General features: G+C 44.7%; 7 protein-coding genes, 1 long non-coding RNA gene, 1 other non-coding gene and 2 pseudogenes across 22 annotated transcripts; 4 read left to right on the top strand and 7 right to left on the bottom strand.

Annotated features, from left to right (window-relative positions):
* Positions 1–21,257: 21,257 nt before the first annotated feature.
* Positions 21,258–43,296, bottom strand: ZNF235 (zinc finger protein 235). 8 transcript variants are annotated; one of them, XM_070387563.1, is made up of 6 exons: positions 43,157–43,296; positions 42,533–42,853; positions 36,187–36,252; positions 31,819–31,945; positions 30,889–30,981; positions 21,258–24,115 (listed from the first exon to the last, which is right to left on the bottom strand). In XM_070387563.1, exons 2-6 carry the CDS (start codon positions 42,713–42,715, stop codon positions 22,149–22,151), a joined length of 2,436 nt encoding a protein of 811 aa, XP_070243664.1. In that variant the 5' UTR covers positions 42,716–42,853; positions 43,157–43,296; the 3' UTR covers positions 21,258–22,148. The 8 variants fall into 8 exon arrangements, with proteins under 8 accessions (XP_070243664.1, XP_070243667.1, XP_070243665.1 ...); XM_070387566.1 differs by lacking the exon at positions 43,157–43,296 and adding an exon at positions 38,900–39,067 and having other exon boundaries at positions 42,533–42,548; XM_070387564.1 differs by having other exon boundaries at positions 42,533–43,250.
* Positions 43,297–50,144: 6,848 nt separating this feature from the next.
* ZNF112 (zinc finger protein 112) lies at positions 50,145–110,180 on the bottom strand. Of its 5 annotated transcripts, XM_070387558.1 has the most exons (7): positions 110,041–110,180; positions 107,720–107,786; positions 95,894–95,951; positions 95,102–95,228; positions 68,325–68,372; positions 62,624–62,710; positions 50,145–57,224 (listed from the first exon to the last, which is right to left on the bottom strand). In XM_070387558.1, the coding sequence occupies exons 3-7, from the start codon at positions 95,906–95,908 to the stop codon at positions 54,730–54,732; spliced, it is 2,772 nt and encodes a 923-aa protein (XP_070243659.1). In that variant the 5' UTR covers positions 95,909–95,951; positions 107,720–107,786; positions 110,041–110,180; the 3' UTR covers positions 50,145–54,729. The 5 variants fall into 5 exon arrangements, with proteins under 5 accessions (XP_070243659.1, XP_070243661.1, XP_070243658.1 ...); XM_070387560.1 differs by lacking the exons at positions 95,102–95,228; positions 95,894–95,951; positions 107,720–107,786; positions 110,041–110,180 and adding exons at positions 65,206–65,332; positions 82,174–82,240; XM_070387557.1 differs by lacking the exons at positions 95,102–95,228; positions 95,894–95,951; positions 107,720–107,786; positions 110,041–110,180 and adding exons at positions 65,206–65,332; positions 81,729–81,768.
* Positions 58,928–60,638, top strand: LOC102279345 (SAP domain-containing ribonucleoprotein). The gene is given in 3 exon segments (XM_070387782.1): positions 58,928–58,962; positions 59,986–60,440; positions 60,443–60,638. Coding segments are annotated over 3 exon segments (612 nt in total). The 3' UTR covers positions 60,565–60,638.
* A 1,476-nt stretch (positions 110,181–111,656) lies between the features above and the next one.
* ZNF180 (zinc finger protein 180) lies at positions 111,657–135,756 on the bottom strand. Its single transcript, XM_014479641.2, has 5 exons — positions 135,617–135,756; positions 134,078–134,167; positions 120,672–120,746; positions 115,193–115,313; positions 111,657–113,847 (listed from the first exon to the last, which is right to left on the bottom strand). The coding sequence occupies exons 2-5, from the start codon at positions 134,126–134,128 to the stop codon at positions 112,103–112,105; spliced, it is 1,992 nt and encodes a 663-aa protein (XP_014335127.2). The 5' UTR covers positions 134,129–134,167; positions 135,617–135,756; the 3' UTR covers positions 111,657–112,102.
* A 2,685-nt stretch (positions 135,757–138,441) lies between these two features.
* LOC102274305 (small ribosomal subunit protein eS10-like) lies at positions 138,442–138,951 on the bottom strand (annotated as a pseudogene).
* Positions 138,952–139,655: 704 nt separating this feature from the next.
* CEACAM20 (CEA cell adhesion molecule 20) lies at positions 139,656–217,055 on the bottom strand. 2 transcript variants are annotated; one of them, XM_014479627.2, is made up of 16 exons: positions 216,511–217,055; positions 167,235–167,507; positions 156,490–156,837; positions 155,784–155,848; positions 154,946–155,669; positions 152,256–152,321; positions 151,383–151,661; positions 150,391–150,687; positions 148,391–148,663; positions 146,492–146,767; positions 145,491–145,605; positions 145,222–145,307; positions 144,134–144,195; positions 143,742–143,777; positions 142,841–142,951; positions 139,656–139,770 (listed from the first exon to the last, which is right to left on the bottom strand). In XM_014479627.2, the coding sequence occupies exons 5-16, from the start codon at positions 154,995–154,997 to the stop codon at positions 139,717–139,719; spliced, it is 1,707 nt and encodes a 568-aa protein (XP_014335113.1). In that variant the 5' UTR covers positions 154,998–155,669; positions 155,784–155,848; positions 156,490–156,837; positions 167,235–167,507; positions 216,511–217,055; the 3' UTR covers positions 139,656–139,716. The 2 variants fall into 2 exon arrangements, with proteins under 2 accessions (XP_014335113.1, XP_070243682.1); XM_070387581.1 differs by lacking the exon at positions 216,511–217,055 and adding an exon at positions 213,649–213,758.
* On the bottom strand, positions 180,958–181,078 carry LOC138991861 (small nucleolar RNA SNORA70; annotated as a pseudogene).
* On the top strand, positions 213,927–228,510 carry IGSF23 (immunoglobulin superfamily member 23). 2 transcript variants are annotated; one of them, XM_005900303.2, is made up of 5 exons: positions 213,927–214,088; positions 216,489–216,830; positions 220,399–220,668; positions 223,005–223,158; positions 228,220–228,510. In XM_005900303.2, the coding sequence occupies exons 1-5, from the start codon at positions 214,025–214,027 to the stop codon at positions 228,227–228,229; spliced, it is 840 nt and encodes a 279-aa protein (XP_005900365.2). In that variant the 5' UTR covers positions 213,927–214,024; the 3' UTR covers positions 228,230–228,510. The 2 variants fall into 2 exon arrangements, with proteins under 2 accessions (XP_005900365.2, XP_070243684.1); XM_070387583.1 differs by lacking the exon at positions 228,220–228,510 and having other exon boundaries at positions 223,005–224,128.
* LOC138991760 (uncharacterized) lies at positions 218,009–241,949 on the bottom strand. Its single transcript, XR_011467625.1, has 3 exons — positions 241,810–241,949; positions 226,719–226,915; positions 218,009–219,583 (listed from the first exon to the last, which is right to left on the bottom strand). It is a non-coding gene; the product is annotated as an uncharacterized lncRNA (long non-coding RNA).
* TRNAG-UCC (transfer RNA glycine (anticodon UCC)) lies at positions 228,606–228,678 on the top strand. The gene has a single exon. It is a non-coding gene; the product is annotated as a tRNA-Gly (tRNA).
* PVR (PVR cell adhesion molecule) lies at positions 241,763–260,045 on the top strand. Its single transcript, XM_070387582.1, has 8 exons — positions 241,763–242,098; positions 245,377–245,736; positions 247,702–247,992; positions 250,151–250,268; positions 254,786–254,934; positions 256,082–256,201; positions 257,845–257,876; positions 258,311–260,045. Exons 1-8 carry the CDS (start codon positions 242,020–242,022, stop codon positions 258,371–258,373), a joined length of 1,212 nt encoding a protein of 403 aa, XP_070243683.1. The 5' UTR covers positions 241,763–242,019; the 3' UTR covers positions 258,374–260,045.
* Positions 260,046–263,245: the final 3,200 nt, after the last annotated feature.

Genomic DNA, 263,245 nt, shown 5'->3' with positions numbered 1-263,245 from the left:
TCTGACTCTTTTGCGACTCTGTGGACTATAACCCACTGGGCTCCTCTGTCCATGGGATTTCCTGAGGAAGAATACTGGAGTGGGTTGCCATTTCCTTCTTCTAGGGGATCTTTCCTACTCAGGGATTGAACCCACTTCTCCTGCATTGCAGGTTGGTTCTTTACCACTGAGCCACCAGGGAAGCCTGGTTCCTTTCTTTTTTAATTATGAATATAAAATAACTAGGCAACAGATAAGTAGCGCTCAGAATTTTACACTTTTCAAGATTACATTCTGATGTTCAGGTGTCTCACAAGCTCTTTGACAAAGATGGCTTTACCATGCAGCATAGCATCAGCTTCTGTGCTAGTGGCCAGGAAAGGAAGGGTCCCCGAGGGAATGTGAGAACAGCTTTTCACCTGCCCACATGTTGAATCCTCACAACTATCTTGAGAGGCAGGCTGTGTTGGAGTCCTCAACTTGCAGATGGCGAATTAATGTAAGCACAAGTTACTTGACCAGTGAGTAGCCTGGCCATGACTTGAACTCGGGCATTTTGGATCCAGCACCAAAATACATTCTATTGCCTCCCTACCCACGTTTCCCAGGATAGTCCAGCCAGCCTGGGTGCTCTGGGGACCAGCTGCTGACCGTGATGGTGCTCAGCCGAGGTGAATTAGTGGCAGCTGGACCCCAGCCCACACTTGGCTCACCAAGGCATGTGGGGCCACGTCTGCTCTGTAGGAGGGGCACCTTCTTGTAATTTTCACAAAGATGCCAAACAGGCTTTCTCTCATCATGTCTTTTTCTAGCTCTGTCTTCTCGTGACTCTGCCCTTCCCCACAGGAAGGAGAAAACAACCAAGTTCCAGGTGAGTTGTTTTCTCATGTCTTGTTTTGTAATGCGTGGCCGTGTCTTTTCTGATTTCTGGAAGTATGAAACATGATACCGAATATTTAGTACTTGTGATGTGCCAGGCATTTGCCTTTTATGGTGCAATTTCATTTATAGTTTTTGCTTGTTCTCGTTTGTTTCCCAAATAATAGTATAAAGGTGAATTTTAAAATTTCTGCATTACTACTTCATTACAAACCAGTTTTCTGACTTGAATTTTATTTACTTGTTATTGAAGTTGATCTTACAATATTGTGTCTTAGATGTATAGCAAAGTGACTCAGTTACACATATATTTATATATCTGTATTCTGTTTTCAAAATTCTTCTCTGTTATAGTTTATTATAAGATACTGAATATGGTTCCATGTACTATACAGAAAATACTGCTCTTTATCTATTTTATATGTGGTAGTGTGCTTCTCTTAATCCCATACTCCCAATTTATCTCTCCTCTAAGCCAGTTGTTTTCAGCGCTCTTTAAAAAAAAAAAAAAAGGCATTCATCCTTTCAACCATGAAAATTTTGCATGTTTTTATGTTCCTGGATATGTTCCAGTGTCTCCTAGTTTATGGGAACTTGACTAGAATTTGTATCCTACTGTTGTGTGAAAATTATTAGTTCATAGTGCTTTTCAGCTCTACTGTGTTCTCTGTATATTCCTTCTATTAATTTTTTGAGTGTTTACTATTGAAACTCTAACCAAATATCTTAATTTATCCACTTAAGAAATAATTATAATATATTTTTGGTTGTTGTTTGGTTGCCAAGTTATGTATAGTGGAACTATATGTAACCTTGTTCTGTATTTTCCAAGTTACTTGTATCTTCCAAGTAAATGTGTTATCATACTTTCATAATTTAAAAAAGAAAACATAGGCATTCATGATGATATTTGCAATAATAAAAAAAGTGATTTTGAAGAGTGCTGTCTTTGCCTACTTTTTATAACTGCTTAATTGAGCTATAATTCACATACTGTGTAATACACCCACTTAAAATGTAACATTCAGTAGTTTTTCATATATTCACGGATATGTGCACCTATCACCACAGTTAATCTTGGAGCATTTTCATCACCTCAAAAGAAACACTGTACCCTTTAGTTACTGCACCCCCAAACCCCTCATGAAAATGGATCCTATAATATATAGTCTTTTTGTGACTGACTTGCTGGATAGGGTGTAATGTTTTCAGTTTGATATGGTGTAATGTTTTCAAGGTTTATCCATGTGTGACATGTATCACTACTCCATCCTTTTTTGTGACCGAATAATATTCTGTTTATGCTATAGTACATTTTGTTGATCTACTCATCCATTTGGATTGTTTCCACCTTCTGACTGCTGTATATAATGCTACTGTAAACCTCTATACATGTTTTTGTGTGAATATGTTTTCATTTGTCTGGGACATTTCTCTTTAGAAGTGGAATTACTGGGTCATCTAGTAACTATGTTCAAATGTTTGGGAAACTGCCAGACTATTTTCCAAAGTGGTTGCACCATTTTACGATCCTAATAGCAATGTTTGATGGTTCCAATTTCTCCACATCTTTCCCGACACTTATTGCTTGTGGATTTTTTTATTTTTTCATTCTGGCGATCCGAGTGGGTGTGAAGTGGTTTTGATCTGCCTTTTCCTAACTAATCTTCTCATTTTAAAACTGGGTTATTTGACTTTGTATTATTGGGTTGTAATAGTACAGCGTATGTTCTAAATACTAGCAGATACACAATTTGCCAATATTTTCTCCTGTTCTGTTTCACAGATAGGTTCAGTTTGTCATATTTTAGATTCCGTATAAGTGATATATGAGTGATCCCATACAGTATGTCCTTCTCTTTCTGAACTTCACTTAGTATGATTATCTCTAGTTGCAACTTTTGACACCCTTCGTAGCCTTCTGTCTTTGTAAGTCCATGACTCTGCCTTCTTTGGAACACACTTGTGTGGTTACCTGAACCTGCATCTCCTCATTTGCAATTCTTAAGACCCCAGATAAACTCTTATTTGCAGCCTCCCACATTATATTTTGGTTGACCAGGAACCCATACAGGACGTCTCACTCCTCAGCTTTCCCTTTTAAGCTTTGTGATTAGTTCATTATGGGCCCCAACTGAACTGCCTTGGGCCACCATGGTGCACGAGCATTGTATGGGGTGGGCCTTCCAGGGAATCTACCAAGTGGCCCAATAATAACTCCTTGGGAAGGAGGCTTGGGAAGAGCTCTAGGTCTGCTCTGCTTCCTCCAGGATAGGAAGAACAGGGTCTCAGTTTCCAAGGCTACTGCTGAGCTGGGGAGTGGGAGGTGGGCCTAAGCTAAAGTAAAACCACAGACCTTCCTCTCCTGACTGACATTCAGCAATTTTTCTTGACTAAATCCACCTGGGTTGGTTGCTGCAGGTCTTTGGTTAACTTCCAGAGTTCTGGGAAAAAGTCAATTCCATATCTGCCCTTTTTTTTTCATTTTTTTTTATGTAGAGTGGACTTTCCAAAGTCCTTAACTCTACCATTTTGGCCAAACATTTCTATATAAGTACTACCATGGATTAATTTGTCCTACATCAACACCCAGGAGGGTAATCAGGAAAGATAGTATATTAAGGGGGCACAGGAAAGATAGTATATTAAGGTTTTTAAAAAAACAGCCAGACTTCCCCCACTCCCAGTAAGTTGTACTATTTTCAATACAAACCTCAACTTTATGATTCATAATGTCACATGAACTGAATCATACAATTGAAATGTCATATAACTTAATTATGTTTTCATGTATGACTTACTGATTTAACATAGAGTTGAGGTTCATCAATATTGTTAATTTAATGTTTATCAATTAGAATTAATTAGTTCACTAATCAGTTCATTCCTCTTAAGATTCTATTTCGTGTTATGGCATGGATATAAATTTATGATATGAATCTGTCACAGTTGTTTACCTATTAACCAGCTGATGGAGCTTTCAGTTTGTTTTCAGCAGTTGGCACTTATGAATAAAGCTGCTATAAACACTGCATACAGATTTTTGAAAGCATGTTTTCATTTCTTTTGGGTCACTGCCTAAGGATTAAGATTGCTGGGTCTTAGGGTACATTTTAGTCATTCTCATAATAAACTATCAAACAATTTTCCAAAGTGCTCTTAAATTTTATGTGAGTTCCAGTTGTGCATCCTGAGTAGAACTTCCTTCCTTATTAATTTGATCCATTCTAATAGGTCTGTTGTTGTTTCGTCACTAAGTCATGTCCAATTCTTTTGTGATCTCATGGACTGTAGCCCACCAGACTCCTCTGTCTGTGGAATTTTCCAGACAAGAATACTAGAGCGGGTTGCCATTTCCTGCTCTAGGGGATCTTCCTGATCCAGGGATCAAACCCATGTGCCTTGTGTCTTGTGCACTGGCAGGCAGATTCTTTACCACTAGTGCCACCTTGGAAACCCACACAATGTCATGCTGCTGCTGCTGCTAAGTCGCCTCAGTCGTGTCCGACTCTGTGCGACCCCACAATGTCATAATCTTTCAAATAATGCTGCGTTGCTTAAAGAATGATGTCAGATCATTACAACCATGTGCTTCTAGCTTCTCCCTTCTGTCCTTTGTGCTATCATCATACATTTCACCCCACACATGTAATTTCAAAAATATTTGTGCTTCAGATAGTCTATTTCTTCAAAGTTTATTTAAAATATCACTATTTTACTTTATAATAAAAATGACTTTATAATAATAAAGAATATTTTGGTGTTTAATTCTTTGAATTATCTATTTATTGGCCATTCTGTATGGCTTGTGGGAATCTTAGTTCCATAACCAGGGATCGAACCTGCATACCCTGCACTGGAAGCATGGAGTCTTAACTACTGGATGACCAGAGAGTTCCCAAATGCTGTGAATTTTAACACATATATAGATGCGTGTAAGCCTCATACTCAGAATACAAAATGGTATCTTCACACCAAAAAACTTCCTTATGCTATCTCTATATGGCTCCTCCTCATTGATAAACCCTCAAAACCAGTGATATGCTCTCTAACCCTATGGTATTGTCTTTTAGAGAATGCCATTTAAATGAAACCATATAATGCTTAACATTATGTAACTGGATTCTTTCAATTAAGATAATTCCTTTAAGGGACTTCCCTGGTGGTCCAGTGGTTAAGACAATGCTGGGACCCCGGATTCCATCCCTGGTGGGGGAACTAGACCTCACATGCTGCAACTAAAGATCTTACAGGTTGCAACTGAGGGTCCCACATACTGCAACTAAGACCCGGTGCAGTCAAATGAATAAATAAACAATTTTAAGTTCGGTTCAGTCACTCAGTTGTGTCTGACTCTTTGCGACCCCATGGACTGCAGTATGCCAGGCTTCCCTGTCCATCACCAATTCCTGGAGCTTGCTCAAACTCATGCCCGTCGAGTCAGTGATGCCATCAAACCATCTCATCCTCTGTCGTCCCCTTCTCCTCCTGCCTTCAGTTTTCCCAGCATCAGAGTCTTTTCCAATGAGTCGGTTCTTTGTATCAGGTGGCCAAAGTAATCTTAATTTTAACTTAAGATTCATCAGAGTTGTTGTGTATATCAATGGTTAGTTCCTTTTTATGGCTGAATGGTATTTCATTGTACGGATATACTGCAGTTTATTTATCCATCCACCCTTTGAAGGGCATTTGGGTTATTTCCAGTTACTGACAATTATGAATAAGGCAGGTATAAATATTCATATACAGGTTTTCAGTCGTGTTGGGCTCTTTGCAACCCCATGGACTGTAGTCCACCAGGCTCCTCTGTCCATAGAATTCTCCAGGCAAGAATACTGAAGTGGGTAGCCATTCCATTCTCCAGGGGATCTTCCAAATCCAGGATTCAAACCCAGGTCTACTGCATTGCAGGCAGATTCTTTACCCTTTGAGCCACCAAGGAAGCCCTTTACTATAAGCATAAGTTTTCATTTCTCTAGGAAAGATTGCTGAGAAGAGTATTCTAGAGTATTTTTAAATTTGTTGCAACATTTCTAATTGATTTCCACCAGTGTTGTTCAGTTGCAAAGTCATGTCTGACTCTTTGAGACCCCATGAACTGTAGCACGCCAGGCTTCCCTGTCCTTCACTCTCACCCTGAGTTTGCTCAAAATCATGTCCATTGAGTCAGTGATACCATCCAACCAACTCATCCTCTGTTGCCCCCTTCTCCTCTTGTCTGTACCATTTTCCATTCCTCCCCTCCCCAGTCACATATGAGAATTCCAGTTCTGGGACCTCGTGACAATTTGACATTGTTCCTATCTTTGTTTTGTTTTTAAATTTATTTTTAATTGGAGGATAATTGCTTTACGGTGTTGTTGGTTTCTGCCATACATCAACATTAATCAGCCATAGGTGTACATATGTCCCCTCCCTCTAGTACTTCCTTCCCACCCCACCCCACCCCACCCCACCCCTCTATGTTGTCACAGAGTCATACAGCAAATCCCCACCGACTATCCATTTTACATATGGTGGTTTGTACGTTTCCATACTACTCTCTCAATTCGTCCTACCCTGTCATTCCCCACTGTGTCTACAAGTCTGTTCTCTATGTCTGCATCTCCACTGCTGGCCTGAAAGTGGGTTCATCAGCACCATCTTTCTATATCCGATATATATGCCTTAGCATACAATATTTGTTTTCTCTTTCTGACTTACTCCACTCTGGGTAGCAGGCTCTAGGTTCATACACCTCATTAGAACTGACTCAATGCATTCCTTTTTTTTTTTTTTTTCAAATGCATTCCTTTTGACTGAGTAGTATTTCATTGTGTGTATGTACCACAACTTCCTTATCCATTCATCTGTCAGTGGACACTTAGGTTGCTTTCATGTCCTAGCTGTTGTAAGTGGTGCTGCAATGAACACTGGGGTCCATGTGTCTTTTTCAGTTATGGTTTCCTCAGGGTATATGCCCAGGAATGGGACTGCTGGGTCATATGATAGTTTTATTCCTAGTTTTTTAAGGAATCGCCATACTGTTCTCCATAGTGGCTGTATCAATTTGCATTCCCCCAACAGTGCAACAAGAGGGTTCCCTTTTCTCCACACCCTCTCCACCATTTATTATTTGTAGACCTTCTGATGATGGCTATTCCGACGGGTGTGAAGTGATAACCTTGTGGTAATTTTGTTTTGCGTTTCTCTAATACTGAGTGACACTGAGCATCTTTTTGTGTGTTTGTTAGCCATCTGTATATCTTCTTTGGAGAAACACCTGTTTTGGTCTTCTGCCCACTTTTTGATGGGGTTTTGTTTTGTTTTTCTGGTATTGAGCTTCATGAGCTGCTTGTATATCGCTCCTATTTTTTATTTAAGGCATTCTAATCGGTGTGTGAAAGTGAAAGTCATTCAGTCGCGGCTGTCTCTTTGTGACCCCGGACTGTACAGCCCATGGAATTCTCCAGGCCAGAATACTGGAGCGGGTAGCCTTTCCCTTCTCCAGGGGATCTTCCCAACCCAGCCAGGGATCGAGCCTGTGTATCCCACATTGCAGGTGGATTCTTTACCAGCTGAGCCACAAGGGAAGATGTGTAGTGGAATCTAATTGTGGTTTAACTTGTAATTTCCTTAACTGCTAATGATGTTGTATATATTTTCATGTGCTTATTTGTCATCATTATATCTGCTTTGGTGAAGTGTACATTGATGTCTTTTTGCCCATTTTCAATTGGGTTGTTGGTTACTGTTGAGTTTTAAAGTTCTTATAGTTGAGTTTTGAAAGTTCTTTACATATTATGGAGAGAATATTTTTTGAATATGTGTTTTGCAAATATTTTCTTCCTGCCCATTGCTTGAATGTTTCATTCTCTTAATGTTGTCTTTTACATAAGTTTTAAAATTTGATAAGATTTAGCTGCGGTTCACAGGGTCACAAAGAGTCGGACACAACTGAGCGACTGAACTGAAATCTGAATGTGTTTTTATATGGAGTGTACTTGCGGTGTCAAGTCTAAGAATTCCTTGCTTAGTCTCAGACCCCAGAGATTTTCTCTTATGTTTTCTTTTTTAAATTTTCCCCCCTTTAAAAAAAAATATTGGAGTATGTGGATTTAGTGTTTTAGTTTCAGGTGTACAGCAAAGTGAATCAGTTATACATATATCCTCTTACTATTTTTTAAATTTTATAATTTTGTAGTCAGATTTGTAAGTCATTGCTAATTTTTGCATCAGGTATACGTTTAGGTTAAGGGTCATCCATTTTCCGCACTGGAGATCAGTTGTTCAAACACCATTTGTTGAAAGACTGTCCTTTCTCCACTGAATCGCTTTTGCCTCTCAGTTTGCCAGGTTTACATGCGTACATTTCTGCACTTTCTGTTTTCTGCTAATCTGTGTGTCTGCCCCTTCACTATCACAACATTCTTGCTTACTGTAGCGTTAGAGGATCTCTCAACATCAGGTAGTGTGTTTCTTCCAGTTTACCCTTTTAAAATCAAAACTTGTCTATTTGTTTCTTTGTTTTTCCATATACATTTCATTTATTTTTAATTGGAATATAATTGCTTGACAATATCATGTTAGTTTCTGCTGTACAGGAATGTGAATCAGTTATAAGTATACATATATCTCCTCCCCCTTGAGCCTCCCTCCCACCCCTCTAGGTCGTCACAGAGCACTGAGCGGAGCTCCCTGTGCTCCACAGTAGCTCTCACCATCAGTTTTACACGCAGTAGTATATGTACATCAGTGCTACTCTCTCAGTTCATCCCACCCTCTCCTTCCCTGGCTGTGTATGCATGTCTGTTCTCTACATCTGTGTCTCTATTCCTGCTCTGTAACTATTAATATTTGTTGTTCATAAGTACCAGTTTTCTAGATTCCATATATATGCGTTAATATATGATATTTGTTTTTTCTGACTTCACTCTGTATGACAGACTCTAGATTCATCTGTATCACTACCAATGACCCAATTTCATTCCTTTTTATGGCCGAGTAATATTCCATTGCACATATGCACCACCACTTCTTTATCCAGTCATCTGTCAATGGACAGTTAGATTGCTCCCATGTCCATAGTGTTGCAATGAACAGGGGTGCGTGTGTCTTTTTTCAGTTACGGTTTTCTCAGGGTATATGCCCAGTAGTGGTTTTGCTGGGTCATATGGTAGTTTGATTTTTAAATGAACCTCCATACCAGTCTCCATGGTGGCTTTATCAGTTTACAGTCCCACCAACAGTGCAAGATGGTTCCCTTTTCTCCACGTCCTCTCCAACACTTATTTGCAGATTTTTTGATGACAGCCATTCCAAGCGGTGTGAGCTGATACCTTGCTGTAGTTTTGGTTTACATTTCTCTAATAGTGATGCTGAGCTTCTCTAATACTGACTGATGTTGAACATGTTTTCATGTGTTTGTTGGCCATCTGTGTGTTTTCTTTGGAGAAAAGTCTGTTTAGGTAGTTTCTGCCCATTTTTTGATTGGTTGTTTGTCTTTTTGATATTGAGCTGCACGAACTGCTTGTATATTTTGAAGATTAATCCTTTGTCAGTTGTTTCACTTGCAAATATTTTCTCCCCATTCTGAGGATTGTCTTTTCGTCTAGTCTATGGCTTTCTTTGCCGTGCAAAAGCTTTAGAGCTAATCCATATCTACGGGCTTCTGTGATGATTCAACGGAATCCACCTGCAATGCAGGAGACACAGGAGATGTGGGTTCAATCCTGGGTCAGGAAGATCCCCTGGAGAAAGGGATGGCAACCCACTCCAATATTCTTGCCTGGAGAATCCCATGGACAGAGAGGAGCCTGGTGGGCTACAGTCCATGGGGTCACAGAGACCCCACTGAGCAACTACACACACACGCACACAATCTGTATTAAGAAAATGCTACTGGGGGACTTTCCTGGAGGTCCGGTGGTTAAGACTCTGAGCTTCCACTGCAGGGGGTGTGGGTTCAATCCCTGGTTGGGGAACTAAGGTCCTGCATGCCTTGCGTTGATGCAAAAAAAAAAAAATTGCTGTTAGAAATTTGATTAATGTTGCATTAAATCTGTAAGTCAGTTTGGGGATAATTGATATGTTTACTGTGTTGAGTATTCTAATTCATGAATACTGTATATCTCTTCAATTATTTAGGTGTTTTTTGGTTTCTTTCTATCAGTACTTTGTAATGTTTAGCACACAAATTCTCTACATGTTGTTAGATTTAACTTAATATTTCATTCTTTGGAGAGATTGTAAATGGCATTATTTTTAAATTTTGTATATTGCTAGGGCATAGAAATATTATACATTACTAGGGAAGTGAAAATTGGACTCTTTGAGACCCCATGGACTATAGCCCCACCAGGCTCCTCTGTCCCTGGGATTCTCCAGGCAAAAAGTTGTTCGGTCATTCAGTTGTGTCCGACTCTTTGTGATCCCATGGACTGTAACACGCCAGGCTTCCCTCTCCTTCACTATCTCTTGGAGTTTGGTAGGATATCGAAATATAATTGATTTGTGTTTTTGTATTTATTGGCCTTAAATGACCTTGATGTACTGCTTCTAAATTCTAGGTATTTGTAGATTCCTTAGAATTTTCTTGGGTAGATAATTATTTCTTCCTTGCCAGTCCATATACCTTTCTGTCCCTCGCTTTGGTGCGCTGGCTAAGACTTCCAGTGCAATTTTGAATAGAAGTGGTGAGTGAATGTTCCTGCTTTGTCCCGTCACATGGGAAAAGCCTTCAGTCTTTACTAAGTATGATGTCACCTGTTGGGTTTTCTCCATGTCTTTTATCAAGTTGAAGTTCTTTCCCTAGTTTGCTCAAAGATTTTTATCATTACTGGATATTTTATTTTGTCAGATGCCTTTTCTGTATCAATTGAAATGATACAATGAAATGTTTTTTCTTCCTGAGACCAATATTGGTAAACATTTTCTGAAAAGGTGTGTGTGTGTACATGCTCAGTCGTGTCTGACTCTTTGCAACCCCATGGACTGTGTAGGTTTCTCTGTTCCTGGGATTCTCCAGGCAAGAATACTGGAGTGGGTTGCCATTTCATCCTTCAGGGGATCTTCCCGACCCAGGGATCGAGCCCACATCTCTTGCGGCTCCTGCATTGGCAGGCAGATTCTTTACCACTGAGCCACCTGAAGATAAGAGATTAAACATTTTAGACTTTGTGGGCCAAGAGGCAAATTGAAGATATGTGTGCATTTAAATCAGCGGTCCCCAACCTGTTTTGGCACCAGCGACTAGATTCATGGAAGATAGTTTTTCATAGACAGGGATAGAGGAGGGCGAATGGTTTCAATATCATTCAAGCACTTTACGTGTATTATACATCAGCTACACCTCAGATCATCAGATTCCAGAGGCTGGGGACCCCTGAATTAAATAACAAGAAAATTCTTGCCCTAACTCTGTTTTCCCTGGTGGGCTTCTGAGGTGGTGGGCACGCTTTGCGTCTAGCTGCCATCACTTGGAGACATTCTTAGACTATAGAGCATCTGGCCTGAGGAGGAAGGGCCTGAAGGGCGGAGTCTCTTTAATATAAACAGTGGCACAGAAAATCAACATCAGACAAGGCCACTTTGTTATGATGATACATACAGCAAGGCAAAACCAAGCCCATTGTGCAAAACACTGCCTCAACAGGTACAAAAATAGCACCCAAACAAAAATGATCAACTAGCCCCCTCTCCTGGTTGATCTGAGTAACTGCCTTTTTTAAAGTCAATCATTAAAAAGCCTTGGTCTTGTTTTCTCTTTCTGTATTGTTCAGTTGGCTAAATCGTGTCCAACTGTTTGTGACCCCATGAACTGCAGCGCACCAGGCTTAAAATTTATTAATTAAACTCAAAAATAATTATGTCCTTTGAGTGAGTCTATGTCTGAATCTTTTTCCTACATCTAAACTTTCTTCCCAGCCTTTTACAGTATAATTGCATAATTGTCTGAAGTTAGATCCCTCTCTCTTTTGTTTGTTTGTTTCACTTCCTCTTTTTTCCTTTCTCTTGTGAAACTTTTGAGATTCATTATCCAAAAAATCATTCTGCTGTTATTCTGGGAATATCTAGTCAAGACTGACCATCAAAAATGGTTTAAAAGAAAAAACCGTTATTAAACTACACGTTATTATGTCTTACCAAAGGGATGTAGATTTGGTCTTTATGTAAAATGACTAAGTTAATTCATGCCCAGATTAATAGTTTTCTTTTTTTGTCACCAAATTATTCTGTTAAACTCCCAGTTAACAGTCACTGGTATTCTGCTGTTCTGTGTTCGGTCACTAAGTCGTGTCTGACTCTTTTGCCACCCCGTGGACTGTAGCTCACCAGGCTCTTCTGTCCATGGGATTTCCCAGACGAGAATACTGGAGAAGGCTGCCATTTCCTTTTCTTTTTTTTCCCGCCATTCTCTTCTCCAGGGGATCTTCCTGACCCTGGGACCGAACCTGTGTCTCCTATAATGGCAGGTGGGTTCTTTACCACCGAGCCACCTGGGAAGCCCTGTTCTTGGGTATCGTGTTCTATAAATATCAATTTAGATCGACGTGGTTAATATTGTTAATATCTGTCTCAACTGATTATTGTCTAGTTGTACTGATTTTCTGGGAGAGAGGTTAAAATCTTTACCTCTGTGTTTTCTGGATTGTTTTCTTAGTTTTCAAAGTTTTGCTTCATGTATTTTAAAACTTTGTGATTTGTTCCATAATCATTTAAAAATTGTTACTCATGTATTGACCTTTATATTGTTGTAAAAAAATTCCCTGTTTTAGCTCTATAAGAATCTTTGAAAAGAAATCTACTTCATCTAATATTAACATATGCTCCAGCCTTCTCACACTTATGAGCAAAGTCATATGGATTTTTGGATGCCAAGGGGGAGGGGAGTGGAGAACAGATGGAGTGGGAGGTTGGAATTAGCAGGTAAAAACTATTATATGTACTTTCAATCTGTCTGTCTCTTGATGTTTCAGGTACATTTCTAGAAGAGAGCATATAGTTACTTTTTAATACATTCAGTCCTTGCCTTTGTGTACTTAAGATTTAATATATTTATGTGGCTATATTTAGGGCTGCTGCTGCTGCTGCTAAGTCGCTTTAGTCGTGTCCAACTCTGTGCAACCCCATAGACAGAAGCCCACCAGACTCCCCCGTCCCTGGGATTCTCCAGGCAAGAACACTGGAGTGGGTTGCCATTTCCTTCTCCAATGCATGAAAGTGAAAAGTGAAAGGGAAGTCGCTCAGTCATGTCTGACTTTTCGTGACCCAATGGACTGCAGCCTACCAGGCTCCTCCATCCATGGGATTTTCCAGGCAAGAGTACTGGAGTGGGGTGCCATCACCTTCTCCGTATTTAGGGCTACTCTTTTACTATTTATGATCTTTCCTCTTGATTTTTGTTTCTCTGTTTTTCCATTCCTGCTATCTTTTGGGCTAATTCAGTATCTTTAAGATATTTCAGTGATTCCATTTCAATTATTTATTGTTTTCTTGGCTATACTTCTGCATCATTTAACAGGGAATTTAGTGATTACAAAATTCTTCCTAGCTTTTCACAGTTGTCTTAGAGTGACTGTTGTGTCATTTCATCTAAAGCAAATAGTGTATTTGTACATGTATTTCATCAATATACACTATATATTTTACATCAACAGTCATGTATATTAATTAAGAAAAAATATTATAGTTTATATTTATCCACATCCTTGCCATTCCTGGTGTCCTCCTGCACTTCCTGGAGATGTTTCCCCAGCATCATTTCTGTTCATCCTGAAAAACTCCTCGAGCATTTCTTACGGTGTGGTTCTGCTGGCAGTGAACTCTGTTTGCCTTTATCTGAATGTCTTTAGTTTGTCTTTATTCTGAAAGAAAGCTTTCTTTGAAGGTAGGATTGATTTTCTTTTTTCTTGCAGCAGTTTAAAGATATTGCTCCTCTTTTTCCTGCCCTAGATTTCTTTTCTGTGTGGCATTTTTTTAAAAAATGTCAGCTGTCGTTTAAATCATTGTTTTCCTCTGCAGTATCATTTTTTTCTTTAGCTGCTTTCATGGTTTGACTTTTATCTTTTCATCAGTTTGACTACAATGTATATAGGTCAGTTTTTCCTATTTGGAGTACATTGAGCTCTTTTTAGAAAATATTGAAGTCTAGTTGATTTATAATGTGTTAACTTCTGCTGTGATTCAGTTATACATGTATCTATATGTATGCTGACATTCTTTTCCATGTTCTTTTCTAGTATGGTTTATCACAGGATAATGCACGTAATTCCCTGTGCTGCACAGCAGGACCTCGTTGTCTATCCAGCCTATGTCTAACAGTTTGCACCTGCTCATCCCAACCTCCCACGCCATCCCTCCCGCACCCCCTCCCCCTTGGCCCCCACAAGTCTGTTTTCTGTGTTCCTGTTTCATAGATAGGTTCATTTCACCCTGGGTTTCTTGAATCTGTAAAGTTACATCCTTCACCAAATTGGGCAACATTTTGGTCTTTATTTTTTCAAATTCCTCTGTGCCTCAATCCCTGTCCCCCTCCTTTTTGGAATGTAAATACATGCACATTATACCTTTGTATTACCCCTCTGATTTCAGAGGTTCTCTCCAATTTTTCTGTGATATTTTTTCTCTGCTCTTCAGATTTGATCATCTATTAATCCATCTTCAAGACCACTGATCATCTTTTTCCATTCTGCTCTCTTAGTAATCTGGCAAACTCACTTTGGTTATTATATTTTTAATTAACAGATTTTGTGGATTTTTTAAAAGAGAAGTTTTATGTTTACCAAAGAAAAAGAGGCAGATAGTAGAGAGTCCCTATGAACCCTGTCTCCCTGTCCTTCTCCTCACCCATTTCCCTCATTATTAACATCTTGGATTAGTGTGGTATACTTGTACAACTGATGAACCAATTTTCAACTTTAAACATTAAACTTTATTATGGTATAAATTCTTTTCATACATTGTTGGATTTGTTTTGCTAGTATTTTGTTGAGATTTTTTGCACTTTGTCCATGAGAGAGATTTGCCTATAGTTTTCTTTCTTCTAATATCTTTACCTGGCTTTGATATTAGGGTAATACTGCCCTCATAGAATATCCCTCTGTTCTATTTTCTGGAACAAATAATATCAGTTTTCTATAATTTCTTCCTTAAATGTTTGGTAACTTCACTGATGAAACCCTCTGGGCCTCACTTTTTGTAAGTTTATTACCACTGGTTCAATTTCTTTAATGGACACAGGCCTAGTCAGATTACCTATTTTATTCTTGATTGTGTCTTTCAAAGAATAAGTCCATTTCATCTAAGTTATTTTCAAGTTCACTGAGATACTTTTCTCTGTCATTTTCATTTCTGTTACAGTGATCTAGTAAATTTAACTTAGGGTATATATATATATATTTTTTTTTTTTTTAGTTCTTGAATTTTTATTTTGTTCTTTTAGGATAGATCCAATTTCTCAGCTGAGATTTCTTATCTCTTCCTTCATAGTGAGTATAAATCCCTTTACATGTTAAGTATAGTTATGATAGCTTTTAAAATTCATTATCTAATTGCAATATCTGGATCATCTCATGGCTGATCTCTATTGATCTCTTTTCTCTTGAGAATGAGTCACGTTTTCCCATTTCTTTCATTTGTCTAGTAATTTTGGATTATTTCCTAGATATTGTCATTAATATATTGAAGAAACTGGATTTCATTGAGTTCCTCCAAAGAATATTGATTTTCTTAAAAAAAAAAAAAAAAAAATGTATTTTTATTAGGCACTTAATTCAGCTGGATTCAAGCTGAAAATTCTTTCCTGTGAGTAACAGCTCAAATTTCAATTCAGCTCTCTCTGTATTGACTTGGTAGCTTTAAGTCTCCTCTGCCTTTTAGAGTTGAGTTTGGGATTTTCCCTCTCTGGCTTGCTTTTTTCCAGGCTGTTCTACACATGTCATTTTCCAGCAGCAGTTATACAGGCCTTGAACTCTTTTATAGTTTTCCAAATGGTAATGTCCAAGATACAGTCTAAAATTTTAGCTGCCCTAGATTTGACTGGGCCTTGCTCTCAGGGTGAAAGCCATGTAGAAAACTGATCCTGTCATTTCCTTCTCAGTATTGATCTAGTCCCAGGATAGGATAAGTAGGATGTACCTACTTTTGTTCATTCGCCATTGCTTTTGTATAGTTAAACATTTTTTAATTTAAAATATTTGGTATAGAATTAATACTTGCTATCCATTAAGAGTTTTGGTACAATCAGAACTTCCTTTGAACTCCAGCATATTTAAACTCTCCTCTCCTCACGTCCTTCATATGTGGTTACCCGTTTACATGTATGTCTATCCCAGTAAGCAGTGTATCCCTTAAGTGTTTTCTAGCTACATCATGACAGCTCGTGAGATGCTTCCCAGATAACTTGTTCTGGCAATTGCTCAGTCTCCAAACTCAGAAATTATTTTTTTAAAATCCCAAGAGTGTTGGTGTTATTACTCTAATAGCCCTATTCTCACCAGAACAGCAATGTTCTTTAAGTGGAAGACAAAAATTAGAGTTGGAGCTAGTATGCTTAGAATTCATTTCAGTCACAGCCTATCTGAACCACACACTATAGACAGCTTCATCCCCCACGTATTCCTAACCCAAATTCCTAGCTCTTGCTTGCGTCTTGTGTAACAAACAACTGGAGAAAAGACACTCAGTGTTCCCCGGTGCTAGAGGCTGACTTGAGACACAGCTCTGGACAGTGGGACACAAACAGAAGTCCACTCCCTTTTCTAGACACAGGAGCAAATACCTTGAATGTCAAAGAAGAGAAGTGACCAAGGAGAGTGAAAAAGCTGAGAGCAATGGGTTTTAGGTCCTTGTGCTCTCAGTTATTAAAGTGGGAGCAAAGAGGGAATAAGCTGGGGAAATAAGAGTTGGTGATTGCAGAGTGGAGCACTTGAACTTGAGAGGAAAGAGGGGTTTCAGGTGACTGGCAGTGAGGCGTTACCGTGGAGGCAGGGGCGGAGGCCCTGTGGAAGACAAGACGCCTGGACGCAGAGAGTGGAGGAGCTGAGGGTTTGGGAAGTGGGTGTGTTAATCTTCAAATAGTGTGGCTGGAGGAGTGAAACTGGTCTGGTTTTATCTGGAGATAAAACCTTCGAGGAATAAGGAAGAATGAACAGATTGGTAGGTGGCTCTATGGAGAAGGCATGGTGGATAGTTTGACATGAAGATTAATGCTGGAGGGGTGGGAACTGGAATTTCAGAAGACAGTTTGGAAGGAGAAATGAATAAGACACCCACCCCATGTCCAGACCTAGTGGGACAAGGACTGTGAGAGAGAACACAGGAGACCACTTGAAAGAGAGAAAGAGGAGCGTTATTAGGGATGGGGGGAATAACTTCACTGAAATTTCAGAATATTTATTAAGAATGCCTCATTTATAGGCAGAAATATATAGTATAAATAAGATTACATATTAATTATTAGTATACATTAATATGGGCTTCCTGAGTAACTCAGCTGGTAAAGAATCCACCTGCAATGCAGGAGACCCTGGTTTGATTCCTGGGTCAGGAATTTCCCCTGGAGAAGGGATAGGTTACCCACTCCAGTATTCATGGGCTTCCCTGGTGGCTCTGATGGTAACAAATCCGCCTGCAATGCGGGAGACCTGGATTCAATCCCTGGGTCAGGAAGATCCCCTGGAGGAGGGCATGGCAACCCACTCCAGTGTTCTTGACTGGAGAATCCCATGAACAGAGAGGAGCCTGGCGGGCTATAGTCCACAGGGTCTCAAAGAGTTGGACACAACTGAGTGACTAAGCACAGCACACACATTAATATACATATTATTAGTATACACTAATATACATATATCTATAAATACATATATCATAATCAGTAAATTGTCCAAATCTTAAAGCAACCACATCAACTACAGAGCTCTGCTATATACTTTCTTACCCTAAATGTCTATACCCACTAGCTCTTTTTATATTATATAATTCCTGGCATATTTTTGATATAAAGAAAAATATAAGAATGAAACACATATCCCTTTATAAGCCATCCAACTTTTGTTGCTGTTCAGTCACTAAATTGTGTCCAACTCTTTGCAACCCCATGGACTGCAGCATGCTAGGCTCCCCTGTCCTTCACTGTCTCCAGAGTTTGCTCAGGTTCAGGAGTATTGAGTCAGTGATGCTCTCTAACCATCTCATCCTCTGCCACCCTCTTCTCCTTTTGCCTTCAGTCTTTCCCAGCATCAGGGTCTTTTCCAGCTTTTGTAAACCCACCCAGTTTCTACCATGTATTATAGTGTCTCCATTCGTATGGTCTACCTACGCAAAGGAATATAACGCAGTCATTAAAGATGAATTTCATGAAGAATATGGAACCCTGAAAAGCATTTACTGGGTAATTCCAAGGAGGTAAATAGCCCACTTTAAATATCTGAAGAGGGACTTCCCTGGTGGTCCAGTGGTTAAGAATCTGCCTTGCCACACAAGCAGGTGTGTTTTTTTGCAGTGACATTGTTTAGGAACTCTAAAGGTACTTGCTGAGTTTTGGAAAGTGAAAGTCGTTCAGTCATGTCTGACTCTTTGCGACCCTATGGACTATACAGTCCATGGAATTCTCCAGGACAGAATACTGGAGTGGGTAGCCTTTCCCTTCTCCAGGGGATCTTCCCAACCCAGTCGAACCCAGGTCTCCCGCATTGCAGGAGGATTCTTTACCAGCTGAGCCACAAGGGAAGCCCAAGAATACTGGAGCGGGTAGCCCATCCCTTCTCCAGCAGAGCTGCATTTTGGAGGACTGAACAAATGAGTAAACAGACCGATGACTGGGAGCCAATTTCTGACTATTGGAGAACGAAGTCAATATGGAATAGGGAAAGACTGGAAGACTTACTTGAAATGAAAGGTGTCAGCATTTACACACATATACACGAAGGACTGCTACCCCAGTAACAATGAGAACAGTGAGTGGTTTCTCCACTCCATAGGACTCAGGGCTCTGTAGTCTGTGGCTCCAGCACACAGTAAGATAAACCCAGGATCCTGCTGTGCCAGTAAGCAAGGATTCATACTGAGGGAGAGCCATGGGGGAGAGGGGAGAGCTCTTCTAACGGCAGAGCACCAACTCCTAAATATAAAAGGGATGAGGGAGTAAGAAAGTCATCCTTTTGCCATCATTATAAGTGATAATTGATTCCAAGAATATTCATGAATGCAAAGACTAGCAGGTGAAGGTTATGATGAGGTAGTTGTTACACAGTCCCCAAGACGTCCCCACAGATTAGTCATTAATTTCAAAGGCAAATAGCAATTTCACAGCTGGAGAAATCTAGTAGTTATCAGTGTATCCAAGTGACCGAAGTCACCATCATTAATGTAACAGATACATTGTGTTTCCTGTCCTACCATGCTGGGAACTATGCATCATTCATAACACTCACGTGACAAATGTTTAACGTGAATCTAATTATGAGGAGTCAAAGCCCCAGTTAGGAACATCTACAAAATAACTAGCCTGTGCTCTTCAAAAAGACGAGTTTCATGGAAGGCAAAGGCAGGCTGTGGAATGGATCCAGATTTAAAGCCTAAAGAACATGACAATCAAATGCAGATTATGACACAAGATTACATCCAGAAATAGGGGGAAAATGTTATACATACATATATATGTGTGTGTGTGTGTATATATATAGGGGTAACTGTGGAATTTGAATGAACTGTTTATTAGAAAGTGTTGTAGCAATGTATGATAGTCTTATTATGTTTGGTAATTCTTTGACATTCCTCACCTCAGGTGGGGTCCATATCCCCTCCCCTTGATCCTGGCAGGCTTTTGTGACTATTTCTACAGACTGGCTGACAGTGTTACTTCCACGGTCAGATCAGCAAAGGCCGTAGTGCATCTGCTGGTTTTTCTCAGCAGACTCAGCCCCTTGTCCTGTTCTGTTACTGTGATGTGGTCATACTGGAGGCCCTGCCGATTTGTAAAGACAGGCCAAGGCCCCCTGGGTTCTCAGTTCAGCTACTAGATAAATAGGCTTGCTTGTAATCACATTACTCAAAAAGTATATATGAGATTTCTATTTTTCTTCTTTCTGAGTGTTTAGAATGAACTAAAATGCTCTAAAACACTTTAATTTCAAAAAATTAAAAATTTACAATAATGCCCTTAGGTATCTGTGATGTCTCTTTATTGTGACATATATGTATATGATCTAGTTACCTTTAAAAGGAGGGCATTATGTGAAACATTTCATACAGAATTCTTTGCCTCTGCCCACTTTCCTCAGGATATTCTGCATACCTACTAATGTCAGTAACTGTGAATCTACCTTTTCCTGTTTGATGCTGTATCATATTCCACCGAAGGGATAAGCCACAGATTGTTCTGTCAGATCCAGCTGATGAATGCAGCGTGTGCTGCTACCAGTGATGCTAACGGTGAACACCCTTCTGTGTACATCCATGACACAGGTTTACATGCTGTGAGATAAAGCGCTTAAGGGATTTTCATTCAGTAACTTTGCTGTCCCAGTTTTACTGCTTTGGTAAAATGGGTAATGGTCACTGTAAAATAATTTTTCAAAAAGGCAAAGAAAATCCATCCCAGCCTCTGCTGGAGTAAACCAGGTAGCATATTAATCAGTACCGCTCCACCTGTCATCTCAGTGCCCATGATCACACGGTTGGGTACACCTCCGTGCCCTTGATCACATCATTAGGTATATACATCCTTTAATGACCTAGACTACACCAGGAACTCTCACCTCGTTTTCTCATGAACATCTTTTTTCCTGTCATCACAACCTGTAACATATTTTCCATGGCTGTGTATTATTAGAATATATTTATGTAAGTATTTTGTCCCCCCCCACCCCTTTTTAAATCAGTATAAGCATCTTTATGTACAATTTTCCTTGCATGCTCAGTCGCATCCGACTCTGTGACCCCATCTCCTCTGTCCCTGGAATTTCCCAGGCAAGAATACTGGAGTGGGTTGCCATTTCCTTCTCCAGGGGATCTTCCTGACTCAGGGATTGAACCTGCATCTCCTGTGTCGGCAGGTGGATTCTTGACCATCAGGCCACTAGGGAGGCCCCTTGAACGAGTGAGACGATCTTCCTCTGTGTAAGCAAAACCCCTACTGCTAGGACTTGCCAGGTCAGAGTATTTTGATATATATTAACCAGTGAATGTTCACTAAGATGTTCAATCCTTGAACACAGAATGCTGTGTACATGAGATCTCACAATCCAAAAGCATTCTTGTCTACCCCACCCCATTTTTAGGGAAGGAACAACTGGGTGGAACGTGACCAACAATATCCTTGGTTTCTGCCAAACCCACTGCCTGAAGAAGTGTGGACGAAGGGGCATGCATAGAAAAGACACTGTGACCAGGATCTGAATGGAAACCGTACAAAGAAATCAATTATTAACAATTCAAGTTTACTAAGAAACTTTTTGTTACTAGTAACTACTTTTAATACTTTCAGTTACAGTAACACCCTACCGTAACAAGTTTGGGTACAAAATTTCCCATCATATAAATTGTAATATGTTATTAGACTAATAAGAAGTCTTTTTCGGTGTATAAAATACAAGCTAATGATACTCAATATTACACTGCTCACAATGGGTAATTCCATACATATGACTGAAGCTGGATGGAGGGTGGTGGCCATTCACAAGCCTTGTCCAAATCTATAGTGTTGGGGGTGGCAGTATTAATGTGATTCTGTCAATGAATGTTTCCTGAAATTAATTTTATTAAGGCGACTTGCAGGATTCCTCTTGAGTATGTTGTTACAATTTAGGGAACGGACTAGAATTTTCAAATATCTGTCCTGATTAGAGGGTTTTTCTCCACTTGGTTCAGTAATCGCCGGGGACCTATTAGAAGCCACACACAGCTCTACACGGTAGAGCCGGAGTGGCGACCAACAGCCCACCCTGTGCGCAGGGCACCCTGCAGTTGGCATTGATCGTCTGCACTATACTTCTGTTAGTTCAAGTCCTGCCCAGAAAACCTTCATGTATAAGCCTTCTCTCCCAGGAAAAGGGCAATGATTCTTCTCGAGTCACATCTTGAGAGGGCCCTCAGGGTTCTGGTGTAACTACTGACCATATTTATAGAATACAAAGAGGTCACCTCCCAGCTGAAACTTGCAAACACTGCCTTTCTACAACTTCTTTCCCATGAAAATGCCTCGGAGCTTCCGAGGCCCACAGGAACCTCCCATGATCCCTGGGACAGGACTTTTCCAACAGAGGTGAAGAGGTGGGTTCTCACTGAGGCCGGTTCCACACCCCCAACCCCTATAGATTCCCTCCTGCGTGGACCCTCTGGTGGTAAACAAGATGTGATCTCTGGCTGAAGCCCTTACAACATATGTCACATATGTAGGGCCTCTCCCCCGTGTGGACCCTCTGGTGGGTGTGGAAGTGCGAGGCCTGGCTGAAGCCCTTGCCACACTGCTGGCACGTGTAGGGTTTCTCTCCCGTGTGCACCCGCTGGTGGGCGCTGAGCCCCGCGCTCCAGCTGAACTCCTTCCCGCACTCCTCGCACTTGAAGGGCTTCTCGCCCGTGTGAATTATCTGATGGACTTGAAGGTTCGACCTCTGGCTGAAGGCCTTGCCGCAGGTACCGCACTTAAAGGGCTTCTCCCCGGTGTGGACTCTCTGATGCGCCTGCAGGTGCGAGGCCTGGCTGAACCGCTTCTGGCACGCGGCGCACTTGAACGGCTTCTCCCCGGTGTGGACACTCTGGTGGGCCTGGAGGTTGGAGGCCTGGCTGAAGCCCTTGCCGCACTCCTCGCACTTGTAGGGCTTCTCGCCCGTGTGCACGCGCTGGTGGTTGTGGAGGTTCAGGCTCCAGTTGAAGCGCTTGCCGCACACCTCGCACTTGTAGGGCTTCTCCCCGGTGTGCACGCGCTGGTGGGCCTGGAAGTAGGAGCTCTGGCTGAAGCCCTTCCCGCACTCGCTGCAGCGGAAGGGCTTCTCGCCCGTGTGCACCCGCTGGTGGCTCTGGAAGCTGGAGGCGGAGCTGAAGCCCTTGCCGCACTCCTGGCACTTGTAGGGCTTCTCGCCCGTGTGCACGCGCCGGTGACTGTGCAGGTTGAAGCTCAGGCTGAAGCGCTTGCCGCACTCCTCGCACTTGTAGGGCTTCTCCTCCGTGTGCACCCGCTGGTGCGTGTGAAGGTTGGAGCTGCAGCTGAAGCGCTTCCCGCAGTCCGCGCACCTGTAGGGCTTCTCGCCGGTGTGGATCCGCTCGTGCGCCTGCAGGTGGGACCTCTGCGTGAAGCCCTTGCCGCACGCCTCGCACTTGTAGGGCTTCTCGCCGGTGTGGACCCTGCAGTGGATGTTGAGGTCGGTGCTCCGGCTGAAGCCCTTGCCGCAGCTCTCGCAGCGGTAGGGCTTCTCCCCGGTGTGGATGGGCAGGTGGGCGTACAGGTGCGAGGTCTGGTTGAAGCTCTTCCCGCACTCGTGGCATGAGTAGGGCTTCTCCCCGGTGTGGACGCGCTGGTGGGTCTGCAGGTTGGAGCTCTGGCTGAAGCCCTTCCCGCACTCACGGCACCAGTAGCGCTTCGTCCCCGGGGGGGCTCCCGGCGGAGTGGGGCGTGCTGAGCCGTGAGCTGGGTCCTTCTTGGGCGTCCTGTGGGTTGGGGACTTCCCGCCCAAGTGTAGCCGCTGATGAAGCTCCAGGCTGGTGCGGTCACCGAGTCCTCTCTCACCCTCATTGCACGGGTAGGCTTTCGGTCCAGCCTCAACGATGCTTCGCTGGGCTAGTGGTGATGCCTTGAGGAGGTCTTTGCCACACTCTCTCGTGCCCTGAGCCTTCTCTCTTTGGGGCACTGTGTGGTCGTCATGGTGGGGGGAGATACGTGGGAAAAAGTCAACACATGGAGCAAACATACAGATCTTGTTCTTCATGGAAGTCAGCTGACAACCCCTCTGGTAATTCTGTGTCTCGCTCAGACAGAGTTTACTCCAGGAATTCGGAGCTCTCCCAGTTGGAAATTCTTGATTTTCAATAATATCAGAATGATCCTCTATAAGAGTCACGAAACAGCTGCCTTCCATGGAAGCCTGAGCGGACACTCCTGCAGGGGAATTATGTTGTTTGGGGGACTGAGAACTCTTCTCTTGAGTATTTATCACAGAGTCTTGGCTTTTAGTTGATTTGCTCACAACGTGTCTCCTGATTTGCCAGCATGAAAGCTCTACCCGTGAAAGGCACCTCACTCCTGTGTCCTGAACAGTTGCCATCTCGTGATTCCCGCCTCCTGAAAGGGAAAGAATAAGGAATTAAGGAAGGAGAGCATGGCATCACCAAGATGGTGGGCCAGGCAGCACCAAGCCGTTGCTCCCGCCATGGAAACATTCAGTAAGCGACTAGGGAAAATGCCTTCATCCGAAAAACAAAGGTCTACAGAAACCAAGAGAACATCAATGAAGAAAAAGCCACATTTAAAAAAGTATGGCAGGGGAGTAGAAAAAAATTGAATAATTTTTAAAAAGTGCTGTTTGGGATCAGTTGAGAGTGAGATGTGCCCATATCCTTGGTGGATGCAGACAAGGAAGAGACGGAGGGTCTGGACTGAAAAACAGCCGCTAGAAGCCAAGACAGACACGGAAGCGTGACACCAACACACGTGATTTACCCAAAAGAATGAGAAGAGGACAAAGATGAATAAAACAGAGGAGAACCCCACCCCCAACAAGTGATTGTTAATATACTGTTTCAGTAACCATATTGTGTGGACGCAGACTCCCCTATAATCTCTACCCGCATTCACGCAGAAGGAAGCAAGAGGCATACAGATTGGGAAGGAAAGCAAAGAATATATTTGCAAAGGTTATGAATCTACATAAAGAGAAGTCTTTAGGAATATACAAAAATGCGTTTAGAATAGGTGAATAGAGGAACGTCACAAGCTACAAGATGGTACGAAAATCTGGGGCACTCTTTCTGCTCCCTTCTGAGGTCTGTGTCAGAAGTTTTCTCTATCTGTTTTCACTTTAAACTTTTGCTGCACAAGAAAATAAAATTATACAAAAATATATTCAGATGTAATAGAAGTAATTGGAAAGTGGGATTAACTCCATTTATATAGCATCAAAAAAAAACACTTCTGAAAAAGCGGACATACAGTTCCTATACACTATATGCTATAGGTGAGTGGTGATTTGTAACAGGTGTTTCATTGTCTTCCATGGTTCCTGGCTCACGGCTCCTAAGGGGAAAGAAAATGGGAGTGTCTTTTGTTCCAATACTTGGTTTTTTACTTTGTTCTAATATTTTGGTCTCTGTTCCTGAAATGGCTTCAGAGCCCTAAGGGTGAAATGGGTGTCTTATTATTCATAACAAGCCCGGGATGCTTCATGAATTGATGATTAAGTCCATTTAGATCTTCACATTTACTCCGTTGAATTCTGTCTCGTATCACATCAGTAGCAGCAACAAGATCCCCAAGCAGAACTTCTGAGGGTGTTCTGGGTCAAGAAGAAACACAAGCACGGCGTCAGGAGAACCACTCTGAGTTCACTGTCTTTCTCGCCATTTCTGGGGACTGGTGGTACATGTTGCAAGTGTTCCTGAAATTGTGTGTCCTGGCTTGAAATGTTATAAACATTGTCTGTCATCAAAACTGAGGCTCAGACGGAAAGGACTGCACCCGAGTCTCAGGGAAGCGCCCTTGCTGACCTTTACACGAAGGCAGCAGCAGCATCTGTTCAGTGTGGTGTGTGTGGATGAAGTGCACTCTGCTTTTGTAGAGACCGACCCCTCAATGCCAGACTTCTGTCACCCTGACATACTTGTCACCTGGCAACACCCAGCTCCTGAATCAGACTGAGACGCACGAACAATGGCTGTAAATTCAAGGGATAGTCAGGGCTCCAGGAAAAACCCCAGGTGGCTGCTTGATCTTTCCAGCTCCCTGGAAAACCCCATTGTTGGTGTCTGCATTCCTTCACTCACCACAGTGCGTTTAAGAAAAACCTGTAAGTCAAAACTCTCTGTACAGCCTGGTGACTACAGTTATAATACTGTACTGCATATTTGAAAGTCGCTGAGAGGAGACCTTAAGATAGGAGACCTTAAAAGTTTTTATCACAAGAAAAAAAAATTCCATGTGGTGATGGATGTTAACTAGACTCAGTCATTTTGTCACGTATACAAATGTTGATTCATTATGTTGTGCACCTGAAATTAATGTTAATTACCTCAATTTAAAAAAATTTAAAAGAAAAAGTAAAACAGGCCTCTAGGGAGGACAAAAACTCTTTGTCCCTAGAGGCCTCAGACCTGCTCTTTGTGGATCCTCTGACTACTCGGCAGCAGCGGGGATTCATTCAAGGGGCCCTCACTGTGGGTCACTAGGCAGGATGTCTTCCAGGTGGTAAAGCCTTTCCCGGCCACAAGACCAGAGCCCTCATGGTGGCAAAGAAACTGTTAGAGACTGAGTTTCCTGCTTGGGGTGCACCTTCCAGTCTCTAATGATACAGGCACCCACATCAACCAGCAAATCACATGAAAACCCTACGAACTTCTTGGAAGGATTGCTGCCCTGTTGACCTCAATCATCAGGCAACGTTGAAAGAATTAATGGGAAAAACAAATTCAAGCAGAATTAAGTGTTAATTATGGGACAACAGAGGCTGGGGAGGATGCTCTGATGTTTTTTGTTTTTCCAGATTTATTTATTTATTTTTTGTTTGTTTGTTTTTCCAGATTTAGAGAGACCTTTTTCTCTTAGGTTACCTATGACTTAACAGCAATCTGGTAAAATATACTTTTGTTAGCAAAGATGAGACATCTACTTTAAAAAAAAAAATTTACTTATTTCTTTGGTTTCACCAGGTCTTCTTTGCAGCATGTGAGCTCTTACTTGCAGCATGTGGGATCTAGTTCCCTGATCAGGGATTGAACTCGGGCCCCCTGCATGGACAGCAGAGTCTTAGCCGTTGGACATCTAGCCCCGAGACATCTATTTTTTATCCTTAACTGATCCTTCCAGAATTCAGGAAGTCTCAGTGACTATCCTTATTTTCCAGACAGTGTATCTGTTCACATAAATTCAGTAAGAATCTGTTCTCCTGGTGACAGGACACAAATTGAAACACCATCATTTACCCAGGCTTGACTGGAATATCGTATTTGAGAGACGGGTGTAGATTTGGACATGCTCACACAGCTTCAAGGAACTGCCTGGAGCAACTGAGCTGGTACCTGGCTTTCAGGCCTCCAGGAAAGCAATCTTAGAAAAGATTTAATGTGATCAGTCACCTTTCCTGCTGTGCTTATATAAACAATCAGGCCAAGTTTAACACAAACAAATGAGCTTTACTGCAATCATCTTTGGTTAAAGAAAAAAGGGTGGGGGAGTAACTATAAAGAAAAAAAAAAGGTTTTACCTTTGTGGCTATTAGATTCTACTCCTGCTAATTGTCTTGGAGCTTTTTTCACATATGTGTAAACTGGCCTGGATCCTGAATTTTTCTGGTTTCCTCAAATATCTAACTCTGATTCAAATTAACACTTCCAATTTTCTCCCCCCTTCTGATTTGGAATCAGGAAGAAGAAAAGCAGCCCTCATGCCCCTTCAGAAAGGGCCTCACCAAGTGTGCTTATCCACTGCCCCTTCGGGGAAACTAGAAGGTACGCTGGGGACCTCCCGACCACAGTGACACAGGCGAGAGGCAGCTGACACCAGGGTAGACAACTGCCTCAGCCCAACGTGCCGGATCCAGGCTTTAACTAAGCGTGAATCCTGTTCTTTACTCGGGCGTTGACCTGGGGAGATTATACCGTCACTTGCACCCCCCAGGCCACAGCTAAGGGGGTAATGACTGGAATTTAGATTTTGTCCTAGCCTTATATAAAAGTTAACAGACCCCTGGTTTGAATGATAACAAACAGATAATGGTTTTTACAAATGAATCTACTAACGGGCCATCTTCACAGAAGTGGTTTGTGCCCTGACAAGGCTCCTCTTTCTCTGGGGTGATTATGCTTCTCCTCGGGCCTGTGGATGCCTCAATGGTGGCACACAGCTGGGTAATGCTGGTCAGTTACATAACCATGCCCCCTACCTGCTCTAGAAAGGGCCTACCGGGAGGCTTTTCCTGATTCAGGATCCGCTTCCTTCGGCAGGGCCCTACTTCCCTGATTAAGAGTAGATGTAAGTGAGGCTGTGATCAGAAACCTTAATTCTTGAAGAGACTGCAGATTCCGTTGCTATGACACTAGCTGCCTAAAGAAATATGTGGACCTTCTGGTCGAGGCTGCTGCTAATAGGATTGTTGTTTAGTTGCTTAATCGTGTCCGACTCTTTGTGACCCCATGGACTGCAGCCCGCTAGGCTCCTCTGTCCATGGGATTTCCCAGGCAAGAATACTGGAGTGGGTTGCCATTTCCTCTTCCAGGGGATCTTCCCAACCCAAGAACTGAACCCACGTCTCCTGCTTAGCAGGCAGATTCTTTACCACTGAGCCACCTGAGAAGCCTGCCTGACAGGATGGCCCTCGATTATCTTCCCGCTGAGTGAGGTGGTATCTGTGCTGTGGCCAGCACCACTTGCTGCACCTGGGTGAACACTTTCAGAGAAGCTGAGACGCAGGTACAGAAGATCACTGAGGAGGCCACCCGGCTTAAGATGACTCCATGCTATACACAGAAAATCCTAAAAACGCTACCAGAAAACTACTAGAGTTCATCAATGAATTCGGCAAAGCTGCAGGAGACAAAATTAATACAACAAATCTCTTGCATTCCTACTACACTAACAACAAAAGATCGGAAAGAGAAATTAAGGGGAAAATCCCATTTACCACTGCATCAAAAAAAAAATACCTAGGAATAAAAAACTTGAGGAGGAAAAACATCTGTACTCTGAAAACTGTAAGATATTGATGAAAGAAATCAAACAGAAGACATGATGATGGAAATTCTCTGGTGGAGTTTAAAAAGAAAAAGATGGGTGTTAAAACTGAACTCATTTTTAGCATGTATACCTCAGGTTGGTGCTTTTGTATATGATTATCTTAATCACATTCACACGTTTGGAATTAACTGATTTTCTGTATGAGATTCTTCCACTTCTGCAGTAGATGCTGCACTTGCCAGGAGATGGCAAACAGGCAGCTTAGGGGTCCATGGAAACGCTAACAGGGACTAGTTTTCAGGGTACAGATCTTTTTCCTCCTCAATCATCACCCACAGGAATGAACCCGGCCCTTGGCAGTGAAAGCACGCAGGCCTCACTACTGGTCCACGGGGAATCCACAAGGTGGTGCTTATAATACTAAGGACAAATTAAGAGTAATACCAAAGTATGCAAATTAAACTTAGAATGGCAGAAGGTTCATTTCTGTAACTTCTCTGTTCCTACACAGAGCCGCCTCGTTGACCCAGCTGCAAGATCTGTGACTTCTATAAATGTCACGTTTGAAATGTAGAAAACGTCACTGAGGCCATGTGATTGTTTAAGTACCGGAGAGGGGCAGAGAGGGTGAGGTGACTGCCTGCCTGGCTGGGAATATGGACTCCACACAGAAAAAAACTGCTAAAACCAGTAAGTGAATTCAGCAAAGCAGCAGGGTATAATGTTAACATACAAAGATTCGGTTGCATTTCTAGCCACTGTAGAAAACAGTAGGGAGGTTTCTCAGAAAACTGAAAATGGAATTACCATATGCGCCAGCAATCCCACTCCTGGGCATATATTCAGCCAAAACGAAAATTCAAAAAGATACAGGCACCCCTATATTCACAGCAGCACACAGCCATCGACAGATGAACGGATGAAGGAGATGCGGGGTGAGCACGTACACAGAATAGAATACTGCTCAGCCGTAAACAGAACGAAGTAATGCCACTTGCAGCAACGTGGCTGCAACGAGATTATCACACTAAGTGAAGTAAGAGAAAGACAAATACCACACGATGTCATTTATGTGTGACATCTGAAATCCGACACAAATGCACTTATCTATGAAACAGAAACATGGACATAGAGAACAGAGTGGCGGCTGTGAAGGGACATGGGGGGACGGAGGGATGAACTGAGAGTCCAGGGTCAGGAGATAAAGCTTTTATATACAGCATGGATAAACAAGGTCCTACTATATAGCACAGGGAACTGTATTTAATATCCTGTGATAAACCAAAATGGAAAAGAATTATGTAGAAAAGAATGTGTGCATGTATATCTCAATCACTTTGTTTACAACAGAAAATACAACATTGTGACTCAACTATACTGCAATTAAAAAAAACCCAAATTAGTTGCATTTCTATCCTCAATGAACAATTTGAAAACAAAGAAAAAAATTCCATTTATAATACCGTCAAAAAGAATAAAATACTTAGGAATGAACCAAGGAGGTGAAAGGCTTGTACACTGAAAGCTACAAAACACTGGTCCACAGATGGGGAGATTTAATACTGCTTCGCCAGTGCTACCCAGAGGGATCTACAGATTCAATGCTATGCTTGTCAAAATCCCAACACAGAAATAGGAAAATTCATCCGAAAACTCATACAGAATCCAGGGACTCTGCTGGTGGTCCAGTGGTTAAGACCCTCTGCTTCCACTGCAGGGAGCTCGGGTTCCATCCCCACATGCTGCACAGCGCAGCCAAAAAATCAAACAAACATGAATTAAGAGTAAAAGGAGCGGCCAGGGAAGGCCGTGGGTGAGACACCTTCTGAGCAGAGGATGAGGGGTCGGAGGTCTGTGGGCTAGCAGCCTTCCGGCCAGAGGAAAAAGAGGAAACGATCCTTGTGTACAAACACAAACCTCGGATGTGAGAACAGAGGACATGGGAGGGGATGTGACAGGAGGGAAGTGCAGGACGGCACGGCTGGGCGAGGGGGCCCTTAAACACAGCGGCCTTTTCCTAGTGGAGTGGATGCTGGGGGCGGCGCGGGAGGACCGGAGCGCCAGACTGTGCGGTGACTGAGCTCTTCAAAGGGCCGCTCTGGCTGCTGCATGGAGAAGACACAGATGCTCCAGACAGACGCCGGGGAACGGCCCGACCGCGCTGTTCTCACCTGAACACCCTCCTCTCTGGGGCTGGATCTCTGTCATCCAGAACTCCTCTCTCTCCAACTCAGATATCATGTCTGGCTTGGAGGACTGGTGCCCTGAGAAAAAAAAAGGGGGGGGGGGAAGTACTGAACAATTCTGGTTCCAATCCCATGATGAACATTTTTCATCAGACCCACTGTGAAAAATACATATAGTCTCCTTAGTGACTACCCCACACAAACTACTGAAATAAAAGCCAGAATGACCTGGCTCTCGTTGTGGTCATCACATCCTTTGTAGACTCCCACACTCCTTACTGTAAGCACTGCAGTTACCGCTACAATGTGCACCATTCTGGCCGAGGGGCTCTGATGTTGCTACTTTATTCTACATTATGGTAAGAATGCTAAAGCAATTTACTAATTTCATGATGCACCGATGGATCAGGACCCACAAGTTTACAAAAGATATAACAGGAAAGGCTTTTGTGTGGTTTTTTTTTTTTGGCTGCAAGGCATGTAGGATCTTAGCTCCCCAACCAGGGATCGAACCCACACCCCCTGCATTGGGAGGCGAATTCTTAACCACTGGACCACCTGGGGAAGTTTCAAGGAGAGGGTTAAATTTGGGATTTAAAAAAAGCAAGCTATAATATGAAATAAGGAGCCAGGTGCAGTCAAGCTCGACTGTTCACACAATTCATTTACAAAAGACTAATGTTTACCTTGGAACAAAGACTAGGAACATTTTGTCTCTGTTTTCCAAAGGGACTGGAAAACTGGTTTCTGAGGAGTCCCAGTCTTGAAGTAGCGGGCAGAGGGCCAGGGACGCTACTAAACATCCTAAAATGCTCAGGACAGTCTCCATGACAGATCATCTGGCCCCAAAAGTCAGTAGTGCCGACGTAGGGAACCCTACGGGGGTGATGCCAAGTCACAGGGCGCCATCCTCACCCACGGACAGCAGGTTCCGGAAGTTCTCCAGCATCACGTCTCGGTACAGCTTCCTCTGGGCCAAGTCCAGCAGCCCCAGCTCCTCCTCGGTGAAGGTCACAGCCACATCCTTGAAGGTCAATGCCTCCTACGACACCAAACACATGTAGCCTCAGTCCTACAACCAACTGCCTTTGAGGGAAGAGCAGCATGGAGACGGTGGAGGAGACACATGGGAAGCTGTTCCAGATTCTAAGTGACCTGAACCTCCTTTTAGGAGACAGTTTCCTCTTCCCCTTCCACAGTCACACCAGAGACGCAGGGAGTGGGAGGGGGATGGTGGAGGAAGGAATGAAAAAGAAAAATTCTAAAACCTTCCGTGCACGCAACACAGCGCCCTTTGTATGGTCGTGTCTCTAGAAATGTCGTCCTTCAATCATGGTATACATGCATTTTACAATTTGAAAGTGCCACGTTTTGTAAGAAATATTGAGTTCATTGGCTCCCAATAGTATTTAACAGTGCCCATCTCCTCCTCTGAGTGGGCAGTACCACAATTTTGTCAATGCCTGCCCATCTAACCAGCCTTCAGCACCTCGAGTGGAGGCAGGTATATAGTTCATTCTGTCTCAGGAGCGTGCCGTATCTATCAGTGCAGCAGCGTTCAGTGCCAAGGTGAAGAACACAGGTTTTGGAGACTGAATGCTTCAGTTCATACTCTCTGGCTCCACTTCTAACTTTACGGTCTTGGACAAGTCACCTAACTTTTCAATCCCTCAATCTCCTCATCTGCACAAAAGAACATCAGGGACTTCCCCGGTGGTCCAGTGGCGAAGTCAGAACTCCCAATAGAGGGGGCTCAGGTTCAATCCCTGGTCAGGGAACTAGATTCCACATGCTGCAACTAAGATCCAATGCTGTCAAATAAATAATTACTTTTTTTAAAAATAAAAAGGCGACTCACCATAGGGTACTTGAAGGGATTAAATGAGAATGTGCAAAAGATTTAGGATAGTACCTGACACGTGTCATTAAATAAATATTCAACAAATGTCAGCCACCACTATTCCTATTATCATTATTTGTGTCTGCCTGGTACTTCGCCCAAGTGAAAAATACATTTAATCATTCCAAATAAATGATACAAAAATTTAAGGATTTAAACCTATTGAAGATGCTGCAAAAACAATCAATCAATCATATTTTCATATAGACCTCAGCCAACCTGTCTGGTTATTTCCTTAGGTTAAGTTCCAAGAAGTAGCAACTGTCTATCAAAAAATATGCACCTCTAGGGACAAAGGTCCATCTAGTCAAGGCTATGGTTTTTCCAGTGGTCATGTATGGATGTGAAAGTTGGACTGTGAAGAAAGCTGAACACCGAAGAATTGATGCTTTTGAACTGTGGTGTTGGAGGAGACTCTTGAGAGTCCCTTGGACTGCAAGGAGATCCAACCAGTCCATTCTAAAGGAGATCAGTCCTGGGATTTCTTTGGAAGGAATGATGCTAAAGCTGAAACTCCAATACTTTGGCCACCTCATGAGAAGAGTTGACTCACTGGAAAAGACCCTGATGCTGGGAGGGATTGGGGGCAGGAGGAGAAGGGGATGACAGAGGATGAGATGCTGGATGGCATCACTGACTCGATGCACATGAGTCTGGGTGAACTCTGGGAGTTGGTGATGGACAGGGAGGCCTGGCGTGCTGCGATTCATGGGGTCGCAAAGAGTCGGACACGACTGAGCGACTGAACTGAACTGAGGGACTTCCCTGGTGGTCTAGTGGTTAAGAATCACCTGCCAAATGCAATACTCTAAAGCAATTATCCTTCCAGTTAAAAAAAAAAAAAGAATCCACCTGCCAAGGTAGGGGATAGTAGTTCCATCCCTGGTCCGAGAAGATCCCACATGCTTCTGGGCACTAAGCCCGTGCACCACAACCACCGAGCCCACGTGCCTAGAGCCCCTGCGCTGCAACGAGAGATGTCACCGCAGTGAGAAGCCCGTGCACCAAAACTAGAGTAGCCCTCGCTCTCCGCAGCTAGAGAAAGCCCGAACACAGCAAAGACGCAGTAAATAAAGTAACGTACCACAGGGCCGCAAAGAGTCCGACATGACTGAGCGATTGAGCACAGCACAAAATAAAACATTTTTTAAAAAAGAAAGAATCTGCCTGCCAATGCAGGGGACCCAGTTTCGATTCTTGTTCCAGGAAGATTCCACACGCTGCGGGGCAACTAAGCCCTTGTACCGTAACTACTAAGCCCGAGCTCCAGAGGCCGCGCTCCACAAGAGAAGCCACAGCAGTGAGAAGCCCGCTCACCGCCTGCAGGCAGCAACAAAAAAGACTCAGCAGAGCCACAGATAAACAAATGAGACTATCTCCCTAAAGTTTTCGCTCATCTCTGCACTTGCTCTGACTGGAGTCCTGAGCACTGATGTATTAAACAACTAGTTGGCACATCTGGCAAAGAAGAGGCAGGCACTTAGAAAAGGCAGGACGTGAGGGGAGTGTTATTTTTGGAGTCCTCCAGCCACCGGCCCTGCCAGGTGTCTACACGACTCGGCCTCAGGGCCCAGAATAGAGCAGTCTCTTCTCCTGGCTCTCTCCATTTACCCTCATCCAACTCCTGAAAAGATCTAGCCCAGGCAATGGAAACTCTGGTGTCAGCTGGGGACTGAGCAGATTTTAATAGGAAACTGAAAGCTCACAAATCTGTTAAAATGCAGCTGTATTTTAACTGTATCTTAATACAGCTAACTGTATTTTAGCTGTAATGCAGATACAGGGCATCTATGGTAAAGAACCCGCCTGCCAATGCAGGAGAGTCAGGTTCAATCCCTGGGTCGGGAAGATCTCCTGGAGAAGAAAATGGCAACCCACTCCAGTATTCTTGCCTGGAAAAATTCATGGACAGAGGAGCCTGGGGGTCTATAGTCCATGGGGTCACAAAGAGTCGGACACGACTGAGCACAGACACATATCCTTACACAGTTGCTCCATAGAGTAAATGTCTGGTAAGTCCCTGATGCTACTAGACTCTCCAAACTCAAGTGTGTCCCTCTAAAATATATTCATACGGCAATGAATAAAACAGACACTTAACTATAATAGATACACGTGTAACTCAGAATTACAGAATCTAGTCCTTCTTGGAACTTCCTTGGTGGTTCAGTGGCTAAGACTCCACGCTCCCAATGCAGGGGGCTGGGGTTTGATCCCTGGTCAGGGAATTAGATCCCACTTGCTGCAACTAAGACCCAGCACAGCCAAATAAATAAATTACTCAAAGGAAAAAAAAAAACCTCTAGTTCTTTTTGTCTGAAAACAAAACTATTTTCTCTGAGTTCAATATCAGTTGGATTCTGTTACACTAAACCATATTTTAGACAATTTAGACACAAAACTTGAGGCTCCCCATGAGAAAAATGAGCTCGGAAAATTTTAGAAAGAAAATGGCAGAGCACTCAGAATTCCTGTTTGGGAAGAAAGGTTATATGAAGGAAAACTGTCACTGCAAACATTTTGAAATGGTAAAATTCATTGTTTTTTAGTTGCTAAGTCGTGTCCAGCTCTCTGCAATCCCATGGACTGTTGCCCACCAGGCTCCTCTGTCCACGGGATTCTCCAGGCAAGAATACTGGGGTGGGTTGCCATTTCCTTCTCCAGGGGATCTTTCCGACCCAAGAATCAGACCCAAGTCTCCTGCCTTACATGTGGGTTCTTTATCACTGAGTCACCAGGGAAGCCCTTTGAAATTCATTAACCATATAAATATGGAGAACAGGGAAAAATATTAGGTAAATTATGGAAAGTGATATGACCATTTAAGTTGCAGGTGCTATACAATCAAATTTTAAAAATCCAAAACGGTACTGAAACTGTAATCACAAATCTGTACACGTAAATACAAATGAAAAGGAATGTGGGAAGATGAAAACTGATTTGTAAACATGTTTATAATGTGGGAGCTATTTTTTATTTTTTAACAATATTAATTTTGGAGACATCTCTAGTGGTCCAGTGGTTAAGAATCTACCTTGCAATGCAAGGGACTCCAGTTTGATCCCTGGTGGGGGAACAAATCCCACATGTCTCGGTGCAATTAGTTAGGCCCATGGGTCACAAGTACTGAAGCCGGGAGCCATGACTAGAGACTGTCCTGCAATAAAATATCCCATGTGATGCAACTAAGACCTGATGCAGCCAAATAAGTATTTTTTAAAAAAAATATTCTCACACCATTATTTGGAAATAAAAAGCAAGGGCCTGTCACACAGTTCCTCAGGTGCCTTTGGTTCCCTCTTACCTTTCCTGAGCAGGAGAAAACCATGTCCAGTCTTTGTGAAATGAGATGTCATTTTAAGAAACAGGCATATCCGACTCACCTGGAGTTTGGTCATTTTTTTCTCCCTCTTCCTTCTGGGGAAAGGCCGAGTTCTGGGAAGGTAAAACTGGGGAAGGGAAAGAAAGCCACGGTGAGACAGCTGCCGGGATGGCTGGAGCACGTGGGGCTAAATGTACAGGAAGAGGGTCCCCTTTCTCTCGGCAATCGCAGTGATGACATACCCCGTGAGAACGGAGCTAGATTCCAGCTCCCTGGGCCCCCCTTGGCCAGCTGCCTGAGTTCATGAACAATCCAGAAACAGCCCTACCCTAAGTGTTTCTTATAAGCTCCCAGGGTATTCCTGAGGCTGGCTATCAGAGGAAATGAGATGCAGACAGGCAGCACCAACAACTTAATGGGGCCAAAATGTCTGGGATCCAATTCCGGCCTTTCTGCTTGTTTTCTACTTGTCACATAAACCTTGAGCGGGCTGTTAATCTCTCTGATCTCAGTCCAGTCTACTTGTAAATAAATGGGCACAACAGAGCCCTAACTCCCTGTGGCCTGCAGCTTCCGACAAGAGGTCCTCTTAAGACTCATAAAACTTCCACAGAAGACGGATCTTAGGAAACACTGACTTCACAGATGATGGCTCCTGAGTTTCCCTCACTTTCAGAAAAAAGTCTAATTCGGACAAGTGGTCTCACAGGTGATTTGTGCTGTTGTTAATGAAGGTTAAATGGTCAAGGAATTTTCCTCCTTAATAAGCTTAACTACTTGCATGTGTTGTTAAGCTGGAGGCACTCGACTAAGTTTCTTCTAGAATATGCATGAAGGTAAACAATGACTAATAAAAACCTAAGACTAAGAAATCATGCTTCATTTAAATTAATGACACAGAGTTGTTACACAATACTAGGCATTTTAAAAAATTAAGGCCCGGCTAGGCTGCAGGCACCGTGCTAAGCTGTGAGCAGGATCACTCTGAAATGAAGCAGGACCCTGTGGTCCCTCCCCCCTATAGTCTCAGCCTGCCTTTTGTCTGTGGACAAACTTTAGCCAAAGAAGAAATTTAATCAGAGAAGTGAGAATATGCAGAAAAAAAGGGAAAAGAGTCCAAGGAGAACAAATGATCAATAGTTTGGTCATTAAGCACAGTCAAGGACCTTTAGCTCCTTCTCAGCGGCTATTGGTAATATTCGGAGTTGTATCCTGTGAGCGAGCTGTCTTCTAGCTACTGGAACCTCCACCAGGTGGAAGAAGTTAACTACATGATGACCAGACTGTGGCCATGACATAAGCTGCCATCCCAAGAACTGGCCTCAATGAAATGGGAACCAACCAACCCTGGAAGTGAAGAGTAGCTGTACCTAAAACAACTAAGATGATGCTAGTCAGACCACTGATGATCAATTTCCAGATGACTGTCACAGCTGACTGTGCTGTTACTGCAGGTCGTCCCCTCCTCCCTCTGTCTATAAAAGATCTTGCCCACTGACTGGGGGTGGGGGTACTCAGTCTTTGGACAGGTATTCCTCTCCTTGCCAGCATCCAAAATAAAGCAAACTTTCCTTTCCACCAATCTGGTCTCTTTATCGGCTTTTGAGAAACAATCAGCCAGACTCCGCTGTTATAATTTCTCTGTCTGGGATAAGCCACAGAGGAGTTTTCCCTGAATCCAGCTGAAAACAACTTTCCTTCCTAAACAAGTGTCCAGAAAGAGTCCAGGAATCCAGGACCAAACCCACGGTCAGTGACGAGGGAAAGGACAGTGGGGCTGCTGCTGGAGCTCCGACCCCATCTCCGCTCGCAGGAACTTCCCAAACAACAGGGCGCCTGAGTGTTTAGTGGACTTTATGGTAACATCCAACATCTTACCGTACTCAGCCCTGTTCTTTTCAAATATAATCTCAATCCTCAGAAGACCACCACTACGAAAGAACTAACCCGAGGAAACAGGCAGAGAGATTACACAAGCCGCCCAATAATTTGCCCAAGAAAGCGACAGAGCTGGCCCCTGGTTCCCCGAGGAGGGCTGAGGGAGCAGAGCGCGGGAGACCCTCAAACTCGACGCAGGACGCGAGCCCGCCCCCAACTCGCGACTCCAGGGGAGCGCCGCGGCTCCCTGCCGCTCCCCGCCGATCGCCGAGGATTCCCTGCCCCAGGAGCGAGGACCGGGTCTCTGCTGGCCCCACGCAGAGGCCGGCAAGGATTGCAGGGACGCTGGGTTAACTCACCTCCCGGGAAGCAATCTCGGCCCCAACCTGGCCTTCCCAAAGCGGAAGTGCCTTGGGCTATACACAGTTCCCGGACTACACTTCCCAGAATCCCCACGAAGCGCCTCAGATTTCACGCAACTCCCGGACTACATTTCCTAGAATGAAGTTCGCCCCTGCTTCCCACTAGCTGTCTTGGGTTTTGACTGGAGAAGGTTCGGATTTAAAGTCGCAGGTGCTGGACCTGTCAAATTCCTTTCTGTTTTATTCAGTTATTAAAACTCATGAGAAAATAATGCTGTAAATGCGAACTTTAAAAAAATGCAGCCGTATAAGAGAGAAAAGCAAGGCTTGCGCTACCAAAATAAATTAAAAAACAATTTTTTTAAGGGAAGACAAAAGGTGGACTAAGAAATGGGAAATATAAAAGTAACTTAGGCTGGGCTGCCTAACACAGAACTTATGGAACACTGGATTTTTCACTTGCTTCGAATTCTGGCTCCCCAAATATCGGCAACAAAATTTGTTAATGAGACAGAAACGTAGTTTATTGCTTACCGCAGTAAGGAAGAACACCTCCACAGAGCTTCAGCACCTTGACGGTGTGCACAGAGCCCGGAAGCCAAGGTTGGAATTTACTGATAATTGGAAGTTCGATTTAAGGTGAGTTTTTCAATGCAGAAGAGGAATGGGATTGCTTGACGGTCAGGATGCTGTAGTCCAGGACTGGTGGGAGCAGCAACGATTTTTGTGAGGTGAGGAAACTACAGCTGAAATTGTTGACCCTCTCTTTAGATGAGATGGAAGAGTGGATGGGTGCTTGTGGAAGTTCCTCTAAAACTCAAGCCATTTACTTGGGCAAGAATCTTTTGGAATAATAATGGCATGACAACAAAACTTACTAGTTATGTACTCTTGCCTGGAAAATCCCTTGGACAGAGGAGCCTGGTAGGCTGCAGTCCATGGGGTCTTGAAGAGTCGGACACAACTGAGCAACTTCACTTTCACTTTTCACTTTCATGCATTGGAGAAGGAAATGGCAACCCACTCCAGTGTTCTTGCCTGGAGAATCCCAGGGACAGGGGAGCCTGGTAGGCTGCCATCTATGGGGTCACACAGAATCGGACACGACTGAAGTGACTTAGTAGTAGTAGTAGTAGTAGTTATGTTAATATAAACAGTAAATTGTAGGAGGGAAGGTAGGGGTCACCAACCAGCTGGGGGTTGGTATTGTTAGGGGAACCACTGACTGAAACCACCCACCCTGGCCAGACATCAGAGTAACCACTTGCACGAGTTACCAGGACCAGGAGGTCCTGGTAAAGAGTGCAGAACTAACAAGCTGCCACCAATCAGAAGACTTCGAGAAAGGTCAAAAGGAGAGAGAAGACTCCAGTCCACATGTCCTACCAACCTCCCAGAATCCTTCTGGTTGGAATCCATCTTGGCTGAGTAATGTGAGCACCACCAGGAGGGATCCTGAGTAGGAATGATTGGCCAGAGACAACCTGGAAACTAACCCAATTACTATAAAACCCGAGACTGAGAGCCACGTGGCAGAGCAGTCCTCCTGGGTTCCCTTAGCTGCCTGCTCTCCACCTGGGCGTCCCCTCCCAATAAAGTCTCTTGCTTTGTCAGCACGTGTGTCTTCTTCGCATCCTAATGAAAGCTGGATGTGCTGGCCAAGAGCCTGGCAATGCAACCAGGCTGCTGAGACTTACTCCTGGCTCTGCCATTTCCTGGCTGTGTGACCCTCAGTACAAGCCATTGTTCAAGGAACCTCTCTGTGCCTCTCTTCCCTCTCCTGTAATGGATGGATCATATGAGGATTATGCAAGCTGATATGTGCAAAGCGTTAGAGTCTCTGCCTATTAGTAAGTGCTTCATAGCTGCTAATAATTATCATCATTATGATTAAAGTCACCATGTGATACATACAGGAACCACACATTTAGTGCTGGTTTGTTTCTAAAGAAACGTGTCTTAGATCATGAAAGTATTATCAATAATTATATGTCTACAACTCGATAACAAAAAAACAACCAACTGAAAAATGGGCAGACCTAAAGAGATATTTCTCCAGAAAAGAAATACAGATGGCCAATAGGCACGTGAAAATATGCTCACCATCAATAATTATTTGAGATATGCAAATCAAAACTGCAATGAGTTACTACCTCGCGCTGGTCAGAATAGCCATCATTAAAAAGTCTACAAATAACAAATGCTGGAGAGGGTGTGGAGAAAAGGGACTCCTCCTACCCTTTTGGTGGGAATGTAAGTTGGTGCAGCCACTATGAAAAACAGTATGGAGGTTCCTCAGAAAAAAAGTCGACTTACCATATGATCCAGCAACTCCACTCCTGGACATATGCCCAGACAAAACTATCATTTAAAAAGATACATACACCCCTATGTTCATAGCAGCACTATTCACAACAGCCAAAACACAGAAACAAATGCCTATCAACAGATGAATGGATAAAGATGGTATGGTACATGTATGTATGCAATGGAATACTACTCAGCCATAAAGATAACGCCTTATGCAGCAACGTGGATCCAATTAGAGGTTATCATACCAAGTAAGTCAGAAAGAGAAAGACAAATGCCTATGATATCACTTACATGCGGAATCTAAACTATGGCACATATGAACCTATCTACAAAACACAAACAGACTCATAGGACAGAATTGTGGTTGCTGGGCTGAGGGTGGGCAGTGGGAGGGGATGCACTGGGAGTTTGGGGCTGGTAGATGCAAACTATTACATTTAGAATGGATAGATAAGAATGTTGGTTAAAGTTGCTGGCCCCTTGGTCATAAAACAGTGGTTACCAAATATGTAAGCAGTTATTGTATTCTTTTTTTAAAAACTGTGCCGCATGGCTTGCAGGATGTTAGTTCCCCAACCAGGGATTGAATCCAAGCTCAGCAGTGAAAGCACGGAGACCTACCTAGTGGACCACCAGGGAATTCCCAGTTATTGTATTCTTAATTGCCGTTCACTCAGAAAAAAACAGTGATAGTTTTGCTTAAGAATATACTTGATGAAACAGTAAAAGTTATTAATTTTACCTGGTAACTCAGGTAAATTAGGCATTTGTTTATGGACAACACCCTTTTCTTGAAAGAACTGGGAAACTACAGTTGGTTACATCCAGGTATTTGGCAGAACTTTTGGAAGTGAGCACTGGCACTTCAGAGAAAGTTACTGTCAGCATCTGTTGCCAATGACCAAACTTATGCTTTCAAGAAACTATAAGGGGCTTCCCTGATGGTCCAGTGTGAAGACACCACACTTCCACTGTAGGGCGCACGGTTCAATCCCTGGTAATCCCTCATGCCATGCATTGTGTCCAAAAGAAAAAGAAAAAAAAAAAGTATCAGAATTTTGGAAAATTTGTGTCATTAAGAGCTTGACAGGTTCCCAGTGCTTAAAGACTTCAGGTCTTTAAAGATAGAACTTTTCTGATGAGATGGGTGATGGTATGGACAAATGTGATTTTTTAAAGGTATTATGAAATCAATAAAACTCAGTCATTTCGTATTTTCCAAATGAGGGATGCATAATTTCACAAAACCACAAATAGATAAAAAGACTCAAAAAAGTACAGGACAAACCAAAGAATTTTAATGGAATAGAGTAAGAAGATACTCTGAGATGGTTTCAGGTTGTACACTGCAATAACCTTAAGAAACTATCACATACGGAACTTGGGTGCAGTATCAAAGGTGAGCATTACCTGTAAAGTCTATCAATCTTTTCTTTCTTAATTATAACTGTGGGGCTGGGTTTTTGTCATTACTTCAACCAAAATAATATATCACCACAGGTAACAGAAGATATGAAAATCCAGCTTTTTTTCTCATAAAAAACAAAAAGATTTGCAAAAATGTAAAACATTGCTACTCTTGTTAAATTTGTTTTTGGAAATACCGTTTTCTCATAAAAGCTAGTTCTGTTATTGGTTTATTTTAAAAATAGACTAATCAAAGTTTTAAAGTAATTTTTAAAAAGTATTACTATTCCTAAACAGTAAATAACACTTTTCATCTGGTCACCCTAAATGTAATTTGTATAAAGCCCTTAGACTGGAACTTAACTAAGGTGTAACTACTGGCATCCCTCACAACCAAATAAATAGTGCGAGTATCTTTACAGGAGAAGAATGCCAAGTCCTACTCACATGGGGCCCTGGGCCAGGAGCCGAGGGGTCAGTCACTCCCTCCAGTTCAGTTGAGTCCAACTGTTTGCAACTCCATGGACTGCAGCACGCCAGGCTTCCCTGTCTATCACCAACTCGCAGAGCTTGCTGAAACTCATGTCCATCGAGTTGGTGATGCCATCCAACCATCTCATCCTCTGTCATCCCCTTCTCCTCCTGCCTTCAATCTTTCCCAGAATCAGGGTCTTTTCAAATGAATCAGTTCTTCGATTCAAGTAGCCAAAGTATTGCAAGGAAGTGACCACTCCCTTCACGTCAGTGCAAGTCCTTATGAAGTCAGGGCTGGGGAAGGAAAGGAATTTGTGAAATATCATCATGGCTCAAATGAACCACAGAAGGGCTTCCAACGCTATTAGGAAAGAATTGCTATTAATCCATTTTATAGATGTGCAAACAGGCATAGAGAGATTATAAAATTTATGCAATATTACACTGCTAGAAAATAGCTAACAGATGGGAGAAGTTAGCTGGGGGAACTGAGCATGGAAGGGACTGCAACCCGGGCCCCGCGCCCAACTCCGTGTGAGGATATCTCCCCAAACTCTAGCCGACTCCGTCTAATTGAACTAAAAATGTCGTCCTTACACCTCAAACATCCTTTTTCCTCCTTAAACCCGCAACCGGTTTGCTGCTGCTTGCAGAGCAACTCTCTAAGTTCGGAAAAGTTGCCGGAAGCGAAACTGACAATCACTACAAAGGAAGAGTTAGTCACAACCTCGTCCGCCTGGGCCGGAAGTGCCTGCAACTACCAGGTGCCCTAGATCAATGTTTCCCAGAATACCCCGTCACGGCCCTTTGGGAACGGAAGTGCCTGGGACACCACGGAGTTCCAGCACTACACTTCCCAGAATGCGGGAGGAGACAACATCCACTGCCCCGGCCCTCTGGGCGGAAGTGCCCTAGAGTATTCTGAACTCCAGAGAGGTGCTTCCCAGAATGCCGCGGGAGACCGCTGTCCATGGTCCTGCCAAGTGTTTGTGGCTAAGGGGAGCGCCTGGACAACACTTTCTACAGTGGCCTAGGGCAGTGAAGACTACAGCCCAGTCTTCTAGGACAGAAACGTGGAATACTACTCTAAGTATCTGGGTTAAATTTCCCAGAGTCCTAGACGGGAAAATATTCGATAGACATGGTTGTGGAGCCCAAATGGCGCCAAAAAAAAAAAAAAAGCTCTAGCGGACTGAGCACCACTGACAGCTTGCCTGACCAGAAGTTTCTTTCTCCAGTTTCTAGAGTGGCTGCAAGGTAGTGCTTACTGTCATGAAGCCCTTGGGTGTTATGAATAAGTGGGTTCAATTTGGATGAATTCTGTGCCGCTGACTGAGCCCAGTTTTCCCTTTTATCACTCCCCCCTCTTTTTTCATGTAACTGTGGTGTTGCAGAAGACTCTTGAGAGTCCCTTGGACTGCAAGGAGATCCAACCAGTCCATTCTGAAGGACATCAGCCCTGGGATTTCTTTGGAAGGAATGATGCTAAAGCTGAAACTCCAGTACTTTGGCCACCTCATGCAAAGTGTTGACTCATTGGAAAAGACTGATGGTGGGAGGGATTGGGGGCAGGAGGAGAAGGGGACAACAGAGGATGAGATGGCTGGATGGCATCACTGACTCGATGGACTTGCGTCTCAGTGAACTCCGGGAGGTGGTGATGGACAGGGAGGCCTGGCGTGCTGCGATTCCTGGGGTTGCAAAGAGTTGGACACGACTGAGCAACTGATCTGATCTGATCTGATCTGATCCTAATAAGCTATTGTCAAGAAAACACCTTGTATAGGAGAGAAAAGTGAAGCTTGAACTATGGGAAGAAAATAAAAATTGTTACAGAATGGGAGCAATGTGTGAGTTAAAAATGGAGATCTTGAAAGAGGATTGGCCTGAACTGCATTGGAAAATTTAAGGAACACAAGATCTCAGTCTTACCTCGACTGGTTTGCCTTCTTTGTTCCATGTGTACCTGGATGCATCTGAAACTTCTACCAGTGTCAGCTGGTGTAGACTGTTGATTCAGAAGTATTCAGTTCAGTTCAGTCGCTATCATGCCGACTCTTCGCAACCCCATGGACTGCAGCATGCCAGGCTTCCCTGTCCATCACCAACTCCCTGAGCTTGCTCAAACACATGTCCATTGAGTTGGTGATGCCATCCAACCATCAGAAGTACTACGAAGTCACAAAAAGACAAATGTTCATTAGGTCATAATGCAGAAGTATTTAAAATTCCCAGCATTTCCTTAGTCTTAATTTCTCACTTTAAAAGTGAATGAAAGCTACACTGGCAGGGAACTGGAGTAAACACTGCAACACTTAAAAGGGTAAATCGTATATAAAATCTTGAGAATATTTCTTTTTAATCTTGAGATATCACATCACCTACTACTAACCTGCTCTTGGCACAGTAAATCCAATGAGTTAATGATATGCCTTATTATTCCACATGCCAATTGAAATCAGAGAGGCCATGATTTATCATGTGAAATAGGGGCTCAAGTCTAGAAAAACTATACAACAACAAAACTGATTACCACCAAAATTGAAAAATCTCACAAAATCCAAAAAGGCTGTCCTGTCTACTTTTCAATGGCATAAGAATGAAATAATCTATAGTGAAAACTTAAAAAAAAAAAAAAAACTGGAGAAAAAAGTTAAATGTGCATAAACACATCTTACAAATGAAACATTATTGACATGCTTCCCCATGTGCTTCATTTTTTCCTTTCTTTTTTAATAACTGACATAAGTACAAATCCATGACATCTTGTCACTTCTCCCTAAAATATTTTCATATATTTCTCAAAAATATAGGACATTTATTTTCATAACCACAATCTAGGTGGCTCAGTGGTACATAATCTACCTGCAGAAGCTGGAGACGGGTTCAATCCCTGGGTCGGGAAGAGCCCCTGGAACAGGAAATAGCAATCTGCTCTAGTATTCTTGCCTGGGAAATACCATGGACAGAGGAGCCTGGAGGGTTACAGTCCATGGGGTTGCCAAGAGTGGGACACAAGTGAAAATGCACTCATGCATGTACTCACTATCACACTGAACAAAATTAATAGTCTCAATAATAATTTACTCTATCCTTACTTTAAGTTCCAAATTCTTCCAAGTGTTTTACACTTTTTAAAAAATCTATATCAAAATATGTCCATTCAATGCATGATTTTTGCATAAGTCTTGTGACCCTCCTGCATCTTTATATTGTCCACTTTTTTTTTTCACTAGAAAAATATTTCATTCTAGTAAGTGTGTAGTTCCATCTCATTGGGGTTTTAACTTGAATTTCCTTGATGATAGTGATGCTGATTCTAATATGTCCATATGTCTAATACGTTCTTTGGTGAAGTGTCTGTTCAAAACTTTTGCTTATATACTTTTTTTAATGGGTTATTTTCTTGGTGTTGAACACAAGTTCTTTTTTAGTGTTATGTTTCACAAATATCTTCTCCCAGTCTGTAGCTTCTCTTTGTATTTTTACAAATGTCTTTTGAAAAGCTGAGGTTTAAAATTTTGATGAAGCCCAACTTATCAAATTTTCTTGTATGGATCATACGAAAAACTTGCCTATTCAAGCTGACAGGTGATGAAAAAAACTGTCCAGTTTCTTCAAGAACTTCTTATTATTTAGGATTAAAAATTTCATTGAAAATCCATTTTGAGTAAACTTTTTATACAGTGTGGTGTATAGGTTAAGATTCACTCTTTTGCATGTTGATGTTTAATTATTCCTGCACATTTCAATGACATACTGTTTCTCTCATTGAATTGCCTTGGCATGTTTTTAAAAATATCAATTGACCACATATACGGCTCTATTTTTGGACTCTATTTAACATCCTACTGTTCTATATGTTTATCGATTTACACACTGTCTCAATTTACAGTAACTGTAACTTTATGGTAAGTCTTGAGATCAGATATTATGAATCTTCAAATATTGTTCTTCATTTTTTATATTTTTAAGGCTATTCTTGTTTCTTTGCTTTTTGCATAGATTTTTTTAAATAGCGTGTCAATTTCTGCAACATCTCCTGCTGGGATATTGAGCAGGACCATGGGCTTCCCTTGTGGCTCAGCTGGTAAAGAATCCACCTGCAATGTGGGAGACCTGGGTTCGATTCCTGGGTTGGGAAGATCCCCTGGAGACGGGAAAGGCTACCCACTCCAGTATTCTGGCCTGGAGAATTCTATGGACTGTGTGGTCCATGGGGTTGCAAAGAGTTGGACACAACTGAGTGACTTTCATGTTCACGTTCATGTTGCACTTAAAGATCAATTTAGGATAAATGGCTTACCAATATTGACTCTTCCATTCTATGGAACAAGCTCTTTATTTGTTTGATTAGTCTTTTAATTCTTTCATCAGTAATTTTACTATGCAGTATAGAGATCACACACCCCCATCCCAACCACCAAATTATATATTGGGCACTACTGTAATTGGTACTATGCTGTGTGCTTAATTGATCAGTGCTACCCGACTCTCTGTGGCCCATGGACTGTAGTCCACCAGGCTCCTCAGGATTTCCCAGGCAAGAATACTGGAGCAGGTTGCCATTTCCTACTCTAGGGGGTCTTCCTTACCTAGAGATCAAACTGCATCTCTTGGCATCCCCTGCATTCGCAGGCAGATTCTTTACCACTAGTGCCACCTAGGAAGCCCTTAACTGTAATGCTTTTTTGGGTGTGCCAGTCTCTTAGTTGTAGTATGAGTGATCTTTCATTGCAGCACATGGGCTTCTCTCTAGTTGCGGCCTGTGGGCTTCAGAGCCCATGGGTTCAGTAGTTGTGGCAGGCAGGCTTAGTTGCCATGCAGCACGTGAGATCTTAGTACCCCCACTAGGGATCGACTCTGTGTTCTCTATCTTGGAAGGCAGATTCTTAACCAACGATGATCAGGGAAGTCCCTGCTTTTTTCAGTTTCCAATAGTTCAAGTACAGTGATTTTATGGGTTGTTGGTTTTTTTTTTTTTGGTCCATGACCCAAGGCAGGCAGGATGTGGGATCTTAGTTCTCCGCCCAAGTTTTGAACCCAAGCCCCCTGCAGTGGATGCAAGGAGTCTTAACTACTGGACCACCAGGGAAGTCCTGATTTTGTATATTTGTATATTGACCTGTGACTTTGCTAAACGCACTACTTCTACTAGTTTTTCTGTTGATTCTTTAGACTTTTCTACATAATCTTGCCTTCCGTAATTAGAGAGTTTTGTTTCTCCCTTTTCTATCTGTATATCTTTTCTTTTGCTCACTTTGGTGCACTGGCTTTTAGCTCCTATATGATGTTGACATGGGTGGTGAGAATAGAAATCTTTCACTTCTTTCCAAACTTTGGGTGAAAGCTTCAATCTGTTCAGTTCAGTCACTCAGTCATGTCCAACTCTTTGTGACCCCATGGACTGCAGCACACTAGGCTTCCCTGTCCATTACCAACTCCCAGAGCTTGCTCAGAACTCATGTCCATTGAGTCCATGATGCCATCCAACCATCTCATCCTCTGTCATCACCATCTTCTCCTGCCTTCAATCTTTCCCAGCATCAGGGTCTTTTCTAAGGAGTCAGTTCTTCACATCAGGTGGCCAAAGTATTGGCGCTTCAGCATCAGTCCTTCCAATGAATATTCAGGAATAATTTTCTTTAGGACTGACTGGTTTGATCTTGCAGTCCAAGGGACTCTCAAGAGTCTTCTCCAACACCACAGTTCAGAAGCATCAATTCTTTGGTACTCTTTATGACCATAAAGCTTTCTTTATGGTCCAGTTCTCACATCCATACATGCTGCTGTTGCTGCTAATTTGCTTCAGTCATGACCAACTCTGTGCAACCCCATAGACGGCAGCCCATCTGGCTCCGCCATCCCTGGGATTCTCCAGGCAAGAACACTGGAGTGGGTTGCCGTTTCCTTCTCCAATGCATGAAAGTGAAAAGTGAAAGTGAAGTCGCTGAGTTGTGTCCGATTCTTTGCGACCCCATGGACTGCAGCCTACCAGGCTCCTCCATCAGGCTCCTCCATCCATGAGATTTTCCAGGCAAGAGTACTGGAGTGGGTTACCATTGCTTTCTCCACACCCATACAAGACTACTGGGAAAATCATAGCTTTAACTAGATGGACCTTTGTTGGCAAAGTAATGTCTCTGCTTTTTAATATTTTGTCTAGGTTGGCCATAGCTTTTATTCCAAGGAAATGTCTTTTAATTTCATGGATGCAGTCACCATCTGCAGTGATTTTGGAGCTCAAGAAAATAAGGTCTGTCACTGTTTCCATTGTTTTCCCATCTATTTGCCATGAAGTGATGGGACCAGATCCCATGATCTTAGTTTTTTTAATGTTGAGTTTTAAGCCAGTTTCTTTTTTTAAAGCCACTTTATCATTCACCATTAAAAATAATGCAATCGAGGGACTTCCCTGACTGTTCAGTGGCTAAGACTTCTCATGCCCAATGCAGGAGGCCCAAGTTCAATCCCCAGTCAAGGAACTAGATCCCACATGCATGCCACAACTAAGAGTGCACACATAGCAACGAAGATCCTGTGTACCACAGCTAAGACCCAGCCCAGCCAAATACATCAATATCATTAAAATGATGCAGTCCAATGTTGTAAATCAACTATACTATGAAAAAGGACAACAAATTTGGTATACTTCTCTGGAAGATTTTTTTTCTTTTATCAGACTTGGAATATTTGATTCACAGCATTTTGTTTCAGAATGTTAAAGATGTTACTCCACTGTCTTTGGGCTTGCATGGTTTTTGATGAGAAGTCTCCTCTTTTCCTCATCTCTGTTCTTTGTATGCATTGTGGCTTTTTTCTGTTAATATTTCCTCTGCATTGTTCATTTTCAATATGAACACTGGCAATAATGCACCTACTTTTAGAGGTTTGTTTTGTTTGCTTTTAAATTCTTCTTGTGTAGAGTTCTAGGATTGGGCAAAGTCTTTTATTGTTTAAGAAAAAATTCCCACCATCTCTTAAAATATTTTCCTTCTCATTCTCTCTCTCTTCTCCCCCTGGGTTTCCAATTACACATAAATTAAACCACAAAAAAATTTTCCCACAGTTCTTGGATACTTTATTCTGTTTTCTTCACATTTTGTTTGTTTGGATTATTTTCATTGGCCTTTATTCAAGTTCCCTGACATTTTTCTCAACTGTTTTTAGCCACTTACATGTTCTTCAAAATAATCCTTTGTTGTAACACTTCTTTACTCGCATTTCCCATTTGATTATTTATTAATTTCCACTGAAATTCCCCCATCTGTTCATGTACATTGTCTGCCCCTTTCATGAAAACATTTAACACATCAACCAGAAATATATAAAATTCTTTATTTGGTATTTCTAAAATATGGTCATCTCTAAGTGAGGTTCTGATGGGTCTGCTGTCTCTTAGCAGAGGGTTGCATGTTCTTTTTTTAAAATCTTGTAATTCTTGATTTGAATGCCAGGTACCATGTATCAAACAGTAGAGACTTAAGTAAATAGTATTTTTGCTGGAACTGGGCACACCTGTTTTGCTGGGATGTTGAATCAGTCTCATTGAGAATTAAGTTGAAATTGGATTCTGTTTTTACAATAGTTATCTTCCATACACTGCTTCAAATTTTTCTAACATTCCCTTGTTTTAGGGTGGGTGCTGGAGGATTTTCCTCAATGTTCCTGTCCACCTTCAGCTTCTGGCTATGCCTGTGCCCTGTGACACAGAAGGATTCTCCATCCACGTTCTTCTCCTTTTCCCTACATAGCCTGCTACTGGCCTGTCACTAGGAGAAAGCTAGACTGTTTATGGGGACCAGGGATGTTCTTTATTGAGTTGGTTTAGTCTTACTCTTGAGTGGGGATTGGAGTGATCAGAGACTTTGTGCATTTTGGGGAGCTAGGACTACATAACACTAATAATGAGACAAACTCTCTTCTCTAGGCTATGAACAAAAAAAGCAGGCGATACTGCCTCTTTGTGAGGAAAATGAAGTCCAGAGAAAAGAGAATTAAAGAAGAGCAACATAATGCCCTTTTGAGTGACCCAGACCCGAGTCTTACCTTACCAGTATCTTTTCACTTAAATGAACTGAGAAAAAATGTTGGTTTAAGCAATTCTGTAGGTTAATGAAACTCTGTAGGTTACAGTTTGTTAACCTACAACTAAAAGTATCCTGAGTGAAAAAACCCCCATGAGCTCTCATGATCTTCCCTTGGAAATGAGAGTACTAAAACACATTAAAAGCCCTGAATTTCTGATGATACTGTGAAACTTGAACTAGCACCTTGGAAGCCAGATTAAGCCTGTGCCTTGGTCACCCCACTCACCTAACAGATTGATATATGACAGAAAAACTATGGAGCACCAATTTATACTATGTCTGAGTTGTACCAGGTTGTTTAAGGCTGCATGGGCTTTGAGACCTAAAGAAAATTTTATAGGAAGTTAAAGCTGCTGACACCTAATCTATCTGTATCCTCTAGAGACCTCTGAACATTATCTTCAGGAGCTTTATTCTTTAATTTTGGCTGTAATGCCATCTAAAGAAATAGAACAATCACATTATGAGTTCTTAACTATAAGGGACAATGTCTCAGTACTTTATTGCTTTGGTAAGACATTAATTGTGAATTTTAAAAGGTATGAAAAAGACTAAGCTAAAATTCTGCTTGCCACAGAAAACCACTGTATACATGATAGTGAATAATCTTTCACAGATTATCTATTAAGCATGTATTTGAACATATATGTACATAGACCAAAGGTAACTGGATATTATGAAGGTACAATCTGCATTTTTTACTAAACAATATGCATGAGCTTTCTCTGTCATTTTACATTGATTCTATGTTTCCCAGAGCACCATATTATAGGAACATTGAGAAATTTATCTTATTAATTTGCAGTTTTAATAATTACCCTTATGTACACAGCCTGTTTAAAGCCACTTTATCATAAACTATTATTCTATGATTTCCAGACACTGACTGGTTCAGAATTGGGAAAGGAGGACGATAGACTATATACTGTCACCCTGCTTATTTAACTTATATGCAGAGTACATAATGAGAAATGTCAGGCTGGATGAATCACAAGCTGGAACAAAGATTGCCAGGAGAAGTATCGGCAACCTCAGATATGTAGATGATACCACTCTAATGACAGAAAGTGAAGAGGAACTAAAGAGTCTCTTGATGAGGATGAAAGAGAGGAGTAAAAGAGCTGACTTGAAATTCAACATTAAAAAAACTAAGATCATGGTATCTGGTCACATCACTTTATGGTAAATAGGTGGGGAAGCAATGGAAACAGTGAGAGACTTTATTTTGGGGGGCTCCAAAATCACTGCAGATGGTGACTGCAGCTATGAAATTAAAAGACACTTGCTCCTCGGAAGGAAAGCTATGATAAACCTAGACAGCATATTAAAAACCAGAGACATCATTTTGCTGACAAAGGTCCATCTAGTCAAAGTTATGGTTTTCCCGACAGTCATGTACAGATGTGAGAGCTGGGCCATAAAGAAGGCTACGTGTGTGTGCACATGCTCAGTCATGCCAGACTCTTTGCAGCCCCACAGGCTATAGCCCACCTGGCTCCTCTGATCATGGAATTTCCCAGGCAAGAATGCTGGAGTGTGTTGCCAAACAAGGCTCTGCACTGAAGAATTGATGCTTTTGAATTGCAGTGCTGGAGAAGACCCTTGAGAGTACTTTGGACTGCAGGGAAATCAAACCAGTCAATCCTAAAAGAAATCAACCCTGAATATTCATTGGAAGGACTATTGCTGAAGCTCCAATAATGTGAAGAGTCAACGCACTGGAAAAGATCCTAATGCTGGGAAAAACTGAAGGCAAAGGGAGAAGGGGACAGCAGAGGATGAGATAGATAGCATCACCAACTCAATGGACATGAATTTGAACAAACTCTGGAAGATAGCGGAGGAAAAGAGGAGCCTGGCGTGCTGCAGTCTATGGGGTCGCAGAGAGTTGGACATGACTTAGCGACTGAACAACAAAAATGTACACTTTACATCTTGATACATATTGTACGACTCTGACAAATTTGTATTTTTCACTTCCTCCAATAAAATGCATTGTTCTTGAAGATACAGATTAGCAAGCAAAAGGAAATCTTATCCTAATAATCAATACATTTGAAAAAATGCCTAGAAAAATTCAATATTTCTCCTTTCCTTACTAAAAATAAAATTATCATATGATCCACCAATCCCACTCCTGGTCATACATCTGGACCAAACTATAATTCAAAGAGATACATGCACTCCTATGTTCAGAGCAGCAGTATTCACAACAACCAAGAAATGGAAAGCAACCTAAATGCCCATTGACAGATGAATAGATAAAGAAGATGCAGCACATATATATAGTGGAGTATTACTCAGCCATAGAAAAGAATGAAATCATGCCATTTGCAACAACATGGATGCAACTAGAGATTCTTACACTAAACGAAATGTCAGAAAGAGAAAGACGAATACCATATGATATCACTTACACGTGGAATCTAAAATATGACACAAATGCACACATCTACGAAACAAAAAGAGAATCATGGACACAGAGAACAGACCGGTGGTTGCCCAGGGGTTGGGGGAGGGATGGAGTAGGAGGCTGGCTTAGCAGACATAAGCTTTTATATATACAATGGATAAGCAGCAAGGTCCTACTGGATAGCACAGAGAGCTATATTCAATATCCTATGATAAACCACAATGGAAAAGAATATTTTAAAAGAAATTTTTAATTGATTTGCTTTGCTGTACAGTAGAAATTAACACAATACTGTAAATCAACTATAGTTCAACTTTTTTTCCTTTCTTTGCATGAGTGGGAAAAGTATGGTGATATAAAATTTGACAAAATTAAAGTCCTCCAAACTTGTCACAGATCCTGCTAAAGAGGTCTGAATTGGACAAAGGCTATATAGAAACCAGTCAGATCAAAAGGATTTTAATGGAAATATGGAAGCTAGAAAAACAAATATTGTAATTTGAACATTTATTAAGAAAGTTACTGTTACTGTTAGTAACCATTTCTGACACTTTCCAAATATTATAGTAAAACTGTCTTAACACACAGGGCAGGAGTAAAAATTCAGTTATGTAAAATGCAGCATTTCATTTTTGCCAAGTTAACCAGAAACACTGTTTTATCAGTTTGTATTGTCCTTTTAAAGTGCACATAGGTATACACACACACACAGAGCTAAACTTAACCCGATAGTACACTGTAGAGAAAGAGACCAAATGCTAAGAAATTCAGCCCATCCCTGCTGATGAGGGACAAATGGGGAGGACCAATCCTGGGGGGGGTTAAACCAAATTCATGTCATTTAAGACTGCGATACTGCCCATGTTCTACATTTCAAATAATGTTTATGCTTACTTATTTGCTTACATTAAGACTTGCAGGATCCCTCCTCCAAATACATTTTAAATTATTTTTGGGGGAAAATCAGCATTTCAAACATGACAACTTTACATACTTTTAGTCATTTAGCAAAAAAGTACTGAGCACCTACATTGAGTTGGAGACGTAGCAATGCATGAAACCCCTTCTCTTAATAAGCTTACGTTCCAGTGGATGTAAATTTAGGTATGCGCATCATTGTATAAATTCGGAGAAGGCAATGGCACCCCACTCCAGTACTCTTGCCTGGAAAATCCCATGGGCAGAGGGGCCTGGTGGGCTGCAGTCCATGGGGTCGCTAGAGTCGGACATGACTGAGCGACTTCACTTTCACTTTTCACTTTCATGCATTGGAGAAGGAAATGGCAACCCACTCAAGTGTTCTTGCCTGGAGAATCCCAGGGATGGGAAGCCTGGTGGGCTGCCGTCTATGGGGTCGCACAGAGTCGGACACGACTAAAGCGACGTAGCAGCAGCAGCAGGTGGCTAGCCATACTCATGTCTTTTCTAAGCTCTAGTACAAGAGCTGATTAAAGTCACTTGCAATGACTGATATTCAAGTTCTCATGAAATCCAATATGGAACGCTTCTTATTAGATAAGTCTCTGCTGTATGGACTATTGTAAATGTTGATGTTGAGCAAAACATTACATTTTCATGAAAGAAATTCTTTTTCTACTATGAGAACTCAAGTGAGTGGAAAATTTCAGCTCTTGTTTGAAGACTTCAGAACAAAATGGAACACCACATTACAGAACTTCGCTTCTGTACGGATTCTCTGATGAAGGATAACCCTTACTATACTCTTCACTTGTATAGAATTTATCACCACTGTGGACTCTTTGATGAATTAGAAGACCTGAACTCCAACGGAAACCCTTACCGCACGCGTCACATTTGTAGGGTTTCTCTCCTGTGTGGACTCTCTGATGAGCCTGGAGGTTTGATCTCTGACTGAAGCCCTTTCCACACACTTCACATTTGTATGGTTTTTCCCCAGTGTGGACTCTGTGATGGGCTTGAAGACTTGAAAACCCACTGAAGCCCTTGCCGCACTGTTCACATTTATAGGGCCTCCCTTCTGTGTGGACCCTCTGATGGGCTTGGAGGCGGGAACTCTCACTGAAACCCTTCGTGCACACTGCACATTTGTAGGGTTTCCCTCCGGTGTGGACCCTCTGATGTGCTTCAAGGCGTGAGCTCTGACTAAAGCCCTTCCCACACATCTCACATTTATACGGCTTCACTCTGGTGTGGACTCTCTGGTGGCCTTGAAGATATGCTCTCTGACTGAAACCCTTCCCACAAACCTCACAGATGTATGGTCTCTCTCCAGTGTGGACACTCTGATGGCTCTGAAGGTAAGACCTCTGACTGAAGCTCTTACCACACTCATCACACTGGTAGGGTTTCTCTCCTGTGTGGACTCTCTGATGGGCCAAAAGAGTTGAGGCCTTGCTGAAGCCCTTCTCACATTCTCCACATTTATAGGGTTTCTCTCCTGTGTGAACCCTCTGATGAATTTGAAGATTAAAGCTCCAACTGAAGCCCTTCCCACACTCCTCACACTTGAATGGTTTTTCTCCCGTGTGAACCCTTTGGTGGCCTTGAAGGTGTGAACTCCGACTGAAGCCCTTCCCACACTCCTCACACTTGTATGGTTTCTCACCAGTGTGGACTCTCTGATGCCCTTGAAGGTATGAATTACGACTGAAGCCCTTCCCACATGCCTCACATTTGTATGGTTTTTCTCCTGTGTGGACTCTCTGATGGGCTTGAAGGTATGAACTCCGACTGAAACCCTTATCACACTCCTCACACTTATAAGGCTTCTCTCCTGTGTGGACTCTCTGATGAACATTAAGAACAGATCTATGACTGAAGCCTTTACCACATGCACTGCATTTGTACGGCTTCTCGCCAGTGTGGACTCTCTGATGATCTTTAAGTTTTGAATTCCAGTTGAAGCCATTCCCACACACCTTGTAAGGTTTCTCTCCGATGTGAATTTTCTGATGGGCTTGAAGATACGAACTTTGGCTGAAGCTGTTACCACATGTGTAACGTTTATAGGGTTGTTCCCTAGTGTGGACTATCTGAAGGTTTTGAAAATGTGAGGCCAGACTGAAGCCATTAGCACATGCCTCAGAATTATAGGGAACCTCTTCCATGTGAACTCTGTGCTGAATGTTCAGATCTGAGTTACAAATGAAACCTTTCTCACACTCCATGTCTGTGTATCGTTTCTCTTCAGTGTGGATTTTCTGATGGGCTTGAAGACAAGAATTCTCATTAAAGGCATTCCCATTCTCCTCAGATTCATGGGATTCCTCCTCGATGTAGACCCTAACAATACTACTAAGGTCTAAGCTATGACTGAAGCCTTTCTCATACACGCTGCATCTATCAGACGTCTCTCCTCTGGGTATAAGTTGATATGTGTTATGAGAGGAGCATTGATTGATGCTCTCACTGTATTCACATTTAAATGGCTTCTCTTTTGCGTGTCCTTTCTGATGCGATTGCAGATGTGAATTCTCAAAAATACAATGATCTCCTCTACAAACACTCTGATGAATATGAAGAACTGACCTGTAACTACAGTCCTTTTCACATGGACTGTATGTACAGGGCTTTCCTTCTAAATCTAATTGCTGATGAACTTCAGAGCTGGAGTCATCGCTGAAGGCTTTTCTGAACTCATTACCAGGATAGGGCTTTTGCCCTGTTTGAATATGATTAAGCAATGAAACCTTCATGACATCTTCTCCACAGTCATGGCAGCTGGAGTTTTTTCCTGTTCTGTGTACACCCAGATTATCACCATGATGTGAGATCCAACTGATGCTGTCATATTTACAGAAATCATTTTCCTTGGAAACTTGCTGACATCGACACTGATAATTACGTGACTCTGTAAGGTACATTTTCCTCCAAGAATGGTGGGCTCGCCAAGAGGGAAATTCTTGATTTTTTATGTCATTGGAACCGTCTCCTATGTGAGTCAAGACACAGTTCTCATCTTCAGAAATCTGAATTGGTATTCCTGCCCAAACCTGGCAGGGGGAATCACCTTGTTTTTGCAACTGAGAAATATTCTCTTGGAAGTTTCTCATGGAATCTTGACACCCAGTTAACCTGCCTGCACCTCGTTGCCAGGACTGCCAGGTGGAAAGCTCTTTGGGGGAAAAGCAGCTTAATCCCACTTCTTGAATACTTTCCATATTATGTGGACTCTTGGTTCCTATAAGAATAAAGAGATTTTAGACATGTGCGCAATGAATGCTTTTATTCAGAGATTTCAAGATTCTGCACTTAGATCATGACATGAAACTTCAATAAACTGGAGGAAAGTTTGTTACTACCTCTGACAATACTTAGAATATCATTTACCTTTGGCTACACCAGGAATAGAAGTAGGATTCACAGAATTCGGGCTATGCATATGCCTCAAAATCAGGGCTATGCAATGCAACCTGGACATCAAAGATGGTGGCTCTGTTCAAAAGGCCTAGTTAAACCATGCACACATTGTCATGGGCTGCCTGGAGATTCCAAGGAAAAAACAGAAGCGGGTAGTCTCAAACTGGAAAGAATATAGTTTCAGGTGGACAAATGTATTTTGCCACACACAAAATCGTGTGTTAAATGCTATGTAGATGAAGGTAAACAGAGACCTTTAATCGATTCTTGATGTCTTGTATGGCCTATCTCTAATGAGTTCATTTTCATGAGAATAATGCGTTCTCCTATGTCACTGTAAGCCATAACCAGTTTAAACTCCTTTTAAAAGATATTTTGCAATTAGCAAGGGCCATGGGGCAGGTGAAATGTGAAACACTGTGGCAGAATTGCAAAGGCAAGATGGGAATTTGCTCTATGACTCAAGAAACTCAAACCAGGGCTCTGTAGCAACCTAGAGGGGTGGGATGAGAAGGGAGATGGGAGGGAGGGTCAAGAGGGAAGGGACATAGGTATACCTATGGCTGATTATGTTTATATTTGGCAGAAACCAACACAATACTGTAAAGCAAGTATCCTTCAATTAAAAATAAATAAATTTAATTCAAAAGAGAATTGCACAGGCAAGTTTCATGGTCCTTTGAGGCAACTTAACAAGCAAAACTCAATGAACAATGACTGTCATTTTGCTGATAAAGTACTTTGATGTTTAAGGAATCTGAGGCACTGGTAGAGTTGAAGATGGGCATGTTTGGGTGGAAATGGCTTGTCTGTTAGTTACTAAAGCTCAGGTTATCAGCAGGCAGCATATCATTCACATCCTAGTGAGAAGTACATTTATTCCCGGAGAACAAGTGGCCCAACAGGGCTGAAGCAATAACACACACTCTCCTAATACTTGGCAAAATATTAATCCTCTTTCAGTATCCAAGGTGAGGGGAAAAAGGCAGTAAAAGGGAATTTTTTTCTCATAATGTGAATATTATCTTCAAATGCAATAATTCTTCCTTAGCTACTGGTGTTCTCCTGTCTCTAAACACGGAGTGTATTACACAAGGAAGAGCACTTTGCTGTGTGCACTGTCTCACCCTTACTGCCGCTAACACTCCTAGTGAACAGCAGCTGCTCAGTAAGCATTTAATGAATAGATCACAGCTTGAGTCATTCTCAGTCACAGAACTGACAGGGCATGCATGTGTAAGTTACTTTTTATGGGAAAGAAGCTGGTGATGGCAATTTTACTGCACAGCTGAAAGGCTGTATGAGAGGCAGGGTTACACTCAGTTACCACTTGCCAGTGAGAAAAGCAAAGGTCACAAGAATCTTGTGGACTGTGTCTTTTTAATTCTGAAAATAACCTTTGAAATGGTGTAGTTTTTCTCACACAAAATCTTAACTCTTGGCCCCACCCTATCGCCAACTTTTAAAACAAGGAAAAAAATAAAGGGCGACACTGACGACTGCGTGGCAGCAGGCTCTGGGGCAATGTGTTGGCTGCAGGGCCTACGGCACGTCCACGAGTACGCATCTCAGTACTTAAAAACAAGAATGCTTAGCGATGTCTTTGGTTTCTCAAAAGCAAGGCTTTCAGTTATTATACTAACATTCTGTCACCTAAAGGTGAAATGGAGTTCCCTGGTGGACCAGTGGCTGCGACTCCACACTCCCTGGGGGACCCGGGTATCCCTGGTGAGGGAACTAGATCCCACATGCTGCAACTAAGACACAGTATGCTGCATGCAACGTGCAGCATATGGCTAAATGCTGCATGTTATAGCCACATATTGGATTATGTAGCAATGATTTTTTTAAAAAAAGAGTTATAATCTCAGATTGGGAGGGATTTCCCCAAGGTACCATGAAGGAGAAAAATTAGTACTTTATTACCGTGAAGGAAAAAAATTAGTACTTTAAAAATAAGAACATATATTTTCAAAATTTTGCATGAATATAAGGTATAAACATGTTAATATATGGAAATACTAAATAAAAAGGTACTTCAAAATATGACATTACATTCCTACTGATACCATCAGGCAGGGGGACTAGCACACTACAGCCCTAGCTCTGTTTTTGTATAGCCTAGGAACAAGAATAGATTTTACATTTTTTAAACTGGTGTAAGAAAAAGCATTTGGTCTCTTTGACAGAGATCAAATATGGTCAGCAAAACCTAAAATATTTACCATCTGGACCTTCAGAGAAAAAGTTTGCTGACACTTTGTCTAAAGAATATATTGCCTGTATGACCTTGAACCTGAACTGAGATGACAACAGAAAAATCATAGAAGTGAAGTAATTTGTTTTGAAATTTTCAGTTGACTCTCATTCCTACCCAGGAGCATTTCCAGCTCCACAGCTGTGACCACGGCTTTTGACATCAGAATCTGAGGACTCAAGAAACATTACTAAAATGTTTGGACTCACATAAATGTCCAGCTTAGAAGTTCTACTTTAAAAAGAAAAACTATGGAAATGTGGAGGGACTAACAAGATGGCCAGACGGTGGAGCTTCATAAGTTTCATTCTGTAAATTAAAAAAGAAAACTAAAGCAGGAGTGTCTTGCTCGTGGTTTGGAGACCAAGGGAATAAAACAAGATCTCATCAACAGGCTCCAGGCATATCTTGAAGAGCATGCTGAAGAGGAGGCAAATGGAGAAGATGTACTGGGAGATGAAACAGAGGAAGAAGAACCAAAGCCCTTAGAACTGCCTGTCAAAGAGGAAGAACCTCCTGAAAAAACTGTTGATGTGGCAGCAGAGAAAAAAGTGGTAAAAATTACATCTGAAATACCACAGACTGAGAGGATGCAGAAGAGAGCTGAACGATTCAATGTACCTGTCAGTTTGGAGAGTAAGAAAGCTGCCCGGGCAGCTAGATTTGGGATTTCTCCAGTTCCATCAAAAGGCCTGTCGTCTGACACCAAGCCTATGGTTAACCTGGATAAGCTAAAAGAAAGAGCTCAAAGGTTTGGTTTGAATGTCTCTTCAATCTCCAGAAAGAGGATGACGAAAAGCTGAAAAAGAGATTTGGGATTGTCACAAGTTCAGCTGGAACAGGAACCACAGAGGATACAGAGGCAAAGAAGAGGAAAAGAGCAGAGCGCTTTGGAATTGCCTGATGAAAAGCTTTTGATGCTTTCTGTTCTCCAGTGGTTTCCACCTCTTTGACTCTTCCTGGTCACATGCACAGTTATGTGCAGTAATGAGGGAGCATGTACCTGGGTACATCTGTGAAGCATGTTTGAATTGCAGTTCCAACTTTAAAATTATTATTTTGCTTGTTAATAAAAAAAATAAAAAAAGAAAAAGAAGAAAAAAAAAAAGAAAACTACAGCCCAGTACCGCCCAGTGAACACGATGCAAAAATCAATAAAAAATTCTGAATTCAACAGCACATTAAAAGATCGTACAAGACAATCACATGGGACTTATTCTAGGAATGCAAGGATGGTTCAACGTCTTCAGATCACTACATGTGACACCCAGTATTAGCAAAATGAAGGATAAAAATCATATGATCAAAAGCAACAAAAGCAAAAATAAACAAGTGGGACTACATCAAACTAAGAAGCTTCTGCACAGCAAAGGAAACCAACAACAAAATGAAAAGGCAAACTTACTGAATGGAAGAAAGTATTTGTAAATCATATATTTGATAAGGGGTTAATATCCAAACTACATAGAGAACTCATACAATTCAATAGCAAAAAACAAACTATTCAATTTAAAAAAAGTGGGCAGAAGACCTGAATAGACATTTTCCCAAAGAAGACACACAGCTGGCCAACAGGTTCATAAAAAGATGCTCAACAACATTAATCACCAGGGAAATGCAAACCAAAATTACAATGAGCTATCAACTCCCATCTGTTGGAATGGCTATTATCAAAAAGATGTGTGTGTGCGCTCACTCGCTTCAGTTGTGTCTGACTCTTTGCGACCCTATGGACTGTGGCTCACCAGGCTCTAAGGCAAGAGATGACAAACGCTGGCAAGGATGTAGAGAAAAGGGAAGGCTTGTACACTGTTGGTGGGAATATAAGTTGGTGCAGCCACTATGGAAGTCGTTATAGAGGTTCCTCAAAAAATTAAAAATAGAATTATATGATTCAGCAATTCTACTTATAGGTATTTATCTGAAGAAAAAGAAAACACTCACTTGAAAAGATACAGCCCATAGGGTTGCAAAGAATCAGACATGACTAAACAACAACACATGTACACTGTACAACATGTACACCACAGAATTATGTACAACAGTCGAGATAAAGGAACAGTCTCAGTGTCCACTGATGGATAAACGGATAAAGAAAATGCAACCACAGATAAATATGAAATCTTGCCATTTGCAACAATGCAGGTAGACCTTGGAGGTATTTAAAGACAAATACTGCTCGATCTCTATTATACGTGGAATCTAAAACACTCCCCAACACACACACACACCAAGCAAGCTCACAGATACCAGAAAACGGATGGGTGGTTGCAAGAGGCAGCAGTTTGGGGACAGGAGAAATAGGTGAACTGATTTTTTTAATTTAAACAAACTGAATAAAAAAGAAAAGAAAACTGTAGCTAGGTCAAGAGACTGTTACATATTAGAGGATGGGACAGTAAGAAGAACAGAAAAAGATAAATAACTGGGCATTTAACTGAGGAAGTTAATGCAAGAGTGTCTCACCTGAAATTGCTGCATGGGAGGGCAGATTATCCTTTAGCACTGATCATTGCTGATATTTCTCTTAGCTGCCTGGCTATTCTTATCCTTTAAGGAATAATGAGTACCTATCCATGAATACTAAAGGACACCTACACAGAATTAGGACAGGCGTTCATCTGACGACAAACACCACTCTGGAGTATCTCTCTATCACATGGTTTACTCTATACCTGTTGGCTGCCTCAGGGAGGACTGAAGACAGGGAAGACCATGCATGTATTAACTGACTCACTCATTCAAGGCACACAGCAAAGCAAGCCAAGTAACCCGAAGCAGAAGCATCACTGAGACAGGTCTGATGGGTAGCAAGTGGGCCAGTGCAGCTGGGACAGAAGGAATGAGCTAGGATCGGAGAAGCTAGAGCAGTGAGGGTACAGACACCTCAGGGCCTGACCCCTTCTGACTCGTGTTCTGGGAGGGGCTCTCTGGCTGCTGGGTGACTGCCGGATCGTTCTCACCTGAACACCCATCTCTCTGGGACTCCATCATCAAACGCTCTTCTCTCTCCAGCTGGAATATAAGCTCTGGTTTGAAGGGCTGATTTCCTGTAAAAAAGGAGAGAAGAGCAAAAGTTTTCAATTTTGACCAAGTCTAACTTGTGGTTTTTTGGTTTTTTCCCCTCCTGAATCATATTTTTGTTTTTTGGGGTTTTTTTTTTCTTCTTCTGATTCACGTTTTTGGCATCATATCTAAGAAATCTTTGCCTAACCCAAGGTCATGAAAATTTTCTCCTGTGTTTCCATCTACAAGTTTCACACTTCTACATTTTACATCAGGCCCTTCATCCACTTCAAGTTAATCTTTCATTTTGTAGGTGGGAGGCATGCAAATGTATGCATACAGAAGTCCAAGTGTTTCAGCACTATCTGTTGAAAAAATACTTTCTCCAGTGAATTTCCTTGGCCCCTGCAGAAGAATTGCTTATTCTGTTCACTGCAGTAAACAAATCCACTAAGGAGTGTTGAGGACTGCAATTCATTCTCCCATCCTCCTCCCACTAGACCTAAAACTAAAGGTATATAGAGTTATAAACTGTATTCCTTAGCTACTTCCATGAATCCTTTCCTTTCTCTGTTTACTGTGGTTAAGGTATCCCTTTCAAACACAACTCATTTTTCTTTTCGATGATCATCCCTTCACATTCTTATTTGATTTACTTTTTAGAATGTGTTGAACTAAATATTTTCTTAAAAGACTTTTTTGACGTGGATCATTTTTTAGACGTCTTTATTGAATTTGTTACAGTATTGCTTCTGTTTTATGTTTTGTTTTGTTTTTTTGGCTGCGAGGCATGTGGGATCTTAGTTCCCCAACCAGGGATTGAACCTGCATCTTCTGCATTGGAAGGTGGAGTCTTAACCACTGGAGCACCAGGGAAGTCCCCTAACATATTTACAAAAGTCCAAACTAGACCAAAAGGTGTTATTCAGACAAGTGTGACCCTCTCAAACATCCCTTCCACGCCATCACAGCTCACCATTGACAAGAAACTAAATTCATGATTTCCTGATTAATCCTTGTGTTGCTTACATACATTTACTTATTTTTCCCTTTTTTCCCTTACACAAACTAGTAAGTATACTATTTAATGCTCTTTTGTACTTGGTTATTTTCAGGGAAAATTCCTACAAGTGAGTTGCTGAGAAAGGGTAAATCCATAGTTCTGTTAGACGCTGTCAAATTCTTCTCCATAGGGGTGGTATCGTGTTGCATTCCCACCATCAAAACATGAAAGTGCTTTATTCCCTACAACTTTGCCACCCCCCCCAATAGTGTTAAGTTTCTGAATTCTGGGGGACTTCCCTAGCGGTCCAGTGGTTAAGACTCGGTGCTTTCACTGCTGGGGCCTGGGTTCAATCCCTGGTTGGGGAATGAAGATCCAACAACCTTCATGAGACAGCCCCCCCCAAAAAAAAAAAGTTTTTGAATTTTTGCTAACTTCATGAATGAAAAATGGCGTTTCAGTATAATTTGAATTAGTACCTCTCTTACTTTGAATGAAACTGAATAAATATTCATACATATACATATTTTTATATATCCATGTATATTTATGTATATGAATATAGGTGTACACATCCAGACACACCCCTAATCCTAGCTCTAAGCCCTAAGGCCAGGAAACAAAGATACCACAGTGGCAAGGACAGTTCCTAGCATCCAAGGCCTATTTTGTAACCTTTCCATATAACAGTGTAGCCTTGGGTATAACAGCTTTTAGTGAGTCCTCAGAGTCCTCTAGCAAATTATTTGAGGCTCTGGGCACCCCCCAGCTTGCCACTGGTGTCAAGAGTGTAGTCCTGGGGATTCCTGAACTTGGCCTGCACACAGAAGCATTTAGGGATATTAGGGCCATGGCATGTGTAAATTACCCTCAAATGGTTCAGATGTAAATTATGCATATGAGAAAAGAGCATTCACATAAACGATAAAGTGAATGGGGTGAAATATCACTCTAGGTGTGTGTGCTGTGCTCAGTCACGTCTGACTCTTTGTCACCCATGGACTGTACCCTGCCAGGCTCCTCTGTCCATGGGATTTTTCAGGCAAGAATATAGGAGTGGGTTGCCATTTCCTCCTCCAGGGCATCTTCCCGACTCAGGGATCGAACTTAATCTCCTGTGTCTCCTGCATTACAGGCAGATACTTTACCACTGAGCCATAGGTAAAAGCGATAGGGGTATTCTTGTTCTATACTTTTGCAAATTTTCTGTATGTTTGAAGACAAGTATGTCACTAAAGCAGAAAAACCAAAATACCTCTGAAAAACCACAGCTACAGTTATTGGCACCATGAAAATCCAAAAAGCGCAGCAACTCGACTTTATGGGGCAGGACCACAAGCTCCCCATTCATATTAATAGTTCAAGGGACAGATTTTTTTCCTGGACAGAAACACATTGTCTCTGTCTCTGGGATTACTAGGATATATAGGTACCTAAGCTGAGAGGACGATTTTAGGAGTTCCAGAGCTTCAAATGACTGCACCCACAAAGGAATCCCAGGAGGATGACACTGAGTCCCCGAGGCACTGTGCTCACCCACTGAGAGCAGGTTCTGGAAGTTCTCCAGCATCACTTCCTGGTACAGCCTCCTCTGAGCCGAGTCCAGCAGCCCCAGCTCCTCCTCGGTGAAGACCACAGCCACGTCCTTGAAGGACACTGGCTCCTATGACACCAAACACACACACACAATGTTTATGGAAGAGGGACAGCCCCGAGAAAGTGCAAGGACGGGAAGTGGTTCCAGATTCCTAAGGACCAAGTCACATTTCAGCAACTGCCTTCTGTTTGCCTTTCACACTGCTGATTCCATCCACCAGAAAGGCTGCAGGAAAAGGAATCCTTGCACTTTAAACTGCTGCCTTTTGATAGTACCCCTGTAGGTAAGTCCCTGGAGCTCTGCTGCATTGCATGGGTTGCTAGAAAAGCTTTAGTTCCAACCGTGTGCGATGGAGTCTGTTTTCCCTCTTTTTATATACATATACCAACCAGTCCATCCTAAAGGAGATCAATCCTGGGTGTTCACTGGACGGACTGATGCTGAAGCTGAAACTCCAATACTTTGGCCGCCTCATGCGAAGAGTTGACTCATTGGAAAAGACTCTGATGCTGGGAGGGATTGGGGGCAGGAGGAGAAGAGGACGACAGAGGATGAGATGGCTGGATGGCATCACCGATTCGATGGACGTGAGTCTGAATGAACTCTGGGAGTTGGTGATGGACAGGGAGGCCTGGCGTGCTGTGATTCATGGGGTCGCAAAGAGTTGGACACGACTGAGCGACTGAACTGAACTGAACCGCTTATTTGATGCGCCAGACTTACAGGGCATGAGTCACCTTTCCTATTCAAGGATGGAGCCCTCCTCTGTGCCCCATCCGGATGTGTAGCGTTTATGGACACAGCTCTGGGGCCTCACTCTGCCGTGGGGCCCTGGACCCAGTCTGCATCCTCTCTTCACTTGCAGGCTGTTAACTGTACCTTAGGGTACTAGGAATAATAAAATGAGTGACTATAAGTAAAACACTTAGGAACAGCGCCTGGTACATAGTATATACCCAGTGTGTGCATGCTAAGTCGCTTCAGCTGTGTCTGACTCTTTGTGACACCATGAACTGTAGCCCACTAGGCTCTTCTGTCTGGAATTCTCCAGGCACGAATACTGGAGTGGGTTGCCATGACCTCCAGATCTTCCAACCCAGGGATTGAAACCGCATCTCCTTACATCTCCTACATTAGCAGGCAGATGAGTTCTTTACCACTAGAGTCACCTGGGGAGCCCAAGTACCTAATAAATGCTAACTATTATTATGATTACTGTTACCATCATCATTGCTGACATTCCACTTCAGGGCTATACAGTAATTCAAGGAATTGATGGTTGAGAATATAGTGAACTGATACAAATAATGCATGCTTACTTAGTTTTAGAGTAAACAATGTTGCAAGATTGTTTCCATATAGACCTTAGTCCCTAGAACTCTGCTGGTTATCTCCTGAAGATAAATTACAAAAAGTAGAAATGGTAATGTTAAAGAAAAACAAACTTTAAAGTTTTAAGACCATAATGGCAAGTGTTTCCTCCAAAAAGATTTTTCTTAATTTATTCTGCTTCCAAGAAAGTATAAATTCCTAAGCCTCCATACTCTGGACAACAGTGGACACGAATACTTAAGAGCAAAAACCAAAAAACTTGGATAATCTCAGAAGTCAATTTGGGAAGCCAAAACTAGTTATCTCAAAAACTTTCACAAAATTGATAAGTAATGAATATTACTCTTTTCATATGTTTACTGGTCATCTGTTTCTTGTTTTGTAATAACATTCATTCACTTGGGGACAGTAGGCCTTTTCTTCCATATATGATATAAACTCTTTTCTTCCTACCTTGTTATCTGTCTTTTAATATTTTTGCTATAGGGAAATTTAAAATTTCTGTATGAAGACCTGCTCAACACTGCATTTGTTCTGGCTGGAGCTTCAAACACCACAACTTCAAGTCTTGGTCTCTGAATAAGAACTCTGGTTTGGTTTGATTTTTGGTTTTTGTTTTGTGTCTTTCCACCCCAACTGTATGCCAGATACTCTTGGTCCAGAAAGACTTTGGAATCGGCCAGACACGTGCCTACTGCAGAAACCTGAACAGGATCTGAACTTACATGAACCTCTTATTTTCATGTTGATGGGGAAGATGATTCAGTCGCTCTCAGGGCAGTGAATAGAGTTACGGATGGAAAGTACCTGTGTCTTTTTTTTTTGGAGTATAGTTGCTTTACAATGGTGTGATAGTTTCTGCTATACAGTGTCTGTATGACTTACAGTATGACTAAAATTTTATAATTAAGTACCTGTGATGCTCTCATTAATTCATGAATGGTATAACACAGAAAGGTACACAGACAGACACAGACACACACAAAGAAAGCTTTCAGGTCCCGGAAAGAAAGAATCTAGATCTTTTTGAATGAAAACAGCTAACACTCTTTTTCTGAGTTCAGCGTCAGTATGATTCTGTTAGACAAAACTACTCTTTAGGTGTTCTTTTTACAAAGTCTGTGGGGTACCACTTAAAAAAAACTTATTTAAAAAAATTTTTTTTAAGTTTTGAGTCCCTAGAACATTGGACAAATAATATTAGAATTCTCTCAGAATTACTGAGTAAAGATTAAATAAAGGGAAAATGAGTCTGTTGTGTAAAAGTGCAAGAATCATCAAGACGTTAAAGGTTGTGAATGAGGAATACTTTTTTAAAAAGGAGGAGAATGTATAAAAGTTCATTGAAATAATGACAAAAATTGAGTGCTATAATCTTAAGTGAAAAAGAGACAATTAAAAATTGTATCGATTATTGCAAGTCTAGTTATGAATGCACATAAAAATAAACATAAAAAAACAGGTGATTTGTAGGCAGGGTAATAATGTGTGGGCCTTCCCATTTTAAAAATTTCCATTCTCTTTTACACTATTAGTTGTGAAACAAAATGGTAATATATAAAAACTGAGGAAGGAAATTTTAAAGAAGGTGAGTCAAGAGAGCATGGCACACAAGCAGTATTAAATGTCTGCCGCCATTCTTTACTCTTGGCAAGGAAGAGAAATAAGGTATCCACTGAGAAACGAAATTACCTGTTAAGTGACAGAAATAAAAAATCCAACTCACCTGGAACTTCATCATCTTCTTGTCCTTTTCCTGGGGAAAGGCAGAGACCTGAAGAGACACAAAACAAGAAAGAAGCCATGAGGGAGGGGGAAACGCATCTCTGTGCAAATCAGAAAAAGGTGTCCCTTCTCCTGGGCAGATGCAGCCACACACACCTTCACAGGCAGGGTGTGGGCTGGGGTCTAACCATCCCTAGGCTAACCCGGCAGGATGCCCACCAGAGAGGGGCAGCCTGCACCGCCACACCCTGCAGCCCTCACACAGCTCGAGCCTCCCCAGATACACACTGTGAACCTGGGGAACATGCAAAAGGAGACACAGTTAAGTAGGAGAGGAGAGGTGCTCGTTAAAAGCACCTCTGGGACAGTTAGCTTTTAAAACCTCTAATTGCTATATATTTGCTGTACATTTGCTCTATATTCCTTGTGTGTGTGCTAAGTCATGTCTGACTCCTGGTGACCCAGTGGTCTATAGCCCACCAGGCTCCTCAGTCCACGGAATCAGGCAACAATACTGGAGTGGACTGCCATTTCCTTCTCCAGGGGATCTTCCCAACCCAGGGATCAAACCCACATCTCTTGCATCTCCTGCATTGGCAGGCAGATTCTTTACAACTGCACCACCCGGGAATTGCTCTATATTGGCACTGTTAAAGATCTGCTATAGATTTTTAAACCATAGTTAAATTAATTAACCTCTCTAGGCTTACTTCTGCGGAGAACGCAATGGCACCCCACTCCAGTACTCTTGCCTGGAAAATCCCATGGATGGAGGAGCCTGGAAGGCTGCAGTCCATGGGGTCGCTAAGAGTCAGACACAACTGAGCGACTCCACTTTCACTTTTCACTTTCATGCATTGGAGAAGGAAATGGCAACCCACTCCAGTGCTCCTGCCTGGAGAATCCCAGGGACGGGGGAGCCTGGTGGGCTGTCGTCTCTGGGGTCGCACAGAGTCGGACGTGACTGAAGCGACTTAGCAGCAGCAGCAGCAGCAGCAGGCTTACTTCTGCAAGCTGCAACACTAGGATTGTAATAGTACAAATACCATAAGATTGCTGTTAGGATACATGGGTGAGCAGTGGAAAACTGCTGTAACTATACCAGTGTTTTAGATTAATATCTGGTAGCTTCAGAGAAGCAGGCACTATTCTGCGATATAAAACAGTCCTTCAAATGGGGGTTGTAAGAAATCTGGGCCGCAGAGATTATGGCTTTTCACTTTTGTTGCCCTGATAACATTGCAGGTGGCCAAAAGGTTCATTTGGGTTTTCCATACCATATTAGGGGAGAACCCAAAAGAACTTTTTCACCAACCCAATAACATTCGTTTAGACTTTGAGACCACCCTTCTGAGAAGTTTAATGGCTGGTGAATATTCCTCCTGAAGCCAAAGGAGATTCCAGCGGTACATCCCTCTTCCCATGTGAATGTGATAAAGATTACAGAAGCCCATGATGATACTGTATCTATGTGAAGCACTGGCTCCATGCTTGACCCATGGGAGGATCTGGAAACCACGAGTTTGACTTCTTGGGTTCTCCCTCAAGGTTATTTACCATTCTCAACAGTCATTTACTGTTATTTATCTTCTTCACTATTCCCAAGCAACTTCCAAGTCGTCTGTGGAAGAAAAAGAACTCAAAAGAAGGGGGAGGGGGCTAATCACAGGCTTTGTGGCCACATAGTGTCTCTGTGGAATAAGGTTCCTTTTGTTCCTTTTACAACCTTTAAATGTAAAAACCAATCTCAGCTGGGGAGGGAGAGGAGCTTTACAAAAATAAGCCATGGGCAGTAGTTTTCCCACCTGCATTCTCCACCCTCTTAGGTTTTTTTTTAAGTCTTTATTGAATTTGTTACAATACTGCTTCTGTTCTGTGTTTTCTTGGCCCACGAGGCATGTGGGATCTTAGTTCCTCCACCAGGGATTGAACCCACACCCGCTGGATTGGAAGGAGAAGTCTTAACCCTGGACTGCCAGGGAAGTCCTAGCCCTCTTTGCTTTTAACACTCAGCTGGTCCAAGATACCTTTTAACAAGCTTGGCTGCAGTCTTATTAATCCCTAAAACCCACTTTGCCAGTCTAATAGAAGCAATGCTTTGTCCAAGCAGGCAATGAAAGGGGGTATGGGAGAGGTGTCAGTCCCTGGGTTGGGAAAATCCCCTGGAGGAGGGCATGGCAACGCACTCCAGTATTCTTGCCTGGAGAATCCCATAGACAGAGGAGCCTGGTGGGCTAGTCCATGGGGTCACAAAGAGTCAAACAGGACTGAGCACCTATGTAGCAAAGTAAATTTTTGCAAGTTAATTAACCCCTCAATGCCTCTGTTTCTTCACGGGTAAAATGTGAATAAAAACAGGAAGGATTCTGTAGTGTTCCAGTGGTTAGGAATCTGCACTTTCACTGTCCAGGGTGCTGGTTCAATCCCTTGTTGAGGAACTAAGATGCCACGGGCAGCACGACGTGGCCCAAAATAAATTTTTCTAATGGAAATAAAAATAAGTTTATCATGAAGAAAACATGAGTTAGTGCATCAAAGCATTAGAAAGCCAGTGAGGTTCATAATAAGCACCCAATAAAGATTAGCTATTATTAGTGTCATCCTCATTGTCACCAGGAAATATACAGAAGCCACACATTAGCCCTGGTTTGTTTCTAAGTACATTTATTTTAGGTAGTAATTATCAGTAGGCGTATATCACCTCTTGAATATTCCTAAAAAGCTGGTGGCTTCAGCATCCCACCAAAACTGACTGCAATATGAAACGTGTATGTAAGTAAAGTCATTTCAGTGACAAGTAACTCTGTTGGAGTCACAAGTAGTGCCAGGTGACTTTATCAATTTCCACTGCTGCTGAAAGTTAAAGCAAGGAATATCTTCATTCCTGCACAATCTTTTAGTGTGATGTGATGGCCAAAACTCAGAGGATTTACACTAAAAGTAATTCTACTGTATGTAGGTTAAACAATAAATGTTAAAAAATTGAATGAAGCCATTCAGCAAGCACTTTTCCAACCTTAAAATAAATAAAGATCACCTGGGGTTCCTATTAAAAGGAAGCACCTTGGTCCTACCCCTACCTACAAAATTCTACCTAAATTGGTATGAAACTGGATCCCAGGACTTGCCTGTATATAGAGCTCCCATGTGATAACAGTGCTTGAAAGATGCCAGAGAAAACCAATGCATTGCCTACAGGGGTACAGTGATTCAAACGGTTCCAGATTTTTCATTAGAAATCACGAGGCCAGAAGGAAGTAGCACAATACTTTTGAAGGAGTGAAAGAAAAGAACTGTCAAAGCAGAGTTGTATACTAAAGAACAATTTAGAAAAATATTTAGGGATGAAGTTTCGTGAAAATGCTCTCCAATAAACTCAGAATTCATAGGGAGCCTACTTGCCTTAAAAGGACTGGTAAAGGAAAACTTTCAAAGGCAACAAGGGGAAAAAAAATTGTATCATCAGGAAGGAGTCACAGAACAGTAAATATCTGGGAAAACATGATAGATGACTTATCTCTTGAGTTCTTTAAAATACATTTTGCCATTGGAAGCAAAAATTATAACACTGAAAGTTTTCAAAGTATATATTGGGTTGGCCAAAAAGTTCTGATTTGTCCGTAAGAGTTTTTTATATAACAACTAGAACATAAACATAATGCATTATTTTTTCTCTGGGTAATGCTTTTTAGTTTCTTTCTTTGTCTTTAGTTTTGAGTTTATCCTGTTTGTGATGTGCTCAAGTTGTTAAAAGAAAACCTCTAGGTTACACTTAGGATGCTAGAAAAGAGAAGCAAAATAAACCCAAGTCAAACAAAAGAAAGGAAAAAATAAAGGTAAATGCAGAAATCAATGAAATCGAAAACAGATGTGTAATAGAGCCAAGTCAACGAAACCAAAAGTATTCTTTTTTTTTTCTTACTGTAACAAAAACTCTAGCAAGAATGGCAAAGAATAAAAGAGAGATTTAAAAAATGTTACCAATATTAGGAATGAAAGAGTAAATATCATGACTTCCAGAAGAAAACATAAGAGAAACTCTTCCTGACTTCGAGTTAGGCAGAGTTCTTAGACGTGAAAAGCACAACTCATAAAACACTGATAAATCAGACTTCATCAAAATTAAAACTTTTGCTCTGCAAAATACACTGTTCAGAGGATGAAAAGACAAACCAGTCTGAGAAAAAATATTTGGAAATGACATCTGACAAAGAACTTACATTTAGAATACATGAATAACTCTCAAACATCAATAGTAGGGAAAATGCAACTTAGTTACTCAATTTAAAATTTAGCAAAACATATCAACATTTTAGTAAAGAAGATAAATAAGCTGAAGAAAAGATGTATCTGCTGAACATTATTAGGCATTAGAGAAATGTAAATTAAAGTCACAATAAGATAACACAGGTATATCATAATAAAGTTTTTTTAAAAACCAACAGAAAATACGAAGTGCCGACAAGGCTATGAAGCACCTAGAATTCTCGTACATCATTAATGGGAACGCAAAACAGCAGATATCCTGGAGAACAGTTTAGCTGCTGCTTACAAAGTTACACATACATTTTCTATATGACCCACCAATCACACTCCTGGTTATAAACTCTAGAGAAATAAGCAAACAAAACAAAACGAAACCTTGTACACAAGTGTTTATAACGGCTTATTCATAACTGCCAAAAGTTGGGTAACTCAGCTGATTAAAATGTCTGCCTGCAATGCAGGAGACCTCGGTTCAATTCCTGGGTCAGAAGTTCCCCTGGAGAAGGGATAGGCTACCCACACCAGTATTCTTGGGCTTCCCTGGTGGCTCAGACGGTAAAGAATCCACCTGCAATGTGGGAGACCTGGGTTTGATCCCCAGGTTGGGAAGATTCCCTGGAGAAGGGCATGGCAACCCACTCCAGTATTCTTGCCTGGAGAATCCCCATGGACAGAGGGGCCTGGCGAGCCACAGTCGACAGGGTCACAGAGAGTCGGACATGACTGAGTGACTAAGCACAGCACAAAAACATTCCAAATTTTCTTCAACAAGTAAATAAACTAGTATAACCATAAACGTAATATTACCCAGCAACAAAAACAAAGTACTGATACACACAACAACTTGGATAAAAGTAAAAGGCATTACGCTGGGACTGGTTCTCAGAACTCTCTGAGATGCTGTTCCTGGGTTATAACCCTCAACTTGGCACAGATAAAATTTTCCATTAAAAAAAAAAAAGGCATTATCTGAGTGAAAGATACCAACCTTAAAGGGTTACACATGGTACAAGTTCATTTAAGTGGCATTCTCAAAAAGATGAAACTATAGGGTAATACCCAGTTGTGGTGGATGTGACTGGTGATACAAGCAAGGTTCGATGCTGTAAAGAGCGATATTGCATAGGAACCTGGAATGTCAGGTCCATGAATCAAGGCAAATTGGAAGTGGTCAAACAGGAGATGGCAAGAGTGAACATCGACAATCTAGGAATCAGCAAACTAAAATGGGCTGGAATGGGTGAATTTAACTCAGATGACCATTATATCTACTACTGAGGAATCCCTTAGAAGAAATGGAGTAGCCATCATGGTCAACAAGAGAGTCCAAAATGCAGTACTTGGATGCAATCTCAAAAATGACAAAATGATCTCTGTTCGTTTCCAAGGCAAACCGTTCAATATCACGGTAATCCAAGCCTATGCCCCAACTAGCAACGCTGAAGAAGCTGAAGTTGAACGGTTCTTTGAAGACCTACAAGACCTTTTAGAAATGACACCCAAAAAAGATGCCCTTTTCACTATAGGGGACTGGAATGCAAAAGTAGGAAGTCAAGAAACACCTGGAGTAACAGGCAAATTTGGCCTTGGAGTACAGAATGAAGCAGGGCAAAGGCTAATAGTGTTTTGCCAAGAGAACGTACTGGTCATAGCAAACACCCTCTTCCAACAACACAAGAGAAGACTCTACACATGGACATCGCCAAATGGTCAACACCAAAATCAGACTGATTATAGTCTTTGCAGCCAAAGATGGAGAAGCTCTATACAATCAGCAAAATCAAGACCGGGAGCTGACTGTGGCTCAGATCATGAACTCCTTATTGCCAAATTCAGACTTAAATTGAAGAAAGTGGTGAAAACCACTAGACCATTCAGGTATGACCTAAATCAAATCTCTTATGATTATACAGTGGAAGTAAGAAATAGATTTAAGGGACTAGATCTGACAGAGTGCCTGATGAACTATGGACAGAGGTTTGTGACACTGTACAGGAAACAGGGATCAAGACCATCCCCAAGAAAAAGAAATACAAAAAAGCAAAATGGCTGTCAAATAGCTGTGGCCTTACAAATAGCTGTGGAAAGAAGAGAAGTGAAAAGTAAAGGAGAAAAGGAAAGATATAAGCATCTGAATACAGGGTTCCAAAGAATAGCAAGGAGAAATAAGAAAGCCTTCCTCAGCGATCAATGCAAAGAAATCAGAGATCAGATCAGATCAGTTGATTAGTCGTGTCCGACTCTTTGCAACCCCATGAATCGCAGCACGCCAGGCCTCCCTGTCCATCACCAACTCCCAGAGTTCACTGAGACTCATGTCCATCGAGTCAGTGATGCCATCCATCCATCTCATCCTCTGTCGTCCCCTTCTCCTCCTGCCCCCAATCCCTCCCAGCATCAGAGTCTTTTCCAATGAGTCAACTCTTCACATGAGGTGGCCAAAGTACTGGAGTTTCAGCTTTAGCATCATTCCTTCCAAGGAAATCCCAGGGCTGATCTCCTTCAGAATGGACTGGTTGGATCTCCTTGCAGTCCAAGGGACTCTCAAGAGTCTTCTCCAACACCATAGTTCAAAAGCATCAATTCTTCGGCACTCAGCCTTCTTCACAGTCCAACTCTCACATCCATACATGACCACAGGAAAAACCATAGCCTTGACTAGACAAACCTTTGTTGGCAAAGTAATGTCTCTGCTTTTGAATATGCTATCTAGGTTGGTCATAACTTTCCTTCCAAGGAGTAAGCGTCTTAATTTCATGGCTGCAGTCACCATCTGTAGTGATTTTGGAGCCCAGAAAAATAAAGTCTGACACTGTTTCCACTGTTTCCCCATCTATTTGCCATGAAGTGATGGGACCAGATGCCATGATCTTCGTTTTCTGAATGTTGAGCTTTAAGCCAACTTTTTCACTCTCCACTTTCACTTTCATCAAGAGGCTTTTGAGTTCCTCTTCACTTTCTGCCATAAGGGTGGTGTCATCTGCATATCTGAGGTTATTGATATTTCTCCCGGCAATCTTGATTCCAGTTTGTGTTTCTTCCAGTCCAGCGTTTCTCATGATGTACTCTGCATGTAAGTTAAATACACAGGGTGACAATATACAGCCTTGACGTACTCCTTTTCCTATTTGGAACCAGTCTGTTGTTCCATGTCCAGTTCTAACTGTTGCTTCCTGACCTGCATATAGATTTCTCAAGAGGCAGATCAGGTGGTCTGGTATTCCCATCTCTTTCAGAATTTTCCACAGTTTATTGTGGTCCATACACTCAAAGGCTTTGGCATAGTCAATAAAGCAGAAATAGATGTTTTTCTGGAACTCTCTTGCTTTTTCGATGATCCAGCAGATGTTGGCAATTTGATCTCTGGTTCCTCTGCCTTTTCTAAAACCAGCTTGAACATCAGGAAGTTCACGGTTCAGGTATTGCTGAAGCCTGGCTTGGAGAATTTTGAGCCTTACTTTACTAGCGTGTGAGATGAGTGCAATTGTGCGGTAGTTTGAGCATTCTTTGGCATTGCCTTTCTTTGGGATTGGAATGAAAACTGACCTTTTCCAGTCCTGTGGCCACTGCTGAGTTTTCCAAATTTGCTGGCATATTGAGTGCAGCACTTTCACAGCATCATCTTTCAGGATTTGGAATAGCTCAACTGGAATTCCATCACCTCCACTAGCTTTGTTCGTAGTGATGCAAAGAAATAGAGGAAAACAAAAGAATGGGAAAGACTAGAGATCTCTTCAAGAAAATTAGAGATACCAAGGGGACATTTCATGCAAAGATGGGCTCGATAAAGGACAGAGATGGAATGGACCTAACAGAAGCAGAAGATATTAAGAAAAGGTGGCAAGAATACACAGAAGAACTGTACAAAAAAGATCTTCATGACCAAGATAATCACGATGGTGTGACCTAGAGCCAGACATCCTGGAATGTGAAGTCAAGTGGCCTTAGAAAGCATCACTACGAACAAAGCTAGTGGAGGTGATGGAATTCCAGTTGACCTATTCCAAATCCTGAAAGGTGACGCTGTGAAAGTGCTGCACTCAATATGCCAGCAAATTTGGAAAACTCAGCAGTGGCCACAGGACTGGAAAAGGTCAGTTTTCATTCCAATCCCAAAGAAAGGCAATGCCAAAGAATGCTCAAACTACCGCACAATTGCACTCATCTCACACGCTAGTAAAGTAAGGCTCAAAATTCTCCAAGCCAGGCTTCAGCAATATGTGAACCGTGAACTTCCTGATGTTCAAGCTGGTTTTAGAAAAGGCAGAGGAACCAGAGATCAAATTGCCAACATTCGCTGGATCATCAAAAAAGCAAGAGAGTTCCAGAAAAACATCTATTTCTGCTTTATTGACTATGCCAAAGCCTTTGAGTGTATGGATCACAATAAACTGTGGAAAATTCTGAAAGAAATGGGAATACTAGAACACCTGACCTGCCTCTTGAGAAACCTATATGCAGGTCAGGAAGCAATAGTTAGAACTGGACATGGAACAACAGACTGGTTCCAAATAGGAAAAGGAGTACGTCAAGGCTGTATATTGTCACCCTGTGTATTTAACTTATATGCAGAGTACATCATGAGAAACGCTGGGCTGGAAGAAGCACAACATGGAATTAAGACTGCTGGGAGAAATATCAATAGCCTCAGATATGCAGATGACTCCACCCTTATGGCAGAAAGTGAAGAGGAACTCAAAAGCCTCTTGATGAAAGTGAAAGTGGAGAGTGAAAAAGTTGGCTTAAAGCTCAACATTCAGAAAACGAAGATCATGGCATCTGGTCCCATCACTTCATGGCAAATAGATGGGGAAACAGTGGAAACAGTGTCAGACTTTATTTTTCTGGGCTCCAAAATCACTACAGATGGTGACTGCAGCCATGAAATTAAAGGACACTTACTCCTTGGGAAAAAAGTTATGACCAACCTAGACAGCATATTGAAATGCTGCAGAGAGACATTACTTTGCCAACAAAGGTTTGTCTAGTCAAGGCTATGGTTTTTCCTGTGGTCATGTATGGATGTGAGAGTTGGACTGTGAAGAAAGCTGAGCACTGAAGAATTGATGCTTTTGAACTGTGGTGTTGGAGAGGACTTTTGAGAGTCCCTTGGACTGCAAGGAGATCCAACCAGTCCATTCTGAAGGAGATCAGCCCTGGGATTTCCTTGGAAGGAATGATGCTAAAGCTGAAACTCCAGTACTTTGGCCACTTCATGTGAAGAGTTGACTCATTGGAAAAGACTCTGATGCTGGGAGGGATTGGGGGCAGGAGGAGAAGGGGACGACAGAGGATGAGATGGCTAGATGGCATCACCGACTTAATGGAAGTGAGTTTGAGTGAACTCTGGGAGTTGGTGATGGACAGGGAGGCCTGGCGTGCTGCGATTCATGGGGTCGCAAAGAGTCGGACACGACCAAGCAAGTGAACTGAACTGAATTGAACTGATAGGGTTATGGTGGTTTCCAGTGCTTATAGACAAGTGAGGGGTGATTATAAAGGAAATATAGAAGAATTCTTGGGGGGTGATGGGACTGTTCTGTACTTGATGATGGGGGTGATTATACAAATCTATACCTGTGGCAAAATTTATAGAACTGTACCCCTAAAAGGGAAAAATAAGACAACTTTACTGTATGATGACTGTTTTTAAAAAACCTCCCTCTCATCTGTAAAATGAGGGTAACTGTTGAGACATAAGGTAAAGTCACTGGAAACACTGCTGCTGCTGCTAAGTCACTTTAGTCGTGTCCGACTCTGTGCGACCCCATAGACGGAAGCCCACCAGGCCCCGCCGTCCCTGGGATTCTCCAGGCAAGAATACTGTAGTGGGTTGCCATTTCCTTCTCCAATGCATGAAAGTGAAAAGTGAAAGTGAAGTCGCTCAGTCGCGTCCAACTGTGCGACCTCATGGACTGCAGCCTACCAGGCTCCTCTGTCCATGGGATTTTCCAGTCAAGAGTACTGGAGTAGGGTACTGGAAACACTGCCTAGTCATAAAACACAATCTATAAATGTTTGCTGTCATCATTTCTATCAATGTGTTTCTTAGGAAGCTTGTTTTACATCATGAAAAGAAGTGTTCAGAAACACTTCAATAACCTGAAATAAATGGTGGACTCTATAACTTGCCAACATTAAAGGCAATTAAGGAGTATCCCCATGGGGTATTTCTTTTCTGTTTTTTTGTGTTTTTTTTTTCTGTTTTTACCTAATTCCAATTTCAGGAATTTTGCACAGCAAACCCTTGGTGCTGACAGTCTGTTGAGCAGCTACTCTAACTTCAAACACTTGCCAATCTTGTCCGGTGTGCTGGTCACACAGAGAAAAATATGACATGGTCCCAGGAACAGAAGAATTTTCAGTGTATGAAAAAGAGACAAGAAACAAAGAGTGGTCCAATGGCTATGACCCCGCGTTTCCAATGCATGGGACCCAGCTTTGATCTCTCGTGGAAGAACTAAGGTCCCAAACACTGTGGGGCAACTACTGAGCCTGTCCATTCTGGAGCCCATGTGCCACAGCTGGAGAGAACCTCACAACAAAAGATCCCGCGTGCCGCAATGAAGATCCTGAGTGCCGCAACTAAGACCCAATGCAGCCAAATAAATAAATATTAAAAAAAAAAAAAAAGAAACAAAGAGCCCTAAGACATAGGTAAGTCAAACTGTACAGCAGAAAACAAATGTTATCACCATCACTCTCCAGAGTGCAATGCTCTCATGTCCCCTCGCTTTCTCAAATGAGTGTCATTTTCCAAGCTGCAAAAATAAAAACCTTCAAGTAGCTGCTGACATCTCCCTTTTTTGGTTTTGCATATAAACAGTGTGTCATAATCAGTTTTGGGCAGTTATAATCACAAATCGGTCACTATTGTACTGACTCAGTGTTGGAGACTTGCTTTAAAATGCTAAACAACAACAACAACAAAAATTGGGAGAGAGGATGTCTTGATACAAGACTGATGAATGATAACACGGGTTGCATTTGGGTGATGGTTCTCCAGGCGTTCATTATTTTATTCTTATTACATTTGGCTCTGCTTGTAAATTTCCATTGTAAAAATTTAACGGGAAAATAAAACCTATCATACCTATTTTGTAAAACTTAAGTAAAAATCCAAAAATAAATCTACAGAACAGGAAAACATTAAAATATTACTATTGTTATCTCTATATCCTGTACTACATCCTTATACTTCATGTATTTTAATTCTCTATAATATGCAAGCATTATTTAATAATCAAAATATGAGTTACAATATTATTAAAAATAAAACACAAATAAAACACAGATGCGGAGAAGGCAATGGCAACCCACTCCAGTACTCTTGCCTGGAAGATCCCATGGGTGGAGGAGCCTGCTGGGCTACAGTCCATGGGGTCACGAAGAGTCGGACACGACTGAGAGACTTCACTTTCACTTTTCATTTTCATGCACTGGAGAAGGAAATGGCAACCCACTCCAGTGTTCTTGCCTGGAGAATCCCAGGGACGGTGGAGCCTGGTGGTCTGACTTAGCAGCAGCAGCAGCAAACCGCAGATGACTGAAAAGCTATCATGAAAAACTAAAAATTTTCATGGCCCCCTACAAAAATCCAAAATTGCCTTCTCAACGTGACACTAAACACATTAAGAACCAAAGCAGCATATTGAAACTTCTCGTTGCTGTTCAGTTGCCCAGTCATGTCCAACTCTTTGTGACCTCATGGGCTGCAGCATGCCAGACTTCCCTGTCCTTCATTATCTCCTGGAATTTGCTCAAACTCATGTCCACTGAGTCAATGATGCCATCCAACCATCTCATACTCTGTCGTCCCCTTCTCCTGATCTCAATCTTTCCCAGCATCAGGGTCTTGAAACTACCTAAATTCTAATCCCAGTTAAGCCTCTTACTATGTGGTCTAGAATAAACAGCTCATGTTCAGAACTTCCCTGGTAGCCCGGGGCTAAGGCTCCGTGCTTCCAACACAGGGGGCAAGGATTCAATCCCTGAACAGGGACCTAAATCCCACATGCCACAACTAAGACCCGGCGCAACCAAATTAACAAAATTACTTAAAAAAGAAAGCATCATACTCTCTGTGTCTGTTTCCTCATCTTTAACATGAGAATAACAATATCCACTCTTGTAAGGATTAAGTACATTCATTCATAGAAAATTCTGAGAATAATGTTTAAATACTGTCATTATTAGCTTCCCAGGTGGCTCAGCGGTAAAGAATGCCCCTGCCGATGCAAGAGACATAGGAGACAGGGTTTCGATCCTTGGGTCAGGAAGATCCTCTGGAGGAGGAAATGGCAACCCACTCCAGTATTCGTGCCTGAAAAATTCCGTGGACAGAGAAGACTGGCGGGCTACAGGCTTTGGGGTCACAAAGCATCAGACATGACGGAGCATGCAAGTACGGCTGTAATCATTAACTATGCCCAAGCACTCCCCCATCCCTTCTAGCATTTATTCAACAAATATCAGGGCATCTTTGTAGAAGAATTTGTCCATGAGTGGCATGAATGTCTTCTCCCCTGTGAAGAGATGATGTAAGAGGAAGAAGGATGCTAAGTCCCACTCAGGTGAGGCTCTGCTGTCTGGGGCCAAAGGGGCATTCCCTTCTCACTGCAGCCTTTTTCAAGAAGTCAAGGCTGTGAAGCAGAAAGGAACCTGAGAGAAATTGGAACTCCATCAGCATTCCCGCATAAATCTCAGTGCACACCCCAGACTACGGGCAGAACTGACCCTCTCCAAAAATTTAAATTTAAAAATCATTAGGAATCTGGGTACAGCCCTGACTCCTTCAGGAACAGAGAACGGCCAGGAACACTGCTGCAAGAGCTCTGACCTCACCCCAGGTTCACAGAAGCCTTTAGGAAACCAAGCGCTCCTCGGGAAATTAAAAAATACTAGTAACAAGAGACCTTGTGATTTTTAACCACAGGTTAGCCTCTGTTCTAAGTCTTTGCCTATACATTCTCATTTAACTCTCAAACTACCCCTATTAGGTTGACACTGCGGCTTCCCATATGGCTCAGTGGTAAAGAATCTGCCTGCCAAGGCAGGAGACGAAAGAGACGCGGGTTAGATCCCAGGGTTGGGAAGATCCCCAGGAGGACAGCTCGGCAACCCACTCCAGTATTCTCACCTGGAAAACTCCATGGACAGGGGAGGCTGGCGGGCTGTAGTTCATGGGGTCGCAAAGAGTTGGACAACCGAGCACACATACACAGGTAGACACTAATATCAACTTTAAAGAAGAGGAAACGGAGGCAGAGACGTTAAGACTCTCGTGGAATATACTGTTAGGAAGCGTCATCACGGGCTGGTGGTCAAGAAACGGGTTGGGAAAGTACAGAACCCAGGAGACAAACCAAACCCAGCGACAGAGGGCCCTGGCCGGGGGCCCCTAAACGGGGGATACACCGACAGTCCCGCGCTCCAGGAGGCTTAGTCAAAGGGAGCACCATCCCCGCTGCGCCGCAGGCGGTTCCTTCCACCAGACCGAGGGCCAGGTCGCTACTGGCCCACAACAAAGCGAAGAAAGGTCAGTGTGGACGCGGAGAGAGGGGACCGGCAAACGGAGGGCTCACCTTTCCGAGAAGAACGAAGGCCGCGGCCTCGCGTACCTGAGCCGGAAGTGACTCTGCCTACAGAGACCTCCCGGACTACGCTTCCCAGAATTCCCGACAGGAGCATGGACACAACCACCGCCTGGAGCGGAAATTCTTCAAAGACGGTATTCCCGTACTACACTAACCAGAATTTCCAGGCACGTCCTAATCTTCGAAAGGGCTGGTCGCTATACTGAGCTTGTGGATTGTATTTTCACAGCATCCCTGCTCGGAACGAATTTCGTAACCCCGCCTCCCTGGAGCCGAAACGTTTCCAAACCTAGAGCGCTCTACTACACAATTCTGTTATTTTCTCTAGCAGACAATGCATTAACACCGCCTTTTCAGAGCGTAGTTGTCTCTGGGATTATTAAGAATTCAATATTTTCTTTATGCTTTATATAGTCTCTTAATTATCTACAACGTTTCATTATTCAGTTATCCAACCATTATTTCAGTAAAGTATCTACTTACTATTACTTGAAATAAAATACAATAAAAAGCTGGATATGCATGAGAAAGCTCACTAGAAACACAATCATTTACATACTTTCTTGGTCTTTTACAAACTATTCCTTCTAGACTAGACAACAAACAAATCAAAATGAGGTTGGGGACTGCAAATACCTTGGTTCAATTCCCAATTCAGGTTCTTAGTAGTTGGATGACCTCAGCTAGGAAAATTTTGCTCTGAGTCTCAATGTCCTCCTTTTTAAATGGGCAGATAACCCACCTCCCTGGGCTTTTGTGAGAATTAAATGTGGTGATTTGTATCAAGCCCTTAAAATGGCTATTATCAGTATTATTTATGCCCAAGTATTCCTCCTACCCACTCCTATTTTATTCAACAAATATTTAAATATGTAGCAGACTGTGTAATAATTATTAAAAGAAACTTCTCCACTGAGAAGACAGATGATATGGCAAAAAGAAGGATGTTAAATCCTACTCAGGCTAAGGTTCTGCTGCTAGGACCTGGAATTATTCAATTCTCCTTCCTACAGCCCTCTTCAAGTTAGGGCTAAGAAAGGAAAGGAAGCAGGGAGAAATCAGAACTCTGTCTCCCTTGCACAGACACACTATCCTGGAGACACATACACACATACCAACTCCACTTCTGAGACAGAACATGAATCCAGAAGGAATCAAGGAATAGCCCAGATTCCTGCAGGGATCAGAGGGCTAGTAGTACTGCAGGTGGAAATCTGATCTCTTCCTGGACTCATACAAGTTTTCAGGTAACTGAATATCTGGAATCAAGATTGCTAGAAGTATCAATAATCTCAGATATACAGATAACACCACCCTTATGGCAGAAAGAGAAGAAGAACTAAAGAGCCTCTTAATGAAAGTGAAAGAGGAGAGTGAAAAAGCTGGCTTAAAACTCAACATTCAAAAAACTAAGATCATGGCATCCAGTCCCAACACTTCATGGCAAATAGATAGGGAAACAATGGAAACAGTAAGAGACTATTTTCTTGGGCTCCAAAATCACAGCAGATGGTGATTGCAAGCATAAAATTAAAAGATGTTTGTTCCTTGGAAGAAAAGCTATGACCAACATTGACAGCATATTAAAAAGCAGAGACATTACTTTGCCGATAAAGGTCCGTCTAGTCAAAACTACGGTTTTTCCAGTAGTCATGTATGGATATGAGAGTTGGACCATAAAGAAAGCTGAGCACCAAAGAATTGACGCTTTTGAACAGTGGTGTTGGAGAAAACTCTTGAGAGTCCCTTGGACTGCAAGGAGATCCAACCAGTCCATCCTAAAGGAAATCAGTCCTGAATATTCATTGGAGGGACTGATGCTTAAGTTTCAATATTTTGGCCACCTCATGCAAAGAGTTGACTCATTGGAAAAGACCCTGATGCTGGGAAAGATTGAAGGCAGGAGGAGAAGGGGACAACAGAGGGTGAGATGACTGGATGGCATCACTGACTCTATGGTCATGTTTGAGCAAGCTCCAGGAATTGGTGATGGACAGGGGAGCCTGGCGTGCTGCAGTCCAGGTGTTCCCAAAGAGTTGGACAGGACTGAGTGACTGAACTAAACTGAACATTCCTCAGGAAATACATTAGCTAAAGAAATCTTTCACCCTTTTATTTGTGACTATCTCATTTAACTCTCCAAACAATTTTACTAGGTAGTTAATGTCATGCCCCTTATTTTACAGAAAACAAATCCCACCTCTTTTAAGTTGTCACAGAGCACCAGGTTGAGTTCCCTGTGTACCCACAATTCTTGATTATGCTCCCGGAATTCCCCAGGAGATAATGGTCACACCACGCCCCTCTGCAGAGGCAGTTGGCTACCTATACAGAGCTGTTGGACTACACTTTCCAGAACCCCTATGTCATTGCCTTCCTAGGACAGAAGGTCAGCTACTACCCTTAGAGCCTGGATTACATTTCATAGGATTCCAGAACACAGTCAAGAAACTTGATTCAACATGTTCATTTATTGGATAATCAATCTAATTTTTCATGTATGTACTTGCTATAGCAATTGCTTCTTTTAAAACCTTGCCTATTCATATCCTTTGTAGTCATATCTATATTCCTATTGGGGTTTCATTATCTTAAGATTCATGTTAAGGATTTTAATCCATTTTCTAGCATATATGCCTGTATATGTCAAATAGGTTAATATATGTCAATAGGTCAGTATTTTCAGCCCAGTTGACTGTCTTTTGTATGCTGCCTTTTTAACACAGGGAAATTAAAATTGTTTCATACATAATTGATTATTGTTGGCTGGAGCTTTGTGCATCCATAACGACCAGCTTTTTCTATGCGCCATTACTATTCCATATGTTTTTAACTTCATTTAACTTCCACAATCCCACTGAGTAAGTACTATATAATTATACGCCACCGACTAGGCTTCTCCATCCATGGGATTTTCCAGGCAAGAGTACTGGAGTGGGGTGCCACTGCCTTCTCCGGATTCAGAGATTAACTTGCCCAAAGTTAAAAACACTAGCAAGTGGCCGTGCTGATTGCGAATCAAGGACAGGCTGGGGGAATACAGAACCCAGAAGTGAAGTGAAATGAAAGTGTTAATCACTCAGTCGTGTCTGACTCTCTGCGACCCCACAAACTGTAGCCCACCAGGCTTCTCTGTTCATGGGATTCTCTAGGCAAGAATACTGCAGTGGATTGCCATTCTCTTCTCCAGGGGATCGAACCATGGTCTCCTGCATTGCAGACAGATTCTTTACCTTTGAGCTATGGGGAAGTCCAAGTGCTAGTGGTCACTAGTATAGTGAATGCTCAGTCGCTTCAATCAAGTCCGACTCTGTGCAACCGCATGGACTGTAGCCTGCCAGGCTCCTCAGTCCACGGATTTTTCAGGGAAGAATACTGGAGTGGGTTGCCAAGTCCTCCTCCAGGGGATCTTCCCGACCCAGGTATCCAACCCGTGTCTCTTCTGGGTCTCCTGCACTGCAGGCGGGTTCACCGGGGAAGCCCATCCATCAAAAAAGCCATGTACTATACCAGCCCGCTCCCAACCAACTGCTCTGCAAACGCTAGGATTTTCTGCCGAGAAGGAAACGCAAATGCTTCTAACCATTGTCACCCACCGACCATCGCTTCTCTTCCAGGACCACTGTTGGCCCCTTGCCTAGACTGAGGAAGCGCGGAGCTGTTACTGGGATTCAAGTCAACACTGCACAAAGAAAGTGATGGCCGCAACCTCCCGTGAAACGGAAGTTCTTGCGAGTCACTTCGCAGGTTCCGGAGACTCTCCGAGAGGGCAACACCCCGCACTCCTGAATAGGAAGTGTTGATTGCACGAAACTTCTGGACTACAGTTCCCAGGAATCCCAAAGGGGTATGCGACTACAGCCCTGCCTGTCTGGGGGGGAACTGCTTCCGACTACACCTCCCAGAATCCTCTGCATGGTCGTGCTTCCGCCTTCCCTCCACTATTTCTTTGAGTTAAACTCAACCTGAGTCATTTAAGCACGGTTAGCATTTGGCCTTTTTGTTTTTTGTAAAAAAAAAATTTTTTTTTTTTTTTCAAGAAGAAAACTAGAACGTGGGCATTTAAAGGAACTATAGATATTTAGAGGGGAAAAAGAGAAGATTCTCACATGTAAAGAAAATGAACAAATTTTAGCAGGAAAGCTATGCCTATGACAAGACTTGCTCTGTGCTGCACTGGACATCGACCTTAAGGAACATGGAATCTCCGATTTGGTTTGACTCCATTGTCTCTTTATATATGTCTGTATTCATCTACTTCTGACTTTGCTGTCTAGCATATACTATGTACTCCAAGATGCCAAGCACAAGGAGTTCCAAGCACAGGCCATAAAACAAACTGCTTCCTTGTTTCTGACAAATGAGAAGAGCAGCATGGGCAAAGAACTGGAGAAAATACTGTAATAGGAAAAAAGTTTCTTTCCTTGGAATTTTTTAAGTTCAAACTCAAGCTTTCCTTTGACTACTCCTATATTGTTCTTTTTGATACTGTATATTTGCTATGAATCTTTTTAGACAAGGTGAGGTCATTATTATTTAGGGCTGGGGGATAGGTAAGTTGATGTGGGAGATGGAGTCCATATAACGACAACAAGTGAAACTACAGGAAGTATGTACTTAGCACTTTCTTCTGGGCAGGAAATAATTTAAAAAGCGAAACTTCTAAAAATAGTACATAGTATTTCGAATAGTAACATGAAGTTCAGTTCAGTTCAGTTGCTCAGTCCTGTCCAACTCTTTGCAACCCCATGAATTGCAGCACGCCAGGCCTCCCTGTCCATCACCAACTCCCGGAGTTCACTCAGACACACTTCCATCAAGTCGGTGATGCCGTCCAGCCATCTCATCCTCTGTCGTCCCCTTCTCCTCCTGCCCCCAATCCCTCCCAGCATCAGAGTCTTTTCCAATGAGTCAACTCTTCGCATGAGGTGGCCAAAGTCCTGGAGTTTCAGCTTCAGCATCATTCCTTCCAAAGAAATCCCAGGGCTGATCTCCTTCAGAATGGACTGGTTGGATCTCCTTGCAGTCCAAGGGACTCTCAAGAGTCTTCTCCAACACCACAGTTCAAAAGCATCAATTCTTTGGCGCTCAGCTTTCTTCACAGTCCAACTCTCACATCCATACATGACTACTGAAAAACCATAGCCTTGACTAAACGGACCTTTGTAGGCAAAGTAATGTCTCTGCTTTTGAATATGCTGTCTAGTTTGGTCATAACTTTCCTTCCAAGGAGTAAGCGTCTTTTAATTTCATGGCTGCAGTCACCATCTGCAGTGATTTTGGAGCCCCCCAAAATAAAGTCTGACACTGTTTCCATTGTACAAAACACTAGCTTTGTTTGTAGTGATGCTTTCTAAGGCCCACTTGACTTCACATTCCAGGATGTCTGGCTCTAGGTGAGTGATCACACCATTGTGATTATCTTGGTCCTGAAGATCTTTTTTGTAACATGAAGTATTAAATACATATAGGTTAAATTCAACACTTATCAACATTATGCCACACTGGCTTCATGTATCACTTTAAAATTTTGTTACTAAAGAATTTTAAGGACTTCCCAGGTGGTGCAGTGGTAAAGAATCTGCCTGCCAATGCAGGAAACGCAAGATATGCAGTTCCATCCCAGGGTCAGGAAGATCCCCTGGAGCAGGAAATGGCAACCCATTCCAGTATTCTTGCCAGGGAAATCCCATGGACAGAGGAGCCTGGTGGGCTACAGTCCATGGGGTTTCAAAGAGTCAGAGGCAACTAAGCACACTTATAAAGAATTTTAAAGCAGTCTTTAACACTATCATTTCCTTTCAAATATCATATTGCTTAAAAATAATAAAATTATTTTACAGCTGGTTTACTCCAGTCAGTATCCAAATTGATGACTTCTTTGTATTTGATTGCTATCTCACCTGAGGCTCATTTATTCTAAAACTATATCCTACACCATTTACAGCCACCACCACCTCTAATGTCCTTGAACTGTTGGAGAAACAAAGATGTCAAATTATGTGTCTGAATTCTGGATTTGTCTATTGGCTTCTCGTACTTTCTCCTCAAAACTTCTAAACATCCTATAAGTAGAATTTTTATTTAAAGGCTATCTTAGATACAGGTTTTTTTGTTTTTCCTTTTGGCAAAAACATGTCACAGAAAGGAACGGAAATATTTGAACATGAAACATACTCTGTTCAAACAAAGCCAATGCAAAGCCTGGGCAAGTTTCTGAAGAGAAAAACCAAAATCAATAACAGCAAATATGTTAAAAACACCTAACTTAAAACAAGGAAACCATTACCACAAATCACATCTCATGATCCTCTATATTACAGATTCTATCTTTGAGAAAGGAAAGAGAATATTTGGTAATCTCAGTTTTGAAGTTTCACATATATTAAACAGGATAAGATAACAGCAAAGATTTTTCATATGAGGAAAATAATTTGGAGAAAACATTTCCTATGTTAAACATATCCCCACTTGTGTTAAATCCCCCAAGCAAACCTTGCAACAACACTGAGAAGTGCAATGTAGAGCAGTGGTGGAGCACTGGTCCCAGTGCTGCTCTGCATCCTACTCTTGTCTATTATAGATCATACTTGATCTTCTATAACTTGATGTTTTCTCCAAACAATATGTGAAAACGTATAGGTCTAAATCATTTTAATGGTTGGTATTATTCCTTTCTGTGGGCTTCCCAGGTGGTACAGTGGGGTAAAGAATGCACCTACCAATGCAGGAGACTCAAGAGATGCAGGGAACATCTCCTAAGAGAAGGGAATGGCAACCCACTTGAGTATTCTTGCCTGGAAAATTCCATGGACAGAGGAGCCAGGTGGGCTATAGTCCATGGGGTTACAAAGAGTCAGACACACCCACACATTATTCCATTATATGAGGATGACATAATTTGCTCAATCTCTTATTCATAGAACTTTAGGTTGTCTGCAACTTTTATTACTGCAAATATTCTTAGAATATGCTCCCTTCTTTAAACCGTCTTTTCCAACCTGTGCAATCATGTCTTAAAGACAAATTCTGAGCAGTTGCATTAGTGGTTGAAAGATAATGCTCCTTATACACTTTGATACATATATATAAAATCCTCTTCAGAAGTTACACCTGTTTTTTTTTTTTTTTCACTAACATATGGTAAGGATGCTAACTTTTTTCTACTCCCTTACTGACACTGAGTTTAGTTAATCTGTCACTATTGCCAACCTGAATTGGTAAGAATGCAATACTTCAGGGGTGGTTTTATTTGCATTTGAATGGCTGTTTCATATACAAGCAATAACTAGTATGAAAATGTAATGTAAAAAAAAAAACAACAACAACAACTAAAGGGACTTCCCTGGTGGTCCAGAGGTTAAGAATTCACTTTGCAATGCAGGGGTTTCAGGTTCAATCCCTGGTCAGGGAACAAAGATCCCACGGGCCACAGCTAAGACCTGATGCAGCCAAATAAATATTCTTTTAAAAAGGAAAGAAAACTAGGGATAAAATATGATCAAAATAACAAACAAAATAATCATACAAAAATACATTGTTATTGAAGATACTGTAAAAATATGTCCTCCTCCAAAATCCAACTATAATCCCAAACTGAATCACAGTTTTGATAGGAACATGACAAAATGAGCACCTTCTAAAAACCCATTATTAAACAAGATGCTGAGAAAGAGTGGTGTCTGCTTCTGACAATGAACACTTTGGCTTGGAAAATAGAACCAGTAGGAATATGAATACATATCAGTGTCTCTGCCACACCCTTAAAATATCACTTCCACAGAGCTTCTCGACTGTATGAAGAATCTAATGGATTTGAAAACCTGAGTATGGCCTAATTCTTACCATAATAATAACACAGCTTTCATCTCTGAGCACTATTTTTAATGTTCTTAGCAGAGAATACATTTCTAGAGGAGATTCTAAAAACAAGCAAAAACACCTACAGGTTTTGGCTGGACTGAAGTTCTTGCTGGCTCCATCCCAATTAGAATTTCCTTCCTGGGCACACCCATTAATGGAAATTTGACCTCTAAATACTGTCATTGCCACAAACAGCCCATTTGTCAAGAATCACTTTCTTGGCCTATGACAGCTGATGGGCATTTCAAGAAAGGTGTTGAGATCCACAGTAGTTTCCTGGAATGCCCTTGAGAAACATGTGCTTTAGTGCTGCACGCTGACATCATGGGTGGCAGCGTCCCTGTCCTTTGCTCCTCCAGCCCTCTCAATGGCTGAGTGTCTCTCATCTGAAACACCTAGAGTGGCTTCTGTTTTCCTCAATGAACTCAGACTGGCTACATTTATAATGTTTCTGTCCTCTTGTGGAGTCTTGGCTGAGTAAGAAGGTCCAAGCTATATATTTCCTGAGCCTTGTTGTGTTCATGACATGCATAGTCCATCTCATCCCTATGAACTCTCTAATGGGCAAGAAGATATGAGTTACAACTGATGCCCTTCTCACACTCCTTACACTTATAGGGCCTCTCTCCTATGTGGACTCAGAGATGAACCTGAAGATCTGAGTTCCAACTGAAGCCCTTCCCACAACCGTCATATTTATATGGCTTCTCTTGGGTGTGATCTCTCTGATGTAAGTGAAAATAGAAGCCCTTATCACACACTTGGCACACGTGAGGCTTTTCTCCTGTGTGAACTCTCTGATGAGTGTGCAGAACTGAGGTGTATGTGAAAGCCTTCCTGCACACATCACATTTGTAGGGTTTCTCCCCTGTGTGCACCCTCTAGTGAGTGTGCAGGTGTGTGCTTTGGCTGAAGCTCTTCCCACCCTCGTCACACTCGTAAGGCTTCTTCCCCATGTGCAGCTTCTGGTGAACTTGGAGAATGGAGCTGGAACTGACACATTTGCTGTACTCGCTGCATTTGTAGGGTTTCTCCCCTCTGTGGACCCTCTGATGGACAAGAAGGTTGGAGCTCTGATCAAAGTCCTTCCCACACTTGGCGCACTTATACGGCCTTTTCCCACTGTGGACCCTCTGATGGAAACACAGGAGCAACCCAAATCTGAACCCCTTCCCACACACATCACAGGTGTAGGGTATCTCCCCCATGTGGACTCAGCGATGGTTATGAAGAGAGGAATCTCAACTGAAGCCTTTGCCACATTCCACGCATTTATAGGGCTTGTCTCCTGGAGGGCCATTGGGATTTCTAGGAAGGTTTGAGTTCTGTTTGCAGCCCTGAGCCCACTCTTGACCTTCACAAGTTTCCTCCCCTGAATGGGTTTTATCGTGAACAGTATGTTCTGAGCTCTGGCTAAAGTGCCTTCCATACCTATGGTGTTTATAAGATATTCCTCCGTGTGAGCACTGTGATGAACATGAGCATCATCTGTGAAGCCCATTCCAGGGTTATTACATCTGAAAGTGTGCCACACTGCATGGACATGTGACTGTGTTTGACTGTTGACTTTATAACCAAGTGTTTCCCACAGTTGGTGTATCTACAAAGTTCCTCTCCTTTACATTCTTGGGAATCATCATAATCACTCAAGGTCTGAAAGAAGCTGTCATCACACCGAGCACATCCATCCAGTTTCTCTTCTATCTGCTTTCTCCGAGAATTATGGGGCTCAGTCGTTAGGTTGGCTTTCTTCCAGGATTCTGGGGTAAGGACCTGTGTCAGGATTTCCTAAGCTGTGATGTCTTGATTTTCTAAATTAATGGCATTTATTACATGGTTTTCATTTTCAGAAATCTGAACAGACACTCCTGGCCACTCTTCACAGAGGGAAATGTCTCCTAAATACTGGGGACAATCTCCTTGAAGATTCATAATAACATAATCATGACTCATGGTCAATTCACTGATCCTTTGGTTCCAAATTTGCCAAAAGTAGAGCACTTCTGGAGAAGGCAATGGCATCCCACTCCAGTCCTCTTGCCTGGAGAATCCCATGGACAGAGGAGCCTGGTGGGCTGAAGTCCATGGGGTCACTGGGAGTCGGACACGACTGAGTGACTTCACTTTGATTTTCACTTTCATGCATTGGAGGAGGAAATGGCAACCCACTCCATTGTTCTTGCCTGGAGAGTCCCATGGACAGAGGAGCCTGGTGGGCTGCAGTCCATGGGGTCACACAGAGTCGGACACGACTGAAGCGACTTAGCAGCAGCAGCAGCAGCAGCAGCAGAGCACTTCTGGTGAGAGGTAACTCAAGCCTTTTTCCTGAAGGTTCATAAGGTTGTTTTTAATCCTGTCTTCTATGAGGAGAAAGAGAATTTGGCTAAGCAAACAAGTAGATCATCTATCCAAAGGCTCTGAGGATATGAAGATGGGTGGGATGAGAAGTTGCCACTGGATCCTAGTTGTGTATGAAACAATTAGAAACCTAATCATTCTAATCTGTGAGCTGCCAATCAAAAACCACTGACTGCAGATGCATCAAAAGAAATAATGGAAACAATTATAAAGGAAGAAATTCACCTCTCTGCTATTAGAGTAGTCCATAAAAAGACTTTAGTCGTTTTGCTAATTTGTTTTTAAGTAATGGATTTGATATCCATGACCTCTAAAGCCTATAGTTTTTTCAGCAATATTTAAAAATAAATTTATCTAGAATAACTTTTCTTCCAAAATACACAAGCTTTTATAGTTTTTAAGCACATATTTACTGTGAGACAACTTTAAAACTTAATAATCTCTGTGTGGGTACTTTTGTAAGAATTATGTATATCTGTGAGGCTTTAAGGAGAAGGCAATGGCACCCAACTCCAGTACTCTTGCCTGGAAAATCCCATGGATGGAGGAGCCTAGTAGGCTGCAGTCCATGGGGTCGCTAAGAGTCAGACACAACTGAGCGACTCCACTTTCACTTTCCACTTTCATGCATTGGAGAAGGAAATGGCAACCCACTCCAGTGTTCTTGCCTGGAGAATCCCAGGGACGGGGGAGCCTGGTGGGCTGCCATCTCTGGGGTCACACAGAGTCGGACACAACTGAAGTGACTTAGCAGCAGCAGCAGTGAGGCTTTAAAGGGAGATGCACTTTTAAACACTGTACATATTGAACCACACTGAAATGGAATGCACCATACTTAAAATGTGTTGTTCACTGTGAATTCATTTTCAACATATTCTTGGTTATTGCTGTTTCTGACTGAAGGGGTGAGTATACATCAGAAAGAATCATCATAGCTACCACACCATGTGACTATTTATTTATTACATGATATGAAGTTAGAAGAACAAAAATACGTAAAAAGACAAAAACAAAAACCCCCAAACATAAGGGGAAGGTTCCTATATGATTTATGTAATATATATAATAATGGAGTTCTGGACATGGTGAGAGATATAAAGGATCCTGTAGAAGGTTGCAGAAACAAGCAACAAGTCCTCTCTCCTAACCGAGTCCTTGCCTTTACATCAGCTATTAAATGCGACAGAACTATCATGTTTATTTGTGTACAGCATGCACAACTGAACACAGCGGGCCTACAGCTGCAGTGGGGATTGAAATGGGGATAATTTTGTGAAATATGGGGACATCCTTTTTCTTTCCCTGAGGTTTTCTGGCTTTGTGAAGAGATAAAATCCCTCAAGACCCTATAGTCCAATTCCCAACTTCTCCCCTTTGAAGTTATTGCAGAATCTCTAACAGCCATGGCTAGGAGAATGGGCAGTGTGGAATTGTTCACGGCCTGGCACCCAGGAAGCAAGATTGTATGAAAAGTTCATAAGAAATAGAGGGTTGAAGATGGTCACAACACCTTGGCACCCAAAAATAGGCTTCACAAAATGTCACAAACATCATCTGGACACTGCTTCTAGTTCAAGGTAATTTTCTGATTCATTTTATTGAGTGACTTTGGTTCATAAAGTGGTGTCAGAGGAAACAGGAACAGGCTTAAAGCAGTAGTTTTCCAACTGTTTGGACTGTACCCATAGCAAGAAAAGCATTTACACTGTGACCCAGTACCTACACAGACACACAGACCAGAAACTAAAATACTGTGATCAGTTGAGGCTTACCTTACCAGGTGCAACGTACTCTGATAAATCCTTTCATGTTCTAGTCCATGGATTTGTTTTGCTTTTTAAAAACTGCTAGCTATGGCATGGTCACTTCATTTCAGGACTCACCAATGGGGTCAGTCCTGCACATTGAGACCAAGGATCTCTGTTTACAATCTATGGACATGGCAGTACTTCATGTCACCTGGTTATTACAAGCACAGGGCTGAGGGTCAGACTGGGAGGTTCAAATCCCAGTGCCTCTGACAAGCTGGGTGATCCTGGGCAAGTTACTCGTCCACTCTGCGCCTCAGTTGTTTGCTCTGTAGAAGGGGGACAATAAGAGCAACTATCTCATAAACTAAACCGAGGTCACAGATACCTGTATACAGGGCTCTGAGAAATTGAAGCTAGGATAGATATTGACCAGCAAGAGGGCAAATAAGCGGACACTCGTAGTGTACTGACTACCAACCTGATCCTAACTTGCTTCCTTTAATACCAGTTTTTCCAAAACATTGGTTAAAAAAAAAGAAAACTGAAAAAAAAAAAAAAACCCCCACCCTGGTTTTATTCTAGAGGCAACCAAGGGACCAAGGCCTTGGTAATGTGTGAACTTCCTCAGTCCTGTTCTGGAAAATATGAAGGAATGAGAGCCTAAACACATGATGAGATCAATGTAGGCTTGCCAACTGCACCGGATGCCCACTGGCAGGGGGCACAGGCCAGAGGAGAGCTCCCTCACCCACCCACAACTCACAAGGGACCACCTGCTCACAGTTATTAAAACTCATTAACTGCAGGTTGTCATCTGCATGTGTATCCCTTAGGAGGTTTCCCTTTGTGCTCCAGCTGAAATATTCTATCCAGTTTGAAGCTGCTCACTTGAGAAAATGGGACCAGTGGTTTGATACTTAGTTACAGGGGCTTGTTGTCCTCACCCACGGAGACCAGGTTCCTGAAGTTCTCCAGCATCACATCTTGGTACAGGTTTATCTGGGCAGAGTCCAAGAGTGCCAGCTCTTCCTTGGAGAAGACCATGGCCACGTCCTTGAAGGTCAAGGTTTCCTGAAACATCAAGCACATGCCACGTTCATCATCTGCACCAGTGACTCCTGGATGAAGAGCTACATTGGAAGCTTCTGTATCAGTCATTAAGTTTTTATCTTTTTGCTCCACATCCTCTTAGTTCCCTGACCAGGAATTGAACCTGGAGCCACAGCTGTGAAAGCATGGAGTTCTAACCCCACCAAGGAGTTCTCCAAACCCTTGCTTTTGTTTTCTTTTAAAAAAATATTTATGTATTTGGCTGCCTTTCAGCATGCTGGTTGTGCCACAGCATGTGGGATCTTAGTTCCCAGACCAGGAATTGAACCCATGTCCCCTGCATTGCAAGGTGGATTCTTAACCACTGGATCACCAGGGAAGTCCCTTACTCTTGATTTCTGTACTTATCTCTCATGGACCAGGGACAAGCACCTCATTGACTGGCACTGGTAAGCAAACTGAACTTGGGAACAACCCTGGATCAGACAGCCTGACATTTCTGAGCCTGTTGCTTAATTTCCCAAAGGGAATAATACCACTACCTTTCCCAGCTGTTATAAATAAGGTAAAGTGCCTACCACACAGAAGTCACTCAAAAATTGCTGACTTGCTTTTGGAAAATAGAGATACCCAGCTCCTCAGAGTGGACACAGCATTTAAGACAAAGAAAGGAAACTTCAACTTACCTGGAGCTTAATCATACTGTCTTCCTCTTAGAGAGAGCAGGAGCCAGAGAAACCAGAACTGCAAAGGAGAATCCATGAGACCGGGGGTTTAACAAGTTGTGAATGAATATTGGTTCCTTCTGGACTGGACAGTTTTCTCACACATTCTTTTTTTCCCAAGATGTCTTTTCCTCTCCTCTTACTCTCACCAGACGAGATTCCCACCTCCTCAAGCCGCCCACCCACCAATCCCATCCCAGACACCTGTATAACTCCTCTTTCCTCAAGCTTTTGGGTCAAACTGTCACATTTTCTTTCAATATTTATTTTCTTGGCCGTGCTGGGCCTCAGGTGTGGCACACAGGATCTTCAGTCTTGACTGCAGCATAGTTGTGGCATGTGGGAATCTAGTTCCCTGACACGGAATTGAACCTGGGCCCCCTGTACTGGGAGTGTGGAGCCTTAGCTATTGGGCCACCAGGGAAATCCTGCCATTAGGTTTTCAACATAATGAATTTGAGGGGGACACAAACATTCAGACTATGGCAGGTACCACTTCTCCTACGATAGTGTTATACTGCAGTGGTTTAATTGCCTTCTGCCTCTGTCTCTAAGCTCAGAGAGGACAGGGACTGCATTCCCTCATGTAACACATACTTATTTAGTGCCTACTGAGTACGAAGCTCATGGCATCTGGTCCCACCACTTCATGGGAAATAGATGGGGAAACAGTGGAAACAGTCTCAGACTTTATTTTTCTGGGCTCCAAAATCATTGCAGATGGTGACTGCAGCCATGAAATTAAAAGACGCTTACTCCTTGGAAGGAAAGTTATGACCAACCTAGATAGCATATTCAAAAGCAGAGACATTACTTTGCCAACAAAAGTCTGTCTAGTCAAGGCTATGGTTTTTCCAGTGGCCATGTATGGATGTGAGAGTTGGACTGTGAAGAAAGCTGAGTGCTGAAGAATTGATGCTTTTGAACTGTGGTGTTGGAGAAGACTCTTGAGAGTCCCTTGGACTGCAAGGAGATCCAACCAGTCCATTCTGAAGGAGATCAGCCCTGGGATTTCTTTGCAGGGAATGATGCTGAAGCTGAAACTTCAGTACTTTGGCCACCTCATTCGAAGAGTTGACTCATTGGAAAAGACTCTGATGCTGGGAGGGATTGGGGGCAGGAGGAGAAGGGAACAACAGAGGATGAGATGGCTGGATGGCATCACCGATTCAATGGAAGTGAGTTTGAGTGAACTCCGGGAGTTGGTGATGGACAGGGAGGCCTGGCGTGCTGCGATTCATGGGGTTGCAAAGAGTCAGACACGACTGAGCAACTGAACTGAACTGAACTGAACTGAGTGCCAGGCAGTGATCTGGACACTGAAGATACCACAGTGATCAATGCTATGGAGCAAAAAATTAAAAAAGCAGGGAAGGGGGACTGGAAGTGAAACAGGGTGGTCAGGAAATGTCTCACTGAGGTGATACTTAATGAAGTAAGGGAGTGGGCAATGCAAGTATGTGTACAGAGCATTCTAGACGGAGGAAATAGCAAGTGCAAAGACCTTGGGGTGGCAGCATGCACATGGCTCAAGTGGAGTGAGTGTGAGAATGAGCCAGAGGGAACAGAGTGCAGGTAAAGGGAGCCAGGTAGTAGATGCTATAAGAACACTTGAAGGTTTGGACTGCTAGTCTCATTAGTTAGAAGTAATGGGAGGATTCTGAACAGAGGAGTGACATGATTCAACTTAGGTATTAACAGGATCATGCTAGCTGCTGTGATGAATGGACTGCCAATTGGGATTGACATATATATACTATTGATGCTATGTATGAAATGGATAACTAGTGAGAACCTACTGTATAGCCGAGGGAATTCTATTCAATGCTCTGTGTTGATCTAAATGGGAAGGAAATAAAAAAAAAAACAGGGGATATATATATAGCTGATTCAGGGCTTCCTTGCTGGCTCAGGCAGTAAAGAATCTGCCTTCTATGTAGGAGACCCAGGTTCGATCCCTCAGTTGGGAAGATCTCCTGGAGGAGGGAATGCCTACCCACTCCAGTACTCTTGCCTGAAGAATTCCATGGACAAAGGAACCTGGCGGGCTACAGTCCATAGGGTCACAAAGAGCCAGATACAACTGAGCGACACACACACACATACACACACACATAGGTGATTCATTTTGCTGTACAGTAGAAACTAACACAACATTGTAAAGTAACTATACTCCAATAAAAATTAACTTTAAATCCCCACAAAACCAGAATAGACATATACACAAAGAATGGACTACCAACGGTAAGAAAGGGAGCAGGAAGACTAGATAGGTGGTTTTCAGGAAATCCCAGTCAGAGATGACGGTGCCTTGGATCAGAGAAGCAGAGGTGGAGGTAGTGAGAAATGGCAGGGATCAGGATTTATACCAATGATCTGGTCGATACGATCTGTTGATGATTTGCATGTGGGCAGAGAAAGAAAGAAAGGAGAGGAAACTTTGGCTTCAGTTACTGCAAAGACGGAGTTGTCCTTGACAGAGATGGGGAAGTCCATAGGAGGGACAGGTTTTGTAAGGAGAATCAGAAGTTCAGTTTTGGAAATAATAGGTTTGAGATGTTGAAAAACACACTGATATTCACAGAGATAGAATTGAAAAACTGTCCCATTTCCAAGGGGCAAAAGACATAAACGACCTCAACTTTACTGAGAAAGGAAGAAAATTACAGAATTTTATTGAAAGGCCTGAAACTTTGACTACACCTTGGAGCTCACAGGGACTCCCAGGGCATTGGGGTCTAGTCTGAAGGGGGATTTCCAAGGTCTGGCCCCACATACTATGTGCAACTAAGAGGAAAATCCAACTTTCCTATGCTTCAGGTATTTCCTAGCTAGTTAACTGGAAAATTGTTTCCAAAATATTGTATTATGGAAATTTCTAACATATACAGAGGCAGACAGAATAGCACAGTGAACCCCCAGGTACCAGTCACTTGGTTTAAACAATTATTAACATGTGGTCACTCTTGTTTCAACTACACCTCTACCCATTCCCCACATATTCACATACTATTTTGAAGCAATTCCCTGACATATTATTCTGTCCATACGTATTTCAGTAAGTAGCTCTAAAAGATATGAAATCATCTTTAAAATGTTAATGTGACACCTCAACAATTCTCTAATGTTATCAAATGTAGTCAGTGTTCATATTTGTTGACTGCAGTTTAACAATTTACAATTTGCTATGTGTCTTATAATCCTCAAAAATAGCACTCTGTCTTCATACTGTATTCAGAGACATACTCCCGGCCAGGACATACAGAGAAGGGATGTACAGTTTGAGTTGCCCCCCTATTTCCAGAGGTCAGAACTTCTGCCCTAAAGTCAAGATTGCCCCGCTGGAGTCAAGAGCTGCCACACCCCAAACGCAGAAACCTTCAGAAACGAAGACTCCAAGGATGTTGGATGCTGAGCCGGAATCGCCCCTCCGCCGAAACGAGGAATGAACAGACCAAGCTGTCCTTCCTCTCGGAGATGACCCAACTGCTTGGGTCAATTTCTCTCCCCATCAGGGAGGGAGGGTGTGTGGGTGTGTGTGTCACTCAGTCCTGTCCGTGTCCGACTCTTTGTGACCCCATGGACTGTAGCCCGCCAGGCTCCTCTGTTCTCTCCAGGCAAGAATACTGGAGTGGGTTGCCATTCCCGACTCCAGAGGATCTTCCTGACCCGGGGAATCGAACCCGGGTCTCCGGCATTGCGGGCAGATTCTTTGCTGACTGAGCTACCAGGAAAACCCTCCCCATCATGGGCGCATGGCCCAAATCAGCATCTTCAAAACCTGAGGCCACGCCCCCTGCCCCCCGCCTGGGTTGAGATGCACGTGCCAAGACTCACACCAACTCTGACCCGGAGTTGCACATCCTACAAACCTGCAGGGGCACCACCTCGCAAACCAGCCCAAGCTCCCCACTCCGGATCCCATTCCAGGGATGTCGGGCGGGAGCCCCTCACCACTTCACCTCGCCAAGGAAGTCCTTTTATCGGTCACTAGTCCCCGCTTCCTACGCCTCCCATTCCAGTTCACAAGGTCGGGCTACAGTTTCACAACCCCCACCCCCACCCCCCCATACACAGTGACTCCGAGCCACACTCACCTCAGCGCCCCAAATAATGTGGCCCATAGCATCCGTCCCGGCCCATGGCGCATGCGCGAGGTAGCCTGTGGACTACAATCCCCAGAAGCCCCTGCGCGGCACTAGGGCCGTGCCAGGTTGCTCGTAGTTTACAGTGCTGCAGGGACTAAAGCTCAATATTCATCAGCCGTTAAAAAGAATACATTTGAATCAGTTCTAATGAAAAAAAAAAGAAAAAAAAAATAAAGCTCCACATTCAGAAAACGAAGATCATGGCATCCGGTCCCATCACTTCATGGGAAATAGATGGGCAAACAGTGGAAACAGTGTCAGACTTTATTTTTGGGGGCTCAAAATCACTGCAGATGGTGACTGCAGCCATGAAATTAAAAGACGCTTACTCCTTGGAAGGAAAGTTATGACCAACCTAGATAGCATATTCAGAAGCAGAGACATTACTTTGCCAACAAAAGTCCGTCTAGTCAAGGCTATGGTTTTTCCTGTGGTCATGTATGGATGTTAGAGCTGGACTGTGAAGAAGGCTGAGCGCCGAAGAATTGATGCTTTTGAACTGTGGTGTTGGAGAAGACTCTTGAGAGTCCCCTGGACTGCAAGGAGATCCAACCAGTCCATTCTGAAGGAGATCAGCCCTGGGATTTCTTTGGAAGGAATGATGTTAAAGCTGAAACTCCAGTACTTTGGCCACCTCATGCCAAGAGCTGACTCATTGGAAAAGACTCTGATGCTGGGAGGGATTGAGGGCAGGAGGAGAAGGGGACGACAGAGGATGAGATGACTGGATGGCATCACTGACTCGATGGATGTGAGTCTGAGGTGAACTCCGGGAGTTGGTGATGGACAGGGAGGCCTGGTGTGCTGCGATTCATGGGGTCGCAAAGAGTCGGACACGACTGAGTGACTGAACTGAACTGAACTGAGGGACCACCTGGACTCTATCTTTGTAAAATAATAACAACAATCACAGCAGTGATAAAATAACAGCAAAATGTTAAAAATAAATTTAAAAAATCTCTACCCAAGATAAAAAGAAGAGTGAAGAGTCAATGTCTTACCACCTAAAAATGAGCACTTGTTATATTTTAGTGAAAATCTTTAAAGGTACTTATTCTGTAGGCATATCCTTTACTTTTGTTTGTTTTTGTTTCAACTGTTTATTAACCAGATTACAAAAATAATCCTGCTAGATACCTTAGTTCATCCTTGTAATAAGCCTGGTCTTCCCTGTTGCCAGCATCTCCACCTTCTACAAAATGGGTGGTCTTTTTCTTAATTCCACTTCGTAGAGAAGACAATTTAAAGGGCCAAAGGAAGTTGTTTGCTTCTTTGAAACGTTTTCCAATGGTATAGATCTCATGAATCAGATCCTCCATGCATATTTCCCAAGAGATCGAGCAATCAATGCGTTGTCTGTCAGGGCAATTCGCTTCTTGTTGATTTTGCCATAACCACGCTTGTAGATCAGTTCATTTGCTGCAGTCCATGGGGTCGCTAGGAGTCGGACACGACTGAGCGACTTCACTTTCACTTTTCACTTTCATGCATTGGAGAAGGAAATGGCAACCCACTCCAGTGTTCTTGCCTGGAGAATCCCAGGGATGGGGGAGCCTGGTGGGTTGCCATCTATAGGGTCGCACAGAGTCGGACACGACTGAAGCGACTTAGCAGCAGCAGCAGCATGCAATGTATGGCTCCATAATTCTCAGCATGTTAATTGAAGCCTTGTTGAGCTTCACAAAGGTGCCACAGAAGATCTGCTGGAGGCGAAGGAGCTGCAGCACCTTTCGAACCTTCAGGCTCACACCGTTGATACCTCTGATTCTGATGACAAATGCCAATTTGGGTTTCGCGGGTACATAGAAGTCGCCGGCTTTTCGTGCCATCCTAGCCACTCGAATGTCAGTTCTGTACGTCTGCCTGTATTCCTTGTGATATGCTTAGCTTTTTCATAGATAAGCTTCCTCCTTGCCATTCGAAGCATCTTTTAGGCAAACTTCCTTCGCAGGCGCTTGATCTTAAGCTCTGAGAAATTCTTTCGCTTTTTCGTAAGGGTTTCTGGCACAGCAGGAACCTTCTTTTTCTTCTCTTCTGCTCCCTCCATGGTGCCAGCCGGGAAAGAGGCTATCTTTTACTTTTATAAACACACAAGTTTTCAATTAAAATTTACTTCCCTTTGTTTTCAGGATTTGTTTCCATTTAAGAAGACTCTGGGAAATCTTCCACAGGACACCTGACTTTTCCCCTTAGGAGAAGCAGAAAGACGTAGGAACTAGTCAGTAGGTGCTGTCCTTTATCAGGGAATTGTAGGAGTTTGGGGTTCTCTTCAAAGAGATACATTTCAACAAACTATGAAAACATGGAAAGCTTTCACATTCTCTTTGAAAGCTCCCTTGTTGGGACTTAATGTTTTTTCTCATTTTAAGATTTCTATTAAACATTTTCATTTTTCAATACCTTAAATTTGAATTGGGCCTTAAAATTAAATAAGGAGTATATTAGAGCCTATAATTCTGACCTATAAAGAGTCAAAACAAACAAAACACCCCAAAAATGGATGAGAACTATCTCTGTCGGCTCTAAGTCTAGATTAGACAGTTGGTGATTGGCAGGAGCTGAAAGGATTACATTCAACAATAGCTTAACATTGAAACTTGGGGCACACAAAGAGAACGGTAAAATAAATGCTTTGGGCCTGTCTCTTGTCATTTGATGAAATGTTTCACTGTGACTTTTTAAAAAATCTAGTAAAATCTGCCACAGAGATGACAGTCACCCTTAATTATGGCAGAGCTTAACAGTCTTTTTTTATCAGATGGAGAGGAGGATGGTTTCTATAATACATCTCAGTAATACTTGTGATAAATAGGTAGATCCTCCATTTCTGAATTAATTTATCCACTTTAGTCCCTCCTCTCTTACCTCATCTTCCATTACGTCCTCACTTGCCCATTCTGGTCCAATGTTGGGCTTCGTGTTATCCGTCAAACCTGATCACTGTTCCTCTGCTGGTATGTTCTTTACCTCAGTGGCCACAAAGTTTGCTTCACCTTCTTTATTCTTTGCTGAAATGTTACTCTCAGGGAGGTCTACTATTTAAAAGTGTAACAGCCCCGGGCACTTCATCACCTGCCTCACCCCACTTTCCCTTTCCTTTCTTGGTACTTATCACCTTCTGAAATGCAGGCAAGCATTGAAAAGCAGAGACATTACTTTGCCAACAAAGGTCTGTCTAGTCAAGGCTATGGTTTTTCCTGTGGTCATGTATGGATGTGAGAGTTGGACTGTGAAGAAAGCTAAGCGCTGAAGAATTGATGCTTTTGAACTGTGGTGTTGGAGAAGACTCTTGAGAGTCCCTTGGACTGCAAGGAGATCCAACCAGTCCATTCTGAAGGAGATCAGCCCTGGGATTTCTTTGGAAGGAATGATGTTAAAGCTGAAACTCCAGTACTTTGGCCACCTCATGCGAAGAGTTGACTCATTGGAAAAAACTCTGATGCTGGGAGGGATTGGGGGCAGGAGGAGAAGGGGATGACGGAGGATGAGATGGCTGGATGGCATCACTTACTCGATGGACGTGAGTCTGGTTGAACTCCAGGAGTTGGTGATGGACAGGGAGGCCTGGCATGCTGCAATTCATGGGGTCGCAGAGTCAGACATGACTGAGCGACTGAACTGAACTGAACTGATACCTTGTTTTATTGAACTCCACAGATACTGTGCTTTTACAAAGTGACAGTTTGTAGCAAGCCTGTGGCAAGCAAGTGTATCAGCACCATTTTTTCAACAGTATTTGCTCACTTTGTATCTCTGTGTCACACTTTGGCAATTCTTGCAATATTTCAAACTTTTTCATCATTGCTGTATTTGTTAGGTTGATCTATGATTGGTGATCTTTTAAAAAAAATTTTATTTGTTAAAAACCTTTTACTGTGATCAGTGATTTCTGATGTTAACTGTTGCAAAAAGATTACAACTCACTGAAGACTCAGACGATGGTTAGCATTTTTTAGCAAGAGTATTTTATCATTTTGGCTGTGCTGTGTGTCTTGCAGGATCTTAGTTTCCCAATCAGAGGTTGGGTCCACAGCAATAAAAGCACCCAATTCTAACCAATGGACCCCCAGGGAATTCCCCAGGGAAAAAGTATTTTTGAATTAAGGTGTGTATTTATTTTTTAGATATAATGCTACTGCATACTTAATAGACTACAATATATAGTACTACAGACATAAGTTTCATGTACACTGGGAAACCAAAAAATTCATGTGACCTGCTTTACTGCAGTATTTGCTTATAGCAGTGGTTTGGAATCAAATCTGCAAATCTTTGAGATGTGTGTGTCACTTAGATTCCTTTCCTTGCAGCCCCAGGTAGCAGAAAGGGACTCAGCCCAGGTCATGCCTCAGGCCTCCAGAGTCATCCAGGTAGAGACATCAGACTAGAGTTATGGTGCACTATTCTCTATTGAAGCCAGGCTTGTGGGCTCCCGGATCCCAGAAGGCCAAAATGTAGGACACAAGTACTAAACAGGTCCTCCCAATGATCCAGAACACCTCATCTTCTACCAGCCAGCAAAAATGATGCAGCCTCTGAAAGTATCTAAATCACAAATTTCACAGTTCACTTGTACACCTTGTATTTGGTACTAGGTGCTAAGTGAATAGTAGAAAAAGAAAAAAAATTATAGAGTTTATAACCTGGATCCTTGACCATACGGGATTACTCCAGCAGACTAATTTCTTTTTTTTAAACAATAGCTTTACTGTTGTTATAAAATTAATGTATACTTTTTGTAATAAATATGTAGAAGTCCGTGAAAGTATTACAGACCCCGTATTCCGTCTGCTAGAAATAAGCACTTATGATACTGACCTTTCACACATTATTTTTCCTTCTCTCTTTATAAACACACACACACAATAAGAACAAAATGGGGTCATAGTATAATTGTCATTCTACAAGTTTTCTTGTTCTCTAAATAGTTTGTAGGCAACTTTCGATGTCATTACAGGTGTGCCTGAATATTTTTAGTGGTTTGTCCTCATATACATATGCCTTAACTTACTACAACTGGAGAATTAACATTTGTGGGGTTTTCCTATGGTTAAAAAAAAAAAAATACTGAGCTTGGTCATATGCACACATCTTTTCCCACATCTGTAACTATCTCCCAAGTATAAATTATTACACACTTATTGCCACTTTGAAGGTTACACAAATTGAATTTGATACACTGACAAATTCTTTCAAAAAAGGCTACCTATTTTCATTCTCATCAATAAGTGTGTAAGAGTACATGTTTCTACAGCTCCATGGACATGGCTTTGGTGACCCTGTTTTACCACTGCTGGTCTGACAAGTTAAAAATGCTATTTCTGAATTTTAAAAGTGTATGAATATTTGTCTTACAAGTTAAAAATAACCCAACCCTCTATGAAATAAAATGGGTAAAAATATATTTGTGATAAAGGTAAAACAAAATCCTAGAAATATATTTAAGAATATATTAAAAGAACCTATCTTTTAAAATCTCTAAAAAAATATGACTGAAAGATCATTTAAAATACTTTAGTAAGTGGAAATAAATAGCATTTTCAAAATGGAAAAAAATCAGCATTTCAAATATGTAGATTCTTTCTAGATTAACCTATAAATTCCATACAATGCCAATTAAAAGCCCAATCAGATTTTACTTAAAATGATAAAACATTCCTTCAGTTTACAGAACCTTTGCTATGACAGCAGTTTATCTCTGTGAGATAAAACCCCATCACAGAAGCATGATGAAAATGTGCTAGAGATACATTACCCAGGCCTGCCAAGAGAATGTCTCTCCTTGAAGCCATTCCTGGCCTTCTAAAGGTAATTTGCCTCAATGAATGTCAACATTTTTACTTTTTTATAAAAACTATCTTTTTTTTTTTTTTTTTGCTGTGCCACACAGCACATGGGATCTCATTTTCCTGACCAGGGATGGAAACCTCACCCTTGCATTGGAAGTGCAGAGGCTTGATCACTGGACTGCCAGGGAAGTCCCTATAAAAACCATCTCCTAAAATGTATGGACATTATTGGTTTGAGTGAGAGGACAATGTTTTTCTTACATTTGCTCTGTTTACAGGTATTTCCCCCGCCACAAGGACTGTGTATAATCTGCTCCTAGGATACATTCTCGTTACTGTCATCATTTGTAAAACCTCCCTCCTAGGCCAGCTCTGATGAAGGTGACCATTTTCACTGAAGCCGCTGGCCAGGTCATTGCCTTAAGGAGTATTCAACTGTGCAACAGACTCTTGAAGACTGAAGTTTGTGACTGAAGTGCTTTCCCTATTTACGAAACTTGCAGATTTTCCCTTCCTAGGCAGACCAGTAGCTATGAAAACATCAGCCCTTCCTGAGGATCTCCATACACATCACATCTATAATGTTTTTCTCTTGTTTGGGCTCTGAGATGAAGGCAAAGTTCTAAACTGGAGACCTTGACTCACATCTACTTGTAAGGCTTCTTGCTTACATGCACCCTCTGATGATTTCACAGACCTGAGCTATAACTGAAGCCTTTCCCACACTCTGCACATCTGTAGGGCTTCTTTTTTTTTTTCACACGTTGGCCACAACACATTGCATGTGGGATCCTAGCTCCCTGACCAGGGATCAAACCTGCGCTACCAGGGTGGAAGTGCAGAGTCCTAATCACTGGACTGCAAGGGAAGTCCCCAAAAAGAAATTCTGAATAATATTTTACACACACATTTACTTCTTTATAATGCTGTTGTTAACAACAACATCGAACACCATTACAACACTTCTATGTACCAAAGAGGTACACATACTAACTTCTTTAATCCTCAGAGGAACATGGAGGTAGAAACTGTCATGATCTTCATTTTACAGAGGAAAACACCCAGGCACAGAGAGGGTAAGTGGTCGAGTTAAGTTACTCCAGCATGCCTGAGCAAGTGTTGAGCTGGGACTGCAGCACACAAGCCTGGTCTCAGAGCCCACACTTAGTGGGCATTCTCATCACACCGCCTTGCAGGGCAACTGTGAGGCTGGGTACATGTGAGCTGAACCTCCAAAGGGCTCCATCTGTGGCTGTGTGTTCTGTGAGCATATTCAGGAGGAATCAGGCAATACGGATAGGTCTGGAGACATAAAAATCTCAACATAGCTGGGTCACTGCTGGCAAGCCAGCAGACTGTTGTATTTACTGCAGCATTCCATGTGACCTGAAACATGTGTCCATGCTGTCTGACACTCTTTATTGGCTTTTCTCTTTTAAGGTTCAGGTAACACGGACCTGTTTATGGCCATGAATCTGTAGAATATTGGAGGTAAGTGAGAAATCCATCAGAGGATAGAGTCAACCTTCTGGAACAGACTGTCTACTACCGGCTTGCTTGTCTTACACTGCCTCTTTCTATCAGAGAAAAGGCACTCCAGAGACCACTTGCTCTCTCTGGGTATGCTACTCTCTGGAAAGCACGAAGGCAGCATGAAAAGATAGGGACTGAGTAAGAGAAATGAGGCTGCACAACAATCACCTACCACGGTACCTGCTGTATCCACAGGAAAGACCAAGGTCAGGGAATGGCCTCTGCATGGCCAGCTAACCCTTCACTGTCAGGCTGGGACTCTAGCCTGGGGAACGGCTATTGTGTTTCCCTGGTTGGTTCAGTGGTAAAGAACTTACCTGTCGAACCCTGGGTTAGAAGATCCCCTGGAGAAGGAAACAGCAGATGGCAGAGGAGCTCGGTGGGCTACAGTCCATGGGGTCACAAAGAGTGAGACACGACTTAGCGGCTAAACAACAAGTACTTTTCTTAAAGTTACCTCTTAGTACTAACATGTTCACATTGTAGAAAGTCTGACAATATTCTCAAACAAATCCACAATCTTTCACAGGATGCAAAAGCATTATTGATGTTTTGGTGTGAATTACATATAGAGAAGGGACTTCCCTGGTGACTCAGACGGTAAAGAATCTGCCTGCAATGCAGGAGACCTAGGTTCGATTCCTGGGTCAGAAAGATCCCCTGGAGGAGGGCATAGCAACCCACTCCAGGATTCTTGCTGGGAAAATTCCATGAACAGAAGAGCCTGGCAGGCTACGGTCCACAGGGTTGCAAAAAGTTGGGACATGACTGAAGTGACTGAGCACACAGATATATATAAATATTTTATAACATGGAATTTATAATAGTTTATATGTGTAAGATTTACTGATACATATTTTACATATACTATATGTAATTTACATGTAAAATTTTATATATGCCTATCACTCAAGTGTTTTAAAACCTTGGTTCTAGGAGAGTATCCCTTAACATCCATGTGTTTAAAAACATTCTGGGGAATTCCCTGGCAGTCTAGTGGTTAGCACTTGGCACTTTCACTGCTAGGGCTGGGGTTCAATCCCTAGTCAGGGAACGAAGATCCTGCAAGCTGTGCTTTGTGGCCAAAGTAATAAATACATAAAAACATCTGGCCACTCTTCATCTATGTCTAATTTTACTAGAGTATGGTGAAAGAAATTTGGCCTGTGAAATAACTATGCATATTTCTATGTCCAAGTATGATCTTTTGTTGTTGTTGTTGCTACACGAGGTCTTTGTTGCTGTGTGTGGGCTGTGGGTTTTCTCTAGTTGCAGAGAGTGGAGGCAACTCTCCAGTTGTGGTGCACGGGTTTCTCCATTGAGGTAGCTTCTCTTACTGTGGAGCACAGGCTCTAGAGTGCTCAGGCTTTAGCAGCTGCGTTGTATGGGCTTAGTTGTTCCAAGGCCTGTGGAATCTTCCTGGACCAGGGATCAAATCCATGTCTCCTGCACTGGCAAACTGATTCCTATCCACTGTACCACCAGGGAAGTTGCAAAGTATAATTTTATTTTTGTGAATTTTACAAAAATTTTTACGCAAGGGATGTATGTCATTTTAAATGTGTCATATGTGTGTCATTAAAATCAAGTTACTGACTCCCTTTTTTAACCCTACATGTTAGGTTCAGAAGTTTAATTACGTATTTTTGATATGCTGTCACTTTAATGTCTCTTCATTCTTTTGACTATTTTTTTAGAAGAATGCCTTTTCTACAAAGGGAAATAAATGAGCAAATAAGAGAAATGAACATTTTTGTTTATCTATTGGATCTATCTTACTTCAAAACACTTGGCAACCATACTTCACCACCTAGGAACTGACATATATGACTTAGTGCACACAGATGACCCACATATTCAACCTGGCCAAGAAACACACAAACAATACTCACTTAAAATTTCTTGGCAGTTTTGTCTTTATATTTTCAATGAAATATTTTAAATATTTACTAAAGAGATCACTTTGGAATAATCCCTTCCCAAACTTGAATCTCCAGAGCTTTCTTAGCCCAGCTGGTTTTATACTTGTTTGTACAATCCTGTTTCCTTGCCTTCAAAATAAGATTCAACATGCCCAGTGAAAATCATCTACTTGCTTTATCAACAACTTGGAGAAAAAGAAGCCTAACCAGATCCCATTATTAGAGTTTTCACTATTGTATGTCCTTCCCAAAACTGCAGTGCATGGAGAACCCCTTCTGTTCCTCTACATATGCAATCATGGACTGACTGAAGATTCTCCTGGGGTGGTGAGCCAGTTTTCCAGTCATCAACAACTGTTCCCCCAGAACTTCAGTCACTGTCAGGTGTGCTGCACTCTCTGGATTAATCCTCATTAAAAACATTTAGGGTCATCTCATGCGGACAGAATTTACTATGGGGAACCGCTATCAGGGCTTCCCTGTGGGCTCAGTGGCAAAGATTCTGCTTGCAATGCAAGAGACCAAGGTTTCATCCTTGGGTCAGGAAGGTTCCCTGGGAAGGAAATGGCAACCCACTCCAGTATTCTTGCCTGGAAAATCTCATGGACAGAGGAGCCTGGTGGGCTTCAGTCCATGGGGTTGCAAAAGAGTTGGACACTAAATAACAAATCCCTATCAGATGTCATTTTAGCTTTTTGTTTCTTCAGGGAATTTACCTCCATTCTGTGCTCTCTCAGTTCAACTCTATTTTTCAGTAACTCTCCAGGATCAGAGTTTTCAGGTCCATGATAATCCATAGGATTAGAATTCATGATTTAGGGGCAAGGGCCAGAAAGACTTGTGAACCAAATCTAAAAAAAAAAACACAAAAAACCCAATGAGAAACTACAATTATTACCTCACTAAAAGCATTCTTGTGAACTTAATTTAGGCGGTGAGCACTTAGCCAGGGCAATATCTTCCCACTCAGAGGATTCTCGAATTAGGGAACATATCCTGGACGGTAAAAAGATAATACTACATAAGGAGAGAAAAAGAAAAAAAAAAAAACAAACCTTAAAAACAGAGCTCTTTTATACTGCTTTGGATAAGATGGGTTTAAAAGAAAAAGATAAAAACTCATCTGCCCTCCGTACTACCCATGAATTCTCATTTAATTCTCTGGCATAAATTTCCAGTTCCACATTGCCAGGAAAATATTTAAGTTCTGATTTTATTTATTTTTGACTGTGCTGGGTCTTTGTTGCTACGTGGTCTTTTCTCTAGTTGCAGAGAATGGGGGGCTACTCTCTAGCTGTGGTGTGTGGGCTTCTCATTGTGGTGGCTTCTCTTGCTGAGCACAGGTTCTAGGGTATGTGGCTCAATAGCTGCAGTTCCTAAGCTCTAGAGAATAGGCTCAATAGTTGTGGCACATAGGCTTAGTTGCTCCTTGGCATGTGGGATCTTCCTGGATCAGGGATGGAACCCATGTCTCCTGCATTAGCAGGTCGATTACTCACCACTGAGCCACCACAGAAGCCTGAAATATTTTATTTTCAATAAGGAATATTCCTGGGAATCTAGGTCCTAAGGAGTGACCTATTCATGCTAATCCAAATGAACTCTCAGAAGCATGAGGGATCTCTGTTATCTGGCTAAATGGTCAAAGGAGATGGGTATTTTTCTATTTTTGGACTATTTATTTCTCATATCATTCATTAGTATTATAAAAAAGCACACAGTCCAAAAAACAAATGAAAAAAGTATAAATCTAAAATTAAAACAGATACACCTAGAATCCCTTTAGATTCTGATCCAAGCACAAATATATCTTTTCATGATTCTAGAAATGAATGTACTATACTCTTGCCCTGCAATTTTCAGTTCACAGCCATTTCCCTTTTTTTTTTTTTTTTTTTACAAAATATTTACATATAAGATAAAAGTGCTTATGAAACAAATTACCAAGTAGTGCTGGAGAAATCACATTGGAAAAGGATACACTGAAATTCTGTTTTCCAGTCTAAGTTCTAATGTGCTGTGTGCTAAGTCACTTCAGTCATGTCCAACTCTTTTGCAACCCCATGGACTGCAGTCCACCAGGCTCCTCTGTCCATGGAATTGTCCAGGCAAGAATACTGGAGTGGTTTGTAATAACTACAGCAATTTCCCAACATTTTCAACAAGACAACCAGTATTAGCATTCTTTTATTCCTTTTTTTTTTTTTTTTAGGTGCCACAGCTTTATTCTCTTTAGATTAACTATCTTTTTTTAATTGCAGGATAATTGCTTTACAATATTGTGTTAGTTTCTGCCATATATCAACATGAATCAGTCATAGGTGTATATATGTCCCCTCTCATTTATTCTTTATTGGAAAGAGGTCTACCTCACTGGCAATCACTCCACAGCATATTGACCATTTAATGATAATTCTCTCAAATTCAGGTCGAAGTGCTTTCTTCAAGGAAAAGTGCCAAGAGTTATCACGCTCATGGGAATGTTTAACAAGGGTCAAGTTTGATTTTTTAAAACATGGAATTGCCAAGTAAAATACATGACTCATACTTTTTCTTTCTTCTCCAGAAAGAGTTTTCAGATACACAGTTGAACAGAGAGCTAATGGAAAGCTTTTTTTCCACACACACTATTTTCATGCTTGTTCTTTCCAATACATGTAATCCTGGAGGAATGGAAGGAGGGAACAAGGGAATGAAGGGCTGAAGGGAGAAAGGGAAAGAGTGAGGGAGAAAGGGAGGCAAGGAGGAAGGGATATACTCTGCTGAAAGATTTCCAGGCTAGTTACATCCATAGGGTTTCTCTTCTGTATGAGTTGCCTGATGTCTAATAAGTTTAGAACTATTAATGAAAGCTTTCCCACATTGATTACACGTAAAGGGTTTCTCTCCAGTATGAGTTCTTTGATGTACAATAAGTCGAGCACTCAAGCTGAATGTTTTTCCACACTGATTACATTCATAGGGTTTCTCTCCAGTATGAGTTCTCTGATGTTGAGTAAGGCATGAACTCTGCCTGAAGGATTTTCCACACTCACTGCACTCATAGGGCTTTTCGCCAGTGTGAGTTCTCTGATGTACAACAAGGACATAACTCTGGCTGAAGGACTTCCCACACTGGTTACATTCATAGGGTTTTTCTCCAGTATGAGTTCTCTGATGCATAACAAGGTGAGAACTGCGGTTGAAAGATTTCCCACACTCATTACATTCATAGGGTTTCTCTCCAGTGTGAGTTCTTTGGTGTGCAACAAGTTGAGAGCTCCAGCTGAAGGATTTTCCACACTGATTACATTCAAAGGGTTTTTCTCCTGTGTGAGTTCTCTGGTGGGCAACAAGTTTGTAACTTTGACTAAAAGACTTTCCACATTGATTGCATTCATAGGGCTTTTCTCCAGTATGAATTCTTTGATGGGCAATAAGTTTATAGCTCTGGATAAATGATTTCCCACATTGATTACATTCGTAGGGCTTCTCTCCAGTATGAGTTCTTTGATGTGCGATAAGTTTGTAGCTCTGTCTGAATGACTTTCCACACTGATTGCACTCGTAAGGCTTCTCTCCAGTATGAGTTCTCTGATGCACAACAAGGACATAGCTCTGGCTAAAGGATTTACCACACTGATTACATCTGTAAGGTTTCTCTCCAGTATGAGTTCTTTGATGGGAAACAAGGTGAGAGCTGCGGCTGAATGATTTCCCACATTCATTACATTCATAAGGTTTCTCCCCTGTATGAGTTCTCTGATGTGCAACAAGATGAGAGCTCCAACTGAAGGATTTTCCACACTGATTACATTCAAAGGGCTTCTCTTCAGAATGATTTCTCATGTTTTGAGCAAGGGATGAACTCTGGGAGGTCTTATGACATTTATACTGACTCTCTCCAATGGAGTTTCTCTGTTGTTCGTTATGGGATATGCTGTGGTTCAAAATTTGCCCACATTCTTTAAAATCAAAGGATCTTCCTTGTGCATGTGTTTTCTCATGTATGTTTAAGGGTGTACCATGGTTAAAAGGTTGAATACTGTCACTAAATCCATAGGATTTATCTTCTGTTTGAGTTCTTGTAAACTGAATATAATGAATACTCTGGGGGAGGTTTCCAAATTCATTATTTTCACAGAGTTTCTCAGTATCAGTAATCATCTGATGAGTGTTTACCATAGAATTATAATGTAATTTTTTAACATGTGAAGCGTGTTTATGAAAATGGTTCCTTATGGGTATCATCTGTGATGAAAGAAGATTGGAATTCAGACCAGCCTTCTCCTCAGGGCTATCATTTTTGCAGTCTCTCTCATGAGTAACGGCATTCCTGTGAGTAAATGTCACTTCCTTCAAAAGTCTCTCCTGTTTTTCCTGTTGCTTCTCCAACAGCTCCTTACAATCCTGAAATTCTTCGCATGAAGATAACCAAGGATCATCTCTTGTCAACTTTTCTATCTTCACACTATGGGATAGTTTGTCATCAAAAACGCTCTGCTTCAATCTTGATTCTCTTCTTCCAAGTGCAGTTGCCAAGTCTGGAAGAAAGCAAAATAGAATACCCTAGCCAAAAATTGTTAGAGCTGGAATAGTGGGGGGAAAGCTGACAAGAAAGTATGAAAATTATATGTAGATTTATTTTCAGCTATAGACCTATAATATAAATTGAAAAGCAAAATGATGAGATGAGCAGTAAGCAGAGAACTACCACAGTCAGAGAGCATAACAAGGAATTAATATGAAACTATATCATATCTTAGTGTTGCTGAATAAAGACTTTAGATGTCAAATATCTCCATATTCCAAAATAGGATCATCTATGCAAAACTTACAGGATTGTAAAACAATTCTGCAATTCTTAGTAAAAACACAAAGGATCCTTTCTACCCTCTTTAGTGCTAAGACACATGTTCACTGAAATAGAAATTAATGTTTACATTTCTAGGACTTTCTGAAGGCATGAAACTTGTTAGTACAGTCATATTAGTAAGATGAAGTCAAACTACTTTGTGAACCAGGAAAAAATAATGAGTGCACTGTTATCCCAGGTTCCCTAAATGCCTTAGAGGCTAATATGGCCCCATGGATTCCTTTGGTCCCAAGTGAGAGAGGATGGAGATCTGCTCATACACAGAAGCCTGAGTGGCTATTAGGCCAAGCAACAGAAGGTACATTTGGGAAAAAGTGGTGATGTATATAGTCCTCTTCGAGTGGGAGAAAAGAGAAATATGTGGCATGCCCTATGGGGATTTCTCAAACAAATCTATACCTGTGAAAGAAAGTGAGAGTGTTAGTCATTCAGTCGTGTCTGACTCTTTGCAACCCCAATGCACTATAACCCACGAGGCTCCTCTGTCCATGGGATTCCCCAGGCAATAATACTGGAGTGGATTGCCATTTCCTTCTCCAGGGGATCTTCCTGACCCAGGGGTCAAACCCACATCTCCTGCATTGGCAGGCTGATTCTTTACCACCCAGCCACCAGGGAAGTCTACCTGTAATGACTCCTAAATGTCTATTTCTCACCTGGATATGCATGTGGGGAAACTCTTTTTATACTCATCCTCTTGTTTGAACTAGATTACGTCTAGTTTGGAAAGCTGAGAGGAAAGATATAGAACTTTGGGTGTCTGGACTGGGGACAAAAGAAAGTTACTGCAGAATCTGGTCCCTGTCTTTGGCTCTTAGGAACCTAGAAGACTGAATAAGCTCAAACTCACGAAGTTGTACCTTTGCTACCCTACAAACTAAAACTATATCTTTACCATACTAATCTTTGTGTGGCCAAAATCATTCTGGCCTCTGAACTCCCTAGATCTTGATCTGTAGAAATGAGAAATTATTTCAATATACAGATACCATTAAAGGGGACTGTACTCTTACCCCAAGAGTCCCCGTGGTTTTCCAGGATCACATCTCTGTCCAGGGTCCTCTGAGCAGAGCTCAAAGTGCCTTCTTCTTCCTGAGTGAAGTCCACAGTCACTATTTTGAAGTTCACTCCCTCCTAAAACAGGACACACATTCCTACTCAGCTGGGTATCATTTCCTTCCAGTGTTCAGAGAGGAAAAGTTTGACAGATGGAAGAAGGAAAACCTGATGGCCTGGAAACAGTCCTGAGATAGTCAACATTCAAAAGATTCTAGGGGTACAAGTGTCTTTTAGGCAAGCCCCTTTGGGTTTTGGATGCTGGACCTGTTTATATATAACCCCAAAGAGGAACATCAGAAAGAAATGACAAACTGTTTTCTTTCTTGTAGACCTTAAAGAAAATGCTAATTCTGATTTTTGTGTTGGTGAATATGGAATTCCAATTTAGGAATTCCCTCCAAATTATCAAGAAACTAACAAAACAGGTTCAGCAAATTTTTAACTGTCAAAGGTCAGAGAGCAAATATTTTAGGCTTAGAAAGCCATAGAGGCTCTATTACAATTAGTCAGCTCTGCTGCTATAGCAAGACAGCAGCCACAGAAAATATATGAACAAATGGTTGTGGCTATATTACAATAAAACTTTACTTACAAAAACAGGTGATGGGCCAGATTTGGCACACAGCTTTGTTGATGCAGAGAATAAAACGTGGGACAGAAAATGAAATGCAGGGCTTAATGAAAGGCAGAATGTATAAGCTAAGAGCACTGGATTTGGAAAAGAGATTTGGGTTTTTTCCTCTACTAAGAGCATATGTCTGAATTTTTTAAAAGAATGTATCTAATCTGACTGTCTCTTAATGGTGAGGTTATTCCATTTCTACTTATTAGGCTTAACCATACCCAACTCATATGTTGTTGAGTGAATTAAATTGTAATGATACATAAAAAGCCATTAGCAGAGTTTACTGAACAAAAAACAAAGGCTGGTAATTATCAGGATGCTTAGGTTTGAGAACATTGAAAAATTAAATGACAGTGAATGAGAGACCTTTATCCTGAACTCTTAGTCTTCAGAAAACAGTTCTATTTTGCCCACACTATGAGCTGCACCACAGAGCCTGTCATTACTGCCATGTAAACGGGGGGTCTCTTGAGCTGCCTCCTGTAAGCAGGAAGAACCCTCCTTTTAGGACTCTGTGTGTGTATGTGTATGTGTGTGTGTGTGTGTGTTTTAATCACTCAGTCGTGTCCGACTCTGCGACTCCATGGACTACAGCCCACCAGGCTTCTTTGTCCATGGAATTTTCCAGGCAAGGATACTGGAGTGGGTTGCCATTTCCTTCTTCACCTTTTTGGACTATTAGGTGGTTAATCAAACTACACTCCAATAAATTTTTTTTTAATTGAGTTTAAAAAAAAACTATTGGGCCGGAATTTTGTTCCAAAAAAGTACTGGATGTGATCTGTCCTTATCCAAAGGCAGCAAAAGCCACTGAAGTCGAATGCCACTTGCCAAGACATTTTAAAATAGATGGAGTGTTCTTAAGCTGTGGTTCATGAATAGGACACAAGGTCCCCGAAGCCCACGAAACTTGATGCAAAATGCTACTGTACTTGCATTTTTCTAAGCTATGGCTCATAATTTTCACTAAAAATCTCAAAGATTTTCATAATGAGCCCAAAATGAGATTCAGAAAACTGCTCCCTGTGTTCAACATGGATCTATAGGTACTGTTTTTCAACTTCCAATCCATGCTTCCTTTTTAAAATTAAAAAAAATAAATTTATGTACTTATTTTTTGGCTGCACTAGGTCTTTGTTGCTGTGTGGGCTTTTCTCTAGTTGTGCTGAGGGGGGGCTACTCCCTAGTTGCAATGCCTGGGCTTCTTATTGCAGTGGCTTGTCGTGTTGCAGGGCTTGGGCTCTAGATCACAGGCTCAATAGTTGTGGTTCACAGGCCCACATGTGGGATTTCCCAGAGAAATAGAACCTATGTCTCCTGCATTGGCAGGCAGATTCTTTATCACTGAGCTACCAAGGAAGCCCCATGCTTCCTTTTAATTAACATGTCTCTTCAGTGTTTAATGTAGTCCCTTTAATATCAAACTTCTTCAAATGTCAAATAAATAATACTAGCCTAGATTATCACCCCCCCTCCACGTCAAGCTTCATATTCTCAAAGTTCCAGGAATTTCTATCATAAGACCCACCACCCTTTCTTATCGTTTGCATAGTGGTCATCTTGGTCACTAGGCTGTAATCCATGATGGCAGGGACAAGATATTTATTTATGCTTAGTACAGTATTGGTATATAGTACAGACTAATTACATATTTGGTAACTTATTTCAGTAAGTGAATCAATAGTATATCAATAGACTTAGTAATACATCAAAAAAATCCTGGTTCAAATTCTGATTTAAGTCCTCTCTGTTCACCTGAATCTCACAAGGCTTATCACATACTCATTAGAAAAAGTCCCTTAAGTATGGATACTGGCTTTTCTGGACTTCTATCCCTTCTTATTCTATACTTCATCTACTTGTCCCCAGCTCCTCACTGCCCAAAATTCCTTCCCAAACCTTTCAATTTGGGAATTCTTCTATAATACTGAAATCCTACATCTTCACCAAATATTCTCTCTACATCCCTGTTTTTTTTTTTTTTAATAAGTATAGTAGTCTTTTTTTTGGCTGTGCTAGGTCTGCATTGCTGTGTGGGTTTTTCTCTGTAGTTGCAGCAAGTGGGGGCCACTCTAAAGCTGCAGTGTGTGGGCTTCTCATGGCAGTGGCTTCTCTTGTTGTGGAGCGTGGAATCTTGGATTCCAGGGCCATGGCATGGAATTCGGTAGTCATGGCATGTGGGCTCCACAGCACACACTCAAGAGTTGTGGCACATAGGCTTAGTTGCTCTGTGGCACACGGGATCTTCCTGGATTAGGGATCAAACATGTCTCTTGCATTGGCAGGCGGATTCTTTACCACTGACCCATCAGGGATGCCCCATTCCTGAGTTAATAGAAACCTACACTTCCCTGCAAGGACTCCCTCCTCTGCAGACCTCACAGGCTCAGGGTGGTCATGCTCTCCCATCCAGGGGTCTCAGCATCAAAGCTGGAAAAGAGTGTGTATCCTCCCAGAAACCCTGAAACTCATGCCATTTACCTCACTTCTTGGAGCCTTGTTCTACCAATAACTTGACCACCACCTCCCTTCCATTCCACTGAAGATTTATATTAATAACAGCTAGGATTTATCCTCTAATTCAACAAGTTGTACTGTCTTGTCTTGGATGGTCTATAGCATCCATTTGTAGAGTTTTCTGGTAATAATAGAAAAATAACTGACTCTAATGAAGCACTTACTGTGCGGTGTCAGGTAATGTGTTAGCCTATTGCATAAATTTGTTCTTGTTGTTCAGTCGCTGTGTCCAGCTCTTTTTTGACCCCATGGACTGTAGCCCACCATGGGATTTCCCAGGCAAGAATACTGGAGGGGGGTGCCATTTCTTCCTCCAGGTGACCTTCCTGTGGGATTGAATCCCTGTGATCTTCCTCCAGGGAGTGAACCTGTGTCTCCTGCACTGGCAGGGGAATTCTTTACCACTTTAGCCACCAGAGAAGCCCACTGCATAAATTACTGTTCATTGATTTCTTACAAGGTCCCTGAGAAAATACTATTAGCAGCACCATTTTTCAGATGAAAAGCCAGAAGGTTAGAGAAAGTAACACATATGCCTAACTGGGATGCAACTTCAAGTTTCCCTAACATCATAGACTATGTTCTCAGTCATCAATTCATACAGCCAGCCTGACTTATAGCCCCTCACTCTTAGCGTGAGACCCTAGATCTTGAAACCACCATAAAGTACTCCACCTCCCAAGTCACACACAGAGAACTGCTCACTCTTTCATTACAACATCAGATTTCTCCACTTTACTTGCTCAGTTGTCCCCTTTACTCTTCTCATTCTTTGATGGTTTGGGGTCTTTATTCTATTGAAAATGAAGTCGCTCAGTCGTGTCTGACTCTTTGCAACCCCATGGACTATAGCCTACCGGGCTCCTCCGTCCATGGGATTTTCTGGGCAAAGGTACTGGAGTGGGGTGCCATTTCCTCCTCCAGAGGGTCTTCCCAACCCAGGGATCGAACCCAGGTCTACCTGCACTGCAGGCAGATGCTTTACCCTCTGAGCCACTAGAGAAGCTCTTTATTTTATTCTATTGAAACACCTACTATTACTATTCTCTAGTCTATAGTCTTTTCCTTTCTGTTTAGTATCCTTTTTATCTTTTCTATCTTAATTATTCAGTTGAGAGTCTATGGATCATTCATCTTAATCTTTCTATTTGATATAGTCAAAAATTCCCTTTTAAATATTGCCTTAAACCTGTGGGCTGTGGGGCTTCCACTGAATGTAACTAAATACATCTAAATATCAACCTGCTCTCCATTATTATTAATGGCTACTGTCTCAGAATGCCATCTGATGTGAAGAGCCGACTCATTGGAAAAGACCCTGATGCTTGGAGAGATTGAGGGCAGGAGGACAAGTGAGTCAAAGAGGATGAGATGGCTGGACAGCATCACTGACTCAACAGGAGATACTGAAGGACAGGTAAGCCTGGCATGTCCATAGAGTTGCAGAGTTGGACACGACTTAGCGACCAAACAACAATCTCAGAATGAATTTTTGGGACTGACCAGAAACCTCACTGTACCTCCTGGAGCAGCCTGTCTCCCCTAATCCAAGTTACTACTTTAAGCCTTCTCCACTCTTCATCCAACATCTCTCCATTCTGATTACCACCCTCATGCTCAACAGAACATCTGATGGTTCACAGAGAAAAATGTAAGCCTTCCAATAATTCCCTCAACCTCACTTTTCTTATATGAGCCCTTCTTCCTCTAACAGAGCCAATGCATTCACATATGTTCTGAATTAATTCCCCTGACACTAATCAAGGACTGTTTTTTTAATAGCTATTTTTTATTTTTATACAATTTTGAAAGGTTACTTTCCCTTTACAGTTATTACAAAATATTGGCTATATTGCCCACGTTGTATAATCTACCCTCAGGCCTGTCTTATACTCCATACTTTATACCTCCCAATTCTTCCCCTCAGCTTCCGCCACCTCCAGCACTAGTAACCACTTGTTCTTTGTATCTGTGAGTTCTGCTTTATAGTTGTAGCTTCTCTCTCTCCTGACCCTGAATTTTTTTTCACTTACTCTGTCCTGCAACCATTTAAACCAAGCCAAATTCTTTCAAACCTTTAGAGGGAAGAAAATGACAATACTCACTCTCAAGTTTCCATGCAGTTATCACTCTCCTTGCATTATAACCAACTTTGTGTAAAAGGTATCCATTCATCTCAATTTTCTCATTTTCTAATCATTTTCTAATCAGTTCACTTCAATGTGGCTTCTGCTGCCCGTCAGCCATGCACATTTCTCAATCGAAAGACACAAAGGCCCTGTCCAACTCACCTGGGATGGGACAGCCAGTGACCGGGCATCTTCTCCCTCAACCTTGATGATAATCTCCTGAGGAAGCAGAGAGTCCTGAGAAGGCAGAGCAGATGAGAAAAAGGAGAATAATCAGGGCTCAAAACGCCCACTATGAGTTGGCTAGGACCCAGTAGGCCACCTGTTTTAACACATCCCACCAACAAAACTTCTGCTCCTTCCCACCGGTAAGCACAGGTAGGCCACGTGGGGAGAGACATGGGATACCCAGAGGAGCACTGAGGCACAAGACATGGCCTGCTATCTCTGTGCATCTTTCAGACCAGCCCAGTTAGCAGCTGAATGGAGTTGAGTGACCCCAGACACCATATAGAAGGAAAGAACTGTCCAGCTGGGCCCTGCCTGAATTCCTAGAACACAGAATTGTAAGCAAATAGGATGGAATACAGCATGACTGAAGAATGATAAAGGAAAAGAACACCAAATTAACTTCATAAAATGTTTGGCAAAAAATACCACCGATAAGAGCACCACTAATAAGAATCTATGCTGTTACGATTTCTTCCAAATCAGGAAGAAAAAGGTAGAGACGTCCCTGGTGGTCCAGTGGTTAAGACTCTAAGCTCCCAATGCAGGGGGCCCAGGTTCAATCCCTAATCAGGGAACTAGATTCCACATGCTACAACTAAGATCCAACACAGCCAAATAAATACATATTTTTAAAAAAAGAAAGAAAAAGGTAGCTTCAACTGAAAAATGGACAAAGGAAAATGCACAGGAAACCCAACTATGAAGAAATAAAACGGCCAGTGAATACACAAAAAGATGCTCATTTCTTTCAATCAGATAAAATCACTTCTCTATTTCTATAACTATCTCTGCCCATTAGAGACCATAAATTCACACTGATATTTCCAATTTAACAACACATTTTATTCTGGCCTCCCTGCTTTCTATATTTTTACCCTCCTTACCTGGATCCCATTATTCTATTTATATTTACTTCTTTGCTCAAACCCCTGTATGTAACCAATATCCCAACCACATGGACTATTTCTTCGGCCTGTTGCTGATGACCTCTGCCCTGGTGGCCCACGATTTAAGAGATTCATATTCATATACTCTTAGTGGAGTTTTAAGTTGATACAACCTTCCTGGATTGGCGATATATTTTTTTAAATAACATTTTACTTGGAAATAGTTAAATACTCACAAGAAGTTACAAAAATAAAACAGACTTCCTGTGTCTCCTTCACCCAGTTTCCCCCAATGATAGTATCGTATACAACCACAGCACACTGTCAAAACCATGAAACTGATATTAGATCCACATTTTTAACTCGGGTACACACTTTATCCCGATCTTATCAGTTTTTATATATACTCTTTGCCTTTATGTTTGTTTTTTAATGGTAATGTTTAAAAATATGTAATAGCCAATAAGTCTACTTGAAAGTATTTCCTTAGGAAATAACAGAAAATACACTTAGGGAATCCCCTGGCAGTCTAGTGGTTAGGACTTAGGACTTTCACTACCGTGGCCTGAGTTCAGTCCCTGGTCGGGAAACGAAGATCCTGCAAGCTGTGCAGCACAGTCCCGCCCTCCCCTCTAGCCCCAGAAAACAAGAAAGTACATTAAGTATATTACAAGAAACCTCATTAAAAAGTTACATTAACATAGCAAAAATGGGAGGAGGGATTAAGTGTCCATTAGTAAGTGCCTATTTAAATAAATTATGCTTCATCCAGGTAACTGACTACTCTTCAGCAGCCAAGAGAAGAAAAGATAGATTTGCATGGATTGAGGCATACAAATGACAGAAAGATGTCTGTAACATATTGTTGAGTAAAAAAAAAAATTAAGAACAGCATATGGACTATGAATAAATTTTTATAGAATATAAACAAGCACAGAAAAGTCTGGAAAGACAGTCTCAAAAGCATTAAAAGCAGTTATATTTTGGAAACGCAGAATTGAGGGACAAGTTCACAGTCTGTGTTTCAACACTGTATCCATTTTTAAACGACATTTGTTTTCCTATATTCAATATAGAAAAAAAAAAAGCAAAAAATGTTTCCTCTTGAATAATCACTTTGAAACAAGGCAATTCCTTTGTGGCTTCCTGAAGTTTTTACTACCGAGTATAATGACTCAATCCGTCAACTGACAGTCCCTTCAAGAATAGGCATATCTCTTTTTATTGTGCTTTACAGATACTGCCTTTTACAAACTGAAGTCTGTGGCAACATCACATCAAGCGAGGCTACTGGTTCCATGTTGCCAACAGCATCTACCCACTTCCTGTCTGTGTGTCACATGTCATTAATTCTCAAAACATTTAAAACTTTTTAAGTATTACTGTATTTGTCATGGTGATCTGTGATCAGTGATCTCTGATGTTACTATTGTGATTGTTTGGGGCTTCCCAGGTGGCTTAGCTGTAAAAAATCCTGTTGTAATGCAGGAGACTTGGGTTCAACCCCTGGGTCCAGAAGATCCCCTAGAGAATGAAAGGGCAACCCACTCCAGTATTCCTGCCTGGGAAATCCCACGGACAGAGAAGCCTGGTAGGCTACAGTCCACGGGGTTGCAAAGAGTCAGACAGGACTCAGCCACTAAACAACAACAAAATTGTGATTGTTCTGGGATGTCAAGAATCGTGCCCACATATAAGAGGGCAAATTTAACCCATAAATGTTGTGTAGATTCTAACTGCTCTACCGACTAGCTCTTCCTCTGTCTCTCTCCCTCTCCTCAGGATTCCTAATTCTCTGAAACACAACAATATTTAATTAGGCCAATCAATAGCCCTTCAGGGGCCTCTAAGTGTTCAGGTGAAAGGGACAAATATCATGTCTCTCAATTTAAAAGCTAGAAAGGATTAAGTTTAACATGGAAGGCATGTGAAAGCTGAGACAGGCCGAAAGCGAGACCTCTAGCACCAAACAGTTAGCCAAGTTCTGAATACAGAGGAAAAGCTCTTGAAGGAAATGAAAAGCGCTACTCCAGTGAGCACACAGATGACACAAGAAAGCAAAACAGCTTTATTCCTGATATGGAGAAAGTGAGTATTCTGGAGAGAAGATCAAACCAGCCACAACATTCCCTTCAGCCAAAACCTCATCCACAGTAACGTGCTATCCCTTAAATTCTGTGAAGGCTGAGAGAGGTGAGGACGCTGCAGAAGAAAAGTTTGAAGCTACCAGAGATTGGTTCATAAGGTTTAAGGAAAGAAGCTGTTTCCTGTGACATAAAAGTGCAAAGTCAAACAGCAAGTGCTGATGAACAAGCCGCAGCAAGTTATGCAGAAGATCTAGCTAAGTAGTTACTGAAGGTGGCTACACTCAACAACAGATTTTCCATGTAGACAAAACAGCCTTATACTGGAATAAGATACCATCTAGGACTTTCCTAGCTAGAGAGGAGAATCAATGTTTGGCTTCAAAGTTTCAGAGGACAGGCTGACTCTCTGGTTAGGGGCCAATGCAGCTGGTGACTAATTTCATGCCAGCGCTCATTTACCACTCCGAAAATCCTAGGGCCCTTAAAAATTATGTTAAATCACTCTACCTGTGCTCTATAAATCGAAAAACAAAGTCTGGATGATGGCATATCTCTTTACAACATGGTTTACCAAACATTTTAAGCCTGCTGTTGAGACCTATTGCTCAGAAGGAAAGATTCTTTTCAAAATATTACTGCTCACCTGAGAGCTCTGACGGAGATGTACAATGAGGTTAATGTTGTTTTGATGCCAGCTAACACAACTTCCATTCTGCAGCCCATGAAGAGGGATCACTTCAACTCTCAAGTCTTATTTGAGAAATGCATTTCATAAGGTCATAGCTGCCAAAGACAGTGATTCTGCTGGTGGATCTGGGCAAAGAAAATTGAAAATCTTCTGGAAAGGATTCATCAGTCTAGATGCCATTAAGGAGATTCATGTGTGTGTGTTGTGTGTGTGTGTGTGTGTGTGTGTGTGGAAAATCTTCTGGAAAGGATTCATCAGTCTAGATGCTATTAAGGAGATTTATTTGTGTGTGCGTGTGCATGCGCATGCGCACATGCTCAGTCATGTCTGAGTCTTTGTGACCCCATGGACTGTGGCCTGTCAAGCTCCTCTGTCCATGGGATTTTTCAGGCAAGAATACTGGAGTGGGTTGCCATATCCTCCTCCAGGAGACCTATGGGACGAGGAATTTGGATGAAGCTGATGCTAACCCTCATGGATGACTTTGAGGAGTTCAAGACTTCAGTGGAGGAAGTCACTGTAGATGAAGTGAAAATATCAAGAGAACTAGAGTTAGAAGTGGAGCCTGAAGATGGGACTGAATTGCTGCAATCTCGTGGAAAAAAACTTTAATGAATGAGGAATGGTTTCTTAAGGATGGGCAAAGAAAAGTGGTTTCTTGAGTTGGAATCAATTCCTGGTGAAGACGCTGGTGAAATGACAACAAAGTACTGGACTTCCTTGATGGTCCAGAGATTAAGAATCTGCCTGCCAAAGCAGTGGACACGGGTTCAATTCCTAGTCCGGGAAGATCCTACAAGTCGTGGGGCAACTAAGCCCAAGGGCCCTAGAGCCTGTGCCCCGCAACAGAAGCTACCACGGTGAGAAGCCTACAGACCCCAACTAGAGAGCAGCTTCACTCTCCACAACTAGAGAAAGCCCGTGCACAGCAACGAAGACCCTAGTGCAGCCAAAAGAAAGAAAGAAAGAAAATCTAAAAAAAAAAAGGAATTAGAATATGACCTGAAGTTAGTTGATAACTCAGCAGGAGGATGAGAGGATTGACTCCTATTCCAAAAGAAGTTATATTTTCAGTTATGTGGGTTAATGCTACCAGACGGCACTGCAGGCTACAGAGATATTGCTCATAAATGAACAAGTCAATTGATAAGGCAAATTTCACTGTTACCTTCTTTTAAAAAATTGCTACAGCCACCCTAACCTTCAGCAACCACCACCCCAATCAGTCAGCAGCCACCAATGAGGCAAGGCTCTCCACCAGCAAAAAGATTATGACTTGCTGAAGGCTCAGATGTTGATCAGCAATTTTTAAGCAATAAGATATTTTAAAATTAAGGTGTGTACCTTGTTATGGAGCTTCCCTGGTGGCTCAGAGGTAAAGAATCTGCCTACTAATGCAGGAGACTGGGGTTTGATCCCTGGGTCAGAAAGATCCCCTGGAGAAGGAAATGGTAACCCAATCCAGTATTCTTGCCTGGGAAATCCCATGGACAGAGGAGCCTGCAGGTTTACAGTCCATGGGGTTGCAAAAGAGTTAGATGCAACTTAGCAACTAAACAACAAAAACATTGCTTATTTAGACACAGTGCTACTGCACACTTAACAGACTCCAGTATAGTGTACACGTAACTCTGATACGCACTGGGAAACCAAAACATTCATGTGCCTCCCACTGATAGGGGACAGAGTAAAGGGACAAAGTAGGTAATTGAACAGTTAATCCCACTAGGGGATTGTAAGTAAAGAAAAATGTATAGGAGACCCCTGTAAGTTAATGATCACTCAAGAAAGCACGCTTGCCTAGCAGCAAAACCAGGCAGCAGGAGCATATGAGACACGCCCCCCAAAGAATAAAAGAATGGTGATGTGAGACCCGCATTCTGATAGGCGAGCTCACTGAGTTAATGATTCCTATGACACGCTCCTCTGTGTGCACAAAAACAAAAATATAAGTAAATGGTGACATTCTGTTTACTAAAACCTGAGACAATGTACCATTTTTAGCATGAGCATATGTTATTTCAGTTCAGTTCAGTTGCTCAGTCGTGTCCGACTCTTTGCAACCCCATGAATTGCAGTACACCAGGCCTCCTTCTCCATCACCAACTCCCGGAGTTCACTCAAATGTCCATCGAGTTGGTGAGGCCATCCAGCCATCTCATCCTCTGTCGTCCCCTTCTCCTCCTCTCCAATCTCCCCTTCTCCAGTCCCTCCCAGCATCAGAGTCTTTTCCAATGAGTCAACTCTTTGCATGAGGTGGCCAAAGTACTAGAGTTTAAGCTTTAGCATCATTCCTTCCAAAGAACACCCAGGACTGATCTCCTTTAGAATGGACTGGCTGGATCTCCTTGCAGTCCAAGGGACTCTCAAGAGTCTTCTCCAACACCACAGTTCAAAAGCATCAATTCATATGTTACTTACCCTTATGCAAAAGAGCATAATCTCTTTTGTTCATTTCCACTGCGCCATGATAGTCCCATGACCATGTAGGGACAAGAAAACTTCCCTGCCCAATGTGGAGGAGGAGTTAATGATAAAAGCATGACATCTACTCAAGAAGGAGGAAGGTGGTCCTCTCCCCCTCCTCACTTTTCCCTTGATTATAAAACTGTAGCCCACTAAGTTTCAGGGGCATGGCCCCCTCTCGCCCGCCTGCTTGTAAGCCTCACAAGTGTCCTATCCTAATAAGTCACTTTTTTAGCTATCACTTTGCCTCACTGTGCTGAGATAGAAAGAACTGGAGCTCCTTGGAGCCCCAGAAATGCCACCCAGCGGTTTCTTTTGTTGTTGTTCAGTTCTTAAGTCATGTCTGACTCTTTGTGACCCCCTGGACTACAGCACACCAGGCTTCTCTGTCCTCTACTGACTCCTGGAGTTTGCTCAAATTCACGTCCATTGAATTGGTGATGCTGTCTAACCATCTCATCCTCTGCCACCCCCTTTTCCTCCTGCCCTCAATCTTTCCCAGCATCAGGGTCTTTTCCAGTGAGACAGCTCTTCACATCAGCTGGCCAACATACTGGAGCTTCAGCTTCAGCATCAATGCTTCCAATGAATGTTCAGGGTTGATTTCCCTTAGGATTGGCCTAAAGTGGTTTCACCATGACCCTTTTTAGATTTACTTATCTGGTCAACTCCTCTGTAAGTAACTGATCTCCCATTTCCACTGCCACGCTCTCTCCCACACAGGCACCCCTTGGCCCACCAGGACTCTGCTGCCCCACAGGAGGCCGGCCTCTGCCAAAAAGCCCTTGTCATGCTGCCTGGGCTCTGACTCTGCAGGCCTCTTCTCACGTGCCACTTGGCTGTGGCCTCTGTGTCGATGCCCTTATCATCCTGCCTGAGCTCTGATACTCCGCATTGGGGCACTCTCACATGTAGATACTCTCTGCCTGTTCAGGCTGTAACATGCCACACCAGGATGCACCTCCACCCCCAAACACGGGTGCCTGTCTCACCCTGCTGTGGCTCGGACACCCCAGGCCGGACCAGCCCTTGCGTGGACACCCCCACTGCACTTGGGCTACCCACACTGGTGCATCCACTCTCGGGAAGTCCTTCTCACCAGTTCTGTTCCTGTCACCCCAAACGAGCATCTCCTCCTCTGTATGGGCACTTACCTCACCTGACCTGGGCTCGGACTCCTGATGCCACCATCCTCACCCTGCTTGGTCACTGACGTCCCCACACATGGACACCCTCGTCACCCTGATCAGGCTGTGACGCCCCACGGTAGGTAGCCCTCCCTTAGCTGCAGACGCCTAACTGGCTCTGCTCCACCTAACAGCTTCAGGACTGAACTGTTCAGGAAGGGAAAGGTGAAATTCTAATTTAACTAATTTTTTTTTTTTTAAGTTTGATTTTTTTTTTGATGTGGGCCATTTTTAAAGTCTTTATTGAAGGTATTACAATATTGTTTCTGTTTTATGTTTTGGTTTTTTTGGCTGGGAGGCATGAGGGATTTTAGCTCTCCAACCAGGGATTGAACCCACACCCCCTGCATTGGATGGAGAAGTCTTAATTACTGGACAACCAGGGAAGTCCCCTAATTTAACATTTTAAAGAAATGAAATGTTCTCTTTTTTTTTTTTTTAATAGTTTTTTTTTTTTTTAATTTTTTTTTCCCCTGGTTCTATGGATTCTTTTTTTTTTTTTTTTTTTTAATTTCAGGTATACACATGCTCCCCATCCTGAACCCTCCTCCCTCCCCCCTCCCCATACCATCCCCTGGGCCGTCCCAGCGCACCAGCCCCCCAAGCATCCAGCATCGTGCACTGAACCTGGACTGGCATCTCGTTTCATACATGACATTTCACATGTTTCAATGCCATTCTCCCAAATCTTCCCACCCTCTCCCTCTCCCACAGAGTCCATAAGACTGTTCTATACATCAGTGTCTCTTTTGCTGTCTCAGATACAGGGTTATCGTTACCATCTTTCTAAATTCCATATATATGCGTTAGTATACTGTATTTATGTTTTTCCTTCTGGCTTACTTCACTCTGTATAATAGGCTCCAGTTTCATCCACCTCATTAGAACTGATTCAAATGTATTCTTTTTTAATGGCTGAGTAATACTCCATTGTGTATATGTACCACAGCTTTCTTATCCATTCATCTGCTGATGGACATCTAGGTTGCTTCCATGTCCTGGCTATTATAAACAGTGCTGCGATGAACATTGGGGTACACATGTCTCTTTCCTTCTGGTTTCCTCAGTGTGTATGCCCAGCAGTGGGATTGCTGGATCATAAGGCAGTTCTATTTCCAGTTTTTTAAGGAATCTCCACACTGTTCTCCATAGTGGCTGTACTAGTTTGCATTCCCACCAACAGTGTAAGAGGATTCCCTTTTCTCCACACCCTCTCCAGCATTTATTATTTGTAGACTTTTGGATCTCAGCCATTCTGACTGGTGTGAAATGGTACCTCATAGTGGTTTTGATTTGCATTTCTCTGATAATGAGTGATGTTGAGCATCTTTTCAAGTGTTTGTTAGCCATCTGTATGTCTTCTTTGGAGAAATGTCTATTTAGATCTTTGGCCCATTTTTTGATTGGGTCATTTATTTTTCTGGAGTTGAGCTGTAGGAGTTGCTTGTATATTTTTGAGATCAGTTGTTTGTCGGTTGCTTCATTTGCTATTATTTTCTCCCATTCTGAAGGCTGTCTTTTCACCTTGCTAATAGTTTCCTTTGATGTGCAGAAGCTTTTAAGTTTAATTAGGTCCCATTTGTTTATTTTTGCTTTTATTTCAATATTCTGGGAGGTGGGTCATAGAGGATCCTGCTGTGATGTATGTCAGAGAGTGTTTTGCCTATGTTCTCCTCTAGGAGTTTTATAGTTTCTGGTCTTATGTTGAGATCTTTAATCCATTTTGAGTTTATTTTTGTATATGGTGTTAGAAAGTGTTCTAGTTTCATTCTTTTACAAGTGGTTGACCAGATTTTCCAGCACCACTTGTTAAAGAGATTGTCTTTAATCCACTGTATATTCTTGCCTCCTTTGTCAAAGATAAGGTGTCCATATGTGCGTGGATTTATCTCTGGGCTTTCTATTTTGTTCCATTGATCTATATTTCTGTCTTTGTGCCAGTACCATACTGTCTTGATAACTGTGGCTTTGTAGTAGAGCCTGAAGTCAGGTAGGTTGATTCCTCCAGTTCCATTTTTCTTTCTCAAGATCGCTTTGGCTATTCGAGGTTTTTTGTATTTCCATACAAATTGTGAAATTATTTGTTCTAGCTCTGTGAAGAATACTCAGAGACCTCCAGGACAATATTAAACGCTACAACATTCGAATCATAGGGGTTCCAGAAGAAGAAGACAAAAAGAAAGATCATGAGAAAATACTTGAGGAGATAATAGTTGAAAACTTCCCTAAACTGGGGAAGGAAATAATCACCCAAGTCCAAGAAACCCAGAGAATCCCAAACAGGATAAACCCAAGGCGAAACACCCCAAGACACATATTAATCAAATTAACAAAGATCAAACACAAAGAACAAATATTAAAAGCAGCAAGGGAAAAACAACAAATAACACACAAGGGAATTCCCATAAGGATAACAGCTGATCTTTCAATAGAAACTCTTCAAGCCAGGAGGGAATGGCAAGACATACTTAAAATGATGAAAGAAAATAACCTACAGCCCAGATTATTGTACCCAGCAAGGATTTCATTCAAGTATGAAGGAGAAATCAAAAGCTTCTCAGACAAGCAAAAGCTGAGAGAATTCTGCACCACCAAACCAGCTCTACAACAAATACTAAAGGATATTCTCTAGACAGGAAACACAAAAATGGTGTATAAATTCGAACCCCAAACAATAAAGTAAATGGCAACAGGATCATACTTATCAGTAATTACCTTAAACGTAAATGGGTTGAATGCCCCAACCAAAAGACAAAGACTGGCTGAATGGATACAAAAACAAGACCCCTACATATGTTGTCTACAGGAGACCCACCTCAAAACAGGGGACACATACAGACTGAAAGTGAAGGGCTGGAAAAAGATTTTCCATGCAAATAGGGACCAAAAGAAAGCAGGAGTAGCAATACTCATATCAGATAAAATAGACTTTAAAACAAAGGCTGTGAAAAGAGACAAAGAAGGTCACTACATAATGATCAAAGGATCAATCCAAGAAGAAGATATAACAATTATAAATATATATGCACCCAACACGGAGCACCGCAGTATGTAAGACAAATGCTAACAAGTATGAAAGGAGAAATTAACAATAACACAATAATAGTGGGAGACTTTAATACCCCACTCACACCTATGGATAGATCAACTAAACGGAAAATTAACAAGGAAACACAAACTTTAAACGATACAATAGACCAGTTAGACCTAATTGATATCTATAGGACATTTCATCCCAAAACAATGAATTTCACCTTTTTCTCAAGCACACATGGAACCTTCTCCAGGATAGATCACATCCTGGGCCATAAAGCTAGCCTTGGTAAATTCAAAAAATAGAAATCATTCCAAGCATCTTTTCTGACCACAATGCAGTAAGATTAGATCTCAATTACAGGAGAAAAACTATTAAAAATTCCAACATATGGAGGCTGAACAACACGCTGCTGAATAACCAACAAATCACAGAAGAAATCAAAAAGAAATCAAAATTTGCATAGAAATGAATGAAAATGAAAACACAACAACCCAAAACCTGTGGGACACAGTAAAAGCAGTCCTAAGGGAAAGTTCATAGCAATACAGGCACACCTCAAGAAACAAGAAAAAGTCAAATAAATAACCTAACTCTACACCTAAAGCAACTAGAAAAGGAAGAAATGAAGAACCCCAGGGTTAGTAGAAGGAAAGAAATCTTAAAAATTAGAGCAGAAATAAATGCAAAAGAAACAAAAAAAGAGACCATAGCAAAAATCAACAAAGCCAAAAGCTGGTTCTTTGAAAGGATAAATAAAATTGACAAACCATTAGCCAGACTCATCAAGAAACAAAGGAGAAAAATCAAATCAATAAAATTAGAAATGACAGTGGAGAGATCACAACAGACAACATAGAAATACAAAGGATCATAAGAGACTATTATCAACAATTATATGCCAATAAAATGGACAACGAGGAAGAAATGGACAAATTCTTAGAAAAGTACAACTTTCCAAAACTCGACCAGGAAGAAATAGAAAACCTTAACAGACCCATCACAAGCACGGAAATTGAAACTGTAATCAAAAATCTTCCAGCAAACAAAAGCCCAGGTCCAGACGGCTTCACAGCTGAATTCTACCAAAAATTTAGAGAAGAGCTAACACCTATCCTGCTCAAACTTTTCCAGAAAATTGCAGAGGAAGGTAAACTTCCAAACTCATTCTATGAGGCCACCATCACCCTAATACCAAAACCTGACAAAGATGCCACAAAAAGAAAACTACAGGCCAATATCACTGATGAACATAGATGCAAAAATCCTAAACAAAATTCTAGCAATCAGAATCCAACAACACATTAAAAGATCATACACCATGACCAAGTGGGCTTTATCCCAGGGATGCAAGGATTCTTCAATATCCGCAAATCAATCAATGTAATACACCACATTAACAAATTGAAAAACAAAACCATATGATTATCTCAATAGATGCAGAGAAAGCCTTTGACAAAATTCAACACCCATTTATGATAAAAACTCTCCAGAAAGCAGGAATAGAAGGAACATACCTCAACATAATAAAAGCTATATATGACAAACCCACAGCAAACATTATCCTCAATGGTGAAAAATTGAAAGCATTTCCTCTAAAGTCAGGAACAAGACAAGGGTGCCCACTTTCACCATTACTATTCAACATAGTTTTGGAAGTTTTGGCCACAGCAATCAGAGCAGAAAAAGAAATAAAAGGAATCCAAATTGGAAAGAAGAAGTAAAACTCTCACTATTTGCAGATGACATGATCCTCTACATAGAAAACCCTAAAGACTCCACCAGAAAATTACTAGAACTAATCAATGATTATAGTAAAGTTGCAGGATATAAAATCAACACACAGAAATCCCTTGCATTCCTATACACTAATAATGAGAAAACAGAAAGAGAAATTAAGGAAACAATTCCATTCACCATTGCAACGAAAAGAATAAAATACTTAGGAATATATCTACCTAAAGAAACTAAAGACCTATATATAGAAAACTATAAAACACTGGTGAAAGAAATCAAAGAGGACACTAATAGATGGAGAAATATACCATGTTCATGGATTGGAAGAATCAATATAGTGAAAATGAGTATACTACCCAAAGCAATTTATAGATTCAATGAAATGTTCTCAAAGAAGATGTGCTGTAGGAAAATGCTTTAAACTGTTTATTTCCTAGACTTAAAATGCACTGCATAAAAGGACAAAAATAGAGCTAAATGAAAACAGAAAGTCATTCGGAATACAACTTACAGATAATCTTTGTTAACTGATAAATTTATAACATATTTTCCATGTACATACAAATTATACCCCTTTATAAAAAGCATTTTGAAATGCTATTTACTTAACCCAGATCATAAATATCTTTTCAGCCTATCAGTATCTACAGCGAATTCCATTCAAGGTTTTACTATAACTCATTTAACTCTCTTCTTACATTGAATATTCTTGAAATTTCTTTCCAACTGCTTATTCCCAAGCAAAGCTGTGAGTTGCTGGTCAAGAGGGAAACAGTAGCCTAAGGGCTTTGCATTGTTGTCATTTAGTTGCTCAGCTGTGTCCAACTCTTTGCAACCCTATGGACTGTAGCCCGCCAGGCTCCTCTGTCCATGGAATGTCCTAGGCAAGAACACTGGAGTGGGTTGCCATTTCCTTCTCCAGGGCATCTTCCCACCCAGGGACTGAACTCACATCTCCTACACTGGCAGGCAGATTCTTTACCACTGACCACCAAGGAAGCCCAGGGCTTTCAATACGAGATGCCAAATTCCTTCCAGAAAAAGTTATTGGGTTAAAAGGGTGAGGAAGAGTAGGGATCTCCATAAAATGTAGAAAAAGTGTGAGAAGCTTGCTGACTGGGAGGGACCAGAAGCCCCAAAACATGACAAAGAGAGCCAGACATGCTCCCTCCTCCCATGCCCAGAGGATCAGACTGTGAGGCATAGGGGGAGCAAACTCTGGTCTCCCAGGAGAAGGGAAGCTCCACTCACCTGCACGCAGGCCTTCAGGGACCCTTGGGGCTTCTCATCCTGCTCTTCCATACTCTCCTCCAGGCACAGGCAGGGACCTGAGATCCTGAGCTGCAAGAGGAGAAGCCCTGAGTATAGCATCCTCCTGTAGGTCCACTGTGGGCCACACCCCACCATCAGCCTCTGCTTCAGGGATGCAGTCTCCATGGCAACTGTGTTTCTAGAAGCTCCTGCCCAGATAGAGTCTTGCCTGAATAGCTATGCTTGTACCTAGAGTCGCTAGTCCCTCTCCCAGGCCAAGACTCTGCAGTTCCACTGGATGGTCCAGTGTTTGGGGCCTCTGGGCCACCTACCTGGAAGCCCACCATGTGCCCGAGCTCCACCTTACACCCATCACCAAAATCTGCAGCATGAATCAGTCTCTGTCCCACTGGATCCTGGGACACCCCCCACCCCCACAAACACCCAGCACACTGAGGATCCCCTAGTGTCCACCTGCCACCCTCAACCTGAATCTGCAGACCCAAATCAGCACTTCTTCCTAAGGCAAAGAGCAGGGCTCTGGGCTTGATGTTGTTGTTGTTTACTTGCTAAGTCATGTCCAACTCTTGCAACCCCATGGACTGTAAACCCACAGGCTCCTCTGTCCATGGGATTTCCTAGGGAAGAATACTCGAGTGGGTTGCCATTCACTTCTCCAGGGCATCTTCCCATCCCAGGGATCGAACCTTTGTCTCCTGCACTCCAGCCACTGAGCCACCATGTAGCCCCCTGGGCTTGATGATCCACAGTCAAATACCTGATTAACTGCGTGAAGTTCATTACTTAGCCGTGCCCCTCCCAGGATCCTATCCTTCCACTGACGCTCCAGCACCTGGCGATTGCCTCTCACTTCCTGTTCAAAAAGCCAAGCATAGGCACAGAGCTCAGCTGCACCCACGACCTCCTCCCTCCTGGGATCGGTGGGCCCCTACCAGAAGAGTACCAGCCCAGACTCCCCACCACTCAAAATCCTCCTGGGCCCCCCATCAACCCGGTGTCCTCACCGCTGAATCCAAAACGTGGCCAGCATGGGGCTGGGGGGCGCCCTGACAAGCATAGTACCTGCTAGCCCCTCCTAGGCCCTTAATGTGGACCTGTTGTCTGCGTACCGGCTCGAAGTTTCTGGGTCTGAGACTCGAACAGTTCCTGGCAAATCCCCGCCTCCACAAGCCATCTCTGCCCCATTGCTCTCTCTTACCCATCCCTCAGCACCCCTGGATCCTCACTCAAACAGTACAGTGTGAGTTCATAATGCAGCTGTACCCTGAACCTGCACCCAAACCGCTTTCTCCACCAATCTCCCCAGGCCCCTACGTGCGTCGCACCTGGGACGCGCGCAGAGCACAGTACCGGGATCTGCAGTTGCCCCAGCATCACCACCAACTTCTGTGATCTGAGGCTGAAGCACCGCCCACGCAGGTCCCAGATCGCCCACCCACATACTCCGTCCCAGCTACCCGCCCAGACCCTGCGCATGCGCGCACCAGGCACCCGGCGTTGCCCCGCCCCCTCACCAACCTGAGAGTCCGCCAGCTCGAGGTCCAGGCAGGGCCTGTCACAGCTTCAGTGCCCACCACCGCTCTGCGGCAAGACGAGCTCGGTTAGGCAATTCTCTACCACGACTCTGCACACGACAGACTAGGCTTAAGCTAGTTCTATCCCCTCCCTTAGTCGGCATCCACAAGGCCGCTCGGCTTAACCGCCAAAGGGCCGAGGTGCACGTAGATTGCAAGCGTCCGCGCACGGGACAATGGCTGCACTTCTGCCCGAACCCGGAAGTGCGTTTGGACTCTGCGAGCCGGAACTACAATTCCCAGAAGCCTCGGCGGTGCGGGCGGTAATTGTGGGGTGTTTCCAGCTTCATACTCGGGGTGGACTCGGGAGGTGGCCACACAACAACCAGGAGTGAAAACTGAATTAGCGGCTGAGGGGTGAGAGTGTGCGCGTCCGAGTTTTTGCGCGGCGTTGAGACTAGGAAATGGAGGCCAAAAGACCGATGCGTGGGAAGTGGCTGTCTTGGGAAAGGCCGGCCCTGGGCTCGGCTAGACGTTCAGGAGTGACAGTGAAAACGGGATGCGGTTGGAAACGTGTTTTCATACAGCTTTATTTTTAAGCTTTCTCTTTTAATACTATCAAGAAACTGTAGTTTTCCTCACGTAAATCTGACTTTAACAACAAAAAATTATTGCTGTTTGAAATGTAATCTCTACCCCCCAAAGTTTCTTATAGCTGGTTATTGTGGTTGATTTTTTTTTTTTTAAGTATTTATTTTGTATCTGGTTAACCTACTGAAATGTTCTGAATTCTCATAGTATTCCATTTTATTTTCCTGGCTTCTCTAGTGAGCCAGTCATCTACAGATAGTAATTTCATCTCTTCCTTACCGGTATTTTAAACCAGATGCTCCCTTTTACAAAAAATGAAACTGAAGCCCAGTAATATTAAGTAACAGGTTGTATTGTAAGGGCAGAATTAGTATTTGAGTTCAAGAAGTCCGACTCTGCAAAGTACATTGGTAGAAACATGGGATGGGGACAGTTTCAGTTTAGGAAGGTGAAAAATTCGGGACATGGAAGACGCTGAGATTTTCACAATAATATCAATGCACTCAGTGCCACTGAACTGTATGGTTAAATATAGTTAAGCTAGTATGTTTTAAATTATGTGACTTTTACCACAATTAAAGAGAAAAGTCTGACTCTGGAATCCATGCTCTTAATTTCTACATTACACAATTTGCTCCTTGCCCACATACCAGCATCTTTCCTCTACATAAGCAATATTTAGTTTACAAACAAGACAGAGAAAGGAGCTTCCCTGGTGGCTCAGCAATAAAGAATCCGCCTACCGATGCAGAAGACATGGGTTCAATCCCTGTTCCAGGAAGATCCCACTTACCATGGAGTGTATCTATGGAGTGTATCTATCGAGCCTGTACTAGAGTCCAGGAACTGCAACTATGGAAGCCTGTGGGCCCTAGAACCCACGCTCAGCAAGAGAAGCTCATGCACCAAAGCTAGTGGGTAGCTCCTGCTCACCACAACTAGAGAAAAGCCCAAGGAGTAACAAAGACCCAGCACAGCCAGTAAATAAAATAATTTTTTTAAAAAGACAGAGAAAGGTTCACATTTATTTATAAGAGAAGCAAAAAAGAAGCCCTACAAATAAGTTTAGTAAAATATATAGAGACATTAGTAGAAGCCTTCAAAACTACTGAGATCAAAGACATACAAACGCCACATTACAATGGTTGTGTTGTAAAGAGGTAAAACATTGTAGATTGATCTACAGATTTAGTATAATAAGACAAAATCACAATGGGGTCTTTGGAGTGTTATCTCCTCTTTTTTCTGTTCACTTTTTTGTTTTCATTGTTTTTTTCACTTCAAGATATTCAGACATTAAATCTGAATATTTAGACACTACTACTATATAGCTTAAAACTGACTTTGTCTTCTGTTTTGCCATTTTTTTTTTCTTTAAAAACAAATAAGATGGTAATATCTACTTGCAAGAGCACCTGAATCCCTGACCTAACCTGAATATTACAGACTCTGGAATAGCTACTCCTGAGGAACAGAAACTCACTCTACACAGATGACCTTGTAACCCAGAGATTTCTCTCTCAGTTGCTTGAGAATTGGCTGAGACCCAAGTTTCATACTGAGGTTCTATTGGCCAGGAGTTGGGTGAGGGCTCAACATCTATGGAAGAACAAGGAAGTTATGAATTCATCTGCTTCAAAGACAAAGATAAGGGAGAGGGAGAGTGTAATCTGTCTCTCTGATATTCGGGGGAAGCAAGGAGGAAGTTCTCAGCAGGATAAAAAGGACAGTCCTTTTCCTTTGCTGAATCCTCTACCTCAAACTATAAATGTTGAAGGGACCCATGCTTAGTTTATCAGCCCCTACTCTTCTCTGTCTTCATCTACTGTCTTTGGGATCTGTAGGGGAAGAGGTTAACTCAGCAGGTCTGAGTTACTCAAACCCTACCTATTCCCCCCAAAAAGCCTATTTCCAAGGACTATTTCTTGGTCAACTTCCTGGAAACTGAGGAACATGGTTTCTTCCAGACTTCATCTGTACCTTTTCCTCTTGCTGATTTTACTCTCTGTCCTTTTGCTGTCATGAGCCATAACAGTGGTCATAACAACTTGGAGGTCCTGTGAATCCTTTTAGCAAATCATTGAGCCTGAGGGTGGTCCTGGGGACCCTTGACACAAGATCTCATCTAACCCCATAACTTCAAATCCCACTGACAACTCCTAATGTATGTTTCCAGCCCTGCTCTATGTAGACTTTTTAAAAATTTTTTCTGTTTACAGGTTTATTCAACACAAAGCAATCTCTTTCAACTTTACTGAGGTGGCTGACCACGTCCGTGACCAAATTCGCCTCTAAACGAATTCAGTTGCTGACCCAGCCCCAGCCTCAGCTTTCTTGTGGGCACCAGGGGGCACGGCATTTTGTCTGTAGGTGTTTCTGTCAGCTTCCCCTTGCGTGAGCCTTGCAGGTCGCTCTCCCTGCAGACCTTGGGCCGTGGCTGGCCAGTCTCAGGATGTCTGTGGTGCTGGGTGGCAGGCACAATTTCAGGGGGCAGGTTGGAAGATGCCCTTGTTGGTGAGGTACCAACAAGGTGAGTAGAAGTGTCTCCAGGCAAACTGTTCCTTCACATAGCCTCGTGATTTGAGAGACTGCATGGCTTTTAAGACGTGCAGATTGGGCACATTCTTGTCTGCCAGCTCTGGGTGATATGGCATGTGGACATCCTTCTTGGCCACCATCATCCCCTCCTTAAAAGGAGTTCATAAACGGCAATCCGGTTCTTCTTGGGCATCAACATCATGACCGCTGCTGCATTTGGGGCTGGAGCTGGAAAGGGAGCTTCCTAGACTGTTATGAACATTTGCCTGCTTGATTCTCTGCTTGATCCTTGACGTGTCAAGCCAAATTCTTGATTTCTCTCTCTGTCCCAGATTTACTCCTTCCCCACTGTTGCTTCAGAAAGTGGCCTGAAGAAACTGTCATCCAGTTGCTCTGGCCAGAAACCTGGGAGTCATCCTGGACTCCTTGTTCCCTTTAGCAAATCTCATCCTCACATCTCCATCCCTGAGTCTCTTGGGATTCAAAGCATCTCGTGCCTGCACCTCCCTAGGTGCCTCATTCCCATGCTTCATTCTGTGTTTTCTCTTGTCATCTCTTAACAGCTCCTTGTTCCTTATCCTCTACCATGATGTGAAAAGACACTGCTTGTCTGACCCATGGATACATCCCATGCTCCACTCGGGCTGACTCAAGCTCACACTTCTCCCCGCCTGCTTTGTCCACCAATGATGTATGTAGTAAACACTATGAGATCCCCAGCTTCTGGGTATCAGACCTTGGTCCTTTAATTCTAGGTGGCTTTTGACTTGTTTCTATTGCTTTTAAAGAAACATGAGCCCAAAGCGTAAGATTTGGTGAGAGCTAGGGTCTAGAGACTGAAAAAACATCGAAACAGAATGTCACAAGGTTTGCAAAGAGAATGGCTGGAACATAATGTGTATGTAATAAACATCATTGAATATATGATTGAGCGTGACTTCTTTAGGATTTCTGGAGAAAGGATCTCTGCTTCCATTAGGTGGAACGGTTGATTTGGCAGTAGATGCTGTGTTCTGGATTCACAAGCGCCTATTACACAAAGACAAGAGGTAAGTTCCAGTTCTGGTGGGCTTTCCTGGGCTACCTACTGTAGGGGCTCAAACTCTCTGGCATTCTCCTTTCGCAACCTTGAAAATTCCAAAGGGCTTCCTTTCTCATTGTACTTCAGTCATGCTGGCACCTTTCCATACCTGGAATGGCCTTTGCTTCCCCATTGTGGAGGACAGAGTCTAAGGTGACCCCCATAATCCTCACCTGTGGGTATTCATGCATGCGTCTGTGCTTAGTCCCTCAGTCATGACAGATTCTTTGCCAGCCTGTGGATTGTAGCGTACCAGGCTCCTCTGTCCATGGGATTTCCCGGGCAAGAAGACTGGAGTGGATGGCCATTTCCTTCTCCAGGGGATCTTCCCAACCCAGGGCTCAAAGCCGGGTCTCCTGCATTGCAGGAGGATTCTTCATCATCTGAGTCACCAGGGAAGTCCCTTGATTTTCATGCCCTGATGCAGACCTCCCCTTGAGGGCAAGACCTGTGACTTACATCTAACCATTTGAATATGGCAAAGGTGACAGGCGGTATCTGCTTACATTAAGTGATTCTGTTATATAACAGTGTGACATCTGTCTTGGCTTTGAGGAAGCTAGATACAATGTTCTGAGCTGCCTATGGAAAGCACTGAAAAGACTGAATGCAGCCTCCAGCTGACAGCCAGTAAGACACTGAGGCCCTCATTATGACAGCCTGCAAGGGACTGAATGCTTCCAACAACCGTAAGAGCTCAGACGTGGATCCCTTCCCAGTAGAGCCTCAGATGAGACCTGAGACTTGGCCAATGCCTTTCTTGCAGCCTTGCAGAAGACCCATCTGAGAATTGCCCGAACTCCTGATCCAGGAAACTGTGAGATAATAAGTGGGTGTTGTTTTAAGCTGCTAAGTTTGTGGTAATTCTTTATGCAACAATAGAAAAAAATACATTCACTTCAGGACCTTTTCACCTGATGCTCCTCAACTCAGAACACTCTACTCCAAACCCTCTGCATTGTTTGCTCCTTCTCATCCCTTCAGAAGGTAGCAGACACTGAGGAGGCTGACTTGACACTCCTGTATCTTCCCTCTTGCCTGCTTCTACTGGAGAGACTGGGAAGGATAACAGGTAATTTTCTCAGCCTTCCTTGCAACAAGTGCCACACGACAGCATCCCAACCCAAGCAGACATAAGAGGAAGTTTAGTGGGTGAGATTTCCACGAAGAGCTTATGCTCCACTGATAAAAAGGAACAAATGAGACTCCTTTCCCCTAGAGCCTGATGAAGAGAGGGACCTAAGAGGCTATGTCTGTTCACAGCTAATTAGAGAGCTGACAAATATCAGCACAATCCATACAATGGCCTGAACAACTGTGCTTCTCCTCTGAAGAATCTGAACCTAGAAACCCTTAGATAGTAGTAGAGGGTGTTGTCATATATAATTTGAAGTTATAGAGGAGCAGTGACCAGGAAGTTTGTATAGGAATTCAATCTGCACCAAGGAGAATGGAACAAATTCATTGATCAGCAAAAATGAGCAACCACCCTTATTAAAATGTACAAGGCACAAATAAATACTTTTCCTTATTAAAAAAAAAAAAAAGCAGCCATAAGAGAGAAAAACTTCCTGATTCTAATCCCCACAAGGCCCACAAGTAATTTCTGACATTGGTTACCTGAGATTCCTCAGTGTTTTCTCAATTAATCCCCACTTTAATTAATCTGAACTACTGTCACAGGGTTTGTTTTTCTTATTAAAAATCCTGAAGATATTTAAACATTCACATCTTTTGAGAATGCTTCATATGACAGGTAATGGAGCAGAATAGAATGTGGTACAACAGGGTGGGATGGATTAAAGAAGAATGAACAGGAAACAGAAGAGTGGGGGTGGGGTGGATTGGGAGTTGGAGATTAGCAGATGCAAACTATTACGTGTGTGTGTGTACATATATATACAAATATATATGTATAACTGAGTCACTTTTCTGTACACAAGAAGATAACACCACATTATCTCAGTGAAGTAAATCAAGTAGACGTCAATAAAATAATTTTTTGAAAGTAGAAATAGAATGGAAGACAATGCAATGAAAGGGAACAGAAAATAATGAAACAGAACTGAATGGCAGGGGAAGGGATGAGGAAGAGGAAATGAAAGAAAGAAGGGAATGAAAAGAAATGGAATGAGAAGAAATGGAAGGTGGTGGAATGAAATGAAAGCTGACCAAATGGAAATGAAAGTCAATAGGACACTGACTAGAAAGGAGTGGACGAGTAGGAGACAGAACGAAAGGAGTGGATTAAACATGTGGGTGGAAAGGACAGGAGTGATAAGGAACAGGAAGGAGAAGAATGGAAATGAAATAAGAGAATAATGAAAGTGAAATAATAAGAGTAATAAATGAAAGTTATGGTATGGACATGGCAAAGTGATAACCAGGATTAAAATAGACATAAATGGAGTGTGGAAGAAATGAACAGGTGGGATTACAAAGGAAAAATAAAAAGGAATAAAAGGTAACAGGGAGAAGTGGGAAAGAATGGAAAGGAATGAAAGAAGAAAGAAAAAACGTGACACAATGGATGAAGTAGAATGGAATGGGATGGAATGCATAGGAATGCACCGAGTGGTGGGAAGCGATGACAAGGGATGGAATGGGAAGTAAGAAGAGGAACAGAAGAAATGGAAAGGAAATAAAAGGAATTTTATGGAAAGAAATGGAGTGAGAGGGAGTGGAATGGAATGAAAAAAAAAAAAAAAACAAATGGACTGGAGAGGAAACAGTTGGAATAAAATGAGAATAAATGAAATTAAATGGATAGAAAGTTAAAGGGGTAGAGTGAAAATAAGTGTGATGGGAACATGGGATGGAGTGAAATGGATGGACAGGAAGGGAATGAAATGAAATGAACCAGAAAGTGAGAGGATGGAAGTGGGTGCAAAGGGATTGAAAAGATTTTTGAAAGGAAATCTCGTGATAGGTTATCCTACAGACTCTTTAGTAAGGAGGAAAAGGGAGATTGGTGGCAGCTGTCCATCTGTCCAAAGACTCTGTGTGGCATAAAAATACCTCATAGTTTGACTCTGCATTTTCTTTTTGTGGAGTTGGGACCAAGGGATTGGAGGATGGCTTCCTGGGGCCATGAGAGTACCGGCTGTGGCTGGTGGGAGGTGATAACTGCTGCAAGTGAACAGAGAGATCAGTTAGGGCCCACAAGCAGTTTGTCTTAAAACCACAGCGTCTGGAAAGTGCCAACGTGCACTCTTCAGAGATCCAAAGACAAAGAGATTCCCAACCAGGGTCTCTCAAGGGATCAGAAGCAGAAGTAGGTCTAGGACCAGGACTCTTCCTTTTCACCTGGCTACATCTGCAACTTCTACTCCAAAACTTCCTTTGCATCCCGTCACATGCTGGGCCGGTATTAGCTTATTTGCAACCCCACTGCAAGCACTGGAAGCCGAAGCAGCACAGGGCAGGAGCTAGAATCCTAGACTCTAACCCAGGGACTTCCCTGGTGGTCCAGTGGTTAAGAATCCGCCTTCTAATGCAGGGGATGTGGATTCGATCCCTGGTGGGAAACTAAGATCCCACAGGCCTTGGGGAGACTAAGCCCACACTGCAACCACTGAGCCCACGCATTCTGGAGCCCTCGAGCCACAACTATAGAGAAACCCACCACACTACAACGATCCCACATGCTGCAACAAAAAACCACACTACAACGATCGCACATCCCTGCCGTGCTGCAACTAAGACCTGACACAGCCATAAATAAACAAATAAATATATTTTTTAAAAGAAACCTAGCCCAGCTCCCTGTGAGGCCTAGAGCCACTTGCTTCCCATTCCTGGCCCAGCAATGCTCAATGAAAGATTTAGACAAGATGATTTCTCATACTTGTCAAATATAACATCCTCAGATTGTATTCCTTTGCAACTTCTTTAATAAAATCAAGCAAGGCCAACCTACCTCATATAATTGCTCTGGAGGGTCTACTGGCAGCATCTGGGGGGAAAAGAAAATAGTGAAGAGGTCCTGAGGCCTGGGATAAAAGATCACCCCTGGAAATTCTTGGAAATAGCTCAGGCCTCAGAGGCAGTTACATCTCTTCTGATTCCCAGAGCGGGCTCCAGGTTAGGCATTGTCAAGTGAAAGAGAAAACAAGGAGAAGAGATGAAAAAGCCATGGAAGGTCTTGAGATCCCCAGAGAAAGTAGGGACCCAAGCTACCACTGGGCATCCTTAAGAGAACATGCCTGAACTTCACCCCCACCCCAAGAGGTGAGACAAAACAGCCCTGCTGGGCTGGGAAGTGCCGGACAGTCAGGGGAGTAGAGGGGGTGCCTCTGGAGAATTACCCACCTTTTTGACTGGTATCTGTCCTTCAATGGCGGGTGCATTGGCATACACAGGCATGGGCCAGCCTAGAGAAAATGAATGCCAGCCCAAGGCTGGAGTTAGGGAGAGATATGAGGGAAGAAGGGGCCTCCCCAGTGTCTCAGCGGTAAAGAATCTACCTGCAATGCAGGAGACACGGGTTTGATCCCTGGACTGGGAAGATCCCCTGGAGGAGGGCATGGCAACCCACTCCAGTATTCTTGCTGGTAAAATCCCAAGGACAGAGGAGTCTGGTGGGCTACAGTCCATGGGCTCGCAAAGAGCTGGACACGACTGAAGCGACTGAGCACACGCATGCATGAGGGAAGGGGCGATTTGTCCAGGCAGGGCACTTCTATCCCCAGGAAGGATGTGGTAGAAACCTTCCTTCTTTTATCCCCAGGACTACCCCATCACATCTCCAGTGATCTTGACCTGGGAAGGTCTTGGAAATCAAGTTCTGGGTTAGATAAGGCTGTTTGATGACACAGATGAGGGCAGAAGTCTTAGATCAAGCCCCAGGTGCACCAGGGTCCTCTGTAGCCTGTGCTTATCATATATCCTTCCTGGCCTTGGTTTTCTTTTCTGTAAAACTGAGCTGAATTGGACAGTCTCCAGAGGACTTCTGCCTCATGAGCCCATCTTACCAGAATCTTAGACCAGATATAGCAAAGATGTTTTGTTTTGCCTTTGGTCAGAGAAGGCTGCGTGAGGTACTATATTGAGATGGACAATGACACTTGTTTTGAATTTAGCAGGCAGGAGTGTCATGACTGATTCTCTCTGCTTATAGCAATCCATTAACAAAGTTTTCTGAGAGTGAGGAAGACAGAATGGCGGTATGTTGTTGTATTTGTGTTGTGGCTGTTGGGACAGGCAGAACTCCTCAGAGTTCTCGACGCTGATCTCATCCATTTTCCAGATGGGGACACAGAGGGTCCAAGACTACAGGGCTTGCCCATGATGTCATAGTGACCCAGGGGTGAAGCTGGGAGCAGAAGCTTGGGCTCTCGGCACCAGCCTCTTCTCCAGACCTCACTGCTGCCCTGGGTATCAGCTATGGAGGCACTTACTGCGACCGAGCTCTTCAGGGTGACCCTCTTCAGAAGTGGGTGTCATGTTCTCATAGGCGGTATCCTCTGTTGTTCTCCTTGAGAGCCTGAAACCCCAAGACCCTTGTTCACTATGCCTCTAGTCCTTGCCCATCTCCGCAGGCTCCCATTTTGGGCAACGTCCCAAACCCTCTTAGTGCCCAACAGGCACCACTCAGCACCATGGTCAGCAACCCTCCTACTGGGCAGGTCCCCCATAGGCCACACCCCCACCCCATTCTGAGAGTTACCCTTCGGCATTTCCAGTGTGTATGAAGCAGCCCAGCCCTATGGCCAGGGCAACGATAGCCAGGATCCCGACGGTAATGCCAACGATGGCCCCTACAGAGAGGGATGACCGGTGACCTGGGCAAGGAGAGAGAATCAGGACCTCGTCCCTGTCCCCAACCTCATTCCCAATCTTAGGGCTTTATCTCCACTGTCATTTGATGAGTACTTGTTTTCCAGCCATTGGGAGGCAGAAGTTTGTAGTAGTAATAGAATCATTTCTGGAGTCAAATGTCCTAAGTTCACATCTTAGCTGTGTGACCCTGGCCATGCTACTTAACCTCTTTGTGCTTCCTTTGGCTCTTCTGTAAAAACAAAGATAATATGAAGCCTATTCCATATTGTTGCTGAAAAGATTAAACACATATGTATTCATGTTCAGTAAATGTAAGGTTCGGTATGTTCAATGTGGGTGAAGTATTTAGACCCATGGAAAGTGATCAGTCAGTGTTGGTATGATGATGTTACTGATTAAGAGGATGAATCAAATATGGTCATCACAGCAAAGGGCTTTGGCAACTGGAAACTTGAGTCACCTTTGATTCTCTGGGGTTCTGTGGACACAGACAAAAGTAACTACTCTTTCTGAGTCTCATTTCCTCATTTGCAAAGTCGGGGAAATGGTACCTACTGTATAGGGATGTTTTGAAGATGAAATGAGATCATGGATTTTTTTTTCTATTTTTTGACCACTTTGCAGCATGCAGCATCTTAGTTCCCTGACCAGGGATTGAACCCTTGCCCCCTGCAATGGAAGCACACAGCTTCTTAACCACTGGATCTCCAGGGAAGTCCTGAGTCTGAGTGTTAGTGGCTGGAATTCAACAGCTCTGGACTAGGAACCTGCCCACGCAGGACAGTCAGTGCCACACTCCAGTCCTTAGTAAGGGAAGATCAGAGTGCTAAGGCCAGCATCAGAGAAAGCCACCTGGACCCAAGGGGAAGGTGTACCTGAAAGACTCACCTATGACGCTGACCATGACCGAGGCAGAGCAGGTCAGCAGTGTGACAGAGTTAGAAGCTGTGCAGCTGTAATTCCCTTGGTGTTTCCAAGTCAGGGCCTCGATAACCAGCTGCTCCCCCTTGTACACACTGGTGTTGTCATGGGTCCAGTTAAACTCAGCATCCGGCTGGGATTCAGCCCAACACCGCAGGGTTAGGCGGGAGTTGAGCTCCGCACTGACGGTGGTGTCCGCCAGGGTCTCCGACCCGCTGGTGAAATACATTCGATCGGGGCCGTCTGCGTGCAGAGCCGAATATTATGCTCCCATCCTCCACCGGTGAGATAATCTATTTTATCCCATTCAATTCCACATATGAAGTTCTGCTTTCTTTTTTCCCCCCTTCTCAATTCTAACTGAGGGAATTCCTGGGAGTCAAAGGCTCTTCCAACTGCTGCTGAAAGGAATGTCGGCAAGAGAAGGAGGATAAAAAGGTCCCTTTTCCTCCCTTAGGTGCGGAGCAAGCAGAATGTAATCCACAACACAGAGGGGGAAAGTCCAAAACAAAACAAAATTAAAATCAAAAACAAAAACCCCTGCCCTTGAAAAAGTGAATTCTAACAAGGGAGCCTCATAAGACATCCAGGCTTCAGAAATTGTTGCTGTGTCCTGTGACATGTAGCCCCTAACTTCCAACATGTTTATAGTTCTTATAGTTCTGATGGTAGCTTAGGCCAAAAAAAAAAAGAATCTTAGAGTCATTCTTGACTCCTCCCTTTCTCTCTTGCTTCTTGTCAATTAGCAGTAAACCCTGACTTTGATATTTAAAATATATTCATGGCCTGATTGCTACAGCTGTCGCTGGCTCAGCCTCGTCATTTCTTGATGGATGACTGTGGCTACCACAAGAGGATGCCTCACAGACCTCCATGGGTAAGAGTGGAATTGACCAAGGGCCCAGCTGCGGTACCCCGCAATCCACTCCCAGACCTCTCCTGGGCTGCACCCTGCCAGGACCTGAGAGTGTTGGAGAAAGTAAGGCAGACCCCTTCCTAGGAGACCTGGGCTCCCCGAGAGTCCTGACAACGTTCCTTAGACTCCACGGTGGTCTACATGCTCCCACCAACTCTGTACTCTGTCTTCCTCCCTCGCTCCAAGTACCTCGGTCTGAGGGCAATCACATTCTTTTGAGGCTCCCTCCCTACTTTTTCTGCACAAGAGCATTCCCTTAAGAAAATCTTTGCATGTATAATTCCATTGAATCCCGTTTTGGGATCTGCCTCTCCATGGAATCAGACAAAAACAACTGCATCACCTCCTCCCTCTCCCCTGTTCCCACCCTTTAGACAAGAGCCAGAGAGACTGTGCAAACCCCAGTCTAATCCTCTCTCTCCTCTGCTCAGAGCCTTTTGTAGCTCAAGTGTCCTCACGACGGCCCCCCACCCTCCCAGCTTCTTCTGTTCCATTCTCGCTATAATTTATCTCTCCAGTCATCTTGGCCTCTGGGCATTCCTCTGACAGGCCAAGCAAGTCCCACCTCCCCAGCCTTGGAACTCACTTCCCTTGGTCACCTGCACAGCTCTCTCCCTACCTCCTGCTGCACACATACCGCCTCCTCCAGGAAGCCTCTCCTGACCACCCCAGCCAGGACTGCAACACCTCTCCGGCTTCCCAGCCTTGCCTGTCTTTCTCACTGCCTCTAGTCCCATCTGACACAGCATGGATTTCCCCTTGTTCAGCTGTGTATAGTCTGTCTCCCCCGACTAGAACATAAAGCTCCGTGAGGGTGGCCTTGTCCCCTGCTCAGACATGCCTGTCACAGAGCAGGTGTTTGATAATTATGGGATGAGTGGCTGGAAGCAAGAACTTCAGCAAGGGAGAGAGGAGGAAGGAGGAGAAGATCCAAGCTAGGGACGACTCACAGCTGATGTTCAACTTCAGGGGTTCACTCCGTGCCTGGCTGCCCCAGTTCCAGACCTCGCACGCATAGGGCCCTGTGTCATTCCGCCGAAGGCCGTGGATGATCAGGTCCCTGTTGTTGGGCGCCAGGTGCTCGCTGGACTGGAGGAGCTGGTCCCCCAGGAACCACCGGACTCCAACTCCCTCATGGGTGGTCTGGCAGGTCAGGACCACAGAGCTGGTGTCCTCCACGAGAGTCCGGTTTGGGGCCATGACGTAAGGCTTGGTCACTCTTTCTGGAAACACAGAGAGAGATGGGACAGGGTCCAGGGACACCCTATGCCAGTCTCCTGCCCATATGGGGCCCACAGGATTTCCCAGGGATGTGTGTTTATGTGGTGTGTGGTGTGTGTGTGTGTGCTTTGCATATGACTGTGCTGTGTGGGTGGTCTTTTGTGTATGAGCGTGTGTTGTGTGACAGTTATGTTACAGGTTTTGTGTGCATGGAGGGTGTGGTATACGGGTGAGTTTTGTGTGTGAGTGTGTGCTTGGTGTCTATTTTTGCCTGTGCTGGGTTTTTGTTGCTGCATGAGGGCTTTCTTTAGTTGTGCTGTGAGGGGCCTGTTCTGTAGTTGCGGTGCATGGGCTTCTCACTGTGGTGGCTTCTCTCGTTGTGGAGCACGGGCTCTAGGGCGTGCGGGCTCAGTAGCTGTGGTACACAGACTTAGGAGCTCCCTGGCATGAGGGATCTTCCCAGACCAAGGACTGAACCCTTGTCTCCTGCATTGGCCACTGGACTTAACCACTGGACCACCAGAGAAGTCCCTTTTGTGTCCATCTACATGTGTGTGTTGTGTATACGTATTGTGAGTGTGAGGTATGGCAGTGTGTATATCATACATACACACATATACACACACACACGTACTTTGTGTGCAAGTGGGTATATGTTGTGTGTATGTATCTTCTGTACATGAGTATATGCTATGTGTCTGTGGGAATGTATGTGTTCTGTGTATATGCTCTACTGTGTATTCACAAGCACCGCACATGTAGCACATACCTACATGCTTGGTATATCACTACCATGTGTGAAGTGCAGTTACGTACTGTGTGTGTTCTGCATGTGTGGAGGGTGTTAAATGTGTGGTGTGGGGGGTGTTTTCTGTGTTGGACATGAGGATGTGGAGTGTCTGTGATATGTGTTGTGGGTGTCTGTTGTGTGCATATTATGTTTCGTGTGTATACGTGTTTTATGAGAGAATATGTTGTGTGTCTGTGGTATCGTTTGTCGCATATTTGAGATGTGTGTCTGTGTTTTGTAAGTATTGTGTATGTGCTCTGCCTGTGTGTGAGTACGTTTCTGTACATGCCGTGGGCTTTATGTGTGCATGTGGTGTGTGTGATGCGTTACGCCCCGTGTGTTTCATGTATTGTGTGTCTGTTGGGTACATGTTATATGTCTTGTGTGTGTGTGTATTATGTGCTTTTGTATGCTGTGTCTATGTGTTGCGTGTGAGTTGTGTGTGTTGTATGTGAGTTGTATGTGTCTGTGGTGCACATGTGTGTATCTGCGATGCATGCGTGACTGTTTCTTTTTTTTTGGCCATGTCATGCGGCATGAGGAATCTTAGTTCCCCAACCGAGAATCAAACCCAGGCCCCTGCACTGGGAGCACAGTCTTAACCACCAGAACACCAGAATCCCCTGCATGTGTGATTGTTATGTGTGTGTGTCCACATGTGTATGGGGATGTATGAGTGCTGTGTTAGTGTTTGTATGTTTAGAGAATCGCCTCCCACACTTCATGAGAATTAAGTGACAGACATCCCACAGAGAGCCTCCAAAGCCTTGTGGAGGATGTGCCAACAAGGACCCAGGTCCTCCCTGTGCCCAGAGCCACAATCTGCCACGAGCCACAAGGGCAAGCCCCACTCCACTACGTCCTCCTCAAGCTCCAGGACGTCAGTGCAGCCCTGATTCTCAGAGACACAAAGGAGAGGAATGGGGGAAAGAGACTCACCAAGGACGCGGACTTTGACAGCATCCCTGAGGGACTTCTGGGCGGCAGCATTGGACACCAAGCACGCGTAGGTGCCCTCATGTTCCTTGGACACGGCAGGGATGGTAACATTGCTCATGTTGAAGAACAAGCTCCAAGTGATGGGCTTGGAGTCATTGGAGAAAAACCATGAATATGAAGCTTGTGGGTAAGACTCAGTTTCTGCTGAGAAGGTCACACTGGAGCCCTCCATCACCTCAACTGTGTCCCCGTTGGGTACACCAGGCTCCACCTTGATCGTGACTGAGTCAGGGCCATCTGGAAGGACAAGAACAATTGTAGCAGCAACAACAGCATCAGTGAGAGAGCTCTCTTGGGGGACCCAGCCATTCAATAAGCAGGAACTTTTCTCTTCTCTCCCCTCAAACTCTGGAACCATTACAAAGGAGATGTTAGAGTCTGACAGTGAGGGTATGTCACATGCATCCCTGGGTAAGCCAGGATTGAAAGACACACCTAAAGCTTGCTAGCAAGGGACTTCCCTGGCAGTCCACTGGTCATGAATTTGCCTTCCAATGCAGGGATGCAGGTTTGATCCCTGGTCGGGGAACTAAGATCCCACATGCCGTAGGGCCACTATGCCTGTGTTGCAATTACTGAGCCCAAGTGCTCTAGAGCCTGTGCCCCACAACAAGAGAAGCCCGCCTGTCACCCAGAGCAGTAAAAAGAAAAACAATACATAAAAAAATAAAGCATGCTGACAATTGCTCTTTCCTCACGACTACCTAGGCAATATTTTGGATCAAACATTCGAAAGTTAAGGAGCTCGATTTTAGGCACGTCACGTTGGACGTTCCCAGGAGAATCCAACTAGAGATGTCAAACAGCTATGTGTCTGGAGTTCAAGGATGGACAAGTCTGCATTTGGATGGTATGTGAAGCTGTGAGACTAGATGAAATCACCGAGGAAGTGGGTGTTGCTGAGGGGCTGGGGAGAATGGAAAGGGACTCACAGTACACAATCAGGTAGGTAGGGTCACTGCTCTTCATCTGGAGGTCACCCCAAGCTTCACATTGGTACGTTCCAGCATCCTTCCGCTGGACACTGAGGATGGTGAGGGTCTTGCCATCTGTGGACAGCTGTACGCGCTCATGGGATGGCAGGGGCTGGTGGTTGAAGACCCAGTGGATGGTGATGTTGACGTCTGGGGTGTCACAGTAGAAGGTCACATTTTCCCTGTGCTCTATGACTGTGCCCTGGCTGACTGAAATGGTGGGCTTGGCCAGAGATTCTACAGAGGGAGAAACAGAGTAGGGGGAGACAGAAGCAGAGACACAGGTGAAGGACAGACCAAGCAAAATACAGTCACAGAGGGACCCCGAGAAACAGGGAGGGGTTGGGGTTGCAGGCAGACACCCCTCAGCTCCATGACTGGCCGCCAATGCTGGACCTAGTTCTCATTCTAGGTGAGGTCTTGGGACCTTCGAGTCTCCTCTCCCCCAGTAAATGAGATGTTGCAAATAAAACAGACGGTCAGGGACATGACGGTGGGTCAATTATTATTGGCTGCAAAGAAGTCAAGCTTGTACTGGGGACAACAACCAGGTCCCTCTACCACTTCTTAGCCAATTTTCCCTAGCCCCAGCCAGGACAGCCACCCCTTCACACCCCCCGCCCCCTCTCCAACACAACTGACTGGACCAGTTGTTGCCTGACTGGGCCAATCAGGTTTGTCCTGTTGGGACTTTGGGCATGGAACCCTGATGAGCAGTTGAGGGTGGAGATAGAGACCAGAATGAGAGCTTTGTTTTCTGTGCTCCTAATCTACCATGAGTCTGGGGTAACCAAGGGGCCCCAAATGTAGACGGAACAATATCCTCCTCACTTTGGATGACAGCATCACGGGAGATCTGGGCTGCAGCTGCCAAGCTCCACACGGTCAAAAGTGAGGCTGGAGGGAGAAAGAGGAGGCGTTCAGGGAGGAAGCTGCGTTGGGGGGGGGGGTCCAGTTGTGGTCTTCCTAAGTGGAGGGAGGTCTGAGGTCATGAATGGGGCCCTCCACCCCTAGAGGCTTGACTTTTACTCACTACTTCCTGGCTATGTGACTTGAGGCATGTTTTGTTGTCGCTGAGCCTCAGTTCCCCCAGCTATAAAATGGGAGTAATATCGTCTGCCTCCTAGGATTGGAGGGGGTGGTAATGAACACTGACCAGTTTTGACTGGGTCCCCTGAGGGTCACTTCGCTCTCTCCAGTGATGCTCATTCCATGGAAGATGCCTCTCCCTTCCATTGCTGCTGCTGCTAAGTCGCTTCAGTTGTGTCCGACTCTGTGCGACCCCAGAGATGGCAGCCCACCAGGCTCCCCTGTCCCTGGCATTCTCCAGGCAAGAACACTGAAGTGGGTTGCCATTTCCTTCTCCAATGCATGAAAGTGAAAAGTGAAAGTGAAGTTGCTCAGTCATGTCCGACTCCTAGCGACCCCATGGACTGCAGCCTACCAGGCTCCTCTGTCCATGGGATTTGCCAAGCAAGAGTACTGGAGTGGGTTGTGCTCAGATCAGTGAAGTCACTTTCCAAAACCAGATAGTAAGCGTCAGAAGCTAGACTTGAACCTGGCTTGCCAGTTCCTAAAGACTTTGCTCTCAACACTGTGCAGTTCCTCTGGTCCAGGGATGGGCACAGAGCCAGCCCCCAATAAAGGAGAACTTCTTCTGTTATCTTTGACGGGAGAAATTAACTGCTTGCTCTCAGGCAAGATTTCCTCTGCACAGAGGGGAGAAAAGGGAAAAAGATAGCATGAGCTTTCAGTTTTCTATTTGGTTATTCTGCACACCGTTTTATGGAAGCTCAGAGACTGTGGGCATAGGTGGGGATGCCCAACCCCAGCAGCTATGGCCATGAGCCGCTGACCTTGAAACTCCTGTCCTTGCCCTAACCATCAGCCCAATTAACAAAGGCAGGCAGTCATGACTTTCTCCAGCCCTCTTCTGCTGCTGCTGGTGCTAAGTCGCTTCAGTCGTGTCCAACTCTGTGCAGCCCCATAGATGGCAGCCATCAGGCTCCCCTGTCCCTGGGATTTTCCAGGCAAGAGTACTGGAGTGGGGTGCCATTGCCTTCTCCGTCTCCAGCCCTCAGATGACCCCAATTTAGATCAAGCATTGCCCCATCCCCTGCTCATTTGAGTTAAAGACAAGGGCTCTTAGGAGCAAATATGGACTCTGATAATGATAATGGACTTTGTCTGTTATCATGGGCAAGGGGCTTTCTCTTTGTGAGCCTCAGTTTCTTCAACTGCAAAACAGGGAGAACGGTAGAACTTAGTTCACCAGGTTATTGTGAGGTCTAATATCAGACGTGACAGTTCGCAGTGTTAGTCACTATTATTAGCACTTAGTTATTATTACTATTATTGTCTTTGTTATTTCCTGTGCTTGTAATAACTGACGGTGGAAAACCATCTGAAATTCTCTATCCTCAGTGCTATTGGAGGTGAAGTCCATAGGCTCATTCATTGGAAGGACTGATGCTGAAGCTGAAGTTCCAATACTCTGGCCACCTGATGGGAAGAGCCAGCTCATTGGAAAAGACCCTGATGCTGGGAAAGATTGAAGGCAAAACGAGAAGGGGTGGCAGAGGATGAGATGGTTAGATAGCATCACCAACTCAATGGACATGAATGTGAGCAGACTCCAGGTGACAGGGAAGAACAGAGCAGCCTGGCGTGCCTCTCAGGGCTGGCATAACCTCTCGTCGCCAGTCTCACTCCTGTCTGTTATACTCCAGCTCTGGTTCTCTGCCTCTCCCTGCCCCAACTCCCCTGAATCTGTTTATCTGCATGTATCTTGAAAAGCTTTCTTTTTAAAAACAATTAATTTTGAGTATGTATGTATTTATGGCTGTGCTGCGTCTTCGTTGCTGCCTGGGCTTCTATCTAGTTTTGCTGCTCGGGCTTCTCACTATGGTGGGCTCTCTTGTTATGGAGCATGGGCTCTAGGGCATGCGGGCTCCAGTAGTTGCCGTACACCGGATTAGTTATTCCGCAGCGTGTGGGATCTTCCAGGTCAGGGATCAAACCTGCATCTCCGGCACTGGCAGGCGGATTCTTGACCACTGAGCCACCAGAGAAGCCCTGAAGAGTTTTTTTGCTCTTTGTCCTCAGTCTCCCTCTCTCCTCTTTGCTCTGTTTTCCCCTCTGGTACAGTTTCTATTGTAATTTTCACTCTCTCTTGCCTCTCTCTGGTTCTATGGCTCTGATTCCATCTCTCTCTCCTCCTCTGCGTATATGTCTTTGTCTCTTTCTCTGTCCCCCTTTGTCAATCTCTCTCTTATTTTATTTGGCTGCACCGGGTTTTAGTTGAGGCATGTGGGATCTAGTTTTCTGACCAAGGATTGAACCTGGGCCCCGTGCGTTGGGAGTTGGGAGCATGGACTAGACTGCTGGGGAAGTCTCTGCCAATCTCTTGTATTTGTGTTTATTCCTGTCTCTGTTTCTCTCTTGTCTCTATTTGGGTCTCTTTCGTGCACATGTACACACCCACCCTCCCCTACCCCACCTAAAGGGAGCTGGACACTCACCTGAGAGCAGGATTCCTGCCCAGCGGTGGCCCCGTAGCTCAGGGGACTCCATGGGTCCTGACACCTGACTTCAGAGCGCCAAGCTGTCTTCCCGGCTTCCACACGATGACCCGGTCCTCACTCCGTCTGCAGCCTCTCCAGCTCTCTTCTTTTCCTCTCTGCCCAGCTGCCCACTCACAGGCACTTCGGTGACAGTGGCTCCCAGGACAGACAGCGAGGGTGGCAGGGGAGGAACTTTGGCTGCACCCTCCTCAGTCCTCTACCCCAGGCTTTACTTTCCTCCTCCTCCCAGCACAGAGAGAACCAAAGTCCCGACGTCCCCAGAACCCTGGGGTTTCCCCCAAGGCTCGAAAGGAGGAAGAAGCCCCACCTTCTGGCCACGGATCCCCTTGAAAATTACACCGTTTCCCATTCAAAGGCCCACTTGGGATGGGGGTGAGGGAGCTGCCAGGGAGAAGCAGTGCCAGGGAGGGGTAATTTAAGCATATCAGCGTTAAAGGGACCGGGAACTGAGATTATAATGGTCAACAGCTACAACAATAAAGTCAATAATGATGGTTCCTGGTTATCCAGAGCTTAATAAAACAGCGCCAGGTTCACCATAAGCTCAGTCGCATCCGACTCTTTGTGACCCCCTGAACTGTACCTCAGTCCATAGGATTTTCCAGACAAGAATACCGGAGTGGGTTGCCATTTTTTTCTCTAGTAGTTCACCATGAGCTGCCTGGAAATACAAAATGAACTGAAGTGACACATGATATGAAGTCCTGGTCACAAACACACTGGAGTCCGAAGGGCGGGATGCCTAGAGTTGGGTGGGGATAGCCCCAAGGGGTACCTGACTCAGCCTTCCTGGAGGAGGCAGGGAAGACTTGTTGGAGGTGGGGACATCTGAGCTGAGACCTGGAAGATTAAAAAAATAAAAAAAAAAAAAAGCCCGGTATCTGAGTGTTAATTCTTCTTTTTAAAAAAACTCCATTTGGGCAAGACATGCTGTTGGGAGCCTCAAAAACCAAGACTGAATGTAATCGACCCCGTCAGAGAACTACCTTCAACCTATATCTTTTACTTCAGTTCATTCATTCCTTCATAATAACAGCTGTTTCCCAAACTCTTCCTCTGGGCTGATTCCTGGACCAAATAGTATATAATAATACAGCAGAAATCTCCAGGTCTACCTTCACAAGCTCAAGATCCAGCAGGGCAGACAGACCTGTCCCCAGTCAGTGATGACCCAGAGTGAGTGGGGCTGGGGTGGGGGAGCCCAGAGTGGGTGCCTGACCCAGCCTGAGGATCAGAGATGGCTTCCTGGAGGAGAGGGCATCAGAGACAAGGATGAAGGGATGAGCCGGGGGTGAGTCTGGTAGGCAGAGGGAGCGGGATGTGAGAAGGTGCTGAGTTGGAGGCACAAAGAAAATTCAAGTGGCTCCAGAAGAGAGGAAGTGAGAGGGTGGGTGGTTCAAGATAAGGTTGAGAACACGTCACCGTGATTACTTAGGCCAGGAGGGGCAGTTTGGCATCAGGGGAAAGCGATATCAGCTCACCTCCAACAGCTGCTCCTGTTTGGGTCCCATTCACGCCACAGCATTCACCAAGGATCTGCTCCAGTGAAGCCTGAGGCTGAGCAAACCAGCTCTGGAGCCATACTGCAGGGGTTGGAATCCTGGCTCCCCTACCTGCGAGCTGTGCGGCCTTGGGTGTGTCAGTCCATCCCCCTCTCTGGTCATCACTTTCCTCAGCTTTAAGATGGTAATGGTTTTGCCTCTTCAGGGGCTGTGGCCCAAGCTCTCCATGCCCCAGAAGTGGTTTCTTGAGAAGGTTATATCATCCCGTGGGTGTCAGTGTTCTCGTCTGCAGACTGGACATAAATAACAGTCTCCCCTCACACAGTCCTGTGAAGATCAAGCAAGTGAATGCTGGGAATGTACTGGGAACAGCGCCTGGGTACTGGCACAGAGTGAGCGCTCAGAACACGTGAAACCCCTCTAGGCGTTGTGACTGGGGGGTGTTGTAAAACTCACAGGAAGTGAGGAATACACTTACTCAGTCATTCAACACACTCCCTGAGCCCCTACTGCTCCTGCTCTAGGTGCTGAGAGAATGCAGGGGACAGAAAAGAGAAAACCCAGCTCTAGTGGGGAAGAGACAATAAAGAAATGTAACAAAAAGGCAAATTATATGGGATCTTAGACGATGACACATGGTATGGAAAAATGAAAAGTAGAGTAGGCTAAGTGATAATATTATTCCATTTCATAGTTAAGAACACTGATGGTTACAGAGGTGCAATGACTTGTCCAATTGAGGCCAGGGATTCTGGTCTACCTGGCTTTTAACCTTCTCGTGTGCCACCTTCCAAGGTCCTAAGGTGGCTTCTGGCAATCTCCAGCCCCATCTCTGTACACCCCAATCAGTCAATGCCTGTGACCCCATCACTCCAGTACATTCTTAAACTCTATGGTTCCCTGGGCAGAGGGCACCTGGGGTAGACAAGTCAGCCTTTAAGGTCTCTACCATCTACCCTGTTCTTCCTGGAATATCTGAGTCTTCTGACCACCCACCCACTCCTCTCCTGACATTCTCTGATCTGTGCCACCTACTTGGGGCCCCCTTCCTTCCTCTCCTCCACCCCACCCAAGAGGACACAGCTGCCACTGGAGTAGGCTTCCCAAATTTGCCTCTTTATAAGGAATAAGGTTTTCTCTCCCTGAATCCGACCTACCCAGCTTCCCCTCAACCCCCATGAAGGTTCTGTCTTTCCCTGTCCCACAAGAAAGAGGGACTTTCTGGGTCCTTCTCATAGCATACCTTCCACTTTCTTTCCAACAGGTGAAAATAAAGCCAGGTCCTTCCCGCCTCCACACCCTTTCCTAGCAGTCTCAGCTGGCTGGGCTGACTCACGGTTGTCTTTCCATGAGCGACCTCAGCTCACCTTCCAACCTGTATTGCTGCCCCAGGGCTGCCCCCCACCATTCACTCAGAAAAGACTTTTTGACTCCACTACATGCCAAGCACTATGTTAGGTGCTTTTTAAAAGCTACAAATAGCAGGTTCAGTGGTTAAGACTCCAAACTTCCACTGCAGGGGTCACAGGTTTGCTCCCTGATCAGGGAACTAAGATCCTGCATGCCATATGGCCAAAAAATAAAGAAAATCAATTAATTTTTAAAAATTGTAAGGATACAAATACTGTATCGAGTTCTCTGTGTTGGTATCACAAAACCGATCCCTCACTGAGTGTGCTGTGCTTAGTGGCTCAGTCACGTCCAACTCCTTGTGACCCCATGGACTGTAGCCCACCAGGCTCCTCTGTCCATGGAATTCTCCAGGCAAGAATACTGGGGTGGGTTGCCATGGCCTCCTCTAGGGTATCTTCCCAACCCAGGGATTGAACCCAGGTCTCCTGCATTGTAGGCAGGTTCTTTAACAGCTGAGCTACCAGGGAAGCCCACTAGAAAGAAAAAAAAAAAAAAGCCTGTATTGATTGAATTGAACAGAATGTGGGGACCTGCCAGTTCTGACTAGCTAGTCCATGAAAACAAGTTCATATATGATTTTAAAAAGAGGAGGGATATTGGCTGGTACAGTGCTCTGCAATCTCTCAGTTTTGATTACAAAAGCAGGCCTTACAATATTGATCTCATACAATATGCATCATTCGCCCAGTTTTGTTTGTCCTAATTAGATAAGATGCACACTGTTAGCAATGAAATATAGGTCTCAGCCCTTAAAGAAATTACATTTTATACAAGGATGGGGGAAGGGTGGAGGGAGACAAATAATAAGCAAGCTACATAATATATAACTGAATTATCTATGATGTTAGAAAGTAATGGAGTCACAGGGGATCAGGGCAAGGGAGTCAGAGTGCTGTGGTGGACGTGCAGAATGTAGGACTGAAGCCGGTGATCTGGGTCGGCCTCACAGTTTTGAGAATGACTTGAAGGAGGTCAAGCAAACCTCCAGAGGTTCCTGGGAATTAATTCACTTCTGGAAAAAAAAATGGAGGCAAGGTCCCAAAGAGCCATCCCCTGCTTCCTGTGTTTCAATAACTGTATGAGAGATTTCCCTGGTGGTCCAGTGGCTAAGACTCCATGTTCCCAATGCAGGGGGCCTGGGCTCAATTCCTGGTGAGGGAACTAGATCCCACATGCCTCAGCTAAAGATCTTGAATGCTGAAGAGCAACTGAGCCCGTGCAGAACTATTGAGCCCTCACTCTAGAGCTCAGGAGCTGCAACCAGAAGCCTGAACACCTGTGTGACCAGGCGCCTGTGTGACCCCCAGAAGCCTGTGTGACCTCTACAGCTCAGGAGCTGCAACTCAGAAGCCTGAACGCCCTAGGGCCTGTGTTCCACAGTGAGAGAGGCCACCGCAAAGAGAAGCCTGCACGCTGCAACGAGACAGTGCCCCCCCCGCTCGCCGCAACTAGAGAAAAGCCCATGCAGTGATGAAGTCCCAGCACAGCCAAGAACAAATAAATAAATAAAATTTTAAAAAAACACAGAGAGATTCCAAGATCCCCAGCAAACCCTACAAGAAGTCTGAGATACTCCCATCTCTCCCCCGACAAATCCAGGGTGAACGTGAAACTCCTAATTCTGGCATCTGAAGCTTCATTGCCTGGGGGCTTCCCTCTCTTGCTTCTGTCCTCAGCAGCTCCTGCACACACACAGTGCAGGGCTCTTGGGCTCATTTTACCCAGAGGGATTTTATTATTTTTTCTTTCTTTTTAAAAAAGATTTATTTTAATTGGAGGCTAATTACTTTACAATATTGTGGTGGGTTTTGCCATACATTCACATGAATTAGCCATGGGTGTACCTGTGTTCCCCATCCTGACCCTCCCTCCCACCTCCCTCCCCATCCCATCCCTCAGGGTCATCCCAGTGCACCAGCCCTGAGCACTCTGTCTCATGCATTACCTAGATGCATTTTAGAGAGTATTTTTCCTCTGAAAGAATATTTCAAAGGTGAACTCCACAGGATTCTTGGGCTGCAGAGAAAGAGACGACGTCTCAAAAGGAAGAAGAAGTTGCAAAAGAAAGGTAGGGAAAGTACCTGCCTCTATGGCTGAGCCGGAACAAGGCCATCTTCCCTCTCCCACTTTCAAAAGAGGGGAAAGAGGGCAAAAGATGAGATTGCTGCTTTAAGGATGAGCCTGAGGTCCCCAAGAACCTTGGAGGCAGAGCAAACCTGTCATCTTGATGTGGTGATTCTGGGGTCCATTCCAGCAGGTGTGCTTGTTTGGGGTCCACTCACTTGTTCAGCCACTCAGATGTGGTGTGCTGACGTGGCATCTTAGTCCCGGCCCTCCACAACCCTCTGCTCTAGTCTTCACGTGTTTGAGGGAGCCTTACAGTGGAGTGGTTAAGGAGCCAGGCTCTGGGCCAGACAGAAATGGGTTCAAAGCCCATCTACTCCCGCCAGCTAGCTGTGTGACCTTAAGCAAAAGGCTGAACCTCTTTAAGCTTCAGTTTATTCTTCTACAAAATGGGTGTAACCAAAGCACCTCCCTCTCAATGAGATGCTGAACCTAACAGCTCAGCAAGGAGTGAAGTAAACTTTTTAAATTAATTCTTTAATTATTTCCCATTTGTATTTACCCTTACACAGGCATAAGTATCAACTCTTTAACTCTTCCTAATAATCCACTGGAGAAGGAAATGGCAACCCACTCCCATATTCTTGCCTGGAAAATCCCATGGACAGAGGAGCCTGGCCGGCTAGAGTCCATGGGGTCACAAGAGTCGGACACGACTTGGCAACTAAAACAAACAATAATCCACTATTACCAGCCTCAAATTTATAGGTCAAGAAACCAAGACTGGAAAGTTCAAGAATTCATCCAAGGTAACAAAAGCCCGGAAGTGGTGGAGCAGGGACTTGAACGCAGGCCTTTCTGCGTGGGAAGCAGCTTGGCATATGAGATCAAGTGCAGATCCTGTGTGACCCTGGCTCTGATTCTTTGAGCCTCCATTTCTCTTCCTCTCAACTGGAAAAAATAATATGCATGGCTTCTTCTTAAAGTTGTTGGGAGGATTTCAGAGTAAACCCAGAACCATGATTGGTGCAGTTAGCTCTTTGTAATTTAGCAGTATCTATGATGAATGATGATGTAATTATAATATTGGGCTTCCCAGATGGCTCAGTGGTAAAGAACCTACCTGAAATGCAGGAGACGCAGGAGATGTAGGTTCAATCTCTGGGTCATGGAGATCCCCTGGAGAAGGAAATGGCAACCCATGCAGTGTTCTTGCCTGAAAAATCCCAGGGACAGAGGAGCCTGGTGGGCTATACAGTCCAAAGTGTTGCAAAGAGTCAGACGTGACTGAGCAACTGAGCACACTGAGCAATTATAATACCATAATAGCTAGAAGTTAGCGGGCACTACACGAGCTATAATTTGTCATTTACTTTAACAATATTATTAATAGTAATAGGCTTAGTGACCATTTACATAAGCAGACACTGGCTAAGCCCCAGTGCTGCCAGTGAACTGTCATGGCAATTCTATGGCTATGTGCTGTGTGCTCAGTAGCTTCAGTTGTGCTGACTCTTTGCGACCCCATAGACTGTAGCCCACCAGGCTCCTCTATCCATGGGATTTCCCAGGTGAGAATACTGGAGTGGGTTGCCATGCCCTCCTCCAGGGGACCTTCCTGACCCAGGGATTGAACCTTCGTCTCCTGCATTGCAGGTGGATTCCTTACCACTGAGCCACTAGCAGAGTCTGCTATGGCTACATTTATCCCCATTTCACAGATGAGGAAACTGAGGCAGGAAGGGGTGGGTCACTTTTCCAAAAGTACCACTGCTAGAAAATGGTGACCGGGTATTTAAGCTCACTTCTGCTAACTGGGGAGCCTAGGATCTAATCACTACACTAAGCTGGGAACAAGTGAGAAGTGCCCACCTCCAGCCCCAGTCCTGGTCCCCAGGTCCTCAGGCACATTCCTTCGCCGAAGACCTGCCCTAGGCGATCCCCCAGCTCCCAGCCCACATGGCTTCCAGCAGTGCAGCCCTCTGAACTCCCCAGATGCTCGGTCTCAGCTCTGTGACCTCTGAAGAGCCCAGAGCTGATACCTGGGACCTCATGACCCTGACAAAGGAGCCAGCCACCCCTGTGAGTGCCACATCGATGAGGACACCCAGAGTGATCCCCGCAATGCCCCCCGCAGGAATGGTGGTCCTGAGGAAGACTGGCTGCAGGATGCTCTCTGGAGCCTCTGCAGGAGAGAAGGGAAGAGAAAGAGAGAAAGAGAGAGACTGGGAGAGAGAGCAAGGTAGAAGGGCTCTGAGTTTCAGGTCCTCTGGACTTGGCATACCTTTTGTATGCCCTTTTCTCCCTCCATTTTACAGATTTGAAAACTGAGGCCCAGAGAAGGAATAGATAATAATAATATAATAATAATTATCTATTTATCTATAGATAATCACTGTTAGTCATGGCTAACAGTGATTAAGACTAGTAAAGTATATGATCTCATTTATTGCTTAACATAACTATGAGATAGGTTTTATTAATATCCCCATTTTTCAGAGGGAGAAACTGAGGCACAGAGAGGTCAAACTACTGAGCCAATATCACCCACATGGTAGAGTTATAATTTGAAACATACTGATGCCAGAGCCCACAGTCTGAATCCCTCCATCATTCAGCCTCTGGGGATCATATTTATCTATTCCCCCTTTCAGTAGACATTTATTTAGTACCTACTGTGTGCCAGGTACTTTTTTTAGGTACTGGAGATACAGCTGGAACAGAGCAGGTAGAAATCCCCTGCCGTCCTGGAGTTACACTTTAGGAGAGATATGAGACCCCAAACACACAGTGGGGCAAATAAGTATTATTAAAGTTTTACCAGTGAGTGTGATAAAGGAGCAGAATGGGATGTTCTGTGAGGTCCTTCCAGGAAGATCAGATCTAACCAGGGGTAATCAGGGAAGCCGAGCTGGACGTAATGACATTTAAACTGAGATCCAAAGGTTGAATCCAATGTCAGTAGGTCTAAGGGTGAGTCTCCTGGGCAGAGTGACTAGAGTTTCATTCATTCATTCAGCAAACTGTTGTAGTCACCAAGGGCACAGCAGGCAACAAGGTAAACAAGGTCTTTGCCCTCATAGATCTGAACATCTAATGGGGAGACTGACTAATGATTAAAAAAATCAATATGACTCAGTGAAGTCAAAGAAGGCAAAGTATCACATGATGTGGCTTATACGTGGGATCTTAAAACAATAGTACAAATGAACTTATTTGTTGTTGTTTAGCCACTCAGTCATGAACGACTCTTTTGTGACCCCCATGGACTGTAGCCCACCAGGCTCCTCTATCCATGCAATTTCCCAGGTAAGAACACTGGAGTGGGTTGCCATTTCCTCCTCCAGGGGATCTTCCTGACCCAGGGATCGAACCTGCGTCTCCTGCAAGTTTCCTGCATTGGCAGGCAGATTCTTTACCACTGAGCTACCAGGAAGCCATGAACTTATTTACAAAAGAAAAATAGAGTTAATGATGTAGAAAACAATCTTAGGGTTACAAGAGGTTTAGAGGGGGAGGGATAAAATGGGAGAGATTGGGATCAACACGTACACATTCCTATATATAAAATAGATAGCAAGTAGAGGGATTGGGGGCAGGAGGAGAAGGGGACGACAGAGGATGAGATGGCTGGATGGCATCACCGACTCAATGGATGTGAGTCTGAGTGAACTCCAGGAGTCGGTGATGGACAGGGAGGCCTGGCGTGCTGCGATTCATGGGGTCGCAAAGAGTCAGACACGACTGAGCGACTGAACTGAACTGAACCTACTGTATAGCACAGGGAACTCAGCACTCTGTAATGACCTATATGGAAAAGAATCTAACAAAGTGGATACATGTATATATATAACTGATTCACTTTGTTACACAGCAGAAGGTAACGATACTCAATTTTTTTTTAATAAAAAAATACTGAGAAAAAAATCACCATGATAACTAAGTAAATTATCTACTGTGTTAGGAGATAAGGGCAGGGGTCAGAGAAAGGAACCACAGAGAAGAGACCAGGAGGAGAAGGAGAGTGGGCTAGTTTAGAATCTAAAATAGTGCAGTGAAGGTAGACATCACAAAATAGGAACATCTGAGCAAAGACCTGAACACAGGGAGGGAGCCGAGGACATCATCGAGGGGAAGAGAAATCCTGAGCAAGAGTATGTCAGGCTTGTCTGAGGAACCACAAAGTGGCTGGTGTGGCTGAAAGCGAGAGGAGAGTCATGAGAGCTGAGTTTGAAAGTGTGGGGAACATATCACAAGAGGTGAGTGTGGAAACTGTAAGACTGCCACGGGTCAAGCAACAGACGGTGGCAGCCAGACCAAGGTGGAGGCAAGGGAGGAGGTGAGAAATGGTTCTGGATATATTTTTGTAAATATTTATTTATCTGGGGCATCCCTGGTGGCTCAGATGGTAATGAATCTGCCTGTAATGCAGGAGACCCAGGTTCAATCCCTGGGTCAGGAAGATCCCCTGGAGAAGGGAATGGCAACTCACTCTACTAGCCTGGAGAATTCCATGGATGGAGGAGTCTGGTGGGATATATTTTTTAAATATTTATTTATTAATTTGGCTGTACCAGGTCTTAGTTGCAGCATGTGGGATCTAGTTCCATGACCAGGGATTGAACCCAAGCCTCCCTGTATTGGGAGCACAGAGTTTTAACCACTGGACCATCAGAGAAGTCCCTGGATATATCTTCAAGGTAGAGCCCATGGGATCGGATATGGGGAGAGAGGGAAGTCGGAGTCCAAATATGACCTGAGCATCTGCATGGATGGAGTTTCCACAAAGTGAGATGGAAAAGAAATCGGTAGAGTGGGTTTTGAGGACAGTGAAGGGTGCAGTATGGGCTGCATTGAGCTGGAGATTCCCATCAGAACTCTAAGTGGAGGTGGAGGTGTCAAGCGAATATGTATCAATTGAATACACGAGTGGGAGCTCAGCGAGAAACCAGGCTAGGTATACAAAGAAGATTCATGGGCATAGGGCTGGTGTGAACGGGCCATGACCCTGGACAGGATCTATTTGCAGGGGAGTGACAGAGATGAGAAATGACAAGATGGGGCAAGAAGAGGGCTCCAGTCAGAGGAGTTTGGGAGCAGAAGCCAGAGTGGAGTCACAGGCTGCCAAGGCTTGCAGAATCAGATCATATCAGGTTCTGGAAGTCACCCGAGCGTTCTGAATATGTTCTAAGAGCAACGGGAGGACAAGGCCACTGACTTGCACTTTTCTTTTTGGCTGCACCAAGTATCAAGTAGGATCTTTAGTTCCCAAACCAGGGATTGACCCTGAGGCCCTTGCAGTAGCAATGCACAGTCTTAACCACTGCACAGTCAGAAAAGTCCCCCAACTTGCACTTTTAAAAGCTCACTCTGGCAGCAGAATTGATGTAGGTAGGGTAGAAGGATGGCACCACAGAAAAGGAATACCAGTAAAGAAGAGGCTATTGTAGGTGTCCGGACGAGGCATGCCACCTGTACAGTTTGGGCTAAGGTGGCTGCTGTGGGAAGGAGTGATGAGCATGGCTTCCCAAGAGCATGCAAGACAGACTCTCGAGCCAGGGTTCCCAGTTCCAATCCCAGCCTCACCATTCACTAGCTGGGTGGCCTTGGCAGGTCACTTCACCTCTGTGAAGTCCACTCTCTCCATCTGTAAAGTGGAGGTACCATAGGAGGCACCTCCCAATGAAGTGGGAGGAGTAAATGAGCTCATACATACAAGGCACTGGGAGGAAGCCTGAGACCTTTGTGCTTTTGTGATTTTTGTGTGGAAGACCAGGGCCAGGATGAATCTCAGGGCCATTAGAACAGCAGATACATCCAGAATAGAGAAGAAGTAGGTTGGGGGAGATGACTGGTTTGGACCACATTGGTCTCATGAGGCTTGTGATATGTCTTAGCTAGCTAGTGTTATTCAGTCATGTCCAACTCTGTGACTCCACGGATTGTAGCCCACCAGATTCCTCTCTCTGTCCATGGAATTCTCCAGGCAAGAACACTGGAGTGGATAGCCATTCCTTTCTGCAGGGGAACTTCCCAATCCAGGATTGAACCTGCATCTCCTACACTGCAGGTGGATTTTTTTTTTACCACTGAGCAACCAGGGAAGCCTGTTGCATAAATTCAGTTCAGTTCAATTGCTCAGTCATGTCCAACTCTTTGTGATCCAATGGATTGCAGCATGCCAGGCTTTCATAAATAACCATTCATTTAATTCTCACAAGGTCCCTGAGAAAATACTATCAGTAGCACCATTTTTCAGATGAAGAGCTAGAAGCTTAGAGAAATTAACACATATGCCCAAGGTTAGTGACTGGGATGCAACTTCAAGTTTCCCTAACATCGCAGACTATGTTCTCAGTCATCAACTTATACAGCCAGCCCAATTTCCAGCTCCTCACTCATAGCATGAGACCTCAGATCTTGAAATCACCATAAAGTACTCCACCTCTCAAGTCACACACAGAGATCTTCCTTGATCCTAGAATAAATAAGCCATTAAAAAAAATTCATCTGAGATTTCCCTGGTGGCGCAGCAGATAAGTGTCTGCCTGCCAATTCAGGGGACACAGGTTAATGCCTGGTCTGGGAAGATTCCACATGCTCTGAGGCAACTAAATCCATGACTACTGAGCTCATGCTCTGGAACCTGCGAGCTGCAACTACGGAGCCTGTGTACTACAGCTAATGAGGCCCATGTGCCTAGAGCCTGCGCTCTGCTCTCCACCACAGTGAGAAGCCCACGTACCGCAATATACCCCCGCTCACTGAAACTAGAGAAAGCCAGCGCACAGCAGTGAAGACCCAGCACAGCCAAAAATAAACAAACTAATTAAAAATGTAAAATTTCATCCATTTAACACATATTTACTGAGAACCCACTTGGGTGCCGAAAAGAGATCCGTGACCTAGTCTCCCACCCAGTGGAGTCGTACATTGCTGGCAGAGCTAGGGTTTCATGTCCTGCACATAGGGTTTGCAGGCCTTTCCCAAGTGCTCAGATGGATCATCTGCTCCCGAGAAGTCGGTAACATGTCTCACAGTGGGATAGAGCATCTCTGGCCTGGAGAAACTTAAAACAGGACCCTCAACTATCATGAGGCCTTTATGCAAATAATACAAGCCCCCTGCCTTAGGGCAGACACCACCAGCTTGGCCAACAGAACCAGCTGGATTTCAACCCCTGCTTCACCCCTCAGACACACTCTTGTGGTGTCCCCACCCACCTTTTAGCAAGGCCCTCAACTCACAAATGACTTTGATGAGAATAGGGTTGCTGATGCTGCTGGTAGCTGAGTTGCAGCTCTCACACTGGTAGAAGCCCAAGTCATTCCTGGTGATGTTCCATACAGTATCCTGTGGTCAGAGGACAGCTCCCTGTGGCCCCCAGTGAAGAGCTTCTGGCCCCGGATGTACCACTGGATGGCCACAGAGCTCTTTGGGTTCAAGCTGTGCAGGCTGATGGATTCCACATGCTCCTGGGGCTGAGTTGTTGACTGTGACATTGGGCTGGGGAAGTGTCTCTGCAGGGAAATTAGGAAGAGGTAGAAATGTTGAGTCCTGACAGGTAATAGGCTTAGGGACAGAATGCCTGGGTAGAATTCAGTACCCTTATCAATCATTCTTCTAATAATCTGTCCACCCAATCACCTGTCCATACACCTGTCCCTAAGTTCATCTGTTTACCCACCAACTCAGCTGTTCATACATCTATCCAGTCAATGATGAACACTTCCTTCCTTCCATCCTACCCATAAATCCACCATCCCATTGAGGAAGCGGAAATAGGACTTGAAACTGTATACAAGCCTCTGTGTCCGTATCTTTTGAACTAAAAGGCTGACTCAAGAGTTAATGATTAGGGGACTTCCCTTGTGGTCCAGTGGTTAACAGTCTGCCTTCCAATGCAGGGCACACAGTTTCAGTCCCTGGTCAGGGAACTAAGATCCCACATGCCTCGGGGCAGCTAAGTCCTTGCACCACAATCAGAGAGGACCATGCACTGCAACTAATACCTAAAGCAGCCAAATAAATAAATATTTTTTAAAACTTTTTTTAAAAAGAGTTAATGATTGGAAAATGTGAAGATGTAGAAACAAACAACGGACGTACCAGACCACTCTATCTGTCTCCTGAGAAACCTGTATGCAGCTCAAGAAGCAACCGTTAGAATCGGACATGGAACAATGGACTGGTTCAAAATTGGGGAAGAGAGTATGACAAGGCTGTATACTGTCACCTTGCTTATTTAACTTCAATGCAGAGTACATCATGTGAAATGCCAGGGTGGATGAAGCACAAGCTGGAATCAAGATTGCTGGGAGAAATATCAACAACCTCAGATATGCAGATGATACCATTCCAATGGCAGAAAGTGAAGAGGAACTAAAGAGCCTCTTGATGAGGATGAATGAGCAGAGTGAAAGAGCTGGCTTGAAATTCAACATTCAAAAAACTAAGATCGTGGCATCGGGTCCCACCACTTCATGGCAAATAGAAAGGGGTAAAGTGGAAACAGAAACAGATTTTATTTTCTTGGGCTCCAAAATCATTGCAGAGGGTGATTGCAGCCATGAAATTAAAAGACACTTGCTCCTTGGAAAGAAAGCTATAGCAAACCTAGGCAGTGTATTAAAAAGTAGAGACATCACTTTGCCAACAAAGGTTTCCAGTAGTCATGTACGGGAGTGAGAGTTGGACCATAAGGAAGGCTGAGCACCAAAGAACTGATGCTTTTGAATTATGGTGATGGAGAAGACTTTTGAGAGCCCCTTGAACAGCAAAGAAATCAAACCAGTCAATCCTAAAGGAAATCAACCCTGAATGTTTATTGGAAGGACTGATGCTGAAGCTGAAGCTCCAATACTTTGGCCACCTGATGTGAAGAACCGACTTATTGGAAAAGACCCTGATGATGCTGGGAAATATTAGGGCAAGAGGAGAAAGGGGCAAGAGAGGATGAGATGGTTGGATGGCATCACTGACCCAGTGAACATGAGTTTAAGCAGACTCTGGGAGATAGTATAGGACAGGGAAGCCTGGCGTGCTGCAGTACATGGGGTCGCAAATAATAGTCAGACGTGACTGAGTGACTGAACAACAAGCGGTAGTTCTACTTTTAATTTTTTAAGGAACCTCCATATTATTTTCCACGATGGCTGCACCAATTTACATTGCCACCAACAGTGGCAAGGGTTCCCTTTTCTCCACATCCTCATCAATGCTTGTTATTTTGCTTTAACTTTTCAAACCAGCAATCCTACTCCTAGGAAGTTAGCCTGAAGAAACTTTTCCAACACTGTGAAAACACATGTGCACAAGGCTATTTGTTCCAACACTGTTTGCCATTGAAAAATATTGGAAAGTACCTAAATGCCCAAGCATAGGATAGCAGTTGAATACACATGGCACCTAGAGTCCAGGGAGTACCATGCAGCTATTTTGTAAAAATGAGGAAGAGCTCTATGAACTGACATGGGGTAATTTCCCAGACGTTCTGTAAAGTTAAAAAATAAAAAGCAAAGTGCAAAGAGCATTCACAATATGCTATCTATTGTATAAGAAAAAAGAGATAATGAGAAAACATACACATATCTGCTTATTTTTACAAAAAAATAAGAAGGATAAACCAGAAAACAATGAAGCTGGTTGCCCACAAGGATGGAAGAGATTTGGGAGTGAAGGACAGTTCTCTGAGTACATCTTTAGGTGTACTGTTGACTTCTGGAATCACATTACTACTGTACGTATTCAAGAAATTAAATTAAATCATTAAGAGTTGGAAAAGGGAACAAAAACTGAAAAGAAACTAAAGCAAATAAACCTAATTGCACTTCAAATGAATAGCAGAGTCACACTGAGGGGAAAGGAAGGGAGGAAGGTGTGAGGAGAGGTAACCCAAGTAATTTGTAAACAGACTATTTGACTATATATGCTCCCTTTTTGGCAGGAGAATTGCAAATAAGTTCAGAACTCTTTTCAGTAGGATTTTTACACGACTGAGCGACTTCACTTTCACTTTTCACTTTCATGCATTGGAGAAGGAAATGGCAATCCACTCCAGTGTTCTTGCCTGGAGAATCCCAGGGACGGGGGAGCCTGGTGGGCTGCCGTCTATGGGGTTGCACAGAGTCGGACACGACTGAAGCGACTTAGCAGGTTAAGCAATTAAAAAATAGTTTAGATGCATTATAATGAGGAAATTGTTATATTGAGCAATATAAATAAATGTGTTGGGCTTCTCAGGTGGCTCAGGGAGTGAAGAACCCGCCTGCAATGCAGGAGACACAGAGAGATGCAAGTTCAATCCCCGGGTCGGGAAGATCCCCTAGAGGAGGGTATGGCAAAACCAGTTCAGTACTCTTGCCTGGAGGATCCCACATTACAGGGGAGCGTGGCAGGCTACAGTCCATAGTGCTGCAATGAGTCAGATATGACTGAAGAGACTGAGCGCACACACACGCAAGTAAGTGTGTTAATGTCGCTGGGAGCCAGCATTCTCATTGTGAAAGAAGAGGCGCACAATTATGGAACGGAGGAAGTTAAGAAAGAACCTGGAATTTGAGGTATTGGTGTAAACTCATGATTTTAAAAATATTTTGTGTATATGTATGCATAAGTGTACTTATATACGATGCATGCATATAGGTGTGTATATGTGTATGTATGTGCGTATCGTGGTTAGTCACCAAGTCAGGTCTGACTCTTGTGACCCCGTGGAGCTTGCCAGGCTCCTCTGTCAATGGGATTTTCCAGGCAAGAGTACTGGAGGGGTTGCTATTTCCTTCTCCACGGAATCTTCTTGACCCAGGGATTGAACCCAGGTCTCCTGCATTACGGGCAGATTCTTTACTGACTAAGCCACCAGGAAAGCCTAGTTCTGTTCTCTGAAGTGTCCTAGAAACAAAGACACCCCAGTAGTAATGAGCACACCCTGATCATGGTCCCCAATCCTATTCTCCACTAAAAGTTACCCACCCCCAAAAAAAATGGCTGACCCAAGTTCTCGGTTCACATACTGGTGAAGCCTAGCTTGAAGGATTTTGAGCGTTACCTTGCTTGCATGTGAAATGAATGCAATTGTACAGTAGTTTGAACATTCTTTGGCATTGCCTTTTTTGAGGATTGTAATGAAAACTGACCTTTTCCAGTCTTGTGGCCACTGCTGAGTTTTCCAAATTTCCTGGCATATTGAGTGCAATACTTTAACAGCATCATCCTTTAGGATTTGAAATAGCTCAGCTGGAATTCCATCACCTTCACTAGCTTTGTTTGTACTAATGCTTCCTAAGGCCCACTCGACCTCACATTCCAGGATGTCTGGCTCTGGGTGAGTGACCACACCACCCTGGTTATAAGGGTCATTAAGATCTTTTTTGTACAGTTTTTCTGTGTATTCTTGCCACCTCTTCTTTATCTCTTCCATTTCTGTTAGGTCCTTGCCATTTCTGTCCATTATTGTGTTCGTCTTTGCATGAAATATTCCCTTGGCATCTCAGATTTTCTTGAAGCAATCTCTAGTCTTTCCAATGGAAGTCTCAAAGGTCGGATGCTTGTTCTCCCATCCTCCTCTGAGTCAGGAAACAGGCACATGACCAGGGGTCAGGCAACCTGACCCATCCTCCCTGGACTTTGAATTGAGAGCTAGTGATATAAAATAGCAGGACAAGGGAGTTCCCGGTAGTCTAGTGGTCAGAATTGGGTGCATGCTATGATGTCCATGTACTGAGCTTTTCATTTCAGCTGTCATATTTTTCACAACAAATGCCTCTGGTGGGGTCGTCTTGCTAAAACTGTGCTCCTCCAGCTTCCTACTCCCAGCACTCTTTCATTTACCAGAGAAGATCAAGCTTACATTCACGTCCTATACAGTCTGCTCCAGTTATTCTGCCGTTGGGAATAGGTGATTGACATTCTCTTTATTACACACCACAAGCTTTCTTACGTCTTTGTGCTGTAGTGTTAGTTCTCCTAAATACACGTGGAACCGAGGTTGGTCTGTCTGAACTGACACCAGAATCATGTGTGATCAGCACCTGGCCAGATTCACTTAGGCAGGAAGGAATAAAGGAAGTGAGAGAGGGGAGGGGAGGGCTGGGAGTTTGGGATTAGCAGATGCTAATGATCATATACAGAATGGATAAAAAACAAGGTCCCACTGTACAGCAAAGGGAACTATATTCAATATCCAGTGATAAACCATAATGAAAAGGAATATGAAAAAATATATATATGTATATGACTGAATCACTTTGCTGTATCATAGAAACTAACACAACATTGTAAATCAACTATACTTCAATAAAATAAAATTTTAAAAAAGGAAGTGAGAGGTGTCAACAGCCTGGCTTCTGGAAGCAGAGGGTTCTGAACATACTGATTCAGAGAGCAAACTGGAAATGCTTTCATGTATGGGCTCTGGGTTTGAATTCTGGCTCACCACTTGCCAGCTGAGTGATCTTGGGTAAATTACTAGACCTCTCCAAGCCTCCATTTCCTCATCTGATAAAAAAAAAAAAAAGAGAGAGAGATTACAATATACTTTTATCATGAGGTTGTTAAGATATTAAAATGGCTGCAAATTCTTTGTTACTACTCCCACAGAGAGGTGAGGACCACGGCCCCTCCCCTGGCATCTAGGCCAGCTCAGGACTGCTTTGACCAAGACACAAGTGACGCTGCACGACCTTCCTGGTGAGGTTATAAAAGCTCATGGAGTTTCCACTGGTTCTCTTGGTGTCTTACTTTCCTGTGGCTGCTGTATCAAATTGCCACAAACATCATGGCTTAAACAAACAGCAGGGTATCATTTCAGTTCCGGAAGTCAGAAATTTAAGTGGCTTGGCAGGGCTGCATTCCTTCTGGGTGCTAGAAGGGAATCCATCTCATTGCCTCTTCCAGCTTCTAGAAGAGGCCACCTACTAGCTGATGGCTCCTTCCTCGAATCACTCTGACCTCTTCGTCATCGTGACGTTTCCTTCTCTGGCTCAGATCCTCCTGCTTCCCTTATAAGGACTCTTGTGATCACATGGGTCCATCCACGTAAGCCAGGATGATCTCTCCATCTCGAGATCCTTGACCTTATTATATCTTCAAAGTCCCTTTTGACATGTGAAGTAACATACTCACAGGTTCAAGGGACTAAGACATGGACACGTTTGCTGCTGCTGCTGCTGCTAAGTCGCTTCAGTCGTGTCCGACTCTGTGCGACCGACCCCATAGACGGCAGCCCACCAGGCTCTGCCGTCCCTGGGATTCTCCAGGCAAGAATGCTGGAGTGGGTTGCCATTTCCCTCTCCAATGCATGAAAGTGAAAGGTGAAAGTGAAGTCGCTCAGTCGTGTCCGACTCTTAGCGACCCCATGGACTGCAGCCTACCAGGCTCCTCCGTCCATGGGATTTTCCAGGCAAGAGTACTGGAGTGGGGTGCCATTGCCTTCTCCAATGGACACGTTTAGGGGGCCATTATTCAGCCGAGCACAGCTGGATAGATGTTGCCTTTCTGTGCCTCAGTTTCTTCATCCTTAAAATGAAGGTGACACTGGTACTCAGCTCTGAAGTTGTCTCGAAAATTAAATGAAATCATACGTTCTTGGAAGCAGACCCAGCACCAAGAAGGGCTCAAAAGTATCAGCTATTTTCTTAGTTTAGAATCTCCCAGAAGATGACAGTGAAACCACACAGTCGATCTGGGAAGTGCAGGAAAGAGTGCACTTGTGGGAGGTGATACAGGGAAGAGAAATTAAATAATAAAGGGTAGTCACTCTGCCGGAGAAGGCGATGGCACCCCACTCCAGTACTTTCGCTTAGAAAATCCCATGGACGGAGGAGCCTGGAAGGCTGCAGTCCATGGGGTCGCTGAGGGTCGGACACGACTGAGCGACTTCCCTTTCACTTTTCACTTTCATGCATTGGAGAAGGAAATGGCAACCCACTCCAGTGTTCTTGCCTGGAGAATCCCAGGGACGGGGGAGCCTGGTGGGCTGCCGTCTATGGGGTTTCAGAGTCGGACACGACTGAAGCGACTTAGCAGCAGCAGTAGCAGTTACTCTGCCAGCTGCCACTGCAGGTAACCAGAGAGCAAGCCAACAGGGAGAGTCTGGGAGGAGGGGCCCAGCGCACACCTGAGGGGCAAGGGTGCTATTTTTGCTCCAGTTTCTCTTCGTTATTGCCGAGGGCTATTCTCATAGGGTGTTAATTTCCTGGCACTCCCAGTCTGGCCCATGCAGGCAGAATGACCTTCTGTAGTTCCAGAAAACAGCTCACAGGTACCCAGATGCATGCTGGAAGTCCACTAGGACTCCACGGAACATCCGAGAGATGATGGCAAAGCTCTGAGAATATCCCCTGGAGATGTTTGTATTATTACACCCAGCTGAAAGGGATAAGAATGCACCCAAGCTGTATGGATTAATCCTGTAACCAAGTCCTCCTAAAACCAAGTTTCTCTGCCCAGTTTATAATTCATCTGTCTATTCAAAATTTTATTCCCTTTCTTAGCAACCTAGATGTCCATCAGCAGATGAATGGATAAGGAAGTTGTGGTACATATACATAATGGAATATTCAGTTCAGTTCAGTTCAGTCGCTCAGTCGTGCCCGACCGTTTGTGACCCCATGAACCGCAGCACACCAGGCCTCCCTGTCCATCACCAGCTCCCGGAGTTTGCTCAGACTCACGTCCATCGAGTCAGTGATGTCATCCAGCCATCTCATCCTCTGTCGTCCCCTTCTCCTCCTGCCCCCAATCCCTCCCAGCATCAGAGCCTTTTCCAAGGAGTCAACTCTTCTCATGGAATATTATTCAGCTATAAAAAAGGAATGCATTTGAGCTGGTTCTAATGAGGTGGATGAACCTAGAGCCTATTACACAGAGTGAAGTCAATCAGAAAGAGAAAGACAAGTGCCGTTCATTAAGGCACATATATATGGAATGTAGAAAGATGGTACTGACAATCCTACGTGCAGGGCAGCAAAGCAGACACAGACATAAAGAACAGACTTCTGGACTCAGCGGGAGAAGGAGCGGGTAGGATGATTTGAAAGAATAGTATTGAAACATATGCATTACCATATGTAACATAGATAACCAGCCAAGTTTGATGTGTGGAGCAGGGCACCCGAAGCTGGTGCTCTGTGACGACCTGGAGGACTGGGTGGGGAGGGACCTGGGAGGGGTTTCAGGATGGAGGGGACACACGTGTACCTACGGCCGGCTCATACTGACGTATGGCAGAAACCGTCACGGTGTTATAAAGTGATTATCCCCCAATTGAAATAAATACATAAATAAACTTTCTTTCCCTTTCTTTTCCTGAACTTGTTCCCCCTCAAGACTGAGGAATACCAAGGAAAGGGGAGATTGTCACCAAGCTGGACCCCATGGGGCCTTCCTGCGACAGGACCCCTCCCCTACAAAGTCCTCTGCCTGCCTCATGAGCGTAGAAAAACTGTAGCCTTCCAGGTCTTCCTCACGTTCCAAAAGTAAATTTAATCAGAGATGTGAAAAAGTGTGGAAACAAAGGAAAACTGTCAAACAAGACAAAATAATAATAGGTTAGCCGCTCAACACGGAGAAGGCAATGGCACCCCACTCCAGTACTTTTGCCTGGGAAATCCCATGGACAGAGGAGCCTGGTGGGCTGCAGTCCATGGGGTCACTCAGAGTCGGACACAACTGAGCGACTTCACTTTCACTTTTCGCTTGCATGCATTGGAGAAGGAAATGACAGCCCACTCCAGTGTTCTTGCCTGGAGAATCCCAGGGACAGCAGAGCCTGGTGGGCTGCCGTCTATGGGGTCACATAGAGTTGGACATGACTGAAGCGATGTAGCAGCAGCAGCAGCAGCAGCCACTCAACAAAGGCAAGGACTTTTAGTTCCTCCTCAAGGCCTACAGATAATAACCTGAGCCATATCCTCAAAGAAGCTAATTTCATGCTGACCACAAGCACAGAGGCCCCAAACCGTTTGGAACCAGAAGGTTGTTGATGCTGACTCCCAATTATCTCGTGCGTGTGTGCTCAATCGCTTCAGTCGTGTCTGACTCTTTGTGACCCCATGGACTGTAGCCTGCCAGGCTCCTGTGTCCATGGAATTCTCCAGGCAAGGATACTGGAGTCAGTTGCCATGCCCTCCTCCAGGGGATCTTCCCAACCCAGGGACTGAACCCTCGTCTCTTAAATCTCCTGTATTGACAGGCAGCTTCTTTAGCACTAGCACCACCTGGGAAGCACCCCCCAACCTGGGAAGACCCCCTCCATCTCCCCACTACCTCCCCATGAACCAAACAGAAGAATGTCCACAAGCTGATCACACACCCCTCTTCCTCACCCTGTCTTTACAAACCTTTCCCTAAAAGCCAATGGAGAGTTTGGGTATTTTGGGCATTAGCTGCCTTGCTGGGTGTACCCCTTGCTTGGTGCCTGCAGTAAATGCTGCACTTTCTCTCACCACAACCTGATGTCAGGAGATTGGCTTTCCTGTGCTCAGGTAAGCAGACCTAAGTTTGGTTCGGTGACAATCCTGAGGTCATGGAGGATAACTGTCACACCCAGCCAGGACTGCTTTAAGGCACAGCCCTAAAGAATCTGCCTGCAGTGCAGGAGACCAGGGTTCGATCTCTGGATCAAGAAGATCCCCTGGAGAAGGGAATGGCTACCCACTCTGGTATTCTTGCCTGGAATATTCCATGAACAGAAAAGTATGGTGGGCTACGGTCCATGGGGTCACAAAGAGTCAGACATGACTGAGCGACCAACACATTTTGATACTTTTCCGGCTCTTAGTGCCAGTCGAGGCTGCTTAGGCCTGCTGAGGGAAGGGGTCCCCCTCCAAAAAGAGCTGTGAGCTCTTGTGTTGCGGGTCATCCCCACTTCATGCCCTTGGTCATGAGACATGAACTAGATATCAATGGGCAGTGAACCAAGGAGGCCCATGAGACCACAAGAGAGGGAGAGGCAAGCCACTCCCAAGAGGCTGAGGGAATCTGCCCCACTAGATGGACCCCATATTCAACGAATCAAACCACCCCCAGAGATGGGCACCGACAGCAACTCAGGGTTTGGGGTCCCTGAGGAGGCCCATGCCTACTGGCCTCACAGGACAGGAAAGTCCAACATGAAGTCATCCAAATGAAAAGAGGTTTATTATCAGGAGACCAAAGGGTGCCTCCAAATCAAAGACAGGACGGGGCTGGTCTCACGGACCTGAGCAGCCAGGGCCCCCACACCCTCAGTGTGGCTTCTCTCCATCTCCCTGAACTCAGATGGATCCAGTTCAAATTCCACTTCACAGCCCACAAGCTGTGTGATCTCCAGTTGCTAGACCCCTATGACCCTCAGTTTCATTATCTGTTCTCACACACAAGAGGGATAACTAACTTTCCTTCCGGTAGGAACACTGCCTGACCCACAGTATGGCTTTGAGTTACTTGTCATATTTTTGTTGTTGTTTAGTTGCTAAATTGTGTCCGACTCTTTGCGACCCCATGGACTGCAGCACACAAGGCTTCCCTGTCCTTCACTATCTCCCAGAGTTTGCTCAAACTCATGTCCAGAGCAGGTGACACTATCCAACCATCTCATCCTCCGCCGCCCTCTTCTCCTTTTGCCTTCAATCTTTCCCAGCATCAGGGGCTTGTTGTCATATGTTGTTGCTCAGTCACCAAGTGGTGTCCAACTCTTCGTGACCCCATGGACTGCAGCACGCCAGGCTTCCCTGTCCCTCACCGTTTTCCGGAGTCTTCCCAAGTTCATGTTACCATATATATGATGTGCAACTATAACATATAATTACATATGTTACATGTAGTGTATATTAACATTCTCAACTATCCTCTCATTGACAAGTTCTCACTGATTTTATGCCCCTGAAAGGCAGCCACCAGAGGGCGCCAGACTCTTTGGTTTTAAGTCCCAGAAACAACTTCCTGAGTCGTTTGAAACTGAGTCATTTAATGCTGGGAAAGACTGAAAGCCGGAAAGGAGATGACAGAGGATGAGATGGTAGGATGGCATCACCGACTCAACTGACGTGAGTTTGAGTAAATTCCGGGAGTTGGTGATGGACAGGGAGGCCTGGAGTGCTGCAGTCCTTGTGGTCACAAAGACTCAGACAAAACTGAGCAACTGACCTGAACAACTCCCTGAAGCCAGCTGGTGCCACAGTCCGGGATATTCTGAGGCCTCTTTTCTAGAAAGTTCATGGAAATGGAATCATAAGTCATGTGGTCTTTCCTATCCAGCATATTTTGCTCAGCATCATGCATCTGAGACTCTGGATATTCTGTGGATACTCAAGTTACTCTGTGGATCAAGCGCTCGATCTGTTTTATGTAAATTGGTGCAGCCACTATGGAAAACGGTATGGACGTTCCTCAAAAGACTAAAAATAGAGTTATGGGTTCCTGAAAACCCACTCTTGAGAATATATCCCAACAAAACTATAATTTGAAAAGATACATGCACCCTTAAGTTCACAGCAACACTTTTTTCACTAGCCAAGATTTGGAAGCAAACTAAATGCCCATCAACAGAAGAATGGATAAGAAGATGTGATATATATATATGTGTGTGTGTGTGTGTGTGTATACACACACAATAGAATACTGCTGCTAAGTCACTTCAGTCATGTCCGACTCTGTGCGACCCCATAGACGGGAGCCCACCAGGCTCCCCCATCCCTGGGATTCTCCAGGCAAGAACACTGGAGTGGGTTACCATTTCCTTCTCCAGTGCATGAAAAGTGAAAAGTGAAAGTGAAGACGTTCAGTCGTATCTGACTTGTAGTGACCCCATGGACTGCAGCCTACCAGGCTCCTCCATCCATGAGATTTTCCAGGCAAAAGTACTGGAGGGGGGTGCCATTGCCTTCTCCGCAATAGAATACTACTCAGCCATAAAAAAGAATGAAATAATGCCATTTGCAGCAACATGAATGGTCCTAGAGATTAACATACTAAATGAAGTATGTCGGAAAGAAAAAGACAAATACCATATGATATCACATGTATATGGACTCTAAAATACGGCACGAATGAACTTATCTATGAAACAGAAACAGACCCACAGACACAGAGAATAGATCTGTGGTTGCCAAGAGGAAGGGGATTGGGGAGGAATGGATTGAAAGTTCAGGACTAGCAGATGCAATCTATTAATATTACATATAGAATGGACAGACAGCAACGTCCTACTGTCTAGCACAGGGAACTATATTCAATATCCTGCAATAAACTGTAAAGCAAAAGAACATGAAAGGTGTATATATATATAACTGAATTACTTTGCTGTAGAGCACAAATTAGTAACATGTTGCAAATCAACTATAGTTCCATAAAAACATTTTTTTTTTTTTTAAAAAAGAGCTCATTCTGTTTTCTTGCCAAGAGGTCTCCACTGTGTGGATGGCCCACATTTCGTTTCTCTGTTCATCTGGTGATGGGCATTTGGATGAGTTCCAGTTGAGGCTGTCATGAATAATGCATGAACAGACAGACACTGCTGTGGACATTCACGCCCAAGTCTCTGTGTGAAGGCTCTGTCTCAGGTTTGAACTGCATTTACGCTACGTGGGGGATGGTCATCCTCAGCGATTGAACTTGGTGGAGCCACTGGAGCTTTCGTATTTCTGCCCAGCGCAAGACTTCTCCAAGGGGCTGTCTTGGCTCCAGAGCTCCTCCCCAAGTGGCTAGGACTTTGTCAAGTCAGTACATGGTCTGTGTCCCTCTCTTCTCTCCTGTCACAGGTGTGTCTTCCTACCAAACCTCTTGCACTATTGACTTAGTCTTGATGTCAGCTTTGCAGAGCACCCAGCCCGAGGCACACATGGAATGTGCTCGGAACAGTACCTGGCATATTGTTTATCGTTGTGATCATAACGTGGAGGCAGGCACATGGGTTCTGGTGCTGGATGACTGGGTTCAGCTCCAGTGCCCCCTGAGGGGATAACAGCAGTGCCAGAGCCTGTCCCACTTGGGCCCAGCCATCCAGAACTTTCCAGTAAAAAATCCACCTGCAATGTAGGAGAATCGGGCTCCATCCCTGGGTCGGGAAGATCCCCTGGAGGAGGAAATGGCAACCCACTCCAGTATTCTTGCCTGGGAAAGCCCATGGATAGAGAAGCCTGGAGGCCTATAGTCCGTGGGGTCGCAGAGAGTTGGACACGACTGAGCATGCGCAAGTGCCAGGGCTCAGCTCTAAAGAGGGAGGGAGTGAGGAGAGCGGGTCAGCAACCCAGGCAGAGAAAATAGAGGAGAATATTCCATTCTTTTTGTTCTTTTTTTCTGACAGGGAAGTAGGATTTATTAGTGAGCATGTGCAAGGAGGGGACAGCGCCAAGGTTCTCGTGAGTGCTGCTGCTGCTAAGACGCTTCAGTCGTGTCCGACTCTGTGCGACCCATAGACGGCAGCCCACCAGGCTTCCCGTCCCTGGGATTCTCCAGGCAAGAACACTGGAGTGGGTTGCCATTTCCTTCTCCAATGCATTCAAGTGAAAAGTGAAAGTGAAGTCGCTCAGTCGTGTCGGACTCTAGTGACCCCATGGACTGCCGCCTACCAGGCTCTTCCGTCCATGGGATTTTCTAAGCAAAAGTACTGGAGTGGGGTGCCAGTGCAGGATCTGCTATTTATCCAGAGGGCCACGATTAGGGATGTATTTAACCCTTAGGGATGTATTTAACCCCTAGCCATCTCGGATGAGCCGCTTTTCTGCTACCATGTTTCCAAATTCATCCGCCTTAAACTTAGTAAATCCTCATGTCTTGGATCTTCTGGCAGCCAGGGCACTTGAACCTGGCCCTGTGGAGGGCATCCATCACATGCTCCTTGTTCTGCAGCTTGGCGCAGACAGACATTATGACTAGCCCGATGTGGACACCGGCCACTATGCTCTGGGGCTTTCCAAAGGCACTGCACCTACCTGTCTAGAGCCTAGATTGGGGACAGCAGGCCAGTCATGAGTGTCCACTGGAAAGGGCTGTCTCCAAGGTCCCTTAGGGCAACCGGCTGCGGACGAGGCTGAGGCGGCTGCTGTTTGCAGCCATTGCACAGCAGACCCACCCTTTTTTGTTCTGTCCTCAGCTTCCCAGTCTGAAGCCGCCTTGGGGAAGCAAGAATCTTGGTAACATTCTGAGCTGTCATGATGAAATGGTGCTGCATAATTTTATTACTGAACCAAGACAGCTCCTGGGACAAAAGGCAGTTTCAGGGCCTTTTATTACTGAAGAGGATCTGAAACATTTGCATTTTGCCTGATATTGTGTCCAAAGGGCATGGAGGAATTGTCCTTATAGTTGTCCACAGGAACAAGGAAGGGAAAAAAAAAAAAAAACAGACATTGGGTCAGCTTGTGCCCCTGGAGTCCTGATACTCCACTTGGTAGACATGGCGATTCCACAATGGTCATTTCCTGCCTCTCCCTGAACACTCTGGGACAAAAGCCATTAGGTGGGACAGAGTTAGTAGGCAAGGGCTGGGGGAGGGCTGTCTGGCCCAGAGAAGGGAGTCAGAGTCTGCCCAGCGTGAAGGAGACATGGAGGCAGGGAGTAGGCATGGGAAAAGGCCACACATAACATGCAACAGGGTCCATTGAGTAAGCAAATGAATTCACGATTACAGGAGCGGGATTCTCACTGTCAAAGCGGCGAGGCTGAAACAGGAAGGGAGAAAGCCAGCACGACACTGGCTGTAGGCTGGAATTAGACATCAGTGTGAACCTGAGGTTCTCCATAAGTCATCAAGAGATTCAGGTAGACGTAAAAGTGTGTGTGCACTAAACGGTATTGAGCACACAGATATCGGCCTCTAAGTACCATTAACCACTATCAAGAACCAGGGATCTTTGTAGAATGGACTCATTTTGAGGGGACTGTGTGTGTATGTTAGTCGCTCAGTCATGTCTGACTCTTTGAGACCCCATGGACTATAGCATCTGTCCATGGAATTCTCCAGGCAAGAATACTGGAGTGCGTTAGCTATTCCATTCTCCAGGGGATCTTTCCAACCCAGGAATCGAACCTGGGTCTCCTGCATTGCAGGCAGATTCTTCACCATCTGAGCCACCAGGGAAAACCAGAGCAGCAAAAGTTCAAGGTGAGTCTGAGACATCTTGTTATGCTGGAAAGTAAAGACGTGCACGAGGAAGGATGGGGTCATGACGAGAGGATGCAGAAGTCACCTGACGTCCTCTGGCCTAAAAAGGGATAACTGGGACATCAAAATAAATCATAGTAACTTGTTTGATTCCTACAGCTGATGTAACCAAGTGCCATAGAGTGGCTCAAACAACAGAAACGAATTTGTTTCACAGGCCTGGAGTCCACAATCCAGGTGTTGGCAGGGCTGGCTCCTTCTGGGGCTCTGAGGGAACATCTGTCCCCTGTCTCTCTCTCAGCTTCCGATGGCTTGCTGGCAATCTTTGCTTTCTTTGGCTTGTAGAAGCATCACCCTGATCTCTGTTTTCATTTTCACAGGGCATTCTCCCCATAGGTCATTGTCCAAATTTCCCCTTTAAAAGGACACCAGTCATGTTGGAGTAGGGACCACCCTACTTCAGTCTGACCTTATCTTAACTAATGACCCTATTTTCAAATAAGGTCACATTCTGAAGTCCTGGGGAGTAAGGACTTCAATAGATTTTAAATTGGGGGGCGGGTACACAACTCAACCTGTAATACATGATAGCAGATTGTAATGTAAGGGATCAACAGGAAGCCACAGGTCCATATTGATATATAAATACTGATTTAAATAAATTAATTCACTCAAAAAGCCAATGTGTGATGAGGAACAAGAGATTTATATAGTATCAAAGCACCTCCCCACTAGTTACTTATTCATGACCAAGGGTAAAAGGAGAACCTGTAAAGAGGCCCCATCTCCAGATATAGTCACCTTAGGGTGAGGGCTTCAACATATGAATTTCATGGTCAGGGAGCAAGATTTGGTCCATAACAACTACTTTGCTCCCAAGGAGGGGGGCTGAGGGGATGTCATGCTATGGTTCTCAGAGGTCCCCAGCAGTCACCTGCTCATCAGTACCCCTAGGGTTGCCTCCCTTTCCTCCCATGTCCCCACCCTCTATAGGTGTTTCCGGGGATCCCGCAGCCAAATCAACCACATGCCCTTGAATCCTGGTCACAGGTGCTGCTTCTGGGGACTCCAAACTCACCCGGTGCCCCTACCTCCAGCTTTGAACCAGATCTCCAGCCTGGCATGGAGAGGAGCGGCCAGATGCCACCCTGGGTCAGGGGTGAGCACACCTGTGCAACTTCAGAATCCCAGTCTGGACGCCTGACTGGCACTGGCTGACAAGAGTCTCTTTCCTGGGGAATTTGGGACTGAGACCAAGAGATTCTGGCTCAGCCTCTCAAAGAGAAGTTACGAAATGGGAGCTGGGGACTCCCCTGGCGGTCCAGTGATTAAGACTCCATGCTTCCACTGCAGGGGGTATAGGTTCCATTCCTGGCTGGGCGATTAACATCCCATGGTTCGGCCAAATAAAATTAAATTAAATTTTAAAAATTAAAAAAAAAAAAAACAGAGCTGGAGGAAGCCTGCTTTCCCCATGCCATGACCTGAGAGACAGGGAAAGCAGAGCTGCAGGAAAGGAGGAGAAAGATGGACAGAGGAGCACAGAGGCGAGGTAGTGCGGGGCACTGATGATGCTCTGGCATTGTTTCTTTTTCCTATCTCTTCTGAGGCCTGGCTGAGCCCTCTCACAACACGTGCTGTGTCCTAGCATACCCTCCCTTCCTCCTTCCTATTTTCTTTAAGGCGTCCTGGGTTAGTGCCCCAGTTACTATTGATGCAAAACAAATTACCCCAACATCGAGCAGCTTGAAACAACCACGTTACTCTCTCTCCCAGTTTCTATGGGTCGGGAATGGAGGAAGGGCTCCATGGGGTGGTTCTGGTTTAGGACCCTTCACACAGGTGCAACTAGCCACGCCACTTCCCACAGGGGTGATATGACTGCTTCTTATTTAAGCCACTACCTTTGGGATTCCCTGGTGGCTCAGATGGTAAAGAATCTGCCCACAATGCGGGAGACCTGGGTTCGATCCCTGGGTTGGGAAGATCCCCTGGAAGAGGAAATGGCAACCCACTCCGGTATTCTAGCCTGGAGATCCCATGGACAGAGGAGCCTGGAGGACTACAGTCCATGGGGTCACAAAGAGTTGGACATACCTGAGTGACTAGGCTCACACACACACACACATCTTTGGGAAGCCTGGCATGCTGCAGTTCATGGGGCGCAGAGTCGGACAGGACTTGGCAACTGAACAACCAGCACCTTTGGGGGCAATTTGTTTACACAGCAATATATAATAAATACACCTAGAAAGCGGCAGAGCTGACATCTTGGACTGAGATCTAAGACTAGTGTTTTTCTCCCTAGAAAATATTGAAGCTCCAAGCCTGGGGAGGGCCAGGAGACTTTTGGGAGGCTGCAGGTGGTGATGGTTGAGGAAGGCGGCAGGTTTAATGACTTCCTGAAAGGGGAAGATGGAAGTTTTGTGAATTAACCTAAAGCAAGACAGACAAGGGAAGAGAACAGAGAAGATGGTCTAACTCTGGCCTGTTTCTTTGGGAAAGCTTTATTTGCCTTTAGTTTTACTGTAGTTGTCCGTTTCTTTGTAATTCTACCTCATTTTAAAAATTGTTCATTTATTTATTTTTGGCTGTGCTCGGTCTTCATTGCTGTGTGGGCTTTTTCTAGCTGCAGTGAGGTGAGCCGGGGCTACCCTCTAGTTGCAATGCACAGGCTTTTTCTCCTCTTGTTGTGGAGGACGGGCTCTAGGGCACTCAGGCTTCCACAGTTGCAGTCCTTGGGCTTAACAGTCGCAGTTCCTGGGCTCCAGAGCACAGGCTCAGTAGTTGTGGCTCACAGGCTTAGTTGCTCTGCAGCCTGTGGGACCTTCCTGGATCAGGGATTGAACCTGTGTCTCTTGCATTGGCAGGTTCTTTAACCTCTGAGCCCCCAGGGAAGCCCTCTACCTAATTTTTAATTAGGAATTAAATTTTACAAATTGATTTATTAACTAATTAGGAATTAGATTATCTAATTTCTAATTTTAATTAGGTAAGAACAGTACAACGAACATCTACATCCCTTTACATCAATTTCATAAATGATGAACATTTTCCACATCAGTTTTACCACACTCCAAAAATTTTCTCATGCATTTAGAAGAGAAGTATGCAGGACCTAAGCAGAGTTCAAACTCTCACAAAGGATGACGCCCACGTAAGCATGAGCTAGAGCCTGCCAGGGACAGATGCTGCCCTTGATTCCCCTCATCCCCCACCCACCCTCCTCCCCAAAAGCAACTATCGGCATGCTTCTCAAACCACATCACTGGGGCAGGTTTGAAATGAGATTGTTCTCATCATAATCCTTCTAGGGAGGATTAAAGATTCCTTGGAGAATCAGCAGAAAGCTCTCCAGGCCTCTCTTCTAGCTGAAAATGCAGGTAACACATACCAGTTGCCACTCAACTTGTAGAGATGGCCAGCCCTGAAGCTCACCCCAGAATGAACCTCCGGGAAAAGGCGAAAGCAGGCACAGCTGGCTCCCGGGGGCTCCTGGGAGACTCGGCTCAGGCCGTTCTGCAAGGATCAGCAAGAGAGTCCTGCCTGGCCTTCCTCTTCCTCCCCTGGGAATCTAGCTGCTTCCCTCTGCAAGTGACCAGAGGATGCCCTTTGGTACGGTTGCTGGCTGTGTCATCTGAGTCGGGGGGCAGATGAGAACAAGCTAGGGTGGGACTGGAGTCAGGGCTGACTGATGGGTTCGTGAGCACAGGTGGGACGTTTTAGAATGTAGATTTTACTTCTATTCAGGCATGGTGAGGCCAAGAGATCAAGACTCAACTGCCAATGGAAAGATAGGTAATGACTCATAGGTCCCAAGAGGAGGGGGATAAGTCAAGCCCTGAAAGGCCCCATGAGAGAACACTGAGGTTGCTCTCAGGCCTGGGTGGGGAGGTGGGTGAGAGCCTTTATTGTGGTTTATACGGGATGGAACCTCCCGCAGGGTTAAGTCAGCTTAAAATTGGCTTGTTTGAATCATTTCAGTGGGCCCTGAGGCGTTAAAGGGCTGTCCCTAGTTGATTGATGAAGGAAGGCGATACTGGGCCCAAACAGGAGCGTTCCAGAAAAAGAAAGCGGCTGGGGACAAGAGTTCTGGGTTGGTTTATTTGCATATGAAAGGCCTGCTAGCAGGCAAGCCTTTTGCTATCTTTAGGAATCAGCCAACTCTGTAGGTTGTCAAGGGTCACCAAGGCCCCAGATGCATCATAATACAGAAAACTTGTAAAACGCGGTTAAAACAATTCATGAGCCAAGAAATTTGTTAAACACTTTCTCTGCGTTAGCTCTTTCAGCCCTGGCAGCGAAATTATGAGGCGTGATCAAATTTATCTGATAAGGACACTGGGAAGGTTTCCCACAGTTTGACAACTCAAATTTATTCATGTTGCAGCAGAGGACTTCCGAATCCTCTGCGCTCTCTCCCCAAGCAGAAGACCTAGGGTTATATTAGATGTGGGGAAGGGTAATGTATGGGTGAAATTTAAATGATACTTTTTTTTTTTTTGCCATCCCAAGCAGCTTGTGGGATCTTAGTTCCCCAACCAGGGACTGAACCCATACCTTAAGCAGTGAGAGCGTGCAGTCCTAACCACTGGACCGCCAGGGAATTGCTGACTTGGTGTACTGACTGACAAAGAAAAGCAGGGCTGTGAGCAAGAGGATCAATAAGGCCTGGGCTGCGAAGAGAATTCAGCACCCCGTTTCCTTGGAAGCTATGAAATTAAGCTCAGTATGTAACACTGAGCCTGGAGACCCCTTATCTGAAGCTCTGAACCTGGGCTGGGGCTGGAGATTATGTCTCCAGGTCAGAGTTATTTAGACCCCTCAGGCAAAAATGGAATGTCCCATTCTCATTAGTTTGATTTCAAATGTCCAAGTCTCTGAGAGTCGATTTTAGAGAATGATGTTTCTCCACCTTTTGTCCTTGGAAGTTAATTAACAAAATCAATTTTACAGATTCATAGATAAATACTATTCAATACCCATTTCACAGATGAGGAAACTGAGGCTCAGCAATATAAGTCTCTTTTTCTAAGTCATGACTGAATCAGCAGCAAACCATACCTATCTGGCTCCAGAGCCTGGAGTCTAATACTTCCCAGACTGCAGTGTGGGCACCAAGAGGGGCGCACTCAGAACCCCCTCCTTCACCCACCCCAGGGCTTCTAATCCATCCCAGACTCCCAAGTGGAAAAAGCTAGACATAAATTTCTTAGTCTTGAGCATGTGTCAAAGTTGATTTCTCACCAACAGTGGGATTGCAGGAGGCAGGGAGTGGTGGGAGGCCAGGGTTGGGGGTGGGGGACCAGAAGATAGAGTGAGCCTGGTGGAGGTGGGCAGGGAGAGAGCAGAGCAGCCAGGCACAGTCTTATTTCCCCAGGATGTCAAAGCACCACATTCTCATTAGCGTAGCATTAGATGTGGGAGGACATCTTTAGGCAGAAGACGTTAATTGGAAATAATAAGCAATTTCTGAGAAGCGAAGCCAATCCACCTGAGGCCATGGAGTTGATCCCCTGCTGCTGCTGCTGCTGCTGCTGCTGCTGCTGCTAAGTCAATTCAGTCATGTCTGACTCTGTGCAACCCCATAGACAGCAGCCCACCAGGCTCCCCCGTCCCTGGGATTCTCCAAGCAAGAACACTGGAGTGGGTTGCCATTTCCTTCTCCAATGCATGAAAGTGAAAAGTGAAAGTGAAATCACTCAGTCATATCCAACTCTTATCGACCCCATAGACTGCAGCCTACCAGGCTCCTCCTTCCATGGGATTTTCCAGGCAAGAGTACTGGAGTGGGGTACCATTGCCTTCTCTGACTGATCCCCTGCTGCTGCTGCTGCTAAGTTGCTTCAGTCGTGTCCAACTCTGTGCGACCCCATAGATGGCAGCCCACCAGGCTCCCCTGTCCCTGGGATTCTCCAGGCAAGAACACTGGAGTGGGTTGCCGTTTCCTTCTCCAGCCCTAGCAGAAGCCAATCAGCAGCCAGCCACCAACAGTCCATCTCCAAAGGGTCAGGTGGGGGTCTGTCCGGCAAAGGGGCTCCACGAGCAGTGATCTGTACATTTCTCTAGTGAGTAAAGATGCAGAACACATGGTGGGCTTCAGTTTCAGTTTGCGGACAAAATGTTTTCTTTCTCAGAAGCAAGTAGGAGTGGGACGGTGTTTTGTTTGGGGCAAATTGAGCTTAGAGACTGAGACAGTCTTTGTCAAATATTTTATCTAACAGGCTCACTGTGAGAATTTTAATAATTTCAAAAGGCAGCAGCATACAAGATAATGTATGTATGTATGTAAGAAGTCAGTAAAGAAAGATGGCTCAGATGGTAAAGACTCTGCCTACAATGCAGGAGACTTGGATTCAATCCCTGGGTGGGGAAGATCCCCTGGAGAAGGGAATGGCAACCCACTCCAGTATTCTTGCCGGGGAAATCCCATGGACAGAGGAGCCTAGTGGGTTACTGACCGTGGGGTCACAAAAAGTCAGACATGACTGAATGACTAACACTTTCACTTTTCTGCACATCAGTGACAGATGAACTACACTATTGTTCCAGGCAAGGAAGATGAAAGAAATATAGTCCAAATTTGGTTGCTGCTGCTGCTGCTGCTGCTAAGTCGCTTTAGTCGTGTCTGACTCTGTGAGACCCCATAGACGGCAGCCCACCAGGCTCCCCCGTCCCTGGGATTCTCCAGGCAAGAACACTGGAGTGGGTTGCCATTTCCTTCTCCAATGCATGAAAGTGAAAAGTGAAGGTGAAGTGGCTCAGTCATGTCCGACTCTTAGCGACCCCATGGACTGCAGCCTACCAGGCTCCTCCGCCCATGGAATTTTCCAGGCAAGAATACTGGAGTGGGTTGCCACTGCCTTCTCCGAAGTTCAGTTGAGCTGTACCCTTAAACAAATTGGTTCTTGGGAAAGGCTGCTTAACCAACCATGAGATGATGTCCAGCTACCAACCAGGGAAAACAAAAGTCTTTTCATTGCTAGAGCACGTTGCTAGGGGAAAATGTTGGCATTGGCCGGCAGGATGATCTTTCTCTAGGCTGCTGATGGCTTTTTGCCCCTGAGAGGAAAAGAGTCACTTCTGCAGTGGCAAAAGCTAAAAACTCAAGGTCTTCAGAGAGTTATTTTTACTTTTTCTCTTTTTAAAATGTGGAGCACAGTTGATTAGTTTCAGGTGTACAGAAAAGTGAGTCAGTTATACATATCCACATAACGACTCTTTTTTAGATTTATTTCCCATATACTGCAAGGAAATCAAACCAGTAAATCCCAAAGGAAGTCAACCCTGAATATTCACTGGAAGGACTGATGCTGAAGCTGAAGCTCCAATACTTTGACCACCTGATGTGAAGAACCAACTCATTGAAAAAGACCCCGATGCTGGGAAAGATTGAAGGCAAAAGGAGAAGGGGGTGGTAGAGGATGAGATGGTTAGATACATCCTTAACGCAATGGACATGAATTTGAGCAAACTCTGGGAGATGCTGGAGGACAGAGGAGCCTGGGGTGCTGCAATCCACAGGGTATCAACAGAGTTGGACATAACTTAGCAACTGAACAACCACCACCTTATAGGCCATTAGAGACTATTGAGTAGAGTTCCCTGTGCTCTACACCAGGTTCTTATCAGTTTTTTATTTTATATATAGTGGTGTGTATACGTCAATCCCAGTCTCCCCACTTATCCCTCTCCTCTTCATCTCCTGGTAACCATAAATTTGTTTTCTACATCCATGACTCTACTTCTGTTTTGTAAGTTCATGTGTACCCCCTTCCCTTTTTTTCTTAGATTCCACAGAGAGATTTATTTAGATCAGCAAAAGGTAGTTTTGTCCAGACCGGACACTCTTGGATGGTCCTCGTAAATTCTGCGCATTTATACTCTAAACACCCGATGCCCACAGTTGCCTTTTCATCTGTTCTTATTGACAAGCCCCCAGTGGGGTCTCCGAGCAGCTGAGCTACTAGTGCTTATCAGCAACTCCAGATGTGGAAGATGACATCCTGACATCCGATTTCATTTTTACCTCAAAATAGTACCTTCATCCTTGAAAACAACTTCACTCTTAAAAACAACTTCATTTTTGCCATAAACAAGTGGATCTGAAATCATATCATAATCACTACAGAGCAGACAGACCGGCTGGACCCAGGGTCCGGCACTTCACCACTAGGCACCACATGCACCTGGGCTTCACACTCCAGCCTAGCAGCCTGCAGCTGCTGGCTGGGGAATCTGCCTGAAATAAGCCCCCGGCAGATGGTTTCCTAAAGATCCAACCCACTCTGCAGTTTACCTATAACTCACACCCTCTTGAAAGGGTTTTTTTCATTCTTTCGTATTTTCTAGGCTCTTTAAAAAACAATGTGATACTGAATTAACAGCACTGCCTATATCAATTTCCTGATTTTGACAAGGTGCTATTGTTATGTAAAATGGGAGCCTTGAGGGAAAGCTGGGTGTGATACAACAGAAACTAAATATTTGGTCTTTGACCCCAGTTCTTGGCACACAGTTCCTGAAATCTTCAAAGTGAGAGTGTTCACTGTAGGCAAATGACGTGATTGGTTATTAGGGGTCCCTAGAAAGCCGGGGGAAATATCAATAACCTCAGATATGCAGATGACACCACCCTTATGGCTGAAAGTGAAGAACTAAAGAGCCGCTTGATGAAAGTGAAAGAGGAGAGTGAAAAAGTTGGCTTAAAGCTCAACATCCAGAAAATGAAGATCATGGCATCCGATCCCATCACTTCATGGGAAATAGATGGGGAAACAGTGGAAACAGTGTCAGACTTTATTTTTGGGGGCTCCAAAATCACTGCAGATGGTGATTACAACCATGAAATTAAAAGATGCTTACTCCTTGGAAGGAAAGTTATGACCAACCTAGATAGCATATTCAAAAGCAGAGACATTACTTTGCCAACAAAGGTCCGTCTAGTCAAGGCTATGGTTTTTCCAGTGGTCATGTATGGATGTGAGAGTTGGACTGTGAAGAAGGCTGAGCGCCAAAGAATTGATGCTTTTGAACTGTGGTGTTGGAGAAGACTCTTGAGAGTCCCTTGGACTGCAAGGAGATCCAATCAGTCCATCCTAAAGGAGATTGGTCGTGGGTGTTTTTTGAAGTACTGATGCTAAAGCTGAAACTCCAGTACTTTGGCCACCTCATGCGAAGGGTTGACTCATTGGAAAAGACTCTGATGCTGGGAGGGATTGGGGGCAGGAGGAGAAGGGGATGCCAGAGGATGAGATGGCTGGATGGCATCACCGACTCGATGGATGTGAATTTGAGTGAACTCCGGGAGTTGGTGATGGCAGGGAGGCCTGGCATGCTGCAATTCATGGGGTCACAAAAAGTTGGACACGACTGAGCAACTGAACTGAACTGAGAAAGCATCAGGATAGGGGCTGGTCACCAGAAAGACCAAGGCACGATTAGAGGGGTCAAACTTTCTAACCCTAACCCTAAACTAACCCTAACCCTCATCCCACCTTGGACCTCTGGGGAAGGGACAGGGGTTAGAGGTTGAATGAATCACCAGTGGCCAATGGTGTAATCAATCATGCCTGTGTGATGAAACTTGCATAAAAACCCTAAGTGACAGGATTCAGACAGCTTCTGGGTTGGAGAAGACATCAAGTTTCTAGGAGGGTGGTGCTCCCAGAGAGGGTATGGAAGTTCTGCACACACATTCCCCATACCTAGCCTTATGCATCTCTTCTATTTGGCTGTTTCTGAGTTGCATCCTTTATAAAAAAAAAAAAAAGAGGGACATCCCTGGCAGTTCAGTGGTAAGGCTCTATGCTTCCACTGCAGGGGGCTTGGGTTCCATCTCTGGTCAGGGAACAAAGATCCCACATGCCCCGAGGTTCAGCCATAAAATACTAATAATAAACCACAAAATGCAAGTTAAGTGCTCCCTGAGTTTTACAAGCTGTTCTGGCAAATGACTGAACCTGAAAGGGAGGGGGCTGTGGAAACCCCCAACCTTGTAGCCAAGTCTGAGTGAAGTTCAGCTAACTTGGGGACCCAATGCTTGTTACTGGCATCTGAAGTGAGGGCAATCTTTTGGGCTGAGCCCCTAACCTGTGGAGTCTGACTGACTCTGGGCAGCTGTTGTCATACTGAACTGCAGGACCCTAGCTGGTGTTATGGAGAAGGAAATGGCAACCCACTCCAGCGTTCTTGCCTGGAGAATCCCAGGGACGGCGGAGCCTGGTGGGCTTCCATCTATGGGGTCACACTGAAGCAATTAGCAGTAGCAGCAGCAGCAGCTGGTGTTAGAAACTCAGAGACAGTATGAGAAAAGAAAACCACACATTTAATATCAGTAGTATTGTGAGTAAAAACATCTCAGTAAGTGAAGAGTGCACACAGGAACGCTTGCTCCTATTTCTGCAACTTCTTTTGAATTAAACTATTTCAAAATGAAATGTTATAATTTTCTTTTAAAAGAAGTGAAGGGCACTTGGATTTAATTTTTCACTGACAATAAACTTTTTTCAAATTTGGAGCTTTTTGCAAAGGACAGCATTATGTTACACACCTCTCTATTTTATCTACCTTGGCAAGACTTTGTGGACTTTTGAAGCAATTCGCCTAACCACCTTTCCTTTCTAAAATAAAATTTAAATTTAGCTTTCATTGTCCATTAAATGTAACATAAAATTTCACAACACTCAGATGCAAATACATTCCAGAGGGGTTGAATATAAGGTAAGCCACTCATTCAGAGAAGTCACCCAAGATTTAGAAGCAGGAGTTCAGAACCTAGAACCTGCCTCCTTTGGGTAAGTGGGGGTGTTGTCTGCAGACCAGCTCTACCTAAACCTGGATAATGAAAGTAAACATTTATTGAGTGCGTACTGTGTGCCAGGCACAGTTTTAAGAGCCTTATTGGATTAACTCACTTAATCTTTACGTCAACCCTGTGCTATTTAGTCACTAAGTTGTGTCTGACTCTTTTTCGACCCCATGGACTGTAACCTGCCAGGTTCCTCTGTCCATGGGATTTTCCAGGCAAGAATACTGGAGTGGGCTGCCATTTCTTTCTCCAGGGGATCTTCCTGAGCCAGGGATTGAACCGGAATCTCCTGCATTGGTAGGCAGATTCTTTACCACTGAGCTACCAGCGAAATGTCAACTCTAGGAAGAAGGTATTAGTAGTTTTACAAGATCACACAGCCAATGTGTGACAAGACTGAAATCTGAACCCCGGCCATCCAGCACGAGGTCTTCACCGCCCTGCTACAGAAGCAGGCTGAGGCATGAGCCTGGCTTCAGACTGGTCACGTGTGGTCCCTTCCAAGTCCCTCACCAGACTTCACTGCATCCCTGTTTGCCTGGTGTCCCTGGAAACAGACTCTGAGACAGGAAGCTGTATGTGAGAGGTCTGCCGGGAGAATGTTTTCAGGTCCAGCCTTGTGAGGTGGTGAGGAAGGCAGGGTTGGGTGGAGAGAGAAGCTGATCTACTGTGGGAAAAAAAGGGAGGCCTCGGATCACTCTGAGGCTCCACAGGGAGCTCAAGTTGAGACCAAAGAGTTACTGTGGGTTGAGCTGTTTTCCCACCAAGAAGATGAAGTTCCAGATTCCCAGGACCTGGAGTGAGTGTGAACTTATTTGGAAACAGGGTCTTTGCACTCATCAAGCTGTGGTCATTAGGGTGGGCCCTCATCCATTAGGACTGTGTCCTTATAAAAGGAGGAGCATCCAGATGGAGGGAGCAGACTGGGCGGAGGACAGCAGTCTACCCTGAGTCAAAGCATGACTGGGCATGGTGCGGTAACAAACAGCCAGGAGATGGGGTGGCCAAAGGAGAATAAGTGTGGTGGGGAGGGGTGGTGAGAGATGAGGGCAGAAAGCTAACTGTGAAGGTGGGGTGAATGTGTCGGTGAGGTGAGGACTTGATATTTACTCTGCTTGAGAGGGAGCAGAACAAAGACACAACTTCGGTTTTAATGGAATCCCTGTGGCTATATGAGGGGGAAAGATGGCGGGGGCAAGAGGGCAATTCAGGGAGATGGGGGAGACTGTGATGACCCAGACCATGGGGGACAGGGCCCAGACCAGGATATTTCTAGTTTCATGAAACTGGAACGACCCAGGTGTCCATCAGTAGAGGAGTGGATAAACAAATGATGCAAACTCCATACAATGGACTGCTATGCAGCCATAAAAAGGAAAAAGCTATTGATAACCCAGTAACATGGATAAATCTCCAAATTGTCATGCTGAGTAAAAGAAGTCAGGCGGAAGCAGAGTATCTGCTGTGTGATTCCACTTACATAAAAGATGAGAAAATAGTGACAGAAAGCTGACCAGTGGATTCCTGGGGTGTCAGGGGTGGGGGGACCCACAGGGAAAGCAATGGGAGATTCAGGAGATATTCTGGAGGTAGAGTTAAGAGGATTTGATGACCTACTGGATCAAGTAGTATGAGACAGAGGGGTGCTGGGGATGACTGCGAGGTGTGGGAGGGCTGAGCATGGATGTACTCGGAACAGGGCAGAGTGCAGGTGACAACGCTGAGTTCCCATATGGGGCTTGAGGGGCCTGTGGGTCCTATGTGGCAACTTACAGGAAACAGGTGAAAAGATTGTTCTGGTTCTCAGAAGGGAGGTGGACAACAGAAGAAGATTTTTGGGAAACATGGAATCGGGGCCATGATGTGTGCTAGTAAACTAGTCCTCTGAAAGAAGAGTAAAAGCCCTGATTTGTTCTGCTTGTCGGTTTCTGTGGAGTGCATATTGCCACCAATTTCAAGCTACTAATGGCTTCACAAGGAGCTGGCATTCCTGAATATTTAACAGCTCAACCAATCTGGTAGGGGTTGGCTCCAGCAGCCATTATGAAGGGGTGGAGACAGTAACTATCCTGAGAATGAACATCTAGCAAGCACTAATTCTGCCCCAGGTGTAACGCATCCTGTCTCCTTCAGTTTTCACAATGTGCTTTCCTCTCAGAGGAGGAAATGGAGACACAGAGGGGGGCTTTGCTCAAAGCCTCAGCCACCAAATGCAAGTGGAAAAACTGGGATTAAGACTCAGCAGACAGAGGCAGCACTGCATGTATTTTGTTTTGCTTTGCTTTTTGATTTATAATGTGTTAGTTTTTGCTGTACAGCAAAAGTGAGTCAGTTATACGTATACATATATTCACTCTTTTTTGATTCTTTTTCCACAAGGTCATTACAGAATAGAGTTCCCTGTGCTATAGAGTAGGTCCATATTATCCATTTTATATATAGTGGTGTGTATATATCAATCCCAATCTCCCAATTCATCCCTCCCCTCTTACCCCCCTGGTAACTATAAGATTGCTTTTTACATTGGTGACTCTATTTCTGTTTTGTAAATAAGTTCATTTGTATCACTGTTTAAGATTCCATATATAAGTGATATCATACGCTATTTGCCTTTGACATCACTCAGGAGGACAATCTCTGATCCACCCATGTCGCTGCAAATGGCATTGTTTCATTCCTTTTTTGTGGCTGAGTAACAGTCCATTGTATATATGTACCACATTTTCTTTATCCATTCCTCTGTCGGTAGACACTCAGGTTGCTTCCATGTCCTGGCTGTTGTAAATAGTGCTTCAGTGAACCTTGGGGTGCATGTATCTTTTTGAATTAGAGTTTTCATCTTCCCCAGATATATGTCCAAGAGTGAGACCGCTGGATCGCATGACAGCTCTATTTTTAGTTAGGGAAACTTCGTATTGTTCTCCATAATGGTTGCACCTATTTATATTTCCACCAACAGGGTAGGAGGGCTCCCTCTTCTCCACACGCTCTCCAGCATTTACCGTTTGTAGGATTTTTTGATGATGGCCATTCCCATGTAGGGTGACACCTTGAAGTTTTGATTTGTGTTTCTCTAATAGAGATGTTAAGGATCTTGTCATGTTCCCGTTGGCCATCTGTATATATTCTTTGAGAAACGTATCTTTAGATCTTGCACCCATTTCTTGATGGGGGTTTGTTTTTTATATGGAGCTGCATGAGCTGTTTGTATATTTTGGAGATAATCCCTTGTTGGTCTGTTTGCAAATATTTTTTCCCATTCCGGGGGTTGTCTTTTTGTTTATGGTTTCCTTTCCTATACAAATGTTTTAAAGTTTAATTAGGCCCCATTTGTTTATTTTTGTTTTCATTTTCATTACTCTAGGAGGTGGATCCAAAAAGATCTTGCTGTAGTGTTCTACCTATGTTTTCCTCTGAGAGTTTTATTGTGTCCTGCCTGACACTGAGATCTTTAATCCATTGTGAGTTTATTTTTGTGTATAGTGTTAAGCTGCATAAGTGTTGATACTTTGGTTGCTATGACCCAGAAGTTTCTTGAACTGAGCCACTCATCACCCAGCAGGCACTATCCTAGGACTGTTACTTCTAACAAACCTAGGAGGTAGATTCCATTATAATTCCATTTTAGATAGAGAAACTGTGGGTAGAAGGAACAATAGCTTGTCTGATGGCTCATGGCTGGCTGATGATGAAGGCAGGACTTGTACCCAGGCTGGCTCCACGATTATGCCCTCAACCTCTGGGTTATGCCACCCACAGGCCAGGCTGCATTCCCCACCCTTAATTCAGATCACTGAATCTTACTGAGAAGCTGAGCTCAGAGGTTTCAGCAACAAGCAATTTTATCCCACTCTTAGTCCAGTCCATATTATGTCACCAACATTTCCTCCCATTGTTCAGTTTGTCTAAGAAGACCAGATTTTAGTGACTCAGGGATTGTTCTAGTTGGCACAATCAAGACAAGGGACACCTGACTAAAAGGAGTGGGGAGGTTGGGGAGACAGATCCTAGCGGTTGCAGCGGGCATGGCTTGGGAGGCTGTGAGGTAGGGAAGCTCAGATGCTGCCCATGATCAGAGCCTCAGGTCAGCACCCCTCCAGTACGCCACTGTGCTCACTCAGGATTCCCAGCCAGGGGAGCCTGAGAGAATCTGTTTCCCTTTGGGTGGCCAAAAATGCAAGAGAGCTTAGGGGCTAGGAGCAGTTATGTTCTTGCCTCTGGGGAAAAAGTCAAGCTGTAAGAAGAGAGAAGAATGAATGCAAGGTACAGAGGGAGGCAGATATGAAAGGGAGAACAAAAGTCCCTGCAGAGGTTTGAGCTTCCGGTCTGGGTGTCCTTGAAACACAGCCCACTCTTATCTTGGAATTCCCCTACAACAAGTTTTCCTTTTTCCTTCCAGTGGGATTCCTGTCAAGCAGCCCCAAAAGAATTTCAAGAGATACACTTGACTTGACAGGATGTATCCTGACTTTCTTTTCCATGAGAGAGTATTTTTGTCAAGACTAGGTTCAACTGCACATAATAGAAAAACCCAAAATCATATAACCTAAACAAGCTGGAAGCTTAATTTGTTTTTACAGAGTCTAGAGGTAGGGCATTCAGGGCTAATGTGGCAGCTTCATAGTCATTAGTACCCAGCCTCCTTCAATATTATTGCTCTGGCATCTTCAGTATATAACTTGTGATCCAAGATGGTTGCTGGAGCTCCGGCCATCATATCCACATTCCAGTCAGTAGTATAAAGGACAAAGGACTTAGAAAAATTCTTTAAGACCAACCCCGAGAAGGCCCACACAATGCTTCTACTGGCACCTATTGGCCAAAATGTCATCACCTGGCCACACTTAGGGAAACATAGACAATCTAGTTTTTGCTGGTTTAATGTGTCCATTTAAAAATCAAGGTTTGTATTACTAAGGGAGAAAGGGGCAGGGATATCAGAGGACTCTCTTCCAGAATCTTACCCTTCAGCAGAGATAGAAGGGAATCCTGAAGCTTCCACCAAGATCCTCTAAACTGAGAGGTTTCCTCACAGGCCTTCAGAGAATTGATTGCACAAAACCCAAACTATTCACAGTGGGCCCGTGGATGTAGCTCACCAGGGGACAGGTGGTGACCTGGGAAGCAGACACAAGCCAAAGAGCTGTCGATCTTCTGCTAGAGCCTAGTTCCATCCCTTCTTATCAACAGAGAAAACCATCCCAGCCCCACCCAGGGCAAGATTCCCTGCTGCCCAGCTGGGAGCTGACACTAATCAAGAATCCAGACTTCCCATGAGGCAACAACAATGAATGCGTACCTGTGACTCCCAAGAGCTGTAAATGGGGAGGGGCTTTGTTCTCTTGCCACCCCCAGAGATAGAAGACCCCCACTACCCCCAGTTCTCCCCTGGCCTACTGTCTGGACCATCCTACCAATGTCCCCTTTTAAAATACACACCTCCACCAACAGGAGGTGCCATTCACAAAGCATATCCAACAGAGTTATGCAAAGCAGTGGCATCCTGGTCCACATCCCAGTGGGGTGGAAAGGGAGCAGAAGAACTAGGTTGAGGGGGTCTATAAATTTTTTATGGCATACAAGTATTACAGTCATACTCATAATACAGTACTGGGAACCTTGTCGCTTTTTTTTTTAAATCACTTATCTAAGTAAGTGTAGGAGGACACACAGTTTCTTCAATTATGAGGGGGAGGGAGAAAGATATACTGGAATTTAATTCTTTGAAAGCAAAGTCATAAAAACACTAAGAAAGCTAACATGTTAATTTTATATTAAATGTATAAATATATTCAGCTTATGCCTATGTAAGGATAGGCACCTCAAAACAAGGCTTGCACATGATGTTCTACACATATATTCTTGTGTATTTTTTGAAAAAAAATCTGCGTGTAAGTGGACCCATGCAGCTCAAAACCGTGTCATTCAAGGGTTAACTGTACTCAGCAGTAAAAAGGAATGAAGTACTGGGACAAGCAACCATGTGGCTGAATTTCAAAAACATGCTGAGTTAAAAGACTGCTTCAGAATGGACTCAAAAGAAGGCATTCAGTGTAATTCCTCTGATAAGAAATGCTGAGAGAGACAAACCTAATTTTTTTTCCCTAAAAAAAGGCCAATCAATGGTTGCCTGGGATGGGGGCATTAACTGCAAAGAGGCACAAAGGAATCTTTTGGAGTCACAAAAATGTTTTGTATCTTGACTGTAGTGGCGGCTGTGCGTGCGTGCTAAGTCGCTTCAGTCATGTCTGACTCTTTGTGACCCTATGGACAGTAGCTCGCCAGGCTCCTCTGTCCAAGGGATTCTCCAGGCAAGAATATTGGAGGGGGCTGCCATGCCCTCTTCCAGGGGATCTTCCCAACTTAGGGATCAAACCTGTGTTTCTTATGCCTCCTGCATTGGCAGACAGGTTCTTTACCACCAGCACCACCAGGGAAGCCCAGGGGTGGTTACATGGATTAAATACATCAAATGTGCACTTGGAAAACAATCAAATATAGTTGATTTACAATGTTTTGTTAGTTTCAAGTGTAGAGCAAAATGATTTGAACCTGCACAGGTTTTCAAAATCCCCCATGATCTGGTCCTAACATGCTTATTCACAGTTAGCAGCTATCAGTCTCACATAAACCATCTATTCAAAAATCTGGCTTCCTTACCATCATCTTGACTTTCATATCTGTCATTTTGCTTTTTTTTTTTAACTTGACCTGATACGTCTTTCCCTAAAACTTCAAAGTTTGGTACATGGCTTGTCCTCTACAAACCTTCCCTGGCAGTTCCAGTTTATACTGACCTCTTTACAAACTCAATTGTTCCCACATTCGAATCAGGTATGGAGCTTCTGCCCACCCCTGTGAGATACTGACTTAGTGGCTCTCATATGGAGCCTGAGGATCTGTATGTTCACAGAGCTGTACTAATGATTCTGATATATACACAGGAATGCAAAGTACCTCCTGGCATGTAATATGCCTCCTGTACCAATCATTAACCATGTGTTCAATATTGCCTCCATTGCCTGGGGGCCCTGGGGATACACACACATAGCAGCATCCTTATGTTCAGGTAGCACAGAGTGTACTGTGGCATTCCCTCAAATAAATGTGATGAAGGAGGTATGGATCCAGTGCTTTGGGAGCAGAATGGTAAATGGTTACCAAAGGGACCATGGAGGAACTTGAGGTGGCCCTTGAAGAAGAGTTGGATTTTGTTGTTTAGTCTCTAAGCCATGTTTGACTCTGCAAACCCATGGTCTGTAGCCCACTGGGCCCCATTGTCCATAGGATATCCCAGGCAAGAATACTGCAGAGGATTGTCATTTCCTTCTCCAGGGGATCTTTCTGATCCAGAGATCCAACCCATGTTTTCTGCATTGGCAGGGGGATTCTTTACTACTGAGCCACCAGGGAAGCCCAGTTGGATTTTCAGTTCAGTTCAGTTCAGTCACTCAGTCGTGTCCGACTCTTTTCGACCCCATGAATCGCAGCATGCCAGGCCTCCCTGTCCATCACCAACTCCCAGAGTTCACTCAGACTCACGTCCATCGAGTCAGTGATGCCATCCAGCCATCTCATCCTCTGTCATCCCCTTCTCCTCCTGCCCTTAATCCCTCCCACCATCAGAGTCTTTTCCAATGAGTCAACTCTTCGCATGAGGTGGCCAAAGTACTGGAGTTTCAGCTTCAGCATCATTCCCTCCAAAGAAACCCCAGGGCTGATCTCCTTCAGAATGGACTGGTTAGATCTCCTTGCAGTCCAAGGGACTCTCAAGAGTCTTCTCCAACACCACAGTTCAAAAGCATCAATTCTTTGGCGCTCAGCCTTCTTCACAGTCCAACTCTCACATCCATACATGACCACAGGAAAAACCATAGCCTTGACTAGACGAACCTTTGTTGGCAAAGTAATGTCTCTGCTTTTGAATATGCTATCTAGGTTGGTCATAACTTTCCTTCCAAGGAGTAAGCGTCTTTTAATTTCATGGCTGCAGTCACTATCTGCAGTGATTTTGGAGCCCCAAAAAATAAAGTCTGATACTGTTTCCCCATCTATTTGCCATGAAGTGATGGGACCGGATGCCATGATCTTCGTTTTCTGAATGTTGAGCTTTAAGCCAACTTTTTCACTCTCCACTTTCACCTTCATCAAAAGGCTTTTTAGTTCCTCTTCACTTTCTGCCATAAGGGTGTTATCATCTGCATACCTGAGATTATTGATATTTCTCCCGGCAATCTTGATTCCAGCTTGTGTTTCTTCCAGCCCAGGGTTTCTCATGATGTACTCTGCATATAAGTTAAATAAGCAGGAGGAGGCAATGGCACCCCACTCCAGTACTCTTGCCTGGAAAATCCCATGGATGGAGGAGCCTGGTGGGCTGCAGTTCATGGGGTCGCTAAGAGTCGGACACGATTGAGCGACTTCACTTTCACTTTTCACTTTCATGCATTGGAGAAAGAAATGGCAACCCATTCCAGTGTTCTTGCCTGGAGAATCCCAGGGACGGGGGAGCCTGGTGGGCTGCCATCTATGGGGTCGCACAGAGTCAGACATGACTGAAGCGACTTAGCAGCAGCAGCAGCAGCAAGCAGGGTGACAATATACAGCCTTGATGTACTCCTTTTCCTATTTGGAACCAGTCTGTTGTTCCATGTCCAGTTCCAACTGTTGCTTCCTGACCTGCATACAGATTTCTCAGGTCAGGTGGTCTGGTATTCCCATTTCTTTCAGAATTTTCCACAGTTTATTGTGATCCACACAGTCAAAGGCTTTGGCATAGTCAATAAAGCAGAAATAGATGTTTTTCTGGAACTCTCTTGCTTTTTCCATGATCCAGCAGATGTTGGCAATTTGATTTCTGGTTTCTCTGCCTTTTCTAAAACCAGCTTGAACATCAGGAAGTTCACGGTTCATGTATTGCTGGATTTTATCCACTCTCAAATAATAGGGCTATTTTAGCTGTGGCCACATACAGAGTATACACCTCCAAATACTCTGGTGGAGACTATATGAAGGAAATGACAGAGTCAGAATGGAAATGCTGGTAGAGATTAGAACATGAAGAACATCAAATATCACACTAAGAATGTCACTGTTTCCGTCTGGAGAACTGAAAATAATTTAAGAAAGAAACATCCAACTTAGTTGTTGTTATTGTTTTCCAGCACAGATTCACATGATAGTAATCTCTTTGAGTATGGTTCTATTCTATTCACTTCTATTAAAACTGTGTCAAAACATTAAAAAAATTTTTTTTGAAAAGGGACCTCCCCAGTGGTCCAGTGGTTAAGACACTGTGCTTTCAATTCAGGGGCATGGGTTAGATCTCTGGTTGGGGAGCTGAGATCCCATATGCCTCGCTGCACAGTCAGAAACTAAAAAAAAAAAAAAAGAAATAATAAAAATTTTTACAAATTATAAAAAGGTTTATGACAATCGATTTTGTGTAAGAAATACCAAGTCAGAGTCTCTCTAAATGTATAAGAATACTACATTCTCATCTAGTTTTTCTTTCACTAATAATTCACAATACCCAAGTTTCAAGTTATAATTTTCAATGATTCTTAAAACGATATATCTTAACTACATCTAGCTTCAGTTACAATTACTAACAAATCCAAATGCACCAGAAGATGATCACCTGAAACCAATTTTACGTACATGGTAGCAAACAGGTGAAAATAAGTATCCTGTCTGCTTTTTGTTATTATTTACAATTTTTGCCCACAGCCCTTCGCCTGCCACACCCTGCAGCATGCAGGACCTTATTTCCCTGGCTGCTAAGTTGCTTCAGTCGTGTCCGACTCTGTGCAACCCCATAGACGGCAGCCCACCAGGCTCCCCTGTCCCTGGGATTCTCCAGGCAAGAACACGAGTGGGTTGCCATTTCCTTCTCCAATGCGTGAAAGTGAAAAGTGAAAGTGCAGTCACTCAGTCATGTCCGACTCTTAGCGACCCCATAGACAGCAGCCCACCAGACTCCTCCATCCATGGGATTTTCCAGCCAAGAGTACTGGTGCCATTGCCTTCTCCTGACCAGGGATCAAAAACCATGCCCCCTGCAGTGGTAGGTGGGGTTTTAACCACTGGACTACCAGGGAAGTCTTTGTCTTTCTGCTTTTTAAGGTAACTCCTAGAAATTTTAAAAATATATATCTATGGCATGCAATGTATTTCCATTGTTCAGAACTGCTTCAGACTGCAATGCTACCCACTTCCCAAGGATTGGTCCATGGCTCAGTTCAGCTTAAGTCTGTAAGTAAAAGAGACTGATTTTAAATCGTTGAGGGGGCAGGGGGAGTTTGATAAGCCTTAGGAAATACTGAAACAGTAATAGGTAGCATTTAAACAGACCGAACTGTGTGCCAAGCACATGTGCTTATCTATTACCTCACTGAATCCGATGAATCCCTAGTTTCTGTGAAGGAGTGTAACAAATTACTCCAAAAACTCATGGCTTAAACAACAACAAAAAAGTTTTTAAGCACAGCTACTGTGTGTCAGGAATTTAGGAGCGGCTTACCTGGGTAGTTCTGCTAAGAGTGTCTCTCACAAGGTTTCGGTCAAGATGAGAACCAAAGTAGCAGTCAACTAAAGGTTAAAAGATCTGCTTTCTAGATAGTTCATTCCCTTGGCTGTTGACTGAAGGCCCCAGGTCTCCACCAGGCGGATTTCTCTTAAGGGCTGCTTTGAAGTGTGAGGGAACGCAGAGGGAAGAGCCTGAGACTGGAACGGGTTGAAAGGGGGGCTGTAAACCCGGCTTGGTGAGGCGGCTACCCGCCTCAAATGTAGCAGGTGTGGGAGACTAGAGGAGGCTGGTGGGGTACCTCCCAGTAGCATCCACTCCTCCCTGTCTCCCACGCTTGAAGTGCCCCCACAGCTGTAAAATGAACACCGTGCCCTCTTCCCTCTGTGGGGAATTAAGGACAGGAACCCGCCAAAAAAAAAAAAAGTCCTGATTGGTTAACAGCTGAACCAATCATGATGTTCCTATCCCCAGCAACAGACACGTGACCTGGTACCAGGTGAGATGACGTCTTCTCGGGGGTGCTGATGGGAAAGATTTTATTCTGTCTTAAAGAGAGCTAGGGGTCCTTTTTTCTGCCTTTGGAAGTTGTTGGCCCACGTAGTGACTATCCTGGACTGTGAAGGGATTTGGCCTCACAGTTCAACCTGCTGAGAGCAGTGAAGGAAGATGCAGAACTTGGGTCTTTGGTGTTACCACCGAGCTGCTGGGTTAACCAACCCAGAACTGCTCTATCCTTGGAATCCTGCTACATAGGATAATACATGTCAGATTTTTAAATCATTTTGAGTTGGGTTATCCATTTTTTTTTTTTTTGCAACCAAACTTATTTTGGAGGCTGATTTTCTCATCTGATCATAGTCCCCACTCAATTAAGCATGATACGAGGTGAGGCGCAGGGACATAGGCAGCAAGAAGGAAGGTCTATTAAAAGGTCTTAAAATGTGAGCTGAACGTTAAGGGAAAGAGCCCCACCCACCCACATAAGACTTGAAAACTGGACTTGTCACCACTGTGGAGTTCTTAACTTTGCAAGAAAACAACAGGTTTTCAAATGCAACTCTCTGAGAAGTGAGGCAATTGTGCGAGGTAGATTTTTCCCCCCAATAATTGGGGTATCTGAATGTCATCATTAACCTCCAAATGGGATACAGCTTAAAAGTGACAGGTTATTTATGGGACTTCCCTGGTATCCAGTGGCTAGGACTCTGTGTTCCCAGTGCAAGGGGCTCAGGTTTGATCCCTGGTCAGAGAACTAGATCCCACAGGCCAAAACTAAAGATCGGCATGGCTCAATGAAGATTGTAAGTCCTGTGTGCTGCAATTAAGACCTGGCGCAGCCAAACAAATTTTAAAAAGAGAGAGAGTATCGCCTTCATACTCAAAACATTAAAAATAAAAAGTGACAGAACCTGAGTCCAAAAGACTGGTTTGGGTTCACAGCCATCATGGTACCCCTCAAACTACAATTTTTACTTTTCTCTCCAACGTCTTCATTTTAATGGATGCAAACTGTTGCATGCCTCATGTTCTATTTGTTAATAATCATCTTAATCCCATTTGCCTTTACATTGTAAGTTTTGACCATACTGAGACTACTTCTTTGTTTTCTTAACACTGAAAAAAAAAAAAGTGTGATTGCAAGACTTTGCTTTGAAACTCTAGGCTATTTTAACTGGTAACAGAAATCTTAGCAACAATCTCTCTTCTACAGCTTCTGAAAAGCAGAGACTTTGGCTTGTGAAATCCTCTTTGTACATGTATTTTGAATAAAGGAGTCTTATAAGAAACCCGGACTTCAAAAGCTGATGTTGCTTCATCATTTGAAAGCCCCCATTAACCTGCTGTATTAGTTTGCCAAGGCTGTCTTAATAAAATACTAGGTGGCTTAAATGAAATCAGTCAATCCTGAAGGGAAAGCTCTGGAAGTGAGTCACTCAGTTGTGTCTGACTCTTTGTGACCCCATGGACTATAAAGTCCATGGAACTCTCCAGGCCAGAATACTGGCGTACCCTTTCCCTTCTCCCTTCTTCCTTTCCCTTTCCCTTCTCTTGAGAAGGGGATCTTCCCAACCCATGGATTGAACCCAGATCTCCCACATTGTGGGAACATTCTTTACCAACTAAGCCACAATGGCAGCCCAAGAATACTGGAGTGGGTAGCCTATCCCTTCTCCAGCGGACCTTCCCAACCCAGGAATCAAACCAGGGTCTCCTGCATTGCAGGTGGATTCTTTACCAACTGAGCTACCAGGGAAGCCCCCCTGGAGGAAATCAACCCTGGATATTCATTGAAAGGACTGATGCTGAAGCTGAAGCTCCAATACTTTGGCCACCTGATGCAAAGAGCCAACTCATTGGAAAAGACCCTGGTGCTGAGAAAGATTGAAGGCAAAACAAGAAGGGGGTGGCAGAGAATGAGATGGTCAGATAGCATCACCAACTCAATGGACATGAATTTAAGCAAACTCCAGGAGACAGTGAAGGACAGGGAAGCCTGATGTGCTGCAGTCCATGGGGTCACAGAGTCGGACATGACTTAATGACTGAACAACCACGAGATGGCTTAAACAATAGAAAAAATGTTCTCATACTTCCAGCAGTCCAAGGTCAAGGTGCTAGCAGATTTGGTTTCTCCTAAGGTCTCTCTTTTTGGCTTGCAGATGGGTGACCTCTTACTGTGTCCTCAGATGACCTTTTCCCTGCATGCATGCCCATCCCTGGTGTCTTTTCTTATGAGATCACTGGGCCTGTTGGGTTAGGGCTCCATGATTATAACCTCATTAAACTTAATTACCCCTTTAAAGAACTGTCTCCAATACAGTCACATGAGGGTTTAGGGCTTCAACATATGGATTTTGGAGGACACAATTTAGTTGCTAATACGTCCCAAATCTGGACTGGTTGTTTTAATAATAATCTGTTGCCCCTGATAATAATATCTACATTGATACTCCCTTTTCCTGAAAAATTCCAAGATCAGTTTTCATTGTCATTTCTCTCTTCTTCTACCCTCATGGAGCTAAGAAGAACACTCATGACTCTTCTAGATCCTTTATTTAAACAAATAGTGTTGTATCACTTAAATTAATGTTTACCTCCTATTGCTATGGGCTGTGTCTTAAAAGAGGAAGGTGAGAAAATTGCTTTCACTTAGAAGATAATATTGCCCTTGTGTTTTCTATATGTTGGGAAGGTAGATGATCTGGTGCTATGACATCCTTGTGTCCATGATTTGACTTAAGAGTGGATTGACTTTTTTAATACATTTATTTATTTATTTATTTATTTTTGGCTGTGCGGGGTCTTCATTGCTGCATATAGGCTTTCTCTAGTTGCAGCAAGAAGGATCTAGTTGCAATGCACGGGCTTTCATTGCGGTGATATCTCTTGTTGCAGAGCATGGGCTCCAGAGCACAAGCTCAATAGTTGTGAGGCAAATGGTTGGTTATATTGGATCTTCCCAGACCGAGGACTGAACCCATATCCCCTGAATTGGCAGGCAGGTTCTTAACCACAAGACCACCAAGGAAGCCCTGGATTAATTTAAATTGGCTGAAAGGGACAGACCCGCACCTACAGATATTACAGATTTAGTTCCAGGCCATTACAATAAAGTGAATATCACAATAAAGCAAGCCACAGGAATCTCTCGGTTTCCCAGTTCAGATAAAAGTTATGTTTACACTATACTGGAGTCTATCAAGTGTGCAACAGTATTATGTTTTAAAAAATGCACATACTTGAATTTAAAAATACTTTATTGCTAAAAAACGCTAACCATCATCTGAGCCTTCAGCCAGTTGCAGTAACAACACCAAAGATCATCCATCAAGGCCACTAAAACAAATATAGTAATAATGAGAAAGTTCGAGAAATTGTGAGAATTACCAAAATCTGACACAGAGACATGAAGTGAATAAATGCTATTGGGAAAATGGCACCAATCATCTTGTTCAACACATGGTTGCCACAGACCTTCAGTTTGTACAAAACATAATCTCTGCGAAGCACAATGAAACGAGTAGGTCTGTACTGGCCCCAGAACCACACCATACTTGCTGAGTTCACAAAGAGCCTCTCAAAACACACAAAGCCAGTCACTGGTGGTGCCTTACAATAAACACCAGTCTGTCCATGACTGGCTTTACAAAAATCCATAGCAGAAGCATCATGAGCAAAGCTTCCATTTCACTTTCATTTTCCAAATCTCATGCAAGTATGTCATATTGGCTTTAAGGGAAGTAAGGAAATATAGCTTCCCACCCTCTGTGGTACTGGAAGGTATTCTAAAAGCGGAAAGTCTCAGATGGTGAGCAAAGAAATGCAACAATCTAAAACCCCTGGGACATTTTCTCTTCAGCTTCCTACATCCAGGGGGAACTCCACTGCTGATCTGTCCCCTGTGTAAGTAAGGCCTGCTTTGCAGAAGAAAGTCCAGATAATCTCTGGTTTCTTTACACCCATTTTTCTACCAGCAACTGGGTGGAGATTGAAGATCTCAGTGAATATCACCCTTTGTCCTGATCTGCAGGTAGTAACAATTGAGAGAGAAAAAGAGATGCAGGGGTGTGTAAGAGAGAGGATAACATGATGGTTTTATTACCTGAATTATAAGCAATAGCAGGGAACATGGCTGAGTCCTGTGGCCCAGTGGGTTTACCATCACCTTCCCCTCCTTTCTGCTGCCCCCAAACTGAATAGCTTAAAATTTGGCTGCATGTGAGATATTCAAAATAATGATAGCTTGCATTACACAGAAATGTTATTTCTCTCTCCTGCCACAGTCCAAGTTGGTGTGCAGCTCTGCTCTGTGAAGGTGCCAAGGGTTCTTCCATACTGTGATACTTGTCCCCTTGGCCCAGGATGCCAGCTCACGATATCCCCACTCTAGCCTGAAGAAAGGGGAAACGAGAAAGGGAGGCCCTCTTCCTTTAAATTCAGTTCAGTCGCTCAGTCGTGTCCAACTCTGCAACCCCATAAACCGCAGCACGCCAGGCCTCCCTGTCCATCACCATCTCCCGGAGTCCACCCAGACCCATGTCCATTGAGTCGATGATGCCATCCAACCATCTCATCCTGTCATCCCCTTCTCCTCCTGCCCTCAATCTTTCCCAGCATCAGGGTGTTTTCAAATGAGTCAGCTCTCTGCATCAGGTGGCCAAAGTATTGGAGTTTCAGCTTCAACATCAGTCCTACCAATGAACACCCAGGACTGATCTCCTTTAGGATGGACTGGTTGGATCTCCTTGCAGTCCAAGGGACTCTCAAGAGTCTTCTCCAACACCACAGTTCAAAAGCATCAATTCTTCAGCGCTCAGCTTTCTTTATAGTCCAACTCTCACATCCATACGTGACCATGACCTAAAAACTCCACCTCTGCTCATGTCTCATGGACCAGAATCTGGTCACACAACCACACCTGCTGTAAGAGAAGCTGGGAAATGTAGTCCTTATTCCAAACAATTAAGGGTCCCGCTAAAGTTTCTTTAACTATGAAAGAGGAGGCTAATAGGTCAGGGATGGGGGCACCACTAGTTTCTCTTCCTCATAAACTTACCTTCCATAGGCCCTATAATCACATGACAGGAGGCGACAGACCAAAATGTGCAGATCCAAAAAAAGAGGAACACGAAACAGGACAAAAACCAGAGCCACATGAGCCTTACTCCAATCCCACCTTTCTAAGTGGTGTGCTGTTGGCCTTTTCTTTTTTTAAAGTATTTATTTATTTATGTTTATTTGTTGGCCACACAGCATGTGGGATCTTAGTTCCCCAACCAAGGATTAAACCCGTGCCTCCTGCATTGGAAGCACCAAGTCTTAACTACTGGACCACCAGGGAAGTCCCACTATTGGCTTTTCAGGTGAGGCAAATCTCTGGTATATGGGACAGTCCCATCTATTATTGCTGGATCTTTACAGCAATAAATGTCAGTGCTATTTCATCCTCAGGCATGTGACAATCAAAATGTAGAGAGATATTTCCAAAACCCCTGGAAGTGGCTGTGGCTGCCTCTGATGAATGGCAGGACATCCTGCCGTGGAAATGTGAAACATGTGGGATAAGGTTTGCCCCATCCACACTTAGCCTCCGGCGGGACTGGGAGTTCTTTTGGCCTTCAAGTTGCATTTCACAACTCTGTCCAGAACTGCACCTCATTGCTATTTGTCCTGTTATTAACAAAATGATGCTTTGGACTTCTCTGCTGGTCCAGTGGTTAGGAATCTGCCTGCCAATGCAGGGGACACAGGTTCAATCCCTGGACAAGGAAAAGCCCACATGCCAGGGAGCAATTAAGCCGGTGTGCCACAACTACTGAAGCCCATGCACATTACAGCCTGTGCTCTGCAAAAAGAGAAACCACTGCAGCGAGAAGCCCACTCACTGTAACTAGAGAAAGTCCGCGTGCAGCAACAGATACCCAGTGCAACCAAAAATAAATAAATTGTTTTAAAATGATGCTTTACTGCTCCCCTCTGATGTACCATCAAACACACACACACACACACACGCGCGCGCGCGAAGAAATAAATGATGCTGCAAGTATTCAAGGAGCCAAGGACACAGGATCTGACCTGTGCCTCGGGGAATGCATTGTCTGAGGACAGGAGGAAGGAAGTGAGGCTGGTTTGGGGTGACTGTGACTTACATGTGTGTGACCTTGAGCAATTTATTTAACCTCAACCATGTATCTCTGTTTCCTCATACGAAAATATGAAAACAATAATATCTGCCACTTACGGATGTTAGAAGGCCCAAATGATTTTTTAAAATAAAATTTATTGGAGTATAGTTGATTTGCCATGTTGTGTTTGTTTCCCAAACGACAATAAAAGATTGTTGTATATAATGTTTAAGATCACAGACTCTGGAAACTGGCACCTGGGTCTGCCCAGCCATCCACCAGCTGTGTAACCTTAGATAAGTCACTCACCCTCTCCATGACTTCATTTCCTCCTCTGTAATAGGGGAATGGCAGCACTTGCCTCAGAGGGGTGTTGAAAGGATAAATGAGCTAACAGATAATGAGCTAACCGATAAATTAGCTAACAGATAATAAATGAGCTAAAGTGTTTACAGCAGTGCCCCATTCAGAGTTGAGTTCTCTGTAAATGTTAGCAATTGCTATGTCAGGATTATGTCCTCCAAGTAGGACTCGTGTTTGTTTGTTTGTTTCCATTACACTCTAGACTGTATTCTAATTTCACCAATTTTTCCGTTAAAGTTCTTCTGTTTCAGGATGCAATCCGGATTACCATATCACATGTTGTTTCCATGTCTCCTGGGTTTCCTTTGTGGCAGGTTCTTAGTCTTACCTTGCTTTTCATGGTTGTCAAAGTTTTAAGGAACACTGGTCAGATTTTGTAGAACGTCTCTCAGTCTGGGTTGGTCTGAGTTTTTCTCAGACTGGGGTTATAGGTTTGGAGGGAGGGGAGAAATACCATAGAGATGAAGTCCCCTTCTTATCACATCATATGAGGAGCTACATAACACTCCCATGACATCACTACCGATGGTAGACTAAGCTGTCTGACTCTAATGAAAGAGAAGTAACTTATTAGATATTGCATCTCCCATTTGCATTCTTTCTTCCTATTTGAGTATTCAGTCCCTTCCCCAAGTTAACTACAGACTTGATGATGGTTTGTTATGATTTCTACATATGTAATTTTGCCATTTATTGGAATATAAGCAAGGGTTTATTTTAGACTGTAAAGACAAGCTATGTACATGATTGCTCCTGGCTCTCTTCTGGTTAAAAAAAAATTTTTTTTAATTGTGGTTTCAAAAAACACCTCATGATACAAAATTTTAAGGTACAGTTAATTTTATTTTTGAGGTACAGTTCAGAAATGTTAAGTATCTTCTCATCATGAAACAACAGACTGGGGCTCGTATTCTTTTGGTGACACGCCAAAAAATTTACACCAGTTATGTGGAAAAATAGGTTTTATATTCATCGTTATGTTTTAATTTTCATCTGTGTTAATACAAGTTGCATATTAGTATATAATTTTGTGAATTTTAGTGTTTAAAAACTGAGTTGAGCTTATTTTAGTTGAGTTGTTTTAAGGAAAACTATTAAGTAAATAAGTTGAAATCTATGTGGGTGTGCATATGGAAGGTATTATGATGTGGTAAGAGAATGTGGTAAGTTGCGAAACACCGACCTGCTAAATCCTCCTCCTCCCTCAGGGTCAGTTTAACCATCTCCTTCACAGGGCACTTCCCCTGCCATCATCGGTCTCTGCTAGATCCCAAATCATATGGTCTCAAAACTCTGTTTTTCACTTTTTCTTTCAATCAAATTTCTTTTGGAGACAAGTAACTGAATCCCAAATCAAACTGGTCTGGGAAGATCAATGGAAATATATAGACTCATGCAACACAAAATGTGAAGTCAACATTAGTACCAGCTTCAGGCACAGCTAGATCTGGGTGTTTAAATGATATCCCCTGAAATTTCTGTTCATTCTAGCTGTGCTTTCCTGTGTGTTGGCCTCATTCCTTTACAGCCTCTCTACTCAAGGTAGGAAGAGGGCCCCAAGCAGCTCCACATTTAGATCCCTTCTGCTTAGTAAGCCCAGGAGAAAGCAGTGCTATATTTCCCAGAATTCCAGTAAAAGTCCTCATTTTTCTCCTCCTTGGCCTGCTTTGGGTATGTGCCCAAGTCTCAAGAAATTACCGAGGCTTGAGGCTAAAATGCTCTGATCGGTTAAGCTCGGGTCACAACTCCAGCCCTCACTCAGTCACTGTGGTTGAAGAGTGTAAAGTGCTCTGATAGGTCAGGCCTGGGCTCCTCGGCTCCCTGGAACCAAGAGGAAGTTAGTTTCTCAAAAGAAGCTCCACTTGTTATCACCTAGATAAAAGAACATGAACACTGGCGGATCAGAAACCACAGAGTTCTCATCCATAGGTGGTTATTAACCATACTGCAAATATTTGTTTATTACCCATCCCTGATCCCCTGGCCTGGCTAGTTGCCCTAGCAGAGGCCTTCAGAAAAATCATAAAAAAGGCAGTATGGCTAGTACCAGTAAAGACATAACTCTGTCACTTGATGATGACTACTTTTAGAGATTCAAGGGGGAGACTTTGTCCCAGGGTTGGATAGAACCTAGACATCTCTGGGAGAGAAAAATAGGAACTTCTGAGTCAGACATGAGTTCAAATTCCAACACTCCCATTATTTCATTATTTCCAACACTCATTCTTTCATGCATTCACTAAAGGAAATTTATTGGGTATCCATGATGGGCCAGGTATTAGTACTGCTCTAGACCCTGGGACATAGTCATGAGCCAAACATGACTGAAGGGCTCCTCCTGGGTCTGACATTCTAGCCAGGGAGGTAGGTGTGGGGGATAAGAGACAAATAATAAACAAAAAAAGAAATGATTTCAGAGTGTATAATAGCAGATATTATACTGAAAATAAAGCAGTGTATCTTGCTAGCAAGAAGCAGGAGGGGCCTGACTTACAGTAGGTGTTTAGGGAAGACCTTTGTGGGGCATTACTATTTGAATTGATATTTGACTTGAGATTAGAATAATGAGATGATGATTATTCTCGTCTCAGCCAGTCATGAGATGATTCGTGAAAGCCTCCAAGAAGGAGCAGCAGTACTAAGGCCCTGAGGTGGCTCACTCCAAGAACTGACAAAAGCCATTATGAATAGCTGTGTGGCATTGCATGAATTTCTTAGCCTCTGTGAACCCTGGAAAATGAGGATGTTCATATCAACCCCTCAAGGTACTATGAGGAGCCAACCAGAAAACAATTGTAAATAGCAATAACTGGCACCCAATGGGTGTTCAGTAAATCCAAGCTAGTATTTGGGCAGTATTATTATTAACTTGATTAGGAAAGACTAGGCCTGAAGGGCCAAAAGGATGAGAGAAAGAAGCTTTGGCGGCTTCTCCTTCTAGAATCCAAAATTTAGGATACATAATATGAGCACAGCCATGAGAAAGGGCTCCTGATCATGACTTGAGAACATCCAAGATTCCAATAATAATAATTATAATTAGCATTATTGTAATAGCCACGGCCATTTTTTGAGTACCTAGGACATGCCAGACACTCTGTTGAGCACCTGATTTCTGTACGAATGGGCCCCTCTGACCCTGGGGAAGGCACTATCAACCCCCTCATTTTACAGAGGCTCAGAGTTAATAGTCTGAAGGTCTAGAGCAAACTCAGGAGGCCAGCACGAGGCCTAGCTCCCCGCCTACCTGGTGACCTTTGGCCCGTCGTTGCCTCTGTTCCAGGGACAGTTCTGTCCTAGTTCTCCATCTTCATCGTTCTCCCGGCCCAGAGGGGCTGGGAGCGGGAGCCGGAGAGAGAGGTGAGCTCAACTCCAGAGCCTCTTCTCCAAAGACCCTTCCCCAGCCTGCTCGCCACCCGCCACGAACCCAGTGCTGGAGAAGAGACTTCCCAGCTCATCACTGGAGACCAAGGCTGGGCACCGTGTGGGTGTGGCCAGGGAATGGGCGGGAGCTTGCGGGGGCGGGGCCAAGGTTGTGTACTTGACTGTGTGGTCTAGGAGACCCCACTCCAGAAGGGCGGCCTCTTCTGCGCAGCTGCCTCCGCTGCAGGACAGAACGTGGCATGATGTGGCCTCTGGGCACCAGCTCCAGCCACAGCCCCGCCTGGACAAGTCTGCTTCTAACAGGTGCGTTAGAGACAAGGGCTGCACTCACGGGTTGGGGACAAAGAGGAGACATCCTTGGAGAGGAGGAGAGTCTTTATCCAAATCAGAGACGCCCCTACTCTGAGTTCTGACTCTGGTCATGTTACAGCCCACGCAGCATGGGCAACCGACGCACAAGAGCTCTTGAAATCCCCAAGAGGCCTCTGTGATTGACCCCTTTTACAAAGGAGTAAAGTGAGGCTCAGATAAGGGTGGGGTCACTTGCTCAAGAGCAGGCGGCTGGCAAAGGCAAAATAAGAATTCAGTACCCGCAAGCCAGCCCTTTTCCACCAGAGCACCCTGTCTGACTCTAGCTATCCATATCTAATAATAATTTTTCAATAACAACCATAACAATGAAAATAGTATAACAATCATAATAAAAAGAGGCCATTGTGACTGAGTACTTCTCCATGTCAGCCTCTTCTAAGTGCTTTCATGTAGTAACAGTTAATTCTTAACCCCAGGAGCCTAGAGCCACAGGAGCCCCATTTCATAGAGCGGGAAACTGACACACAGAGAGGTTATGGGTCCTCCCCAGGCCACACAGCTTGAAAGTAACAGAAGGAGGACTTGGCCCCTTATGATCTGGCCACCAAGAACACACTTTCCAGAAACCACCCACATTTACCTCTTGGAGAGTAAATGAATTGCTTCTTTGTCCAGTCCTTAAAAAGTTCAGTTCTGTGTAATTTCAAAACTTCAGCCACAGTTGAGAACTTCACTCCTGCCCCAGCTCGGACCTGAGTCAGGCTGCAGTGAGGATGTAGGGGGATGTGGTGGGCCTTGTTCCTATGTCTCTCTGTGTCCTTTCTCCCCACCCAGAGGTGAGGTCTGTGCCCACCCCCTCCACCCCACCAGGCCGAGGGTAGAGGAGAGGAAGGCAAGGAGGGTGCAGGAAGGTTTCAACTTGACTGCTGTAGTGGTAAGGTGGGGACATGGCCTTCTGTGTGGCTGAGGCATGTTGGAGAGATCTTCCTGGGTGGGGAATCTACCCAGCAAGTCGTCTCCTATGGGGCTTTTTGCCAGGACAGGCTCCAGAGATGCCCCCATTCAGAGCTCTGACTGGCTCCTTCAGCGGCATTCACACTGGCTCATGGGAAACTCGTGGACATCTCTGTTGTCCCACCAAATGCAGGAGGTATGGACCACATCCATCCTGCCCACTCCGCCTCCATCTGTCACCTGAAGACTTACAGGTCTAAGTTCCCACAAATTCCACAGCACACATCTCCAGCACTCCAAGAGGTTCCCTTGGAGCCCCCCTCACTTAGCAGGAGGTGGAGGAAACTCCCAGTCCCAGCGGGGACCTCCAGTCCCCCAAAAAACCTCACTCTGAGCCATCTCCTCTTCTCTGTGAGCTCTCAGCCTTCTCTCTTGGCAGGGGTAAAGTGGCTGGTGCTGGCAGAACTGGTGATGGGTAACCCCTGTTAGCTGGGCTCCCCTGATGGCTCAGATGCTAAAGAATCTGTCTGCAATGCAGGTGAACCCAGGTTCAGTCCCTGGGTTGGGAAGATCCCCTGGAGAAGGGAATGGCAACCCACTCCAGTATTCTTGCTTGGAGAATTCCATGGACAGGGGAGTCTGGCGAGCTACAGTCCTTGGGGTCGCAAAGAGTCAGACAGGACTGAGTGACTAATTCAACAACAACCCTGTTAGCTAGACCTCAGCTGGGAATGGGGAGTTCTTGGTGTATGTTCTTTTGTTCTCAGCCTCTGGAAACTTTGGGGAGATTCTGTGACAATGGAAGTCAAGTTTAACATTCTGGTGTATTTATATTTATATATAGTGATTCAGGGACCTGTTCTGGGATCAAACAGGAAAAAATTGAATAGTGACTTTTTCACATTTGATTGAAGGTTAGAAATGAAATAAAATAGCCATGCTCCGGTCAAGTAGGACTTCTGGAATTATCTCTATGGTTCTAGCTCTGAAATTCCATATGTATACACATATGGAATTATATATATATTATATATATATAGGTTTTATATGTATTGTGTGTATATATATATATAAATTGAGTGTACATGCTAAGTTGCTTCAGCTGTGTCCAGCTGTCTGCGACCCCATGGACTGTAGGCCACCAGGCTCCTCTGTCCGTGGGATTTTCCAGGCAAGAATACTGGAGTGGGGTGCCATACCCTCCTCCAAGGGATCTTCCGAACCCAGTGATTGAACCCTTGTGTCCTGCATTGGCAGGCAGATTCTTTACCACTGTGCCACCTAGGAAGCCCCTTTTTATTTATTATTATCACCGTTGTCACATCAGCTCTCCATGGCACACATTCTCACCAGCACGGGGTTAGCGGCTGGGGCAGCATCTTGCCTTTGGTCCCATTGCTCCCTCTCTCTCTCTTCTCCCTCCCACCCTCCTACAAGGCACCCTGCTCACATTCAGTACCTGGTCTGCCTCCTCGGAACTGCTGTCCTCTGTGTCTCTGGACCCCTTGACTGAAGGAGCCAATGCCCACCTGCCAGTCCCTAGAAGCCTGGATAGGGTTCTCGCCACCTCTTGGTTCCGAGGGCATGAAGTCCGGCCAGAAGCCATGATCTTCTCTCCCGAGGGCCTCCCAGGGCCTGGCCACACTGGCCGGGAGACGCTGGACACCCAGGGCAGCCTGATCATCAGAAACGTGACGACTCTAGATGCGGGCAGCTACACGGTGGTACTGGAAACCAGCAGGGGACGCAGGAGTGCGACGGAGCAGATACCGATCAAGGGTAATTTCACCCCCCCACCCCTCCCTCCATGGCAGGGCGGGAGGGACAGAGTTCTCAGTCCGCAGGGCCCCAGGGGACCCATTCTGAACCCATCATCCGTTCCAAACATCCCAGAACTTAGAAGGGCAACCAGTTTTTTTTTAGCTCTTGATTCTTGTCAACAGCTCTGGTCTCAGCTAATTTTAGCCAGGCTCACTCTGGTGTCTGCAGTCAGCAGGTTTGGAAGGATTGCCTAGGCACTGGTGCAGAATGGCCTCCTCCCTGTCTGGCAGTGGCCTGGCTGGCAGTTGGGGCGATGGGAGGAATTAGGCCACGAGCCTTCCCATCCTCCAGCCAGGTAGCCTGAGCTCATTCGGTTATCAAAGGAGCAGAAGCTGCAAGGCTCTGGAGGCCCAGGCTCAGAACCGGCCTGCCAGTACTTCCGCCATGTTTTATTGGCCAAAGTGAGTCACATGACCGGTTTTGCTCCAATGGAAGGGAAATAGTCTGAGGTCCATCAGTCTGGGCTTCCCAGGGGGCTCAGTGGTAAAGAACCCGCTTGCCAAGGCAGGAGGCAGAAGAGACCGGGTTTGATCCCTCGGTCGGGAAGCTCCACTGAAGGAGGAAATGGCAACCCACTCCAGTATTCGTGCCTGGGAAATCCCATGAACAGAGGAGCCTGGCAGGCTGCAGTCCACGGGGTCACAACAGTCGGACTTGATTTTGCAACTAAACCACCACCATCGGTCTACATATCTGTGATTTGAAGGCCAGTTCTTCTAGAATTGCCTAGAGCATGTGCAGATTCTGAAACCCAAACCACCTGTGCCGAGTCCTTGCTCCTTCACTTCCTAGCCATGTCTCTTTGCAAAGTGACTTGCCCTCTGTGTGCTTCAGCATCCTCCTCTGTAAAATAGAATCATGGTAGACCCACCCTTGTAGGAGTGCTATGAGGAACAAACGAATTAATCCACACCAAATACCTAGAACAGTGCCTGGCACCTGTTGCCAAAATCTTGGTTCTCTGTGGGAGATGCCGGGTAAAGATACAGAGACAGGGTTTTGGAGGAAAGAGAAAGAGTCACTTTATTTCTTTACCAGGCAAAGTGAGGACACACTTTTTTACTTTTACTCTATTATAAGAACTGTGTCCCTGCTGGAGGGGCTAGTGAGGAGTTTTATAATCGTTATAATGGGGCTCATGGTCTGGGATACGTGATAAGGATCAAAGTAAGAAAGGTCTTGTGTTCTTCTTCCGTTTGCTGAGTTTCAAAACAGCCCTAGTTGACATCAGGCGACTCTGTGACTCTGGCTGGCTGTATCCCAAGGTTATTGGCCCATTATCTTCTTTCTGAAAGGAAGAATGCTATAGGGGATTGTTACAAGAAGTGTGGGGGAAGGTGAACCCAAGTGCAGGGTGTAACTCACATAGAGTCTGAGAGTGGTTAAGGAATTAGCTTTGTGAAAGGCAGGCGTGCACAGTGAATCAGTGGCAGTTAAAGCAAAACTAGGATTGCTTAACTCTTTCAGGCCAGTTTATGCTATTTCCCCAGGCTGTTCATTGGGTCCTTATTTTCCTTCTTTATCAGAAAAGTCTCATTTCTCTCTTTGCTGCAACACACAGAGTAAGCAAATGTTCGCCATGAGTATTTCAGGGGACTTGACCTCTTTGAGCCCTTGTTTTCCCATTAAAAGGATGGTAACAATGAAATCTACCTTGTAGGGTTGTTGTGAGGATTAAACGAGTAAATCCAGTGGCTTTCAAGTTTTTTAAATCATGACCCTGTATGTTCATATATCTACACATCACAAGTTACTTGTCTTTATAAGTGTCATAAAATAACAATTATTGCTAAGTGCAATGCATTCTGATACTTTCTTTTACAGCTCATTTCACATTTTAAATGCTGATTATTCACTCAATGTGCTCAGTCATGTCTGACTCCTTGGGACCCCATGGACTGCAGCCCTAAATGCTGATTGCTGCTGCTGCTAAGTCACTTCAGTCGTGTCCGACTCTGTGCAACCCCACAGATTACAACCTACTAAAACAACCTACTAAATGACTTCACCCAAGCATGGGTCTTACTCGTAACATAACAAGCCAAGTAATATAACGAGCTGTAGTTAACGTGTGTTTAGAATGGTGCTTGGCTCACAGTAAGAGTCCAAACTAGATGGCTATTAAATCAATTCTTTTTTAAAAAGATAATTTTATTTCTTTTTGGCTGCGCTGTGTCTTCATTGCTTTGTGGGTTTTTCTCTAGTTGCACTGAGTGGGGGCCACTCTGGTTGTGGTGTGCAGGCTTCTCCTGCGGTGGCGTCTGTTCTTGCCAAGCACAGGCCCTAGGTGCATGGGCTTCAGTAGTTGTGGCTCCTGGGCTCCAGAGCACAGGCTCAGTAGTTGTAGCACAGGGGCTTAGTTGTTCTGTGGCATGTGGAATCTTGCCAGACTAAGGATCGAACCTTCGTCTTCTGTGTTGGCAGGCAGATTCTTTACCACTGAGCCCCTACATTGATTCTCGTTTCCACACCCGTGGGTTCTTTCTCCTCCTGCAAGGCTTAGCTCATGCACCACCTCCTCCAGGAAGACTTCTCTGAGCTCTTTGGCTGGATTGAAGTTTTTTTCACTTTTCATATTGCATTGAATGGTAATCAGCTCCATATGGAGGTCCCCAGCACTCACCATGACATCAGATCCAAATCCCAGCTGTGTGTCTCTCTCTCTGACCATGAGCCCTGCCCTAAGACCCCCAGACCTCAGAGTCTTTCAGCTGAAAAAAAAAATAAAGAACTATGGTGAGGAAGTGGTGAGGGGAGCTTCCCTGGTGGCTCAGCAGTAAAGAATCTGCTTGCCAGTGCAGGAAATGTGGGTTCCATCCCTGGGTCAGGAAGATCCCCTGGAGAAGGAAATGGCAACCGACTCCAATATTCTTGCCTAGGAAATCCCCTGGACAGAGGAGCCTGGTGAGCTACAGTCCATAGGGTCACAAAGAGTCGGACACGACTTAGTGACTCAATAATAACAACAACAAATGGTGAGGATGATGTATGCTGTCTGTAAGGAGCCCTCCCAGTAGCCAGCGGCCAGGCCCCAAGCCTTGGAGGACCCCTTGACCACCACCACCCTCACCTACACCCAATCTATCAGCAAATCCTGTGGACTCTACCTGCAAAATAATCCAGGATCCAGCCACTCCTCCAGGAGCTCCTTGGCCTTTACCCTGGTCCAGCTGAGGGCAGGGGACCTGGGGTATTTATGTACCAGTCCACACTGGTCACTGTGGAAGGCTGTGTGCCCACTCTCCAGTGCTTTGGCTGCTGCTTCCATGAGCAGAGCAGGCTCTGGCAGCCAGTGAAAGCCCTGAAGCCACAGATGCAGTGTTGGCAGTCATATGTGCTGAGGACAGCTCAGCTCCATCCAGTGTCTGGATCAACAGGGGGCACAGACCAGGCCCTCCAAACATGTTGAGGAATGAATGAATGAATGAGTGAGTGAATGAACGAATGCCTCTGTGGTGAACAGAGGAAGTGCTCGGCCTCTCTGAGTGGTCTCCACCCATGTGACCTTGCCCCCTTGTTTGCACAGCCACCTATGATGGGGTGCAGCTGGTGACATTCCCGGGAAATAGACAAGGTATCCTCCGGAGTGAACTCAACTACTCTGTGATCCTGCAGTGGGCGGCTTTAATCACACCTGAACCTGTGCTACGGTGGACCTTCAATGGGAGACCTCGTGGAACTGGGGAAAGGCTGATTATCCACAGGTTGTCCATGAAGGATCTGGGCACCTACTTATGCTTGGCCAAGAATAGTGAGAGGGTGTACCTCTCCCAGCCTGTGACTATCATGCTGCCACGTGAGTCTCCCACCCTGACCCCAGACCCCTGGTCAGTGGCCAGCTTTCCTGATTCCACTGAGCCACCTTCTGTGAGCAGTTCCCTCTGAGACCCTTTATAGTCAAGATGACATCCCATTCTTTCATCCTCCTGGCAGAGTGGGGATTATTAGCCCATTTTACAGATGAGAAGCTGTGGCCCAAAGACATGAATGCTAATGAAAGTTCAGGGCAGGACCTGGAGCCGGCTGTCTGGGTCCTCCTGGCTCCAATCACTTTCTACTGTGTGTGTTTGAGAATTCTCTTTGCCTCTCTGAATCTCAGCACATGCCACAGGAAAAATGAAGGTGGTAATATAGCGAGTGGTTCCAAGCACGGGCTTTGGAATTTGAATTCTGGCTCCACTGCTTGCTGGCTGTGTGACTCTGGGCCAGTGCCTTGACTTCTCTGTGCTTCAGTTTCCTCAGTATTCTGAGGAATATAAACTGGGAAAATAATAGTGCCCACCCTGAAAATACAGCTGTGAGCATTCAGTGAGATAAGCAGGTGAACAGCTTAAAGTAAGAGGGTGTAGCACTATGGAACACTGCTGCTGCTAAGTCGCGTCAGTCATGTCTGACTCTGTGCGACCCCATAGACGGCAGCCCAACAGGTTCCCCTGTCCCTGGGATTCTCCAGGCAAGAACACTGGAGTGGGTTGCCATTTCCTGCTCCAATGCATGAAAGTGAAAATTGAAAGTGAAGTGGCTCAGTCATGTCCGACTCTTAGCGACCCCATGGACTGCAGCCTACCAGGCTCCTCCATCCATGGGATTTTCCAGGCAAGAGTGCTGGAATGGGGGGCCATTGCCTTCTCCGATGGAACGCTAGTGAGTGCTCAATAAACATGAACTAGTATCATTGCTATGATTAGTATTATCCCTATTGTTATTAATTTTGTGCCTGTTACGAGACAAGAGTGTGTACAGAGGCTCAGACGGCAATCACAAGACAAGCCAGTTATTGGGATTAAAAAAAGTGGTTTGGGAGCCAGTCAAAGTGGAGTTCAGTTCCTGCCCCTGTGCCTTCTTGGCTGGGTGACTTAGGACAAGTGGTGTCCCTTCTCTGGAGCTTCAGTTTCCTCCTGTGTATATAACCAAAGTGATCGTGTACACCTCTACAAAATTGCTGTTAAGGAACTGAAATGGTAAACTCTGGAAGCTAGTTAGCTGGTGCTTTAAATAGCAGCAGTTGCCATACATGTTATTTTTAGTATTTCTATTCATAGAGTGGTGGGAGGAGCTGCCTAGAGAAGAAGGGGAGGCATGTAGGCAGCAGGAATCACTTGAGCCAAGGTCCAGAGCATGGGAAAGATGGAGAGGGTGGAGAGCCTGGCTTGGCTACATTCCTAGACCTTGCTTCCTCTCCCCAGCCATGGTTCAGTGGGAGATTTCAGGATTTGATTTTAGGTAATTTATTGCGAGAAAAAATATAAATCTTGGAGCACCTGGTGACCCTGATACATTCACTGAGAATGACAGTACTTCTAAGACCCCCTTCCCTTGTTCATCAACTGTTTAGGAAATGTTTTTTGAGTACCTATTATGTGACTGGCCTATGCTGGGCAGTGCTGAGGACAACTGGTAACAGAGACAGTCCTGGTCCTGCCATCACAGGACTTCCAGTGCAGTAGGGGACAGGCCTGTCCACAAACAGTAATGACCAGAGTGGGCAGGGCTGGGGTGGGGGAACTCAAGCTGTGAGACCCAAGGGGGCACCTGACCCAGCAAGGGAATCAGGGAGGGCTTCCTGGAAGAGGGGACATCTGAGTTGGTACTAGGACACATAGAAATTGTCCAGGCCAGGGGGAGAAAATGGCATTCCAGGGGCACAGATAAAGGCTTGGAAGTAGGAGAGGGAAGCAGAAAGTTAAATAGAATCCAACAAGGCTTAGTTATAAATGTAGAGGGTAGAGAGAGATGAGACTGGCCAGACGCAGATTCTTGAAGGTCAAGAAGAAGCCACGGGACGGTTCTGGCAGGAGAGGAACAGGGTCAAGTGTGGACTTTACAAAGACCCCTCTGGGGACTTCCCTGGTGGTCGAATGGTTACAATTCTGTCCTTCCAATGCAGGGGGCATGGGTTCAATCCCTGGTCAGGGAACTACGATCCCACATAACAAGATGTGGCCAAAAAAATTAAAAAACCCTCTGGCTTCTTTGTGGTGATGAGATGGGTTGGGGAGAGACTGAGACGAGAGAGCAGGGAGGAAGCTGGTGTGGAGAAGGGGAGGATGGGGAAGGAGGTGGAATGGCGGGGGGCGGGGGGGGTATGGAGGGAGGGTGTCTCCTCCAGTCTCTCCCCTTCTTGGTTCCCAGAAGCTGATGTGGAACCCACAGAACCTGCACCCATCTCTCAGAAGCCCCCGCTATCCCTGTCAGGAGGATCTGCCATTGCTCTCATCGTGGCCGCATCTGTGGCAGGCTTGGTACTGGTTGGAAGCATGCTCTTCACCTTCATCCAGAAGCTAAGGTACCTGCCTTCCCTTCCTCCCATCCACTCAGCCTCCACAAGGCACAGAGCTCTCTCTGCAGCAAGACTGAAGCCAAGCCAACAACCTTATCCCAGGGAGCATAAAATTCATTCAGAGAGGATGACATAGACCCCCAATGTGCCCCACCCTACTAGTCAGTTTCCAAAGTAGCCCCAGGGAAACAAAGAGACAGGAGAGGGTCCTGGAGCTGCGTCCAAATCCACATTCTGTCACTTACCCAAAGTGAGGCCATGGCAAGTCGCCACCCTGCTCTGGGCCTCAGTTTCAGTTCAGTTCAGTTCAGTCGCTCAGTCGTGTCCGACTCTTTGTGACCCTATGAACCGCAGCACGCCAGGCCTCCCTGTCCATCACCAACTCCCGGAGTCCACCCAAACTCATGTCCATCGAGTCGGTGATGCCATCCAACCATCTCATCTTCTGTCGTCCCTTTCTCCTCCTGTCCTCAACCCTTCCCAACATCAGGGTCTTTTCAAATGAATCAGCTCTTCTCATCAGGTGGCCAAAATATTGGAGTTTCAGCTTTAGCATCAGTCCTTCCAATGAACACCCAGGATTGATTTCCTTTAGGATGGACTGGGTGGATCTCCTTGCAGTCCAAGGGACTCTCAGGAGTCTTCTCCAACACCACAGTTCAAAAGCATCAATTCTTCGGCGCTCAGTTTTCTTTATAGTCCAACTCTCATATCCATACATGACTGCTGGAAAAACCATAGCCTTGACTAGACGGACCTTTGTTGACAAAGTAATGTCTCTGCTTTTTAATATGCTGTCTAGATTGGTCATAACTTTCCTTCCAAGAAATAAGCGTATTTTAATTTCATGGCTGAAATCACCATCTGCAGTGATTTTGAAGCCCAGAAAAATAAAGTCAGTCACTGTTTCCACTGTTTCCCCATCTAATTGCCATGAAGTGATGGAACCGGATGCCATGATCTTAGTTTTCTGAATGTTGAGCTTTAAGCCAACTTTTTCACTCTCCTCTTTCACTTTTATCAAGAGGCTTTTTAGTTCCTCTTCACTTTCTGCCATAAAGGTGGTGTCATCTGCATATCTGAGGTTATTGATCTTTCTCCCAGAAATCTTGATTCCAGTTTGTGCTTCTTCCAGCCCAGCGTTTCTCATGATGTACTCTGCATATAAGTTAAATAAGCAGGGTGACAATATACAGCCTTGACGTACTCCTTTTCCTATTTGGAACCAGTCTGTTGTTCCATGTCTGGTATTCCCATCTCTTTCAGAATTTTCCACAGTTTATTGTGATCCACACAGTCAAAGGCTTTGGCATAGTCAATAAAGCAGAAATAGATGTTTTTCTGGAACTCTCTTGCTTTTTCCATGATCCAGCAGATGTTGGCAATTTGATCTCTGGTTCCTCTGCCTTTTCTAAAACCAGCTTGAACATCAGGAAGTTCACGGTTCACGTATTGCTGAAGCCTGGCTTGGAGAATTTTGAGCATTACTTTACTAGTGTGTGAAATTAGTGCAATTGTGCGGTAGTTTGAGCATTCTTTGGCATTGCCTTTCTTTGGGATTGGAATGAAAACTGACCTTTTCCAGTCCTGTGGCCACTGCTGAGTTTTCTGAATTTGCTGACATATTGCGTGCAGCATTTTCACAGCATCATCTTTTAGGATTTGAAATAGCTCAACTGGAATTCCATCACCTCCACTAGCTTTGTTCGTAGTGAAACTTCCTAAGGCCCACTTGACTTCACATTCCAGGATGTCTGGCTCTAGGTGAGTGATCACACCATCGTGATTATCTGAGTCATAAAGATCTTTTTTCATATAGTTCTTCTGTGTATTCTTGCCACCTCTTCTTAATATCTTCAGCTTCTGTTAGGTCCATACCATTTCTGTCCTTTATTGAGCCCATCTTTACATGAAATATTCACTTGGTATCTCTAATTTTCTTGAAGAGATCTCTAGTCTTTCCAAACTATTGTTTTCCTCTATTTCTTTGCATTGATCATTGAGGAAGTGTTTCTTATCTCTCCTTGCTATTCTTCGGAACTCTGCATTCAAATGGGTATATCTTTCCTTTCCTCCTTTGCTTTTTGCTTCTCTTCTTTTCACAGCTATTTGTAAGGCCTCCTCAGACAGCCATTTTGCTTTTTTGCATTTCTTTTTCTTGGGAATGGTCTTGATCCCTGTCTCCTGTACAATGTCATGAACCTCATTCCATAGTTCATCAGGCACTCTGTCAGATCTAGTCCCTTATATCTATTTCTCACTTCCACTGTATAGTCATAAGGGATTTGATTTAGGTCATACCTGATGGTCTAGTGGTTTTCCCCACTTTCATCAATTTCAGACTGAATTTGGCAATAAGGAGTTCATGATCTGAGCCACAGTTAGCTCCCGGTCTTGTTTTGCTGACTGTATAGAGCTTCTCCATCTTTGGCTGCAAAGAACATAATCAATCTGATTTCGGTGTTGACCATCTGGTGATGTCCATGTGTAGAGTCTTCTCCTGTGTTGTTGGAAGAGGATGTTTGCTATGACCAGTGAGTTCTCTTGGCAAAACTCTATTAGCCTTTGCCCTGCTTCATTCCATATTCCAAGGCCAAATTTGCCTGTCACTCCAGGTGTTTCTTGACTTCCTACTTTTGCATTCCAGTCCCCTATAATTAAAAGGACATCTTTTTGGGGTGTTAGTTCTAAAAGGTCTTGTAGGTCTTCATAGAACCGTTTAACTTCAGCTTCTTCAGCGTTACTGGTCGGGGCATAGACTTGGATTACCGTGATGTTGAATGATTTGCCTTGGAAACGAACAGAGATCATTCTGTCGTTTTTGAGATTGCATCCAAGTACTGTATTTCGGACTCTTTTGTTGACCATGATGGCTACTCTGTTTCTTCTAAGAGATTCCTGCCCGCAGTAGTAGATATAATAGTCATCTGATTTAAATTCACCCATTCTAGTCCATCTTAGTTTGCTGATTCCTAGAATGTCGACATTCACTCTTGCCATCTCCTGTTTGACCACTTCCAATTTGCCTTGATTTGTGGACCTGACATTCCAGGTTCCTATGCAATATTGCTCTTTACAGCATCAGACCTTGCTTATATCACCAGTCACATCCACAACTGAGTGTTGTTTTTGCTTTGGCTCCATCCCTTCATTCTTTCTGGAGTTATTTCTCCACTGATCTCCAGTAGCATATTGGGCAGCTACCGGCCTGGGGAGTTCCTCTTTCAGTGTCCTACCTTTTTGCCTTTTCATACTGTTCATGGGGTTCTCAAGGCAAAATACTGAAGGGGTTTGCTTCCCTTCTCCAGTGGACCACATTCTGTCAGACCTCTCCATCATGACCCGCCCATCTTGGGTGGCCCCACATGGCATAGCTTAGTTTCACTGAGTTAGACAAGCTGTGGTCTGTGTGATCAGATTGGCTAGTTGTCTGTGACTGTGGTTTCAGTCTGTCTGCCCTCTGATGCCCTCTCTCAGTGCCCACCGTCTTACTTGGGTTTCTCTTACCTTGGACATGGGGTGTCTCTTCACGGCTGCTCCAGCAAAGTGCAGCCACTGCTCCTTACCTTGGATGTGGGGTAGCTCCTCTTGGCCGCCGCCCCGACCCTGGACGTGGGGTAGCTCCTCTCAGCCACCGCCCCTGACCTTGGACGTGGGGTAGCTCCTCTCGGCCGCCGCCCCTGACCTTGGACGTGGGGTAGCTCCTCTTGGCCACTCCTGCGCCGTTGTGCAGCCACCACTCCTGCAGCCTCAGTTTGCACATCTGCAAAATGGGGGTGGTATTAATAGCACCTGACTCATGGGGCTCTCATTTGGATTTCTCAAGCCTTTTGGGGCTTCCCTTGGTGGTCTTGTAATTAGAGCTCTGAGCTTCCACTGCAGGGGGTACAGGTTTGATCCCTGGAGGGGAACTAAGATCCTACGAGACTCACAGCAAAAACTTTAAAGCAGGGCCTGGGATATGGTCCTCATTTTCCACATGAGTAGAACTAAATCGCAGAAAAATCCATCAACCTGCCCAAAGACATCCTGCTAACAAGGAGTTGACCCTGAATCAAACCCAGGTCTAACTCCAAAGTCATATTCTTAGAGGGGAAAGATGAGATATCAGGGAGTATGAAAATGTTCACTCAGACTACTCAGAGTCCCTGCCTCCATGAACAGCAGAAGGGGTCACTTCCCGTCCTCCCTGCCATTCTGGCCAAGACCTATTTATGACAGACCACTGCTGACGTCGTCCAGAAGGAACCAGCCTTGTCCAATCAGCTGGGACCTTGGAGATGAGGTCATGAGAACAAGCATGGGTCTCTTGACTCTCCCGGTGGGAAGAGGCAGTCTCCAGAAGAGAAGGGTCTGGACTGAGAAGCACCCCAAGAAGGCCTGCCAAACTCACCAAGGGCCAAGGGAGATTCCCCGTAGGTTTGCAATTAAGTTCTTGGACCCTGACGCCTTAAGCTCATCCTAGCTCTGCCATATGCTAGCTTTTGGGACTCTGGGTGATCCCTTTAACTGCTCTGTGCTCCATCTGTAAAACAGGGATAATGGTAATATAATATCTGCCTCAAAGAGTAGGTGTGTGAGGGACTTCCCTGGTGGCCCAATGGCTAAGACCCCGTGCTCCCAATGCAGGGGTCATGGGTTCAATCTCTTATCTGGGAACTAAGATCCCACATGCCACAACTTAAGAGTTGAGTTCACATGCCCCCATGGGGCAACTAAGACCCGGCACAGCCAAATAAATAAATTAAATTTAAAAAAATTTTTTTAAATAAAGGATAGATGCGGGACTTCCCTGGTGATCCAGTTGTTTAGACTCTGTGCTTCCACTGCAGGGAGCGTGGGTTTGATCCCTGGTCAGGGAACTAAGATCCCACATGTGGCCAAAAAATAAAAATAAATAAATATTTTTTTTAAAAAAACAGGGTAGATGTGTGGATTACATAAAATGGTGGGAGTGAAACACTGTTAATAGTGCCTGGCACATGGTGAGCCTTCAAAAAATGTCAGCCACATGTATTATTATTATGGTTATTTTTGTTATTATTATTATTTCTCTCTCCATTGTAGGTCTGGCTGACAATGAAGAGATGGGTGAACCATTTGGGGTATTTTTCAGTTTAAATAAATTGAATAAAAATAAAAATACAGACAAATGAATCTAGACAAAAGGAGACATTACAAGCAGATCTGAATCATGAATTTTCCTGTGGTATTAAAATACTAACAGCTATTTTACCATATCCCGTCAAAATATACATTTTGTGGAACATGTGTACATTTCTGTTCAGTATATAATTAGCAGTGGAATTTCACAGTTGTAGAATACGTATATCTTCAGCTTTTATCGAACAGTTTTTATAAAACAGTTTGGGAGCATCGATAACTGTTTTCCAATCAAATCCAGTGTATTTTCAGACAACGGGTTCCACAGTGAAGTACTACGTAGTAGGACTTCCCTGGTGGTCCAGTGGCTAGGACGCTGTGCTTCCAACGCAGGGGACGTGGGTTCAGTCCCCGGTCGGGGAACTAAGAGCCCACGTGCCATTCGGCATGGCTGAAAATGGGCTCCTGGGCTCTGAAATCCCTATTTCCAATCATTCCACCGCCCCATTGCTCCCTCCCTGGAGCCAGACCCCCCCTTCCCATTACTCCCTCCTGTGTCAGGGAGGTGTCCTTGTGTTCATGTACATAAGCTAAAAGCAAGGTACAGAGAGGGCAAGTGATTTGCCCAAAGTCACACAGCCACGTGCGATGCCAGCTCAAGTCTGCCCAATACCAAAGCCTGTTTCTTAGACTAGCACTGTCCAAGAACACTCTCTGGTGAAGGAAGTGTCCATATCTGTACTGTCCACTACAATATTATGCAACACAAGTGGTTATTGAGCCCTTGAAATGGACATCATGTAACTGAGGAACTGAATTTTTAATTGACTTTTAATTAATTTTAATTTATATATCCATCCGTGGCTAATGGCTTTTGCATTGGACAGTGCAACTCAAACTCCTAATTGTTAGAAAATAATAATAATAAACCCCCCAGCAGCCATATGTGTATATTACTGACTCTGTGGCAGTTCTGGGGTCCTTGCCCTGATCTATCCAAGGGTCCAGATTTGCTCAGAAACCCTTAATATTGAACCAGATCCTTTCCTACCTGAGGCATCCCGCCCTCCCACATCCCTCTACTATAAAGGACAAATAAATCATTTCCTGCCTGGGCAGTGGTGAAGGCAGCTGGTTCCCTGGGTCTCAGAGTTGACTGCAGCTGCCACTCGGCCACCAGCTAGAGAACAGCTGGCCAGGGCTGTAGAACAGCTGAGAATCATTACGATGTTCCTCCCTCACTAAGAATAAACTGTGCACATTTTCTCAAAGAGATTTCCTGACCACCTCTGTTATAAATTCACTCCCCTAATTGAACTCGCCCACAGGACTGTTCTGCTTTATAATACTCAGCACATTATGTCATTAAATATTTATTGGTTATACCAATTGATAGTTTAACAATTATCTCCATGATAGGGCTTCCCAGGGGGCTCCAGTGGTAAAGAATCCGCCTTCCAAGCAGGAGATTCTGGTTCAGTCCCTGAGTTCGGAAGATCCTCCGGAGAAGGAAACGGCAACCCCCTCCAGTATTCTTGCCTGGGAAATTCCATAGACAGGGAGCCTGGTGGGCTACATACAGTCCATGGGGTCACAAAGAGTTGGACACAACTTAGCAACTCACCAACAGCAACATCTCCATGTTAAATGTCAGCCCCATGATAGCCAGACCTGTATCTGCTACACAGTATGTGCTCAATTAAATGTTTGTTGAATGAATGAATGAGAGACTAAAACCACACCAACTAGGAAAATTCAAAAGCTCAGAAATGAAAGCGCTGACTGAGTCTCCAGCCTTCTCTAAGTTGGAGTTTAACAGGAATAACACCCTGACTTGAACTCCTCTCACTCTGTCTCTCTATCAGAAAAAAATAAAAAGGTCAGGCATCTTGAGGCCCCTCCCCTAACCCCGCGTGGAGGGTAAACGATCATCTGGCTGCAGCAGAAGAGCCCACTCTCAGCAATTGTGGTAGCAGTTACCCTCAGAGTCCCAGAATTCATTCTCTCCTCCCTCTGTAATAACCAAATCTTCAGTTTCAGCTGGGCACATGATGTCCAAGGGGAAAGAAAAACAACCTTGTCAGTAAAATGTGTAAGGGTTGTGTGTGACTTGCAGAACATCCCCTTCAGGTGAAGGAGCATCTTCTCCTGTTGGCAAGAATGAGAATGTGATGACTGGAACCAAGCAGATATATAGGGTCATGAGGTGACCATCTCACATGGAGGAGGACAGAGTGGCAAGTGTGAAGTGTGCCAAACCCAGCTTGTGTTGGCTCACAAGAACTTACTTTGGGAAATTCCCCAGCAGTCCAGTGGTTAAGACTCTGGGCTTCTACTGCAGGGGGCTTGGGTTCAATCACTGGTCACGGAACAGATCTCATATGTCTCAGGGCAAAAACAAAAACAGAAAACAGAAAACAGAAGCAATATTGTAACAAATTCAAAAAAGACTTAAAATGGTCCACATCAATAATCTTAAAAAAAAAAAAAAAAACTTACTGTGTTCATCTCTTCCTAACTCTACATTCAATGATGACATGTTGGTAGACTGAAATCAATTCTTATAGTGATATTTGCACCAAGGAAATTGGGAATTACTACAAATCAGGAAATTTTTTTCCAGAGAGATAATTTACCAACCCTCCACTGAAAAACAGATATCTGGAGATTTTGTGAAGCTATTCAACTAGCCCTGTCTTAAACACATTTGCAGTTCCTTTTACAGGAAAGAAGAAACAAAAGTCTATCTTGCCGAAGCCAATCTTGTTTTAGTTCCATTGTTTTCCGCAACCCAGTCTATTCCTTTTTTAAAATATTTATTTATTTGGCTGCACCAGGTCTTAGTTGCAGCATGTGAGATCTTGTTCCCTGACCAGGGATTGAACTTGGGTCCCCTGCATTGGGAGCTCAGAGTCTTAGCCACTGGACCACAAGAGAAGCCCCAGCCTGGCCTGCTCCTAATGGATATATCTAACCCTAAGATTTAAGCCATAACGTCAAATATTTAAGTGCCACTTGGGGGACTTCTATGGTGGTCCAGTCGAAGACTCTGACTTCCAGTGCAGGGGACAGGGATTCGATCCCTGGTCAGGGAACGAAGATCACACATGCCTCAAGGCAGTTAAACCCATACGTCACAACTAGAGAAGCCCACGCACCACAAGGAAAGATCTCAAGTGGTGCAACTAAGATGTAACACAGACAAATAAGTAATAAATGTTAAAACAAAATAATAAATAAATTCCGCTTGGCAAAACAGAGATTGAGTGGCTGGAAGAGAGCCTGTGACCATATATAGGCTTGAATGAATTGGGCCACGATGAAAGTGTAAGACAGGAACAAGGAAAATAATATGCCAACTTCCCATGGTGGCAGTGGGTGGGGGGTGGGCAGGCTGGGAATGCAATGGTCAGAAACAAGAAAGAACTGAGAATCCCACACCTGGTTCTGGTTTTCTGGCTCTGATTGTGTAGATGTTCTGTATCCAGACAAAAGAAAGATAAAAACATAGACAAACTGGAGCTTTCCTTCTCTGGGCAGGAATTCTCTCCCTCCCTGGCAGCCACATCTGCTATGATGAGCTCAGTGTCCGTAGGCAGAAGCAAGGAAGGAAGACTAGACTAGATGTGAGGTAGAAGGAGAGGGCAGAGAGAAAGCTGAACTGCCTTCAGATTAGAGGAGACTCAAAGAGAAGCAGAAACTGATGAGACAAGGTTACCTCCAAGACCTGTCCCAAACTCGCAGCTCATCCTCTCAACCTGCTCTTCTCCCAGGGATCCCCCATCTTGACAGGATATAAGCTTGGCAGAGACCCCAAATCACTGAGGCTTAAACAAGATAGAAGTGGACTTCCCTTGCAGTCCAGTGGTTAAGAATCCACCTTGCAGGGGACCTAAGTTCCATCCCTAGTCAGGGAGCTAAGATCCTACATGCCAAGAGGCAACTAAACCCACATGCCACAACTAGAGAGCCTGTGTGCCAAAATTTAAGCTCCAGTGCAGCCAAAAATAAATATTTAAAAGGAAAAAAAAGAAAGATTCCATGCTCCCAATGCAGATGTCATGGGTTCAATTCCCGGTCAGGGAACTAAGATTCTGTATGCCACACAGCATGGCCAGAAAAACAAAGCAAGATAGAAGTGGGTTTCTCTCTCATGTAACAGTCCTGATGGATGCAGCCAAGAATGGCATAGAAGCTGTGCTTGGTGACGTCATCCAGGAGCCCTGGTTTCTTTACCTTGTGGTCTGGCCATCCCCAGGGTGTCACACAGTCAGAATGATGCATGGCCAAGTCCCATTGCAGCCAGAAGGAGGTGGCAATGTTGGAGACAGTCTCACTGCCTTCCTTTGATGGCATGATCATCAAAGGTGACATGAGAAGTTTCTCACATCACTTGTACTCACATTCCAGGGGTCAGAACTTGGTCACATGACCCCACAAGACTCTACTGTTAATTTGTTGTTGTCGTTCAGTCGCTCAGTCATGTCTTACTCTTTGTGACCCCATGGACTGCAGCACACCAGGCTCCCCTGTCCTTCACTATCTCCTGGAGTTTGCTCAAACTCATGTCCATTAAGTCTATGATGCCATCCAACCCATCTCATCCTCTGTTGCCCCCTTCTCCTCCTGCCCTCAATCTTTCCCAGCATCAGGGTCTTTTCTAATGAATCAGCTCTTCGCATCAAGTGGCCTAAGTATTGGAGCTTCAACTTCAGCATCAGTCCTTCCAGTGAATATTCAGTGTTGATTTCTTTTAGGATTTCCCAGTTTGATCCCCTTGCTATCCAAGGGAATCTCAACAGTCTTCGCAGCCTCACAGTTTGAAAGCATCAATTCTTCAGCACTCAGCCTTCTTTACGGTCCAACTCTCACATCTGTACATGACTACCGGAGAAAAACCATAGCTTTAGCTGTTTACTTTGTTGGCAAACTGAAGTCTCTGCTTTTTAATATGCTGTCAAGTTTTGTCATAACTTTCCTTTCAAGCACCAAGCATCTTTTAATTTCATGGCTGCAATCACCATCCACAGTGATTTTGGAGCCCAAGAAAATAAAGTCTGTCACTGTTTCCATTTTTTCCTCTTCTATTTGCCATGAAGTGATGCACTATTAATTACCCGCTCACATCTGTAGTCTCACTTTGCCCCCCTTGTTGCCCCTCTCCAGCTGCAGCGACTTTAGTCAGGGCTGGATAACTGCTGTAACAAATATCCCCAAAATGTCAGCGATGTGACCCAATAAAAGCGTATCACCCACTCATACCATAGTTCACTGCAGGTCGCTGAGGAGACTCTGTCCCTACACAGTCATTCCCGAACCTACTATGCTTCTAGCCTGAGTCTCTGCCCTGCTCTGGGTCATATGACCATAGTACTATGAGAGATTCTGAGAAATGAAATCTTCCTGAGCTCCTGGAAATAAGAGGAAATAGGTTTGGAGGAACAGCTAGCCAGTTGTACTTAACGCAGTGCTCGCACGTCACCAGTCGTTTGCACGTGCTATTTTCTCTGCCTGGAAAGTTTACTCCCTTTCTTCAACCAGTTAATTCCTAGTCATTAAAAAAATCTCAACTCAGTCACCACCACCTGCCTGGATTTCACTCCCTCACCCAGGCTTCCCTGGTGGCTCAGAGCTTAAAGCGTCTGCCCGCAATGCGGGAGACCCGGGTCTCTCGCATTGCGGGCAGACGCTTTAACCCTGGATCAGGAAGATCCCCTGGAGAAGGAAATGGCAACCCACTCCAGTATTCTTGCCTGGAGAATCCCATGGACAGAGGAGCCTGGTGGGCTACAGTCCACAGGGTCGCAAAGAGTCGGACACAACTGAGTGAGTTCACTTCAGTTTACTTCACCCTAGCTGCACACACCCAGGAAATTCCTCTTCAGTAGTCATCACAAGTTCCCACCTTAGGGACTTCCCTGGAGGTTCGGTGGTTAAGATTCTGCTTTTCTTCTGCAGGGGTGCAGGTTGATTTCCTGGTTGGGGAACTAACATCCCACATGCTACACAGTGTGTGGGCAGGGGGTGAGGGGAGCTGGGAAGTTGCCGATTTATAAGTGTTTGGGTGACACTTTGACAATGTCTGTCTCCCCGGTCAAGAATGAAGTCCCAAAGGCAGGAACTGTGTTTCCCTTGGCTCAGCATCTTGCCCTCGGAAACTACAGTAATGCCAGGCCATGATGGGCACTCAATAAACACCTGCTAAAGGAATCAATGAATGGATAGAAGACAGTTAAACACTTTTTGAGCCCCCAAAGTTCTGCGGCATGGAGCAAAACACTAACGTAGTTCTTTTCTGTCCTCATGCGGTGAACCAAGGCATCCATGATCTCAGGGAAGGCAAATAAACAAACCCAAATGCATAGGGAATGCCTAACTATAATCTCCAGCCATCATTTCTCTCCCTAACTCTTATTTTTCACATCTATTTGCCAGGGATGACAAGTACATTTCTTCTTAACTACCATTTATTAAAAAAAAAAAGTTATCATTGTTTTAAGTCCCAGTGTCTTTTTCTTTCTTTCTTTCTTTCTTTTTGGCTGTGCTGGGTCTTCACTGCTGTGTGGGCTTTTCTCTAGTTGTGGCAAGCAGGGGCAACCCTTTGTTGCAGTCCGTGGGCTTCTCAGAGCTGTGGCTTCTCTTGTTACCAAGCCTGGGCTCTAGAGCACCCGGGCTTCAGTAGTTGCTGTTCCCAGGCTCTAGAGCACAGGCTCAGTAGCTGTGGCACATGGACTTAGTAGCCCCCACAGCAGGTGGGATCTTCACAGACCAGGGATCGAACCCGTGTTTCCTAAACTGTTAAAGGATTCTTTACCACTGAGCCATTAGGGAAGCCCTCAACTGCCATTGTTGATAGACTGGCAGTGGGTCCTCCAAGATCAGTATTAAGAATTCTGGGAACCTACTCACACTCCCCAGGAAGGAATGCCTGCACTGATTGTTGACACCTGCTGAGAGCTTGGGCATGAGAGTGATGTCAGCAACCCCATATTTGCTTCTGCTGCTCATCAGCCAGGTGTCACGTTCTCTGTACTCTCTGATGGGGACCAAAGGAATTTTAGGCTTACTCAGAGTATACTATGAGTCACAATTACAGAGGCACAGCAACACTTCTGAGCTATTTTAACAATGTCTGACACATTCATTGGGCCAAGAAATATGTGGTGAGCACCATCTGTGTGATAGACTTGTGCTAGAGGCCAGCGACACTGCCATGAACAAGACAGACTTGGTCTCTTCTTAATAGTTTACAAATTCAGTCTCCAGCATCCAGCCCATTTCTTGCCCAAATTCTCAGCCTCCCCCCCCCCACTTCCAGCCCACCTCAATTTCTTCCCTCTTTCAAACACAGTCAAAGGCTCTTCCTCAAGTTCTCTCAAGCTCACTCTCTACCTCTCTGTCATATACACCAACACAAGTCAATGAGTAGTGAAAGTGAAAGTCGCTCAGTTGTGTCTGACTCTTTTCAACCCCATGGACTATACAGTCCATGAAATTCTCCAGACCAGCATACTGTAATGGGTAGCCTTTCCCTTCTCCAGGGGATCTTTCCAATCCAGGGATCGAACCCAGGTCTCCTGCATTGCAGGTGGATTCTTTACCACCTGAGCCACACAAGTCGATGAGTAAGTTTTGTCTAAATTACAGTAATTACAGAAAACATAATTGTATATGATAGAGCAAGAAAGAGGAATTAAGGTTATATAACAATCAGAGATCAAATAATCACTAAAGTCATTCGTTCATTCATCCAGCATGCCTTCCTCTGTCCACTGGTATTGAATCCTGTGCTGGGCAGTACTGGGGACCCAGAGGTGACCATCACAGCCACGTCCCTGTCTTCCCAGGGCTCACAGTTCACTGGGGGAGACAGAACCATCCCCAGATAATATCAACCCAGAGTAGTTGAGGCTGGGACATGAGAACCTAGAGAGGGCTCCTGATCCAGTCTGGAGCTCTAAGAGGTCATTTTGTGGGAGGGGTCAGCTGTATTGGAGAACACATTAAGATGATTAACAACAAGAGCAGCCATATATCCTGAAACTGATATTTACCAGACCAGACATTGTACTGAAGGGCTTTAACGCATCATTTCCCCAAACCCTGGAAAGTAAATGTTATTATTAGCTCCATTTTACAAGATGAGGAAGTTGAATTGTCACTGCCGAGCTGTCAGTTACACAACCTGGGTTCTGCCTCCGTGGAACTTTACAGCCCAGCGGGTGACAGATCCATCCCTAGAGAGTGATAACTCAGAGTGGGCAAGGCTGAGCTCAGGGGGCTCAGGGAGACCTGAGGAGGGATAACCCAGCCTGGGGAATCCAGGAAGGCTTCCTGGAGGAGGGGGTGGCTTGACCTGAAGTGGGAGCCATTAACTAGTGAAGACCAGAGGGAAAGTGTTCTGGCCTGAAGGTGAATAAATATGGTTTGCTTAAAAGGATTACAAGGGTTTCCGTCTGGCTGACACATAAAGGGGGAGTGGAAGAGCCTTTGATCAAGGGCCAGGTCATGCAGAAACTAGTCAGCTAGGATTTAGAACTGGGACTTGTTCCCGCTAACGCTAGGGATGCATCAAAAGCTGTGTTTCTGATGAGTCATCTGTGGGCAGAGGGAAGGGCAGGAATGTTTCATTTCCTTCCTCGGGGGAGCGAGAGGACTGTGGGATTTGGAAGGGAAGGATAGAGGGGAACAACCATTGTGAGGCACCTGCTGCTGCTGCTGCTGCTAAGTCGCTTCAGTCGTGTCCGACTATGTGCAACCCATAGACAGCAGCCCACCAGGCTCCCCCGTCCCTGGGATTCTCCAGGCAAGAACACTGGAGTGGGTTTGTGAGGCACCAGTACATCCCAAATAGAAGTGAGGTCAGCGGGGCTGGTGGGAGGTGAGAGGGAGGAAGTGACTGCTCTGGTAGCCCTTGGGGAAGGGCGGGAAAGTGGTTTTTATTCGGGGGTTTCTCTGCCAGCTTTTCCTGCCTAGCCTCGGAGTACGGAAGATGAAAGCTCTGCCCTCGCCCACCGCACCGCCCCCCCCATTCTCTGTCCCAAACCGCAAAGAGGGCAGGACAACAGGGCACGTCACTGCTATTTTCCACATGAGGAACATGAGCTTTATTACCTGCCACGAGGTCCTTGTCCTGCACAACACTGAATGACCCTGCTGCCCAAGACTGTCGTTCATAACAAGGGTGCACGGCAAGGCAATACAAGGAGGCCTCCCAAGCCCCAGGAGTAACTGCTGCCATCTGTCAGAGCAGCAAAACAAATAACCTTTTTATCCATATAACTTATTTAACCATCACTCTATGTTTTGGGGAGCTCCTGTTTCCAGATGAGAAAAAGGAGGCAAAAAATCCATTCAGGTTGCCTAGGATCACCAGCTGTTAGTTGGTGAAGGTGGGATTTGAACCAAGGGAGTTGCATCAGGAGCCCCCACCGAATCATTCCTGTCTCACCTTCTTCCGTTCTCCCCCACCCCCATTGCCTCTATCTCCCTCTCTCCCTTTCTCCCCCATCCCTTCTGCCACCCCCCCTCCCTCTTTTTCTCTTTTTCCCTTCCAACCCTCCCACCCTGCCTCCAGGTCCCTACATCAAATCGTCTAGGACAAAACTTCACATCTGAAATTGTAAAAGCTTCAGTTCACTACCACATGATTCCCTGGGTAGGAAATACTGCCACGTTCCTAGCTGGCTGAAAAGAGTACTGAATGACACTTAGCCAGTATCCTCCAAAACCACAAATGTGCATGTGCTTTGACCTGGCAAATCAGCTTCTAGGAACCTAGGGAACTGATACTGTCACAGGCGTGGGAAATGGCGTGGACATGGTCACTCATCAGAGGATAGTTTGCGAATGCAAAGAGGGAAACACCCAAAGGGCTCATCTGCTGAGGACAGGTTCACAATTTATTGTGGGTTCATGCATTAGAATGCTGCATAGCTGTGAATGAATGAACCAATGAATGAATGAATGAATGCTGTGTCCTTGCCTAGAAAGATCACCAAGATGTGTTGCTAGGTAAAAAACAGGAAGAGGCAAAACAATGCTACTATTTATTTTTTTTCAATGTGGGAGGAAAGAATAAGGAAATTATGTATAAGGAATATATATAATATTTATATATGTATATAAGGAAATATGCATATGTATGTATATATAAGGAAAATACACACATATACAAAAATTCCTTACATACATAAGAAAAGAATAAGGAAATATGTTCATATTTGCTTAATTATACAAACTTCCAGGTGATTCTGTTAAAACACAAATCTGATCACATTGGCTCAAAACCCTCCAAAGTCTTCTGATCTCTTAAAATGTCAATGTCTTATCCTGACCTGTTCTTGTGATTGTTCAGTTGCTAAGTTGTGTCCGACTTTTTTCGACCCCATGGACTACAGCACACCAGTCTCTCTTGTCCTTCACTATCTCCAGAGTTTGCTCAGATTCATGTCCATTGAGTCAGTGATGCTATCTAACCATCTCATCTTCTGCTGGCCTCTTCTCCTTTTGCCTTCAATTTTTCCCAGCATCAGGGTCTTTTCCAATGAGTCAGCTCTTTGCATCAGGTGGCCAAAGTATTGGAGTTTCAGCTATAGCAGCAGTCCTTCCAAAGTATAGTCAGGATTGATTTTCTTTAGGATGGACTGATTTGATCTCCTTGCAGTCCAAGGGACTCTCAAGAGTCTTCTCCAGCACCACAATGCAAAGGCATCAGTTCTTTGGTGCTCAGTCTTCTTTCTTTATGCTTCAGTTCTCACATCCATACATGACTACTGGAAAAAATATAGCTTTGATTTTACAGGCCTTTGGTGGCAAAGTGATATCTCTGCTTTTTAATATGCTGTCAAGGTTTGTCATAACTTTCCTTCCAAGGACCAAGCATCTTTTAATTTCATGGCTGCAGTCACCATCCACAGGGATTTTGGAACCCAAGAAAAGAAAATCTGTCACTGCTTCCACTTTTCCCCCTTCTATCTGCCATGAAGTGACGGGACCAGATTCCATCATCTTAGTTTTTTAATGTCCTTGTCTCCTTCACTTATTTTTTTCATAGCTTTTACCATCCCATGGTATATATAGTACCTGTCTACTTTTTTTTATTATTATCTTCCTCTCCTCAACTCTCATCCAACCCAGGACCTCCAGGAGGGCAGGAACTTTGTTTCTTGAACATCACTGTATCTTTAGCAGCTAAGAAAGTGAAGCACCTGCTGCTGCTAAGTCACTTCAGTCATGTCCGACTCTGTGTGACCCCATAGACGGCAGCCCACCAGGCTCCCCCGTCCCTGGGATTCTCCAGGCAAGAACACTGGAGTGGGTTGCCATTTCCTTCTCCAATGCATGAAAGTGAAAAGTGAAAGTGAAGTCGCTCAGTCGTGTCCGACTCTTAGCGACCCCATGGACTGCAGCCTACCAGGCTCCTCCATCCATGGGATTTTCCAGGCAAGAGTACTGGAGTGGGGTGCCATTGCCTTCCAGGGAAGTCCCCTATGATTTTCTTAATAATATTTCCTTTTGTCTAGCTTACTTTATTGTTAAGAATACAGTGTATAATTCATAGAAATACAATATGTGTTCACCTGGGACAGGGCCAAATACACAGTAGGTGCTCAATCAACATGTATTGGTTGAATTAATAAAGAGCCAAGGGCCGTGGTGGGAGAGCCCAGGGAGCTGCGAGAGCCAGAGGAGTGTGGTTTCAATGGGACTCCAGACCACTCTCAGGGCTCAGAGGTGGAAAGGGCCTGTAGTCGGGGGCTATCGGGAACCAGACAACTCCTTAACTCCACCCACCCATTCCAGCTGGCATCCATCTCTCTCCATCATGTCCTTGCCTTAGCCATATCCAGACCTGCAACAAGATATTTTATTTGATTAATTTATTTTATTTTGGTTGCGCTGGGTCTTCATTGCTGCACACAGGTTTCCTGTAGTTGGGACTAGACAGGGCTTCTCTTGTTGCAGAGCACAGGCTCTAGGAGCATGGGCTTCAGTAATCGTGTGGTGTGGGCTCAGCAGCTTCTGCTCATGGGCTCTAGAGCACAGGCTCACACGTTGTGGCCAGCATGCTCCGAGGCCTGTGGAATCTTCCCACAGGTTCAAACCCATATCTCTTGCACTGGCAGGAGGATTCTCATCCACTGTGTGTGTGCTAAGTCGCCTCAGTCGTGCCTGACTCTTTGCGACGCTATGGACCATAGCCCACCAGGCTTCTCTGTCCATGGGATTCTCCAGGCAAGAATACTGGAGGTTGCAATGCCCACCAGGGAAGTCCAGGACATTTTATTTAATTCGAAGATTTTGACAGCCTGGAGCTTTTGGCCTTCCCAAGTATTTAGCGACTCAAAGGGTTTTTCCCTGGGAATACCAGCCACCAAAGGACCTTCCCCTCCTACTGACCCTCACCACATCCTAACCCTATCCCCAAGGCCCTCCCTTTTTTGACCCCATCTTTGACTTCATCCCTAACGTTCACCCCATCCCTGACCCTCAGCCCTGCCTTGACCCCACTTTTCAGCTTCAATAACAGAGCCTCTAGTATCCCCATTGCATGAATTGTTTAGGACCAAGGTTCTAATGGTCTGATTTGAAGCAGAGGCCCCACTCTTGTTGCCAGGAAGTCAGATGTCCAGTGGGGAGAAGACAGAAAGAGGGGTGACTTGGGCCCCAAATATGACATCCAAACATTGGTGAGGGCAGGGGGCAGCCGCTGACCATCCAGAGTCAGAGAAGTGGCTATTGAAACCACAGTAGCCGAAACTGGGAGCCCTGGGAGGAGGGGGAACCCCAGAGGTGACATCACAGTTCAGGGGAGGAACAAAGCAACAGCCAGTTTCCCAATTTGGAAAGTACTCACAGACCCTGAACAAGAGTGCCAGAAAATTCAGAGATTTTCCAGAGACCAGCTTCCACATTTCCATTCAGAAATTCACCTACATACATGCAGAGTGAGAGACGCCCAGCATCAGAACGGCCCACCCACGGCTGTGTGCCAGGAGTGGGCTCCGGGACCAAGGCAGAGGGGTCAGCAGGAAGCAGAACTCTCCGAACTGGCCAAAGTCCAAGGAGAAGCAACTTGCCCAATATGACCCCAGGGGTGGCAGCTTTAGGGGTTAGGAACTCAGGATCTGTCCCCATGATAGACTCAAATCCCCGCTCTGTCCCTCGCCAATCCTGAACTTTAGAAAGTCGCTGAACCTCTTTGCCAGCGCCTCAGTTTCCTCGGGGCTCAGCGGTAAAGAACCTGCCTGCAGTGCAGGAGGAAACCCCAGCTGGATCCCCCGGTGGGGAAGATCCCTTGGAGAAAGAAATGTCTACTCGCCACAGTATTTCTTGCCTGGGAAATCCCATGGACAGAGAGGAGCCTGGCGGGCCACAGTCCGTGGGGTCACCAAGAGTAGGACACGACTCAGCGACTGAAACAACGACACATCCGAACCCATGTCCTAGCGAAGTCACCGTCGTACGTGACGTCAGTAGAGTGTAGCAAAGGGGCGGAGGGAGGGGCAGTACCCGGCGCCTCCGGGGGCGTCGGAGGAGCCAGACGGGTACCTGGAGGGCGCGCATTTCTACTTCTTCCTCGCTGCTAGTCCGAGGAGGTCCTGCCGGAGGCTGCGGCGGCTGAGTGACGTCGGGATTCCTGCTCAGAAGGTGCGGAATCAGCACGAGCCGCGCCCAAGCGGCTGGCAGAGCGAGCGGACGCCCGGCTCAAGTGAAGAAGGCCGGGCGCGCTCTGCCCAGGGGCGCCGGGAGGAAGCCGGCATGGCCCCTGCTTTTGTCTTCACTCGGCGGCTGCTGCTGCAGTTCCTGCTGTTTTTGTTCTGGACGACCCTGGGAGCCGGTGAGTGACCCCGCGCGATCGGGCGGCCCCCGTTCCCCCTCTCCCTCCCCACCGGCCAGGGCGCTCGCCCCACCCTGAGTTGCTCGCCGCCCTTCGCCGCGCGCCAGCGCGCCCGCTCCCCTCCGCCCCAGTGGTGCGGCCACGCCGGGCCTGGGCCAGACTCTCCTGATAGCTTCCCCGAAAACCGCCGGACTTCGGGAGATTTCTGAAGGGCAGGGCGGGCAGGCCTCCGGGGAAAAATAAAGCGGAAGGTGAACTTTCTCCGTGCCACACCTGCCCAGGCAACACACCCGCGCACCTGCTCGCTATACCAGCGCACCCTTCTCCCCAGCCCACCGAGGATGCTTGATGAGGGGGAGGAGGGCAGCGGCAGACAACCCTGTTCTCTCGTTCCCCTTCGACCGCGTCTGGCTCTAGTCCGCGGCCGGCTCTAGGCCGCGGCCATTCATTCATTCACGCATTCACCCCACGCACGTGTGTTGAGTGCCTAGTATGGGCCGCGTTCCGCCTGCTGGCAGTATAGCTCTGATGTCAGACAGCGGTGAGTTGAAAATAGTTTTTGGCATTTAATGCCTCCCTGTTTCCCTGAAATGTCTGTTGGGGGCTGGGAGGAGGAAGTAGGGGAGAATGGAATGCCACCTACCTTGTAAAATGGTGTCTTGGAAACACCCTGAGCTAGATGCACTGAAGAAAAACAATAATGACTGTGATGATTCACATGAACAGTAATAATACTGAACACAGACTTGAGGCAACCAGAGTCTCCTCATTTCTCAAAAGGTCTCAACCCAGGCTCTGCCCCCTAGCTTTCTGGTTTACCCAGGCAGATAGCTTGACCATGCAAGGCTCACTTGACCCCTCTGTCTAAAGAGGGTGAAAATCCTAGTGCTAGAAGTGTGGATCTCATGGACCTTGGAGGGGGTTGGAGGAGGATTGGCCCAAGGGAGCAGCTCAGGGGCCTGGCATGCAGTGGAACTTGGCCCTGGCTATGGCATAGGGTGTAAGCCTAGAGAAAGGCCACTTCACCCAATGTCATCCTCACAGAGGTCTTACCATCAGAGAAGGAGACACACTTGCCCAGAGCTGCACAGCACATCCATGGTAGAGCTGGCATTCGATCCGAGACTAGTGTGCTCAGCTCACCACTCAATCCCCTCGTGTCCAGACTGTGTCCTCCCTCCACACACCTTGCTCCAAGCCCCCCAGTCCACTATGTCCTGACCTCCTCTTCCTCATAGCAATAATTATAATGTTCACCGGTATAGAGTGCTTGGCATATATCTTTACGTAAATTTCATCATTTAGTCCTTCCAACTCCCTCTTAAGTTACAAACACCCCCATTTTACGGATGAGGAGACAGAGGCTCAGGGGAGTGAAACCACAGGCACAAAGGCCACAGTTAGTGAGTGGAAGGACTGAGATTCAAAGCACTTAACTCCTCGCCTTCTTCTTTATCCCTATTATTATTAATAAGGATGCATAGCATTGTGTTTATCAATGTGGATAAGTCAACACATGTTGAGGATCTAGTGTGTGCAGGGACTCTAGGGAGAATGATTTTCATATGCAGTCTGTGGATTAGAGATCAGGAGTCTTGACTGAAGATGGCCCAGGTTCAAATCCCACCTCTGCCACTTGCCCTCGGTGTGACCTGGAGCAGAAGACTGTGCTTTGGATTTCCCCTCTGCAAAGTGGGGCCGACAGTGGTGCTTTTGCCTCAAGGTGCTGCTTAAGGACTAAATGCTGGGAGACGTGTGAAGCACTCAGAACAGCTCCTAATCTGTGTAAGCAACCCCAGAATGTTAACTGTAATTACTCCTATTTTACAAACTAGCAGAAAAGAATCCGAGATGTTAAGGAACCTGCCTGAAGCCCTCACAGCAGAGAGCTGAGGGGATCCAAAACCTGGGGGCTATAATCACCTCCCTTCTTTTAAAAAAAAAACAACTTTTTTTTTTTTTTGGATGTGGATGCTTTTTAATGGTCTTTATTGAATTTGTTGCAATCCTGCCTTACTTTTATGTTTTGGCTTTTTGGCTGCAAGGTATATGGGATCTTAGCTTCCTGACCAGGGATCAAACCTGTGCCTCCTTCATTGGAAATCTTAACTACTGGACCACCAGGGAAGTCCCATCAATTCCTTTCTTATGCTTGGACCCCCCACAAACGTTTTCCCAACCTAAGGCCACAAAGAGTAATAATACTACTTTTTTTTTCCTTTGAGGATTTTTTTTTTAACTTTACAATATTGTATTGGTTTTGCCATATATCAACATGAATCCGCCACAGGTATACACGTGTTCCCCATCCTGAACCCTCCTCCCTCCTCCCTCCCCGTACCATCCCTCTGGGTCAAAAGAGACACTGATGTGTAGAACAGTCTTTTGGACTCTGTGGGAGAGGGAGAGGGTGGGGATGATTTGGGAGAATGGCATTGAAACATGTATAATATCATATATGAAACGAGTCACCAGTCCAGGTTCGATGCACGATACTGGAGCACTGGGATAATACTACTTTATTTCATGGATCCTAAGATGTTGAGTTTCTTCCCCCTTGTGTGTATGTGTGTGTGTGTGTGTGTGCGCGCACATGTGCGTGCGCGCGTGTATGCTCAGTCACTCAGTCGTGTCCAACTCTTTGTGACCTCATGAACTGTAGCCTACTAGGCTCCTCTGTCCATGGAATTTTCCAGGCAAGAATACTGGAGCAGGTTGCCTTTTCCTACTCCAGGGGATCTTCCCCACCCAGGGATTGAACCAGCATCTCCTACATTGGCAGGTGGATTCTTTACCACTGAGCCACCTGAGAACCCCTTCTTCCCCTTCCCATACCTCTAAATCGGAAATGCTCTAACAGCATCCCAGTGCATTTTAAAATTGATGACTGGAGGTAACAAAAAAGTTTTGGAACTATATAGTGATGCTCTCTGCACAACATCGTGAATGTACTTAATTGCCACTGGAGTATATGTTTTAAAGTGGTTTAAGAGACAAATTTAATTTTTAACCACAACACAGACCGCAATTTTTAAAATTGATGATGCTGAGATAGAGGATATATGGTAATAACAACCCAATTGGGGGGGGGCGGTGCGGGACCCAGTGGCAGACCCAGTTCAGCCCCCATCTCATCCTCACCCCTGGACCAGGATTGGTGCTCTGCATCCCCATTCCCCTCAACACACACACACCCAAGGGGTTCCAAGCTCCAGGAGCCTCCTACCCCATCCAGATCAGGGACACTCAGATGTGACCCACCCTGTGTTCCCCCGCAGGGACCAAGATAATCACAGTGCTGGCCCCAGTCCAGGTGTCCGGTTTCCTGGGAGAAAATGTGACACTGCCATGCAAACTGCACCCCCTGGAACACAACGTGACGGTGACGCAAGTGACCTGGACAAAGCAGAGACAGGCAGAGCCCGCCCGCAGCGTGGCGGTCTTCCACCCCACCCAGGGCCCCAGCTTCCACGAGTCCAGCCGGTTGGAATTTATGGCCGCCAAGCCCGGCGAGAAGCTGCAGGACGCCTCACTGGCTGTGCGGGAGTTGCGCGTGGAAGATGAGGCTAATTACACCTGCCAGTTCGCCACCTTCCCTAATGGTGACAAGAGCGCTCGAACCCAGCTCCGTGTGCTCGGTAAGCCAGGAGGAGGGGGGAGCCGAAAGGGAGGGATGTGGAGTCGGATAGGGAGGTGAGCAAAGAGAGGGAAGGGGCCAGGAGGGAGGGAGAAATTCCGAGGGAACAAAAGGAGGTCGAGCAATGACCCTGCGGGATGCAGGGGAGATGAGAAGGGGGAGGGGGTCAAGGACCGGACGAGAGTCCAAGGTCCTGGGATGTAAGAGCTTGGAGACTGTGGGCAAGGGGATTGGAGGATCTGGGGATGCTGGTGGTAGAGAGGGGAGTGGCTGATGCAAGAAGTAGGTGGGGACAGAGACTGGCCTGGGAAGCTGGGAAGCCACTGCCAGCTTGGGCAGGTGGATTCATCTTGAAACCTGCTTTCTTCATCTATAAAAGAGGCTTAGCAACAATAGCGCTGCCTTCAGAAAGCTATCCTGAAGGTCCAAGGAGTTCATCCAGGTGAAACGCTTAGAGCAGAGACCTCTGTGGGCTGGGGATAGTCGGTCAGTTGTCGTTACTCCCTTTGGTGAGGAAGTGAGTGAGTGAGTGCTCAGTCATGTCTGACTCTTTGTGACCCCATAAACTGTAGCCCGCCAGGCTCTTCCCTATGGGATTTCCCAGGCAAGGGTACTGGAGTGGTTGGCCATTTCCTGCTCCAGGGCATTTTCCCAGCCCAGGGATCGAACCATCTCCTGTGTCTCATGCATTCCAGACGGGTTCTTTACCCACTGAGCCAAAGGGAGAGTTGAAATAGACTGGGGGGCAGGTAGATTCTGATATCCAGGAGTGGAGGGCTTTCTCCAACCGAGGTGGGTGGCGGGGAATGCCCTTGGCATTGTCATGGAAACAGGCATTCATTTTTATGAGTACCAGAGAAAATATGACAGGCCTTCCTCTTGGCAACTGAGTATGAAGTCTCTTTGCCTTGGTTTTCTCATCTGTGAAATGGAGATTGCTGTCAGGATGAATAAGAGCTCATGTTTCTTTTTTGCTTCTGTGTCAGGAACTGTTCTGGGCCTTGTATGAATGACTCACCATTCTCCAGGGGGTCTTCCCAAAGCAGGGATCAAACCTGGGTTCCCTGCATTGCAGGCAGATTCTTTACCGTCTGAGCCACCAGGGGAGCTCACTATCACTTTCTGTGTCAGGAACTGTCCCAGGCCTTGCATGAATGACTCATGAAAGGTTAATTCCTTGGAACAGTGGCTGACACATGCCACCAACCAAAGGCATCTCTCATCATTTCAGAAAACTTAAGACTTCAGGTCTTATGATTTAGGATGAGAGTAAAACAGAACCGCTGAGTCAAATTAAAGAGAAATCTTGGGTAACAAGAACACAGGTACTGAGGGAAAAGGAACCACATGAAATCCCAGGTCTGGGAATCACCAGAATGATTAAGAAATGGGCAAGGTAGTTTTAGAGTCAGACAGATCTTGTGGGACGATCCAGTTCTGTCATTTATGACTATGGAACCTTGAGCCAGTCACTCTTGTCTGAATCTCCAGAGCACAGCTCAGCCCTCCCCTCCTCCGTGAAGCCCTCATTAACCACCATCCCCGAGATTCAGGTACCCCTTCTGGGATCCCCCATCCCAGCCTTGCCCAGTCTGAGTCATCTCTGGGGAAATCCGTCTTCACTTCCGACAGTCCACCCCAAGAAGGCAAGGGTGGCGCTGTCTCAGTCCTTCCTGAGTTTTCAATACTGCCCATCACAGAGCCAGGCACCGTATTCACTTACCAATCATAATTATATATATTGACGTATTACCTGCCAAGTACCCTTTTAAGAGCTTTACCTATAAATTCTCATGGCTGGTCATCCTCCCCTTATCCCCAGTTGACAGACAAGGAAACTGGGCCAGAGCACGGATTTGAACATGGCCACATCCGGTACCCTCATCTCGGTACTCCCCTGCTGCTGAGATGTTTGTTGCATAACTGCTGGTGAGGCGTAACCCGTGTCTTTTGCTCCTCTTCTCAGCCCAGCCCCAGAACAAGGTTGAGACCCTGGACATCCCGCTCAGCCCGAACCCTGTGCCGGTGGCTCGCTGTGTCTCCACCGGAGGTCACCCACCTGCCCGCATCTCCTGGTCCTCAGATGAAAAGACCAATACCACCCAGGTGCCAGGGCCTCTGCCTGGCACCGTCACCGTCATCAGCCTCTTAATCTTAACACCGTCCAGCCAGGTGGACGGCAGGAACATCACCTGCAGAGTGGAGCACGAGAGCTTGGAGGAGCCCATGGTGCTCCCCATGACCCTGGCTGTGTCCTGTGAGTGGGTCTAAGTGTGAGCAAGGGCGGGAGGGGCTGCCAGACTGTCTCCACCACCGCCCTGCCAATGGCCACTGTCTCCACCCTCCCCCTGCCATTGGCCAGCTGTCTCCACCCTCCCCCTGCCATTGGCCAGCTGTCTCCACCCTCCCCCTGCCATTGGCCAGCTGTCTCCACCCTCCCCCTGCCACTGGCCAGCTGTCTTCACCTTCCCCCTGCCATTGGCCAGCTGTCTCCACCCTCCCCCTGCCATTGGACAGCTGTCTCCACCCTCCCCCTGCCATTGGACAGCTGTCTCCACCCTCCCCCTGCCATTGGACAGCTGTCTCCACCCCCCCTACACTGACTCCGAGGGGCACTTTCAGCATTACATCATTTCATCATCAGAGCTGGCTCTCTGACTATTTATTGCCTTACACCCATCCCCACATTGTCTACACCGACTCCCCTGGGCCATAGATAACCCTGTCCTTTATTGTCTATACCAGCTTCTTCTTTTTTTTTTTTTTTCCCCTTTTGGCCATACCACAGGGTATGTGGGATCTTAGTTCCCGGTGCCTACGTGCATGCTGTCACTTCAGTTGTGTCCAACTTTTTGCGACCCCATGGACTGCACCAGGGTCTTCTGTCCATGGGATTCTCCAGGCAAGAATACTGGAGTGGGTTGCCATGCCCTTCTCCAGGGGATCTTCCCCATCCAGGGAGTGAACCCGAGGCTCTTATGTCTCCTGCGTTGGCAGACGGATTCTTCACCACTAGCACCACGAGGGAAGCCTCTTAGTTCCCTGACCAGGGATCAAACCCATGCCCTGTGCAATGGAAGCACTGAGTCTTAAACACTGGACTGCTAGGGAAGGACTCTACCAGCTTTTTATACCACAGTTCACACTGCTCCCTGGGGGCCGCTGTCTACACGGACACCCCACATATGCTCTCTTGAGCCCGCACACAGTGCCTACACCCTCTTCCCTGGGCAACTGTCCACACTGACCTCGTACACACTGCTACACTGCTTCCTCGCCATCGATACCAACTCCCCTGTGTTTCCCACACTGCCATAATACCGTCTGGGCTTCCCAGGTGGCGCTACTGGTAAAGAATCTGCCTGCCAATGCAGGAGATGCAGGTTTGATCCCTGGGTCGGGAAGATCCCCTGGAGGAGGAAATGAAAACCCACTCCAGTATTCTTGGAAAATTCCACAGACAAGAGGAAGCTGGTGGGCTACCGTTCATGGTGTCACAAAGAGTTAGACGCTACTGAGCATACACACACACTATTATCTACACTGGCTCCTGTGGGCCCCAGACAGCATTGCCCTCACTGTCTACACCACTCCTTTAGGCCACCAGCTGAGGGCAATTGGCAATTGACCACTGCTGCCTTGACACCCTGCATTTTCTACTCAGGTTCTCCTAGATACTCTCTCACACCGACCCACAACATTGTCTACACTGGCTATCCTGGAGAACTGCCTACAGTGTCCCCACCCCCACCCCCCGTGTAGTCTACACTCCCCTTTTCCCCACTGTAGTCTACACTGGCTCATCTACGGACTGGGTCCTCCTATCACTGTCTGGACTGACTACTCCCTGCCTGACAGTTGCTGCACTGTCTACACCCGACCCCCTCAACTGGATCTGAGTGAGGAGGGTGTCTAAACTGACTCCTTCCCAACACACATACAAAAACACCCCGTCTCATTGGCCTTCCCCCTGGGGACTTTAAAAATCTTCCCTGTTGGTCATATTTGAGTTGGGTAACACACAGACTGAAATGCAGTCATCCAGGATTCTCTCCTGCAGGACTTGTCAGAGCCTTGAATATGCTCACATGTGTTATGAACACCCAGAAGGAGGCTTTTTCTCACAGGACATCCCAGGCATGCCAGGACCTGGCTTTATAGGGAAAACCAATAGAGAAGCAGGTCCTGAGAAGCGCTCTCTGTGACCCCTGTCCTAGCACCCTGCTTAGGACTCCCAGGCTTCTATTCTTGGTGCGGAAGCTGGAACCCATTGCCCAGACCCCTCCCAGGCCTCTCCACCTTGAGCTGTTCCCCAAACCTGCCAAAGCCCTCTTCCTGTTGTGACATGAATCCCAGCTATCTTTAGGCCCCTTGAAGACTCCCTGTCTCTGAGCCTGTGTGTCTGTTTCCCCCAGACCCCCCCGAGGTCTCCATATCCGGCTATGATGACAACTGGTACATCGGCCGTAGAGAGGTTGCCCTGAACTGTGACATCCACAGCAAACCAGAGCCCACGGACTACAACTGGAGCACGTGAGTTTCTGGGTCAGAGGAAGGAGGGGCTGGGGGCCTGGACTCCTGGGTCTGAGGAAGGAGAGATGTAGGCAGGAAAGTTAAAAACAAAACAAGAAGTCAACTGTGGGCCCCCAGGAAAATATCTTGTATGCACAGAGTTGATGAGGTGATAAAGTCCAGGTTTGTTGACACACCTGCTCTTTATGGGGTGCCTGCTGTGTGCCAGGTACTTACCTGCACCCCACGTGATCCCCACGCTCCGGCCAGAGTCTGCACTATCGCCAGGACTGAGTTAAAGATCTGCCCGGGAGCTGTGGTCATCTGCCCGGGCACATGGGTATAGAGGTGACTCTCCCGTCGGCGTCTGGCTCCAAACCCAATCCTCTTAAGCCCTGGACTGTGCCACCTCCCCAGCCACCTTGTGTAACCTGCTCAGTCACCTCTTACAGAGCAAATTCTGTCCCATCCCCATTCTCATTTTTTAAAATATCTATTTATTTGGCTGCATCGGGTTTAGTTGCGGCACGTGGGGTCTTTGTCGTGGCGCACAGACTCTCTAGTTGTGGCGCGCATGCTCAGCAGGTACAGCGCACAGCTCAGTTGCCCCAAGGGCATGTGGGATCTTAGTTCCCCAAGTGAAAATCGCTCAGTCGTGTCCGACTCTTTGCGACCCTGTGGACTATACAGTCCGTGGAATTCTCCAGGCCAGAATACGAGTGTGTAGCCTTTCCCTTCTCCAGGGGATCTTCTCAACCCAGGGATCGAACCCATGTCTCCCACATTGCGGGCTTATTCTTTACCAAATGAGCCACAAGGGAAGCCCAAGAATGCTGGAGTGGGTAACCTATTCCTTCTCCAGGGCATCTTCCCAACCCAGGAATCGAACCTGGGTCTCCAGCATTGTAGGCAGATTCTTTACCAAATTTTCTTTACCAACTGAGCTACCAAAATTCTTTACCAACTGAACTCCAGGGATCAAACCCTCATTGCAAGGCAGATTCTTAACCACTGGAAGCTACCAACAGGTAAGTAGCCCCTTCCTGATTTTCTCGATTGAGGAGCAGAGCAATCAAAAAACTTCCTCAAATTCCTGTTGAGACCAAGGATAAAAGTGGGGAAAGATAAAGGCAAAGGGGTAAATGGTTTAACCTAATTTTTATTGGGCCCAGTTTTTGTTATTACAAAAATAACTTATGAGCACTGTAGAAACTTTAGGCAATATGGTTATGAGTAAAAAGAAGAAAATAGCTCTTATAGTCCTGTACCCAGTCATCTCCAGAAGCATCACTGTTACCCTTTATTACATATCCTTCCTGTCTTTTTTTCAATATTTCTAAAAAAAAAAGAAAGAAACTGTGCTGTATGTATAATTTTGGAAACTTTCCTCTGTCCACGAATACATTTCTTTCGTTTTTGTTTCGTCTTTGCCACACCTCACAGCATATCTGATCTCAGTTCCCTGACCAGGGATGGAACCCACGCGCCTTTGCTGTGGAAGCGCAGAGTCTTAACTGCTGGGCCACCAGGGAAGTCCCTCTCGTGAACACCTTTCCAAGTCAGGGCACATAGATCTATTTTCCCCCAGCATTTTATCGGGAAATGTTTCAAGCCTACAGAAGTCTTGTAAGCATTTTCCAGTAAACATTCAAAACCCCGCTGTGTGGATCCTCTCACTAACATTTTCCCGGACTTGGTTTATCACATTCCTCCCCTTCAATCCATCCCTCTTGCCATCTATCCAACAGTCCTCATCATTTATGCATTTCAAAACCCCACCACCTGCTTCTTTGAGGGTCTAGGACTCTGTTGCAGATGAGGCTGTCGATGACATAACCAGTCCCACCTGGGGATACAGAGGTGCTTTCCCGTTCTCAACTATGCAAATGTCGTGGTGGCGGGCATCCCCAGCAGTCCACCTCTGTGGACAGCCAATCATGTGTCAATGGTCTGCCAGTAGGGCTGCCAATCGAAGGTTTTTGATTGGTATTGACAGCTGGCCTTTACCTTCCTGTCTCAAAGCAATGCAATTCAGGCTCACAAACCATATGGCCAGCTTTCCATGCCAACTCTGCAGAATACCCAAACCCATGTCCCAGTCTCCTCTGTCCATTAAACCAGTGTTTCTTTTGTTCTTTTTAAATATTTATTATTTATTTGGCTGCACTGGGTTTTAGTTGTGCTATGTGGGATCTAGTTCCCTGACCAGGGATCGAACATGGACCCCCTGAATTGGGAAGGTGGAGTCTTAGCCACTGGCCCACCAGGGAAGTCCCTAAACCACTGTTTCTTGAGTACTTACTGTGTGTCGGATGCTACTGACCCATGTGCTGCGTGCTAAGTCACTTCAGTCATGTCCGACTTTTTGTGACTCCATGTACTGTAGCTCGCCAGGCTCCTCTGTCCGTGGGATTCTCCAGGCAAGAATACTGGAGTGGGTTGCCATTCTCTCCTCCAGGGGATCTTCCCCACCCAGGGACTGAATTTGTACCTCTTAGGACTCCTAAGAGTGGGTTCTTTACCACTAGCACCACCCACAGGCTTCGGTAAATGAAAAAAGAACCAAATTCCCCCCTCTCAAATCTTCAGATCTGGGGAGAGAGACAAACAAGGTAATGTCAGAATTCCTTGGTGGGTCACAAGTTATGTTTCCACATTTTCCCTGCCAAGGGCCCCTGGAGTTCAATCACAGGTCAGGGAACGAAGATCCCACAAGCTTTAGGGTGTAGCCAAAATTTTTTAAAAAATTTTTTTAATTTAAAGAAAAATAAACAAGATACCATTTTTAAGGATGGAGTGTGTCAGTTCAGTTCAGTTCAGTCACTCAGTGGTGTCTGACTCTTTGCGACCCCATGAATCGCAGCACGCCAGGCCTCCCTGTCCATCACCAACTCCCGGAGTTCACTCAGACTCATGTCCATCGAGTCAGTGATGCCATCCAGCCATCTCATCCTCTGTCATCCCCTTCTCCTCCTGCCCCCAACCCCTCCCAGCATCAAAGTTTTTTCCAATGAGTCAACTCTTCACATGAGGTGGCCAAAGTACTGGAGTTTCAGCTTTAGCATCATTCCTTCCAAAGAAATCCCAGGGCTGATCTCCTTCAGAATGGACTGGTTGGATCTCCTTTCAACTCTTCACATGAGGTGGCCAAAGTACTGGAGTTTCAGCTTTAGCATCATTCCTTCCAAAGAAATCCCAGGGCTGATCTCCTTCAGAATGGACTGGTTGGATCTCCTTGCAGTCCAAGGGACTCTCAAGAGTCTTCAGGTGGTGATAAATGCTGTGGGAAAGATCTTGCAGAGGAGGTGGGGGGTTGCTACAGTTGAAAGAGGGTAACCAAGGAAGGTGTCAGAAAGGTGATGTCTGAGTAGAGGACTGAAGGAAGTGAGGGTGATCTGTGTGGGTACCAATGGGAAGGGCATTCCAGGCATAGGAAACAGCATATGCAAAGACCTGAGGTGGGAACATAACTGAAGCATTCCAGGGTCACCAAGTCAGCCACCATGGATATGGAGGCAGGAGCAAATGGATCAGTGCATCAGGGGGCCAGCTTGTGTGGGACCTGGGCCCGTGATCAGGACTTTTCCTTTAAGGAAGGACTCTGGACAGAGGGCTGAAGAACTGATGCTTTTAAATTGTGGTGCTGATGAAGACTCTTGAGAGTCCCTTGGACTGCAAGGAGATCAAACCAGTCAATCCTATAGGAAATCAACCCTGAATATTCATTGAAAGGACTGATGCTGCAGCTGAAGCTCCAATACTTTGGCCACCTGATGGGAAGAGCTGACTCATTGGAAAAGACCCTGATGCTGGGAAAGATTGAGGGCAGGAGGAGAAGAGGGCAGCAGAGGATGACATGGTTAGATAGCATCATTGACTCAATGGACATGAATTTGAGCAAACTCTGGGAGATAGTGAAGGACAGGGGAGCCTGGAGGGCTGCAGTCCACGGGGTCGCAGAGTCGGACACAACTTAGCAACTGAACAGCAACAGTAACTAGACAGAGGAGAGACTTTGGCTACGTTCTCTTTGTTTTTAACATTTGTTTTTGGTTGAGTTGGGTCTTAGTTGCTGCACACGGGATCTTCCTTGCAGCGTGTGGGCTTCTCTCTGGTCATGGTGCGCAGGCTCCAGAGTACATGGACTCTGTGGTTTGCAGCAGACAGGCTCTCTAGCTGAGGTGCCTGGGCTCAGTACTTTTGACTTGCAAGCTTAGTTGCCCCTCAGCATGTGAGATCCCAGATCCCCAACCAGGGATCGAGCTCACATCCCCTGGATTGATTAGCAGGCAGATTCTTAACCACTGGACCACCAGGCAAGTCCATCTGTGTGGATTTTGAACGTGGGGCAGACAGGGTTTGCTGATAGGGTGGATGGGAGCGTGAGAGGCAGAGTTGGGGGAACTCCCGGCTTGCTCTGAACTTGTATTATAGACGGCGTGAGAGTTGCTATATTCCTGCTGTACAGTGGGTGCCCCAACACCAGCTACTCTAGGCCTCTGACTGAGACCACTTCCTCACCCATCTGTCTCTCCTAGGCCCAACGGAACCCTGCCAGTCTCTGCTGTGGTCCAGGGCACTCAGCTCCTGATTCATACTGTGGACGAGACCATCAATGTGACTTTCATCTGCCTTGTCACCAACGCCCTAGGGACCAACCAGGCAAACGTGACCATCCTGGTCAGAGGTGAGGAGCCCCCTGGGTGGGGAGGACAGAGGAACTCAGGATAGATATCAAAGAGGATATTGAAGTAGGATTCCCTCTGAGGGAGGGGTTTAGAGGTGGTCCCTGGTTAAAGGAGTCCCTCAACCACAAGAATGCTCCCAAGCTCCCATTCTTTCTCTAAGCCCCTTCATGGAAGGTTCAACGGGCTCAGCTTTACTGTCTGTTAACTCACCATCTGAACCGTTGGAACCACTGTACAGCCACCTGGACACAGCCCCTCTGCAAACCCAGGCTGGGGTAGTTGCATAATGCCTCTTCCCAATGGACTCAGGAAGGCTTTTCCAAGTATATTAGACAGAACTCTGTCATTTGCAATTGATAGAAGCTCAACTCAAAATAGTCCAGGCAAAAATGGTACTTTATTAGAACTTCACCTTCAGGTATGGTTAGATCCAAGTGCTCCAGCTGTGTAACCCAGGAACTTTTCTTGACCTCTGTTGTCTCTGCTTCTCTTTTGCTGGCTTTATTCCCTGGCAGGCTTTCCCCTCAGGAAGGTAAGATGATCCCCAGCAGTTTATGGGCTCACAGCCCACCAGTTTAGTAATCCCAAGGGAAAGAATACCCCACTTTCAATAGCTCTAGCCAGAGTCTGAAGGCTGGCTCTCATTGGCTCAACTTAGATCCCACCTCATGAGCCAATTGCAGCAGCCAGAGAGAATGGAATGCTCTGATTGGCCAGGCCCAGGTCAAAGTCCCATCCTCCGGCTTGTACATGCTGCTATATTTAAAATGGATAACCAACAAGGACCTACTATATAGCAGGTGGAACTCTGTTCAATGTTATGTGGCAACCTGGGCAGGAGAGGGGTTTGGGGGAGAATGGATACATATATATGTATAGCTGAGTCCCTTTGCTGTTCACCCGAAATTAACACAACGTCATTTGTTAATCGGCTCTGCCCCAACACATAATAAAAAATTAAAAAAAAAGAAAGCTCAAGTCCCATCCTAGGAACCAGAGGATGGGGTGAAGCTCAGCTAAATCATATAGACTGAGGGAGGCAGAACGGTAGCCTCCTTCAAAAGTGAATTCTAATATTTTGGGGGGCAGGTGAAACCCCCCAAGAAGTCTCTCAGCTTAAATCTCTGCTTCCTTCTCTTCTGGCAGAACGTCCTAGGGAAAAGTCACAAGAGGGCTCTACGATCTATATCATCCTGGCCTCGGTAATCCTGTTTGTTGTCTTCCTGGTGTTCCTCCTGATTTATCTCTGCCGGCGCAAAAACTCCCGTGAGTCCCCTCTTTTTCACAATATCCCCTGCCTGCCTGCTGTAAATGAACATCACTACAGCCGCCATAATTAAGCACCTACTATGAACCTACAGGCTCTGTACTAAACTTTCCATGTGGCAACCTCTCCCTGAACCTTCATGCCAACACCATGAGGTTCCCCCGTTTGACAGACAGGGACGCTGAGACCAGGGAGTTTTATTCATTGGATCATTGACTCGTTTTTACAAAGTGGGAGCAGCTCCTGTAAGTCCTGAAAGGCCACAGTAAGGACTTTGGCTTTCAATCCAGGTGACAGAGAAGCTCCTGCCAAAGGGATGCAGTGCAAAATAACACTTAACCCTTTCACCGTCACTTTCCTTCATCTGCCTTGCTCAGGACTGGCTCCCTGAAAGGAGGGGTTGCCCCAATCCCTAGCTCTAAAAGGTGCCCAGATCCCTGGCTCAAGGGCTTTGCAAGGCTGTTCCCCTACCTGGAGCCCCCTTCCCCGTGGCTCCCTCTGGCAAAGTCCTGTAGTTAATTCTGTAATCAAAAGAGCTACATTTTGCTGAGCACTTTCTCTGCTCCAGGCATTTCCTGTGCACAGCCCCCTTGAATGCTCACAACCACCCTGTAAAGAGAGTCCCCCTGTGAGCCCATTTTACAGATGAGGAAACATTTGCTCAGAGAGGTGACATTACCTGCCAGCTGGCACACAGCTAGAAAGTCAAGAGTTGAAGGCAGATCTGTTGGTTACAAAGTTTTATTCATTCAACCACTAAACAAAAAGGCCTCCTCACATCCCAGTGGGAAGCCCTCTCCTCCAGGGAGCCCTCCCTGATCTTTCCCTGAAATGAACCAAGCACCTGCTCTGGGTGTCCCCACCCGCACCCCTTGCCCACTCAGGGGCATCATGGTATGGGGACTTGTCTGTCTCTCCAGTGGACTGGGAAACCCAGGAGCACAGAGCTAGACTGTCGATCATGGCTGTGTCCCCAGCACCACCCACCACTGGGTCGGCACGAAAGAGGTGTTTGAGGAAATGTTTGCTGAATGCATCACGTCCAGAGCCAGACTGCCTGTGTCTGAGCCCACAGGCAGTCACCATGGGCAAAAGCCTTACTATGACTCAGTTTCCTCATCTGTGAAATGGGCATGTCCATATCTGTTAGTGTAGACCCTGTACTTACCATAGCATTTGGCACATTGTAAGCCACACACTGGATATTTTTGTCTGTTTTGTTTACATCTTTATCTCCAGCACCCAGAGTGCATCTGGCACAAAGTAAACACTTGCTGTTTGCTGAATAAATCCCTGTTTGATGGTTGAGGAAACTGAGGCACAGAGAGGTTAAGTCAATTGCCCATGGTCACACGGCTCCTAAAGGACTGGGATTTGAACTCTTCCGTCTGGTTCCAGAGCCCATGCTCAATAAATATTTATGTATAGTTAATAACTGAAGGCATAACTAGATGAAGCCTATACCCCCGCTGTGGTTTTAAATGTAGGAACCATTTCGGGACGTGACTCCCCCTTGTCAATAGCAGAGCCAGGACTGGTCTGTCAGTAGCAGAATTCGAGGGGCCTGGTCACGCACATGTGTCTTCCCGTGCTTTTCAGCGTTGTCATTCACTTCTGATTACTTTTCCTCCTGTCTCCTCAGGTCGGAACCAGTACAGTCCCACTGCTAATGGGGTAAGTGTCATGGTGGAGTTGAGGAGGGGGTGGGGGTCTGCATGAACCCCAGATTAATCTCCGGGGATGTTTCCAAGAAAGGGCCAGGCACCTCTGTGCACCTGCAGCACTTAACCTGGGAATCTGCATTTTCAGATCTCCCCTGTCCTCCCCGTTCATGGAGGAGTGCTGCCCTGGCTTCCAGGGTTGGGAAAGGAGCAGGCCTGCAGCTCTCTGCATGCTGGGCTTCGGCAGGAAGAATTTTTTTTTATAAGGGCTTGAGGCTAAAGTTAGGACAGAGGATGAGATGGTTGGCATCATGGACATAAGTCTGAGCATACTCCAGGAGATAGTGAAGGACAGGGAAGCCTGGTGTGCTGCAGTGCATGGGGTTGCAAAGAGTTAGACACAACTGAGCAACTGAACTAGAGGCTAAAGTTTGCGTATTTCCCTAGACGGTCAGCTATTCAGCTGTTGCGAGCAATTCCCAGGATCCATCAACAGAGGGCACCAGGTGACAGCGTGGAGCTGGATGGTGAGAAGAGCTGTTGACGTGGATCTTCCAGCAGACTCCCTCCCCTGCCTCAATGGAGGGAGTCTCCCTCCAAAGACACTGGCCACCCTTCCCCTGCCAGACCTCAAGGATGCCCCCTCTGCCTCACAACACAGGCAGAGGGCAAGTTCAGGGGTCTCCAAGACCAGCCTCAGGTTGAGTCACTCGCTACAAGGACTATGGAACTCAGCAAAGCTGTTTACTCACGGATATAATTTACTATACTGCAAGGATGAGGTCAAGAGCAGCAACGTGAAAAGGCACGCAGGGCAGGGTCCCGGCAAAAGCTTCTGGTTGTTCAGTCCCAGTGGAGTCATATGGACAGCACTTACTTCTCCCCCCGATGACACGTGACCGCACACACAGAGTGTTGCCAAGCAGGAAAGCACGCCCGAGCCTTGGTTTCCAGAGGTGTCAATCGTGTAGACATGGCTGACCACCCATGCAGCTGACCTTGGCACCAACATAGAAAGAGTTGAAGAAAGACTGCGTGCATGATCAATCATGTCTGATTCTTTGCGACCCCATCAGTGTCCATGGGATTCTCCAAGAAAGAATGCTGGAGTGGATTGCCATTTTCTCTTCCAGGGGATCTTCTCGGCTCAGGGATTGAACCTGTGTCTCTTGCATCTCCTGCATTAGCAGGTGAATTGTTTACCGCTGCGCCCCCTGGGAAGCCTGGCACCAACATAGGTCAAACCATTATTGTGTGGCCTAATGCCCCCACCATGAATCACACTATCGGCACAGATTATCCTATATAGCCCACAGCCCCAGGTAAACAAAGCCTTCTATCAGCCAGGACATTCCAAAGAAGGGCCAAGAGGTTACTCCACAGGAACCAGGGGCAAAGGGCCACATCTTTTTTTGAACAAGGTTAATCCTTTCCTGCAAAGTAGGGCCACACAGAATGTTGCAACTACCGGAGGTTTTTTTGATAAGAATTTGACTTCCAGCCTTAAGCTTCTAAATTTCTGATTTAGTTGAATCTTGGTGAGAACCAGAGGCCGGAACTCAGCTGCCCCAGGACTGTCCAAGGAGCAGGAGCAAGTGGTGGCCCTGAACTGATGCGGTGCCCGGAAAGCATCTGTGGCCAGCGTGCTGGGGTTAACAACACCTTGGTCATCCACCGAGGAAAGCAGGAAGTTGTTTCCAAAACAAGGAGGAAAAAATAGATGCTGAAGAATCAGAAGCTACAGCTGTGCAGCACAGGCTGCCCTCAGACCTGGATGGACATAGCCCAAGCCCCAGGACGAAAAGCTTCTGTGATACACTGACATGTTTATAACTGTCCGTGATCTTGGGGGCAGGCACCAGAATTCCTCTGTCTGTTGGAGAAAATAGGCATAGAGACCTTGGGCCAGAATGCTAAACCGGAGAGCAGGGCGTGAGCCACTCTGCAAGAGAAAGTGAGAAGGACGTGTGGGCTTCCATCTGGGCAGATGGGAGAATGCAAAACAGAGAAGCGTGGGGAAGAGATGGGACCCAGCCAAACGGGAGGGCTGAGGGCATGACAAGGCCAGTGGGGCTCCATAGTGCAGGGCCATAAAGGGAGTCTGATTGCCTAGCTGCCACATAAACCCCTTGTCCGTTCCCAGCCCCAAACACCTTATTAAAGTTAATTTATTACACCTCGAGTGGCTGTGTGCAAGGGGGTCTTTTGTGGAAACTGGGGAGGAACAGAGTTTTGCCCAAACCGTCACTATGAGAGACAGAAACAAAGGCGTGGAGGCAAGACCTTGAATCAAGAGGGCCACAAAGAGGGACTGCCCTGGTGGTCCAGAGGTTAAAGCTCCCAGTGCAGGGGCCCCGGCTTGGATCCCTGGTCAGGGAACTAGATCCCACACGCCGCAACTAAAGCCCCTGAATGCCTCAACTAGAACCGAGCACAGCCAAGCAGATAAATGGGGGTGGTGGTTTAGCTGCCACGTCGTGTGCAGCTCTTGCAACCCCATGGACTGTAGCCCACCAGGCTCCTCTGTCCATGGAATTTCTCAGGCAAGAATACTGGAGTGGGTTGCCATAACCTCCTCCAGGGGATCTTCCTGACTCAGGGATCAAACCTGCAGCTCTGGTGTCTGCTGCCTTTGCAGGCAGAGTCTTTACCGCCGCACCACCACCTGGACTTCAATGTGCACACCCTAATTTTAAAATGCTGTATTGCTAAAAAAAAAAAATTCTAACCATCATCTGAGCCTTCAGTAAGTCATCATCTTTTTACGACAGTAACACCAAAGATCACAGATCACAGACCATGATAACAGATAATCATGAAAAAAGCTTAAAATATTGTAAGAATTACCAAAATATGATACAGAGACACCGAGTCAGCAGATACTTTTGGACAAATGACACAGACCGACTTGCTCAATGTGGAGCTGCTCAATTTATTAAAAATAACACAAACACACACGATATCTGCCAAGGGTAATAAGGCAAAGAGCCATCTAATGAGGTGGGCCTGGACATAAAACCCTCAAACCAAAAGTTATAAAAAGATATCAGGGGTCCGTTTTGAGTTTAAAGTGAGGGTTTAGCTCAGTCCCTCAGTAGATGACTGGATAAACAAAATCTGGTCTATACATGCAACAGAATATTATCCAGCCACGAAAAGGGATGGGGTACTAATGCATGCGACAGTCTTGGAAACATGATGCTAAATGAAAGAAGCCAGACACAAAAGATCATTTCTTGCATGATTCCATGTAAATGAAATATCCAGTATAGGCAAATCCATAGAGACAGAAAAGAGATCAGTGTTTATTGGGGCCTGGGGGAGGGGGAATGGGGAGTGACTGCTTAGTGGGTTCAAGGTTTACCTTTGGCATGATAAAAAATGTTCTAGCAATAGAGAACAGTGATGATTGCACAAGATCGTGGACCTACAAATGCCACTCAATTGTACACATTAAAACGGTACATTGTATGTGGGTTTTGTCACAATATAAAAAATAATTTAAAATTTTTATTTAAAGAATTTTTTCATTCCCCAGAGATTACTGGAAGAATTTTCAGGAACCAATTAAACTCATGAAGGGTAGGTGAATTCTTGGAGAAAAAATATTCTGTTAAAGAAAAAATTACTTAATGACACCAGCTAAAACATGGTGTTCTCAGACACTCAGTCATGTCTGACTCTTTGTGACCCCCTGGACTGTAGCCCGCCAGGCTCCTCTGTCCACGGGATTTCCCAGGCAAGAATACTGGAGTAGGGTGCCATTTTCTCCTCCAGGGGATCTTCCCCACCCAGGGATCAAATACACATCTCTTCCATCTCCTGCACTGGCAGGTGGATTCTTTGCTGATAGCGCCACCTGGGGAGCCCAGTTAAAGCATGAAGTGAAAGTGTTAGTGGCTCAGTCATGCTTGACTCTTTCCAATCCCATGGACTGTAGCCTGCCAGGCTCCTCTGTCCATGGGATTTCCCAGACAGGAATACTGGAGTGGATCACCATTCCCTTCTATAGGGGATCTTCCTGACTCAGGGCTCCAGCCCAGGTCTCCCACATTGCAGGCAGATTCTTTACCATCTGAGCCACCAGGGAAGCCCAAGGCAGACTTTATTTAGGGAGATGGGGTCATCACCTTAGGTATAGGGAGCATCTGCCAAGGGGAGAGGGACTGGACCCAATTCCAAATCCAGTGTGGGCACGTGGGGATTCATAGCCAAGGAGTAGGCTGGGAGTCAGTGGATGGGAACCAACTAAGAGGTGGGCATAGGGAGCGAGACCCCCGTGGGGCTCCTGGGTGCAAAAGCCTTTCTGTGTCCCCCATGTCTTGATTACAGGAAAGATGCTTCATTCAGCCTCCCTGACCTTCCCAGAGTTCCAAGAGCAGGTTCAAACAGTTGCTATCAATATCAGGGAGAAGAGAGGGTGTGGAGACAAGGGAAGAACAGTCAAGGAAAAGAACAGAACACACTTGGGGCAGGGTCCTAGTTCAGCCTCAAGGGATACACATAAACAATATCTTTGAGTTGTTTTGCACACGCTGGAACCCCCACTAGATGGGAGAGGTTAAGGGGTGTGCTGCCCACAAGGACATAGACCCCAGACCGGTTGGCACCGGAAGGTTGGTGATGCTGACTCCTACTTACCTCACCACCAACCAATCAGAAGAATGTCCGTGAACTAATCTCACCCTCTATGAACCATTATTATAAAACTCCTCACCGGAGTTCCCTGGTGGTTCAGTGGTTAGGACTTCATAGATCAACTGCGGGGGACACGGGTTCTATCCCTAGTGGGGGAACTAAGATCCCATGTGCCACCTGGCATGGCTAAAAGTAATAATGACAATAAATTAGGGGCTTCCCTGGTGGCTCAGTGATCAAGAATCCTCCTGCCAATGCAGGAGACGTGGGTTCGATCCCTAATCCAGGAAGATCCCACTTGCCGAGGAACAACTCAGCCCGGGCACCACAACTATTGAGCCTGTTGCTCTAGAGCCTGGGAGCTACGACTAGTGAGCCCCCCGTGCCAAAAGTCCTGAAGCCTGAGCGCCCTAGAGCCTGTGCTCTGCAACAAGAGAAGCCTACTGCAGTGAGAACCCCATGCACCGCAACTGGAGAGCAGCCCCCAATCGCCACAACTGGAGAAAAGCCCATGCAGCACTCAAGACCAAGCACAGCCCCAAATAAATAATAATAACTTATGTTAATAATCATAATCAATAAATTTTCAACATATGTTAAAATAAAACTCTTCACAACCCCCTGCAGGTCAGGACACAGTTTCAAGGTCATTAGTCCCCTGTCATCCCCTTACCTGGCAAAACAAGGAAACTGTTCTTTTCTACTTCTCCCAAAACTGTGTCTCGGAGATTTAGTTCAGCAGAG

The sequence above is a fragment of the Bos mutus genome, chromosome 18 (genome assembly GCF_027580195.1).
Source record: "Bos mutus isolate GX-2022 chromosome 18, NWIPB_WYAK_1.1, whole genome shotgun sequence".
Classification (NCBI taxonomy): Eukaryota; Metazoa; Chordata; class Mammalia; order Artiodactyla; family Bovidae; genus Bos; species Bos mutus.
Note: the sequence above shows the minus strand (reverse complement) of the source record. Positions and strands in the feature narration are given on the sequence as shown.

Excerpts from the sequence above, each read along its gene's own strand:
- ZNF235 (XM_070387563.1), bottom strand. The coding sequence starts at position 42,715 with ATGACAGAGGATGAGATGGTTGGATGGCATCACCAACTCGATGGACAT. Across the intron at positions 31,946-36,186 it reads AAAAAATGACCAAACTCCAG|GAGGCATTGACCTTCAAGGA; the intron begins GTGAGTCGGATA and ends TTGGTGTCGTAG. Across the intron at positions 30,982-31,818 it reads CCGGAACCTGCTGTCCGTGG|GGCACCAGTCCTCCAAGCCA; the intron begins GTGAGGATGGCG and ends TTTTTTTCTCAG.
- ZNF112 (XM_070387558.1), bottom strand. Across the intron at positions 68,373-95,101 it reads CAGGAACCTGGTCTCCGTGG|GTCTCTGCCTTTCCCCAGGA; the intron begins GTGAGGACAACA and ends GTGTCTCTTCAG. Across the intron at positions 62,711-68,324 it reads AGAAGATGATGAAGTTCCAG|GAAATCAGCCCTTCAAACCA; the intron begins GTGAGTTGGATT and ends CCTTTTTTACAG.
- ZNF180 (XM_014479641.2), bottom strand. The coding sequence starts at position 134,128 with ATGGAAGAGCAGGATGAGAAGCCCCAAGGGTCCCTGAAGGCCTGCGTG. Across the intron at positions 115,314-120,671 it reads CACTGGCTGTCCCATCCCAG|GAGGGAGTGAACTTCAAAAT; the intron begins GTGAGTTGGACA and ends GTCCTGTTTTAG. Across the intron at positions 113,848-115,192 it reads AAACCACGGGGACTCTTGGG|ACTTGGCAACTGCACTTGGA; the intron begins GTAAGAGTACAG and ends GCTTTCTTCCAG.
- CEACAM20 (XM_014479627.2), bottom strand. The coding sequence starts at position 154,997 with ATGGAGTCCCCTGAGCTACGGGGCCACCGCTGGGCAGGAATCCTGCTC. Across the intron at positions 145,606-146,491 it reads GGTCATGGTCAGCGTCATAG|GTCACCGGTCATCCCTCTCT; the intron begins GTGAGTCTTTCA and ends CTCCTTGCCCAG. Across the intron at positions 144,196-145,221 it reads CCCTGAAGAGCTCGGTCGCA|GCTGGCCCATGCCTGTGTAT; the intron begins GTAAGTGCCTCC and ends CATTTTCTCTAG.
- IGSF23 (XM_070387583.1), top strand. The coding sequence starts at position 214,025 with ATGATGTGGCCTCTGGGCACCAGCTCCAGCCACAGCCCCGCCTGGACA. Across the intron at positions 216,831-220,398 it reads GGAGCAGATACCGATCAAGG|CCACCTATGATGGGGTGCAG; the intron begins GTAATTTCACCC and ends TTGTTTGCACAG. Across the intron at positions 220,669-223,004 it reads TGTGACTATCATGCTGCCAC|AAGCTGATGTGGAACCCACA; the intron begins GTGAGTCTCCCA and ends CTTGGTTCCCAG.
- PVR (XM_070387582.1), top strand. The coding sequence starts at position 242,020 with ATGGCCCCTGCTTTTGTCTTCACTCGGCGGCTGCTGCTGCAGTTCCTG. Across the intron at positions 245,737-247,701 it reads AACCCAGCTCCGTGTGCTCG|CCCAGCCCCAGAACAAGGTT; the intron begins GTAAGCCAGGAG and ends TCCTCTTCTCAG. Across the intron at positions 254,935-256,081 it reads CGTGACCATCCTGGTCAGAG|AACGTCCTAGGGAAAAGTCA; the intron begins GTGAGGAGCCCC and ends CTCTTCTGGCAG.